At 46.4% G+C, this 232,769-nt stretch overlaps 1 protein-coding gene across 5 annotated transcripts; it reads left to right on the forward strand.

The window, feature by feature from the left end:
* Positions 1-78,070: 78,070 nt before the first annotated feature.
* On the forward strand, positions 78,071-230,769 carry IGSF3 (immunoglobulin superfamily member 3). 5 transcript variants are annotated; one of them, XM_075909263.1, is made up of 11 exons: positions 78,071-78,092; positions 78,878-79,651; positions 119,459-119,836; positions 179,509-179,919; positions 182,110-182,499; positions 184,481-184,882; positions 193,356-193,760; positions 215,710-216,120; positions 219,503-219,910; positions 224,006-224,437; positions 227,399-230,769. In XM_075909263.1, exons 2-11 carry the CDS (start codon positions 79,609-79,611, stop codon positions 227,647-227,649), a joined length of 3,531 nt encoding a protein of 1,176 aa, XP_075765378.1. In that variant the 5' UTR covers positions 78,071-78,092; positions 78,878-79,608; the 3' UTR covers positions 227,650-230,769. The 5 variants fall into 5 exon arrangements, with proteins under 5 accessions (XP_075765378.1, XP_075765363.1, XP_075765386.1 ...); XM_075909248.1 differs by lacking the exon at positions 78,071-78,092 and adding an exon at positions 78,322-78,469; XM_075909271.1 differs by lacking the exons at positions 78,071-78,092; positions 227,399-230,769 and adding exons at positions 78,322-78,469; positions 226,296-226,774.
* The last annotated feature ends 2,000 nt before the right edge of the window (positions 230,770-232,769 follow it).

Here is a 232,769-nt window from a genome sequence, read left to right on the forward strand (position 1 = left end):
TTCCAATCATCCAGGATTTTGCCCGATCTCCACGACTTTTCAAAGATACTGGCCAAAGGCTCCTCAATGACATTTGCCAACTCCTTCAGTACCCTTGGGTGCATTAAGTCTGGACCCATGGATTTGTGTACGTTTAGTTTTTCTAAATAGTTCCTAACCTGTTCTTTACCCACCAAGGGCTGTCCATCTTCTTCCCATCTTGCGTCGCTTAGCACAGAAGTCCAGGAGCCGACCTTGTCCGTGAATACAGAGGCAAAGAAAGCATTGAGTACTTCAGCTTTCCCCACATCCTCTGTCACTAGGTTACCTCCTTCATCCATTAGGGACTGCACACCCTCTCTGATCACCTTCTTCTTGTTGACATGCCTGTAGAAACCTTTCTTGTTATCCTTCACATCCTTAGCCAGTCGCAACTCCATTTGCGCTTTCGCCTTCCTGATAATCCCCCGGCATTCTCGAGCTATACATTTAAACTCCTCCCTAGTCATTTGTCCAAGTTTCCACTTTCTGTAAGCTTCCTTTTTGTGCTTAAGTACACCAAGGATTTCCCCTGTAAGCCAATCCGGTCTCCTACCAGGTTTGCCTCTCTTGCTACGCGTCGGGATGGTTTCTTTCTGTGCCTTCAATAAGGCTTCTTTAAAATACTGCCAGCTGTCCTGGACTCCTTTCCCCTTCATGTTAACATCCCAGGGGATTCTTTCCATCAGATCTCTGAGGGAGTCAAAATCTGCTTTTTTGAAGTCCAAGGTGTGTATTTTACTACTCTCTTTCCTTCCTTTGGTCAGGATCCTGAAATCTACCATCTCATGATCACTGCTTCCCAGGTTGTCACCCACCTCTACGTCCCCTATTAGTTCCTCCCTGTTTGTGAGGAGAAGGTCAAGTTGTGCACGGCCCCTGGTCGGATCCTTCAGCACTTGTACCAAGAAGTTATCCCCAACATTCTCCAAAAACTTCCTGGATTGCCTGTGTACTGCCGTATTGGTTTCCCAACAGATGTCAGGGTGATTAAAGTCCCCCATGAGAACCAGGGCCTGCGATCTGGAAGCTTCGCTCAGTTGTTCGAAGAAAGCCTCATCTACCTCATCCACCTGGTTCGGTGGCCTGTAGCAGACACCAACCACAACATCACTGCTGTTTGCTCCTTTAAACCTGACCCATAGACTTTCAACAAGTTTTTCTCCCTCTTTATACTGGAGTTCAGAGCAATCATAGTGCTCTCTTAAATATAGTGCAACTCCTCCTCCTTTTCTCCCCTGCCTATTCTTCCTGAACAATCTATACCCTTCCATGACAGTGCTCCAGTCATGCGAGTCATCCCACCAAGTCTCTGTTATCCCAATTAAATCATATTTCTTGGTCTGGGCCAGGGCCTCCAGTTCTTCCTGCTTGTTGCCCAGGCTTCTCGCATTAGTGTACAAACACTTCAGGTAACCATTCGAAACTGGGGTCCTCCTTTCTCGCTCCTTGCTCTATGCATTTCTTCCCGGTATCTGACTTTCCCACTCCCCTCAGGGTTTTGGTCACCGTCCCCCGACGAACCTAGTTTAAAGCCCTCCTCACTAGGTTCGCAAGCCTGCCCGCGAAGATGCTCCTTCCTCTCTTCGTTAGGTGGATCCCATCTCTTCCTAACAATCCTTGCGCCCGGAACAGAGTCCCATGGTCGAAGAAACCAAAGCCCTCTCTGCGACACCACCTGCGCAACCACGCATTTACGTCCTCAATTCGACGATCCCTGCCCAGTCCTTTCCCTTCAACAGGGAGGATGGATGAGAACACCACTTGCGCTCCAAAGTCTTGGATCCTTCTTCCCAGTGCTACATAATCCGCAGCAACCCGCTCAAGGTCATTCTTCGCCGTATCATTCGTTCCTACATGGAGAAGCAGGAAGGGGTAGCGATCTGAAGGTTTGATCAGCTTGCTAAGCCTCTCAGTGACATCCCGAATGCGAGCTCCCGGTAAGCAGCACACCTCTCGAGATTCCAGGTCCGGACGGCAGAGGGATGGCTCAGTCCCTCTTAGGAGGGAGTCCCCGACCACCACCACCCGTCGTTTCCTTTTGGGGGTGGTGGCCGTGGAACCCCCATCCCTAGGACTACGCATCCCATGCCTTTCAGTAGATGGTGCTCCCTTCTGGTTTCTACCTTGTGAGGTCCCTTCCAGAGCTTTCAGGACTGCAGAGCCTGTGGAGAGAGCTTGAAAGCGATTGCTTACCTCTATAGCATCAGGGGAATCCTGCGCTGGCCTTTTTCCCCTTCTAGAAGTTACGTGCTGCCAGTTCTCTTCTTGGTCGCGTACTGCCCTCACTGGCTCCTCTGCCTGCCGAGCTTGAAGGATCAATTGCTGCCTTCTATCGAGGAAGTCTTCATCCTCTCTGATCAAGCGTAAGGTCGACACTTGGGCCTCCAGTCCTCTAATTTTTTCTTCCAAAATCTCGACCAGCTTGCACTTGGTGCAGATGAAATCCGTTCTTTCTTCCGGGAGGAAGACAAACATGGCACACGCCGTGCAGGTAACAACAGCAGCAGACGCATCATCAACCATCGCTGCTGTCCTGGAGAAGGGATTTAAAAAGACAGACAAGAGAACCTCCCGCCCTTCCCTCTCCCCTTCCCAACTCTCTCTCAAAATTCCCTGTTAGCAATCACCTGTTCGCAAGCTCCTTGGTCGCTTGCCCACTGCCTTATAAAGCCCCTCCCCCTACCAAGGCTCAGCCAATCAGCAGAGGCTTCTAGAATTCAACTTTAATTAGAAGCCAACAGTTTCCACCTGCCAATCACAGCCCCTACCAATCACAGCACAAACTCTATCAAGGGGAGGGGGGGAAGGGAAAAAAAAAACTCACTCTCAAACACAGGGGAAAATAAATAAATAAACAAACAAACAAAAAAGAACACACACAACCCTCACTCACAAACACAAGCTCAGCATACAGCAAGAAAGCCCCAAGCACAACACCCACTTCTCCCAAGACTCCTGTATCTACTTCTCCTCTACCTGGAGAACTCCCCCTCTAAAGCCTCACTCAAACGGGGGGAGGAGGGAAAGGAAAAAAAAAAAACCACACAAACCACCACACACCAAACAAACACAAGCTCTGCACACACTAAGAAAGCCCCAATAACAAAACACACTTCCCTCAAGAGTCCTGTATCTGCTTCTCCTTCACCTGGAGAACTCCCTCTCAAAACTCCCTGTTAGCAATCACCTGTTCGCAAGCTCCTTGGTCGCTTGCCCACTGCCTTATAAAGCCCCTCCCCCTATCAAGGCTCAGCCAATCAGCAGAGGCTTCTAGAATTCAACTTTAATTAGAAGCCAACAGTTTCCACCTGCCAATCACAGCCCAGACAACCATGGTTTCCATTCCGTCACCACCTCTCAATTGCCGAACCCATTCCCCCCTATTCACCTCTCACATGCTAACCCAACACCATAAGCAAACTTGTCACCCGAACCCTCAAGTACTCAAGTTCACCGCTTGGCTTCTCCATGGTTCCAAAATGAAGAACTTACTTATTCTGAAAGAGTGAAGCAGGTCCTCCTCAGCAGCTGCCATGCCTCAATGAGACACATCTACCAAAAGAAATGACAACAATTTCAGGAATGGTGCAACTAACATCATCTACAACCCAATTCCACCTCCATAGCTACTGTATTAACTACGTCATGGATCTTGGCAACGTGGGGCTCTCCATCAGCTCCATAAGGGTCCATCTTTCAGCCATCGCTGTCTTCCACAACCTGGTGAATGATGTCTCTTGTTTGCCCATCCATCTATCAAATGATTCCTTTCTGGCTTATGTAAAACACACCTGCACTTATGACCACCTGTACCTCCTTGGGATCTGATTCTAGTATCGGGTACACTAATGAGGCCTCTTCTCAAGCCACTGGTGACCTCATCATCACAGCACTTAGTCAGGAAGTATCCTTTCTGGTTGCGATCACATCCACCAGGTGGGTAGGGGAGATCACAGCCCTAATGGCAGACCCACCCTAAACTGTCCTCTCCAAAGACAAGATCATACTTAGACCCCACCCAAAATTTTTGCCAAAAGTTGTCTCTGCTTTCCACATTAATGAACCCATTTACCTACCTACTTACTATCCTAAACCACGCAATTCCCCTAGGGAGGCAATATTGCATACCTTGGATGCAAGCTGTGCAGTGGCATTCTACATAGATAGGACAAAGTAATTCAGGAGGTCAAAGAGACTTTTCATTTCCATGTCTGAGCCTCATAAGGGAACACTCACAACACATCTTGAATTGTATAAACATCTGCTACAGGCTTCAGAATAAGTGTCCACTGCAAACGGCCACTGTGCATTCCACACAAACGATGGCCACATCAATTGCCTTTTTGCATGATGTACCCCTTCCCAACATTTGCAGAGAAGCCTCATGGTCCTCCCATCACACCTCTGCCCAACATTATGCACTACAGCAAGGACTGACACCATCCACCTCTGTGGGTGAGGCCGTTCTTGCCTTCTCTTGTATATGACTCCAAAACCCACCCTTGCCAACTGCAAGTACTGATCTTTTGTCACCTGAGTGGACCACCCACAGGGACACCACTCAAAGGAGAAGAAGAAGTTGCTCACCTTGTACAGTAATGATGATTCTTCGAGATGTGTGTCTGTGGGGGTGCTCTACTACCTTGCCTTCCTCCCTGCTACTTTGAAGTCCATTAAAGCAGTGTTTCTCAACCTTTTTTATAAAGTACCCCTTTTTAAAAAAAATACAAGTACCCTCAGTACCTACAGTTTTGCGACACACACAATTTTTTTCAACCATTGCAACACATTTGTTTAAACAACGTAATTGTAGCCAGGTGGGCGATACCATTTTTGGGTGTAAAAAGTACAAAAATAATAAAGTGCTGTAAAACTTTTTAAAATATCAGTTTTCTTCAAATTTCAGTTGTGTTGATGTACCCCCCAGATTTCTCTTGAGTAACCCTAAGGGTACTTGTACAACTGGTTGAGAAACACTGAGTTAAAGGAGTTCTGATAGGAAAGGAACGGATGGGACCCGCACCACATGTGCTGATAATGGATGAAACAGCAGAAGATGGTGACTGCATGATGTGGGAAGGCACTACTAGGCTAAAACTCTCTGATCGCTGGCGCAAGGACGCACCAACACCTGAGTGGAGCACCCACAAGGACACACATCTCGAAGAACCAATGTTACAGCACAAGGTGAGCAATTTCTTCTTTGTTGATTAAGTCATTCCTGTTTTTTGAGGCTCTCTTTTTAATTGATATTATATCTAATCAAGAGTCAGGATAGCAGTCAAAATTAGACATGTATCTCTCATCCAAGTCAATGCTTACAGTATGCTCAACAATTTGGCAGTCAGAATCATCACAAAATTGGATAGTTTGATAGAGCTCTCAATTCTAAATTCCGGGAGATGAAAGGCCATTGTTGCTGTCTCTAGAGCAGCCAGCATAGACCTAACAATCCTGACCTCATTTGCTATTTACAAACTCATAAACCTTAGAAATCATATTTGATGGTCCTTTTTTCTTTTTCCTTTTCCTTTTCCTTTTTAATTCCAAATCCATAACTGGAGAGACAACCATCCAGTTTAATTTCCAATGACTTAATATTTGAATTTCATCCAGTCCTTCCTTTTTACCCAAGTCTTTCACTAACCTTTGGCATGTAGGTATTTGTAGCACCCAGTTACTTCTTGTCTACTTAATTCCCCACAATCAACCTTTTTTTTGTACTCTTATCTAAACTATTGGCATTAACCTTAGCTCTAAAGCTAAATCTAACAATTTCACCCTTAAATGTATAGGCATTTGTAATCCTCACATACTACCTGTGATTTGCAGAGTCTGGGCTCTCATTTTTAAAGTGCTGATTTAGAAACTGAATTAAAAATTTGTCATCCCTAATCTATACCTGGTTTCATTAGTGCCACCTACCGCATCAGCAACTTATTCTAATCTGCACTCCAGTTGTTCTTAGTAATATTCTTAAGTAGCTGCATCCTGTCTTTACAGTGGTTTTGATATTATCAATAGCAGGGTTTCTCAACCTTAGTGATATCAGAGACCAGCTTGCTGCTTTCCTAAACTATATCTGGGAGATCTCAGGGACAAGCAATGATCCATGGATTGGTTGTTGAGACATGCTGATCTAAATGACCCTTCCAAGTTAGTTTATTATCATCAAACTTAACTCCTAAAATATAAAATTCTGAGCTACTTCTTTGTTTTCTGTATAAAGATATAGGTTCCATTCTTCCCCAATCTTACTGTATAAAACTATGGTACGCCCACGTCTTGAATACTGTGTACAGATGTGGGCTCCTCACCTCAAAAAAGATATCTTGGCCTTAGAGAGGGTTCAGAAAAGGGCAACTAAAATGATTAGGGGTTTGGAACGGCTCCCATATGAGGAGAGGTTAAAGTGACTGGGACTTTTCAGTTTAGAAAAGAGGAGACTGAGGGGGGATATGATAGAGGTCTATAAAATCATGAGTGGTATGGAGAGGGCTGATAAAGAAAAGTTATTTATTAGTTCTGTAAATAGAAGAACTAGAGGACACCAAATGAAATTAATGGGGAGCAGGTTTAAAACTAATAAAAGAAAGTTCTTCTTCACACAGCTGTTGTCATCCTGTGGAACTCCTTGCCAGAGGAGGCTGTGAAGGTTAGGACTATAATAGAGTTTAAAGAGAAGCTAGATAATTTCATGGAGGTTAGGTCCATAAAAGGCTATTAGCCAGGGGATAAAATGGTGTCCTTGGCCTCTGTCCATCAGAGGCTGGAGAGAGATGGCAGGAGACAAATCGCTTGATCATTGTCTTCTGTCCACCCTCTCTGGGGCACCTGGTGCTGGCCACTGTTGGTAGACAGGATACTGGGCTAGAAGGACCTTTGGTCTGACCCAGTACGGCCGTTCTTATGTTCTTATGTACTGTTTGTGAATATTATTCCCTTGGTTTTAACAAGTGAAAACATAAATCCCCAAGTACCTCTGCATTCTGAAACCCCTCCTCAGGTCCCTTATTAGTTCTCCCACAATTGACTTATCTTTTGAGTCTTGCATGTTCAACCTGGCTAGCACAGTTGTCCACAAATAGAGCAAACCCCATTTCTGATCAAATGCTCTCCAGGAAATCATCCAGCAAAATGTTTACGAGCCCAAACCTGTTTATACTTCCATACAGAGAGCCATTAGTAAGTTAATAAATATTCGACAAAGCTGCCCCTACCCTGACTACTGTGGTTCTGTCATTTAAAGTCTTTTATCCACCAGAACATTCTTCCTTTTATTTCCCTTATGGTTAGTTTATACAGAAAGCCTTCCCTTCGAAAAAGACAGCTTTTGAAAAATCTGTATTCTACGTGATTTGGGGTTGGGGTGGTGTTTGTTTGTTTGTTTTGTTTGTTTTTGTTTTGGTATTTCTGTTTCTAATCTTACACAACTGATCATCTTGTATCTTCCCTTCCTGTAACCACTTTTTACATAGCTTATAATTTCAGTTTTTCAAAGAATGCTTTTAATCTCTCATTTATCATTCTTTTCATACTTTTCCTACACATGATGTAAGAACAAAAGGTCTACATGTATCAGGTCTTGTGCATAATTTGCCAGATTCTCCTATCAGTGTAACCACCACTTGCTTCCATTTGGCCAGCAGTATTCCATGTCCCCCACATATTATTAATATAATTTCAATACAAGTCTTAAACTCCCTTTTAGTAGATGCTGTAGCATTGCATTACATATGCTATCTTTTCCTGGGGACTGCATTTTTACTTTTATCTATAGCTTTTTTTTTTTAGTTCCTATATACTGAAATTTACATTCACGTAAGATAAGTACCACACAATGGGGATTGTTCAACCCTGTGACTCAGCAAGACCCACCAAACATGTCTGGGCTAGTTTCTTTCCAGGGACATGGACTACAAGTATAAAATAAGAGACAGTAGCATCATGGTTTTACCTTTCTCCTTCCCCACCTTTGCTGGAAGCAAACAGAATGTTGAGGAAGACAAAGACTTAAAGGGCAAGCCTGTGTATTGAGGACCATAACCTACCTGCAACATCCAATATGTTAATGTGGGCTTCTTTATTAATGTTAGACTTTGTTAGTAATCAGTTAAGTTGAAATGGTTTAAGTTGTTTGCTTGTGGGTTCACCATTTTGTTCTGTTTAGAACAACAGATGAACCTCCATTTTGATTAATCTTCTTCCTTGCTCGTGGAGCAGGTGGGAAAACAGGGAAAGAGAGAGAAAGTGATGCTAGGCAACAGGAGTGCATAACTAGGGGCAAGAGCGGCCCGAGGCCGGCTGCAGCAGCTGGCGCCCTAGACGGGGCGGCGCAACCTGCACCCCTGCCTGCACGGCTGTCAATGGCCGTGATGCCATCACAGGGCGCCCCGGCACCCCATGACGTCATCATCAGGCACCCGTGCCAGCAGCGCCCTAGGCAGCTGCCTATCTCGCATAGGCTCATGGGCCGTCGCTGACTAGGGGGCGCTCAGAGTGCTTGGGGCTCTCTTTCTTCAGCCTGCTTACTGACAGGGTGCAGTGAGTGCTGCTCAGAGAACTCGTCACTGGCTTGGAGTGTCAGCTGTGAGTAAGGTGGGGTAACATCAGACAGTGTATTTGATTACTGGGGAGCACACTCGCACACACGGCTCATCGGATTAGACAGGGCTAACACACACCCGAGACGGCACAAAGGGGCTAGGGTGGGTCCTGAGTTAGGGGCTAGCCTAAGCTCCTACTGTCACTGAGTCGTTTCCGATCCCTGCCATCCAGAAAGGAGACTTGAAGCCAGGTTTCCCTGGAGCTGGGTAAGACAGGATGCCTAACACCGGCTACCCTCCTCTGTGTGCCTGCTGTTGTGTGTGACTCCTGCAGTTTCCCGACCCAGTTATGCCCAGCTACTCTGTCCTTCCCTAGTCCTTTTTACCTTCCCTATCCTATAGGTAATAAAGTTTAGTTTCCTTTATACTTTTGTGTGTGGACTCCTCATTTGGTGCTGTAATAGACAGGTGAAAGGGGTGAGAACCAGATAAGAGCACAGGTGGATCTCTCTGGAGTCCTCCTTTCTCTTGCAAGTGGAGTGAGGAAAAACTGCTTAATCCAAATATTGCTCAGTTTAATAAGGTTCAGTATTTAGATTGCACACTCACTCTTACTTTATTTTCTTTTGTAGAACAAAAGGTAGGTAATAGTTACCACTTATAATCACTTGAAAATCTTTCTGTATTATATTTTACTTAACATGGTGTGTTTTGGTAGAAGTGCTTGGGAAATCTCAGCTCAGTTTACAAAATGTGTGTCTTCTCCGTATCAAAATTGGGCAGGCTGGGTAGTGAACTTACACTGTTCAGTCTTCTGACCCAGGTAAGGGGGTCCAGACCTGAGGTGCCAGGCTTGGGGCTTAGGCACCAGCAAGTCTCCCTTCTGGGCATGAATTGTGAATGACTCAGGGAACATTCATACAAGTTAGCTGGGTGTGAGTTGTTCATAGGTTATTATACTGAGTGATACCAGCACCTGAATGGGTTTGCTGCTTGTCACTAAGACAAGCATTGCGAGAGACAGCCTAGACTGGACAGTTAAAGGGTACAAAGGTATCTCAGTTCCAGATTGTACCCTAGGGATCCCATGACAATTATTTTCCTTTTTAAGGATACATGACTGGGTTAGAGGATATAGATCTTTGCTTTGTGCATAAACTGGGGTGGGTGACAGTCAGAGCCTCACACACTGAGGCTGCTGTGCCATAAAATGGGAAGGGAAGGGAAGGAAAGAAGGAGGTAGGGAACAGTCTGCATCATTCCCTGGGAGAAGGGATGTTTGTTTGGGGCTATAGAGACTGGCAAGAAGTCAAAGAGGAGAAAGAGTGTACTCCCTAATGTCTAGACTACATCCCTCTTTTGAAAGAGGGATATAAATTAGACAGATCGAAATTGCAAATGAAGACAGGATTTAAATTTCCCATGCTTCATTTTCAAAATGGAGGCCATGCGTTGTTTCATCTAGACAGCGGTTTTACTTTCGAAAAGCCCTTTTTTGAAAGAACATGTGGCTGCCATTATGCAAATGAAGCGTGGGAAATTCAAATCCCAGCTTCATTTGCAATTTCGATCTGTCTAATTTACATCCCTCTTTCGAAAGAGGGGTGTAGTTTAGACACGCCTTTAAGAGGTGGGAGTTTGGGCCAGTAAATGTGAGGGAGAGGGAGAACTAGAGATTAGAGCTGAAAAGTGGGAAGGAATCCAGAGACATAGCAACATCATCTGAGATCAATCAGGCTGGAGTTAGAGGGCATAAGATCCCTGGACTGGAGTATTGGGCAGGCCCAGGTTCCGCTGGGAAAGTGGCCCAGTGACTGGCCTTGGATCAGAAGACTATCTGGAACGGTATGGGGACAGCCAGTCCAGTGGGACTTTGATACCTGGGAAGAGAAGGGCTGGACAATGACCTGGCCAGAGGGTTGAGTCCCAATGTGAGAGCTTTTCAGAGAGAGACAGGGTGAGGTGAGGGGAACCATCAGAAAGGCAGGTGTTGGACTTGTCTAGGGATTAGTTCCTGGCCACAAGGAGATCCCCCATTGGTGAGTGTATCCTGTGACAGGCACACACCTTGATAGGGAAAGTACAACTGGGCTTGTGGCTATAGGGGTGGGAGGAGGAGAAGAGATTGAAAGGTCCAGGGGCTCTTAAAGGGCTTGTCTTCATGACACAGTGGATCAACACTGTAGCAATTGATCCACCAGCAGTCAATCTCCAAGCACCCTCCTGTCGACTCGGATACTACACCAGGATGAGAAGAGTAGCCAGAGTTGAGAGGAGAGCAGCCCATGCCAACCTTAGTGCTTAGAAGACATTGTGACAAGTACATCAACTTCAGCTAGCCTATTTGCTACTGAAGTTGCATAGATTAGATCCATGTAGTCTAGGGTTTAGAGTAGACAAGGTGAAAGTGACAAATAAACAGTACAGTTAATCAAAATAACTACAATAAGCTTTTTACAACCTACTTGCTGCTATTCTTTTATCCTTTCTTTCATTAGGAACAACTTTTCATCATGTGGAAGGATTCATTGCCTAAATGCCAGCCAAAGCTTACTTTAAAAGAACACCCCCCTCCAGCAACTTACAATTAAGATACCACATACTCCCATGGCATTTAGTTTGGGATCAGTGCACATCTTGGGCAGCTGAGTATTCTTGGCATCTGGCCTTACAATGCATCCAAAATGTGCCCCAATAACTACTATACCTCTTCTCATGGTTTATGTCTATGCTATAGATATATCATAAAGGGATGCCAACTTAAATCATACTTTAAAACAAATGTTATGGGTTTGTTTCTTGTAATATCTAGGATGACTATAATCAGAAAGGGAAAAGATGTCCTTTATTGTCATATTGTACATTTGACAACTCTCTAGCTAGGATTGATTTCACAGTTTTTCCTTGGATAGCAGAGTTTCTAAAACTGGAGGTCGGGTGACCCTTTAGAGCTGTCCAGAATTTATATCTGTTCAATATAAAAAGATGTGTTTTTAACGTATAAAGGGTGAGGGTTGCACTCAAAGCTTTGCTGTGTATGCAATACAGAAGTTTGAAAGCCACTACTATAGAGTCAGTTTTCTAGGCTCTTTGTGTAGGTCTTTTACATGGCGATTAAGGGTGAGAAAAACATGTTAAATAAACAGGAAAAATGTAGTGGTATACCTACAAACTGGCAATAGGACTGAATGTGGCAGGGTTAGAACCTCAAGGACTTGAATCAGGGGTGGGGGTTTTTTTGTTTTTTTAAATTGACTAGCTTTCAAGTTGTCCCTTTAAGTAATGTAAACACGAGCTTTGGAAAGGCAAAAGCTTCATGTCTCACTGCACCCTGGAGGCGTAAAAAGGCCACATTTGCATAACTTCTGAATTCTCTAACTCATTTGGGATGAATCTTTCCTTCCTCCCCTTTCTCACTTATCCAGCTGCATTTGGTAATGAACATTAAAAAGTCACTAGAAGTAATCCAGCTGCCTTAGTCAGTTCACAGAGAGAATGACTTTGTAGCTCCTCTCAGTCAGTCCATTAATTGCACATAATAAGGCATTTAATGACAGAAGGGTGGTTGATGAGCCATGGCTGAAATAGCAAGGGCTTGCCAAGAGCTACATTTTCTTTATCAAGAAAAAAAGCTGCAGAGTCCTGACAATGCAGAGGAGACTGGAACCAGGCTAACTCCACAGGATTGGCTGTTCCATAAACCACTGGTGACAAGGCTGTGGTCTGTGGGATCCTAGCCCCCGGCATCCAGAGCCCCTGGCTCTGAACACGGTAGAGCACAGCATATTGGCATGATGAAGGTGGCCTCCACCTGGTCCATTTTCTACATGCTAATTCAAGCCCTCAATTCCTGGCAGTTTGCTAATGTGGTCCTTGGTTGGACAAAGTGGACCTGCTCCTGCCCTGTAAAGTGGAGACTGAGGAGCTCAAAGGAAGTGAGACATCGAGGCTTCTATCCCCAAATAGGGAAAGGGAGTAGGCAGAAAAAGGAGAGCTTATTATGGAACATCTCCTCCAAACTGATCTCATGCTTTTGGCTATTCACAAACCAATCTATTCAGTGGGGGCTTGATCAACCCCATTGGATTCCGTGGAAAGACACATGCTCGCACGCCCTTACGTTCGGCAGGTATTTATTGGATCAATTCTCCGGGTGGTGGTTTTTGGTACGCCCTTAGCAAGCTGCTGTTAGCCAGAAATGGGCAGAGGGCAGGAGCCAGGCATGTAAACAGATTGCAGTCTCCCTTCGGTGCAGTCAGTCGGAGAAAAAGGGATACTCGTTCAAGAGAGCAGACTCTGCTGAACCCAAAGAAGGGAGTGCAGATAATGAGTGAGAGTGCAGGCAGATGGTGCTTGCCTTAAAGGCAGGGGGTCACGTGCAACAGTTTCATTCCCTAGTTCCCATAGCAGTGCTTCTGCCTTTCTCTCTCCCGTGCCCACTCTGCACTACTGCCAGCCTCACAGAAGAATTCCATGGGGTGTTATTTCAAAGTGCAGAGTCATGGTTTAGCTGCATCGTGCCTACAGATTTTAATGGGGGAGAGGTGGATGAAACCCAGCATTTACTTTGAAAAATCTTTCCCTGGGAGTTACTCAGAAGGCTGGAGCAGTTCCTGTTTGCAGAGGAGCAGCTGGTAGATGTCTGCAGAGGCAGCTTTTTGCTGCCTTATGAACTTTAAATGAGCCAGGGATGGCCAAAAGATGGGACGTTCTTATCTGCACAGTCCTCCGAATATCTGATCAGCCCTCAAGAGGACGTACAGCCATCAGGCCTCAAGGCCATGGGCAGTGGGTGAAGGTTGGGCTAGGGGAGGCAAGCCTCCAGCCCCACCCCCTCTGCCCAGACCCCATCTCCACAGTATCAGGGGGAGGAGGGGCAGCATGGGGAAGGAGGGCAGGCAGCACATGGCCCCAGCAGGCATTCTGGAGTCAGAGTATGGGTGGGGCCAGGCTGGCAGTTTGGGAAGGCAAGCCCTTCCCCCGTCTAGCATACCTGCCACCCCTGTGCCCAGCCATGTTCAGTTTCTGTAAACCACTCTATGACTGTAGAGCTGACACCATTTCCTGAGCCAAAGGGAGGAGTTATAATTGGTTAAGAACTGGATGATTAACTATTTAACAAGGTGATTCATTGCTTCAGCTGAGGATAAAGACAGACAAGTAGAAGGAAGGGAAGGAAAAGCCAGAGAAACTCAGGACTTCAGGGAGGTAAAAGACCTATGTTGTAGGGAGCAAAGACTCATATAGCACACTGTAAATTAAGCACATGGTGATGAACCTATGCAGGAGTGTGAGAGGACTGTTTGGGGTGAGGGATTCATGTGGGAACCGTTAGCTTGGTAATTCTATCCAGTGGAAAAGGGGCTAGTCATTGCAGGAAATTTTCTGAGAACTTGGGGATTGGCCCAGCATATAACATGATCAAATGCTCTTCCTTGAAATTCCTCTGCAAATCATTGCTTTCATCCTGTCTTCTATCAATAGCTTCTTCTGCAGATTTTGTCCCTGAGTGTTAAGTCTTTGTATCGCCTGACCTTCTCTTATTGCACCCCCATTCCCCTTTCTCACACAGGCTGGTTGTGTCTAGACTGCACCCCTTTTCCGTAAAGGGGATGCAAATTAGACATATCGCAATTGCAAATGAAGCGGGGGGATTTAAATCCCCCCGCTTCATTAGCATAAAAATGGCTGCCGCTTTTTTCTGGCTCGGAGCTTTGCCGGAAAAAAGCACCAGTCTAGACGTGGATCTTTCGGAAAATAAAGCCTTTTCCGAAAGATCCCTTATCTTTAAGGGATAAGAGATCTTTTGGAAAAGGCTTTATTTTCCGAAAGATCCGCGTCTAGACTGGTGCTTTTTTCCGGCAAAGCTCCGAGCCAGAAAAAAGCGGCAGCCATTTTTATGCTAATGAAGCGGGGGGATTTAAATCCCCGCTTCCTTTGCAATTGCGATATGTCTAATTTGCATCCCTTTTACGGAAAAGGGATGCAGTCTAGACACAGTCACAGTGTTTAGAGTCATCCCTTACTATTTATTCCTAATCTAAGGCCAGATCCCCCTAAATGCTGAGCACCTGCACAGGGAGGCTCAGAACTCTAACTTCTATGGAAGTTGAAAGTGCTCAGCACCCTATGGGTCTGTCTACATGCGGCAGTGAAACGGGCATTCAAAATAAAGCCCTATTTCGAACTACCTGTTATTCCTCCTGCAATGAGGTTTAACAGGTAGTTCGAAATAGGGCTTTATTTCGAACACCCATTTCACTGCCGTGTAGACACGGGCAGTTATTCCAGGCTTGTAAATTAAAAAAAAAAATGGTGCCTGGCTGGGAAGATGCAAATCAAGCGCAGGATATTTAAATCCCAGGCGTGGTTTTCAATTCTGAATGCCTAAATTTGCAGCCCTATTCCGAAATAGGCTATAAGTGTAGACATACCCTATAAGATCTGGCTCTTGGAGCATGTCTATACAGCAGAGCAAAAGTTGAATTAAGCAACGCAACTTCAGCTACTGCATAGCTAAAGTTGAAATAACTTTATTTGGTTTTTGGCGCTGTCTACACAGCAGGAAGTTGAAGGAAGAACACTCTTCCTTCAGCTTCCCTTACTCCTCATGAAATGAGGGTTACAGAAGTCAGAGTACGAAATTTGCTGTGTAGACATTCTCTTTATTATTTCAAAATAACGTCAGTGTAGACATACTCTTGGAGTGTGAATTCTGTGGGGGCCGGGACCTCCCCTCTGTTTGTAAATTGCCATGTACAATTATGGTGTTGTAGAAAAAATAACTTGGGTAGATCCAGGACAGCAAACAACTGCTGTAATGCAAACTACAGCCTGTGTGTGCAGGAGGGAGGATATGCCAGATATGTCAAAAATTCAGTCAGACTAGAGGAAGATACTGAAAGAACACAGGACTTGGAGGCAGAAAGAGATTGAAGACCATTAATCTCCATCTGTGCAGTCAATTCCCAGCCTGTGTCCTAGGGGATCTTGCCACCAAACCAGCTGTCTGGGGAGCAGAGGAGTCCCATTCAAACTGACACATGGGCTTTGGTACCTCTTGGAGTCGGCTTCCTAATTCCGCTCTGCAACTGTTCCACACAGGCTGCTTGATGGCCTAAGGAACGTGGACTGGCAGAGGGCCCTCTAACTTGCCCTTGAATGCCATGTTTTGTGCTCAGGGCTTGGAGGCATGTGTGATCCCTTGTTACCATAATGAAAAACTATAAACATGCTGTTTTCACTGCTGCTTCTTCCCGTACTCTGAGGGCAACGCACCCAGGCTGCATGTGTGATCTGCACTGGCAGAAAACTCTGCATCTCCTGCACCCGTCTTGGGCACAGGTGCTGGAGCTAATGGTTTCCTCTTGGCTTACACAGGGCTTGTGGTTTGGTTCAATGGCTCTCAGCAGCACCCCCACTCAGAGCCAGCCTGTCTGTAGGATGGGTTGGGGCAGTTGTCACAGGCTCCTCACTTTAGGGGGGGCCCAAAGTGGCCGCCCCAATTGTCCTATGTACGGGACAATCCCCCATATTGAGGTTAGCCCGTGGGGCCCAGGATAGCCTCCGATTTCCTGAGCAGCCAGGCCTGGCGTGGCAGCAGGGGTTGCGGCTCCCACACTCTCCCAGGAGTCTGCTCCAGGCCTGCTGACAAAACAGGGGAAAGGATGCAGTTGCCCATAGGTACGTCAATTCAAAAGGGCCCAGAGCTCCTGGCCTCCACCACTGTTACTGCAGCAGCAATGGCAGCCAGAGTCCTGGGCCCTTTAAATTGCTGCTGGAGCCTGGGGTGGCATGCTCCAGGCAGCTCTGTGGACTGGCTGGGGGACAGAAGTGCTGAGGGTTGGCTGTCCCAGCCCTGTCCCTTCCACCTGAGGCCACATCTCTTTTTGGAGTCCCCCCCACCACACACACACCTTGCTTAGGGGCCTGGAAATTCTGTCGGCCTCCCTGACCTGCTCTGCTCTGCCACCATCTCCTAGCCAGGTCACTCTGCTTCACTGCAGAGGGCACCAAGTTCAATGGGGCGCAATGGGGCACCAAATGGTGACGCAGAATCATTGAGGGGTTTGGAAGTGGGGGTGCCGATTGCATGGGTAGCCTAGGGCACCAGTTGCTGGCAGCTAGTCTAGGGCCACTGCTGGCTCCACTTACTGTTGCCGCGGTGAAGCAGAGCGACCTGGCTCGGAGATGGGGGTGGAGTGGAATAGGCTGTTGGGTCATTCCACTTCCCCGCGGCTCCCCTACTGCCACCCCATGCTTGGTTCTCGCCCCTGCCCCTCCACAGTCATCTCCTGACTTGCATCTCTTCAGGGAGGGGGTCTTTGAGGAAGGGGCACAATGGGAAGAGAATAGGCAAACTGGGAGTGGAGTGGGGTTTGGGGAAGAGGTGAGAGTGGTGGGTGGAGCAGGAGCAGGAAGAGGTGGGGCTTGGAGCAGAAGGGGATTGCTCCTTGACCCCCTAGGGATAGCCCTGCCCCCTACTATACAAGTTCCAGTCTCCCCGCTCCTGTGGGTATACAAGGGCCTGTTGAGAGCTGCAGATCCCAGCTGTCTGCAGTGAACTATGTAGCAGCTGTGCTGCTCTTGTAGAAAGCTCTCACTGCCTTCTCTCTCTAGCTTGTATGTTGTTCGCTGTTTAAATGCTTGACGAGCATGGAGATAAAATAGGGGCACAGAGCAAAGCAGTGTGTGAAGCCCTGCCAAGGCATTTGTCTTACAGCTTTTAGCTTCATTTTGCTCTCCTTCGTCTATACACTTTGAAAAGTTTGGAAAACTGTCTTCCTCCAAATGGCTCCCCCTTCCCCTTCCACAACATCCTGTCTATGGCTGCTTTTCACATTGTTTCATTCCTCATCTTAAAAAAATCTCCTTTGATTTTCATTCCCTGAGAATGCATGGAGCTGAAATTGACAAATGTGGCAGATTTTTATTAATAACTTCCGCTTACATCTCACCTAATGTTTTCCTCCAGGCAATCTGCACTCCTGTTCCAAAGTGTTCTGAGAAATGTGCATGCTTTATGGTAGATGGTGCTGTAGAGATAACAGGGGTGTTTTTAAATATCTAGTGAAGTTCCTTTGTTGGGATCGAACATAAGGGGCTATATATTTACGTACATAAACTTCCTTTGGTTTCTTTATGTAATTGACTAAAATCCAGCTCAGGTCCTTTCTAACTAGATCATGGAGGTACAATGGGGTCAGGTTTCCTCCTCCACCTTATTCTTAGTGGAAAAGCATCCTCATCAACCCCAAAAACACCACTATGATTGGTGACTATGTTCAAAAGGGCCCAGGACAAAACAGTGGGATTCTGTTTTCTCCCCTAAAGATGTGTCCTGTTGTGAGCGCCAAGTAATCTAAACCCGTGACGGTAGGGAGAGTCTAGGGTTTGTTTTTTACAGAATGTTTAATCTCCTCTCTTAAGAAGCTTTGTCAGCACAAGAGGAATAGAAATTGTGACTACTCAGGCTTGTCTGCTATTTCATACTGAGGGCTCAGTTATGACACTCCGATCCAGAGCCACGCTGGGAGGAAGATAGTGTGACCAGACAGCAAATGTGAAAAATTGGGATAGGGTGGGGGTGTAATAGGCACTTATATAAGAAAAAGACCTGACTATCGGGCCTTTCCCTAGAATATTGGGACATCTGGTTACCCTAGAGGAGGGCAGAAAAGCCTCCTGCCCAAGTAGTGCTGGCTGGAGGTGTTACTTTCTCTAGTAGAGAGTAGATGAAGCACCTCCAAGGATGAGTATACACTGCACCATTATTTTGAGATAACTAGTATTGTTTTGAAATAACAATGCGAGCATCTACACAGCCATTCCATTATTTCAAAATAATTTTGAAATAACAGACAACTTATTCTGAAATCTGTGTAAACCTCATTATACGAGGAATAACGCCTATTCCAAAATAGCTATTTTGAAATAAGGTGTGTATAGACACTCCACTGCTACTACTTCAAAATAGCCCCTCACCAGGGTAATATGCTAATCTAAGTTATTCCTCCCCAGTGCGAACACCCTATCCCCTATGCCACGCCAGAACCCACCCCACCACCTTAACTTCAGGGCATCCCTTATCCTCCCCAGTGCCTCCTGGTGCTCGACATTGAGAAAGCACGTCTACATTAGGGAAGCCTGCCTCGGACTAATTTTGAGGCTTCCCTGCAGTGTAGACATGTGATTTCAGAATAACTATTCTGGAATTGCTTATTTCGAAATAGCTATGCAGTGTAGATGTATCCTGAGAGTGCTCCCCCAGCTTCACAGTTGGAAAAGAGAAAGAGCACGTTCTCTGCCTAGGGCAGACCTTTAGCCAACTTTCTAATATGGTAGTTCTCAACCTTTTGCATTTCTGTCTCTCCGACCTAGCTGGAGTCCCTACTACATATCAACAGGGATGTTCACAGTCCTCGATATCTGAAATTCCTTTTGTGACAGTGACCACAGCTTCTGTGCTCAGAGTTTAGGCAGATACATTCCAGCTGCCAGCAGGACAGAGCCTTTAAAAGGCTTCTCTGCACCTTCTTCCCCAGGGGCATCAATTTAGTCTTTCCCTTTGAGAGAAGGGAGCGACTCTAGCCAATGTGATAACGTGTGGCACTACCTAGTCCATGCAAATCTTGCTTTTGGAGGATTTGACTGATGCTTTTCAGAGTCTTTGGAATCCAGGGTTCTGAAAGGCCGAAGGCAAAATCAATTCTGTCCAAGGCACCTAAGATCATTTCTAGTGTCCTATCAGGGACTAGTGCCTTTTTTCACAGGGGGCAAGTGCAGGTCCTCAAGCAGCAGAACTCACCAGGCCTCTTGCCTGGATTCCCTACCAAACTCACCGTCCTGCCAGGACAGGATAGCGCTAGAGAGCTGCAATAGCAGGGTTACTGACTCCTCCTTAAATTTCTTACTTTCCTTTACTAGTTCCATCAGTTGCGGCTGCAACACATATGATTGACTGGAAGCCCATGGAGGCTAAAAGCTCTAATGCACGTGAGCATAATGAGATCACAAATGGTAGCAGGCTGTGCGGGGTTAGGAGAAGGTGCTATCCCTGGGATGTCATATGTACATGTTCTAATGACTTTGGCTGTGTAAAGCCTTAATCATACTGCTTTTTCCATTTCAGCTGCTTTCACCACTTTCCTTTGGGCATGCATGTCACAGTACAACAGATCTTACTGTGAGGTCTCATTCAATTGCTTCTAGTCTAGTCACTCTGACCACCAGGTCTAAATCCTTTTGCTCCTTAGTTTTTATCCTCTGTTTGGGGAGGGAGGGCAAAAACCATTCCTCAGACAGTGAAACACCAAAGCATCGAGCATTGGTCATGCTCTTCTGTGGGGCTGCCCTCAAGCTGAGGGATTCATGTGACTCATTACAGAAGGGTAATAGGATGTGGTTGGGTGCAGATGAGTCACATCCATATGGTGATAAGATAAAGATGTCAGCATCCTGCCTTTGACGTCTCTCCATAAGTGTCTTTGTCATTTCTTCTCCCAATAACATGTCTGAGCTAATAGCTGCTCCTGGGCCTGCCTACTGTGTTCTGACTTTCATCTTCTGCCCTTGCTCTTAGCACATCCCAGGCACACTGGATTAGGACACTGCATTTAGTGCTCGGCACAAAGGCCATCTGTATAAGTGTCTATAGCACTAGACCATCTCAAGTCCCTCTCTCACAAGCTGTGCTGAGTAACCCAGGGTCCAGTTCAAGCAGGAACATCTACACAGTTATTTTAAGCCCCAGAGCATAAGTCTGAATCTGTAGATGCAGGCTCTGAGACTTGCTGCTGGGTGTTTGCTTGGCTGTGTAGACATATTCCAAAATATTGATGCAAACTAAACCCCAGGAGCTGAACATCTGAATGTCATCGAAGTTCAGATCCAAACTTTAAAATTTCAGCCCACTTCTGTAGGAACTGAGCTTCTTTCTATAGCACTAGGTGCTTCAAAGTAGATTTGATTCAATGTAGGCAGATCTCTGGTCTGTACTTGGATCGGAAGCCATCAAACAATACCAAGTTGCTATAGGAAGGAGTGCTAATTCAATCTTGAGGAGCAAGGAGAGGATAGTGATCTAAGTCTTTGAATATATAAAGGGCTATTATAAAGAGGACTGTGATCAACTGTTCTCCATATCACTGAAGACAGGACCACTGAAGGAGTGGGTTTAACTGCAGCAAGGAAGATACTAGGTTAGAAATTAGGAAAGGCTTTCTAACTGGAAAGGTAGTTAAGCACTGGAATGGACTTCCAAAGGGAGTTGTAGAATCCCCATCATTGGAGGCTTTTACAAACAGACAAAAACACCTGTCAGGAATGGTCTAGGTTTACTGGGTCCTGCCACAGTGCAAGGGCTGAACTCCGAGACTTCTTGAGGTCCCCTTTAGCCCTATGTTTCTATGGTGCATCTGTAAATTGCATAGAACAAGAGATTCCAAGGCCAGAAGGAACTATTGTGATCATCTAGTCTGCCCGGTATAACAGAGGCCATTGAAGTGACCAAAGTACAGTTATGCCCCTATCCACTGGATACCATGCCCCCTGCAGTGTGGGGATGGGATTAGAGTAGGGTTAAATAGCAGCATACCCGTATGGCACCTCTAAAATTACACCATATCAATAATTTCTGAAGCATATCTTTTAGGAAAATATCTAAATTTGATTTAAAAACTAACAATCATGGTGAAACATCCATGACCCTTGGTATATTGTTCCAATGGCTATTTAGTCTCACTGTTGAAAATGCATGGCTTATTTTTAGTCTGAATTTGTCTAGCTTCAACTTCCCATGACTGGATTGTCTTGTACCTTTCTCTGCTGAAGAGCCCATTATTAAATGTATGTTTCCCATGTAGGTACTTTTAGACTGTGATCCTCTTCATCTTTTCTTTAAATAAAGTGACTAAATAAAGTGACTCAAGGAACTCAGTTACCATAAGATTGTCTTCTAATCTCTAATCACTCTCACGGCTCTTCTCTTCTCTTCCTTTCCAGTGTATCAACATTCTTCTGGAACTGTAGGCGGCAGCACTGCATGCAGTATTCCAGAAAATATCCTTATTAAAAATAACTGTTGTCCATGAAGCTGCCCTTTTACACCTGATGCTTCAGCCTGCCCACCTCAGAAGTGAATATGAGAGTACAACTTGACACTAACACTGGCTGTTCTTTCATTTTGTTCCATGTGACAATGGGAGGTGTCAGCCTGTTTGTGCCTAAGTTTGTTCATACAAACACCGTATGCTGCTTAGTATTTGGATAACAGAACTCATACAATCTGTTTGCATTGTCTCTCTGCTCTAGAGTATGTACATGTACCCAAATTGCAAAACTCAGCAAACAGTTCTGCTATTGAATGCATCCACCTTACCATCCTCTCTCTGCACACACCCATCCCCCATGCTTTCCTGTGGCGTGTGACCTGCTGGTGGTGCCCAGGGTGAGAGCAGGGATAAGAAGCCGTCCTGGAAAGGCCAGCCAATGCTGAGGGTTCCCCCAACACAGACATGGTGTCCTCAGAAAGTATTCCCTGCCTCATTCCTCTTCCACCAGGCTTCTTGCCCCAGCGATGATTCATTCAGCTGCAGTCAGTTTGTTAATCATGTGTGGTGATAAATAGTAAGAGACAGGAGTTTGTCACGGATACAAATCAGCCTAAATTGACCTCATTTCCCACTTAGGATAATAAGCTTAGAGGATAAATTCTCCTTTTGCAGAGTTTGCTCCTTTGCTGCTGGCCACCTTGTCAGTTATCAAAACCATCCCTCCCCTTGGAGCGTCAGGCCTGATTGCAGCTAAGTAAGGCTTGGAGCTACCTTGACAGGCTTTCCCCCAGCCTAGTGTATTGTTCATCTGCTTGGAGTCCCCCACTTCCCAGCCCATTGGTATCTTTCCCTGTATAAATCTGTCTTCTCACTCCCATCTCATCCCACAAGCTGTACTCAAGATGGCTTCCTGCTACTCTGTCTGCCTGTTCTATTTGGTCTGGACCACAAGGCTCCTGCCTAATCACCTCAGCTGACACCCCAGCTATATTCAGCAGCTTAGATTAGGCCTCTCCAGAGCTGCCTATAACCAGTGACTTACCAAACAGTTTCCCCCGCACGGGCTCTTGCTGGGCACTAAGCAAATGTGCAGCCATGACATTTTAATATGTTCATAAATGTGGCAGGAACCGATATTAAACAAATGTGTTGCTGTCTTGAAGTTGCTGTCCAGAGCCAGCCTTGCATTTACAAAATGTTTCACTTGTCGTTGAGATGTAGCTGCTTCTGGGTGGGAATCTGGCAGCTGTTCAGCAATGCATTAACATACAGTCATGTTTATGAACAGGAATATGGAATGGTGGTCTTGAGACTAAAGCCTTGGATTGGAATTCAGGTGATCCAGGCCTGGTTCCTGACTCTGCCACAAACTTCCTGTAACTTAAGCAAATTGCCCTCATCTATGACTCAGTTTCCCTGTCTGTAAAATAGGGGTAACAATCTGGTTTGGTTTTTGGCTTGCAAACTCTTCAGGGTGGGGGATAACTCTTGGGGTTATGTGCACAGTGCAAAGCAGAATAGAGTGGGCCCCAATCTTAGTTGGGGTGGTAGGGTAGCCAAGTCTCAGGCTTTCAACTGAAAACTTGGTTGAAAAAGCAACTGAGGGAGGGGAGTGAATGGTAGAGGAAGAGAGGGGGGTGGAGTGAGCAGGGTGGGGCCTCAGGGAAGGGCTGGGGTTAGGGTGTCCAGCTTTGTTCAGTCAGAAAGCTGGCAACCCTGAGAAGAGCCTTCAAGGAACTACTGTAATACAAATAGCAGCTTAGACAGTAAGTGACACTGGTGCTTTGCTTATTCACTGTCCTTTCTCTGTTCACGTCATGTTTCTATGCTCTATCAGTTGTATCTAGTGAGACAGTTGTACAGAATAAGCACAAGCCATGGAAGCCATACCTCCTATTACGTTGTCTAATTATCTTGCATTGAAGCACCGTGCTATGAGTGCCCTGCAGAGTTATGTAAACCCAGCTGGGCAGGCTAAACTTAGATTCTGTTGCTAATTCTTTACCCATCCTTGCCAAGAATAGGCAGGAATATTTGGTGGCTCTTTGAGGGAGGAAGCAGGGATCACTCTTGGAGAGGGGTAGGAAGGCTCTTGCAAAACACCTGGGTCTTACCTTTCTTATGAAAACCATACGATTGAGTGTCTTTTTTTCACTCCTGTGGAAAAGGGTTGCATAGCTGTGAGGCTGTTCTCCGCAAATTCAGAGTCCAACTGGTCTCATGCTAGTTCTTGGTAGACCCATTGTTCCTTAATCAAGCAACCAGTGTTATAAATCTTATCCCTGAGGGAAATGTGTTTGGTCCAGATTCTGCCTACACTAGGAGTGTTAGCATATAGACATTTAAACTATTAACCGATAAACCTGGCTTATCGGTTAATCCAGACGACCATGTGCAACCCTCACTCTCTGCTAGGGTTGCCAGATGGTTTCAACAAAAATACCAGACACACTAGACATTACATCACAATCTATATTACATCTTATTTAGAAAATACAGGACATTTATATTTTCTCAATTTGTTTCCTGAACAGAAAGCTCAAATACTGGACTGTCCGGTTCAAAACCAGACACCTGGCAACCCTACTCTCTGCTGCCTCCGTATCAGAGACAGCAAGAGGGAGGTGGGAGCCAGTGTCTGTGGGGAGCCAGCTTTTAAGCCAGCTCCTCGCGTGTGCTGGTTTCCACAGAGCCACCTCTCCACCCCTGCCTTCCACAGAGGGAGCATCATGGGGGTGCAGGCAGGGGCCGGTGTTTGGTGGGAGCTGAGGCCCTCTGCCACAGAGGCAGCAGCACAGGATGGCAGGAGGCTCCCGGGAGTGGGGCCGGGAGCCAGGGGCACACTGGCTGCCGCCCCCACCCCTGGGGAGTATTTTAGTAATCGTGTAACCATTACAAATTGTTGCGGCTATCTGATTACTAAAATACATGCTATTTAACATCCCTAGTCTACACCAGTGATGAGTGTTTTATTTCCCCAAAAATGTTCCCACCGTGTCTAACAGCAGTAGACATCCTGATGTCTCCTGATGCTCCTTCTGAGGTGTTGTTTAGGCTTGTGTAAAACAGTGTCAACAGCTAGGGGCCTTCCACTTCAGAAGTCTAATATTGTAAATGTAAGCTATGCCTGCTTGATAGAGAGCTCTGTCTCACTCTAATGGTGGGTAGGCCACTAAAGAGGGTTGAGTGTGTTACATAAATGAGTCAGTCTTTAAGCTCAGGTACCAGAGGTTCACCTGCTAGCAATATTAGAACAACTTGGCTGCATCTAGACTGGCAAGTTTTTCCGCAAAAGCAGCTGCTTTTGCAGAAAAACTTGCCAGCTGTCTACACTGGCCGCTTGAATTTCCGCAAGAACACTGACTTCCTACTGTCTGAAATCAGTGCTTCTTGCAGAAATACTATTCTGCTCCCATTCGGGCAAAAGTCCTTTTGCGCAAAGCTTTTGCACAAAAGGGCCAGTGTAGACAACTCAGATTTGTTTTGCACAAAAAAGCCCCGATGGCAAAAATGGCGATTGGGGCTTTTTTGCACAAAAGCGCATCTAGATTGGCACGGACGCTTTTCCGCAAAAAGTGCTTTTGCGGAAAAGCATCCTGCCAATGTAGACGGTCTTTTCCGCAAATGCTTTTAGCGGAAAATCATGCCAGTCTACATGTAGCAGTTCAGTTTCCCCAGTGTAGAGAGGGCCACAGCTAATGTAAGATTAAGCCATTGAAGGCTTTGAGAACAAAGACCTCCCAACCATTGCTTCATCTGGTATCAAATGGTAAGATCAGCACTCTAGCAGGATGTGCTCATGGCAAGCCATGTTGCTGAGCAGTATGCCCTGCTCTACCTGGAGTTGTTTTCAGTGCCTGGGGTTCCATTCCCAGCAGGGTTTAGATTTGTGGATAACTGTGGTGAAGCCCATGTCCTTCAAGGGAGGTGAGAAAATACTATTTTAGCAGCTGTTGTTAACTGGGTGTCCAGTATCAATGAGAAGTGAAGAAAGATCCTGAGGCAGCAGGAAATACTGCTGGTCCCAAACTCTGGGGCAATATGGCATAAGTTCATGTTCTTTGATACTGTGACAGAATGGATCAATTTTTGGCTGCATCAGCGTAGCCTGAAGGTAAGTTTCTGGGTTCCACCTTGGCTGCTTATGGCCCACTTAGGCTGAGACAGCAATAGCCCCACAACAAATCCCAAACCCCTCACCACGAGTAGGCACTGTTGTGTTTGGAAGCATTTCCATTGCTAATATCAGTGTCGCTTGAAAGTCAATGAGAGAGAGGGTTAAATCATTGGGGATCTTCACTACTGTTCAGCAAACCGCATTGCCTTTGCCCCTTTTTGATCCAGGAGAACCAGAATGGTTAGTTTGGCAATGCCTGAGGCTTTCTCAGCAGCTTTCCCCGTGGCCCTGAAATCTGTGCTTTGTGATCTTACTGAAGATAAAGCTTCTTTTCTTCAGCTGCTGTCCCTAAGCTGTGCGTTGGCTTCCCTTTCTGTAAAATGCAATGGGCCTGTGCATTGTTCTTTGTGATCTTAATAAAGATAAAGCTGCTTTTCCCTACAGAAGGCTACTGAGAACCTGGTGAAATTCCTATACCGAAATACTTATCTAATGAAACTATCGTTGCAAAAATCCTGGAGGGGACCCTAGATTCTAAGAGACAAAAATCATCTTAAAGTCTAAATTGTGACTTTACTTGGGTGCAGAAGCCAACATTTTTTTAAAGTAGCCTTTGATGGATCTGTTTACATATTGGGGTGCCCAACTTAAAGATACCTTGAGCTTTCTTTTTAAAGCTGCTGAGCAGTGTTCTCTCTAAGCCATGCAGCCGCACACCTTCACATCTAATCAATCAGCCCCACCCTGAGCCTCTGGCTAAGCGGGGCTGAATAATCACCTGTGAAGCTGTGCTGTGCGCTCCTTAGAGGGAACACTACTGCAGAGCATCCACAACACCAGATTAAATGAATAGGTGGTGTAGGTGTTTAGACACATAGGGCCTGATTTTTCAGAGGGGGGTTGAAAGTGAAGTGACACCATCATAAAACTGTAGTGATGAGGTGGTTAACGAGGCTTCTGAATTCAGAATTGCCTGCTCAGAATTATTGGAGGTTCCCCTAGCTCTGTGAACTAACTTTTCAGTCCCCAAGATGTTGATGTACAATGACAGGACAGCGCTTCTGTGGGAGTCCTGACTCCTGCTGCCCATGCGGCGCATGTTCTGTGATTAAGCAGGGTGCTCTGCTTTTACCTGCAGTTTAGGGAGTTACTGATTTTTCGTTTCGCCCATTAAAGGAAATTTTAAAAAAATACAGCACATGAGTGTTCTAACACAGGTATCTAAAAATCATGGCACCAGCTATTTATCTCCACACGGGGCATGTTAAAAAGTTACATTTTTTAAAATGAGGGAGATTCCTCTATTTGAGTTTATTATTTAGATTTGCACAATCGTCTGAAATGTTCTAGGCACTTTCAACGTGCAGAGGAAGAGCTTGTCCCTGCCCCGAGAAGCATACAATCTATCCTTGGAAATAAACACAACTCAAGCAAATCTAAACTAAACTGCTTTTCTTTTTTTATGACTTGTCTAGGGATTGTGAATACCACCAAAGAGTGAGCTCTCGTGGTAGTTGAGAAGGCCAACTATCTGGCCTTGCTGCATATCTCAACAGCGTTACCTTTGCAATTACTAGTCTGGTCTGTAAAATAGACTCAAAGGAGTTTTGCTTCTGATGGTTCATATAGTAGGTAGTTGAATTTGGCTTAGCAGATCCCAAGCGTATAGTGATTGCCTTGCATGTGCACATGCTTTGGTGTGTTTGTCCATTGGTCCCTGGGGTTTTCAGTTGCAAGATTCAGCTTGATTGTTGTTCCTTTGTTTTCAACAGCAGGAACAAACCTAAACCCTTTTGAAGCACTCCCTGGGTGGCAGATAAAGAATATTTATGAAAACATGTTGGAGCTGATTGACCTTGCCTGGGAGAATCCTCTCTGTCCTTGCAAGGTGCTGATCTCTTATCTCTGCCTGGAACAGCACTTGCCTTCAAGGCCTTTCACAATCGTGCTGCTCCCTACTAATCTGTTCCAGTCTCTTACCATCTTGCTCCTCCTGCCCTGTCTGCTTGTAAAAAGAAAAAACATAAAAAACAATAAATGGTTTGGTAGCACCTTAAAGAGTAACAAAACATGTAGATGGTTTCATGAGCTTTCGTGTGCACATCCTACCCACCTGCCTCTTCCACAACCGTTTCTCACTGCCCTTACCACAGGCAATACCCTCACTAGATTAAACTACCCGGCTCTCCACCTCAAGCGCCACTGCTACTGTGTGCTGTGTAGTGAATGTAAGGGGGAGCACAATGATCTGGAGTTTTTCTCCCACCTCCTCCTATCTCCTTGCTTGCTAGCTGAAGAAATGAGAACTGGTGATGCAAAAGACTCTGAAGAGGGAGAAGGGGCTGGGAGCTGGCTGTGCAGCAGTTGGTGTTCCCAGCCTTCCTTACCTGTAGAGAGAGCGACAGTTGTTTGATGGGAGAGGGGGAAGAAAAGAGGTGTCCCAGATACCACATCCCCACTTCTGCTGCCTCTGCCCCCCCAGCCCTGCCAATGGGAGTGGGGATGGAAACCTTCCATCCATCCTTGCTCCTGCAAGCCAAATGCTGCATTCATTTTACATATTTAAAAAAATGCTTTGCATCTTCTAAGCTGCAGGAGGAAATTTTTTGGGGTACTTCCCAAATTTCCCTCAGAAATTTCCATAGAAGTTCATGCTGGGAGAAATGGAAGTGGGAAGGGCCAATCCTGAGCTAGCTCCATGTACTACACACACATGGAGTTGTCTCCCTACCTACAGACTTTTTATGGATATGACCTCACTTCTGGTCCTACATTCTCTTCCGCACGCTATGTCCTGTCCCCAGAAGATGATGTACTGCTCCATTAGCACATGTCAAAGCTTCTGACAACAGCCAACAAAGTTGGTGACCTCACCTGAGCTACTTCCATCACTAGATGCCTACAAGACATTAGTTAGTTAATAATGTCTGAGTCACAGGTGAAACAAAACAATCTCTGGCTGCCCTCATCTCTCAGTGTTTTTCCATGATTCAATATCATCCCATTGTGCCTCTCCTTAGCAAATGTAGTTACATAAGTTTGTCCCTGTTAAATCTGTCCTCCCTTCTCCTTTTTTGTTTCACTTTTTTAATTTTATCTTCAATTAGATGCAGAGATCTTTGAGGTGGGAGGCGTACTTTATGCTGTACATCCCCTAGGGTTGCCAGGTATCCGGTATTGGCCAGGACAGTCCAGTATTTGCGGACTCTGTCCGGTAAAAAAAAAAACCCAGAAAATACCAGACATGTAAATGCTTGGGACATTCTTCTCCTGTCGCATCTGGGGGGAGGGGAGGAGCAGGGAGCATTAGGATTTAAAGGCGCAGTGACTTTTTTTTTCTCAACAACTTTGATCCCTCCCTTTTTTCTTTTTCTTTTTCCTCAAGCAATTTTTTTCCTGCCATGTTCGGTATTTTTAGTGAAAGTACCTAGCAATCCCAACATCTCCTAGCACAATGGGGCTTCCCAGGATAGGACTATCAGGAATGGTCACAAAATATAAACAGTAGTCATTAATAATAATTCAGTGGCTATTAATATCCCAAAGCCATTGTTTAGACTAAAAAGGTGGGGCATGGCAGTTGGCCAAAACTCTGGGTTGTTGCAGAATGATTCATTACCTTATGTTGATGCATGCATTTTTATCTGTCAGCTGAATTCTGATTTTTTTTAATTTTTTTTTTTTGAGCACTCCATGTGGTTCTCACAGGTTGGGGAATTTCCTGCTCTTTGTCTGCATGTTTTCTTCCAATCTAGGTTAAAATCAATAAACTTAAGTAAACGACTAGGCTGCACGTACCCCCTGCTGTGTTGTGGCAGGAATTTAAGAGGAGTGACCAAAGATTAGTTAAATCATTTTCTTCTGATGTAGATTTGCTGCTGATGAAAAATACCCAATAGGCAGCCACAGAGAGTGAATTTCTGGACTTAATTGCTGCCAGACTAGCAGCCCTGGTATCATGCCCACACGCCTCAGTCCTGACCAGCAGCAGCCACCTGGAGGAAGAAGGCAGGGAGTCTAGGCTCGGAGACTGTCCATGTAGACTGCTCTGGTGGTGGCTGTTTTCAGAGAAGCACGTGTCTAAGAGGCAGTGCTTAATTTGTGCTGCAGCTTGCCCTGGCTGAGCCCCAGCACCTCTAGGATTGCCACGTCTCAGACCCGGCACCTCTGGACTCGCTGCAGCAGCTATTCATGTGTTTTAAAAAAAATCGCTTGCGCCTCGGCACCATAGGCAACTGGTGCATGCGAAGGGAGGGATTGCAGAGAGGACTATGCAGAGAAACAGGGCAGGCGCATGAGGAAGCACCCCATTTAGCAATCAGAATTTCGTCGGGGGGGCAGTGCACCTCCTGGGTACTACCATGAGTTGCTAGAACGGCCATCAGAGCTTTCTTGTGCAAAAGTGTCCATGGCAGTGTGGATGTGCTCTTGCGCAAGAACTTTTTGCAGAAGATCTCTTCCACAAAAAGTTCTTGCACAAGAAGCCTGCAGTGTAGACGTAGCCCCAGAGAGGAAAGCCCCATATGCCCTTTCCTCTGAGCCATCCATTTCCCCACATTAAATCACCTTAGTGGAGGAGGGGGATCACCATCATTTTTGTGTGCATGGAAGATGCTCTCTGTGTCTGAAAGCCCGTCACTGGGAAGAAGAGGTAGACTAGCCTGGGTCAACTTTCCTCCTCCTTCATGGGATGCTGCAGCTCAGTAAAGTTAAAGCTGTATGCACAGCCTTCCTGTGAGTTCAAGGGATTGGATGGGACGTGGGTGTTCAGTCTTTAAAGTGCTTCCTGTGTGCCAGGCCCACTGACAGGGAGTGGTGAAAGGGCCAGTTGCTGTTGGTCCCTTTAAATGGCTACCAGAGCTCCAGGCCGTGTGCTCCAAGCAGCACTAAGGGCTGGGGGAGAAGGGGTATATAAGTATGTGGGAGGAAGGGCGTTAAAGCGCCCATCATAATGTAAGGCTTTTTCTCCTCAGGTGGGATGGAAAGGGTTGCTGGGGGATGACTGTTCGCAGTCTCTTCCTATCCACTAATAGGGACTTAATCCCACTCAGTCCAGGGAGCACGGCACTGACCTGCAACGTGGGAGTTAGGCCCCCAAATACATTTGCAGCTCTGGGCCCAAGAGAACAGAGGCCTTGCTCCAAAGAGGTGCACGGGTCTGTCTATTCCTGTGGCCTAGAGATCAAAGAACAGAGAAGTTGATCCACCCGGTGTTCCCTTGAGCTCAGAGCACTGCCCCTCCGTAGCACTCCAAGTCCAGGGAAGGAGACCGCACATTGCAAAGTGGCATACTCCTTTGGGTAAAAAGCGACTCAGCCCTGCACTGAGCTCAACATATTTGCATCTTCCTTAGTTCAAGGAAAAGAAACTGCAATCTGGGACCTGCAAGAGGTTGCATGCTCTGCTGTTGGTAGGTGGCCAAAAGGCACCATCCACGCCTTTTCCTTTCTAACCGACTGTCTCCTTCTCCTTCTCCTGCCTGAATCATTCAGCGTGCTCTCACAGCACAGTACTTGTGGTGTCACAGTTGGGGATTGTTGGACATTTTCCATTACTTTTTTTAATGGAAAATTGGGTTTTTGACACACGCCCACATTTTGCAGGTGTCTGCTTTCCTCAAACTTCTGGGTTGTTTTTTTTTCATTAGTTTTCACCAGCTATTTTTTTTTAACTGAGATGTCAAAATATTGGCCCAGGAATAGATGCCCAATTCTCCCACCAATTCTAGTCACAATTTGTTACTGTGACAATTCAGCAGATATGGGAATATGATGCCACAATCCATGTGTTGTTTCCCTGATGAGGAGAAATTATGATGTCCTAGGCTTGAGTAGGGTTGCCAGCTTTAGTTGGACATATTCCCGGCAGTTTCTTCACATGACAATCTTTAATTGAGAGGTTAATCCTTAACTTCAGAGACTCCAGGACAATCCTGGAGGGTTGGCAACCTTACTTGAGAATGGTGATGTAATTTCCTCTCACCTCTAGAAGGATGGTGGTGTGACAGTTGTCATACTGTGATGTCAGAGTTCATTACCATGGATGTGATGTCAGACACGCTGGACATATATATTTCATTACTCAGTCTCTTCAGACTGGGGCTATGTCTACGCTCCAGGGATCTACTGGAAAAAGATACGCAAATTGTGCTCCGCAATTTGCGTACCTTTTTCCGATTGTTTTTTTCGGAAGAGGCTTTTCCCAAATTTGGCCCATCTACACTGGGCCAAATTTCAGAAAAGCCTTCTCTTTTGGAAGAGCCCTTCTTCCTCGTGGGAGGAGGTAGACAGGGCTTCTGAAAGAGCGCGTCTGCTCATCTATTAAAAAAAAGCTGAAAAGTAGATGCATTCCCTGGACGTGGCAGAGTTTTGCCAGGATACCAGAGGTATCCCAGAAAAACCCTGTAGTGGCAACATAGCGTAATTCATGATGCTCTTCCTCATCCTTACTATGCAAATAGTCCCACTGGTTTCAGCAGGACTGTCCTGTATCAAGGTATCACAATCCAGGCCCTAGGCTAGAGGATGCAACTGAGTGGAAACAGGCTGTTTACACGCAGATACCTTAGCAGTCAGCAGTGCTAGGAAAGGGAGTACAGAAAGAGACATGACAGTTACATGGGGCTTTCATAAAATATTTAATGGAGAGAAGTTTACAGAAGTGTGGCAGCACTGCTCTCCTCTTGGCTGTCAGGATTCCAACAGAAAGATGTCAGTAGGTTAACAAGCTACCTCTGGAGGGGCTGAGGTGAACCCACTGCAATAAAGGAGGGAACAATGATGCAGTTCTGTCCCCACAGAAGAGTGACAGCTTTGCAGTGAGAACAGGTGAATGTTATGCTGGGGAAAGGTTCCATGTAGAATCTTCCTCATGCTGCCCTGCCAATGCGCCTCTCCCCAGGCCTGGACCAAACCATTGCTCAGGGGTGGGGATGGAGAAATTCAGTCTTCATGGCCCCTTCCTTGACATCTCTGTGGAGGGAAGGTAATTAGGGCCTTTGTCTCTTTTACACTGTGACCCTTCACATGGCAATGCAAAGGGGCCATCAAGTGGGGGAGCACAGCCACTCACGCACTTACAGGCTCCCTTTACGCAGCCAGAGCAGTGTGTTTGTAATGGGATGGTTTATCCTGCACACTACGTTAGCTGGGGACAGAAGGGAGGAGCGGGTCTGTTGTCCCCACTGGAAAGTCTTCTCCTCATGGGCAAGAAATGCAAAATCAGAGGGGAAATCCATTCTGTGCTGTTCCATTCCATTTCATGGGCAACAGTTTCAGTGCACCCACGACCCAAGCAAACTCAGGCCCTCCCCCGCCCTCCTTTTCCCCTGCAACCATACACTCTCCTGCACTGGAGCTCAGCGGCATGATGATAAGAGAATTCGTCTAACTTGGGTTGAGTTAATAAATTAAAATGCAGAGACTTAATCCTCGTTGCTAAATTGGAATGTAATTCAGTCTATAACCAAGGCCCAATCCATGTGAATTACAGTCACTTTAAATACCACCAGCCCTGGCCTGGATTTCACATTCTCCCAAGCGAACCTAAAAATGGAAACTGGGATGTTCCAAAACACTGCACCAGGTGAGCTCAGAGGAAGCAGAGTTGAGGGAGGGGTGGATTTCTTTCCCAGCTCAGGCTGCCCAGATACAGTTAAAATCTGCTGAAGGGATGCATGGAATTCGGCAGCTGTGTGACTCGGTGGAAAGTTGATCCTTCAGCAAGGGGGGATGCTGCTGGCAAACCCGCCACACTTTTATCTTTAATTTAGCCTGCTTATCCCAAGAGGTTCCCTGAGCTTTAAAATAAATGTTAGAGAGCTTTGTTTGCCTTGCAGCATCTGGTTTCTGTGAGAACACATGTATGGTTCCAAGCAGCAGTGGCATTAGGTGGGAGAGAGAGTCCGTACTTTGTCTCGGTGGTTCTCTCCGAGGTTGTGGTTGTGGAGTCCAGTAGCAGCAATGTTCTTCTCTTACTACTGGAGTTCTTCTGTTACTGACTTGGAAAACTCCCTGGAGAAGTCTGCTTTGCTTTCATGGAGATGGCTTGGTGTAGGAGAGTGAATTCGTTGGGCCTGACTAAATTGGGAGGCTGCCTGGATCCTTCTCCTAGTCCTAGCACTAAACTGAAAAGTCCTCATAGGAAATTTGACTTTGTTCCAGGAAAAAGTGGCTGAATTCAAGGGGTATGAAGTACTACACTTGGTAAAGGAGAGCAGACCAATTTTAAGGAAAACAAGATCCAACCCTAAACCTTCACACATATCCAGATCCAAAGAAACCTAGAACTGTCAGAAAGATTCTGAATTTTTCAGGTCACTTTATGTTTGTCTGGGTTTTTTTTTTTTTTTTTTAAGGGTGTGAGTGGAAGTTGGGGTTTTATTTTTTCCATTTTCACAGATGCCCTGGCACATGCTGGAAAATGAAACTAGATAAATTCAGATTGGAAATGAAGTATAAGCTTTTCACAGTGAGGAGAATATAATGCAGGGGTGGGGAACCTCAGGCGCGGGGGGCCAGATGCAGCTCCCAGCTTGCCTGGATTTGACCCCCAGGGCTCCGGGCTTCATCCCTGGATGGAGGGGTTCATTGTGGTGCTCCAGCCCCCCGCTGCCTGACCTCGGGGCTGGAGCACACAAAATTTACTAGCCTGGGCCACCCTAGACTCTGGTGGTGTGAGGGGAATATGGGGAGTGGCTTTCTCCTTCTCAGTCATGTCAGTGAGGGTTTGTCCTTTTTTTTGGCTTCTCATTTGTGTGCGGCTCCCGACTGATTTTTCTGTGGGATTGTCCAGCTGTGGCGATTTTAAAACAAAGATTGGATCTTTTTCTAAGAAGTGCCATGCTCTAGTTCAAACAGGAATTGTTTTGGGTAAGTTCTATGGCCTATCCTATATAGAAGGGAAGACAAGATAATAAGTTATCCCTTCTGGCTTGGCCTCTATGAATCCTTGTTCCAGAAGCTGGAGTGCTAAAATGTTATGGAAGAAGTTTAGATCTTATGGGAATCTCTAGTCTGAGCAGAAGGAGAAACTAGAAATCTGAGAGTGATTTGGAACTATGTCAATTAATGTCTGCTGGGGTCCTGGCCTTGAATTTCTAGCTTTCCGACCTGTAACCCACTTCTTCCTCATGCTGGCAGAAGCCTCTATGGATGTCAAATCATAGCACATAGGGCTTTTATCTTGACGGGGGTTTCTGAGCTCTACCTCAGTATTAGTAAGTCCTGCACTCTGTATTGAGCCGGGAAAAATCTATCCTCTGTCACATACTCTCTGATTTACCAAAGGGTTTGAATTCTGGATTTCCAGGGGCTCTAACCAGAGTCCCTTGTTGCTGCAGGTATTTTTAATGCCTCTTCACTAAGGATGATTGACTTTGGGGTGCTGATAGAACAATCCAAGGGGAAGAGTTTTCAAAACTGGAATAGCAAAGGGTGTGGCAAGTCAGAAGTGAGGTATATTTGCAGGGCTGTGTTGGAGGGATAGCTCGGGGTGGAGCCTCTTATTGTAACGAGAATGCAGTATTGGAAGGGGGAAGAACAGCTAGATGTACAGTAAATCGACTGAACAGAGGGGTTTTGCGGCATAGGTATTCCTCTTTCTATGAGGAATAACTCCTTTTTGAGCAAGAGTTATTGTGTAAAAAGGTGTGTGGAGATGGGCAGCACATTTTTTGTGTGTGCAAAAACAGCCTATCGAAAGAAGCACGGGTGCCCTGGTAGCCATTCTGTGAATGGCAATCAAAGATTTCTTGTGAGAGAGCGTCCATGCAGTCTGGACACACTCTTGCACAAAAGCGTATTGTTTTTCCAATGCCCTTTTGCAGTGTGGCCGTGCTCTTGCACAAGAAGTTTTTGCAGAAGATCTCTTCCGCAAAAAGTTTCTTGTGCCAGAAGCCTGCAGTGTAGACATAGCCTGAATGACCAAGTTTTGCAGTGACAAGTGAAAGTGTGACTACTGCTTTGTCAGCAGGAGCACTGAAACCTCCCCGTGGAAGTATTTTGTCGACAAAAGTGCTGACAAACAGGTTTCACACACACTGACTTTTAGTGACAAGGCTGCAGACAGACCCTCAGTGGCTTCTGACTCCTAGACAATTTTATCTCTCTGACACTACATGAAACAGCCATGGCAGGAAGGTGCCTGGAGCTTGGCTCACAGAATAAGGCCCCATCCCTGCCCCCCATCTTCCAAAGCTTTAGTGCACAGGATGGCACTCCAAACAATGCTCTCCCTCCTTCAGAAGTTCTAAGCCTGTAGATGCTATGCAGTATCACTGGAGCAAACACTGATACTTTTGTCAGAAGTTAAGAGGCAGAGAGTGCACTGCTTTGGAGAGCTGCCCAACCACTGAGAAGAGAATAATGTTGTTATGATCCCTAAGCCAAAGTTCTGTGAAATCCCATGTGGTGTGTAATGTCTTCTAGTCTGCATGTGATTACTCAGCCTCCAGGTGCTCCACAGGAAACCAATCAATCTGAGTCCTCCTCAGCAGGGGCACAACTAGAGGATGTGCAGAGGGGCCCAAATCCAGAGGTGAAAGTAAGCTGGCGCAGTGTTCAGGCAAGAAGCCGCCAGCGGGCTGGGGTGCTCATCTGCAGCTGCTCCTGGCCAGGCATCTGGGGCCCTCCTGCAGCCTGTCTTGCTAAATGAAATACTAGGTGCAATTAAAACTACACACATTTATTTAATTGCTCTTTAATACACCGAGAAGATGGAGTAAAATAATTCTCTTTATCTAAGAAGTAATGCTCAGGAGCTGAGCCATGAGAGGAGAGGGAGCCCAAAGTCATATCTTGCATGCCCCACCAGAACAGCTAGTTGCACCCCTGCTTCTCAGATCTGCACCATCACTGGTGGCTGTAGAGCCAAGTGGGTTTGTATAGAGGTTCCGCTCTCTCTAGGGGCTAAGTGATGAATCTAGTGGTTACATGGAGCAGTCCCCAGTACAGACCATACAGTAGGCAAATCAAACAGTTCATTAAACTGAATCCATTCCTTTTTGTGAAGCTGTGAGGCTGTGGAATGTAGGGCTTGGGCCCCCTCTTTCAAATATACTTTGTGAGCAGTGAGAGAAGAGCATAGATAGAAGGAGTTGCACCCTCCCATCAAGAAAGGAGGGAGAAGCAGATGCTGAGAATCTTGAACTTAACCCATTGGGGCATCTGGATAAAACTAGCTGGAGCAACTGGTTACACAAGCAGATTGTGGCAGATGGCTGCTGGGATGAATCCGCTTTCTCAGAGTCTGTAATACTCTGAGCAGTAGATCGCTTCTCTGCCTTAAACACATACCTAATGAGAGAGTGCCATCCTGCAACCCCAGCACAATCAGCTTTATCTCCCCATGGTCGATTAGATCTCAGCCATGGTCGCCCAGGCAGTCACACAGAAACCAAAAGCCTATTTCCATCTCCCAAGCTTCTCAGTCTGCCCAGGAGATGGGGATCTCTAACCTGGCGGGAAACACTTTCTCTAAACTGTCAGCACAAGTAGTCTCCCAGCTTAACTACCCTTTCCTAATATTTTCCAGGGATCTGGGCTGCACATGCCTTTGGCACAACCCCAGGCAATTAATTCTTTATGATATTGCTACAGGGCCCCAAAGAGTTCAGGATGGAGAACAACCTACAATAATGGAAGGAGATATGTTTGCTGCCGCACTTCTCACACTGACCTTCCCTGCTGCTCGGTTTTAAGATCACTCCTTCCTTCAGGCTCCTGGAGAGAAGGAGTTTTCTTTAGCTCGTTGCTGCCATGGGACATGTTTAATAATCAAGACAACCACCCCAATAGGAAGATGATAGGCTAGAGCCAGGTGGATCAATAGAATAGGCTGAATGATATCGAAGTCCCTATATGAAGCTATAAATCAAGCCCTACCTTGTAGACTGTAATAGATGGTTATAATTATAAACCAAGGGCCTTCACATGCTCCAGGGGGGAATTACAACCTGCTCCTTGCTAATGGATAAGAACTCTGGGGCCTCAAGCACGTATAGATTCTGGCCCTAACTGCAGCTCCTGTTATGCTGGCAGAACGGGTGTGAGGAAACTGTGTAGCCAGGGGAAGTGCTCCCTGGGAGGGTGTCTCCTGCATGACACAAAACTGGCTGAACAGCTCTGTGCTTCCCCTCCCACCCCCCAATCCTCACAAACCCTAATCTCAGGGTATGGCTCAGGGAAGGGGCAAGGCTCTGGGGCAGCTTTTAACTGCCACTAAGCGTGTTGGCAAGAATGCCTGTGGGACAAGTCCTTTTGCTGGGACTTGGCCTCTGGTCCCTGGCCAGCCTAGGGTAGGCGAGGCACCAAGATGAGAGACACCCATCTCTAGTTCACTGCCTCTAGCTTAGCTCAACTGCAGTCCGGGATTGTGGCCCATAGCCTGGACCTCTCTCACACTCCTGGAGAGCAAGTTATACCTCTGTACAGCTTGGTATTGGTAGGAGATTATAAACCACCATCCGGTTTGCTGCCCAAAGGCACTGAAATTATGAGCAAACCAGGGCCTGGTACCTCCTGCTCCATGACAAACCAGAGTGCCCCACACCTCAGTGAGAGCTTGGTAGCCCCCATCCACTGCCACACACACATTGATAGTAGCTTCCAAATCAGGGACCCTGCAAGCCCCACTTAGTACCAGGCGGGGTCCCTGTGCCGGGCAGGAGCTGTGTTTTTGGTAAAGGTCCTAACACATCTAATTTGAAGTAACCAAATCCCTCTTCCAGAGTGGAATTCTGTCTTGCAAGCTGAGTTGTATTTGAAGTACAAAGGCAATCTAAGTTTTTGCTGAGGAGCATCCCCAGAGACAAATGCTTCCTGAATTATTAAAAGCAGCCCTGATAAATCCTTATTAATAAGACTCACTCACTCATCCAGCCAGCAGGCAGACCGGCAATACCCCTTCTGCTCACAGCTCCAAACTCTGCTTTCTGCATCTGTCAGCGAGTGAAAGAGTCCCATTGATGCAGCTGCGATGTTGTGCTGCCGGTCTGGCTACTTCCCCTAAAATCTGCTAGCTGCCTGCCAGGCACGTGCACAGTCCAGCATCTCACCAGCAAAACATGGAAATCCAGCACTGGTTTTGCCAATGAGTGTGACAAATAAAAAGCTACTTTAATAAAGAGGTGATCAAAGGAGCAGAGGAACAATACAGAGAAAAAGAAATATTTGTTCACATCTAGTCTTCCATCAGTTCAGGACTGTTCCCTACAGTGCTTTCTCTAATCTAGTTTTAAATGTCCTAAGTAATGGGGTTTCACTCTTTTACTTTATTTAACCTTGGGAAATTATTCCATAGCCTAATAGATATCACAGTTAGGAAATTCTTAATATTCCTCTTCCATTTTCTGTTGTTTGATTTTTTTTTTCCTATTAGTGCTATCTCCTTGAACCATTTTATACCATTCCTCTGCTTTCTTGGCCTTTACATCCGTAAAATACTTGTAAACTTGGATCTCATGTGCCCTAAGACATCCACACTATATACATTTAGTTCTGTTAATCTCTGCTAAATCAAACCCTTCTCTTAGTTCTCCAGTGTATTAACATCTCTCTGACAATGTGATACACAAATGGTGTAAATACGGAAAGGAATGATCAACCAGGATTCTGTAACATGAAGTAAAAAATTCTTGTGCTACTTGCAAGCTCCTTTCCAATTTGCTATCCACTATTACCCTAGTTTTCCTTTAGCATTGCTGTTTTCCAACAGCCTGATTTTCCACTGCTTTGTAGCTTGTGTAATGTGCTCTTGTTTCAACCTAGTGCCATATCACATCCACTTTGCCCTGGTGTGAGTGCTACATAGAGTGTAAGAGAGGGGAGAATCAAGCAAATTAAAGAACTATTTTGGCTTATTCTTCCCCAGAATGGTAGTGGGTTTTTCTCCCCACTTCTCCAAGTGGAATTGCATTTTGTTATTTACATTACTGTTTGTTTCCCTGGCATTATCAACAACTCCCACTCCCAATCAAGTACATAACTGAGTTACTGTAAAGCCTCCAAGAGCATAGTTGTGTTACCTTTTGGCTTCATTAGATGTCACCACAAAGTTGGTTTTGCTTTTGGTTAGTGACAATGTGACTCATCCAAATGTCAAAGGTAGATATTTGTAGTGGAACTATTTTACACAATATGGCTTTGTTAACCTACTGTTCTAGTTCGCTAGCTCTCAATCTGTTGGCAAGTTTGCATACTCTGATCACTAATGTACTATAGAGGATTTTTGCACAGGTTCTGCATTAAAAAAAAAACCCTGCAAGAACCCAATTGGCAGTTAAAGGCCAGGTCTATACAGACTTATATTGGTATACAAGCAGTCCCCAGGTTACATGGATCCGACTTACATTGGATCCCTACTTACAAACGGGGTGAGGCAACCCTGCACTAGCTGCTTCCCCCCAGCAGACCAGGGAGACGCGAAGCTAGCGGACCCCCCCAGCAGACCAGGGAGATGCGGAGCGGCTTTTCTCAGCAGACACCTCAGCTTGAGAATAAAGGACTGAGGGAAGTGAGGTGTGGGAGAATAAAACTGAGCTCTGGAGAAATGTTTGGCTAGAGTTTCCCCTACAATATGTACCAGTTCCGACTTACATACAAATTCAACTTAAGAACAAACCTACAGTCCCTATCTTGTACGTAACCCGGGGACTGCCTGTAATCACATTATTCAGGGATGTGAAAAAGCTACATCCTTGAGCAACATAGCTATGCTGACTTAATCTGCGCCCCACCCCCACCCCCGCCCCATGGCAAAAAAGGGCTTTTTTTGCGCAAAATGGCCCTGTCTACACTGCTTGTTTTTGTTCAAAAACCTCTTCCACAAAAAGCATTGGCAGAGAATATGCGAATGACAGCACAACAAATGCTAAGGAGAGGGCTGCATTTGCATTGTCTCTGCAGACAAAAGGCTGCATGAGTGGAGAAGCTCTCCTGGCATAGTAGCATCTTCCTTAAAGCACTACATCAAGACAAGCACAGAGTAATTTGAGTGTTTAAACAGAGTATCCTTCCTAGCAGTCTGCAGAGTAGAAACAGTAGAAAAGAGATCATGGGAGTCTGGGAGAGGAAATGGACAGATTTGTCAGTGTCCCACCAGACAAAAAAAGAACCTCTCGTATAAAGGATCTAGGGTTTGGGGCTGAGGGGCGTTCAAGACTGAGGAACTAGTCGAGATACAATTTTAGGCACTGATGCTGCAAGTTTGACCTATGAAAGCAGATCTCTAAACAGACTGATTGCTCCCTCCTCAGGAGTCCTCCAGAGACACTGAAGTGGGAGCAAAGGCTGAAGCCTGGCGTGGGAAGAAGGGATTGGGGTGAGGGAAGCTGGCAATGGGAAACTTAGTGTGGGGAGCTATGAGGAGAAATGGATCAATATGTGACATGGCTGAATTCCAGGGAACACATGTACCCTACAGCTTGAAGCAGGGCAAGAGGCTGCAGGAAGAGCGATGAGCCAGAGTGATTTGCTGTGCATTGCCGCTGCTAGGAATATAGTCCCCCCTCCCTCCCCTGACTCTCCTGGCTCCGCTCTCTTCCTGAGATGCACCTGAGTGCCAGGCTTCTCAGCTGTGCCAGCCCACAGTATGGCGCCAAACCAGGTGTGTTTCCACCCTCGGCATTTGGGCTGGGAGATTGAACCCTATGTGCTCAGGTGAAGAGTGAGCTCTATTGCCCTTCGGCGGAGAGGGGCGGCATCTTGGCTGGAGAGGTGAGTAGAAGCCATTTTCATGAGTGTACCACTCAGCTTGCCACGATTTCCCCCAGGACGGGTGCGATCCTGCTGCAGAAGCGAATCCAGCAGTGACAGTCCCAGGCCCCCTTTTCCAATTCATGTTTCTATTTCTGAAGGGAATATTTGTGGCGCACGGAGGTAACCCATAGCAACCATCTGCTCAACTGCAATTCATGCTGCCTGGGCTGATTATGGAGGTGGAAAGGGGGTGAGGTTGCGGAGGGCGGAGGGGGCGGGGGCAGTGAGAGGACACACGTTGGAGGGAGACACACTCGACATCTTCTTGCTGCTCTGCATCCCATTCAGTGGGATAATTCATAGCCAGCCGCTCACCGTTTCTTTGTTCACAATTTGCCACTAAATATAGATCCATTTAAAAAGGGGAAGGCAGCCGCACACTCCCGCCCAGCCTTTCTGACTGTGCCTCCTGTTCTGTCTTGAGGGGATTCTTCTGTGTGGAGCTGAGCAGAATGCATTGTGTGGGCACAATCTGCTCAGCAGTGCCCACGTTGCACCTCCTCCATCCTGCTGCACCCGCCTGGTCCCTGCCTGGCCCCGCAGGGCAGCCTCAAGGGCTCAGAGAGCATCAGCATGTTGAGAATGAGATTCAGAGCCTGCCAGGCCAGGCCAAGGCCTGCATGTGCTTTCCAGCTAAGGTCTGCGTCTTGGCCCATGTGAAACGAGTCTTGGCTCTCGGTGCAGTACCCAATAGGCCAGTGTTCATATTAAAAAATCCATTGTCACGGACCTGATTTGGCCCTCTTAAAGCTTGTCTCGATTGGGACAAATGGTTCTCACTCAGGGGCGTACATACACATAGGTCTTCCAGTGGGTACATATCAGCTCATCTAGGTATTTACCTGGCTTTACAAGTGGCTATGTAGAAAGCACTGGTGAAGTCAGCACAACTGACATTTCATATAGATAATGACTTTTTTATATTGCTCCTGCTCTATGTACTGCCCCTGGAAATGTAAGTGCAATCATTCCAACGGATTTATTTTAGAATTAAAAAGGAGAAAATATGCCACTTTATCAGTAACAGTTGCTGTGACACTCTTAGATTTGATATCTGATTTTGTAAGCAAGTAGTTTTTAGTTGAGTTGAAACTTGGGGGTACTCAAAACAAAGGAGACCTTCAGCAGGGGTACAGTAGTCTGGAAAGGTTGAGACACACTGGACTAGGATACACTGTGTTTTGCTCCACCCAGGGATTACTTCCATTTGCTACGGTATTAAAGCACAATTTGCCCTGTCAATCCAAGGGCTACAAAACCCACCTTTTATCCTAGTCTAGACACACCCCTGGTGGCAGTTTCAGCAGGAGAGAGCAGGACTCACAGGGCCATGGAGGCAGACTCCCTTAGCATCCTTGGGGGTGGTCATTGCCAAGTGAAGATTGAGGCACACTTGGGAGCCAGTGTTGAGAAGCACGGTTTGCCACTTCCTATAGTGTACCTCTTCTGCAGACAAATAAGAGCTTCCATCACCATGGCAATTGATTCAGTACTTCTACCCACTACCACATTCCCTTTAAAACATTGTGAGGATGAAAAACTGCTCTTCTCCCATCTCCTGAGGGGCAAACCCTCCTCTTGCATTGCCCCTGTTTCTTGATTTGCCAGATCTTCTCTCTCACTCCTAGCCTTTTCTCCCCATTATCACAAACCCTCCCTGATCCCACCTCCAGCCCTCTCTGCAATTTAGCTGCTGCCCTCTTCTCTCTGTCTCTGTTCTACCATCTCAGTAGAAATAACTGCCTTTGCTATGAGGTACCCTACAGACCTCTGCCAGTATAGACAATGGTCAGCTAGAAAGCCCTATGATACAGTTAGATGCAGTGTTAAATACCCATCAGTTATAGTGTGTGGTACCCTCAGAACCACCCAATGTCATTACCATATGGCGTTTCCCATAACAGCTATGATCATAGAATGTTTTGCCAGTATCGTCTTTCTATCAAAGGCCAGTGTTGCTTGCTTCCCAGGAGGGCCTCCACCACCACTCAACCACTTACACTTCTGGCCAAGTGAAGGTTTGCATGTGGGAATTTCCTTCTTGACCCTTCCAGTGATAAATCTATACCAGCATGCTTATTTCTTTATTAAGCATTGCCCATTGCGTGTAAGGTACCAAGGAAGACACTGCCGCAGAAATAGACTAAGACCGGACACAGAGATGCATTGGGAGGCCCAAAGGAGGATTCTACCTTTGCAACGCCAGTTTAAAACACTAAGTAATGAAATAGGGACCATGCCTAAGGTGAACTTGGCATGTGGGGGCCTCAGATCTGGTGTGTGTTCAAGGAAGAATCTGGATAAAGAGAAGGTAGCTGCAAGCTGTGCTGGGGGAAGGAGAAGACGTCCCAAACAATAGAGGGTAGCATGAAGAAGACACAAAGAATCATGAGTTGACTGAATCTTGCCAGACCACATACGTTAATGCTCCTGATGTTAACCAGCTGCAGCTCAGGAGCTCCTGGGGCACTTCATGCTACCCCATGAAATTCAGACCTTCTCCCTGTTTGTCATCTCTAGGGTCTCAATTGTCCTACCCTTTTCTTGATACCTGGAGGACCACCGAAACTTTTGATTCTGCAGCTGCACAGCTTTGGGCAACCTCCTTCAGGGTAGAAATCCAAGTGAAGTGCCAATGTTTTTAGTGAGTCCTAAAAGGAAAAAAAAAACAGCAGTTCCTTTTCCATGCCTATTGAGCTAGATGAAAGGGCAGGATCTTTGTAATCTTTTGATACCATTTGTGACACTCTTGGAGAGATTTGCAACCTTCAAGTTGAGACTCTCTAGAGTAAAGGGTTTCTACAATCTTTTGCTCTTTGCATTAAAAAGTATTCAGGCATGTAATTCGACTGTGGAACTCCCTGCCACAGGAGGTGACCAAAGCTGGGGAGCCAACAGCCTCCCTGGATCTGGGCAAGGTTGGTGGGGGCAGCTCCATGCTCCCAGAAGGGGTGGGGCTGGAAGCAGCCAGCCCAGACTGCTGCCCAGAACACCCTCCAGCCCTCAGAGCCACACAGAGTTCATGGCGCCGTGCTCCAGCACCAATTTAAAGGGTCTAGGGCCCCAGCCACCACTGGTGACGTAGTAGCAACAGCAGCAGCTGGGAGCCCTGGGCCCCTTTGAATCGCTGGGCCTTGGGACAACTGTCCCCTTTGCTGCACACCCCTTCCCTCCCTCCCCCCACCCCACATCCACTGTCAGTGGGCCTGCACTGAGGTCAAGAATTTATCAAGATTCAAAGAGGAATTGGGCTTGGAATGGATAGCAAGAATATTCAGAGTTATTATAGTTAATGCTAACAAAAATTTTGGAAGGGATAAAAAGCCTCATGCTTCATGGTTTATTTCAGTCTCTAGCTATTAGGGATTAGGCTGAGACCTTCATAGGGAGCTGATTATCTCACATCTGCCTACTGTGGGATTTCTTGCATCTTCCTGTGGTACATCTGGTGCTGGCTGGAAACAGGGAACTGGACTAGATGGCCCATGGATTTGATCCAGTGTGGCAATTCCTATGTTCCTACACTCCACACTGTGGCCCTGTCACTCATCCCTCTTACACCAGCTTTAGATTGCATTGACCTCTGCTCTTGATTTATCCATGTGTATGTACGGGGAGATTTAGCTGTGTTATCTTCTTTACCCCCTGCTTGTTCCCTCTGCACGTGAACCTGCACTTGGATCAGGGAGGCAATTGTTAGTGAGCTGCTTCATGGAGGTCTGCTCAGATTAAATGGAGTGAAGCAATTTATGTGAATTAAAATTCCCAAATCCAGTGTTCAGTTATTTTGTCTAGAGCAGGAGTGGCCAACTGGTAGCTTTGGAGCCACCTGTGGCTCTTCTTTAGTTAATATGCGACTTTTTGATCAGGCACCAATTCCGGGGCTGCAGCTACAGGTGCCAGCTTTCCAGTGCTCAGCTCATGGCTCTACTTCCTCTTCTAAGCGTATTGCTCCCTCGCCCCTTCCCTCCCGCACAGAGCCTCCTGAGTGCCATGAAAGCTGATTGCAGTGGGCAGGGGGCATGGGGAAGGAAGGTGCGGGGAAAGAGGTGCGGGGAAAGAAGAGGAGGCACTGATCGGTGGGGCTGCTGGTGGGCAAAAGATGCTGGAGATGGGAGAGGAGGTACCTGCTGGGGACTGCTGACAAATTACTGTAGCTCTTTGGCAATGTCCATTGGTAAACAGTGGCTCCTTCTCAGGCTCAGGTTGGCCACACCTGCTCTAGGGTGGTAGCAGTTCTCAGACTGTGGGTTTGGACCCCAAAGTGGATCACAAACCTGTTTTAATGGGGTTGCCAGAGCTCATTTTGATTTGCTGGAGCCAAAGGTGAAGCCTGAGCTCACAGGTTACTAGTCCTCTTCCTGGGACTCAAGCCCTTGACTTTCAGTTTTGTCCCCCACTCATGAAGGGTGATGGGGCTCAGGCTTTGCCCTCCCACACCATAGGTCAGGGGGTTCGGACAAGCTCAGGCTTCAGTCCCCCACTTGGGGTTGTGTAATAATTTTTGTTGTCCCGGTGCAGTGAATTCTGAGAATCCCTTGTCTAGGGTGTGCATTTAGCCATTACTCATCTGAGCAATGACATCTGGCCATTTTCCTCCTCCTATGCTGGCATCCCAGGGCTGCTTTAAATTATGCCCATTTGCCCATGGGTCCAAGCGGCCATTCTGAATGCTGTGAACTGTTAACATGTCCCCTTTTCCCCACCATTCCCCTGTGGGAGGGTGGGGCATAGACCTGCCACAGCTTTGCGCCACTTATAGAACCCTTATGTTTTTATTGGTGCACAACACAGAAGAAAAGGAGAGTCTGTGTTCCAAGGAGTTTACTGTCTAATCTAATCCTTACCAGGGAGTTCCTGGGTAATTGGTTAAGAAGGAACTCTAGCCCCTTTGTTCAGACTGAGTGGGACAAGGGAAGTGGAATGGACTCAAGAATCAGGCCCACAGCATATATTATTACTGTCTGATGCCTGCGCTCATTAAGCAGCAGCTTTCCATCCTCATGCAACCTGTTTCTGAGTTCAGATGAGATGACACTTTAACCCCAGGACTTCCTTACTAGGCTGGTGCGATGCCCTCAGAAGACTTTCTTGCTCTGATTGTTTAAATCTTTTCCATGTCCGAGGATACTGATTTCTTCTCCCTGGAGAGGCTGGATTCCATCTTAGTGACACGTAAGAGTGGAAAGCTGTTTATACCGTCACGGAGTGAGAGGAGGCAGAGAGCCAAATCAATGCCAGGGCTCTGAGGACTCCCTAAAGCTTCCTGTTAAGTATGTTTGTGAAAAAAATAAATGACTAAAACTACTCATAATGGCATTGCCTTTTCATAGCCCAGGGCAGCTATCTCCATGTTCCACTCTTGCACTCTTCCTGGCCATGGCTGCTGTACCTAGACTTACTTGGGGAAGGAATGCTGAAGGTCCTCTAGGTATTCACATGTCTCTTAGGTGTCCAAAGCCCTTTCCTTTTCCAACTGGCTGGTCACACTGAGATTTATCACAATGTGACTGGGGATCTGAATTGCCTAAAACTTCAAGGGAAGTTTGGAGGGAAGAGACATTGGAACTGGTGGCTTCCCGTGACCGCTGTTGACTGTTGTGTGCATCTCCAGTGCAAAACCCTGATTCTCTGTTATGATGTGGTGTCTTTTTGCCACTCTCTAGTGTCACAAAGGGGCTGCAAAGCCAATTTAGCCAGATATCTGGGAATTCGATCAGCATAGGGAGAATCCCTAGGTGGCATGGGTTCAGCATAGGGTTATGCACATTTCTATTCTTGAGTGAATAAGGTACCTCAAGACTCCTTATTTCTGATAAAATGGTGAAGCAGTGTTGTTGTTGTAATGGAGAAAATTATTGGCTCAGAATGTATAATAGGATCAGTGTCTGCTCTTTCACAAGCAAGTAGTTGTACTTGACCTGTGTGGTGTGGTAGCAGCAGGAGACTATTATTCTGTAACAAGTCTCCATTATACTGATGCAGTAATCTAATGAGAAGTGCTATGACAGGTAATGATTATAATCATAACAATAGCAATGAATGTTGTCTTTAATCTGTGCTTGTATCCAATTCTATTGAAAAGTTCAATGCCTGGTGGGGATGTCTGAAGTCTGTCTGGCACCTGCAAATACGTGGAAGCATGAAGCCACAAGCCCTGAAAAAGCAGCATCTGGTACTAAATGTGACAGTCTGCCTGCTCAGTAGCACTGGCCATTCTGACTATGGCATCCCACTGCTCTGCTGTCTGCACAGACTTGTCACTAGACAGCAGGTGCATAGCCCCTCATGGAACTGGCCATAGCTACCCAAGAGGTCATTTCTCTATCCCCAGCCATGACCTCCCATGACAGCCACATTCCCCTGGAATCGTGAAACCAAAAGAGCTGGGTTTAGATTATGGATTTTACTCCTGCAGGAAATTAGACAGACCCTGGACTTCCCCCCACTCAGAACTCCGTTTAGAAATCGTCTCTTTGACTTAGCATTCCCTGACTAATGTCTTCACACATCGAGACATGCCACACATCCACTCACTCATTCTCACAAACAGACCTACAGAAACACCCACTATGGACTAGTTGCGTTCCCTCTCCGACAGGCTGAAAAGGAAGTAAGAAAGAAAAAATATGGTTATTGATAAATACTCAGGAAGGGCACAGATACTATGGTAAGGGGACTATGGAAGTATCCAGCTAGCACAGGAGGAGGATGGCATCCTTTTCCTCATCCAGAGCTCAAAATTGCTGCCATATCTTAAATATGAGCTAGAGCTAAAGCGCAATGAAGTCAATCGAAAGAAATCCATTATCTGGCAACATGATAGCCAGCTGCTGATTTTAATATGTGTAGCGGATGTGCCCAACATATTTGAGATCAGGGATTATATCCTTCGGGCTCATTCAGAAGAACCTTATGCTGGGGACTGCTTAGCGCAGGGCCTGGGTAATAGATAAAAAGGCTCTCTCCTCCAGCTAACTAATTCATATGATAGAAAGGACAAAAAAGTTGCCATGTGGTGACCAAGTGGTGGCCTATGTCATAAATATTGATGGATCTCTAACTAGTTCATAATGGACAGATGTGCCCATCACCAGTCTTAACAAACTGGTAATAACTGATCTCCCCTGTTGTCACTCTCACTTAAAAGGCCAATGACCAAACAGGCGTGGGCGATAAACTAAGCTTTCGACAACAGATTGTCTTCCCAGGGCACACTGGCTGGGAGTCTGGAGGAAACTTCTAGGCAGACAGAAGATTTCAGACTCCAGGGCTGTCAGTGCAGCACCATTTAATTCAAGAGAAAATAAAAGGGTTGCATTTCCAAATAACATTGTTTCCACTTCAGACATATGTTGGGGAACTGTAATTAATGTTTTCACAGTGCATTGAGATCCTCTGAGCAAAGGCAGCAAAGTATTAATTCCAAATGTGTCTTAATGAGAAATGGGTTCCCTCAATATTCATCTTACTATCCCTCCACCTGAGTTCACAGCAGTGATGTCTATGCAGGTTGGATTCATCCTCCATCCCTTATCCCTTGAACACCACATAATGCAAACTTGTTCACTACAATTTGTCATAACTTCACATTATGCAGATTTGTTTCTGCAAATAGAGATATTAAACTTGTCTGTATCCAGAATCTCTCCCACTGGGGAAGGAGGATAAAACTTGGAGCTGTCAACTCAGGGACCAGTCACGGCGTCTGACAGCCCTGCTGAAATGACTAAATTACATTCATAGCAGTATAAAGTATGAAATGAGTTATAGTTATTTATATAAGGGGTGCAGAGAAACCATAAATATAGATAAACTTATAATACAAAAGCAATCAGCTTATTTGTTCCTTGTCAAACTATCTACATAGGTTCTTTTTCTGCTCTCTATGCACTAGGTCCCCTTGTCTTGGAATCTTTGGGCCCTCAAAATTATGAAGGGTGCACGTATAATTTCCTCTCTCTCAATTCCTCTTCCTCGCATGCTGTAGGAGCATTTGATCTAAGTGTCGGTGATGGTGGCTGGGCTTAGGAAAGGTTAATTTGATGGAGGAAGCATTGAAGTCCATTCTGTGAAGCTGAAATTCGCGGTCCACTTCATCTGCTCTGGGAGTGAAATATGTTCCAAATCCATTAGCCAGTCACCAGGATCCATTGGCCAATGTTCTGCACATGCACAAATTCCATCTTGGAGCTTGACAGTTCCATTGTTCCGGTGAAGCTTCACTGTCACGGGAAGTCATGTTCACCCGGGAGGGTGGGATTCCCCCAGGCAACTTGGATCAGTCCACATCATACTTTGAAGATGAGACCACAAACAGGGAAGGGTCAGGAGAACACTGACACTGGAGCCCGTTTTAACATTCTGAGGGCAGACCCTCTCCTTGGAAGGGAGACAGCCAATGTGGGACCTAAGGCAAGGTGAGGGGAGGGCCCGGCTCCACGCCCCTGGAAGGGGCAGGGCTGAGGGCAGTTAGTCCCTAGCGCCAGGCAGATCACGGAGTTGGTCCTCCCCTTGGCCTTCGAAACCACGTTGAGCAGCTTTCTGGCACTCCTGCCACAGTTCAGTGGATATCAGAGCTCCCCTGCTCCACTGCCCCCTTTGCACTCCCCTCCCCATCGGTAGCCGTGGATGCTGTGCATATGCGTGGAGAACATTTTTGCATACTACCAGCCTCATGTGGTGAAATTTCCTCTCATTTCTCCCTTGTGTCCCAATCACCCTTTGCGCTTTTAATAAAAGCTCTAAGGGCTTTTGGTCTTTGAAAATTCTAAAAGTAGGTTAACAAAAGGACTGGACAGCTTGGGAGGTTTAAACGTAGAAGATGGAACCTTTCAGTTCTAGTTCAAAAATTCTAGTCTGGACCCAGGTCATGTGACAGTTACCACCATCTGGAATTAAATGCTATTGGTATTTCCTTGCAGGGTTAACTATTGGTGCCTGGATGCTGTGGAGTGCATGAGGAGAATGTTCCCTATAACATTGTTGGGAAGGCCACACTGCAGTTTACAGTACAGTGTGCTGATACTTGAAATCATTCAGACTCCTTAAATATCCTGCTGAAATGTGATGGGTCTCAGTCCAGTGCCAAGTGGACAGGTTTCCATATCACAAAAACCACCTCAGACTAATTGCCCTGCTCCAAGAGGAGGGGCAAACAACTGACTGGACCATAGATAAGTGAGTATTCTCCTCACCCCTGGAGTTGGGCACTCTAGATCAGAACTGAGACATGCTGGCAAGGGAATGTAGCAGGGAATCTTGCAACATCACTGTTCTGTGAGGCTGGCAGCCTGGCATAATCACCAACTTGAACTTCACTTAAAAAATGAGAGTGATTAAATAAACACGACTAGAATGGAAATTTGTACTCTTGCATATTACAAAGTAAAATGGCCATGGTGGGAGCAATTATAAAATCTTAGGATTGTGGCAAGGGGAGAAATGATTCGAGTTGTGCTATTTGTTTTTTGTACACTGTTATTTCCCTGGGGAAAGTTACCTCAGGGTATGTCTATACTGCAATAAAAAACCCTCAGTTATCCCAAGTCAGCGACTGAGGCTTGCAGGGCTTGGGCTGTGGGGTTATAAAATGGACATTCAGCTCAGACTGTAGCCCAAGCTCTGGGACTCTCCCGCAACCTGGAGAAATAGGACATGTAATTCACCACTGGTAGCCAGGACACAAGTATAATTTTTTCAGCCCTAGTACAAATTTGTAACACAGCCCCTTCCCCCCGATCCCACACACACAGGCATACCACAAAAAGCAGCCTGGGCCAGGGCCTCTGGGCCCTGGTAAAGTGTATCTTTTTCCCAGGTGAGGGCCCTGCTGGAGGCAGCTCTAACTATGATGTAGTTGCAGCTATAGAGTAGACATGGCTCGGGAGTTTTTGCTTCCCTGTTTTCTAACTCTATAGGTAGCTTTGCTCTTGTCCCATCTCAACCACCACCCTTGAGTACTTCACACCAGTCCATGTCCTTCCCCCCTCCACTACATATGGCCCTGCTCCCAGCCCTAGCTAAGAGGGGCACAACCTTCAAATGTTAGGGGGCTGCTGCTCTAGAACCTTGCATTATCCTGTCAGCTGACAAGGCTCAGGTGACTAGTCCATATGATTTGAATTAGGGATGTAATAGTATAGTCAATTAACTGATAAACCAATAAGCAAAAGCTTATAGGTTAATGCTATAGACTACATGCATTTCCCCTCATCCCTTGTCAGTAAATTTTTTAGCAGGCTGGCCAGCAGCCCAGCTCAATCCCAGCTTGCACTAGGTCCTGGGCCTATCCCCTCTGCAGTTCTGCATTTAAAATCTATTAGGAGCCAGGTGGGCAGGCAGCCTGCCTCAGTTCTGGCTCATGCTGGGTCCGAGAGCTCAGAACCCTCCCCTCTGGTCAGGAGCTGCCTGGGGACTATAGAATAGTTGACTAACCAATAAAAATTCATGAGGTTAATCAACTATTCAATTAACCAATTTTTAACATCCCTATTTTGAATGGGAGATCATTGAAACACATCACCCCTGCTGACTAACTTCCACTCCAAGCCCATAAAGCATGCTGTCAATATACATTCATTATGCCTTATTATCCGTGCATTCATCTCACAATGATTATGAGTTTTGACAAGTAATGAGCTTTCTGTAGCAACCGTCCATCTAACTCTCTACGGAGAGCAACCCTGTAAAATGTGATTGGTGCAGTGAGTTTCTTAGGTTTGAGATGAGAGCTGTCTGCAAAACGCGGCAGACTCTTTGCCAGTAGATATCTGTTTCATGGCTACCACACGTGGAGCTGCGCTGGTGGGTCCCATTTTTGCCAGTATAGATGCAGTCTAAAGTCATGAGGAGGAAAAACATTGCATGTGGAAAAGACAGACACACTATTAACACAAACCATGAAGGAAGCAGCTTCATGTCTGACAGGGAAAAATGAGTCCTTATCGTGCAATGAAGGGGAGGTCTCCCCTTGAGATTTCTAACTCTCTGGAGGGTATTGGATATCTAGCACTTTTGTACATGCTAGTCTGAACAGTCCACCAACATCTGTGGCAGGACACAAATATTTGAGTTTAACCCTAGGTATTTGTGGTGTCTAAACTAGCATGTGCAAATGTTTTCATTAATTCAAATGAATAGGCAATCAATTAATTAGTATGAAAAGGCTTTAGTGGAGACAAATCTTCTAGAGATGGTGTATCATGTTCTAGGAAGAAGAGATGATCTAGCCAAGAAAGACAGGCAAGGAAATGTTTATCAGCTAGTACCAGATAGCTGAAGACTATACACCAAATGAAGAGAAGCTGCCCTGGGTGAAGGCAGAACACATCAGTGGTGGAGTCGGAGACCAGATGTCTGTATTCTCTGCCTTTCAAAACACAGTGAAGTTCTAGCTTATGACGGGGACTTGCACCAATGTTGCGGCTATTGACAGAAAAACCTGTACGGGGCACCCAGAGAACTCACTGACACAAATTTCGTGGGATTACACAGAGGGAAGGCAGAATGTAGCCAAGCGTGTATAAACCTGAGGCTAAATCCCAGCCCTATCTTGTCTGCAGAAAGGATCTGCACAGCCATGGTGAGGAATGCAAATTCTGCAGCATCCCATTCCCCCTTCCTTGCCCTGGCGGCAGCTGTGGAAAAGCTACACGGGAGTGCAACACATCTGCCTGCCTAGATGTAGCATCTATGACACTCCCTCCTCCCCCTGCATTCATATACTTTGACTGTCATAAGCAAACCCTTCAGAAAATATGCTGTTTCATCCTAGCAGGGGAGGAGGTGGAGTGACAAGGCGACTGAATGGGGGCGTGAGACACTGGTCTTAGCTCTGAAATCATGCTGTAGGGTACAGAGAAAGGATACACTGCTCAGGATCATGCAGAGCTGGTAGTGAAACTGACCGGCCAGTCCTATCTGAAAATAGATGCTGATTACTAGAGAAGAGGGAGCTGGGCCAGGGCTGTCAGGCAGAGGGGACAGTCCTACTGCTGAAGTATTTGGTTTTTCAACTGTAGAGCAGTCCAACCATTTTTATTAGATAAACAGGTCAATGGAGGTGATGCCACATCTGTGCACACACCCACAGACCCCTCACTCAAAAGCAATCTAATCATTTATTTAAAGCCACCTCAGATTATAATACAAGACACACACACACACACACACACACACCTGCTGATTTGTCTGGAACCATCACCTTGTTAGTTACAATTTGTAGAGGAATTACAGCCACCCTTTTCCTCCCAAACAAGAGAGCACTTCCCAGAGATGTGGTATGAAATAGAGGCTTAACATTAGGAGATTTATAATATCTGCCATCACAGCACTAATTGTAATGAATCACACTTGGAGTCCTGTTGATCTTGTATTTTCAAAGTGATGCTGGTTCTTGGATCCATTTATTAATATTAATTAGAACAGAGAGTTGTTTCACTTACCCCTGTATTTGGATGAACTGTGTTATCTTCATGTAACCTCCTGAAAAGACCCAAACAACTTTTATGACAGACATAAAATAATTAACTAGCAATTAGAAACATATCTGAAGTTTGTTAAATATTTATGCCAAACTTTTCCCATTTTGGCTCCTAGCCCTCAAGTGTGGGGTCACAGTGCAATTAAGGGAGGATAGGAGAAAGATTTCACAGTTGTGCTGCAAGCTTGGAGTTACACAGTTCCATGAGACTATTTGGTGTCAGGGAGGAATTGTTGGCTTTATTCTCCAGGAAAAAAAAAGCCCTCAGAATCAGACTCCAATCTAAGTCGTTCACTCTAATTTTGATTTGTGCTGCATAATGAAATGGTCATGCTCCATTTCTAACTAGCATCTTTTAGTCCGTCAGAGTTTCCCACTGTGAAACAGTTACAAGTGACTAAATAATGAAGAGGGATGCAGAGGGCCTGAAGGCATGGTTTGTAACTATTGCGCCTAATTCTTCTCCCCCTGAAGTCAAGGGCAAAACTCCTTTGCCTTTGGGAAGAGGATTGGGACCTCTCCTTTGTTTTTAATAGTGCATATCTTTTGTATAGCTTTTCTCCACTCTTGGTTGAATTAAAGCTCATTTTCCTTCTTGGCTTTTTTGTATTTTGACAGATTTCTGCCAGTTTGTCTTCTTGGAGCCCTCTGACATTTTTGCCAACCCAAGCTTCCAAAGGAAAGTGCTGATGGCCATCCTGATAACTTAGATGAAGTCAGTGACCTTGACCTGGTCCTCTGCTACCTACGTTAGAGAGTACCTTCTCATTCCCCTGTTGCCACTAAGGGTATGTTTACACTACAACGCTATTTCGAGATACTGGAGTATCCAGAAATCTCTATCCCGTGTCTTCACAGCACACCTGTTATTTTGGGCTTGCTATTCTGACATCCCTGTAAACTTCATTTTATGAGGAGTAAGGGACATTTTGGAATAGTGTAGCCAGCACTGACGAAATAAGCTATTTCAAAATAGCATCGAAATAAGATATGCAATTTGCTTGGCTCAAATTGCGTATCTTATTTTAAGTTATGGTGCCGTGTAGACGCACCCTAACTGGCAAGTGTTTGGAATTGCACCACATGGGCTGCTGGGCAGGGAAGCACACTAAACATAGCCACGGTGAAAAGATTCACTGAGCTGCTGCTGTCAGGCAGCACAGTGAGCCGACACCGCACACCTATATCATTCATGTAAAGGCCACCAAATGTTCCACTAGAAAAGCAGGGAGCTGGAAAGTCTATTTTAATGCTGAGGCCACAAGCATATTTTGCTGTTGGGTCATGATAGAATACATAAGTGTTATGGCTGGCAAGTTTCACTGCTGAGGCCCAGGTTGGTACATTAAACTCAGAAATGATTGAGTTCTGTTTGTTGGATATATGAGTCCAGCAAAACAGTGGTGTGATGCTACATTCCATATTCATTATGATATGATTAAATAGCATAATTATGATGCATTTTATGCAAAACTTGAACGCCATTGAAATCGTTATGGTTTTCTGAATAGGATTACCTTCTTTGTGCACATGTATCATTTTTGAGTCTGAAGTTATGAATACTGACTATGTATCTGTGTTCCAAATGTAGTTACTCCTGGCTAATGTCCACTAGCCACATGGGTATACAGAATAATAGGCAGGGGAAGGTACTGCTTTCCCAAACTGCCAGCCTGGCCCTGCCCCCAGAACACCTGTAATAGGTGTACTGGGGAGGAGGGTTGCTGCCTCCAGTGTCCACCCTCCCTGTGCTCCAGGGCCAGGGAAGCTGGGGCCATGCACCATCCGTCCTCCCCCTGATGCCAGAGAGGCTGGGATGTGTGTGCTGCCCCCCCTCCTTCCCCTCTTCATGGTGACAAACGTCTACTAAGACTTCCACCTTGCATTTTCATCAGCATTCATGCAGTGTAAGAGGGAGCCCAGGTCACAGGAAGCACCCTGAAGCGAACTTGTCAGATGAGATACTAAAAAAAAATCACCCATGTGTTTGATTGTCCACCATAAAAATAAGGACACTGATATAACAGATCCAATGAATGACATTGTTGCAAAATATACCTTTCCAATGACATGTGGTGTAACCATCAGCTCCTGATAGTCTAGCAAGAGTTTCCGTCAGACTGTTCATAAGGTCAGAACATCCCAATTATCTGTACTATCTTAACCACGTCATTATATTTTGCTAATCATGGTAGTATCTAGGACCCAAATGCAGGAACTTCTGACTTCAGTGTGCTCCTGGTTCTCTGATTCCCCTTTGGTAGAGTAATTGTTCTGTTGAGTTTTTTTCCTCTTCTGGGAGATGTTTCTTGTTCTGGGAGGGAGAAGATTCATAGTTGTTGAATAAATACAAACTATTTATTTCCTCTAGAGCTAGAGGAGAGCTATCACACTTTATTTTGTCACACTTCCAAGAATGTGCAGGCTGCCTCATCTAAAGTGCATGGACTCTGCTCTTAGTGATATGAATCCATCAAAACCAGAAATACATTAATTAATGTTGTATGATCTGAATGTCTGGGTCTTGAGGAAGGGCAATGATTATTATTATTGCCCTCATTATTTTTCTAAATTACATTTCTGCCTGGGAACTCATCTCATCTCACAAAAAGGCAGATGGAGGGCTAGGCCCTAGATGTATGAAAAGACTTCCAAGAATAGGCAGGTACTGCAGGAAGTAGATGTTGGGCTTCAATGTGCAGTTCCCAGCATTGTGCTGCAAGTACTGTCTTTTGGATAAAATATAAAAACAAGGCTCTGACTTCTTGTAGTCATTTAAGATGACCCGAGGTTCAGGCTAAATTCCAGGTAAGTGACTTCTGTTCTGCCTCTCTTTAATTCTACAGGTAGTTTCAGCTGGATAGTGTATCTTTGCTTCCTGTTCTGCAAGTTGCGCTGCGATTAAATAAACTGCTGCATGTTCTACCCAAGAGTTAGAGGCTACTGTAATGGTAGAAGTAGGAAAGACAGGAAATATGACAAGAGACCATCCTGGCTTAACTAGGAGATCTTGAATGATCTAAAAATCAAAAAAGGAGTCCTGCAAAAAGTGGAAACTATGTCAAATTGCAAAGGATGAATATAAACAAATAGCACAAGTATGTAAGGGCAAAATTAGAAAGAGGCACAACATGAGCTCAGGCTAGCTAGAGACATAAAGGTAACAATGTTCTACAAATATATGAGAAGCAAGAGAAAGATCAAGGACAAGGTAGGCACATTACTAAATGAAGAGGAAAATCATTAAGAAAAAACGTAGAAATGGCAGCAGCAGTGGGGCCAATGGCCACCAGGGGTAAGGTAGGGAGGGCAATTTTAAGTTCCCAGAAGGAGCTGGGCCAGTGCCGCCGGAGCATAGTGCTGGACCCATCCCCCGGGCCTCAGAGCTGCACAGAGCAGCAGAGCAGCACTCCCGTGGCACTTAAAAGGGGCCAAGAACTCTGGCCACTACTGCTGCTGCAGTAGTAGCATCTGGGAGCTTCAGGCCCCTTTTAAATACTGGGCTTCTGTGCAATTGTCCCTTTTACCCTCCTCCTTCTCCCCCCTCCCCCCCCACACCCTGATGGTGGGCCTGGGCAGAGGTGTTTAATAACGTCCTTATTTTGGTTTTCACCAAGAAGATTGGTGGTGATTGGACACTTAGCATAGTGAATGCCAGTGAAAATGAGGTAGGTTTAGAAATTTAATAAGGACAAGTGCAAAGGACTCCACTGAGGAAGGAACATACAGATGGGAAATGACTGTCTAGGAAGGAGTACTGCAGAAAAGATTTCTAGGGATTATAGTGGACCACCAAGCTAAATATGAGTAAATAGTGTAACGCTTTTGCAAAAATAGCAAACATTCTAGGACGTATTAACAGGAGTGCTGTGAGCAAGACACGAGAAGTAATTCTTCTGTTCCACTCTGCACTGATTAGGCCTCAACTGGAGTATTGTGTCCAGTTCTGGGAACCACATTTCAGGAAAGATGTGGACCAACTGGAGAAGGTCCAGAGAAGAGCTACAAAAATGATTAAAGGTCTGGAAAACATGACCTATGAAGGAAGACTGAAAGAATTGGGTTTGTTTAGTCTGGAAAAGAGAAGACTAAGAGGGGACATAACAACAGTTTTAAATCTGTAAAAGTTGATATAAAGAGGAGGGAGAGAAAATATACCCCTTTTCGTCTGATGATAGGATAAGAAGCAACGGGCTTAAATTGCAGTAAGGGAAGTTTAGGTAGGACATTAAGAAAAACTTCTTTGTCAGAGTGAGTAGCTTTAACTTATTCTATTTACTAAGTATGTAAAAGATGATAAAGAAACAAAATGAAACTTGCATCCATAGCTTAGTGGAAAAATAAAGGAAGTAAGATAAGTCAAAACAACAAATCAACAACATGGAAATTAGGAATACAGTGGTAGCATAGCAGTTGATCCCATAGAGGCAAGCCCTAAACTCAAGAAGCATTTTCCATATGGATACACACGTCTGGCTCCTTGAATGCATGACAAAATTACTGGGAGCCATGCATGAGTGTATCCAAAGATAGAAACTGGTTCTTATGTTTAGGGCTTGCCCCCTAGGGATGCGCCTACACAGCAGCATTATTTTGGAATAACTGATATTATTCAGAAATAATATAGTGCACGTCTACACTGTAAGCCTTTATTTTGAAATAATGTCGAGCTGGAGGACTTCTTATTCTGACCCATAGTAACCCTAATTTCACAAGGAGTAAGGGAAGTCTAAGGAAGAGCGTTCTTCCTTCGATTTCTTGCTGTGTAGACAGCGCCAAAAGCCAAATTAAGCTATTTCGACTTAAGCTATGCAATTGACATAGCTGAAGTTGTGCAGCTTAATTTGGCTTTAGCCCTGCTGTGTAGACATACCCTATGGGATTAGCTGCTATGCTATCACTGTATTCCTAATTTCCGTGTTGTTGACTTTTCCATGTTGTTTTGACTTTTATCTCATTTCCTTTTCCACTAAGCTATGGATGCAAGTTTCATTTTCTTCTTTATCATCTTTTACATCCCCTAAAGAAGGAAGCAGGAGGCTGGACAGGGTGCAGAGAAAAGGCCAAGAGGCCAAATGTGATCAAAGTACTTTTAAACCGCTTTATTGAGTATAGTTCTTCCATGTCAACTGTGTCACCTTGGGGACCAGCCTTGCCCACTGAGCACGTTGGTCAGTATTTTGTCCAGATTTGTTTTCAATGTTCCAAGTGATGGAGCATTCACCAGGATGAAGACGACACACAAGAAAGGCTGTTCCAGATGGCCAGAGCTGCAGAGGAGAATAGTTGCACACCAGGGCTATGTCTAGACTGCAGGCTTCTTTCGAAAGAGGCTCTTTCGAAAGCATCTTTCGAAAGAGCTTCTTTCGAAAGATCGCGTCTAGACTGCACGCGGATCTTTCGAAAGAGAAATCCGCTTTTTCGAAAGAGAGCACCCAGCGAGTCTGGATGCTCTCTTTCGAAGACGGCCTCTTTACATTGAAGAACGCCTTCTTTCAAAAGAGGAACTTTCGAAAGAAGGCGTTCTTCCTCGTAAATTGAGGTTTACCGCCATCGAAAGAAAAGCCGCGTACTTTCGAAAGAACGCGGCTTGAGTCTGGACGCAGGGGAAGTTTTTTCGGGAAAAGGCTACTTTTCCCAAAAAAAACCCTGAGTCTGGACACGGCCCAGGAGAAAAAGACAAAAAGGAGCAAAGCCCAAGAAGGGAAATGAGGAAGATATGTGCTTTTCCACCAATCCGTGAATCCCTATAAAATAGACTATAAGAGCTGAATTAGCCACTATGATGAAAATGTAAGATGCCGTTGATCTTTTTCTGCTACTCTGGCCAGCGCCGTCCTTACAAATCATGGTGTCCTATACAGCCCAAGCACCTGCAAGACCTCCTGTGTTGGGAGAGGGTGCTCCGCAGGGGAGCCGCTGCTCCGCATGGGGGGCTGTTCTTCAGGTATGTGGGGGCAGGAGTAGTGGGGGCAAGAGATGGGCAGGGAGGCTGGTGGAGGGGCAGGCAGGAGGTGCAGATGCCAATCTGTGAATGCCACGACTAGAGCTGCAGGCCAGAGGCAGAGCAGGATGTAGCCGTGTAGCTGGGCAAAGATGAGTGGCAGTTTTCCCTTCCGCTAGAAGTGGAAATGGCTGGTGAGCAGTGACTAGGAGCAGCCCATCGGGGACAGGAGAGGATGGGGTTGGCTGCTGGAACTGGCACCACCACATATGTAACACACAGCTACCTGGGGCAGTAAGCAATTTGGGGCAACAGTGCCCCAAATTTCCTGATGCCCCAAATTTTCTGGTGCCCTAGGCAGCTGTGTATTCTGCATATGCCTAGGGATGGCCCTGAGTGTCTGGTAATTCAAAATGACCTTGAAGTAAGTGGAAATGTCCTCCTGAAAATACCCTTTGTGCGGAGAGCCACAGAACAATTGGTATGTGAATGCTTCACATTGGCTCCATGCCCAGCCTCTGCATATGTAGTATCTCAGGGTAGAGCCCTGTAAATCTGCAGATATCTGCTTTATATCGGCAGGTATCCACGTCCACAGATGGGGATGTGAATATCTGCAGCTCATTTTTGCAGGTACAGATGTGGATGCGGATACAAATTTTTGTATCCACACAGGGCTCTCCCTCCAGGGTTTGGCAGGAGTGCATGCTGTGCTATGGCCGTTCTCCCATTTTCAGAACCTAGAGCAAACCATGGGATGCATGGCGTGAATTTAATTTACACAGGCTAGGTCCCTGCAAGGCTCCTCAATCCCTGCCCCAAGCTCTTGGATGGAATAACTGAGAATCACACCCAAGTGCTGAATGAAGAGTTTGGATAGTTTCATTAGAGCTTATATTCTCCTTCTGCAACGAATCTTTTTTCTGTGGCGTTATGGTTGTTTGAAAGCAAGCAAGCAAGCGTGGAGGCCTAAGCAAGAGCCTGCTAAGATAGAACAGCAAAAGGGGAGCGAATAGCTCTGAGGTAAAGTCTCTAAAATGTGTGTGTGCGCGGGGGGACCTGCTTTCTCAGCACAGCGAGAGTAACACTGGTGCTCTAGTTTCTGAGGGCACAGGTGACAGAAGCTAGTGAAGCAGCTGGGAGCAAAGTGAAGCAGGCAGCATTGCATGTTGGTGATCTACTTTCAAATTATACCAGAAAAACCTATTAAATATATAACCTCAGTGCCCAGGAAACCTCTTAAGAGGTTTATTCATGTAGGAAAAGCTCCATCTTATAAATATAGATAAAGGGCTTCTTTTCTTTCTTCTTCATCTTTCTTGGATTTCCTATACAGAGAATTTATTCTTACTGTACTTTCCTTCTGGGGGTCTCTAATCAGCTATGCTGTTTTCTGTCAGAACAGGCTGCCTTGTCTGTACTGCAAATGGGATCACTCTGTGCTATGTCTCTTTCTTAACACACAGCCTACTACTCTCAGGCTATGTCCTGATCTAGGCCTGATCCTGTCAAGACTTAGGCATGTGCTTAACTGTAAGCATATGAATAGTATCAGTGAACTCTTTGAAACTAGTCGTGTGATTAAAGGTCAGCCTATGTGTAACTCTTGGCAGGGTCAGGTCCTTAGTTAGGAATTGTTTGTGAATCAGTTATGAGAAATTATAAACAGTGTGGGAGAAGGAGAGATATGCCATTTCTGTCCATTTTTCTTCTTTCTCTCAAAATGGAAGGATTCACTTAAAGAAAGATGCTATTTTTAAACTTTTTCAACTCCAAGGAAAGTTCCAATTATAAATATAAAAGTTCATCCCCTGATACAAAGATAGCTTCCCCAATTATCAACCCTAATATCATTACCTCAAAGACACTAACCTCCCCCCTCTATGCCCTCCCTGTTCTAAAACTTGATTTGTCAATTTTATATGTGTTTGCTTTTTATCACTCTGGTATATATGGTCGTGCCAATTTTCTTCCACAAATTGATCTGAGGAAGTGGGTCTGGCCCACAAAAGCTCATCACCTAATAAGCCATCTTGTTAGTCTTTAAAGTGCTGCATAGTCCTGTCTTTTGTTTTTTCTTGGTTTTACTTCAGTACTTTTAGATGACTGGTGTGTGGATTAAGTACCTTGTCAGACATTAATTGGAAATTGATTTGAGTGCATAATCTGATACCTTCTCCTTTTTTTAAAACAATTTAGACATCTGAAGTCTCTCTAAATATCATAGTAGGCATTGTTTTACCCACTTTTCAGATGGCGCTCTGTGCCTCAGTTTACCCTACTATCTAATCCAATGTCAAAAAGCAAGTCAGTGACAAAGCTTTCACTTAAAAGAAGTCTCACTGTGGAGATGGTCCTTTTTGTTTTCTAAGGACTTGCTGTCAGAATTTGAACAATTTCATCTCTTGCCTATCTCTGTACTACTACAATGCTAGATATACAGTATTTTGAATTGTTTTTCTTCAAATGAGGTTAAAGAGTATTGGCCAAAACTTCCCAAAAGAAGTTAGCGATTCCAGCCTACAGAGCCAGAAAGGCAATTTTAGGGCATGTGGCAGTTCCTCTGCTCCTCCCTCTGGAAACCAATCTCTGTCAAAATTCACCTGTCAAACCGAACTAGAAAGTGAATCTCACATATGGCTGCACTGAAATATGGTTTAAAAACTATGTTGTAAGCACATCATACAACCCAGTTTCAAGCCATATCAAACTGTTCGTGGGCATGTCTGGATTGCTATCAGTGATGAACAGCCAGTGTCATTGGCTTACATTGGTAGTGAATGAAAGCTGTAACCATCTGATGGCTATGGAAGCAGCCTCTGTAAATGGAGTTTAGGGTCTGAAACCTGGATCCACAAAGGACCTTAGACATTCCAGTGCCTTACTTGAAAAATCACTATAATCCACAAGTCCTGAGATAGGTGTCTAGGATCCTTATGCATGAGGTTGCCAACTCTCCAGGATATCATGAGGTGAAACCTCCAGGAATACATCCAACCCAAAACTGACAACCCTTCCTGTACGCCATGCTGAGACTGGGACCCACAAACCTCAGGACACTAGGCAGCTTCCCACCTTAGCTATTCTTGCTTAAATGCCTTAAGTGCCAACTTCTTGCACAATAGGGAGGAAGAGGAGGTGATGGCTGCAATAGCTTTCCCTATGGCCTTTAGCCCAACCATTAGGACACTTACTGAGGACTGGAAACCACATTTCAATGCCTTTTCCTGACTGAGGAGCAGATATCTGAACAGAGGTTTCCCATTTTCCATGGAGTGCCCTACCCACTGGGCTATGGGATGTTCTGACGTGGATCTTGCTTAGTGTGACCAGAGTCTTGATATACAGTCTTGATATACAGGGCTTTGTTTTACGTACGTGCCTATCACCTCCCACCCCAACCCAATTCTTCACACTTGCTCTCTGGACACCCTAGTCTGGCTAGTTGAAGCTGTTCCACATTGTACTGACTATTAATTGGGGCCAGAAAAAGAAGGTGGGAATCACTTTATAGTCCAGTGGCTAGAGCACTCAGCTGAGAAGAGATTTAAACAGAGGGGTTTCCCCATGTCTCTTCATGTGGGGGAAGAAGGGCCATTTAAAGCACAGTCTCCCACTTCCCATGTAAGTCTCCCAACCAAAGGACTAAAGGCTATACGAGAGGCCAGTGTTTTCCCTTCCCCCTAACCATTCTGCTTGAGTTAGGTATGCTCTGAGCATGCCTACCAGATCAACCCCACAAGTGAGATAGGTACAGCCCTGCCTACTTTCATCTGGTTGGAGGATCCAGCTTGGTCTTAGGCTTATGATAGGCATCTCGGTGCCTCCCTGAGGGCGCAGTATGTGTGCCCAGAGGCAGAAACCTAGGTGTCTAGAGGAATTTACTGCAAAAATATAGGAACTGACTTGAATTATGCCACCTACAGAATTAAGAGGCAGCTGAGCAGACGTTTTAGGGCTCGTAGTAGTGCCTACATTTGTGACTTAGATGCCTAAGTCTCTTTGTGGATCTAAGCTTCCGTCCTGATCCTATTGAATCAAGGGTCTGATTCTCCACTGCCCTGCCCCTTGTGTAGTCATTGTACTAAGTGTGTGTAAAGCAGAGCTACTCAACAATGGAAGCTCTGGGGGCCACAATGATACTCACAGCACATGCTGAGGGCCACAACTGAAGTGTGGTTGCATATACATGCAAATATATACAAATAGCTTATTTCACACTGATGGACATGAATACGAAGATTAAGGCAAGACTACCCAACATGCAGGCCCCATTTAAGTCCATTCTGCTGATATTAATAAAATGCAATACAGGCAGTCCCCGGGTTACGCGGATCTGACTTCCGTTGGATCCGTACTTACGAACGGGGCTTTTCTCGCCCCAGAGGACGCGGGCGGCGGGACCTCCCAGATGTGCCGCGGTCCCGCCGCCCGCGTCTTCCGGGGCGAGAAAAGCTGCTCCGCGTCTCCCTGGTCCAAAGCCGCGGAGGATGCGCCTCCTCTCCCCCCACAGCTAGTGCGCCTCCTCTCCCCCGCCAGCAGACCAGGCTTTTCTCGCGGATGCCTGTGGTAGAGCAGCTGGGGCGCTGCCGGTTGGTCCCACAGCGCCGTTCCTCGGCGCTACTGGACCAACCCGACAGCACCCCAGCTGCTCTGCCCCAGGCGTCCTGATTCAGCCGCTGCTGGTCAGTTTCAGCAGCGGCTGAATCAGGGCGCCTGGGGCAGAGCAGCTGGGGTGCTGCCGGGTTGGTCCTCGCAGTGCTGAGGTGCGGCGCTGCGGGGACCTACCCGGCAGCGCCCCAGCTGCTCTGTCCCAGGCGTCCAGATTCAGCTGCTGTTGAAACTGATCAGCAGCTGATTCCAGGAAGCCCGGGGCAGAGAAACTCTGACTCAGGCTTCCTGTAGTCAGCCGCTGGTCAGTTTCAGCAGCGGCTGAATCTGGACGCCAGTTCTGACTTACGTACAAATTCAACTTAAGAACAAACCTACAGTCCCTATCTTGTACGTAACCCAGGGACTGCCTATATTTACCCAATTTCCACCCATATGACAGCACTTTTAATGAGCAATGATGGTCCAAGAATGTAACTACTAAAATCATATCAACAGAAGACCATTGTATTGACTACTTTTTTGTTTTAGCTCCCACCCGCGGGCCGCATGTTGAGCCCCGTGTAAACCCAAACCACACCATAGGCCACAAACAACTAGGCTGTGGGCCGCATGTTGAGAAGGCCTGGTGTAAAATAATCCCACTCTGACATGGTACCATTTTGCACAGGTTGTAAATGATCACATGAGGAGCAAGGCAGTGGAGAATCAGGTTAGAGATGTCTGTCCCAAATCATCACCTCAGCTGAAATTAATTGGCACCTAACTAGTAACCTCAGTGAAAGGGCAAGAGTGAGCCATAGAAAATAAATTCCCTTCTCACCCCATCCACAGTAGTCCTTTCATCTTAAGGAGAAGGGCAGTGTGATAAGGAAGTTTTTGTACAGTGTGTGCGCTATGGATAAATACATAGATTTGTTCTCTGGAATGACTTCTCACCAGCCAGAACTTAAAAGGAAAAATATATACCTCTGCTTCATAAGGACTGGGCTAATATTCACAACAGCAAACGAATTAATATCAACATGCAGATTGTCATTATATTTCAGAGATAGAGGCAGAAACCTCTGTTTTAGTGAATAGGGACAGCTCACATCTCTCTCTGAATTATTGTTTTTTGCAGACTTGGAAAGATAACATTGCATCAGCTCCAATTCAGTCTTTTCATAAAGGCTAGAACTTTTTTTTTTTTTAAACAAAAGTTTATCCTTAGGAGCAAGTGATGAATTCTGTGACAAAACACAGAAGATACAGGGTTGTGTAGAGGGGCTTTCTTTTCCTTTGATCAGGAATCTTTTCCTTTCAAAGCACTTACTCATCCTGACATCATAGTTGCAGTTGGTGTATGCTTTTCCTCTCTCTGTTTAATTTTTCACGTCTGTCTTTCTACCGAATGCTGAAATTTAATGATGAAATTTAAACAGGAATTTGCCAGGTGCTAAAGACTTTTTCCCCTTTTTCTGACATAGAATCTGAGCGCATAGTACAACCATCGAACAGCTGTTTGAAGTTGTGAGCAGGCAGGCACTGGCTTTTTCTGCTACTTAGTAAGTGACTCATTGTTTCTGACTCTCATCTCCTGTATTTTCTCAAAGAAAGCAACAGGTTTTGTGCGTCAGCGCTGTAGCCAGGTATTCCAGATTAGTGCTGAGTTATCTCAAAAGCTGCCATTTCTCATCAGGGTGATCCATCAGTAGCCTGTTTAAGCATGCCAGTGCTGACCTCAGGATAGTGAAACAGGCATGCATGCACAAAAACATACACATGCAACAAGATGCAGACAAAAGCCCTTCCTGTATATCCAGATTTATATATATTCTTTTCCCACTAAGTTCTGTGTTAGTAAGAAGTTGGAACACTGTCAAACCAAGCCCCTTATTTGTCTTCAGGCATAAGGTACACCACCGTGGCTGTATGGTGGGAGAGTTGTATCTCTCTATCTGTGAAATCTCCCTTGCAGATTAGTCAACTCAAACCTTGATTCCTATTGTATTAGCATATTAAAAATAGTACAGGTTGAACCTCCTAAATCAGGGACTCTCTGGTCTGGCAACATCCGTGGTCCAGAAGGATCACAAACGTTGCTGGACCAGAGAGCCCGAATGGCAGGAGTGCAAACCTGCCTGGAGTCCTGCAGCAGGGAGTCCCAGCCTTGGCCAGCAGCAGTAGGGGCCAGCGAGCCCCATCCCTAGGAAGCCCCAGCCGGGCAGGGCAGCAGCAGTGCCACCCAGTGAGCCCCATCCCCGGTGAGGGACAAGCGGAGCTGGCATTAGCTGGCGACTCCCATCCCTTGGGAGCCTGGCTGGATGGGGTAGAAGTGGGGCCAAAGCCCAGTTGCATTGGGGCTGTTGCAAAGCCAGTCACAGGGTAGGGCAGCATGTTAGGAGGACAGGGGCAGAAGACCTTCCCTGATCTGGAAACTTCCCTCATTTGGGCCTGGTGAGGTCCAAAGGGTACTGGACCAGGAAGATCCAACCTGCAGTAAATAAATTGTTGCATTATTCTACTCGTTTCATGTTTAAGGAGCCCAAAGTGCAATCCAAGCTACACACAAGCACCCGCTCATCTGCCACTGGGGTGAAATTCAGATGCTACATAACAGGTCACTTCTAGATGTATCCTGGGCTGTGTAGTACTTTTGCCACTGCCAGTCTTTAACATGAGGCAGCCTTGTCCCTGCCTGCCTGGTGACAGGACCACTACTCCATCAGACACAGCCTTCAGCACAACCACTCCCTCTAGGCCAGGGGTGGGGAACCATTTTTGGGTTGGGGACCACTGACCCACAGAAAAATCAGTCGGGGGCTGCACACGAGTGAGAAGCAAATCCATTCCTCTTGCACACCAGAGCCCAGGGGGCCCAAGCTGGTAGATTTTGTGTGCTCCAGCCCCATGGTGGAATAGTGGGGGGAGCTGGAGTGCCAGCTGGGCTCCTCAATACTGAAGGGGGCCCTTAGCCTTGGGGGCCAGATCCAGGCAATCTGGAGGCTGCTTCTGGCCCCCGGCCTGAGGTTCCCCACACCTGCTCTAGGCCCTCACTGTCACTCGGTAGGTCAGCAGTAGATTCATTCCAGCCCTCAGGCACTCAGTGTTTTCCAGTAGATGCTAGCCCCTGCTCCAGTGAACGCTTGTGCTGTTCATTGGTATGCTGCTTCCAAGGAGACAGGACATCCTAGCTTCCCAATTTGTCCTTAGATCTCTACTCTGCTTTACACACAGCCCTTGGAGATGTTTATAGTGAAACCAAGTGTTTGTTTAACAAAGAATTGAGATTCAATAGTAGCAACTAGAAGTACTGGAAACAAAGGGTTAGATAAAAAATAAAATCATGATGAGGATTCTAGAGTCCTAGAGTGAATTAACAAGATACTCTTATGTCTCTCTAAATCGTTGCTCACCAGAATCCTTGCAGGGATTCACAGCCAAGCTGGCTGTGCCCCTCTTTTTATGAGACAGACCCGCTGTTGGTTTGCCTTCTAGATAAAGGATTTCAGCGTGTCTCTTTGCTCTCCAAGATATACCAGACCCATCCTTTGCCTTTATTCACGAATGGGACACACCCTTGCTGCATGTTTCTTCTGTAGATTTCCTCTCTTCTGGATTTTGCACTTTCACAATTTGCATCTGGCTCAGTATGCAAACTGCATACAGGGTGAGGCTGATGGGACACACCCCCATCCCTCTGATAGCAAGCTTAACAAGTCTCCCTGTGCATAGGCATATAAGCCACACATGGCCAGAAAGGGTGATGTGTGTCAGTTCCTTCCTTCCTGGATAAAATCTCCAAGGAGGTTGCTTCCTGGTGACTTGCCTTAACTCCAAGGCATTAAGAGCATAATTTTCAGTATAGATCCATAACTCTTTAGATAGAGTCCATCCACACATTTTGCTGGGATTATGCGGATCACTGGGCAATTGTGTCTCACTACAGATCTCAAGTGCCACCCTTTAGTGAACTATCATGCAGGTATCTGACCCAGAGCATCCCTCTATGATTCTGAGCACCCCCTGGGACCTCTACCAGGTGGCATCCAGAAGTCCCATGGTTACAATCCCCACCTGTTTAGAGTTTGGGCTCTGAATGGCATAATGCGTAGTTAGTAGGCAGGTTGATTGGAGAGAAGACACTGTCATCAACTGTTCAAGCAGCCAGCTGAGCCTGAGAGGGCATAGGCTTCTGGAAACCTCTGGATCACAGTAGCAACTCTGAGGGGCTTAATACAAGCATTCATTCATATATTATCCTTCCCTGACATTAATGTAGCCATTCCCATGCTGCTAGTATGATACCCTTTCTTACAACCAGTTCTCAAAGCTGGGCAGCATATGGCTGTGAGCATGGGCCTGATCAGGGGGTTTCACATCCATTGGCATGCTTCCCTGTTAAGCAATGGTTAAAAGAAAATCTGCAAAAGGACTTAGCTGCCATACGCTGGGATGCCTGCTGACAGATGCCCTGAACATCTGGAAACATTGATTTATTTTAAAATAGCATTTTTCCCCTCCCCAGTTTGTTTCTGGGTTGTGTGGACTGAACTTCCTTGACATCAACTATGCCGCTGGCTGAGGCATCATTTCAGTGCATGCATCTGCCACACGCTGGCCTACTGACCCTAGGGCACACTCTAGGTATAAATAAACCCAAACACTTGGGCTGTGTCTACACTGGCATGAATTTCCGGAAATGCTTAAAACAGAATAGTTTTCCTTATAAATATTTCCGGAAAAAGAGCGTCTACATTGGCAGGCTGCTTTTCCGGAAAACCATCTGTGGCCAATGTAGACGTGCTTTTCCAGAAAAGAGCCCCGATCGTCATTTTTGCGATCTGGGCTTTTTTCCGGAAAAAACTACTGGGCTGTCTACACTGGCCCTTTTCCGGAACAGTGTTCCGGAATAAGGACTTATGCCCAAGCGGGAGCAGAATAGTTTTTCCGGAATAGCGGCTGATTTTGTACAGTAGAGCATCATTGCTTTTCCGGAAATTCAAGGGCCAGTGTAGACAGCTCGCAGCTTATTCCAGAAAAGCAGCTGATTTTCCGGAATAAGTGGCCCAGTGTAGACACAACCTTGGACTAATTACATATGCCAATTCTCCTGCAATGACAGTTCCACTGTTCAAGCCCGTGCAACTGGGGTTATGTTTCAATTCCCATTACAACCTCTCACACCCATTTTAAATGGACTTGAACCATGGCCATACAAAAAATGTCACTGGGTGAAACTAATGTATAGAAGTTCTCAGCTCAAGAAAGGAATGGGAATATTTAAGCAAGAGGTATGGCCACTCTTTAATAACAGAGAGCAGAGTGGCTCACGTCACCCATGTTTTGGGGAGGAAATCCCTTTTCCATAGTGGGAACACTCACCCCTACTATCTAGCTGCGACACCTCCCCACAGCGCAGGAATATGGAAAGACAGAGCAGAGTGGCTGTCATCCCCTGGTACCTGGTTGAGAACTTCTGAGCTGAATAATTGTATACATTCTTAAATTCTAATCTCGACTCTTCAGCTGATTCACCATGGCTTCAGAGCCAAAAGCACCCTCAGCAGTGAGTCTCGGAGCCTGGGTCAACTGGCTCAAGCTTGCACAGTAGGTCTAAAAATAGCTGTGTAGACATTTGGGTTTGGGCTGGAGCCTAGGACCTGAGACTCTCCCCACTTGCTGGTTTTCAGAGTGTAAGCCTTGCACAAGTTGTATGGACTAACATTTCCAAAAATGGCTTCTCGTGCTTGGTTATCTGATGTAGGATACTGATGCAGTGGTAAGTTGGACAGACAAAACCAATGCACTCTGAATAAGCATTTTTTTAAAATGTCAGTCTTAATCTCTCTGAAAGCAGTCATGTAGCACTCTAAAGACTAACAAGGTGGCTTATTAGGTGATGAGCTTTTGTGGGGCAGACTCATTTCTTCATATATGATATCATATATGATCTGAAGAAGTGGGTCTGCGTCACGAAAGCTCATCACCTAATAGCCATCTTGTTAGTCTTTAAAGTGCTACATGACTGCTTTTTTTTGTTTGTTTTACCAAGATCAGACTCACATGGCTACCTCTCTGTTACTTTTAATCTCTCTGGGCCAGATTCAGCTTTGCTGTAAGAGGAATGCAACTTGAGTGGATTTCAAGTACGGCCAAATTTGGACCTCTTATCAGTTTCCCATCCTGTAAAATACAGATAATAATACTTACTATGCTTTGTTCTCTGGATTGTTGTGAGGATAAAATAAGGCACCTGGTGGTTCTCAATCACACTAAAGCCCCCTTTGCAACATCAGTGGTTTACAGGGGCAGAAGTAGTGTAAGGGCTTTATGACTATGCATTGCACTATGGACGTTCCGTGTTTCTCTCCCCCTTTAAAAGGACATAGAGTGTAAGCTGGCACAGACCCAAGGCTATTCTAACTTATACCAGGGCAGGGTGCAGAGCAGGACTATGCCTGCTGCAGGATATATGGACTACAAGAGCAGGTTTAAAGCCACCTGTGCTCCCCACTCCATTCTGTAACAAGAACAAAAACAGAGTATCTAATGATAATGGGATTCAAGGTTTGTGAAGCACTTTGAAGATGAAATGGCTAAGTCATGTAATTTTCATACCATACCATAGATGAACTACATTCAGGCATCTTCTGTGAGGACTAGAGAGCAGTCTGACATCAGGCCTGTACACAGAAATTTCAGGGGAGGGGGTTGTGCTGTTTTTGTAAATGTGGAGCACAATTTTTTTTAAATATAAAGGAGTTCAAAATAGTCCTGCAATGAGTGTATATAAGGGCGGGTAATGAAAAATGTGAGTGCAAACAGTGACTGGTAAAATGATTGCGTTATAACATACAGTAATATAGGTTTTGTAGAAATTACCCTCTGGGATCATGGTGGGCAGTACAGCCAGCATGGCCCCCCGCTCCCTCAGCTGCCTCTGCCTGCTGCTGCTCTACCTGTTCGGCGAGGCCAGTCCTGGGTGCATGCGTGCTGGGTTTCTGGCCAGCAGGGCTGGGCCCAGGCCACTCCTCGTGGATGCGGGGCACCGTGCCCCCAGTCCTGCCCTGCTGCCACCAGCCCCACCTGCTCATCCCCCTGCAACACAGCACTTGCTGCCGAGGCCGGGGAGAGGAAAGAGAGGAGAGCTGGGGCTAGCAAGGCCTTAGACAGTGCCCCTCGGCAGCCATGCGGGGAATAGAAGGGGCTGGCTAGGGCTGCCACACCTCGGCCTGGCCCTCCCTAGTGGCTGGGGGAAAGCCGTGGCTGCCTATCTCCAGAAAGAGAGGGTTTGGTGAGCAGGGGGAGCAGCCCCCTAGTAGAGTAAAATATTAATTTATGTCCAACACAAAAGATTCCCATGTTTTCTTTATTTATGGCAGAGGTGGGGAACCTTTTTTAAGTCAGGGGGCCATTGACCCACAGAAATATCAGATGGAGACCACACAAGTGAGAAGCAAAAACAAAAAAAAAACCCACCAAAATACCTCCAACACTCCCCCCCCCCCCCACCCTCACTGTTGTGGCAGGACTGAGGTTCAGGGCTTCCCATAGGCCAGATTTACTCTGGGGTTCCAAAGTTAGTGGATTTTGTGGACACCCCCTCTAGGCTCTGGGGTTGGGACAAAAATGGGGGGTTCAGTGTGTGGGACAGGGCTGCCAGTGAAAGAAATGAGGGTGCAGGATCTGGGTGGGAGTTGGGGTGCAGGAGAGGGTGAGGGTGTAAAGTCTGGGCGGGAGGTGGGGTGCACGAGGGGGTGACGTTGTAAGGCCTGGATGGGAGGTGGGGTGCAGGAGCAGGCTGGGAGTAGGGTGTCTGGCCAGGGGAATGGGGCAAGAGCAAGGGAAGATGCAGTGTGTGGCCAGGAGGGAGGATGCAGGAGAAAGGGTGGGTGCAGGAGCAGGCTGGGGGTAAGGTGTATGGCCAGAGGGGAGGATGCAGAAGCAGGTTGGAGCTGGGGAGGGTGCAGGAGCAGGGAGGGGGTAAGGTGTCTGGCTGGGGCGAGGATGCAGAGTCTCAGTGGGGTGCAGGAATCTGTGCATGAGGGGGTGGGGCATTTAATTGTTTTCAGCCCCCAATGGGAGCAGCAGGGAAAGCCTCCAGGCAATATGCCTGCATGCTGCTATTCCCCCAGCTGGGAGAGTGGGAGCACTTCTTCCCCATGAGCCAGATCAGGCAGCAAGACTTGGGCGGAAAGCTGGCACTGGTGCTCCAACCTTGCGGGGGGAGGGAGCTGAGGGCAAGGCTGCGGAATCAGCGAGGGCTCCCCGCTGTTGGGGGAAGGATGGAGGGCTGAGCTCAAGCCATGGACCACCTGAAAGCCAGCCATGGAGTCCCCTCTCACTTATTTGGGGGACCATGCGTTGCATTTGCACCTTTCGCACTCCCTGCGTATGGGCCTGGACATTCTTCTTTCCCGCCATCTGTGGAATACAGGAGGTCTGTGTGTGTGGAGGAGGATTCGAATGGCAGAGCTGAGATCTACCAGGTGCACACAAGGGGGATCTCCTGACCTCACTGTTAGGGACCTCCCAAATGTATGACCCGTTTTGTTCAATTTCATAGTCATAGGATTTTAAAAATAATACATTTCATAATTTCAAATATTTAAACATATAACATTTCATGATCTTGTAACTGGAGGAGTCCTGACCCAAAAGGGAGTAGTGGTACCATTGTGAGGTTATTATAGGGGGATTGAGGTATTGCCACCTTACTTCTGCACTGCTACTGCTGATGCTACTGCCTTCAGAGCTGGGCAGCTTTAGAGAGAGGCAGCTGCTGGCTGGGTGCCCAGCTCTGTAGGTAGAGCAACTGCCAGCAGCAGTGTAGAAGTAAGGATGGCATGGTATGATACTGCCACCCTTACTTCTGCTGGCAGCACTGCCTTCAGAGCTGGGCACCTGGCCAACACTCACTGGTCTCCAGTTGCCTAGCTCTGATGGCAGAGCAGAAGTAAGGGTGGCAATACCACAACCTCCTTAGAATAACCCTGCAACTCCCCGGCAGCTCCCTATTGGGTTGGGACCCCTAATTTGAGAAACACTAGGCTCCCCCATGAAATCTGTATAACAGATAAACACACACAAAAGACCAGATTTCACGGGCTGGGGGACTAATTTTATGGTCTGTGATGTGTTCTTCATGGCCATGAATTTGGTAGGGCTCTATTCATTGTATAACCCCTTTGTGTCTCAGCAAAGTGGCAGACCTTTCTAAGGGGACTGATTCATATCTGAGCAGGAGTTCTGTGACAAGGTGGGTGTCTCTGTAACATGCTGGGAGTGACACGACTACACCCACGCTGCTACAACTGAATTTCTGTTTCACTTGCCTTTCTGAGACAAGAGGTGCTGCTTCAGTCATAGGTGGTTTATTTAACCGTAAGCAGGGTCTGAATGAACTATCCTGTGACAGCTAGTTCAGGAGAGAGAGAGGTTGCAGGAGTAAACACAAACACACTCTGTGTAGGTATCTAGCAGACAGAAGTTGGGAGCTCCTAGTGTTTGGCTGTGGCTGGTGTTAGATTACAGATCACTCTAGTATTGAATTCAGGAGGTGTGCAATGTTGTTATTGTCACTGGGTGGCCAAGGGGGAGCAAAACTGTGCTGAGCTTGTCCTGATGGAGAGAGAGGTCACCGTGAGCTGACAGGAACTTGCTAAATCAGGGGTCTGACTGCCAGACTGCTGTGAAAGTAAGAAGGGTGAGGATACAGGTCCTAGCCAGGAAGTGTGGACTTTCCCTAATAGTTCTTGATCTAGTTTAACCTGTTCTTCCCCATGGCTCAAAGGCAGAGCTAAATAGGCTTTATTAGGAGCCTTTTGTTACACTGAGGTGCTCAAATGAGAGCTGAAATTACTTGTGCTGGGGCAGTGTTTCTGCCTAGTCTGTAAAGAGCTGAAAACCACAAGACTGAGGTGCAGAAACAGGCAGCAACAGAAGACTACTGGCTGTTGGCTGGCTAATGAGCAGCTAGCAAGGTGACAAGCAGAACAAGCGGCCAGCAGAGCAGACCAAGTGGCTGGCAGGGCAGCCACTCAGATCAAGTGCTCAGATGGTGTAACAAGCAACGTGCCTTCTTCCCTGGGTGGGAGGTGAACTCACACAGATTCACCTCTGAACCCTGGGTCCTCACTGGTCACTGTGAGTGGGGTAATGTGAGGGAGCAGAGAGGGGCACAGAAAAGGAACATTTGGATACAGAACTCAAGAATATGAGGCAGAAGTCACTGCCCTTGCACTCTGGGGTGCGTGTTCTGTTCATGGTTTTATTATTGTGAATCCTGCATGTGACATTTTCCCTAATTAATGTGAAGTGACTTCCCTCCTTTCATTATTCTTTTCTACACTCAGACACAGTGCTTGGGAGTAGAGAGCCACTGCTAATTGTCCTAATCCAAGCAGCAACTGCTTTGTCTCACTTTGCTCTCTCTCACTAAGGCCAGGGGGAGCCTGATGCTGAACTCTGCTGAATTGTCTCAGGTACAGTCCTATTCATTAGAGAAGACATGGGAATTGGTTGGAATTGCTGATTCAGTGCTTTTCAAGGGACTGCAGTGGACTAAATCATTTGCGTGCTCATGCTATGGGTCTACCAGCACTGTTGTGCCTCTGCCTGCTGAGGGCAGGGATGTAGACATACTGGAGGTTCTGTGAAGCAAAGTAAAAACCAGTCCTGGACAGTGCAACAGCAGTGGTAGACAGCAGAGAAACCCAATGTTGGGGGCCCCATCAGAGATATACCCACCAACTTCCAGCTGATACGGCAACCTCACCATCAAACCAAGCAACCAAGCGGTACAAAGTGGCCTGGCACTTCCTGAAGAGGAGGTAAGAGGTAAGAGAATACACTAATCTGGGAGGAGCTCCACACAGCAAGTCCAGTCCTGGCACATTGCACAGATCATGAGGCTATTTTACCCATCTATGTATTTATTTAAGTCACCGTGTAAGTTATGTGAATAAATCATGACTACAAATATATTTCCGTAGGCAGAGACATGATCTAGTTATCAGAGCACAGAATTAAATAGTAGGAATCCTTGAGTTGTAATCCAGTTGCTGCATCTTAGTGTATGTATAACAGGCTTCGGGTGGTCCACCAATTGGATCATTAGCTTCCGTGTCCTGGGCTGGGTACTGACTGGGAGTGCGATGTGAAAGCTGATCCAGATCCCCCAAAATCTAGGTATAGCATCAATTCACTCTACAGCTTTGGAAAAGTCAACTGGCCATTGTGGGTCTCAGTTTCCATATCTATGAAATGGAAATAATACCCTCGGTCTCCTCAAAGAATATTTGTAAAGTAATCTGAAAGTGAAAATAGCTATTATGAATGCAAAGCTGTTTTTATTATTGGGGTCAAGGAGGAGACAAGCATGGAGATGATGAAGCTTTTGAAACATAGGTTCCCATTAATAGTCTTTAGCACACAGTGCTTATTATAATCTAATTTGACTAAAATGGGATTAATCATATAATGCTATAATGTCATTTGCATGGTCCCTTTATGTATACTATTGTTACTATGCATTAATGCAATACCTTGAAAGAGCTTTGAGAAAAGGAGCATGTGAAAGCTCACTGAATCTGTTATTTGGCAGTACATATTATTTTATGCTTCATAAGAAGTATACGTTGTAAACTAGTATGTTACCTGTACATAATAAGAATATTTCCAAATTTATCTTAAACTGCATAGCAACATGCTCTAAAAGCTCTCGACTGCGAGTCTTTATCTTTGTCCAAATTTAACCCGAAATGTATTTTTCTCCTTTATTGCGGTTTCCTAATTTTCTTAGCTGTTTATTTTTCTAGTTATAATGCGTTGAAGCATTTTGAGATATAAGCCTTGATCCTGCAGATGCATAAATAGGTGTGCAGTTTAACTTATGACTAGTGTTCAGTGAGGATACTCATGGGTGAAGTTATGCAAGTTGTGGAGAAGAGACTGTGTTAACTTGAAATGGAGTATGGTTGTGGAGGTGAAAAGTGAAATTATATGGTGGGTTACAATGCTGGATGCAAGTCAAAAAGAACATATGCGGCTGGGTAAATGGGACACAGAGGCTTGGACTCCTGGATAGAAGCTCCACCCAGATTTCTTGTTTGGAACATTGAGGGTTTGAATTTGAAGGGTCATGAGTTGGCTCTTGAGGAGAGAGCGGGCTCATGGAAGGGTCCAAGGGCAGCACTGCCTGGATCTGATAAGATTGAACTTTGCCTTTAGGAGCAAGAAATAGAAGAGTTACTTACCTCTTTTGTTATGTTTACGCTGGTTAAATAAAAGTTTAGTGGTTGTATAAACCCAGACGTTGGAGATGTAGTCATCCTACAAATTTTGAAGAGGGAACCAGGGCTTTTGAACGCTAGGGTTACCAGATGGTTTCAACAAAAATACCAAACACACTTGACATTACATCACAATCTACATTACATCTTATTTAGAAAATACCGGACATTTATATTTTCTCAATTTGTTTCCCAAACAGAAAGCTCAAATACTGGACTGTCGGGTTCAAAACTGCATATCTGGCAACCCTATTGAAAGCCGAGTTAGGAAAAGCAGTCAGGGTTGCAGGGGATGAACAAGCAAGTATCCTGACAGGAAGTTTAGGAAAATAAGTGTGCTTAAAAGTTGAGATGCTATAGCTATCTCAGTCAGGGGTGTGAAAAATCCACACCCCTGAGTGTTGTAGTTAGGCCAACCTGACCTTCAGTGTAGATGCAGGTCAATGTAGATGCTGTTGCATGGGGAGGTGGTGTTCCTACACTGATAGAAAACCATCCTCTGATGCTGTAGGCTTCATTGACACTACAGGGTTATGGCAACATAGCTATGCCAACATAGTCTCAGTAGGGTACACATAACCTGAAAGAGGTGAAAGGGCTGTACTAGTATGGTGTTGAATAAGATGTATGCCCTGGAAAACCCAGGTCATGACATGTGCAAAAATGTTTGCAGGATCAAGGCCACACTTGATATAAAAATATTCAACAAATTCAATCATATTACACTGTATAATGCTGTAGGAGTGAAGGGAAATGATATTCTATGCCTATTATCAACATCATTTGTTTTCCCACTCTCACCTGGAGACAGCTTGATACATTCAAACTTTTGATCCCTAATTTTACAGACCCACAGCCTTTAAGGCCAGAAGTGCCCATCAGCCTCTGTATGTGGCAATTTGGCCTGAGGTACCCAAATTATTTCCCAGCCTGCAAAACATCATTGTGGTACACTGACATTTCCACAACACCCTCCAAGCTGTCACGATGCAAAATTCCCAGGCACCAAAGCGTCACAAGGCTGTAGGACAGGGCCACAACACTAAACATCAGGAAGGAGCGAGGTCCCTCGAGGACAAAAAGTGGCAGCGCTGCAGCTTACGCACAACCATTGCTTGCATGCATAGGTCCTGTAACGAGAGGTGGTGCCACACCCCCGGACTTTACGTGGGTTGTAGCATAAACAGGGTTTACAGCTGGGTTCAGTGGCACTCAGCACTGAACCGGTGCGGCACCTCGGCTTGCCTAATACGGAATAAGCGGTGCGGATCTGAAGGCGCCTGGGTGAGGCAAGCTTCCCTAGCGCTCCCCACCGCCCCGCGGTGTTTTACAGCCTCGGGAGCTCGCAGCCCGGCTGTAACACGATCCGGCTCAAAAAAAGCAGAGGCTGGCGTGTCCCGCTTGGCTCAACCCCCCTTCGCTCCCCTCCCCACGGGAGGGGGGAAAGCGCCTTCCCGCCAGTTCCCGGAGAGCGGGGCCGGGAGCAGGCGTGGCTCCGGGCGGGGGGCGGTGGGGCAGGGCGGGGGGGAGCGGGAGGCCCAGGGGGCAGAGGGCGGAGCGGGGGGCGGGGTTTCCCGGCGCAGAGGAAGCGCCCGGCCCTCCCCCGGCTGTCGGAGCGGAGCAGGGACGCCGGGCGGTGCCGGCTGGAGGGCGCGGGGCAGGTAGGTTCCCCGGCGGCCCCACCTCTCGCGGGGGCGGAGCAGCGCCCGCGGGGACGCCGTGGCGGGGGCTCGGCGAGCCCCAAGCGCGCAGGGAGCCGGGCGGGCGGCTGCTGGAGCCGGGGCGCGCTGTGTGGCGGGGGCACGTGCGCCGGCTGCGGGCTCTGCCGGGGCAGCGGGGAGAGCGGCTCCCCCGCCGCTGCTGCTGCTGCCCGCCCCGTCCGAAGCGCCTTCTCCCGCTGCCTGCGCCCCGCCGGAGAGCCAGACAGCCGCCAGGCGGGCGAGACAATAGCGGGCTGGGCTCCCCGCCGCGGGCATCTCCTCCGCCCACCCCCGGCCGGGGCTCGGCTCCCCGGGGCGCTGGGGGAGCGCGGGAGACCGGCGCTCACGCCTTGCTAACTTTGCTCGCAGGAGGAGGGGGATCCCGCTGCTGAGCGGGGAGCCTCGCCCGGGCGGAACAGGAGCAGCCGCGGAGAGTAGGAGCCCGGCTCCGGTGGCACCGACAGGCAGAGCCGAGCCCGGGTGGAGAAGAGCGGGGCACAGCTCACGCTCCCGTCCCAAGGAAGGAAGGAAGCCGCTGGGGAAGCAAAGCTACCGACTCTGCCTCTCGTGGAGCGTAGCAGCCGGAGGAACACCCTGTACATCTTCAGCCGCCGGGACGGTAACTGATTATTTATTGGGAACTGTACCGGGAGGCACCGGGAATGTTCCCGTTTTCGCTGGAAGGAGGATCTGGCATTACCAGACTGAGCAGATGAAAGGATTTATCTCATTTCCCCTCCCTGGCTGGCTACTGTGACAGGAAAGGATCCTCAATCGCTGTTGAAACTGGCCCTGGAAAAAATCAAAGTAGACATTGAGGCACATAGCGTGCCGGGATCCAGAACGGCTGTAGCATCAATTTGGAAACATAATTTTAGCAGTTGAGGACGTTTTCACGCCTCCCACTGTCCTTCCCTCACTTATTTTTCCCTTCTGTTCTCCCTTCTCCTGCCCTCCCATCCCCACCTTGTATTTCCACTCGCAACAAAATATTTTTCAGGAAATATAAGCCAATTGGTGGCTGACAACTGAATATTTAAAAAATAGGCAAGTGAGGAGAGGAAAGAGAGCTGCCCCTTTATCTTCACTCTCTTACAAAGATGAGGTGCCTTCTGCAAGAGCTGACATCTCTTCTGCTGCTGGGTGAGTGGCTGCCTATATATATATATATATATATATATCAATGATCTGATAAAAGTTTGACCCACCATTCATTTTTCTTTCCAGCTGTGCATTTTATAGGGAATATGGCTTTATCACACCCATTCAATTTCCTGAGAGATTCCAAGTATCTGATAGTACCCTGTGCTCTTGCAAAAGAAATGCAATAGCAGCATCTATTGCTGGAATTGGATAAAAATAAGGCTTTTTCAGCATTAATACAAATGAACAGATTTGCTATATTATTTATCATTCCTGCTGAGATGGATGAGGACACCATTGGAGTAGGAGCTTTACACACACGTAACAAAAGGTGTTCACTGATACCTGTGTACTAGTGGGATCCATTCAGAACTTGCAAACTGTGCATGAGACGGGAACAATGAATAATCCTTTTTCTATTGTGTCTGCAAGCTGTACCATTTCTGCCTGCTTTGCTTGTCAGATTTCACATGCTGACCCTGGTCAATACTGGATGGGGATACCTCCATGGAAACTTAAGTACCGGTGAATCAGTAGGCACCACTATCTATGATACTAAGTACAGAAGGAAGCCTGGGTATGGTTGCTATGATGCTGGATAACACCTTCTCTCCCCCATAAAACTGAAGTTCTTCTCATCTATACTGCTTAGAGATTACATAATTTTTTTGAATAACAGTGGAGATAGCTTCCTAGTTAAACTTCAAATTGTGTACGTATATTCTGTCTCCGTGAATTCCCCTTACGGTACCAATTCGATACAGTATTTTTCAATTACTGCCTTAAAGTGTCTTGTAGATCTGCTGCGTGCCTGTTGAACAAGTGACACTGTCAAGAGACCATCCCACAAGTAACTGTCTCAGTGGATAAATGTACAAAGTCTTGTAAAGTGCTTTGGGATCTTTCTGGAAGAGAGATGCTATAGCTCTGTAAGATGCCTTTACAAGTTTAAGAATGGCTTTAAGAAATTAGTTGAAACATCCCATGAGTCTTTGTGATGGTCCGTGTATTTAGACTAGTGTTAACAAAATGCATTTTGAGTGTCCAGGGATCTTTATGAAAACACAGTACTCTGTTTCGACATCACAAAAACACAACCCTGGTGAATGTATGTGAAGGGGAGATACTTTGTAAAGGTGAAAGCTTCCTTCTCTATTATGGTAGTGAGGAATTTTTGTTAATTTCTAATCCGAGGAAGAGAAGCAGAGCCAACAGCATCTTCTGTGTCTAGTCATTACAGCTGACAAAGCAAGTGCAGATAGCTCGGAAATGACAGTTCTGCTTCAGTTGCACAGACATGTTTCCCCGTCTCTGATTTTGTTTTTCCTTTTGCTATCTTCTCTTTGCCGGAAGAGAGAGATGAACCTTTGGAATGGTTTTGGATAGGGTTCAGGCTTCGAAACAAATAGTGGCTTCTCCTCCCTACTCCTTAGAAAAAACACTTAAACCAAGGTTGTCTGTATTACTCTGCTGTGTAATTTATCAGAACACAGTAGATTCATTTTGTAGTCAATGTGGATGAACTGAAGTTTCTTTGAGTTAACTTTGTTTGAATACTAAATGCTCTTGGGTTAAGAAGAGTACAATTCTGGATAATCTATTCCTAATAAGGAGTGAGTGGGTGCTTGCTTACCTGTTCTTCCTTCTAAGTTGATACTAAACTGATACCCCAACATAGCAGTAGGGGGCATTGTGTTGCTAGAGGAACTGTCTTTCAGATTGGATTTTGACATTCAATTAACCCCTTCATACATAAGTTTAGGTGTTACTTCCGGTGCCCTGGCCAAATTGTAGCTTGGTAATTACTTTCTGATAAAATATAATTCATGTTACACTTCTCCAGTTAAAACTGGATCCAATGTTCTTCATTTTCTATCCGTGTTATTTGGAAAAGCTGCCAAGACAGCTAACAGCTGTTGCCTTTTTATCCGAGAAGGGCTTCTTTTCCACAGTATGCATCAGAATCCTGTGTGTATATGTAGGTTGTAAAGCATTTTGGTATCTGTGCCAGTAGAGGCCTCGGTGTAAGATGTTTCGTTTAAAAAAAAAAAAAAGTGGTGGGGGGGTGGAATTGTTTAGTCCCATTTCGGTATGCATCACTAGTTTAAATTCTAGGCTTCTTTAAGCTGTTTGCATATTTGCTGAACTGGTGTTTTTTAACACCTGATCTGACAATGCCTTGAAGCCTTTTGCTTTGCCTGAAAGCCCCAGGCTACTCAAAAATTCTTTAGGGCAGTGTTTCTGAAAGCTAGAGACCTGATTTGCCATACTGAGGATGAGGGTAGGGTGAGGGTCAAAAGCTTTGTCTCAGTTTTATAACACAGATCTTCTGACTGGCTTTCCCAATAAGGATTTAGTGTTGTGGGGTATTTTTTAATGTAGTGCTATAATATTTTTTGCTAATGAACTATGGGGATAGGTGCACATAAAGGAGTGTAGTTCATGTTTTGCTATTATTTGTAAAACCTTAGAATTGTAAAAAGACAGGTGGTTATGATAAAAGCTGAAGACAGCTAGTTTGTACTTGATTTGCTATTTCATATTAAATTCAGAATAACTCTGCCAAACTAGGGATTGAAAACTCACAGCTGGCATGTGGGTGTTACACTCTTGAGACTGTTGCTTTTTTTTCTTTTACTGCAGTAGTTCAGTTCTCAAGGTTTTAAGCAAGTGCCACTTCATCACCTTGTATAAAATGGGGGACCACGACAAATATTGTAAATAATCCCCATGCAGCAATGAGACTATTAATCTCTCTGCTAGGCAGTACTAATTCTGTATGTAGTTACGAGATTTACCTGCTTCCCTCCCCTCCCCCCGAGTTACAAGATCTGATATTATGTGTGTCTATAATATAATACATCAGGCTTCTACAGAATGCAAAACTCTTTCTCATTGGTGACTGGTTTATGAATAGGTTTTTGTCATACTTACGTTTGACTTCATACATCTACGTTATCAAGAAAGGCACCTGGGAGTGAGCACAATAGCTGAAAATTGCAAACGCTATATATGCATACATACATACCCAGATTCTTACAGGGATGTTACATATGTATGTACTGATCTCTCTCTTCGTTCATACATAATAATGGGTAATTTTTTTATTCTTAGAAGGGAGTGGAGGCACTGACAAGTCCTGAAAGTTCAGATCATTGTAAATAGCATGCTGCCATATAACAAACAATGATAATGCCAAGAGGACTCCAAGGCTGATATTGGATGGTTCTTCACCTGTCCCAAAAGCCCTTCACATATAGAGGCAGGGTTCTTTCCTGTCACTTCTTTAGACTGTTGGGTTTGCATAGCACCAATATGCTCCTGGTATGCCACTCTGATACAGAGGCAGCAGCCTAGGGCAGCAGGTATATGCTTAAAGACTGGCTCCCTGTGTGGTCCCCCCTGCTTCTGATAGAGGCAGCAGCGTGGGAGGGAAGGGGAAGCTTGTGTGTAACCATGAAGGTTATCCTTTAAACATGTACTCTGACATCCCTTATTTGGTTAGTGAAAGTAGGCAGAGAAAATGGCAGAAATGGTGTTCGCCCGCTTCTTTTTATCAAAGCTTGCAGTCTAGTCTTAAGAATTTTTATAACCACTGTTGCTAGCTAGACATTCGGAAGCAGAAGAGAGTCTTAGGGTACGTCTAGACTACATGCCCTTGTCGCCAGAGGCATGTAGATTAGGCTACCAGACATAGGAAAATGAAGCGGCGATTTAAATAATCACCGCTTCATTTAAATTTACATGGCTGCCGCGCTGAGCCGACAAACAGCTGATCAGCTGTTTGTCGGCTCAGCGCGGCAGCCATGTAAATTTAAATGAAGCGGTGATTATTTAAATCGCCGCTTCATTTTCCTATGTCTGGTAGCCTAATCTACATGCCTCTGGCGACAGAGGCATGTAGTCTAGACGTACCCTAAGAGCTTGTTCCTTCCGTTCGTGAGTGGCCATAAAGCTGTAGATATATTGATCTGGCCACAGACACACACGTTTGTCGCCACAGACTGAGTTATTGCAGTGTAATCTGCATGGGGCTATCCTGATTGGACTACCTACTCTGAGCTTTTCAGAGGGAAGGTCTTCCCTGCAAACTTACACTCCTCTCCCTTCTCCCCTATTTATTTTGGGTCTGCACATCCTAAACTCATAACTCCGGTCATCTAAAGAAGTGGGCTGTGCCCACAAAAGCTCATGATACCATCTACATGTTTTGTTAGTCTATAAAGTGCTACCAGACCTTTTGATGTTTACGTTTATCCTGTACAGACTAACTTAAGTTATATAAAGCTTCCGGGGGTAAGTGTGAGTGAAAAATCCACACCTCCTGAATGAAGCAGTTAAACTGACCTGGCCCCCTGGTGTAAACAGCTCTAGGTCTAGGGGAGTGAGACAGCTTCTCCGGGAAGTAGTAATGTCTTCACTGAAGCACTACAGTGATTTAAGTGTAGATCTGCCCTTAGTTGAATGTATAGGCCGTCCTTGCTATAAGTCCAAGATACATTCAAAAGAATTTGGACTTATAGTGAAACAAAGCGGGGAACTCTTTTCCTGTGGCTGACTTCCATTTGCGTATTTGGGGGGGGAGGGGTTTATACGCGGGAAATGGAAGACTTATCAGTTCCTATAAGCATCAATGACTTCAGTGCAGAACGGATGTATACCGGGGTGACTTATAGCGGGGTTGTTCTGTATCATACTGGTGCTGTGTAAGCAGCACTGGCTGCCAGTTTGTTTCCAAGGGCAGTTGAAGTCCTTGCATCTATAGTGTTTTTTGTGATTTGCGTCCTTGTTTCTTTTGAAGGCTGCATCTCTTGCTGTGTTATACCATGACAGATGAGGTACCTGAAATTGCATGCATTTTGGGGTAAAAATCCCCTCAATTCTGGAATCCGATCTCCCAGTCCCTTGTTCTTTGTTCAGTTTGTTGAAGTTCAAAGCATGTTGTACATCCAACTTATTTCCCTAAGAGCTTTTAATGTAGAAGGTTTTGATTTTTGCAAGGTGGACATTTAGTTGACATTGTGTCAAGTTGGTTTTCTCTGTTAAATCACTTTTTATTGTAAAATTTGCATGCATCTAGAATGCTTTTTGACAGGTACATTATGTAAATGCAAGGATGAATAAACAATAATGCAAAGGAAAGATGGGAGGGGAATATAGAGTTGTGTGTTTTGGGAGGGAGATAATCCATTCTATATTTGGCAAATTATTGCATGTTGAATGCCAGGGAGCTGGTTGCGTGATAGAGAGAGGGAATTTTCCTGACCCCCCTTCTGCCTGCACAGAATAAATTACAGTTTCTGCATAGTTTCCCTGGAAAAAGATGACAGACCAGTAATAAACAATGAAGTGTAAGTCTCTCGGACACACTGATTGACACGAATCATGGTATAACCTGAATGAGTGACTTTAGCCTGATTAAGTAAATTTTTAAATCTGCAAACTCCTCTAACTTTTTATTCCAGAAAGCTTTTTGGGAGAAAGGGAAAGCTTTCCAGGCACAACTGTTTTGATGAGATTGACTTGCCTGTTTGCATCAAGGGCATTTAGGCTCTTGAGTCATTGTCTGGAATGAATTGGAATACATATGATTGCCTCTGGCTTTTAAATTGCTAAATACCCTTTTGTTAACAAAACCTGTTAAGTGTGATTTGACATTGGCTTTCTCTCTCTCCTTGAAATGCTCTTGAGGCATAAGGGTCTGGCTAAATGTTCAAAGATGTTAGGTATTTGATGCATAGAATCTAAAATTGATGTCTTCCCAGACAAACTGGAATTAGAGTAATTTACGAGGTGAAAGACGTTGACTTTCCAGCTGTGGTGAATAGTTTTGAGGCTGGTTTCCCAGTACAGTATCCCTTCAGTTAGTGACATGGTCAGATTGGTCATCCTGGATTCCTTTATTTTGTGGGAAGATGTGAAACATAGGCAGGGGATGCAGGGAGGGTCACCCAGAGGAACAGGGAGGTGCTCCCTCATGCCCCCTCATTTAGCAATTAAAATGTTGTCAGGGCCACAGTTGGGGGTACCACACCCTTCTGGGTGCTACCATGAGTCACCTATGGTGTCAAGGTTTCTGCTGCTGGAGCAGCCCCTGCCCACAGGGTGCTTGCTACGTTTCAGAGGCTGAAGCGCTGCAGTGGGAACATGGGGCAAGTGTCCTGCTGTGCCTCTCCCTCTGCCCCCATTGGAAATGCTGCTGAGGGGGAACTGACCTTTAAGAAAGCTCCCACCAGCACTGGCTCCTGCTCTCTCACCCTTACTGCCCCTCTCTGATAGAGGCAGCAAGGAGGGGAGGGAGAAGTGACTAGTCGAGTTGCTACTCAACTACCGGATTAAGCTTATGCTCATCAACTAGTCACTTACATCCCTAATTACAACAGTGTACCTACAAATCCTTTCTGAAAAGTGTTTTAACTGGTCACTAAACCTTGAACAGTCACTTTGATTTGGAATGTGGTAACAACTGATAGTTTATCATAAGGACAATCTTGTATTTAGCTATGATGCTCTCAGTAACCTTCCCAAACTTGAAGAGCTCTGCATAGTTGGAAAACTTGTCTGACTTTCCAACAGAAGTTGACCCACTAAAGGGCAACCTTACCTTCCTTATCAATCTATGTAATCTCTAGTTCTGTCTGATCTCTAACCTTACCAAGCACTCCATTTCCATCAGACACAGACACCATGTTTCAGAATGATGGATGTGAGCAATATTTTGTCATTGGAAGGATTAACTGAAGCAACACAATGATATCAAAGGAATTTTTGCTTTTCTAGTTACTTTTCAGAATGTTAGCAGTAATCCAAAAGAAACTGAAAATTCTGTCAATGATGAAAAGCTTTTTCGCAGCCTGAGTTATCACATTGTGCCTTGGCACTGTGGCACATTGGAAATGTCACTGATTCCTCTACCTTGCCTAGAGGCAATTAAATTACTTAAGAACTGATGAGTGTTCTTAAATCTTAGCTTCAGTCATTTTAACAGTTGCTGTTCAGTTTTTTGGAATTCCCCCTCTGGAACCAAAAGGTACTCTTCCCCCCCCCCCATTTCTTATCCATAGCTTGTGTTTCTGTGTTATTTCCAGGTGCACCTGTCTTGGGGGCAGTTTGGGGAGCAGCAGTGGTATCTTGCTGAGGTATTTTGGGTTTTGAATATAGAATGCTGCATAAAAGAAACTGGGTGATTAAACAAAGGGGGAAGAGTAGTAGGAGGCTGAAGGGTGAGGTCTCAGGAATTTTCAGAAGCTAGATGTTGGCTCATTAAAAGACAAGGGTTTTCTGGTAAAGGCTTGTGTTTTTAAAGTCATGAAATTCTCTCTGGGTGTGAGAAATGGATTTTAGGAATGCATATCTATTTCACGTATTCCAGAGCAATGTATGCCAGCCAAGAGATTTTCTTTCCTCCCTAGCAAAAGTGAGCTATCAACTCTATTTGGGGTCTGAAATCCCACAGGGCTTTTTCTGTCCCCAGCAATAGAGATTCTGCTATCTGAAATGAGTTGAAATTTCTGAAATGTAGGGTTGAACAGGCTAGGCATGTAAAAGAGTAGTCAACTACCCCACAAGCCTCTGCTTATCGGGTAGTTGAGTCAACTACTCGCATTCCCCCCTCCCGCCTTTATATCAGAGGCCGTAAGTGTGGGGGGGGGGGGCGGGAGGGAAGCCGGCTTAAAAGCTGATTTCCCCTCCCGCCCCCCAAGCACTGTCTCTGGTGCTGGGGTGGGTCTCAGGGGAGATAGAGGCACTGTGGGGTTAGCTGCTAGGACCAGTGGGAGCTGGGGCTAAGCAGTCCTGGTTTGTGCTGGCTCTGGGGTGCTACGCTTCTACCTTTTAAAATGTAGTAAGAGCCTAGTGGACTCTTGCTACTCTTAAAAGGCAGAGCTGCAGCGGGGGTAGTGAGTGCCCCCCCCCCCCCCGGAGTAAATTCCATTAGCTGATTAATTGCAATTAAACATCCCTAGAATACTCAGGTCAGCAATGTTCCCTCTAGCTTTTTATCCATGTGTGGATTAACTTTTTTATGTGCAGCAAGGCATATGTAAATGTGTACCACCAACATAAACACAAACCTAGCTATGGGCACTCTGCTAATCAGCTGGGTGGCATTTGAATCTCTCTTGAGTGGCCGCACAAGCGCACAGCTTACAGAGAACACGTTAGGGTCAAGAAGTGAGCTCTTTAACGCTAAAGCCAGCACCAGTGCTGCAAAGAGACAGATACGTGGGCCAAGATTTGAACCATTGCACGTTGCAAGCTTTGTTCTAATGAGGTAGGGTTTTGTTTTGTTTTAATTTGATCTTCTCGTGCCACTTGAAAATCTGGTGGTTGGGGAGACTGAGATGGTGCTGTGCAGTCATCTCTACACTGCAAAGTTCAATTTAATGTATTGATGACAAAGTTTGGAAGGTATTGTATCTTTCACTTGAAATCTGATGCACCCTCTCTTCTGTCTCCCCTCTCTCATGGATTTTAAGGTCAGAAGGGACCATCATGATCTTTCCCTGCCCCTCTGTGTATGTACAAAACTAAACCTCGTGCTTCCCCCTTTCTCAGTGCCACTGGGCAAAAGTGTTCATTTCTAGACTTTCTAGAAAGGGGAACTGAGAGATTCCTTTAAAATGCAGAAGTAAGACACTAACCCCAAATGAAGGAAGGATTTGTCCTATTTGCAAGGAAGTGTTCTGGTCTGGCACCATAGCAGTGTGCTGTGAGAACAGCTTGCTCTCAGGACTAGTCTTGATCTTTCTGTGCAGCAGCATTACCAGATGTGGAAGAATCTGATCTGACTCCACCCCATCCCAGGCCCTACAGAATGCAAAGCTACACTCTGGGTAAGGCTAGTACACTTCAGTGTGCAAGAGACGATAGCTTGTTCTGTTGCAGAAACATCCTGCTTTGGGAAACCATATTTCTTGATCTGGGCAGTGATGCTCACTGAGGAGAAGGGCTTGGAAAAGTTACCCAGTACCTGCTAGCCCAAGGAATAGACCTATGCGCCAGATGAAAAATGGCCCTTCTCTCCCAACCTCCACGCCCATGTCTAGTCTTCTACAGATTGTGTCCCCTAGCTTGATTCTGAGATAATTCAGCCTACAGAAGATGAGTAAGCCAGTACTTAGAGCTGTCTTCCAGCAAACACGTGCTACCCAAACACTCGGGCAGTGCTAAGCCCCCCAACCAATTAATGCCTGGAAACCACATCCCCCTCAATAAGTCAAATTACACTGGTTCCCCAACAAGCAAGATCTCCTGTTGGGTTGCAGGAAGGTGGCAGTTGTGCCACCTTCTAATGTGGCCCAACAGGGAACAGTAGTTGTCCCCAGCCAGCTGAGCACCACAGAAAAGAATCTCTGCCCCATCTCAACACCGCCTCTCTTCAGCTGTGCAAAGCCAGCTGCTGGGGTAGTAGTGTTATTGTCTGGTGAGGGGGGCAAACTCCTATATGGGAAGAGTCTTCCTCAGGTATTGGCACCCCCATATCATTGACCATCTGTTCAAGGGGTATGAGTAGCAGCCATCTGCAACACCCTGGCAGCAGCCAGTCTCTCTCTGCTACTTCAGTGGTGGTGACAACCAAGTTCTACCATTTCTGTAATGGCGGAGGCAATAGTGCGCGAGGCGTCGCTGCAGACTCAGGGATTGATTATGTATTGCTCACATTTGGAAAGCTCTTCCTCTGCATATGCAGGAGTTAGAAACTAGGTTTAAAAATCATTGATGCACAGGTACTGGGGACAGTGTTCCCTCTAATTTTTTATGTCCACGTGTGGAATGAATCTAAGTAGCTATGTAGCTTAGAGGGAACTTAGACTGTGGAAGCAGATGGCCCTTGCTCTGGGTGAGTGGCTGATTGGATTTTTCAGGTATAAGAACACCAAAAGTTCATCTAGCTCAGTATCCTGTCTGGTATTGGCCACTGTTGGTGGATGCCGCAGAGGGAGGGATCACAACAGGTAATGCTCACGTGATTCCTCCCCTGTCACCCACCTCCAGAGAAACAGGCTAGTGTAACCCACACACCTAGTGTGGTTCACTGTCCCGTGCAGTGGCACTTAGACCACAGCAGCAGATAAGAATGAGACCTCTATAGCATGGGCTTGAGAGCCAGCTGGCTTTTAGCTCAAAGGGTAGAGGCTTCTATACTAAGCTTCAGATGTTCCATATTCAAATGCACCCTGTGGCAGTTATATTAGGAATACTGTTCCTACCCATCTTGGCTAATAGCCATTGATGGACCTAACTTTCATGAATCTGTCTAGCTCTTTCTTGAACCCTGTTAAAGTTCTAGCCTTCAGTGGATCCTCTGACAAAGAGTTCCATAGGTTGACTGTGAGCTGAGTGAAGAAAAACTTGCTTTTGTTTTAAACCTGCTGCCTGTTAATTTCATTTGGTGACCCCTAGTTCTTATAGTGCAGGAATAAGTAAATAACTTTCCCTTCTTCACTTTTTCCATACCAGTCATGATTTTATAGACCTCTATCATATTTCCCCCCCCCCCCCCATCTCCTCTTTTCTAAGATGAAAAGTCCAAGTCTTTATAATCTTTCTTCATATGGGACCTGTTCCAAACCCCTAATAATTTTTGCTGCCTTTTTCTGAACCTTTTCGAATACCAATATATCTCTTTTGAGATGAGGCAACCATATCTGTATGCAGTATTCAAGATGTGGGTGTACCATGGTTTTATATAGATGAAATAAGATATTTTCTGTCTTATTCTTTATCCCTTTTTAATAATTCCTAACATTCTGTTTGCTTTTTTGACTGCTGCTGCACACTGAGTGGATGTTTTCAGAGAACTATCCACAATGACTCTAAGATCTCTCTCTTGAGTAGTTATAGCCAAATTAGTCCCCATCATATTGTGTATGTATAGTTGGGATTATTTTTTCCAATGTGCATTACTTTGTATTTATCAACATTAAATTTCATTTGCCATTTTGTTGCCCAATCACTTAGTTTGATGAGATCTTTTTGAAGCTCTTCACAGTCTTTGTTCTTAACTATCTTGAGCAGCTTGGCCTGTCTCAGAACTAAGTAACACTAAATAGTATATGGCTCTCCCCAAAGAACCCAGCTGCATGCCTGCTCCAGTTTTTCTTCCACACTTTCATTGTGCACCGCATCTTAATAAAGTATTTTGTAGACTGTATCTGTTTCCTTGCCACCTTTTCCCTCCTCCAATCTCTCTAAATCCTTGGGCCATCTCCTCTTCTAGTTATGATTCCATTTACAATTTTATGCACCTTTCTTATAGTAACTATGGCAATTGCTTAGCAGGAAAAAAAATTTAGTAGAAAGGTTTCTGAGTATATTTAGTTCTCCTTAATATGGGATTTTCTTGCAGAAGAAATAGCATGTTCTTTTTCCACTTCCTTATTGCTTCATCTCCCCAGCCTGCCTCTTATGTTCCCATTTCTCACCCTTCTACCCTTTACATTTCTCTGCCCTTTGCTTCTTTTTCACCTTCTGGTTAGCCTGCCTTATCCGACTGTTCCTCTGGAAGTTGGTCTCCTTTTCTCCTGTGCAGCATAAATCCCCTGGTGGAGGCTGGCTCCTTGTCACCTTTTACAGGTGCAAAAGGTCTTTTCAATTTAAACATCTGTGGAAGCAGCAGGGAACAAGGAGCAGCCAGCACTCCTGTTGGCTGCCATCTATCTGCGAACAACATCAGAGAACCACTAACACGTGTTACCTACCTTCCCCAGTTTTGGTTGGGTGTACTCCTGCGAGGTTTTTTTTTTCCCCTCTAATTCCTGCTGAAATTGATTTTACTTCTTGCCGTTTAGTGTTACGGAGCCCAGGCTGATTCTGTGCAAACATGCTTCTCTCTCTATCTTCTCTTGATATATTTCTCTATCTTCTCTTCACCTTGTTCCTAGTGGAGAATAGCTCCGATAGGCTACGTCTACACTGCAGTGCTGTTTTGCAATATTGGAGGTATCCCAAAATAGCTATTCCATGTGTTTTGAGTGCACCTGTTATTTCAAAATATAATGGGCTCGCAATTCCGATGTCCCCGTAAACCTCATTTCACGAGGAGTAAGGGACGTTTTGGAATAAAGTATTTCAAAATTAGTGCTGTGTAGACCTTGCCAAATTTCAAAATAAGCTATTTTGAAATAACCTCAAAATAAGATACACGATTTAAGCTACGCAAATTGTGTATCTTATTCCAACCTACGGTGTAGTGTAGACGAACCCATACTGCATTGTGAGCTCTGTAATCCGTAGGTCACATGGAGCCATTATGACTCATCCGATCCATCGCAGCATCACTGGCCTATATGGGGAATCATGTCATGGGCTGTGGTAGATGCATACTCTAGATTAGAGGTAACTAACAGCAGCAGCATTTAAGGAAAGTTGCTGTATCCCACATCAAGCTCTTCTTTAATGTTAATAAAGCTAATCCAGATGTTTACCACCGTAGCTGGTTGTCTTGTCAGCATTCAGCATCTGGGTTGAACATACTGGAGAAGTAACATGGAGAGAGGATCTCTCATACTCCTTTTCTCCATAGCTGTAGCCTACTTGGAAGCTTTGGCAACATATCCAGCTTTCTTGGCCAGAAAAGAAGTTTGGGCCAGTGTTGGAGCACAGGAGGAGGAACTGGAGAGGAGGGGGAAACCTAGCAAAAGGTGACCGATTTCGCCTAAGGAGAGAACTTGTCGGCACAATTTGCTTCTCCATTCAAATGGTTGAGGTGCTATTTGGAACCCATGCAAAAAAAGAGAAAAGAACCTATCACAAGCAGGGGTGGGAATTTTTTGGAAAAGCAGGGTGAGACTGTGTTGATGGAGGCATATGTTTCACACCAAAGGCTCTGGTGGAACATAAACTAGTTCCCTTCCTTGAAGGCTTAGTGGCTGCTCTTTTTAAGTAGTCCTTGCTGATGCAAAGTATGAGAGCACCAAAACTGAACCCAAAATTTCTAACCTTTAAGTTTTCATGTTGTTTTTTGCTCTTTGTTCTGTTCAGTCTTTCACCCAATTTCTTGTTCTCCTCCCTTCCCCGCTTTGCTTTCCCTTGCCTTGTATTTCTCACAGGTTGTCTCCCATGTTGGTTGCTAGGATGGGAGCAGGTCGACTCCTTCAGAGAAGAATCTTTTTAAAGCTTCTTCCCTTGAGTAGCCAGACAAAGCACAGAGACTCTAACTTGCTGGCATACGCCCAGGCAAAACTTCCCTTGAGACAAGGCCAGCTCAGAAAGCCATTGTCTTTGTTTGTGTATATAGTGCCCAGAGTATACACGGTGTTCTAATCTAGAATCTAGATACCTTGGGAGACAAGTCCCTGCCCCAACAAGCTTTGTCTCTAGGAACTGGGGGTTGGGGAAGGAATGGAACTAGGCTTGCTTTTGAAAATTCATTTCAGTTAAGGCACACAACCTATTTGCTGCCCTTTAGTTTGGTGACTGATGGTAGAAGTTCCTCTCCTCCCCAATATCTTGTCCTCTCGTGAGTTGGGAGGGTGAACTTTTTTGTGAGGCTGGATGTAATGTAAACAGTGCTTGGGAGGTGGTTTGGCTAGTACTGGTGTACAAATCTGTGTTCCTATTGGAATGTAAACTAACCCGGCTACTTTTGTGGTGGTAACCGCTTCCTGTTTCTCTCATTAGCCTTTACCATTGTGCCCCTTTCATTCCCACTTTTTTAAAATCCTTCCCTTCCTCTCACGGGGTGACCCCTTTGCCTACCTTCCAGATCCCTCTTTAAACTGTCCTAAACTTTTTCCTCATCCCTAGCTGTAATGTAAACCGGATCTGGTGCTGCAGCAGCAGGGATCACACCCCTCCTCCACTTTTAATGCAGCTAGCAGGAGCTGGAGTGACAGGGCAGCCTGCCCTGCCCCACTGTGCTACCCTTCTGGCTCGCTGTGCCCTATTTCTGTGTAGCGGCAGGAAGCAGAGTGCCCTGGAACCATGGTGCTTTCTGCTGCTGCTAAGAAGCTCAGTGACCCGGCTAGGAGAGGGCTGTGGGGTGGGGCAGGCCGCTCTGGCTCCCGCTGCCTGTATGTGTGGGGGTAATTCCTGATACCACTGTGCCAGGCTCACCGTAATCCCCGGGTCCTGCCAGTCCATGGGACAGTTGGGGTGGCTGCTGCAGGGTCCCAAAAACGCAGGGTTGGGGGTGGCTGGCCCGAGCAGTCCTCTGGACGGGACAGCTCTGACTATAGGAAACTGAAAGAGGAGGCAGCTTGTAATAACCCAACTTGGCATCTCACCAGGATACTTCAGTTTAACCCTTTTACGTTGAGGAGGTGGGCATGGCGGCTGACTAAAGGCCAGGATCTTAAATCACAGAAACAACCTTTCCCTGAAGCACCCAGTACTCTACTTAAGGTTTGGGTTAGTACTAACTCAGAGAGGGAGTGCCTATTGAATTACTGCTATGGAATGCTTCCTCTGGTACCCTTGTGTGTGGTGGTTGAAGCCCTCCCCAGCATTAACTAGGTTTTTTTGTGCTTTCCTTTTGGGATCTGACTCACAAAACTAGGTGGTGCAACCTGCCCTAATCTTTGGCTTATCTTTTGTCCACAGGAGTTATTTGGGGAAAGGTGTATGTGTGTTAGCTGCGCGGGAAGCATTAAGAAATGCATACTAACTATATCAGTGGTCCCCAACCTTTCGGGGCTGCCGGGCGCCTGGGGGCGGGGCCGCTCTCACGCCGGGCGTGGGGCCGCCCATACGCCTGGGGCCGGCACCGCCCATGTGCCGCGCGCCGGGGGCGGGGCCAGCCAAGATCATTCGGTGGGCATGCATAAGTGCCCCAGCGGGCAGGGGCAGATGACCGTTTTGCGGAGCCCCGGGCAGCATAACTCCGCGGGGCCCCTCCTTTGCCACGGTGCATGCCCACCGTGCTTTTTTAAGCACGGGGCCTGGGGCGGCTGCCCCATTCGCCCTGCCCTATATCCGCCCCCGCCAGCGGGCACCATGTTGGGGACCACTGAGCTATATTAACTGAGATATTGCAGAAAGCATCTAAATGAGCTTGATATAATGGATTTGTGTCCTGAAAACAGACTCAAAGGGAAATATGAACCAGAACTTTGGTCTCAGTTCCTGAATGTGACTTTTATTCAGAATTTTGTTTGACAGCAAATATGAACTGCTCTGTTTGGGCATCACAGTACCAGGAAGATATCAATATACTGGAAGGAATATATTCTGAGAAGAGCAATAAATATGCCTTGTGGGGGCAGGAGGGGAATGATTTAGGAAAGACATGGCTTGTCTAAGCACCATGTGACAGTACTTCAAAGGTGTAATGAGGGTGGCCCATAGGGGGAGATATTAGAAATAGGGATGTGAAAGGTTGACTGGTTAACCAGTCAGCATCCTTCTAATTGAGAAATGCTTACAGGTTTCAGTTAACTTGTAGAGTTTGAAGCAGCTCCTTGTTCCACTCGGGTAGGAGGCTGCTCCCGCTCTATGGGGCCCAGGCTGCTCCAGCTGTCCAGAGAAGCCCCTGTCTGTAGCAGGCCCAGATCAGCTCCTCTTGCCACAGGGCTGGCAGGGGTTGCCAGTCCAGCTCCCGAGGAGCCAGCTGCAGAGCCTGCAGCGAAACCCTTGCTGTCTCCGCTTCTGCAGAAGCGGCTTCACTGTGGCAGCGAAGCCTCCCTGGGAGTAAGGCTAGCAGGGGCTGGTGGAGAGGCTTTGCTGCGGGCTCTGCAGCTTATTTAAGCTTTATACTGCAGAGTGCTAAAGATTTTAACAGTTACACAGTTACCTTTTTAAACTAATGTTTACATTCCTAATTAAAAATGGTGGACCGATTAACAGAATCTCTGAAGCTCGGTATCAGGGAAAACTTGATACCAGTGAGATCTGTTAAGCAGTGGGACTCCCACCACCTCTAGCAGATAATTCCAAAGCCTGAGTAATGTAAACTCTGGTCAGAGCCCTGGGAGTGTGTTAGAAGGAACCAGCCTATGCTGGTTTTGTAGGGGAGCAGGCAGAGGCACTGACATAATGGATTCTCTTCCAACTCTGAATTTTGACTGTGAATCCAGCATGAGGAAAGGAATTATAGCCTGAAAAAGCGTGGCTTTAAATGAAAAGTGCTCCCCCCACACACACATTCAGACATCCAACTTGTTGGTTTGAGGGAACACTTCAAAACAGAATTACTGCTATAGCTGTATAGGGTCGCTACAGATCTTTTAAATCAGTAACTCCCTCAAGAGCTGCAGTAAGTCCGTGTCCTTTTATGGTTCTTGAGACACATGACCCAAGTCCAGCTGTTAGGATGAGGGAGAAACAAGAGTCCAATTCTTTTATTCATGCCTTTGTGACATTTCTGGCTTTTATTTCTGACTTGGTGCGGTCTACCTCATTTTTTGTGGCTAGTGGAAAATGATTTCCCTAACCACAAATACGGTGGGCTGTAAAGATATGTAGGTAGCTAAGCACTGAGACTTCTTTGCCATGCTGGGTATTGTGGGAGAGTGGACAGGGAGGTAATTTGCCTCCTGAGCTGTACAGGAAATCAGCTGATTTGCTTTGAAAAACGAAGAGTGCCAGTTCTACTAGGGATGTTAAATTTAATCAACTAATCGACTAGTCAATAAGTGGGGGAGCAGCAGAGTAGTTAGCTCCTGGGCCTTTTAAATGTATTAAGAGCTAATAGGCTCTTAATACATTGAAAATGCTGAAGCGCAGCAGTGGGGACCCTGCATGAGCGGAGACAGCTGATCCCCAGCTTGTGCCTAGTCCCTGCTACTCCCTGCTCCCCACGGAGATGGTGCTGAGGCGAACCAGCTTTTAAGCTGGCTCCCTTCCTCCCCCCTCCACTCCCCTGGCCTCTGATAGAGGCAGCGAGGGAGAAGTGATTAGTCAAGGGACTAGTTAACTATTCAGTAAGCTTTTGCTTATTGGATAGTCGACTGGTCACTTACATACCTAAGTTCTATCATGTGGTGGGGGGGGGAAGGGTGGTTTTTTTTTTTTGTTGTTTTTTTTTTTTGGTCAAATCCTCCCCTTTCAAACTACTACTTTCTCTGAGGGCTTTGGGCTTATATGCCATATGACCAAAGCATCATGATTAGAAGCTAGGAAAAATAAGTGCCCATCTTTGCTAAATATTTGTTATTTGATAGGCCACAGCTGCTTAGTCATTTAAAACCCCTACCATACTGCATTTTAACCAGACCCAAGCCAAGATGACAACTTAAAACCCACTAATTCAGTGGTCCCCAATCTGTGGGGCATGCCCCCCAGAAAAGGGTTCCTTCCCCACTCTGGCACGATAAATGCAGAAGTGGGGGCCAGCAAAAGTACCCCAAAACCTTATCTACCAGGCTTTGGTATAAAACTTCCCCACAAAATCTTAAAACCCTAGATTTTGGGGATAAAATCTGCTACCACCACCCAAGTAATGATAAAGAAACCAGGGAGAGACTACTTGGGAAATCTCACCCCTAAAGTACAAACCAGGACACACAAATTAACCAATACCAGGTTAATAAAAAGAAGAGAGAGAACTTTTATTATCACCACAATATTCCTGTTGCAAGCATAATAACTAGATGGAAAAGTCACAAAGTAATATACTCGTGGAGAGGAAACCCACCATGGGCCAGGAGTTTAGTTACAAAGCAGAGCAAAACCCATTTTAAATGCACAGACATCAGTTCCCATTTATATCGGATTTATATAAATTTGACCCTACTTACAGAAGATTGAAGAGTCTATTCTTGGAGGGAGACATTCTGACTGACTCCCTCAGTAGCCAGAGAGAAACACTGCCCCAGAGACAAAGGAGGGAAACCCCCAAATTCCTTTGTCCTAGTTTGAAATTCCTACCTACATTCCTATTGGCTGAATCTACCTGACATAGGTAAGGTTAACCACTTAGTTCCCAAGCTGCTGGCTAACCCTCATGATCATGACGGGCACAGAGGAACGTTCACAGGGCCCAGTAGAGTCGTGGCCAGCCTTTATGGATCACTGAGAGGTAGTGCCATCCAGCCTGCTTCTGTCCTCAGCTCCACTTAAAGGAGGGGTGTGGACAAAAGGTTGGGAAGCACTGCAGTAATGAGATAGTAGCAAAGGCCCCACTTAACAATAGCTCTACCAGGCACCATTTGGAAGGAATATGTTCCAAGGCCTGGTGTGCTCAGGCTAGGGAGTTTGCTGCAAGGGAAATTACCCCTGGAACACAATTGCAGAGTTGTCATGAGAAGAAAGTAAGGAAAGGTCACATACATGCCAGAGATAATACATAGATATGAAACCTTCTTCCCCTTTAAGGGAGACTAGAAACTAAGGATGCTAAGTATTGGGTAATTGACTAATTGAATAGTCAATGCATTTTTGCATCAACTATTTGATTCATTGATAGAGCTCCTCCGCCTTTGAAGCCTAGCAACAGCCCTAAGGCTGTTGCTAGGCTTCAAAAGCAAAAGCGCCAAAGCCTGGGGTCAGCTGGTGAGTCCCAGCTGATCCTGGGCTCCCTGCAGTGCAGCCGCTTAGAAATGCTGCAAGGAGCCCAACTCCGTGGTATTCAAAGTGGCAATGCCACAGGGAGCAGCTGACCCCAGGCTCCATGTGGCGCTGCCTCTGTTACGTACCTCCTCTCCCTCCCTCCCCGCTGCTGCCTCTATCAGAGGCAGCAAGGGGATGTGGGGGGAGTGACTAGTCGACTATCCCAGTGTTTCTCAACTTTTTTTTTATAAAGTACCCCCTTTAAAAAAAAATTAAGTACCCCCCAGTACCTACAGTTTTCAGACACACACATTTTTTCTACCATTGCAACATATTTGTTTAAACAACTTAATAGTAGCTGGGCAGGCGAAATATTTGGGTGTAAAAGGTATAAAAATAATAAAGCGCTGTAAAACTTAAAACAAAAATTCAGTTCACTCCAAATTGCAGTTCTGTTGACGTATCCCCCAGCCTTCTCTTGAGTATCCCTAAGGATACTCATACCCAGGGATCGATAAATTGCTATATCTACTTGCCCGTGGCGAGTAGATTTCAGCCGGTCGCCCCGTTCACCAGCACTGCGTGCATGTGCAGTGCCGGTCTGGCGCATGCGCGATGCGGGTCTGGTGAGTAGATCTCATAACGGTTCGTCGAGCCCTGCTCATACCACTGGTTGAGAAACACTGGACTATCCTGTCGACTATCCAATTAGCATTTGCTTATCAGATAGTTGACTAGTCCTTCACATCCCTACTAGAAACATACGCTGGGGATGTGGAGCACTGTACTGTGAAAATTAAGTGAATAATAAAAGGAAAGCAAGAGCAAATTTCCTAGGCAAAAAGCAGCTCTCACAAAGTAAACCAGTATGTAACTACTACCCCCCTGCCAAAAAAGAAAGAGTGTTAAAGGAGGGATTGGGGGAGGGATGGAATTACCAATATTAATCATTTATAGGGCACAAAGATCAAGGAGTAGCTGCCTCTCCCCCGACACACCCTGTTTTCATCACACGTTTACCAAAGACGTGAAGAAAGCACACTCCCTTATTCCCCATCTCTGTATATTTTCAAGAAGCTTTCAAACAAGCAAAAGCTGTGTGATGGCTGAAGATCGCCTACCCCAGAACAGAGGATTTTAAGAATTAAAATGAAGCAGCCGCTCCACACCAAGAGGGGCAGTAGCCACAGTAGCCTTTCCCCCTCAAGTAGGGTTGTATGGAAGTGTAGAAACCCTTATGGTCACATTTCTCTTAAAAACCTTGGTTATAAGTTGCTGTTCCACTCCAATCTTGAGAAACACAAGCCTCCCAAGAGGCTGGTATTCTATCATTCTCTTATTCAGTACTGAGAGGCACGGGTAGAGTTGAGGGACTGAACACCAGGGGATGTTGCAGGAAAGACTCTGTATGTTAGAGCAACATGTTGAGCTTGTGAGCAGACCAACAGCAGTGTTGCAGGTCAGGACTTATGTGCACTGCCATAGTGATGGAGAGGTGGGTTTTTTTTTTGCATATTTAAAGAAACAGAGTAAGCTGTGCGACCACCCAGAGAAGTCTGCTGCAAATTTTATGCATAAATATATATATATATAAAAATCCTGCTGTGAGGGGAAATGCAATCAAAACATAGGCTTCTGTGCAGTGCTTGCCCTTGGAGATTTACCCAATATTTATTCAATTCAGATTTTACTAAAATGTTTGTTATGGTCTCCAGCCAGGCGACCAAGCAAGCCTCTGTAATTTCCTTTGACAACTACTGCCTACGCTGCTCCGGCAACACCAGCCAGAAGCACTCTCCTCTCCTCTCCAGTATGCACGCTAAGAAGCAAGAAGAATCCCAGAACAAAGTTGCCTCCCTGTGACACCTATGTTGGTGGTGAGGAACCCTGGGCATTGCACCAACTTTGTGTAGGAAGGCCATATAGTATACTTGAAGGGAATATATACATAGGGGTTTCTATAGAACAGAGGAGGGGAACCTTTTTTGGGTCAGGGGCCACTGACCTGCAGAACAATCATTCAGGTGTTGCACAGAAATGAGAAGCAAAAAAAAAAAAAAATCCAAACAAACCCTCGCTGAGGTAGCCCCTGACCGTGGAGGAGAGAGACACTCCCTCGCACACCAGAGCCTAGGGGGATCCAGGCCAATAGATTTTGTGTACTCCAGCTCTGTGGAGGGATTGTGGGGGCAGGGGAGGATCTGGAGTGCCAGTCCAGGTTCCCTAATATGGGGGGAAGGGAGTGCCCTGAGCCACAGGGGTCAAATCCAGGCAAGCTAAGGACCGCATTCAGCCCCTGGGCCTTAGGTTCCCCACCTCTGCTATAGAAGCTTCTTATTGAGGCACTCCACAGCTTCAAGGAAGCCTTCCTCTCTCAAAGGAGATTCAAAGCATTTGAGATTTACAGTCATGACAAACAGGTTTTCTCTTGGATAGAGGACTGGTTAGGCACAGGATAATCCGAGACAGAGAGATGGGACCGTGACGAGGTATTGAAAAGCCACGTGCAAAGAATATATTGATGGGTGTAGGTTTCAGCTCAGAGAAACTGAAGTGTAGCCCAGGAGAACAGTCTCAGATCTAATGGCACGGCACAACACAACATCCAGTGGCTGGTAGGTCTGGCAAAAGGTTTGTTCGCTTTTGTGACATCCTCCTTTCCTCCCAGATGCCTGCTTCTCCCAGTGAGCGGCCAAGTCAGACGGGTGGCCAGGGTGGCATGCTGTGTGTGGGAATGGAAATGGAGAAAGGCAGGGCAGAGTATGTTCTGTAGTATTACTAGGGCTGAAGTAGAGCAGCTGTCTGAAAAGAATCTGGGCTGGACCCTTCTATCCAGGCAACTTGTTAGTGGGTTGTCACAGGTAGATGGGAGCAGCTTCAGGAAGAAAAGCCTGTTTTGTGCATGTTTTTCCCCCTCCGTGGAAGAGTTACTAACAGCAGATTCAGCAGCCAAGCTGCAATTTTATTCCCAGCTGTGCCACGTACTTCCTGTGTGAGCTTGGCATGGTCGCTTAGCTTTTCGGTATGCATTTCTCCCTCTATGGAATGTGGATAATACTTCACATCTGCCTTGCGTGTCTGTGAGGCTGTAATAAACTTTTTTTTTAAAACATGCCACTAGTGACGAGTCAGTGTTGGGAGAACATCTACGTTGTGCATTCTTGTGCATCCCCTCCCTGGCTTGGTCTCCCTTCTGGGGGGAGTGAATCCCTTTTATTCTTTGCCTTGTACTACTAACACTTCTGGATTTGACAGTGCCAATAAGCGTGGTGGGTTTTTGGCATGGTGGCTGTATCAGTTCAATATGCGTCAGTCCAACAGCACCAAGCATGTCATCAGTGTAAAGTCTCTAGAGCACAGATATATTTACAGAGAAGAACCATCCTGACTTGCAGCAAATGAGTTTGTCTCATTAACGAATCCCTCTAGAGCAGGGGTGGACAATAGTTTTTAAAAGGGGGCCACTTCAGAAATTTCTGAAGTGGCCCTGAGCCACCCCCGAAGGGACAGGGCCTCAGGCGGAAGGGGCAGGGCCAGGAGACTTCTTGTGCATTTCCTCCCCCCCCAATGATTGGCCTGGGGTGCAGTCCAGGGGCCATATCCGGCCCGCCTAACTGTTTGATCCAGCCCGTGGACTGCATCTGGCTGCTTTCTGTTTATATCCCGCTGCCCATGCCACCGAATTTCCACGTGGTGGCTCAGGCAGGAGGATCCCGTTTAAATGGCTCACCATCGGAGCACTACCTCAAAGGGGCTAGAACTGTGAACCTTCTAAATAGCTGCAGCAACCCCAGGCAACTGTTAGGCAACAGGGTGTAGCGGCAAGGGTGGGAGTTGCAAGCCATTCGCTGTGTTGTTAATTCAAAGCCTCCAGCCTGAGACAACTCTGGGAGGAGGCTAGTTCCTAACTCCCTCCCTCCCCTCCTACCCTGGCCTTCCCTCTTCCGGGGGAGAGAGGACTGGCCGGTGACCAGGTACCAAAATTGAAGTGGCCCTCCTGCAAAAATTATTTCCCACCCCTGCCTTCGGCCCTAATTGGTAGGGACTAGACGAGACGCAACAAGTGGCTGCAGATCAAAACTTCTGTGTTTATGATTTGATCATGGAATTTAGACCAGAGAACAATCAAATGTTTTCTTGTGGATTTGTCCCCTTTGACTTTGTTTTTTAATTGATTGGGAATGTGTCTTCCTTTAAAAGGAACAGAAAGCAGCTGAAATCCATTTGTCATTTCATTGTCTCCCATCTGCATAAAATAAGGTGTGTGTGTAAAGTATAAACCTGTGAATTTCTGTGTAAGCTTATGGTGAGACAGCTCCTGCTCCTGTTGAAGTCAGAGGCAAAATTCCAGTTCACTTCTTTGGCAGTGGTTCGGAGATGGGTGCATGGATGATATTTGTTTTCCCATAGTACCTGGGAGCCTGCAGAAGTCTACAAATCCATTTCTTAATTCCCCCAGATCTGAATGTCAGGCGGAGGCAGCAGCTCTTATTACAGTCAGGAAGAATCCCGTAAGCAGTCATGTGGATCAATTCTCAGAAAGGTTGCCCTTTTCTGTTGATTGTGGAAACTTCTGCAGGAAAAGCCATATAGCAACATGGGTCGTGTTCTCCACGTGCCCAGCTTATCTGTGCAGTGGGGATGTTAAGAAGCAGGTATTTTACCAGTCATGTAGTTAATAAAAATTTTAATCCACTACAGAATTAGTTGATAAGGGAAGGTGCTCAGTCCTGACGCATGCCTGGTCCAGGAACTATCCCCACTGCGGCTCTGCAGTTTAACTGTAGTAGGAGCCAGGTGGGCAGTTAGCCTGGCTCCAACTACATTAAACTGCACAACCGCAGTGGGGGTAGGTCCCAGACCCAGTGTGAGTTGGGAATGGGCCAGGCTTGCTCAGTCCTAGCTTGTGCCAGGTCCAGCAACGCCTCTCCATGGAGGGGGGGGGGTCCCAAACCGGGCTTCCACAGACAGGGGCTGCTCTGTGGGATTCAGAACAGCCTCTGCCCATGGCGACCCTGGGCCCACCGTGGGCAGTGTCTCCTTCGTCCCCACCCCCGCCTGCTGCCTCTGACGGGGGTGTAGGTGGGGGGCAGGTAAGCCTAGGTTTATCAGTTAGTCAAATACCCACATCCCTACTGTGCAGTGGGAAAAGTAAACAACTGCTGTAAGAGGTTACCTCTCTTGTGGCTATCTTCACATCTCAATCTTTTTTTTTCCCTTCATAGTAGTTATTTGAATGTGAGGTAAAACAATGGATCTTAGTACATGTACTGACAAATTGGAAAAGAAAGTGTAACGGTAACTTTAAATTGAAGCCTCTCTGCATTTCTTTTCTTGAGCCTTTCCTGGTAGCACATAAAGCAGCTGTCTGTCTGCCTTTGTAAAATGAGAATCCCTACACAAGCATGGCTCCTCTTTATCTCTATAAATCGCTTTAACCCAGGCTAATAAATAATGCTGTATTCTGCAAGAAGCCAAGGTGTTGTGGTATCTTTGGACTCATCTTAATTAACAGGGGGCAGTAGCAGTGGGCATGAAAAATAGCTCTAGATAGGCACAATCTTTGGCCAGGTCTACACTGGCAGAGAAGATCTATGCAAGGTACGCAACTGCAGTTACATGAATTGCATAGCTAGTCGATGTACCTTTCATTGATTTTTTTTTTTTTTTTTTTTTTTCTGGGGCAGCCCCACAGTGGGAGGTCGACAGGCGAAACGCTGTGGTGAGGAGTTACCAGCGCCAACAGGGGCACTCTCAGCATTTGATTTAGCAGGCTTTTGTGCATAAGTGGACTCTGAATCAGGGAAGGTAGCATAGGAAGCAAAACCTTCTTGAATCTTTCCCTGGGGAGATGAAACTCTTAGAACAGAGACAAAGCCTAGATGCCGTAGTCTAGCTGCTACACTTTGAGCACTCAGTTGAAATGGAACTCGTCTGCCAGTGTCAAATTGTGTCTTTGGCTGAGCTGCTGTGGACTAGGGATGTTAGCGAGTAGTCGACTACTCGACAAGCATAAGCTTATTGGGTAGTTGAGTGGAGTATCGATTATTTGCTTCTCCCCCCTGCTGCCTCTGTATGAGGCAGAAAGGGGAGGGGATACAGGAGGTAGTTCTGGGGAGAGCCAACTTAAAAGCCAATTTTCCCCTGCACCTTCTCTGCAGTACTGCCCACTGCCTCTTTCAGAGACCGCGCGGGGGAGGGGGAGAAATAGGGAAGGTTGCTTAAAAGCAGCCTCTTCCTGCAGTGGGCCAAGGCTGGACCCCCCCAGAGGACAGGGGCTGCTGCCAGAGCAGCCCCTGCCTGCAGCCAGCCCTGGCCGCCACAAACGGGCCAGGCTTGCGCTAGTCCAGGATGCTGTTCCTCTGCATTTTAAATGTAGTAAGAGCTGCCAGTTGGCTTTGGGAGCTACCCCTGCTGCGGCTCTGAAGAGCAGCCTCTTTTCCACTAATTGTGTAGTCGATACAGATTGTAGTATCGACTACACTATTAGCCAGATAACCTCAATTTAACATCCTTACTGTGGACTTGCGTTGTTTACTGGTGCTGGTACTTCATTGTGTGTTGTTTGTCCCCCCATAACCTCTAGACCAGGGTTGGAGAAATATACTAGATGCACATCTGCTTCTGGCTCTCTGGATTGACTTGTGGAATTGTGCTGTGTCTCTGAAAAGTGCTCCCCACTGTGAACACTGTTGTCTTGGCTTTCTTTGCCTTGATACTGTCTCAGAACTGGAAGATCCCAATCTTGTGGCCAGTGTTGGTTGAGAGTATTTCTCTTTTCTGTCAGTGGGAGCTTGAGAGACTATTCATGGGTGACTGGTGGGCACAGGAGATGCTGCCTTGGCTTCTGGTGGTTGTTGCAGAAATACCACATTTAAACTTGGAGGAAGTTGACCTCACTGCATATAGGGTGTTATGCTGTTTGTTTTGCTTGCGGACTTGCTTATGCACAGAGACAGGAACAGGTTGCAGAACTGAAGATGATGATACAGCCAGCCTAGACCATAACAGTACAGTAAACCTTGAGCATGATAAACATGTTGTTGGAGGTAACTCTGAAGTGTTTGTAACACTGAAGATGATGTTATGGTGGTTCTTTCAAAAGTTTACAGCTGAACATTGATTTTAATACACTTTTGAACTTCACTATGCAGAAAAAAATGCTGCTTTCCCCAGTTTTAGTATTGTTTAACTCTGTGCTGTCTGCTTTATTTATGTCTCTGCTTCTGCCTGATTGTGCACTTCCAAATGAGGTGTGTGGTTGGTCAGTTCATAACTCTGGTATTTATAACTCAGAGGTTCTACTGTATCCATTCTCAGTTTTACTTAAAATATTTCTTCTAAATGTATTAACAAGAAAGAATTAAGTAAACAGAGAACTGATACAGTAGAACCTCAGTTATCCTAAATGAATAAACGTTACCCTAAATCTGAAATATGGCATGTGACCAAAAATGGAAAGATGATTCCTAGTGAATCCAGGGAAAAAATAACCACGTTGCAGTCAACATTGCTTTGAGATGTGGGGCTTAGGACAACCCTCCATTCTGCCCCATCCCTGCTCTGCCTCTTCCCTGTCTCTTCCCACCCCTGCTTCGCCCCTATTGCACCTCTTTCCCCAAACCTGCTCCCTCAAGCGACGTGGCCTGGGTGCTTTCAGCGGGGTCCCTTCCCTCCCTCCCTGTCTTCAGCATGGCTGTGGAAAGCAGGGTGACCCATCCCTTGCCTGCTGCACTACCCTTAGTTCAGCTTCCAGCTGTGTTGCCAGGAAAGCAGAGTGTGTTGGAGCCAGGGTGCTCTGCTTCCCATGGTTCCTGCTGCCGCTGGTGAATGGGGGGGTGGGCTCAGCCCCTGCTGCCAGGGCCTCCCAAAGCATAGGCCCTGGGGTGGCTGCCTTGGACCTTCCAGTGGAAGGGACTGCTCTGTTCACCAGCCTTAAAAACCTGTGGGGAAAGCTGAAATAACTTGGAAGAAAGGTCCCAATGGCAATTTGAGCAGTATGAAAGTCAGAAGGGCTAGTAAACTGGAAGAGGAGCCAAAAAATATTGCACTGCTTTCAACTGTAGCTATTGGGGTTCTAAAATGAGGTTATTTTACTAATAGTCAATAGAATTTTTATTGACTATTCTATTAGTAGATAGGGGAAGGCAGCCGGCTCAGTCCTGGCTTGCGCTGGGACCAAACCTCACTACAGCGTTGCAATTTAAAAGGCAATAGAAGTCAGAGACGGGTTGTCTGGTTCCTATTGCCTTTTAAATTGCAGAGCTGCAGCGGAGCTTGGTCCTGGCGCAAGCTGGGACTGAGCTGGGTTGCCTGCCTAGCTGGCAACAGCCCCTGTCTGCATGGGGGCCAGTAGGGAGTTGGGACCCTCATGGATAGGAGCTGCTGCGGCAAAGCAGTCTCAGTCCTCTGATAGAGGCAGCAGCACAAAGCAGGGAGTAAGTGGCACCACGGAGATGGTGCTGGGGGGAACCAGCCACCCCTAGCACTGGCTACTGCTCTTCCCTGCCCCACTGCCTCTGCCTTAGAGGCAGCAAGGGGAGAGAGAAATGCAGTTAGTTGACTAAATGACAACTCTCTTACATCCCTAGTAGCTATTGCTGAAGCATTGTACAGTGCACTTCATAGTTAAGTTGGGAAAGGGAGTGGGTAAGAACTAGTTATCAAAAAGAATAAGATCTTGAGGATTGTTCTAAGGTAGGGTAGCTAACCAGCAAGAAACTCTTCTAGGTAAAGATGTAGAAAGGAGAAGGAAACAATAGAGGAGTCTGTCAGATTAAAAATGTTAAAAAGCCAATCTTGTGCATGTGGAATATGAAGTCTCTCTCATTAAAGAGCAAATAGTCTTGAGATGCAGCAGCTGAAAAGTACATAAAAGGCTATTCCAGAACATGGACTTGACACTTGAAAAGGCAATATCCGTATGGCACATAAATGAACAAACAAATGCAAATAAAGGCCATAGACAGAGTCACCGAGCACGTAACTCCTAAACACTATTGCTTACAGAAAATAAAAAGATGAAGGTGGAAAAAACATAAAACCAGTATTAACAATAAGCATCTGTCCTGAGTATAGCAAGAAGAACCAATAGACTGCAATTGCTCTTCAGCGGTAGAGGATGAAGGGGACATAGAATGAGTCTGCCTCCCTCCAAGGGGCAGAACAGGGACATTTCCACTTCAGTTTCCTCAGGAACAAAACTTTTGCTGAGAGGTCAGGAAACACATTCTTCTGCAGATTGTGTACATCAGCAATGTAGACTTCCACATCACTCTGAAAATCCCAAGACTTGCACTTTTAATATATTGCTTAAGAACCAGTATTTATTTTCAGAATATGATCAGCATATGATCAGCATTAAGAGTATTTCACTACACGATGCTAACCAGGGTATCTTGCATGAAAGCGTGCACCGATGTACCTGGAATAGTCTAGGTATGCCCTACTATTTAACATCATGAGTGACTGCAGAGCATGTTGGAAAATACAAAAAACAACCTTACAATAAACAAAGCCAATTGTTATACAACTGACGTTACCTACTTAAGAGAAATGGACCATACATTAAATAATGCTTGTCAGTTGTTAGATGGACATGATACCAAACAGGTGGGACCCACCCACTCCCCAAAATCCGAGGCTCTGAAGCACATTGAATTGTACAATTTCATATTCAACAATCCAGCTCTAACAACTTGCCTAAGGAAAAAGCCTCTTCTCTTTTACCCAGCATGAATCACAACATCAGAGTTCAAGGATTTGAGGCATGAACTGATATTGGCAGTGGTGTTGCAGTTCTTTGACCCACCAAAAATACATTTCTCCACAGGTGCTTTGAAAGCTGTACTCCTAGAGGTGAAAGACTGAACAAATGCTGCAAGAGCAACAATAGCAGAGAATGTATGCATATGCTGTTAGAGCTGCGAGGCTTAGCAAATAGGTGTAATGAGTATTACATGTTTTAATATGGTCCATAGTTTCAAAGCTCAAGCTATGGGTACCGAGGCTGCGATAAAAGATTTGCAGCACCGAGTCTCAGAGCCCAGGTTAATTAACTTGGATTTTTGGGGCCAAAAAACAGCAATGTAGATATTGGGGCTTGGTCTCTGAGGATTCTCCCCCCCTCCCTTCCCTCCCCAGGGCTTCAGAGCCAAGGCTCCAGCCTGAATTTAAATATTCTGCACAGCAATTTTATAGCTCCACAGTCTGAACCAGTTGATCTGGGCCATGCTGCAGATCTTCTATTGTAGTGTAGATGTATGTATACCCTGAGGTGCTAACGTTCCAGCCTGGAACATTATCTTTCTTAACTGCAGGTGTGCTCTCCGGAACCTCTGCTCTGCTTGATGATATGCTCACAGCCAGGGTGAGCAGAAACAGCCAGATGGATTGATTTAAATCAAAGCGATTTAAATCACTTACTTTAATTTAAAGAAGCAGAAAATAAATTGACAGTTTAATCATGTTGTGTGTTTGTACTTGAGGAAAATAGATAGGATGATTCTTGTTGTTTAGTAACCATTAAACATGTTGATTTACAATTAAATGTCTTTATGCTCAATTTGGTGCTTAATTTTGCTAACCAGAACGACACACAATATCAATGCACATTTATTCAGAATCTTAATTTTTACACTTCTTACATAAGAAAATAGGGAAAGAATCAGTCATTACTACATTAATATTTTATGGATGACAATTGAATTTAAAATGCACAAAACAATATTTTAATTTCTTTTTAAGATCATTTAAATATGCTGGATACATAATCTTGGATATGTTTTTCTGATCAAAACCTAGATTGCATTTAAAACAAACTAATTTATATTCCTACTGTTTTCAACACCTATCTGGTTCCTCGGTTTGAATTGAACTACTTGAATAAACTGAGATGAAGAAAATATTCTGTCTGCCCTTGTAGAGAGGCAACTATTTATCCTAGGCTGGTTTAGTGCTTCAGCAAACTCTCATTCTAGGTACATAACCAGTAACTCAAATAACTGAACTGCTGGAACTTTCTTTAAAAACTGGAAGGAAATGTACCACTTAGTATTTTTTTATTTAATTTTAATGATTATAATAACCTTAGGCCTTGACAATTGCAAATTTAATTTTAAATAGGTTTATTTATAAAGTCTACATTTAATTTAAAAATGTGATTTAAATAAAAATTGATTTAGTATAACAAAACAGCATTGATTTTAGCCACTCTAGTAATGGTATATATAAGCATAATAGAAACATAATTCCATATTTCTGACAATGCTGAACATTAGCTGAGAAGTGCTGTAAGTAAAAGTTGGGTAAATCCTTGTTTCCCATCTTCATGTCTCACTTTAAACATAAGCTGTCAGAACTACTGTTGAGCATCTTTCCCACAGTGATAAGGGGTCAGGCTGGAAAGGCTGTATGAAGGGCATCTTGGCATACCTAAATATTAAAAATAGATTTCTTGTTCTGTCTTCTGATAAAGTGATAGATTTCAAACATGCCCATCACTATTTAAAGTAGTAATGGAAAGTAATTAATACATACCACATAAACAGAGTCTGAATTGATTGCTTGCCCTGGATTATTTCAGCAACTTCCTAGAGGAACTTCTAATTTTGGAATGAAGAGTGTGCGCCTTCCCCACCCCCACCTCCGCCCCTATCCCCGCCCCGCATACACAGGCTCTGAGCCCTCTGCTGCTTTATTTAAAATTACAAAGCTAAAATATGTTACAGCAGCAAATCCCTTTCTACCAAGCCTCAGCACATACTTGAATATTACCAGTCATTTATATTGGCTATTACTGCTGTCCATCTATCCCTTTTCAAAGGCTAGGTAAAATGTACAAACCCTTTGGGCTATCCCCAAGTCTGAGCTATTTTAGGCCAGCGTTGAGGGCATTACAGATAATGCTCTACAAGCAGCATCTTCCTCCTTGCCTTTCACCCCACTGCCCCGCCCATTATATTGAGCATCAGCACCTCCCCAACCATGACTGTTTGTAGTATCATGGGACAACAGGATGATGTCCTCGCATTGTCTGCATCCACAAGCTGGTGGGGGAGAAGGTTGGTAGGCATGGGCAGTAAAAGCCCAGCTGTGGAAAGCAAGCTCCAGGCCCACCTAGTCCTAGCCTTCCCCTCCCCGGTGGCCTGGGGAAAGCCAGGGCTGCTGTGCCCAACCTTTCCTGGCAGCTGGGTGGGGCGGGCCAGGTTGTGGCGCAGAAGCTGTGGCTTTCCTCTGCCACTGGGGAGGGGAAGGCTGGGTTGGAGCCCCAGTGTGACAGCTTGGGCTCTCCTCATGGCTTCTGGAGAGGGCCGGGCTGGGAGTGAGTGGGGCTTGGCTCCAGGGGGGGCAGAACAGCGAGGCTGAGGCTTGGCAACCATGCCTACCGCCCCCCCCCGCTCCCCGAGCCTGCAGGAAATGTTTTTATATATATAGCGAGAGAGAGAGAGAACTGAAAGTAGTGACTATTGAGGGTGGTTCAGAATCAACTGTAATCAAATACATTAAATCTATATTTATATGTCAGGAGATGTCGAGAGCTATAACACACAATAGTCTGCAGTTTGAGAAGAATGTCTTTAAAATTTACAAATATTAACATGTATAATTACAGCAACCCAAAAGCAAATGGGTTAGGAGAGCGTGAAATTTTTTCAGTGAATGACTTGCTCATTAAAGCTGTTGCCTCAATTGGACCTAGCACTGTGCCGCTTCTGAGTGACAGTGCCTCAGTATGGAAAATTGACAGTGGAATGTGATAGACATGCATACTTTCTTACCAGATCTGAGGATAATAAAAGGATGACAAGCAACTCTGATCTTGACAGAGATTAGATGTCAAAATGGATACATAATTATAACAGAGGCACAAGGCCTTTGCCACAGTTGGAATTTGGCAAGCCACTCACAGGCTAGAACACATGATAGTGATTAAAGGAAATGTTACTACTTTCATATTTATGGCTCACAGTGTGGAAATGTTTCTGTAAAGCTTTCATAAACATCTGCTGCGAAAGTGAGTAACAAAGAAAATGAGCAACTAACAGAGATGAGTGAAGTGAGAGGAGTTAAATTGGATGAACAAAAAACTTCATGGCTTGATCCTGTTTTGCAAAGCCATGCTTTGATATTGCCATGCTGATTATTATTATTATTATTATTATTAGCCATCCTTGGCTTCTACTCTGTGTAGCCATAATTTAGTTAGCTCATCTCTAAGGATTTGAATGAGAAGTTAATTGTCTCCAGGATCAGTTTGGGAAGGGCATTCCATGGGTGAGGAGTGGCCTGGAAAAAAGCCTGTATGTGGCAAGAGCAGACAAATTGGGGGTATTGAGCTGGAAATTGAAGATAAAGCAGACACACACAATGGTATTAAGATACAAAAGCAGAAAAGTAGAGGAGGGGCAGAGTTGTCTTGGGGGTGATCAGTCTTTCTTTTTTATTTTAATTAACTGTCTTGGCATGACAAAATACATATAGTGCTATCAACTATCTGCTTAGAATAAGGCTACATAGTAAAGATGATGGGTTTGGTATCAGGTGTTCATTTTATGGCATTGTCTTTGCAACTTCCCACCACATAAATTTATTGTGAGTCCGTTCCTGCTGCGAATTTCACTTTTCCCAAAATTGTGCTCAAGCCTAATTTTCATCTTTGTCTTAATTGGAGGTTCATCAACATTGCAGATGCAGGATTGCTATAAATAAAGACAATGTTGAAACCTTTTTGTGTTAAACATAGTATTTTACTTTATTTAAAAATGTAGCCTGGCCAACAAGACCCCAATTGAGGCTCAGCCCCCATCTGGCCGCAGTCCTGTCCCTGATCCTGAGGCAGGCCCCGTAGTCCAGTCCCCATCTGACTGCAGGAAGGGCTGGTGTTCCCCCTCCTGTTGCAGCGGGGGTAGGAGTGGGGGCCATGATCTGGCTGTGGCGATCCTGGCCTTGCCCCTTGTCTAGCCACTGCTGCCCGGGTGCAGCTGCCCGGATGCAGCAGTCCAGCCCAGGCCAAGCAAGGTAATCCAGCCTCCCCCACCACTTTATTTCCCACCCCAGCACCCTTCCCAGCCCCCTGTCCCTCCCACACACCCCAGCCCCTCATACAACTCAATCCTGACTCCTGCACCCCCAGCATCCAAAGTCCCATTAAATAAAGTCTGTGAGTACTATGGTTCGTTTATGCTATTATTAATCATCATGTCAGTTATTAATAATGTTATGTTGTATGTTTTCAGTCATGCAAATGGGCATTCTTATATGGCTCTCTGTTGACCACTTGTTCTGAATTTTGAAGTAGTTTGGCTCTTTGGTTCTCATTTTTAAAGCCTTCTAGTACTCAGATGTCTAAAAGATAAAACTTCTAGTAAGAACCGCGAAGAGTCTCCTTTAGATTAAGTGATAGTGCCCTTTTGGGGAAGGGTGGTGTTTGTGCGGAAGATACTGGGTTCTGTCCCTGATGTCCCATTGTCTATAGATGACCATGATGTCCCTAGTAATGCAGCGTGGGATGTCTTTTAAAAAATCTGCCCATTTATCCCTTATAACAAAGTCCTTGGCCTGAATTTTCAGAAGTGCTGTAACATGTTGAAGGGGTTTACTTGAGACATCCTTAAAGGAGCTTGAGATTCGGAAAGTGGGTACTATGCGCTTTCTAAAATTGGGGCTGCTTAAGGTATTTCAAGTCAAACAGCCCAAATGAAGAGTCACTTCTGAAAGCTCTGAGCTCTCACCTCACCACACTCTGTTGATTATGCCACATGAGCATGTGGGTTCTGGAAAGAATCACAAGAAGCTGTATTCCCAGGAATCAAGCTAAAATGCATTTGGAAAATGGGCCTCAAAAAAGGTGCTTGGCTCGTCTCTTCCAGAATAAACTGTATTGGTGACCTGTGTAAATACATGGTGGTAGCACAGTTGAGGGCTCTTCACGACATACCTCAGGTGATCAGGAATGGCTGTGGAATCCAAATGGTACCGTAATCTCTTTGGGCAGCCTCTGACATGGTCCCTTTAGCACTGAACATCTTTGAGAAGTAGAGTAGAAATTGGAAATTCTGGAGCCCCAACTGTTTGATTTGTAGAAGATGGGCTGGAATCTTAAACCTCACTTGAGCCCGCTTGCTTAAGTCACATGTCTGTATCTGTTTCTGCTCCATTCTCCTTTTCTTCCCCACCAGCTCCATTTTCAAAGAGGGGGGAAAAAGAAACCCCTGCTGGAAAATGGGGTAAGCTAGCAGACATTAAGATCAGGCTGTTGCTGTAAAAATCTTCTGCATGATTTCAGGAGCAGAAGGCATTTTCTCATTGTCACTAGGTTTTGCTACCTTTCAGGAGACTGTGCCCAAGCCTATTTTTATTTTTTAAAGCACTACATTTCTTCCTCTACCTCTTTTTGCTTGTCCTTGTATTGTTAGTAAACTATACTAGAGTTTCAATTAAATGTCAGCGGTGTCAATAAAATATCAGCCAGGTGCCACTTCTGATTGTCCTGTAAGCTTTCTAGAAAAACTGCCTCTGTGAGTGCGTAAAGGGTCCTGCATATTGAACAGAAGGAGAGGAGGATTCTGTCCTGTCTACAAGCACAACTTCCAATCGTGTAGGCAGACCCCCCCCCCCCCCCCCATCAGCCACCAATAGGGGAAACAAGAACTATAAAAGGAGAGAACTCTGAGAAGAGAGAGGTAGAAACTTCTGGGACAGCAAAGGGGCAATACCCCTGTACCCCTCCAGAAACCCAGCCAAAGAGACTGGAGCAGATGTAGGCCTAATTAGAGGCTGGAAGGGAGGGGCCAAGGATTATCCTGACCGGAGGCTAACCAAAGGAAGCCAGTCAGGGACAGTAGAGACCTGTCAAAAGACCCCCATCAAGAACTGATGACAACCTGGTAGCTGAATTGGGATTCTGTGAGCAGGCCATCCCTGTAGTGAAAAGGGGGAAAAGACCTTTTTTTCTTCCCTGTATATGCCTCAGAACTATGGATGTGAATCAGCACCTGCAATGGTTGGCAGACTCTCAAACCCAATAACAAAAGCAGCAACAGCAGCTGTTCAAACATATGGCAGCTCATCAGCAACAGTAGTTACAACAGGTGACAGGGCTAGTACCAGCCACTACCCCTCAGATTCCGTCCCTTATGGGAAATGCACCCTCCTTAATTAAGGGAAATCTCCAGTTCTGATGATCTCTAAGATGACAGATCATGACCCAGAATAATTCCTACTAATCTTTGCAGGCATGTCTACACAGCAGGGCTAAACTTGAAATAAGCTACGCAACATGAGCTACTTGCATGGCTTAAGTCAAAATAGCTTATTTCGTCTTTTGGCACTGTCCTACCCAGCAGGTATTTTGAAAGAGAGAACTCTTCCCCTGACTTTCCTTACTCCTTGTACAATGAGGGTTACAGGAGTCGGAGTAAGCAGTCCTCCGGCTCAATATTATTTCAACATTGTTGAAATAACTGCTTATGTATAGATACAGACTTTGTTTCGGAATAACGCTGCTGTGTAGACATAGCCTGAGAAGGTATCTATGGCTTTGCCTTAAAGCGTGAATTCACCCTATGAGTTTCTTAGAAAAGAGAGCTTCAGGGCACCAGCACATATTTGCCGTTGTGGACTGTACCACCAGGTATTCCCCTTCCCCACTCCCCAGTGTCACTAACACAGTTTCCAATGAGCTGCTGAAGGGCTTTGCACAGGTTGGGTTTCCCAAAGTGGTCCTGAAAGACCAGAGAACAAATTTCACATTCTGGGGAAGTAAGTATGTATGGGAGCTAGTAAGTGTTAGACCATCTATCTGACTTTTAAGATGATGCTCAAAAGGTCATTGTCCAGGACCCCTGACACTGGGATCAACTACTCACAGCCTTACTTTTTGCTATCAAATATGTGCCTCAAGCTTCCATGAGGTTTTCACCCTTCAAATAGTTATATGGGTGACAATCAAGAGGCTTACTTGACTGAGTATGTGAAGGCCAAACACAGAGCTGTAAAGTTGCACCAGAGCCTGGAGGTTATAGAAGGCATATGCTCGAGATACTCTTAAAGAAACACAGGAACAACAACAGTATAACAAAGGGACGTGGATGTGTCTTTTTCAGCTGGGCAACTGAGTCCTGTTGTTTCTTACAAGCTTGGAATCAAAGCTAATGGTAAAGTGGTAAGCCCCTTACTAGGCGATAAAGTAAGTGAGGACTGTGGTCATCTAAATGGGGGGAATGGGAAAGGGAACAGTCTATCATGTAAATGTATTGAAGCCCTGTAAAGCCAGGGAAAACCTTTTTCTTATACCATATTCTGAGGAATGGGAATTCAGACCTCAAGGTAAAAGAAGGCTTGGTGATCTGGAATAGAGATGTTAAAATGGTTAACTGGCTAAAAGCTAGTGGTCAGCTGTTTGTGCTCAGCTTTTTTAACTCAGTACCTGCCGTTGTGGCCGTGGGGTCCTGCTGCTGGTCCCACTGGCCCCCCCTCCATAACCAATGCTGCTCTGGCGCGGCACAGCTGCTGCTGGAATTCACTGGAAAGCCTCATGCTTACTGTTATGCTTACCGGTTAATTGTTTAACATCTGGAAGAACTTAAACAATAAGCAAAGGGAAGAGGCACTGCAGCTGGTGGCCACTTTTCCATGGATTTTCTCAGCCCTACCCAGAAGTTATTCCTCATAAAATTCCATGTTAATAGAGAACCTGGTAAGGTAATGAAAGAAGGGCTCCAACTTATCCCCAACAAATTGTGTGTGTGGAGAAAGATCAGGGTCATGCTGGAATGAGGAGTGCTGGAGTCCCAGATTACCTGAAGGAGGAGTCTTGTGCTGGTCCCAAAGCCTGATGATTCGTCACGTTTTTGCATAGCTTTCAGAAGGGTGAACTCAGTTTCCAGCTCTGACACCTACTCCACGCCCCAAATGGCCAAGCTCTTAGTTAGACTAGGAGAAGCTCAATATGTCACCACTGTAATTTTAAAGTTGTCCAAGCCTTTCCATTGTAAGGCCCTTTTTCTGTAGCTTATAACCAAGCAAATCTGGATGGGTGTCTGCCTCATGATGAATTTGTTCTGAAAGCTTCAGCAAATGGTTTCAATTGTGTCTGAGAATGAGGTTACAGGGAACTTGGGGGAAAGGGGAGAATGTGGGGCAGAGGTATAAACATTCCTACAGTGGGAAAAACTGTGGGGCTGCTGCCTCGTGCTTTGGAGCAGAGGTTTGATGCTTGGCAGGATGGTAGGAGCTATCACCCTAAGTGTGGAGACTTGCTGCCCCTATGAAAATTCACCAGAACTTAAGCTTTTAAACATTACAGTTCACCCGTATTCTAGAGTCTCGTTACAGGCTGGCAACAAAATTCTTGCACCATTCCATCGGCTCTGAGCAGCGCTTGTTGAGCATGCTCCTGACTGGGGCTGAACAGCACGTTGCTGTATCTGCAATTTCTCCTCTTTTTAGCTGGGGACTGCTCTGACGTGGAGCCCTAGAATTGAGAAAAGCGAAATTTTTCTCCTGTGCGCTCAATGCCTCACTGCGCTCCTGCCTTGGTGGGGGAAAAAGGAGGAAGAGACTTTAAACTGAAATCCAGATGGGCAGGGCTGACGTGTGGTTGGGGGGGGGAAGGGGGAGATAAAAAAGGTCATATGTTCATGTAACATTGTGGGGGAGAGGGAAAGAACCAGTATCCGAGGATGGCTCGAGGCAATCGCCTCTCACTTTGGGGCCCCCACGGTGGTCTGGGGGGCCTGGTGATGACAGCAGGGGTCAGACCCCTTCCCTCCTCCCCACATACACACTTACTGGTGGCTGCAGGAAGAAGAGCAACCTGGGCCCAGCCTGCTCTGCTCCTCTGCCTCCCAGCTGCGTTGAGGGCAGGGAAGTTGGGGAAAGGGCTGGAACCATGCTCCTGCATTCAGCAGTGATGGGAAGTGAGCCGACGGGTGGAAGCCAGAGGAGTGGAGGGCAAGGGCCAGATCATTCCACTTCCCACTGCTGCGGGTGTGCATGGGGGCGGCCCTCACCCCTGTTGTGGATACCAGTTCCCCTTGCTGCCAGTGCAAGTGCCTCCAGCCATGTCACTTGGGGGAGAGGGCTTGGTGGAATAGCGGTGGGGAGGTTGTGGAGCAGGGACAGAGGCTCGGGTGAAGGGTTGTAGGAGGGGCAGGAAAAGGGTAGCAGTGTTAAAATTTTAGTTTTTTGTGAATGTGTAACCACTGACATTTTCAGCAGTTACATGTTTACATGCGCTGCTGCCTCTCTATGGGGAGCCGGTGAGCTTGGGGAATTGCCTGCCACCCCTCCGCGCTGCTGCCAAAGTTCCCAGAATTGCTGATGACCTTGGTGAGGGTTAAAATGGTTACACGTGATAGAACTTGTTTTTCAATTTGTTTAAAACAAACGGACCAACCTAGGAACCTACGTTTTAAAGTAAACAGAGCAAACAAAAATACTGCGTTAAAAAAACTTTGACTACAGAGTCATGCATGCCGAAGGAATTAAAAAGCACCAGAATTAGGCAGCCCGTGCAACATCAGTTTGCCCCCATTGTGGGTATGCATTAGGATACAATTTTTAAATTACGTGGTAACAGATTTTGTTTTTCCCTGGAAGAGTTGTGTTTGGGGTTGCAAACCTTTAGTGCAATGTGTAACATAGAACTTAATGTTTATCATCCTAAGAAATTCTTCATGTCAAAGGGTATAGCTCTCATTGTGTGTGCGAGTCCCTCAGGTTCCCCAGAGCAGGGAATTAGGGGGTTGGTGTGCTTGGCAACAGTCTCACCATTGGGAAGGAGATACTGGCATGACTAGCAGCATAGGAGCCAGTGTGTCTGCTTTTCCTGCCCCCCTTAGCTTCCAGTGTGCTAGATATTCCTTTCTTCCTCTTAAATCACATTATTTCATAAAGAGGAAAAAGAAACATAATTTGGAGCAGCAGTGAGCTGAGCCCAAGTTAATAGTTTGAATTGTACTCCATCTGTTCAGTTGCATGGCCTGATGGATGTGCTGAGCCATTTTTCACAATTTGTTTTAGAGCTGGTAAGAACAATCTTTTCTGGATTTGTTCCAAGGTTTCTGCTGGGAAAACTTCATATCTGGATGCTGCTGTCCTCAGGGAGGGGCGGGTGAAAGTCAATAATCCTCAGTTGGCAACCCACCTCTTTCACTTGCCGTGGTTAGTTTTTGAAAAGATTAAATTCTCCTCTGGAATTCAGCATTATCATTATTATTATTTTAAAAAATGGATAACATTTGCAAACATGATTATGCTGGGCTGCTTTAAATCGGCTTAGTGCTGTTTTGTGATCACAAGTAAACCGTAACAGGAGCCGGGGTGATTGGCCTCGCCATGTGTGCGTACCACTGGTAACAAAATAAATTAGGAGAACTCACAAATCGCCAAACCCAAGAACCTTTGCTATAGATGCAAACAAACTAGATTTCAAGTAATTTTTGCCTGAACACTGACCCACTGAGAGCTGTGGTGTCCATGTCAGAGCTATCAGGTCATAAATGGTGTAAAATGTAGCAGATTGCAGACGTCCTCTCTTTCTATACAGTGGTATAGCCTGTGGAAATTAGATGTCCCACCATGGTGTCCCAAGTAGCCAGGGGTGACCGGCCTCAGTATGTATCTTTCACTGTACTAAATGCTATTGTTTTTTACCCCATGTCTCCCCTCCCCTGCCAAGATAAAAACAATGCTAAAAATATTCCTCACCTCTTTTAACCACTTTGATGTTTAAAACCCAAATTTAAAAATCATTATCATTATAGCTTTTCACTGCTGATGTTGTTTTAGTTTTTGGTTTTGACTGGTTTTGGACAGTGACCCTGGCGCAATCCATTTCGCTTTTTGATCTGGTTTCTTTTTTAGCTAGCAACTAATCTCGTGTCCAAGGTCTTAGCACTTTAGGAACAGGTCTTAGACCAAACCACAACTTATTTTAATAGATCTCTTAAGATACTTAATTTTGACCCACAGCTGTGTAGTAACTTGGATGTTGTAAGTAACAAAAAAACCAAGCATTTTGGATTCAGACTCTCAAAGCATTTTCATTCCAATAGTGATTTGATATGAAATAGTGATAAGAGACATCGGACATCGAGTGCTTTGGCTGTCAGGACACCGGGATTCTATTCACCACTCAACTTCTGGTTCCCTTTTTGATCCTGGGCAAATCACTCACATATGTGCCCATCTACTAGGTTAGGGTGGTACTTACCATTCATTTCTGACAGCTTTAGGAAATGGCTATCTAAGTGAAAGGGGTGGGAGGCTGTACAGTGTTAATTTGCTATATAGCGAAGTCTGTGGATTACTTTTCCTTTTTCTTTCTTTCTTTCATTTATTTTGGAGTAACTTTTTATCCTTTCTCTTTCATAGGCATGGCCTTGGCACAGCGTCAGGTCACTGTTCAGGAGAGCCCTCTATACCGTACGGAGGGCTCCCACATCACCATCTGGTGCAAGGTGAGTGGCTACCAGGGTCCCTCAGAGCAGAATTTCCAGTGGTCCATTTACCTGCCATCTGCCCCAGAGCGGGAAGTGCAGATTATCAGCACCATGGATCCCTCCTTCCCTTACGCCATCTACACCCAGCGTGTGCACAGTAAGGAAATCTATGTAGAGAGAGTACAAGGAGACTCTGTCCTGCTGCACATCACTGCACTCCAGGACCGGGACGCTGGAGAGTATGAGTGCCACACACCCACCACGGATGAAAGGTACTTTGGGAGCTACAGCGCCAAGATGAAACTGATGGGTAAGGTGTTTGCTTTATCTCTGTTCTCTGGAGCCCAGATCACTAAGTATTGGTTTCTTTCTGCATTGACTGTACTAGAATTCAATAAACTCCATGTGCGGTATGTCCCATGTGTGCTGTGTCCTAAAACGCTTGAGTATGGAGATCGTACAAAAGAAGAGAATGTTTATAGTGTAAATTATAGGAAACAATGATGTAAATACAGTGTGAGAGAATAAATTAAGACTCTAGTAATGAGACTTAATAAGAGGAGAGAAACCAAGAGAAACGTAGGCGAGGCGGAAAGGCATTTCAAATCTTGGCTGAAAGCAGGACATGGAATTGATTTATGTGCAGAAAATGGGAAGCCTGTTCCAGATGCCAGTACAGAGAAGAGAGTTTTTATGCCAAAGGGGCAAATTTGTGTGTCAGGGAAGAGAGGAAACCAGCTAGATAAGTGTAAAGGCAAGCAAATAGACAAGGTTCCTGAGGCTGAAACGAAGAGGTAAATGTTGAAATGGATACTGAAAGTAACAAGAAGTGGGATGAGCTTCCTGTGGTGAGGGTGATGTAGGTGATCTTTTCCTTTGTACTAAACAAATTGGAAAGAGCTGCCTTGTTTTGGCATTCTCCTGGCACCTTTCAGAGAGAGGCTCTCTGAGTTGTTTTCATACTTTGATTAAAGCCTCAGCACATCTCTGTCAGGTTAAGGTCTATGCTATCCCAGTGTAACAAGTGAGGGAGCTGAGGCGTAAAGATTAAGCCTTGCCTGAAGTGTTCCATTGAATCTGAAATAGAGCTGGGAATGGACTTCAGAATGCCTGACTCTGAATGCCATGGTATAATCAGCTCACTATTCCCCCACCCCTTTATAATAAGTGACTAGGATAACAACTGGGGGGCTGCTGTGACTAGAGACTTGTTCCCCTCTCTCCCACCCTGGATTTGTCAGAGTATGCATGGCTTTGTTGCTGGAGCAGATGGTGCGATGTTCTCTGCTCAGCAGGAGCATGAGGCAAGAAGCAAGACACAGGTGTTCTTTTTCTGACTCTGCCTTGTGACCTTAAGGCACTTTTAAATTCTGTGTCTCGGTCTTCCCATCTCTAAAATGAGAATAAACTTGTATAAGCGTGTGACTGTTTTTCAAGTGCTATTGATGTCCTGTGACCAAAAAGTGCTGAATGGGCAGAGTTTGGCATTTTAAAGGATTTCAGCCTCAGAAAAACAACTTGGGATTGATATTTTTGGGAAATACAATAATAACAATATCATAGTTACATATTGTACTGGCCAGATCATGCAAACACTGTTTTGACAGGGCTTTTCTCTCTCCTTTGAAGCCCGCATCTTTGGAGAAAGCGTTCAAAGGTGCCTTCTGGGTAATATTTGCAAATGAGTCTTTTTGGAGAATGCTGTCTGCTGTGTTTTCTGTGCGTGTCTTTCCTCATTTCCTTAATGTTTAAGGAACAGTTGTAAGTAAACAATCTTATTTTCATATAAGTACATTTTCCCTGATATTTATTCCCCCACAAGAAGTCACACCCAGCTCTGTTTGTGACATCACAGTAGTCACCATGTAAAACAGAAGGTTCTGACCTATGTGGGATTATAAATAGCAGGAGCAGATGGACTCCGAAGGAACCTAGATCTTGGTTTTTAATATAAACTATCCCTAGAAACTAAAGTAACTAAGGATGAGAAATGCAGAGAATAGACTGGATTAAAAATATTTTTGTATCTCTCTCCCAACTCTGAGCAATCACTAGTTCTTTGACGGCTTTTAACCCTTTAGGATTATGGATATTGGTTTAACCATTTAATTCCTGAATTATTTTAAGCATTTACGAATGGGGTGTAGATGGATGGAGGGGGCGGGTATCAGAGGCTCCTGAATCTCAAGTTATTAGAGTGAGATGGAGGACCAGAGTGACCCATGGGGAAAAAGAAGAATTTAGAGTAGCTGCATGACTTGTGCATCTGAAATGGTGATAGAAGCAGGAAGCTGCTGGTAGGGAAGAGGAGAGTTAGCTCGGAGAAAGCGCAGAGCTGCACACCAAGAGCACTGCAAGCTTTGGAAATAAACATTTTCCAGCAGGTGTTAACAGGTTACCCAATAAGCATTTGCCTTACTGGAATGCATACTGGGTAACTGATTAATTGGACTACCAGGCCTGTTGGCTGCCTATCAGAACCAGCCAGGTCAGGGGAGCCCCGGCCCTGGCTGTGCTGCAGCATCTCCAACCCTGCCGGGACAGCCCTAGAGGGGGCAGGCAGAACCCAGGCCATGATGCAGCAGCCCTGTTGGGACCCAGCCCCCAGCTGTGCTGCAACAGCTATGGCAGGGGCAGGCAGGATCCTGGCCATGCTGCGGGAGCTCCAGTGGGCCCTAGTCATATGGCGGCAGCCCCAGCAGGGGTGATGGACCTCTTGCCCCACTGTGATGGCCCCAGCCTTTATCCTCAGCATGATGGCTCTGACTATTCTTTAGCGGCCCCAGCTGCATCATGGCAGCTCCAGCTGTGGGCCCTCCCCCCCCCCCCCCTTTTTTTTTTGCGGACGTACGCCAGCTTTGTGAAGTTGTCCCTTCCTTCAGGAGAAGCTGATATGCTGTGCCCTGCAAATCCTAGATGTTTTGCCTGCCTGACTGCTTTTGACTTGGGGCTAATAAGCACTAGCTTCTTCTCTCTGCCTTCCTTCTAAAAGCAGTTGCGTACCATCCTGGCTTTTGAGCAAAGCACGTTCAAATTTGCCCTGATCTCCCTTCCTGAGGGGACAGTGTGGGGCTCAATTGGATTAATGGAGCCCTAGGAGGAAGCTAGGAAAGTAGTAGGGCAGGGAGGGGTGGGGTGGAGGAGGCTGGCAATCAGTTGTTTCGTCTTCTGCTCAGTGGCAGTTTTTCCACATGAAATGCAATAGTCTCTCCTGACCTCTTGCAGAGCACTCTTGTTAGCTAGTGTGAGAACATCCCCCTATCAGCAGGAGAAATGCCACCTGAAAGTCAGGGCAGTGACTCCTTGTATGTGGGGGTGGCTGGATGGGGGAATGCTTCTAGTTACTGGTGGGCTAAGGTTTGCAGCCAGGCTTCCTCTTCTTGGGTTCTTGTTATCATGCGTGTGTGTCCTCCATGGCCTTTAGCCCACTCAGGAGGAAAGCAAACCCGTTCAAAAAGAGCTGCTGAGTCTTCAGTGAGTTATTATTCTCATTTTCTCCTAAGTGTAACCAACCATTTTTTTCCTTTCATCCAGTTATGAATTTTTAAATTCTTCATTAGGCTGAGCAGCTTTTTTGGCAGTAGATAAGCCTGGTGGGAGAGAAGGTGGGGTTTTTTTTAGCATCTCTACTCTCTCTGTGTGGCAAGTGGGAATAGGGAGGGGGGCATGACCAGGTTTTGGAAGCTGCATAGTCTCGGCTTTTGGCTCACTTAATGTTGTTGTGGTTCATGGTAAATGGTGACTGAACAGTCTGTTCCTGTTGGTTACAAGAGGTGGCTCTGGGACCTGGAGGTCAGGAGGTTGGAAGGCTTTGGAGTATCTGGCTCTGAGGTCAGGTGGTATTCTAGTGCAGCCTGGCTCTAATGGCTTCTGTTTGACTCCGTGTCAGCACAATGATGTCTTGCTGTGCTAATGCATCCTGTTAACTGTTCCTTTGGCCACTGTTTGCACCATGAGCTATCGTGGTGTTTGTTCTTTCCATCTCCGAACGGGTCCCTTGTGTAATGAAGCCAAGAGCCTTCAATCGTTAACTGTTGGACTGATTGGATTGTTTAAAGTCATGCCACTTGGGTTTGAAAATTCTCTCGCTCATTTTGTAAAACCAGTGAAATCAAGTTTGTTTTGTAGCTCAATGCACAGTAGGGTTCCTCTTTGTTTATAGGGAATCCGGGTTTGGGTTGGGTCCCTTTCAGTATTTCCTGGATTACCTGAAACCCACAACCTGAAGTGATTCTAAATCACCATGAGACATTTAATTTCAGACGCTGTGAACTTATGAAAAACAGGTAGGCAGCACCATGAGTCCTTGTTTCATAGAAGTTAGAGGTGGGGGTAAAAAACCTGCTTGATCAACCACAAAGACCCCTTGGCATATTGAAGGGAATCCCGTGAAAAGCTTAGCTGACTACCAGTATGTTTGCTATATAAAGGATGCTGGGGCTATGTTGGGGATTGGATAGCTGAATCAGGGTTCTAAGAAGAGCTAGATACATTCATGGAGGGTAGGTCCATCAAAACTTATCAGCCAGGATGGGTAGGAATGGTGTCCCTAGCCTCTGTTTGTCAGGGGCTGGAATTGGATGACAGGAGAGGGATCACTTGATGATTTCCTGTGTCTGTTCACTCCCTCTGGGGCATCTGACATTAGTTTCTGTCGGCAAACAGGATACTGGGCTAGATGGACCTTTGGTCTGACCCAGTCTGGCCATTCTTATGTTATCAGGGCCCTCTTGTATCCATTGGAGCTATGTGAAGTCATCTTGCTTTCATCCTCTAATTGCCTCCTGGTTTTTTGTAGCTGTGAAAGAGCTGTAGGAGAATTCTGAGGATTATGTCTTCGTTTTGGTTCTTCAAGTCAGAACCAAGTGAGCACAGTTTTCTCCAATGAAGAATCTGCAGTGCAGTGCCCCATGTACCAGGCTAGTTCATGCTAAGAGATCTGTGACCCCCCCCCCCCCCCCCTCCCTGGGTGACTGGGCAGGTTTAAGTGAAAATTTTAGCAGGGTTGGAATACGACTAGCTTAACGTTTGGTGGTCCCCTCATGTTTCTTAGCCCAGTGTGGCAATTGGTTGACACTGTTGTGGTGGGTCTCATGCTTTTCCTTGGTGTAATAGGGTCAGCACACCTCCCCTGCCCCTATTTTTGAGCTCTGATAGTGCCCTGGATGGAGAGAGAATGGAGGAGAGACCCAGGTCCACTCCCTATTCTGGCCCCAGCGTCTTCAGCTTCACAGCCTTCTCTCTTGGCCCTACTTGGGCAGAGTCTCCCTTCCTCTGATCCAGTACACCTCCAAATTACAGGTAGCGTGTCTTCCCATCTCTTGTCTAACTGAAGCTGGGTTTTTTACTAGATGTCAGGCAAGGCCTAATTGGCTCCACGTGCTCTAATTAACCTGTATTAACCTCTCCATAGTCCGCAGGAAATAAGGCTCTGATCATTCTGGGGGCTTATACTTCCTGTTGATCCTTCTCCTGCTGCCTTCTGGCCCAGCTATATCACACCTGCTATTCCCTAACTCGCTGTCCCGCCCGAGCAGTTCAATCTGGGTAAGCTTTGCTCAGCTTGTGCAGGCTGGCACTTAATTTATATTCTGTGCCATGTTCCTCCTGGCCAGCCAGCAGCAAAGCCAAGTTCTATCTTCTTGCTGCTGTCAGCCTTCACCAACTTCTGCTCCTGGGGTGTGTGTGATGCTGCCTCCTCTTTACACCTCAGTCAGTTGTTGGCTTCTTTGTGGTCCCCCCTTCCTCCAGTTCTCCTAGTGACCTGGCCCTATAAGCAGCAAGCTGCCTCAGTTACATCACTGTGTCTGTGGGGGCTGCCTAATCGCTGTGTTGTCAGTTGCAGAGCACAGTATGGCACTGATATATAACCTGAGAGGTCATAGGTGTGGAGGATCCAGACCTCTGCAGCATTCATATATCTCTCCTCATTGGTTCCTCTTCCAGCAGCAGCAACAAATCACTTGCCTGAGACATGCTCTGCCTGTCCCTCTCCTTTCCTCAAGTCACAGCTCCGTTGGACTGGTTGGGATGCAGGGGAGGGAGGTGGCATTTGTCTTCTCCACTGAATCTGAAATCTGGTCTCCAGGAAGCAAACAAATGGCCAGAAGTAATGAGCTGTGAGGCCCAGTGCCGCTGTGGTCTGGTATTCTGCTGTGTTATGCAGCTGCTGTGCCTGACTGTAAATCACACTCCAGAGTGATTTATACCCAAATGTAGTGTAGACAGAACCTCCTTACAGAAGGGAAGAATGGGAGGGATCCTAGATTTCAGTTTAACAGAATTTTGGGGTGTTCTGATGGTTTCAGTATTGACTATCCTCTGACACGCCCATGTGTGGATCTTCAGGCAAAGCAGCCTACGGATAGAATACAGAAAATCCCCAAATCTTCACTTTATATCTGTGGGTATCCACATCTGCGTATATGGATGCAGATATGTGAAACTCCTTTTTTTCAGATATTGATGCAGATACAGATTTTGTGTCTGCGTAGCACTCTACCTACAGGTAAGAGGCAGGTCCAAGATTACTCCTCATCTGGCTGGAATTTCTGCTTTCTGGGTTTAGTGAATTGTCTACGTCGCTTTCCTCATTGGGCTAAATATATTTGAGATGCTGGAATAGTTTTTATAGTGGGGATGCTGAGTGCCACTGAACCAAACTGTGTAAACCCTGTATATTATGGAAACTATTTCAAACCAGAGGGTGCTACAGTGCATCCATAGTTCCAGCACTTAAGGATATATTGTTTCACAGTAGCATGGGCAGCTAGTTCCCTCAGAGATGCAGCATCCTGTGCTCTCAAACTCCCTTATAATTGGTCTAATAAACCATCTACCGCAATGTATCAATTTACATGGCCCCTCTCATGCACAGGAAAACTCTGGAAACTTTTATGCACGCTCTCCTCTAGTCCACCAAGTCTGTTCTCCTCTTTGTCTTCCTTTCCTTGCATCTATATGTAAATACATCAAACATGCCATCCTCATCTCATGGCCCCCGTTTCTTCTAGATCTAGAAAAAGTGCAAGTTGGCATACATCAGATGGGCTCTACTTCAGTGGGTTCAGTTTTGAGAATCATCTCGCTAAATGTGGGCTCTGGATTTGATTCTGGCAAGTTAGTGAAAGAAGGTGGGGTTCCATTCCTGTCTCTGCCACTGACTTGCTACATGACTTTGAGTAAATCACTTGTCATCTGTCACTGTTCCCTCATCAGTAAATTGGGGATAATACCTTTTAGGTGTGTCTCAAGACCTGAACTAAATGGTTGTATTGTGGTTTGGGATCCTCAAGTGAAAGGTGTTAGCAGAATCACAATATTAAGTGCCTGTGCCTAATAAATCTTATTAAACAGAGATTCGCTTCTTGTCCCCCTTGCCTATTTCCCAGTTTTTTAAAACTGTTGTGTAGCCACTTAAGAACATCTTCTAATACTTTATAAAAGTATTAGGGTAATAGGAATTGCCATTCTGAATCAGATTATTGGTCCATACAGTCCTATATCTAGTCTGCAACAGTGGCCAGTACTGGGTACTCTAGAGGAAGCTGCAAGAAATCCCAAAGTAGACAACAGTGGAGTAACATAACTCCAGAAAAAGAAGTTTCCTCCTCGTCCCTATCATTTAGGTGTCTGATGCTCTGAAACAAGAGGGTTCATATCTCTTCCAAATGTTTAAAAAAAAAAATCTGATTGCCATAACTGGATGCTCGTTATCTATTGAAATGTCTGGTGGTTTTGACTCCTGCTAAACTCTTGACTTGAATTACATCCTGCTGCAATAAGTTCCACAGACTAAATTGTGCCGTGTGTGTGTGTGTGTGTGTGTGTGTGTGTGTGTGTTTAAAAATCACTTAAATGTATTTATTTAAATTGACTATCCTTTTACTCTTTTATTATAAGAGAGGCTAAATAGGAGTATCTGACCTACCTCTCTGCTCCATTCATTTTGTGTATCCTTATCATGTCCTGTTATTCATCTCCTCTAAATTATCCGTTGTTCACCCTTTGTTGCAGTATGCAAACTGCTATTCTATCAAATTGGAATTATATGCCTGACTTTATCATTGTAGGATTTGACATCTCTCCTCTACCCTGGCGTACGCATAGGAAACGAAACCAGTTGAATGCTGCAGTGCCTCAGCTAAAATGTGTGTCTAACAGCAAATAGTCTGGCATACTCTCTTCACTACACTGAAAGCAGGAGGGAACTCTTCAGTGTGGGGATCTCCATTGTAGAACTAATCTATTTTTTGGCCCGCCTCCTTTCTTGGGGTATGTCTACACTACAAAGTTAATTCGAACTAACGTCCGTTAGTTCGAATTAACTTTGATAGACGCTACACTAGCGCTCCGCTAGTTCGAACTTAATTCGAACTAGCGGAGCACTTAGTTCAAACTAGGTAAACCTCATTCCACGAGGACTAAGCCTAGTTCGAACTTACTAGTTTGAATTAAGGGGTGTGTAGCCCCTTATTTCGAACTAGTGGGAGGCTAGCCCTCCCCAGCTTTCCCTGGTGGCCACTCTGGCCAACACCAGGGAAACTCTATTGCCCCCCTCCCGGCCCCAGATGCCCTAAAGGGGCACGGGCTGGCTACGGTGCCCGTGCCAGGTGCAAGCCTGCCAGCACCCAGCCAGCAGACCCTGCACCTGGTACGGCTCGAGCCAGCCACCCGATGCTCCCCAGCCCTCCCCCTATTCCCGGGACCAGGCTGGCGGCTCCCGGGAGCCTGCCCTGGTCCACAAGAGGCGGGCACCCGCCTGGTCCAGTGCAGACATCGTGGACCTCATCAACGACCTCTGCACTAGGCACAGGAAAGTGGCCGTCTAGGGCAGGAGAGCTGCCAGCCTGGCCACCCAGGAGCAGGTGTGCATGAAAATCATGGTGGTCCAGTGAGACCCCCGACCCTGAGCTTACAATGGCCGTACTGGGTCAGACCAAAGGTCCAGCTAGCCCAGTAGCCTGTCTGCTGACAGTGGCCAACACTAGGGACCCTGGAGGGGATGGACCAAAGACAGTGACCAAGCCATTTGTCTTGTGCCATCCCTCTCCAGCCTTCCACAAACTTTGGCCCAGGACACCATTCCTACCCTCTGGCTAATAGCACTCCATGGACCCAACCTCCATGACTTTCTCTAAGTTCCCTTTAAACTCTGTTCTAGTTGTAGCCTTCACAGCCTCCTGCAGCAAGGAGTTCCACAGGTTGACTCTTTGCTTTGTGAAGAACAACTTTCTGTTATTAGTTTGAAGCCTGCTACCCAGTCCTTTCATTTGGTGTCCTCTAGTCCTTTTATTATGGGAACTAATGAAGAACTTTTCTGTATGCACCCTCTCCACACCACTCATACTTTTATATACCTCTATCATATCCCCCCTCAGTCTCCTCTTTTCTAAGCTGAAAAGTCCCAGTCTCTTTAGCCTCTCTTCATATGGGACCTGATCCAAACCCCTGATCATTTTAGTTGCCCTCCCCTCTCCCACCCTCTCTCTTCCCCTCTCCCACCTCCTTTTCCCAGTCTCCCCCAGTTTTGTTCAATAAAGAGAGATTCTATTTTTGAACACACGTTTTCTTTATTTTGTACATCAGGAAGGGGGCTAGGGAGGGGTAAGTGGAAGGAGGTGAGGGAGGAATGGGGTACGAGCCCCCGAAGGGGAGGACTGGGCTGGCTTTGCGGGCTTCTGGGGGTGGAAGCTCTCCTGCAGCCCCCCAATTGCTCTCTCTCCCCAGATGGCAGCCTGCGGCAAGTGCAGCCGGGCTGATGGCCGAGTGCTGTGATGTGCCAAGTGTGGGTACTCCGGGCACTCCAAGCCAGGACTGCTTTGCACGCGGGGCACCCCTGAGAACTGTCTGTCCGGGGTGGGGGTCGGGACCCTTTAAGCACAGCCCTCGGCTAGCCTGAGACAGCAGCTCCACGCTCTAAGTCTTCATCTGATGCCCTGCCGGCACTGCTTCCGGCCATCCTTAACCTCTGTTCAGGGTCCACTCTGTGTGGACATGTTAGTTCGAATTAGCAAAACGCTAATTCGAACTAGTTTTTAAGTCTAGCTGTGCTAATTCGAATTAGCTTAGTTCGAATTAACTAATTTAGTTCGAATTAGCGCTGTAGTGTAGACATACCCTTGGTGAGCCTGGAGTTAGTTCTCTGTAGCACATTATAAAGTTCTGTTTATTTTCCTGGGCTTGTCCTGATGGGAGTAGGGGTAATTTTTAATTTTAGCTAGCCTGTGGAGTGTTTTTTTAATGATAAGGTCTTTGGGTTTTTTTTAAGGCATCTCTGAACATTTTTACACTTGTGTAGTAGCTAGGTGCATTTTAGGAAACCAATAAAAATTATCATGTTAGACTCCCTTCCAAACATAGCTTAATCTTTATCACAATCCCTCTGCTAGCTTGTACTTATTTGATTTGTGATGCTTTTTACCAGATCTAGGGAGGAAACTCAAAGCCCAAATGCTGGACCTGACTTGAAAATGCAGAGCTTCTTGCATATTTGGCTTTTTGCATGTCAGTCCGTTTGGCTAGTGAAACCAAACCGATCAGTTCAAACATACCTCATTGACACTAAAACAATTTCTTCAGCATGCTGCTGTTTTCACAAGCATCTTTTTGAAAATTGTCACTGCTTCCATTGATGCTTGACTTTTGCAAGCAGCCTATAGATCTCTGCAGGTGTGTCTGCTGCTAACAGCTTGTAGGGAACATTAACTGGCTTTTCTTTCATGCCTCTGTGCCTTACATGGATCAGAGGGACTGAGCTGTTTGCTGGACACAGCCTTGTACTGACCTGGGTTCTGGAGCAGACATAGCAGTTGACTCAGCCACCTTGCCTGGTCACTCTGCTTTGCTGATTGAATCTTCCTTCCAATTTCTCATGTGGCTTCTTCCATGCATTTTAAGTTCCATGCTGTGCTTTGACACACTCCTGTTTGAAACAGAGCACACTGCAGAACCTTTAGTGTAAGTGTGGTAGCAGGGTCCATGTAGCACACTAGTGTGCTGTCTGTTCACACCCTGCTTGCTGCATGCTAAATCTCTGTAGCCAAGCCCTTGGATTGCTTAGAACTGTAGCACTGATCCTTTTATCCTTCCTAGGTAGGCAAAGTGAGTTCCATACCTGTGGGACTCTTTCAGATGAAGCCCCCTGTTAGCTATGTGCAGGAAACTTTTGTGCTGCACTCTTAATGGTTATAAAGGTCTTTGGGATGGAAGCTGCTATCCTGATTAAAAAGAACAAGAGCGGGGCCAGGATTGGAAAGACTAGGTTAGCCGATGCAAATGTTGAGATTAAACAGAGCTTGGTATGTGCCTCTTTTTGCAGAGATGTCTGCAAGACATTGAAGGGAAGCTGGCAGAGAGAAAGCATTTGAATCCCTTTTCTTCAACTTCCCCCCAGCTATCGCTGCATTGCCAAAGGACAGCAGAGAAGCATCCATCTCTTCTGCTTCCGTGTCCCTCTGTGACAGGTGCAATAGGAGTTGAGTGGTCAAAGCAGCTTGGCAACTTGGAGTTGCCTTGGGACCTGATTTTTTGACTTGCTGACAGATCCTGTTGATGTTCCTGGCTGCTTTGCTGGAATAATGAGTGGTGGAGGGAGAGCAGTTTCTATGTTTCCATACCTCACCAGTGTCTTAGTATTAAGTGGGGCAAGTGATAACTGTAAGCGCAGCTGCTAACATATGGCACCCGTCCCCTGCCTTAGCAATTGCTCAGTGAACTCTGAAAGTGAAATGCAGTCCCTCAGCTCCAGCCAGATGCAGCTCTGAGAGAGCCTATAATGGAGCAGGCCATTATTCTATTACCAGCAAAAATTACACATTTCACATCTCCCATTTTCCTGCTGCTGCTCTTGGGGATGTTTTGCTGTATTTCCACCCTCCTTCCACTCATTATTTAAATTCTTTTTCCCTCTAGGATTACTTTGTTCTTTCAGCATTTGTCTGCCTGATCCTGGGGGCAGGGGCAGCTGTTTTTTTGCAGCTGAAGCCAGTGCTATTCTGTCAGCCTTGATGTACAAAATAAATCTGATCTCCTTCCTCATGCAAAGGAAGAACCAAGTTCCAGCATAGCAGCTGAAGATGTTCAATGTCCATTGTAAAGCCAGCCTGTTTCTCTCTCTGAATGTGCCTGGGTTACCACTCACTGTTTCCTCTCAATAGTAGCTACAGTTTTTCTGTTTTCTTTTAAAGGGGCACTGTCCATGTAAACTATAGAGCAGTCACAGCAACAAATTATTTTACCATGTTTCTAATAGTACATCTGATTGTGTGATTAAAATTTTTTTTTCTATATATCTATATATAAAGTTTTTTCTGTGGGATGACAAAGTAACGTGATCACATCACTCTGCGTCCCTCAGCTGTCTCACCTTCTCCCTCCTCCCACTGTAACCCAGCAGGGATCTGCAACTATGGCTCTCGAGCAGCAGCAGCAGCACTGAAGTCAGCTGCTGCTGAACCAGGATCAGTAGGGTTGCCAGATGGTTTCAACAAAAATACTGGACACACTTGACATTACATCACAATCTACATTACATCTGATTTAGAAAATACCGGACATTTTTATTTTCTCAATTTGTTTCCTGAACGGAAAGCTCAAATACTGGACTGTCCGGTTCAAAACCACACACTTGGCAACCCTAAGGGTCAGGGCTGGCTGTACCTCTGGCAGCCGCCACGTGGCAGGTGGCTGCCAGAGTATTAAATTATGCTGTCCTGATGGCGCAGGGGAGGGGAGGGAGGAGGCTGCAGGAGCGGTCCACTGCAAACTTCCCCCCGCCCTGCCATTGAAGCACCTCATTTTAAATTGCAGTACTCTGATCTAGGCCCTGCCACCCTCCCTCCTGGCGGCTGGGAAGGGGGGGGATGAGAGGGGGTGGGCGCGGGCGGGTAGGGGGTGGCACCAAGGGGAAGAGCTTTGGCTTGTCCCCTCTCTTGGGGATCAAGGGAGAGTGTGAGGGGCCAAGGGGGAGAGCTCAGGGCTTGGCAAGGGGCCTGGTTCCTGCCCCTCTCCCTCCCGGGGGTCGGGAGAGCGCTGGTATTGGTGCGGCTGGGGAGGAGATTGGGGAACAGCCAGGGCCACAGCAGCAGGGGAGAAGGGGCTGTGAGCTGTGAGGTCTCCCCTCTTGGGGGTGGGGGACTGCAAGTCACGCACTCCCCCCCCCCCCCCCCACAGCCAGAGGGAGAGGGCCGGGGCATAAGAATGGCCACATTGGGTCAGACCATAGGTCCACCTAAACTAGTACTACAGGCAGTCCCCGGGTTACGTACAAGATAAGGACTGTAGGTTTGTTCTTAAGTAGAATCAGTATGTAAGTCGGAACTGGCGTCAGCCGCTGCTGAAACTGATCAGTTTCAACCGCGGCTGAATCTGGACGCCAGTTCTGACTTACATACAGATTCAACTTAAGAAACCCAGGCATCCCCAAGTCAGCTGCTGCTGAAACTGATCAGCGGCTGATTCCAGGAAGCCCAGGGCAGAGCAACTCTGCCTCGGGCTTCCTGTAGTCAGCCGCTGGTCAGTTTCAGCAGCGGCTGACTTGGGGACGCCTGGGGCAGAGCAGCTGGGGTGCTGCCGGGTTGCTCCAGTAGCGCGGCTCCTCGGCGCTACTGGAGCAACCCAGCAGCACCCCAGCTGCTCTGCCTCAGGCGTCCTGATTCAGCCGCTGCTGAAACTGACTAGCAGCGGCTGAATCAGGACGCCTGGGGTAGAGCAGCTGGGGTGCTGCCGGCTTGGTACGGAGCGGCGCTGCGGGACCACCCCGGCAGCCCCCAGCTGCTCTACCCCAGGGGTAGGCAAGAAAATCCTGGTCTGCTGGGGGGGGGGGCACTAGCTGCACCCCCCCACAGCAGACCAGGGGGACAGGAGCAAAGCCCGCAGCGGGACAGCCCAAGCGCGCCTGGGCTGTCCCGCTGCGGGCGTGCTCCAAGGCTTTGCTCCTGTCCACCTGATCTGCTGGGGGGAGTCCAGCAAAGCCGCTAGACCCCCCCCCAGCAGACCAGGGACACCAGAGCAAAGCCGCCGCCTGGGCAGCTTTGCTCGTTTGCCCGGGAGCAAAGCCGCCCAGGCAGCGGCTTTGCTCGGGTGTCCCTGGTCTGCTGGGGGGTCCAGTGGCTTTGCTGGACCCCCCCCCAGCAGACCAGGGGGACAGGAGCAAAGCCGCCCAGGCAGCAGGACTCCCGCTGCCTGGGCGGCTTTGCTCGGGTGTCCCTGGTCTGCTGGGGGGGTCCAGCTGCTTTGCTGGACCCCCCCCCCCAGCAGATCAGGGAGACCGGGAGAAGCTTTTCTCGCCCCGGAGGACACGGGTGGCGACCCGCCGCCCGTGAGCTCTGGGGCGAGAAAAGCCCTGTTCGTAAGTGCGGATCCGACATAAGTCGGATCCGCGTAAGTCGGGGACTGCCTGTATATTCAGTCTTCTGACAGTGGCCAATGCCGGATGGCCCAGAAGGAGTGAACAGAACAGGGAATCTTTAAGCGATCCCTCCCCCATAACCCGTTCCCAGCCACTGACAGAGGCTAGGGACACCATTCCCACCCATCCTGGATAAGAGCCATTGATGGGCCTAACCTACATGAGTTTATCTAGTTCTTTCTTGGACCCTGTTAAAGTTCTAGTCTTCACAGCATCCTCTGGCAAAGAGTTCCTCAGGCCAACCGTGTGCTATGTGAATTAAAACTTCCTTTTTTTGTTTTAAACCTGCTACATATTAATTTCATTTGGTGACCCCTTGTTATGTTATGGGAACAAATAAATCACTTTTCCTTGCTCACTTTTCCCACACCAGTCATGATTTTATAGACCTCTATCACATCCTCCCCTTAGTATCCTCCTTTTCTAAAGTGAAAAGCCCTTGTTTTTTTAATCTCTCTTCATATGGATCCTGTTTCAAACCCCTAATCATTTTTGTTGCCCTTTTCTGAATCTTTTCCAATGCCAATATCTCTCTTTTTTGAGAAGAGGCGACAACATCAGTTACACAGTATTCAAGATGTGGGCATATCATGGTTTTATATAGAGGCAATAAGATGTTCTCCGTCTTATTTTCTATACCTTTATTAATGATTCCTAACACTGTGTTTGCTTTTTTGACTGCTGTTGCACATTCAGTGGATGTCTTCAGAGAACTATCCTCAATGACTTCAAGATCTCTCTCTTGAATAATTATAGCTAAATCAGTCCTCTTCATAGTGTATATATAGTTGGGGTTATATTTTCTAATATGCATTACTTTACATTTACCAACATTGCATTTCATTTGCCATTTTGTTACCCAGTCGCATAGTTTCGTCAGATCATTTTGCAGCTCGTCACAGTCTGCTTTGATCTTAACTATCTTGAGCAGTTTCGTATCATCTGCAAATTTGCCACCTCACTGTTTACCCCTTTCTCTAGATAATTTATAAATAGGTTGAATAGGATTGGTCCCAGTACGGATCCTTGGGAGATATCTTTCTCCATTTTGAAAACTTACCATTTATTCCTACCCTTTGTTTCCTGTCTTTTAAACAGTTACCAGTCCAGGAGAGGACCTTCCTTCTTATCCCATGAGAACTTACTTGACTTAAGAGCCTTTGGTGAGAGACCTTGTCAAAGGCTTTCTGGAAATCTAAGTACACTATATCCACTGACTCCCCCCTTGTCCGCATGTTTGTTGACTTCCCTTTATAGCAGTGGTCCCTAACCTTTTGGGGCTGCTGGACACCCGGGGGCAGGGCTGCTCATGTGCTGGGCACCCAGGGACAAGGCCACACACGTACCTGGGGGCGGGGCCACACACATTGCTGGGGGAGGGGCCACCCATACGCAGCACGCCTGATGCTGGCACCACCCATGCGCTGCACTCCCAAGGCCGGCGCCGCTCCTGTGCCACATGCCCAGGGGTGGGGGCTGCCCATACGCCACATGCCTGGGGCCGGGCAGCTTCTGTGCTGCACGCCTAGGGGACTGGCACACGCCCAGGGACTGGCACAGCCCTTGTGCCGCGCGCCTGGGGCCAGCACCACCCATATGCCGTTCACTTGGAGCCAGCACCTCCCACATGTCATTTGCCAGCACAGGCCTTACGCGGTGCACGTTCGTGCAGGGCTACCCAAATGCTGTGCACCCGGGGGTGGGGCCACTCATGTGCTGCGCGCCTGGGGCCGACGCTGCCTATACTCCATGCGCCCGGGGGCAGGGCCAGCCCCGATCACTTGGTGGGCGCACAGAAATGGCCCGGTGGGCACCATGGCGCCCTCGGGCACCACATTGGGGACCACTGCATTACAGAAACCATGTTGACCTTCCCCCACAAATTATGTTCCTCAATGTATCTGACAATTCTATTCTTTACTATAGTTTCAACTAATTTGCCTGGTACTGATGTTAGACTTGCCCGTCTGTAATTGCCAGGATCACCTCTAGAGCCCTTTTTCTATATTAGTGTCCCATTAGCTATCTTCCCATTAGCTATCTTCCAGTCATTAGGTACAGAAGCTGATTTAAAGGACAGTTTACAAACCACAGTTAATACTTCTGTAATTTCACATTGGCCTTCTTTCAGAATTCTTGGGTGAATGCCATCTGGTCCCGGTGACTAGTTTCTGTTAAGTTTATCATTTTGTTCCGAAACCTCCTCTAGTGACACCTCCATCTGGGACAGTTCCTCAGATTTGTAACCTAATAAGAATGGCTCAGGTTTGGCAAGCCTCCCTAACATCCTCAGCTGTGAAGACAGAAGCAAAGGATTCATTTAGTTTCTCCGCAAGAACCTTATCGTCTTGGAGTGCTCCTTCAGCATTTGGATGGTCAAGTGGCCACACTGGTGGTTTAGCAGCTCTCAGGTTTTGATGTACTTAAAAACAGTTTGCTATTCCTTTTTGAGTGTTTGGCTAGATGTTCTTCAGACTCCTTTTTGGCTTTTCTTCTTAAATTTTTACGCTTAATTTGACAGAGTTTATGCTTTTTTCTATTTTCCTCACTAGGATTTAATTTCCACTTTTTAAACAATGCCTTTTTATCTCTCACTGCTTTTTTTTTTTTTGGTTGTTAAGCCACAGTGGTTTTTTTGGTTCTCTTACTGTGTTTTTTAATTTGGGGTATATATTTAAGTTGGGGCTCTCTTACAGTGTCTTTGAAAAGTTTCCATATAGCTTGCTGGAATTTTATTTGTCATTGTACCTTTTAATTTCTGTTTAACTAATCTCCTCATTTTTGTGTAGTTCCCCTTTCTGAAATTAAATGCCACAGTGTTGGGCTGCTGAGGTGTTTTTCCTACCACAAGGATGTTAAATTTTCTTACATTATGGTCACTGTTTCCAAGCAGTTCACTTACAGTTCCCTCTTGGACCAGATCCTGTGCTCCACTTAGGACTAAGTCAAGAATTGCCTCTCCCCTTGTGGGTTCCAGAACCAGTTGCTCCAAGAAGCAGTCATTTAAGGTATGAAGAAGGAATGTTATCTGTGTGTAATCACCATCCTGAGTGTAGCCAGTCCATACGGGGAGAGTAGAAATCCCCTCCCCCCAACTATTATTGAGGTTTTTATTTTGATAGCCTTGCTAATCTCCCTTAGCATTTCCAAGTGACTATGAAATGCTATCCTGGTCAGGTGTGGTCAATACTAGCTCCCTACGTCTATATTCTTCTTGGAGCATGGAATTACTACCCATAGAGATTCTGTGGAACATTTTGGTTCATTTAATATTTTTACTTCAATTGATTCTGCATTTTATTTCATGTATAGTACCGCTCCCCCCACCAGCACAACCTGTTCTGTCCTTCCCATACATTCCTTGGTAGGACTGTGTCCCGTGGATTGTCCTCATTGTACCAAGTTTCCTTGATGCCTATTGTATCATTATCCTCCTTGAATATGAGGCACTCTAGTTCACCACCTTATTATTTAGACTTCTAGGGTTTGTGTATAAGCACTTGACAAATGTCACTATTTATCTATCTGCCACTTCTAGATGTGTTAGACTCCTTTTTTTCATTTTATTGTTTCTCATCTGATATTAACTATACTTGATCATCTTCCATTCTCTCCTCCTTAGTAGAGCATAGAGACTCTCTATTAATAGACCCTCCCCTAAGAGATGTCTCTGTCCAATCCACATGCTTCTCCACACCAGTCGGCTTTCCCCTAGCCCTTGGTTTAAAAACTGCTCTACAAGCTTTGTAATGCTAAGTGCCATCCTTCCTGTATAGGCTCCCCCTTTGCCAAAAGTTTCCCCAGTTCCAAGGAAATCGAAACCCTTCTTTTTGTACACCATCGTCTCATCTGCACCTTGAGACTCTGAAGCACTGCCTGCCTACCTGGCCCTGCACGTAGAACTGGAAGCGTTTCAGAGAACGCTATCATAGAGGTCCTGAATTTCAATCTCTTTCCTAGCAGCCTAAATTTGGCTTCCAGAACCTCTCTGCTGCCCTTCCCTATGTCATTGGTACTTAATACATATACCACAACCACCCCTCCCCAGCACTACACAAAAGTCTATCTAAATGTCTCGAGAGATCCGTAACCCTCGCACCAGGCAGGCAAGTCACCATACGGTTCTCCCGGTCATGGCAAACCCCGCTGTCTGTTTCTAATGATTGAAACTCCCATTACCAACACCTGTCTCTCCCTAATGACTGGAGTTCCCTCCCCTGGAGAGGTATCCATAGTGCGTGATGACTCCACCACTTAATGTGGAAGGAAGGTCCCAATTATGGGATAGTTTCCCTCTGCTCCATATGAATGCTCCCCATCAGCCGTGCATCCTCCCCTCCAAAAAACGAGAGGAAGAGTGCCAGGCCAGCTGTGGCCTCGGCCCGTGACAACCCCCTGGCAGCTGGAGGAAAAGAGCTGGGCCAACCCGAGGCTCAGCCCAGCTCAACCCCTTTGAGGCCAAGGCGTGGAAGAGCCGGGGCTAGCCTGGCTTTGGGGGATCTGGTGGCTGGGAAGGGAAGAGAACCGGGGTAGGCCAGGACTGCCTCGCCTTGGCCTGGCTCTCCCCGGTAGCTGGGGGCAGAATCAGGATTGCCTACCCCCAGAGAGGGGATTGGTGAGCATAGCTAGCAGGGGGCACTGCCCCCTAGTAAAATCTAATTTGTTTTTTACGTTGATGCTGTTTGTAGAGTTTTCCCATCACTCAAAATTAGAGATCCACCTTCAAAGGGTCATTTTCATCTCTTGGTTCTCATGTACTAGCTTAGGGCTGCTGCTGCTTGTTTCCTGTTTCATAGGGAAGTTACTTTCCATCCAAACCATTGCTTGTTGTGTGGAAGTGTAAAGGTGGGAGGGGAGGAGGATTTCTTACCACTTTGTACAGTAATCAAGAAGCATCTGCCCAAGGTTCTTTGAATCATGTACCCAAATGACTTACGTAATGGCTGGTGATTTAAGGCGTGAATAAGGTTGGTTGACAGGAAATTGTGGGATTTGTAATGGAGAAGAAAATAATCTATTCTAGAGACTGAAGCAGTAACCTAGGAGCTCCTGGCTCTGCCACTGACATGCTGTCACCTTGTGTAAGTCACTTAATATCACTCTGCCTCATTCTTTCCATCTGTAAAATGGGGGGAGGGGATAATAAAGTATCTACAAGTATGGTGTTCTGGTGTTTTTAAGCTTAAGAACATCTCTGAAACCTTTACAAAGTTAGAATGATTGATGCTCACATCTGCATTTCCCCAGATTTGCCAAACAAGTCTGTATCGTTCTCTATCAGTTAGGTTCTTCATGTGATCCTAGGAGGGGAGTTATTCAGAAAGAATCCTTGTCCTCAATTATTACTGAGCTGCCTTGTAGAGTGGAGAGGTTGGGAGGAGACATTTTTCCATCTTGATACTGCGGTTGCCCGGTCAGTTTAGTCTTATAACAGTTTTACAGTCTTTATCTGATATAAGTTTAAGAGGATTTCCCTGGGCTTGGTGGATTATTATAAGTCAGCAAGCAGTCTCCAGCTGATATTCCTTCAGCAAGTATTTATTTTAAGTGGGTTTAACTGTGTTTAATTTTTTTGCATTGGCTATAAGTAAATTGTTTATACTATGAAAAAAATAGAATCTGGATAAAAGTGAAGGTATTCGGCTTTCTCATCTGCTCTGAGGGGCAGGGAGAGGTATCTGGGGTAGACCAGAGAAAGATAAATATAACTCATTCCTCAGCGCTGATTAGTACTGTCCCTCATCTGTTGATAAGTTGGAGATACCATGGAGGGGTAGGAAGATGTAAAGAAAAACTCAAGTACAGCATAATATTTTAGCTCCCCCGTGCATTATTCACTAGTGAACAAATGACACAGCAGAGTGCTGAACTGCTGCAGGCTCAGTCTTTTGATGAAGTATGAGTCTGAAATGCTTCTGACCATTTGAAGGATTGTTAGGAATCGCATAGTGTATTTCTTAAAAATTGGGTTTATTACTTGTGGTAACTTGGCTGTGTGCCATTGAGCACAATTATATTATTTTTTCCAAACTTTTCACGATGGTATTCTTCATGTACGTACCTCAGTTTGTTGTTCTGCAGTGTTACTGTAAACTGGAACAGCTGCCATGCCGCATTCCATCTCAGACATGGTTGCATTTCAGTAGTGTGCTGTGTGCGCGCGCAGAGAATGTTTGTTAAAAGTGTGTTTAGATCCTTCACAGCACCTTACATCTTGAAAAGTGATTGTACCACTCACTGTTCACATCTAACTCCTTTTGAGGCTGTCATGCCAGCTGCCCATGAAACAAAGGGAGGTAAGCCAGGCTGTTTCATAAAGTTGAAGGAAAGATTGTTCAAATGTATTATTTTTCAAACCATACACGGGATTTTTGAATGCTGCTCCTTTGGTATTTCTTCACCAAATTTGCTTTAACTGTGTTTGTAGGTTTTCTTATATTTCAGGATGTCTGAGGGCAAAAAACCCAAAGCACAGCATTATTTGTCTGTCACATCTGTTTTCCAAGAGCACACAACTTGCTGTATGTTTATAAGAAACAACTTCACTTCTCCCCTTGTCCTTTTCCTCTTCCCCTTCTTCAATATACTTTATTAAAGAAAAACTGCCTTAGGGATGTGTGCAAGCATAAATAACTGCTACTAGTTCAGCATGATTCTCTCCTACTGTTCAGAACAGTTCTTGAACAATGACCTGTTGAATATGAAATATTCAAATCCTGCGCATGTTGGCATGAGGACACTAGAATAACCACTCTACCTGTACTTGTCCCCTAAGGGAAAATTTTGTAGGAGAGTACAAGAGAGTGTGAGTGGATAGAATAAGGACTAAAAAGATGAAATTGAACAAAAACTGTCAAGCTGAATCCTGGGAAACATTTCATAATGATGCAAGTAATTAGACTGTAAACTAGTCTTGCAAAAACAAGTGATGGGACTTGTGTTATTTAAAACTGAACTGAAACTATCAACAGAATAATCTACTACCGGCTAAATTAGTAACGATAGATTACCTTCTTTCTTTTCTACAAAGTCTGCTCCATCTCCAATTCCTCTGATTTTATTTAGGTCTGTGATCACTGTTATCTTTTAAGGACCTGCATGTCTGTTTGAGTCCAGCTGTGTCTGACTTTAAATTTGATATGATCAGGAGAAGCATGTTCATAATCTCAGTTCTGTATTTCCTGCCAGCTTGTTCCAAACTGACAATCACTGGAACGAGTCAGGTGTTCCTGTATGCATCACTCTAAAGGGCTCTAGCATATATTACATACTAGCAGATGAGGACCATCATTGACCAGGCAAAGTCATTTTGCATAGATGATACTTATGGGAAAGAAATGTGTAGGATTTCAACTTCATTATTCATTTTACTGAATAATTACCACACATAGTACATTTGAATCAGAAACTCGTAAAGCTTTCATTACTCTTTCCATAACTAATTTTAATTATTTTGTGATTTGTAACAGTAAACATTTTCTTTGCATTAAAATGACAGTTGAGTAGGGGGACTCGATTTTAATTTTGTTAGCAAATATTTTTATAAACTCTAATCCTAATAGCCAGGGCTTGCCAAGTGGTGGTGAGTCCTGCTTGCCAGCCGCATGGAAGCTCACGCTGCGCATGAGCAGACCGCGCTGCGCGGCCCCGCTGGGCTAAAATCTACTCGCCACAGGCAAACAGATTGCCTAATTTGTCAAGCCCAGATAATAGCCATGACTTTCTTCTGATAAGCAAAAATAATTATTTAAACCTTTCACCCAGCATATTCCAGTGTAAAAAGTTGTACATTCAGCTAATTTAAGTGGCAGGATTGTTTATGCAAAATTTGGTATCTGTAGGTAGTCGCGAAGTATGTTTGTGGATTTGTATGTGCAAAATAAAGTCAAACAAACTTTTCAAAATGTTTAGTAGATTACTCAGAATAGTAACTTACCATCCTATTAACTATGAAATATACAAAGGAAATATATATATATTTTTAGCCAGGACAATCAATAATGGGAAGTGGTAGAAGGGCAGCAAAACATTCACAGGCAGGGCCCCCTTTGAGGCTCGGATAGATCAGGTTATGACCACATGCCCTTTAGTTTGTTACATGCTTGTTTAAGCAAACTTAGTTTTATCTGTGTTGTAAATGTATTGTAAGTGAATGGATTTCTGTGTTACAAACACTAGCTCAAAATGTATTCTCATCCTTAAACTGAGAGAATCTTGAAAATCAAATTTGCTTGCCAATTTGTGCTGTGTATGCAAGCTGCTGGAAAATACACAAGCAATAAGTTACTGATCCAAGAGTTAATGACAAGGCACTTCATCACTCTAACCATTGAGGAACTCTACCACTGCAAATTACACGGATGTAAATATCAACAGTGCAGCTCACGTACACCAGGTACATGAGAACAGCCTGTCCACACATGGTTGACATTTCATTGCATTAAGAGTGCTCATCCCACAATTCTCAGCATAGCTCCTTGAAGGTGATCTAGCTTGCACAAGAATAACATGGATCTCGTGGAAGAAGATGCTAGCAAAGAGACATGCCCTCCAGTTGCTGGAGGCTCTTGTGGCCTGTAATTGGGACTCCGAAAAGTAACACCAGACACCCACACACTAGAGCCGGGGCGGATGATAATTTTGCGGGGCCTGGAGAGGCCCAATTTTGCACATGCGTCTCGGCAGCAGCCGACCGGAAGTAGCGTGCGCGGGGGCCTCTTGAAGCGTGAGGCCTGGGGCAGCCGCCCCGCTCGCCCTGCCCTATATCCGCCGCTGCACTAGAGTAAACTTTTCTAGTCACACTCCCTTTATTATTCATGGAATTTGCCATGCCCTCCCTCCGTTAGTTGTAATCTGAAACAGTTTTTTGCTTTCTCTTTGGTCTTTTTTTTTAATTTGCAAGGGCAATACTCTTCAGTGGGACAGGGATCTGCTGCCATACAGTAATAGCAAGAGAGGGACAAAAATTCAACAAATACCAAAGTCACATTTTTAAAAGGGCCCTCCTGCATGGTGAGCAACATGAATGCCTCAGACAGCAGCTGCCATGCATACTTTTGCACTGATGGTGCCACCACCATCAGAGCTGGGTGGCTGGAAGGTAATGGTTGCTGGCTGGTGATAATTCCACTCTTGTCCCACCCCACAGTACTTAGTCTTTTTTTTAATCCCTGTCCTGCTACCATGTTAATGGGACTTGCAGGATCCCAGTTCATGCTCCACCCCCCAGAGAACCTCCTGTGCCCCCTCCCCTCTGTTTGTACACCACTGCTCTAGAGAAACTGTATAGTAGCGAAACTGCCCCACATGTAGGTCTGGAGGAGGCAGCGGTTCCTTAGTGGGGCAGTGGAGGTGAATTTGTGTCTGGAGTAGTCTTCTTACTGGTGGGATACTTTTGGCTAGGGTAGCAGAGAGGCTGAACAGTCCTGCCTAGGAGCTACTTCCATGGGACTAATCAGTCCAAGGGTTCGTGGTGCAACAGAGTGGTTTGTGGTGGGGTAAGTTGTACCCAGGCATCCTCTTCATATCTTAAAATGAGCCATGGAATAGGATTGGCAAGACCCATCCTGTAAACATCATCTATGACTTGTTGCTAATGTAAGCAGGGGAATGGTCTCCCTATTGTGGGGAACTTTCCAGGCTCTTACACTACCACAGTGAAATGAGCTAGTGAAAGGATCTGAGTCCCCACTCCCATTTCCTTTACTCAGAGGCCTCCCTGACCTCAAGGGTTCCCCTTCTACTCTTCTGCATGACAAAGTCCTCGCAACCCCAACAAGGCTGGGCTGAGGACCCCTGGAGGCTCAATCTCTTACCTTGTGGTGGTCACCTAAGGCAGGAGCTGGTGTCTTTCACCTCAGAAACATGATGCTCATCAAATTTAAGCTCCTTCAATAGGATCCTACCACGGGCCCAGTCTAACTCTCTGTGATGTCTGGTGGGATTGTAGCAAGATATAGAGTAGGGATGTGAAAGTGTAATCATGTACATGATTAACCTGGGTGCCTGAGCTCATTGGTTAACTTGCACAGTTACGTGCAGCCTCCCTTCCCCCCTGCGCTGCTGCTGCTGCTTCTGTATCTTTCAGAAACAGCAGTGACGGGGGAGCAGTAAGGGGGAGCCAGTACGCACAGGGAGCCAGGCTCCCATAGGCATCTGCTCCCTGGGAACTGCCCACCCCTCACCCTCGTGTGTAATCACATTAACCACTGAAATTTTCAGCAGTTACATATTTACTTAAACACATTTTAATATCCCTAATACAGAGTGAAGTGGAAAAAATGGAGGGATCCAAAAGATCAAAGGTGTGGTGTGGGGATTGAGTTTCACTTCAGGTAAATTCACTGCTGGTGAAAGGTGCAAATATGAGGTTCCCATTTAGCCAAAGAACAAGAAAGTACAAGCTTCCCTATGCTGCTGTATCATTGACCACTTTTAGAGTGCAAGAGGGGAGTCTATTTTCCATGGCCCATTCAGTCCTTGGTGCCTCCATTAAGACTGCAACAAATAGGCTGAATAGTACCCATTACAGAGATGGCTTTTGATACAGAAGTCTTCAAATTCTCTTCCATAATTTGGTATAGAACATCAGTTTTTAGCTGCTTTTAATCACTACTCACCTGTGTTTAATTTGAACCAGTGACATGTCTGTCCCTTTCCCATCACAGATATCTTCAGCCATCCTTTGATTCTTAGCTGAAGTTACTCAAGGGAGAGAAACAGTGTGAGAGATGGGTATGCTAGTGACACCACTAGAAGAGCACTATATGTTGAATAACTTGTCACTGCTTGAAGTTGCCAGGAGACCTGTAAGTAAAGCCCAGAGCACAAACCAATGCTGAACCTGATTAAGCTTAAGAAATTTGTTATATCCTGAGGTGATATTGCTGCAGGCCATGTAACTGGGAACTGTTCCCACTGTAGCAGCACTAGCATTAGGATTTGTCACTCAAATCCCATCACAAGGTACATTTTGTCCATTCAGTGTAGCTCTTATGCCATGTGCTTATGCGAGGGTCTTGCAGTCTCTGCACTGGCAATGTCTGTGTTTGCAAAGTAGAGACAAGCTGTTCTGTTCTTGGCAATATCTCACACTCAACCTAAAGCTCCAGGACCTGTTTTTATAGAAGGAGTAAGGGCTGGTCAAAATCCCAGGCTTGTCTCTTACTTCTCTACCCCAAACAAGTGACATGACACCTTAAACATGCATCTGAAGTGCTGTTTAGAGACAGGCATGCTTTGTTCTAACAACCAGTTGAGGGGCGTTCCCTTCCCATCTCCCCTGGCACTGCACTCAGCTGTGGAATGTGGATGCAGAACCAGGGCTCTGCTTACCCTCTTGTCAGGAGTGTGAGGGTCCCTGTGCCCAGTTGCTTGGTGTTCCACTCACCATGTTGCCTAAAGCACAAAGAACACTCACTAGAGTGCTGCCTGCTGTTCCAGATGCATGTGTATTAGTACAGTGAGTATATGGTGCTTTAGTGACCTGTACTCTGCCCACATGCTCTCCACAGAGTGTCCGGTACCTTCGTGCTCAGTGGCCTGGTCTGCAGGGAAGAAAAGCAGCAGGGAATGGGGAAGAACAGCACGCTACTTCTAGCTAAGGCAAATATAAAAACGATCTGTCTCCATCATGGTCCAGGGACCGTACCCTATAGGAATCCTAGCAGTCTCCCCACTGTCCTGCCAGCTGTTGCAGAGCCAGGAGCAGGAAGTCTGCACCATTTTTGTGGACTGCATCAAAGACTTTGTTTCCTTACCAATACATATTTGTATTCTAGAGAATGTTTGCATAGCTCGTACCCTCATCCCTGTCGCTTTGATTTTTGTCTAGGAGCAGTGTCCCTTGAAACACAATGACTATTATTTTTGTCTCCTCCAGTACTATGGAGTTAATTTTCTTGGCACCTACCTATTTGCTGCTGTGGGTGTACTCATGTGGCTCCCTGCTGCTTGTTTGCAATTCTCATTTTGTGTCTTAATCCCTATGTAGCAGCAGTCGCTAGTTCCCTGGTACATCTCAGTAGCTTTCGGTTAATACCTGAGCCATGGTGAGAAACCACTGCTGAGAAACTCCAGCATCTCCTCTTCAGTCTCTGGATAATCAGTATGCTGGTGGTGTGTTTGTGAGGCTTAAGATCCAGGTGTGTCTGTCTCTCTCTCTCAAGGGGGTGGTCTGGCAAATGAAATGCTTGATAAACAGCATTAAAGCCTTGGATTCCCACTGTGAGGTGGACGAGTATCATTATCCCCACTCTACCAGGAAGCAGAGACAGAGAGGAGGTGACTCTCACTGTCATTGCTATGTGATTTTTGCAAGACAGCAATAAAGTCCCAGAATTCTTGGTGGTTCCACTGTTCAGACCAGGAGGCTGAGTTGTTTTCCCCTGCCTCTATAAAGAAACTATTAGGGGTTCATTTCCTACTCTTGTGTCAATCTTTAGAACATGGTGGTCATTAGAGTAGGCTGCCAGCTTTTAGCCTGGTGCTCCTAAGAACGTTTGTGAAAAAGTGCTGTTGTCTCTTCATATCTAGTATAGGTACAGCTCTAAAGGGTAAAGGTATTGTGAAGGGTTCCACCAAAGGAGTCCCCTCTCCTCCACTATCTTTGTCCCTGGTCCAAGCCGTGACCCCAGAGGCAGGGTTTCTTTTATTCTGTACAGTTCACAACTCCCGAACAGTGGTGTGAGGGGTACCTGGGCCCTCCCTCTCTCCAGGTCCCAGCCCAGGGCCCTAAGGTGGGGGCAGTCACCTCCCCCACCTGGCTGGCAGGGCTAGCCGCCGCAACTCACCAGCCGGCAAGCAGGACTCCTTCTGCCCCCCTGGGCTACTTCCTCACCCCTGCTCTTTGGCCCTTCCTTAGGCCTCCCTCTCCTGGCCTGGTGATCCCTCATCTGTCTCCACTCCCGTCGCTCTCTCCCCCCCCCCCCCCCGTCATGCTGGCTCCTCCCATTTTATGGGTCTCCATCCCTCTTCCCGGTCCGCCCCCAGAGCGCATGTGCCGGTGTCCTTCGGGTCTGTCCCCGGCGCCCTTGCCCTGGTGCTCCGCGTCTTGCCCACCAGGGCACATGCGCTGGCGTCCACTGAGCCTGTGTCTGCTGCACAGGTGCTCTCACTGTCCCAGCGTGGCTCGGCCGCCGCCTCCTTCCCCGCTGCTGTGGAGCCGGTCGGCTGCTTGCCCCATCCTACCAGGTCTTGCCCCGGCAGTGCAGGGTTCCTTCACCCCATCACAGGGATGCTAAAAAACATATGTTTTTTTTTTTTCCCATAAATGTGTAACTGCTGAAATTTTAAGCAGTTATATTTTTACACGCGGGGGGTGGGGAGAGAGGTAGCTCTGCAGGAGCTGGTGCTTGTGGGAGCCAGTACACATAGGGAGCCAGTTTAAAAGCCAGCTTTCCGCATGTACTGGCTCCCACTGCCAGGGGTATCAGAAGTAGCAGTGAGGGGAGCAGGCTGCTCCCCATGAGCAGCTGCTCCCTTTCCTCCCCCCCCCAACTGCCTCTGATAGAGGCAGCAGGGGGGGGGGAGAGAGAGAGAGAGAGAACGAACACACCAATGAGCTCAGGCTCATCGATTTTCACCATTTAAACAAATATACTACCACATCCCTACTGCAAAAACCTTGCAGCATTTCTCCCCACCACTTAGATGTCTGTACTTTGCTGTTTCAGTAAACTCAGCTGTTCACACGTCAAGCTTTTTGAAGACTGCTTTCATCTTGTCTTCTATCCCCTGCATCCCAAAAGACCCCCTAAACCTCAAGTCAGTTCAAAGTGCAACTATTTGCTTTCTGTGTACATCCCTCTTGTTCCCCTGAGTTTTTCTGGTGGTGATTCCCAGCTCCCCTTCTCCTGGCCCACTGAAAAGTTATCTGTGGGATGGGATTTTTTTTTCCTGCTGCTTTTGTCAGTGTAATTAGGTAGCACTGCCAGCCAAGTGTTGCTCCCAGGAGATTCTCTCTCTGACATTAGCAGCAGACGGTGACTAAAACAAAGAGACGGCTCTGTGTGCACGACATGTTCGCTTTGTATGTTTCGTACTCCTTGCTGCTGTTGTGAGCACAAAGGGACCGCAGATGTGGAATAAATGAGAGCACTTTGAACAAGCAGCACCATAATCTCTGCTTTTCCCCCTCATCCTCCCTCCCCTTTTGCAGACATTACTTTGATTAAAATTGCATGAACCACACTGGGGGGGTGTGTGTGTGTGCGCGTGCACATGTCCCTCTTTAACAAGAGAACATTTTGAGATTTGATGAGTTGACTCTTCTCCGTGGAAAGGGATTCAAGTTGTTTTAAAAACAATCCATAGGTTACAGTCTCCACCATAGGGCTGACTGTGTTGGCAATACCTGCTTTCCCTATTGGCGTGCTACAGGTAGACATGGTCCTGTGTGGCATGGTACCTACTAACTGCCAGCATAGGTCCTATCAGGATGGAGTGAAATTGATTTGATTACAAGATAAAACTTGCTTACACTCTGGCTTCTCACAGGAATATCTAAAAGAATAAGGCAGGAATGTAGTTTGCCCTGGAGGAACTGCACAACTTTTGTCCAGGTCTTCCTGGATTTAGTAATGGAATCTAAACGTTGTAAACAAACTGCTACTTTAGATGTTTGTATTGTTACTAAAAGTAAAACATTCTTTTTTCCTGCTGTCTTTGCTTTGCAAAAACTGAAGTCTTCACCAGTGCTAAAAGCAGCTTCCCATGCCCTCTTCTGATCCCTCCTGAATGTACAGTTCTTCTCATAATTGGAGGAAAACTTTGTAATCGTTCTCACCCCTTTGTTACTGTCTCTGATGCTGAGGCAATGTTGTGGAATGACAGCCGCAACTCACGGGTATCAGGAGATCTAGATTCTACTCCTGACTCTCGGCTTGACATTGGGTATGTCCTTACCCTTCCCTGCCTCTCTGTCCCCAATCTGTACAATGCAGATAATACTGGCTTCCCTCCTGGAGGGCTGAATTTAATTGCTGTTTGCAATGTGCTCTGAAAGGATCTATGTCTACGCAAAGCATTCTTTCCTCCAGCTTTGTTCCTCTTTCCATGGGTATTTCTGTCAGGCTGGCCTGGTTCACAGAAAATGCCTTCCTTGAGCCTCGGAGTTTCATCCTGAGTCCTGGGGAGCAGAGGGAGTTGCTGGTGATGTTTACATCAACAATGAGCAGCTAGACTGAGTGGGCCGCATGAGTGGCCCTCCTTCATCTCAATGAGCTGCAAGGTTGTCGTAGCAAGACGCTCTCCAAGGACTGGGTATTTTGGTAACAGCGCTTATGTTCCTAGAACTTGTGGGGTGTGCCAATGGAAGAGTAGCAATGCTTTGGTGGTAGAGGGAGCGCATGGTTCTCTCAGGCAATGCTGTGTGCAGTCAGCATGCACCTCACTTTCCATGCCTTTGCTGGATGTGGGTGTCATGCAGGAAAAAAACTACGTGGATGGAAACCAGTGGAATCGGGCAACCCTGCATGTGGGCAATGGTAAACAAAATGTCTGGCAGGCCTCACCGGATGAGCCCACTGCTGGTTGCCCACTACTGGTTTGTGTCCTTAGGTCCTGCCAAAGTGCTCATCCTCGGGAGCTGTTAAGCATGCAGGGTTAGTCTTTCCTTCCTGACATGAGCAGTGGGAATCCACTGGCAGTATGCACAACGGGGCTCTGGGCAGCAGGGCTGGTAGTCTGCCGTGGAGTAAGGAGCTCTTAAAGCAGAGCGGCTTTGTGCAGCTGCCATGCACTGTGTCGTGACTGTAAGCACAACACACAGCATGCTTATCACTTGGGAGGGAACAATCTAATCAGAGCTGTTCTGTGGCAGGAGTCAGCGCTCTTCTGGAAACTGCCTCCCATGTCTCCTATGGCCTGTTGCTAGGAGTGCTTGCCAGCAGCAGGTCCATCTAGCCTTCCCTCAGCTGATGGGCTCCTGCAGGGGACTGGACTCGATGACCTCTCGAGGTGCCTTCCAGTTCTAGTGTTCTAGGATGCCGAAAACCGTTTTGTGCTTGTTAACAGTTATTCTGTTCTCAGGACCACTTGGTAGAAGTGGGGGGTTTGGGGTAGCGGCTGGTGACAACCGATGTCAGCAGACAGTAGTTTTCCTAACAGATACAGACTCTGAGTTGCCCCCACAGAACAGGGAGACAAGCACTACTTGATGATGTTAATCCAGCAGAGGAGGGTGGGTGTGTGTGTGTGTGTGTGTGTGTGTGTGTGTGTGTGTGTGTGTGTGTGTGTGTGTGTGTGTGGAGTTGATATATGGTCTCGACTGAACCTGTGATGGTGATCATCTCTGTGACTAGAGCACCTCTCGGCACAGAGCAGTGCACCTCCCAAGATGAATGATGTGTGAAATTTAGTGCTTCTGTAGAGTAGTGTTGGGCATGGAGGCTGTAATAAATAGAAATGGCTGCTTCTGAACCAATGAGTTTGACCTTGGCCAGCCGCCTTTTAGCGGTCCAGGCCTTACATATCAAGTTTCAAGGTAATTTTTATAGTTAACCTCCTTGATGAACTGTGCCAATTTATCAGTAGAGCCCCACGGCTGTACCAGCTGTCTCCCAGTTCAGTGGTGTGCACTCAGCTGCAATAAAGCTTGGAGTGATCTCTTGGCCACATGCCTAAGTGACCGGGTGGCAAGCAGCACTGTCTCCCAGGGGCCTAGTGGAGGAGCTCATTACTGAAGTAAAGGGAGGAGTCTAGCATAGCAGTCCTATACTAATCCTTTGTAGGTGATAGAACGACAGATTGTGACGCAGGAGACAAATCCATGACAACCCGGGTTACTTCAAATGTCTGCCAGGTCTTCCCTGCAGCTTCTTCTTCCTGCCCCTCCGTCTCCCCCCTCTCCCCTTCCAGAAAACAGTAAACAAAATGTCTCGTGGCCCACTCATATCCCAATAGGCTGCAGGTTGCCCACCACTGTCATAAGCAGATATCTTAATTGTTGGCCCATCCCAAATCCAATCCATACTTCAGGGAATCTCTGAAGCTTTTATTTAAATGTAGGGCCCTTCCTAATTCATGGTCCTTTTTGGTCAGTTTCATAGACATAGGGAGATGCTGGATTGCACTTAAATTCAAAAAGTGATCTTGTGCTTAAAAAGGTCAGAGACCACTATTCTAAACTGAAGGAGGGACCCCCAGAGGTTGGGTCTGTCCTAAAAGACCCTTTGAATTGACAGATCATTAAAACTCTGTCACTCTTGTGATTTAGATGTAGCTCATTGGCCTGTGTTTGCTTTAGTCTGTAAATGAAACTCGGATTGCTTTTTCTTAGTAAATCAGCTGTGATGGAGTCAGGCCACAGGGCTATGGTAGAAAGCAAGTATACTAGCCCCAGGATAAGCAGGTCCATTTTCCCCTGGGAATTGAATTGGTGTTACTCCAGATTAATTGGGACACCTGGGGCCAATTATGGGCCTGCCAGAACCTATTAAAAGGCTCGCCTACAGTCATAGGTGCCCACGGTAGGGCATTGTGGGAAGCAAGTGTGCTGTTGGAGAGCTGATTGCTGCAGACACTGACAAAGCCTTCCATGTACAGAAGCAAAGAGCAGGAGAACCCGCTAACAATCCTTGCAGGCCATGGAGGTTTGGAAGACACTGAACTTGGTGTCTGGCTTATACCATGACACCAAAGGGGCTATCAGAGATGAGAATCCCCGTCCTTTCCCATCAGGAAGTCCGGGAACCCCCATGCTCAGAAAAGGGAGAGGGGACAGTAAACCCCAGGGGCAGGAGGAAATTCCCAAAGAGACGGGAATTCTCCAGCTCACCACTAAGAGGAAGTGCAGAGCCCATCAAGAGGAAGAAGTTCTGCCACTCCAGTAATAGCCACTAGTAATCTAGTTTTCCTGTGTTTCTGTACAGTTAATCTTAGATGGATTTTACCACCTGCTTTGGGCTTTGTTCCCAACCAACCCAACCCCAAGACGACCCAGTCCCACCATGTTGGAGGCCACTACTGGCCTCTCACTGTCAACAGGTGGTACTTAATGGTTTCACACCCTTCCCCCCCAAGGGCTGGAACCCAGTTTTCTTGGAGTAGGGTTGTTTGGAAATGCAGCCGAAAGTGAGTGGTAAACTCCGTCAAAGGCTAAATACTGGTACGAGATTGATCGTCAACCTATATGGTTAATACTAGAGGATTTACCTGGCATTGCTCAGGTTCTTGTCAGAACTCAGGGGCCAGGAGTTAGGGCTGGGAAGTCTGGCGGGGGGTCTCACTGGGGCAGTGACTCCCTGGGGTGCCCAGGCCTGCGCTGCCTGGCTGGCGGCTCCTTTGTGGGGAGGGAGAGACTGAACAGCTCCTCCACAGGGGGGCAGGGCATGCTGGCTGATCCAGACTCCTCCTTCCCTTGGTCTGGCATTGCAGCTGGAGGGGGAAGGGTTTGAGGCAGCAGGTCCACCTACCTGTGGTTGGTGGCCAGCAGCGTGAAGATCCCCATCCCCATCTGGTGTCTCTTTTCCTGGTGCAGCCATTCCCCCATCTCCCTGCAGTATAACTGACCCCGTGCTGACTGAACCCAGTGGTCGTTATGGAGCATAACCGTCCCTGCTCTCAGATCCCTCCCTTTCTGTGTTACGGAAAACAGTCAGATTCCAGGCACTTCTTGTTTCCCTGGCACAACAAACCCCGACCTTGCTTTAAGTTAGGATCGGAGGATGCTGCTTGCCATATTTGGTGGTTCTCGCTCTTCTAGTTTAAGGAGGAGTTCTTGAACAAATGCACTGAGACAAACACACAAACTCTCTAAAATACATCTATGTAGTCTAGAAGATTTATCTGGTGTTGCTTGGGTCCTTAATTCAGTTAATTTTTGTTTTTCTTCCCTTAAATCATTGCTCTGGGACAGTGTTCCCTGGAACATTTTCTGTCCTTGGGCAGGTTGAAATTTCTTATGTGCACCACCAATATTGAGGTAGTGTATGTGTGGATGTGCACCACTAATACAACCCCCATATACATTTTAAGCAGTCCATGTGTGTAGAAGAAAATGTATTAAAACAAGGGACATTTAACAAGGAGCAGTGCTTATGATATTTAATGTGAAAGCAAATAAAAAAGAAAATTAACACTCTCCTTGGAGTACATGTATTATCAACCTTTCTAACAGCTCAGGCTACTACTTTCTACTTCTGACTCTCATAAGAGCCAGAACTCTACCACATTGCAAAGATCTGGCCTTAATGCAATACAATATTCCACAAATTAATTAGTAACACAGGATTTAATAAATCCTTGAAATCAGAGTTTTAGGTATCTGCAACACTCCAAAAAATTCTGTTAAAGGCTTACAGTAAGAAAGAAAAAGATTCTTTTAAGACCTATGTAAACTTTGTTTGAAATGTAATCATGTAAATGTCCTCTTGGCACTCCCCCTCCCCCAATTCAGCTTTCTTTCCCCTTCCCCTCAACCAAGCCTGACAGAGGACTGCAGCAAGTGAGTCAGGATACCCCAAGCAGACTGTCCCCTGCCTCTGCCTCGCAGCACAGATGTCAGCACCCACTCTTTCCCCTTTCTCCAACCTACCCCATTCTCTCACCCCCCTCCCTTTTTCTTTTTTTCCCGTCTTCTATTTATTTCGAGTTTTCATATCCCCAACTCATAACTCTGGTCATCTGAAGAAGTGGGCTGTGCCCATGAAAGCTCATGATCCCATCTGCATGTTTCGTTAGTCTATAAAGTGCTACCAGACCATTTGCTGTTTTTACCCCCATATAGTCACCCACTTATCTCTCTTCCCAGAAGGCAGCTTCAGCCCCCCCCTCCCTAAAAGGCACCTAGGGTTGAGAGGCTTGGGGCTGGAGTAGTCCTGTATTGGGAGGGAGAAAGAGGGGTGGTTGCCTCCAGCCAGCCCCTTTCACCTTCCTGGTGATTCTCTCTCTCTTTTCTGCATGGCTTTGAGAAGCATCCCATTCCAGGCACATCCCATTTTCCTGACACATCCAAACCCTTACCTTTGCTTAAGTTATAATAAGAGGAAGATGTATACTGAATTTGATGATCCTAGCTCTTACCATTTTGGAGATCTTTGTCTGTGTGTCTGTCCATCAGACAAACTCTCTCAAAAATATAGTAGATTGTCCAATCACCAAGCAGTTGTGTCTCATCCAAAGTAGCATCTGAAAGAAAAAAAGTGAAATGTGATTAAATTCTTCCAAGGTCATGTTGAAGCAAAACCAAAATATACCCTTTGTATGTTCCATAATAAAACATTACTTGATGATTATGACAATGTTGGTGATGGCTTCAGATCTGAATCATTATTAGGTCATGCCCTAAAGCAATGGCAGATTGTATGCTTTTATCGTAAGTAGGCCAAGTATTAGAAGAGCAGGGGAGGAGGAGAGGGAATGGAAGATAAAATGGGAGTGGTTATAGCTGAGAGAAAATAAAAATAATTGGAATGGGCTGCGAGAAGAAACTTAAAAGTAGGAAAGAAGCATCTTAAAGAGAGGTATTGGGGAATGAAGCCTCTTACTAAAAGTTCATTTGTCCTTGGATCCTATAATTTTAGGACGTGGAAAAGACTAGATAGAGAGGCATCAAGAGAGAAGGAAAACCAAAGAATAAGAAGAGAAGGGATGTTTTGTGTAGTATCTAACACTTCATAGCAAGATGACTTGTTGCCTATGTCTGAATTTAATGGTGATTTAGATGTTCTAAAATGTACACAGAAAATACTTTTGCTTACTTTGAAAGGGTCTCTAGAGCTGAATTATTTTGGCTGGCCTAGATTACCTATATATGCTATTAACTGGTATGAATGTGTCCCTCCCTCCCTTGCTAGTCTGCCCACTCGTGGGTTCTGGATTCAGAACTTCCTCTGTAATAACACTGGCATGTAGTCCTTAGTGAATATTAAAATAGACTAGAACATCCTTTGTGACAAAGGGAGGTAAGTTTTACTTTACAGATCAGAAAACCCAAGAGGCAGAGGTGAAGTGATTTGTCCAAGGCCATACAACAAATTAGCTTCGATTCTGGCTCACTTTCACTATAGACCATAGCCAATGCTGCCTTCCCGGCTGTACAAGAACTCATAAGTCTAAATAAAGCAGTTTCTGCACTGTTTTCAAGTGCTTTGGGATGCATATTATGACAGCCCGTTCTGCTTTCTCTGTGTGTTCATGGGGGGAGAGGGAGTTTGGTGGGCATATGGATTTCAGAGGATGCAGTGAGGTGTCTCATCTCTGCCACAGGGTGATACTGATACTAGCAAGGGGTTTGTCCTTTATTTTTTATATGCGGAACACCGCATTTCTGGGGATGCAGTGAGGTTATTTGGTCTTTCTTCAGAAACAGGAGCAGGCTAGTCCATCTTGCTGTCTGGTCTTCTGCTCCTTAAGAGTGAGGCCTGGGGAATTATGTGAAGCAGACAGTATTCTGGCAGAGTTTCTCCTGTGGAGAGACAAGGAATAAGGTACAAAGTTGGGATGTAAGCGACTAGTCGACTCTTGGATAAGCAAAAGGCAGCAAGGTGGGGGAGGAGCAGGAGCCTGTGCTGAAGGGAGAGCCAGCTTAAAAGCCATTTCCCCTATCTCCATGGGCAGTGGCAGGGGGGTAGCAGGGACTGGACGTGAGCTGGGAATCAGGTGATTCCTGACTTGCGCCTAGTCCCAGATGTTGTGCCTCTGCATTTTAAATGTACTAAGAGCCTGTCGGCTTTTTAACTGACTGGTACGCAGCGGGGGGCAGCCTGCACAAGCTGGGAATCAGATGTCCCAGCTCCTGCTTGGTCCCTCCTGCTGTGCTTTAGCCTTTTCAATGTATTAATAGCCTACAGGCTCTTAATACATTTAAAAGGCAGAGTCTCAGCGTGGTTAGCTCCTGGGCCAGGAGCTAACCCTGTGGCAGCTCCCCCGCTTATTGACTAGTCGATGGAAAATTAATCAACTAGTTAGTTGATTAAACTAAATTTAAGATCCCTAGTACAAAGCCTTTCACTCCTAAATTGCTATATCCAATCCATGCCCAAGCCAGTAGAGAAGAACAGCAGTTCACTGATCTATATGAAACAGACAGTTGTCTGGTGCCTTTAGTACTAATTGACTTATTGGTGGTTGTAGCAGAGTGCTGAGGGACTGGCTGGTCCAGAGGGACCAAATTCCCCTCACAGCTGGTGGTAGACACACATTAATGAGGCAGGGTTGGGGGATCAATGCACTGCTCCCATCCATGCTCCAGCTGCCCAGAAGACTCCAGAGCTCTCACTCTGGCACTGATCACCAATGTCACATTCATTGTGTGTGTGTGTGTGTGTGTGTGTGTGTGTGATTGACATCTCTGACTAGTTGCCCTCCACCAGCAGCTATTGGGTATAGGGAGGAAGATAAACTTCAAGAGCCTGCTTGTCAGAGGTATAGGGACCCTGCAGTTCTGCATTAGTCACTGGGAAGTGGTGTGCACTCAGCACCTCTGTGCATGTCTAGCAGGTATTTTCAAAGGGGTCCAACACCGCTAGGCTTGTTTGAAAATCCCAGCAAGTGTACGAAAACATTGTGTTCAGTCAAGCGCTGGATTAAGAGACCATCTGGCATAACGAGTAGTCGTGCAGTCAACAGACCCTCAATGCTGCCTCCTGTATTTAGGAAAAATTGAGCCTCAAAGACTGGCTGCTCGCTCGTGATCTTATTTTCAAATAAGAAAAGGGAGACTGCCATGCCAATGCAGGGAAATTTCAGGAGGCTGATCCAGTGTGGTGCAGCTCCATCACCAGACGAGTTGCACTAGGAATGACCTGGGCCCTTGTACCTCTTTAAAGCATATTATTGCCACATCTCCTTCCCAACCAGATCTCTTAGTATTTGTTCTCCAGCCCCATGACAGTTCCCAGGCTATGTGGGGTGGCTGCACTATCCCCTGCTTCTAGCTTAGCTGAAGCAGATGGAAGCATAGCCTCTCTATCCTGAAAATATGGTCATATGCCTGCATTTAGGATGGGGTCCCCCACACTTGACAGCCATGATTCATGTGAGACACAGGGAAGATTTAAATAAAGCATGTTATATCCATGTGGATGTCAGTTTATTCTGACTTTCAAGCTACGTTGAGAGGCTTATTAATATAAAACACGGAGATCACAACTGCTTCCACCCCATCTTACACCTTTCAGTGTTTTTCAGAAGCAAACAACCTCCTTTAAAAACAAGGGGAAAGAACTACTCACTCGTCAGTCAAACACGTGCCAATAAGCGTGACACTGGCACTAGTGAATGTACCAAACTGACAGGCTTGGGATCATCTCCTATCTTATCCCCAGACTAACTACTTCATGGACTGTGGCAAAGGAAGCTTCTCACACAAATATGCCTTCTGATGTGCCTCCTCTCCTCTGTCCAAAGGGGATTGTCTCTAAGGAAACAATCTTTTTAGCCCACTTAACTTTGACCTCGCTGTTTAAGAGGCCAACAAGGGAAGCCATTACTGCCAATTATGATTGAAGCATAAAATGATTAGGTACCATTTCTGTCACCTTAGAAATTTTATGGATAATAGCAGGCACTTGTTCTCCGAGTAATTGCATTGAATTTTACCCAAGCTTGTTTCATGTAGCTTCAAAGGGGTAGCCGAGTTAGTCTGTAACAGGAAAAACTTAGGAAACAACAAATAGTTTGGTAGAACTTTAAATACTAACGAAACATGTAGATGGTATTATGAGTTTTCGTGGGTACAACCCACTTCTTCAGACGACTAGAAAGTTGGAAGTCCAGATCCAAGGATTAATAAGGGAAGGAGGGAGTGGGGGAGAAGGAAAAAAATTGAAGAGGGAGAAGGAAAAAAAAGACAGTAAGTAGATAAGCTTCCGAGGGATAGCCAAGTGAGTCTGTAACAGGAAATTAATTTTTAAATTAATTTAAATTTAAATGTTTTAAAAAATTAACCAATTAAAAAAAAATCCTACAAGAAACTGGAACAGGTTAAATCTTGTGATGGATTCAGGCTTAGGCATTTTCTGTGAGTAACTTAAACCATTTTAACAAAATGTTTGTTTTCTAGTTAAATTGATAGACTCATTAGTGAACAATATTTAATTGGTTTATAATCAATATAATATAATTTGATAAATGATATAAGCCAGTTGTAAACCACTTTAAGTGTCTGCATCAGGTTAAATAAAACTACATGTTTTCATTAAACCAATACTATTTTTGTGCATACACTAGCTTTTAGGGGATCCAGGACATCTGTGGCATGTGAGATATTAAAATAGTGAAATGAGCCCTCGTGATCAAAGAATTTCTGATATTTGAAAAAGAGTCTGTGACCTCTTTATCTTTCTGTGATGAAAAGGGGATTGAAAGTTCTTCTTTAGAAGTGTTTTTTTTCAGTTTGTTCTTCACAGTAGTAATAGTTCCCAGAAGGGGAAGTCTGGCTTTGCTGGAAGATTTGTTTGGGATATCAGATGTACACTGGGAATCTTCTCATATCTCAATTGAAAGGATTAGAGATGTTCAATCTCTAACAAAGGTCTTTTTTCCCTCAAGTGTGGCGTTGATTAAAAACAAGCAAAGACTGACACGTTCTAACAGTCTTACTAACATTCTCTTCTCCTTATTGATTCCTTTGTTCAGCTCTTGTGATGTCATAATTCCACTAGTTCTTCAGTCCCTGTTGAGTCTGCTATGGCAAAAAAAAGACCTGAATATCAAATATGTTTTTAAAATAAAGTTTGGAAAAAGCTTAAAAATCATTCATGTCTCTTTTACACAACAGAAAGTAGGAAAGGACACATGACCATTTTTTTCCTTTTGAAGGTCACTATTAAAGGAGTTTGAATGTCATGTAAGGCCTAACATTTTATTTGTCTTAATAGTTTAAAGTTCCAGTACTGGAGTAAAACAGTGAATATGAGAGCAGGAAATGTACTGCACATGCCCTAAGAGAAATACCCCTGAAAGTATATTAACCTCTTTGGGTCACGAACCACGTCTACCTTGTTTTTTTGTATAACATTTGGCACAATGGGGCCCCAACCTTGATCAGTGCACTATGAATACTTAATAAGTAAGTTCTTGGGAGGAGGGATTGGTTTTCATCACAAAACCCTCCTTTTCTACAAAACATGTGAAATTTTAAGTCTCTATAACTGTATTCACTGTCAGCAGATTTCCAAGTATAAACTGATCCGATATGTGAACAGATAGAGGTACCTCTTACTTCCTTCGGCAGTGGGTGCATTAGCCTTTTTCTTTCCACTAAAACTTACCAGAGTTTGGTACCACGAGTTCAGCACCTTTGCTTGTGGGAGCACAAATGTAGACAGAGGTCTAGGTAGCCTCTGCCATTTAAAATATGTTACCTACCTCTGTTAAAAGCAGAGCCTGTGAAAATCCTTCACTTTCAGAGCATGCCCATATGTTGCTGGGAGCCTTCAGCTATTTCTTTGAGCAGATACCACCTACCATCATTAGGGTTTGGTTTGAGGGAGAGAGAGAACTTATTAATGTTAAGGGGACAGGAGCCCTTTGTGAAGTGGCCTCCTGCAAAAATTATTGCCCACTCCTGGCTTACAGGGAACACTGGATAGGAGTCTCTTCCATTTTTTCGAAGTGTTCAATCTTCTGTCCCTTCTTTAGTCAGGATAATAAACAGGAGAGTAGGTGCCAATTTCTCAACTTAATGCTGAGCAGAGAGGTCATCCCTGGTGGACGGCAGCTCACACAGGTGCCATTGTTTGTTTGGGAAGTGCTGTTAAAACTTGGGGTGTCACCCACCTGCTCAGGGGTGGCCTGTGAGCCTAGGCAGACTAGGCAGTTGTCTAGGGCGCCACTGGCCTGGGGCGCCTGATGATTATGTCACAGCCATTGACAGCCGGGCAGGCGGGGGCGCCGATTGCGCCTTCCGCCTGGGGCGCCAGCTGCCGCAGCCAGCCTCAGGCCACTCCTGCACCTGCCACATATTAAATAATCACCTCTAGCCATTTGCCCTTGCTTCAGTTTGAAGTGCTGGCACGCTGCCTTCTCTAAGGATGATCACTTGGATTCACTAAGTCATCAAGCTGCAGATTGTCCTGTATCAATTTCCAGAAGCAGTTCCCTTGACACAAGACTGACTCAAACTATCCTGAGAAGCTCTTACCCTCCCACTCACAAGTTGGGTCGCCAACCCTGACTGAAGGGTTTTTTTTCCCCCACAACATGACATCATATCTTTTTCTTACCTCTAGGATTGCTTTCAATCATCACCAGGAAATTGATATGGCCTCTGGAAGACTACAGGCAAATTCTGGGGCATTGGCAACCCCACCCCCTGACTCTGAGGCCTTTCTCAGGCTACATCTGCCCTACAAGTAGGGGTGTGATTTCCCTTGCTCATGTGCACACCCACGTGCCAGCTTGGTGAGAGCTAGTGAAAGTAGAAATCTATGGTGTTATCAGGATGGGACATATAGGTGAGTCCTGACTTTGCGTGGGGTGGGCAGTGTTGAAGCAAGAGGTATGAGGGGACCACTTCCCCCCCCAAACTGCCTCCAGCTAGCCTTGTGTGGAATGATGGATGCTGTGTCTAGGCCTCTCTGAGGCATGGGGTGCACACTTAGCTCCAGGACAAGACATCACTTCATGTGTGCACAGCTCCCAGTACCCATCCTGGCCCACCATTTCACACCAGGCTCAGCTCCCAGAGGTGGCAAGTCTACCTTTCTTTGCCGCTCTCTTCTGCCACCACTAGGCCACCTGCTCGCTCGCCCACCTTCCTCCGAGTGGTGAAATAGCCACTTAGCTAACAGAGCCATGCCCAGGGGGCCCCCATGTTCTGCTCTGCCCACCTGCTCAGTGCTCCTGAGATCATATCTGCAAGATCAGAATGCAGCCAGGATCAAGATGCTGAATACAGTCTCAGTGCTCAAAATGTTTACCAGTGATTTGTTAATCAAAGTGCCACCTACCAGCAAGGGACCAATGCACAAGATAAAGGTATGGGGGGAAGGGTTAGGCAAAGGGTCAGTACCCTGGCAAGCAGCTGGGATTCCTATTAGTGTGCCTTCCCTGGATAATCCCTAGAAGATTCACCACACTGAGGTTTGACTTTTTAATCTGGGAAGCATCTAATAAATTTGAAGCTCCCAGGCACTTCTTACTGCTGCAAAGAGGTTTTCTCTCTTCCATCCAAGAGCCTTCTGGCTTCTGTGACTTCAGGAGAGTGTGCATGTGTTTCCACTGTGCTCAGCCTGCCCCAGAATCCTGGCTGCTGAAGTGAAGGAGCAGCTGCTACTGCACACACACAGCTGTCTGGTTGCTATCATCAATTAAAACTCCTGCTGCTGCTCAGATCTTTCTTAAGAAGCAGTAAAGGAATGAAAATGTTTGGTGCTTGTCAGTTTCACTGTTGACTCCAGGGCTCTGGGTAGCAGCTCTGAAGTTCACAGAATTCTGGTCTTTTTGCACTCTGCAATATTGAAATGAGCAGCACCAGAAGCAACTGCAATTGTCTGCACACTCAGGAAGATATTGCATCAGTGACATATGGTTTGTTTTCTGAAGGCTTTTTTTTTTTAAAGCCTAGATTCTGGTGGTATTAGAACTACACCACCACTCTTAATTTTTTTGCCAGTGTGTGAGTGGGTTTTTTAAATGCAGCATATTAATAATATTTTTACTGGTAAATTAATAAGTCCTCTCCCCTGTGACTTCATCTTAAGAAGTTTCAGATGGGTAGTCATGTTAGTCTATTAGCAAAAACAAAGAGTCCCATGGCACCTTAAAGTCTAACAGATTTATTTGGGCGTGAGCATTCATAGATAAAAACCACTTTGTCAGATGCATGGAGTGGAAATCACAGGGGCTAGAGATATATATTGTGTCTGTGATTTCCACTCCATTCATTTGATGAAGAGGTTTTCACCCGCAAAAGCTGATGCCTGAATAAATCTGTTAGTTCTTAAGGTGCCACAGGACTCCTCATTCTTTTTCCATCTTAAGAATTTTTTTTCTAATCTGGAAGGTTTTTAGTGTTTATGAAATATATACAGCAGATATTGGGAGACAAGCTGCACAGGGAGTCAGTCCTGCCCAGACTTACCATTCTGCAGCATTGTATAAGTGACTGAAGATTTGTCTTTTGTGTCTAACTCAATAATATATAAAGCTTTAACTCTCAAGCATGTGAGTGTGTCTTCTGCTGCCCCTTTGGATGGCCATATTTTGCAAGGGGCCTTAATCTTTCCACTGTGCTGCCTCCCTCATTGGGGCACTCCTTTTCTTTGGGGAGTGGGAGATTAGGGAGGAAGGGACAGGTGGATGGATGAGTGACATATTCTAGAGCAGTGGAGTCCATACTTTTCTATAATTACTGCAACACTTGAGTATAATAACATAATGTGGGAGAACTGTGTTGGGTTATCTGTGGACAAAGGACACTTCAATGTGAGTTCACTTAAATACAGTGACCAGCTGGGTGCTGGATAAGAATGAAGTGTGTTCCTGATGTTAAAATAAATATGTCCTCCTCCCCCCATAACAGCTGCAAGCATACATCCCTGGTTCTGGTGCGGAAGACTTCACTATTGGCTTGTTCTACTGGCTTATCAAGAACTCGCTGAAGAGAGCATTTAAGATTTTTTTCTGACTCCTAATGCAAAACAAAATCTAGAAATGTCTTAGTGGCTCCTGGCTAAACTTTGAGCTAGCTATTGTGGGGTGGGGTGGAAGTGCCTTCCAATATAACCTTCCCAAGGGGTACTACTTTACAGGCAAAGACACAATTGGTTGTTTTACATATCTGTCTCAATTATTCCAAACCCCTGTGACTGAAATCCAGCTATTTTCCCATTGGACAACCATCCCATTGTTTGCAATCTTTAACGAACTTGTGAAGGGAGCATTTAGTTTCCTTTGTCTTTTAAATTAAGAAAAGAATACCAGTATGTCTGGGAAATAGTTCATAAAATATCAGAATTGTTGCTGCTTCTGCCTGGTGGGTTCTACTCTTTGCAAAGAGAACAGGTTAATGATGGAAACCTCTTTCCTGGGGTTATAACCAATTTGCTCAGCAAAGATCTGAACTGAGAGTGAGGACACAGGCGGGAGTATTCTTTGGAACAGCCAAAATACTTATATTAAGGCTGCCCAGTACGCTATCAACAACCTAGTCATTTAAAAAAAATAGACCATCTGTGAACTGCAAACTAGTGGACTGTCAAGAGTGCTGCAAGATTAGGGTTTTCAGGTACGGTACCATGCATTTGTATGTCAGCCTGTGTTATAAGTATTTGAGTGTGAAGAACTTCACTAGTTGCTTGGGGAAGGTGAAATTATAGAATCATAAGGTTGGAAGAGACCTCAGGAGGTCATTCAGTCCAACTCTCCTACTAAAAGCAGAACCAACCCCAGCTAAATCCTGGAAGGACAACAGATAAAAGTTCCTTCTGAAAATGAATTTGTCAAAATTAATATCAGTTAGTTATATCTGCTGACACTAGCTTGTTCTGGTGCAAAATCATTCGAGAATCTGTGTCAGATTGTCATGCTAATCATAATTCTTTAATGTAGTAAGTAGAGCAACATGTGATCAGTACAATCAAGAAAGCCAAAATGCCATTCTGAGAGCACCAGGGAGTCCTCTCTGACTTTTCCCTTTTGATCACTGAAGTGAAATTTGCTCAAAGCAACAATTTTGAGTTGCCAAAATCAGCACTGAATTGATAGAACAAAAAACCAACAAGGAATGGTCTTGCCATTCAGAAAATGGTACATATGTGAAGACGTATGTTCATAGAATCATATGTGATGAACAGTTCTTATGGTTTAAACAAAACTATTCAGAAGTAAAATATTTTCTTAAATTCCAGTACATGTGTGTGTTTCAGTTTTAAGGATTTTTCTCTATCACCTGACCCAGCTTCATCTGCCATCTGAAAGACAAGCAAATCCAGATTCAACTGTGTTCTCTTCCCTTCCCAAGCTGCCTGTTTTGCAGAATTCCAGCATTTTAGCTCTGCCACCTTAGGGCGCTTAAGATCTGTGCATATCTACTGACTGCCTGGGTCCAGGGGAAGTTGGTGTCCAGCTGTCTGGGTTGAGCTCTGTTGATGCTCCTTCCCCAGTCTTTGCCAAACCCATGGCAGCACCTAATACAATTCCAGAGCACTCTAGTCTTGAGTGAACAATGGAAGGTAGTTTGTGATCCTGCTTGTGGCAGTAGTAGAGGCCAGAGAGTAGGGCCTTGCATTTTGAACCTGGAGATGTGGGTTCAGTTCCCAATTCTGCCACTCATCTGTGTACTGACATGGTGCGAGCTACTTCCCCTTTTTTGTGTCTGTTTCCCTCTCATCTCTTTTTGGTCCCTCTTCAAATTACTGTGTAAGCACTTAAGTGCAGGCTCTGTATCCATTCAGCACTTTGCCTGGTTGGTCCCTGTTTTTAGCTGGCATCTTAAGATGTTACAGTAATACAAATAAACAACATTAATAATAGTGCTCACAAAATTTGTATCACAAGCCTGGCTTGCCTTTATGTTTTTGAGGCAAAATTGCTACTGGCCATATAAGTTGCTAGTGTTTCTCATATAGCGGGTTATAACACCCTCCTACCACAGAGGCTCCCATAAGGCAATAAGGGGTGGGAGGTTTTGAGACCACACAATTTTTTTGTCTAAAACACAAGAATCTTGTCCTTTATTCCTTTCATGCCCTTATCCTTCAAGGTCAAATATTCTTGCAACCTCCTTGAAATGTGCACACAAATTATATAGACTTAGTGTTGTTATTGCTGCCATAGTTTTTACTTTGGCTTTCATAGCAAATGTAAGTGTGTTGCAAAAATATTTACTTCAAATAAAGTATTATCAGCCAGAAAAGCTTCAGAAACGCTGATCTAGGCTAACCTTATGTATAACATGAGACGTAGAACCTCATCCATTTATTCCTGTATTAAGGGCACACCTGTTTAAGAGCTGTATATTATTAATTATTTTGGCAGAGCACAAATGCAAAACGTGAAGCACGAAGAACTCCTTTTAAGGAGTTTTGGGAAAAGGGCTAGATGAAAAGTAGGTCTCTTCCTTTATTCTGGAGAAGAAACCATATTTCCATAATGCAGTCAGCATGAGAGATCATTATTACTCTTCTGGTAGCAAACCCTTCCCTTGACATTCAGCTGACTGTTTTGCTTTGCTAATTTAATACTATCGTACCCCTTTTAGGATTTGTTCTTGATGCTGCATATGCCATTGTCAGGCATCTTTCACTTCTGAGGAACTATCCATCCTGGCCATGGGCTGGCTTCTAGGCCAGGGGTGAGGAACCTTTTTTGCATTGGGGGCTGCACACAAGTGAGAAACAAAAAAAAGGAAAAAAGAACCCATAAAACACCTCATTGACGTGGTTCCTGACTTGGAAGAAGAAAGACCTTCACATTCCCCTCGCACATCAGAGCCTAGGGGGCCCAGCCTAGTAGATTTTGTGTTCTAGCCCAGCAGTGGTGGAGCTGGAGTGCCAGTGTGGGTCCCCCAATGCGGGGGGGGGGGGGGGAGGGGGGGAGTGCTGAGCCTTGGGGGCCAGATCTAGCCAAGCTGGGGGCCTGAGGTTCCCCACTCCCTTGTAGTCTGTCCCTGCTGCAGAGGGATCAAGTTCACAATTCAGTGCAGCTGGGGGGGGGGGAGTTATGCATGCACTCACACTCTCTCTCTTTTGCACCTTCCATAGGCTTGCGTTCCTATGCATGGTGACATACCTGCCCTTTGACCATCTCTGCTTGCCCTGCATTTCTTACTTGATGCTGCTGCCTCAGGGTTAATTTGTCTCATGTTTCAGTTTATTTTAGCTTGGCAAGCAAGAAAAGATCCAGAGATTCTTCTGCTGATCTCTGTTCTCCCTTCACCCCAGCCCCTTCCCCAGATTTCTTTATTGGGTCACTTGAACTACTGTACCCAAATAATCAGCCTTAATAAGCAGACACGCTCTTTGTGTGCCTTTGGCATGGTCGAGGAAGCTGGGAACAGGGTGTTGTTTTGTTTTTCCCCCTCTAAGAGAGTCTGTGTGGAATAATAGCCTCCTAAGCTGGGACGAGAAGAGTGAGATGCTGCTGCGTTAAGTGAACTGGAAAAGCTCTGGCTGCTGTCGAGCATAAACGTTGCCTTTGACACCCTGCCTCCCAGCACCTGCTGCACTGCATGTCAGAAGCCGTCAAAAGAAATAGGGCAAAGCTTTGAATGGCACCATCACTCATCAGTGGGAGAAACCTCCCAGGAGGGCACGTGGCTCTGTGTTGTCAGGGCATTAGGGCGCTGTGTGGTCACACTAAGGCTACGTCTACACTGGCCCCTTCTTCAGAAGAGGCATGCTAATTTCTAACTTTGGAATAGGGAAATCTGCGGGGGATTTAAATATCCCCTGCGGGATTTAAATAAACATGGCCGCCGCTTTTTTTCCGGCTTGTGGAAAAGCCGGAAAAGAGCGTCCAGACTGGCGTGATCCTCCGGAATAAAGCCCTTTTCCTGAAGTAGGAATAAGAGATTCTCCGGAAAAGGGCTTTATTCTGGAGGATCGCGCCAGTCTGGACGCTCTTTTCCGGCTTTTCCCCAAGCCGGAAAAAAAGCGGCGGCCATGTTTATTTAAATCCCCCGCGGATTTCCCTATTCCAAAGTTAGTAATTACCATGCCTCTTCCGAAGAAGGGGCCAGTGTAGACACAGCCTATCAGAGCAGAAGTAGAGTATGACCCAAATATAGCCCCTGGGATTCCTAGTGGAGCTTGCCGTGTGGCTGAGTTGTGCAGGTGCAGGCAGTCAATTGCAAATTGTATATCTGGTGGAAACTTAAATAGGTAGCTCCTGATGGGCATAGCAATGTGTTGACCTGTTGGTGGCAGGCAAGCATCTGCCGTGTTCCAGCATTGCACTGCAAACAGGTGAGTGCACATCTTATAGGGCCGTCTTCAGCAGAAACCTTCTGATTTCTTGAGCTGGCTCAGGTTGTGCAATGCCATCTCCAGTTGAATCCCACGAGTGTAAATAACAGTCTCTGACAAGCATGTGGATCAGGTAGTGTGTGTGACTAAGGGATTGTGCATCGTGTGAGGAGGAGTTCAGGCCTTGAGTCAAAGGCTGACCTAATTTTCTGTTTAAAAAAATGTCCCTGCCTTATCCTTTCCTCCCTTTTTTCCTGTCTCCCTCCCTGCTGGCTATATGAACTCATGCAATTGCTTTGAGAGATGCATTTCTATTGAGGTAAACATTCCAAACAGTCATTAATGCACAAACAAGGATGCTATTATAATCTCAGGATTTATCATTACCGCTGTGAAACAACTGCCATGCCGTCTCTCTTAACTCTTCAGTCCCCGTTGCCCCCTTGCAGAAACTAAATTGGCAATGCCCTAGCCTTGAAATAAAAAACCCAACTGCAGCATTATTTTATTATTGCCATGCAGTGCTGCAGTAAAGTGATTGTAAATGATGATGGTCGTTCCCCAATACTGTCATCCTTTTTTGCTAGCATGAAGGAGTTGATGGTGACTCCATTGTTCAGCTCTTTCAGTGAGAGCAAGGATTAAATCTTCCTTGCTAGGAATGAAAACAAATTCTTTTGACCATCACCAAATTACACCACTTGCTCTTGGAAAACAAGCTGAACTTTTTGTAAGAGTTTGAAGTGAATCTATTGAGTGTTTGTGAGGGGATTTTGTTTGCTTTAAAAGCAGAATCTTTTTTCCATTCAAAACTCTAAGATCTTACAGTTGACTTAAATTAACTGTTCCTACTCTCTACTCTCCCTTCTCCCCCCAAGAAAAGCTCTATGCAGGAATAATATTCACAATGGGGTGGGGTTTGGAATATTTTGTTTATAAAAGCCCAACCAAAATATTCCCAAACTCTCCTCATTATTAATATTATTCTGCAATCTTTCCATCTCCGTTACAGAATCTGGAGAAAATGCTGGCTGGTCTTCACATATAGATGAACAAAATTTCACATACCAAAATTCAGTTGTGAAATTTTACACACAGGACCTGAGGCCAGATAAAAGGGCGCTGGCAGGAGACGGTGATGGTTCAGCAGAGTTTCTGGGTCCGACAGCTTCACAGAGTGGACAGCTTAGCGCCACCGAACCCTTTTGATGTGAAGAAAGGGAGCTCCTGTCTTCTCAGTAGGGCTCCCCTCTTGTGCCCTTTGGGAGGCACATGAGATGCAGAGCTCCTGTTCTGTTAGCTTTTGGAGGCCAGCGTGCAGAAAGGCAGCCTTGCTGCTGCTTGCCTCCACAGTCCATCTAGCAAGCTTCTGGTGCACAGTATGGGAGAGCTGATCATTGTAGAAAACTCTGTGTCCCAAACGTGAACATATCCCTGTGCCTACCAGACTTCAACTTTTCGGGATTCCCTCTTTCTTGGACAAAGGAAATTCCTAGACAGAAAACTTACACATTTGTGTTTTTTTTTAAAACTCATAGTTCTGTACTTTATGCATTGAGGATATATTCATTTCTTTGGCAACCTAAGTACGAAGGACTCCAAAGGATCACTTAAGTAAGGCAATTTATACAAATATTCCATTATTTATGCATTCAGTTGATAATTCACCTTATACTTCTAACAATCTTAACAGTCTCCCAAAGGATATACTTAAGTCTTTGTATTTATATCATTAATACTATATGTTGTATAGTCCAATGTAGATGTACATTAGTGATTTATGGTACTGAAAGAGTTCCTAAGTGTATTTGCTAATCAAAGTTAAGGCTGTTAGGACCTGTAATGTGAATTTTCATGTCTTTGTCATTCACTGAATCATGAATGTAAGGCTAATAGAGTATTTGTTAATTACCTTAACAGATCAATAAAAGTTTTTTGTGCTTATGGGCTCCCTATGATAATTGTGTAGTTATTTAATCTGCCTGTGGGTTAATTGCCTCAGTAGCCTAACTCTAAAGTTAGGTTTGCATGAGTGTATGGAAACATATAATATTAACAATATATAATGTGGGTAACTAATACAATTACATGTGTCTGCATTCAGGCATTAAGTTAATTACCAGACTAGAGAGAAATTCTCCCTTCTGTATCCCATGGAATAGCAATGAAGAGAAGTGTTAATACTTTTTATTTTTAAGCATCTAGTGTCTGTGCTGTCAGAGAATACTAGGAAATCTCAGAGGGAAAATCTCAGCCCTGTTAATCTGTAATGTTAAAAACAATGGGGAGTCCTGTGGCACTTAACTAAAACATATAGAATCGTGAGCTTTTGTGGGTAAAACCCACTTCATCGCCACTCCTTATAAAATGAGTTTTAAAGGTAATTTTGAAAGAAGGGTTTTCTTTCGAATTAAACGTGTCTACACAGCATTTCTTTTTTCGAAATAGGGTATTTTGAAATAGCGCCCGGACGCGATTATGCAAATGAAGCACGGGAAATTCAAATCCGTGCTTCATTTGCTATTTTGTTCCTCTCCATTTGCATTCCTCTCTCAAAAGAGGAATGAAGAGTAGACATACCCTAAGGTGCCACAGGACTCCCCATTATTTTTTGGAAAATACTAAGTTTGTTGTTCTACTCTGGTACAATAAGGAGGTTGGGTATTCTGCTCAATGCCCAATCACTGGTTTTGCTGGGACAATTATTACCTTATATAATCCTACCATATTCTGCTATGTTAGGGTATGTCTACACTGCCACCCTAGTTCGAACTAGGTTGGCTAATGTAGGCATTCGAAGTTGCAAATGAAGCCCGAGATTTAAATATCCCGGGCTTCATTTGCATCTTGCAGGGCGCCACCATTTTTAAATCCCCGAGGAGTAACGGTAGTTCGAATTAGAGAGCCTAATTCGAACTACCTACTCCATGCCACATGTAGCCGCGGGCACGGAGTCCGCACTAACGGGGATTTAAAAATGGCGGCGCCCAGCAAGATGCAAATGAAGCCCGGGATATTTAAATCCCGGGCTTCATTTTCAACTTCGAATGACTACATTAGCCATCCTAGTTCAAACTAGGGTGGCAGTGTAGATATACCCTGAGGGTTTATTTGATATTTCCCAATTTCAAAGTGTGAGCATAATTGGGACCTCATGTGGCACGTGAAGACCGTTTTTACTTTAGTGCTACAGAAATAGGAACAAAGTTTCTTTAACTGCCCAGCTTTCTTGTTTCATCTTTTTCAGTTGGGCTGTACTTTCAAACCAAAACAAATCAATCCAGGTGCATGTCCCTATGGAATGTTCTGCTCAATCTGACCTTTCAAGAGTTCTCAGTGTAATCAGCTGTGTTTCCCTGTTGTTGCAGGCATTGCCCATGTCTTGATTGATTAGGGGGGGAGAACTGTAGTTTTGTCTGCTGTGCTGTAGCTGGTATAGGTTGACACAAACTACTAATTGCAAGAAACAAGGGCTGAGAGGATTACAATACAAATTGAGGGATCTCTCCTTCTTCACCATCCCTCCACCATGTATACAGGTATTTGTGCATCAGAGAAGTAGCTGCTAGGGATGTCAATGTGTGGTCGACTACACGATCAGAGGCAGTGGGGGGAGGGATGAGAACCCGAGTTGGTTTTAAGCATGCTCCTCATGAGCACCAGATCTGCTGCCTTTCCATCCCCCCCCCCCCCCCACATACTATTAGAGGCAGCAGCGTGGAGAGTGAAGGGGCAGGCTGGAGTTGATATGGGTGGGAAGCTGGCTTTCAAACAGGCTCCCTGTGAGTGCCAACTCTGTAGACCCGTCTGCCCCTCCACCCCGCTGCCTCCTAAAAAGGAACTGAGGAGGGGCAGGTAGGAGCTAGTGCTGGTGGGAGCCAGCTTAAAAGCTGGTTACCCCAGCACCAGCTCCATGGTGCTGCTTGTACCCTCCCCTGCACAGCTGCCTCTACCAGAGGCAGCAGAGTAGGGAGGCAGCTGCAAAGCAGCCTCTGTCCGCAGCTGCTGTGGCTCACCGTGGACAGAGGCTGGTCTGCAACAGCAGCCCCTGTCCATGGGGGTTTCAAGCTCCCCGTGAACAGAAGCTGCTGCTGTAGACAAGCCTCGGTCCGTGGAGAGCTCAGACCCCCACAGACAGGGGCTGCTGCCACCCCACGCTGCTGCCTCTCTATCATCACAGGGCAGCAGACAGCCAGTCTGCACAGAGAGCTGGTTTTTTAACTGGCTCCCCTAGCATACGGGCTCCTGCCTGCCACCCCCGCTGCTGTCTCTGATACAGAGGCAGCAGTGCGGGGTGGAAAGGGCCTGCTTGGGAGTGCACTGGCTGCCAGCCCCTTTCCCAGGAACTATCGAATAATCATGTAACTGCTAAAATTTCATGTGGTTACAGGGCTATTCAATTACACAATATTTAACATCCCTAGTAGGTGCGGACAGGCCCTCTTACTGTCACTGTTTCTGATGTCTGCTGCTTACTTTGAGGTACTTCAAATGTTAGACTCCTGTCTCCTTGGAATCTCTTTGCCATCATAAGGCAGCTGCACCATCCTTCATACCTCTCATTTTAGAGTGGTGAGGGCTGATAAAGTTCACTAAGGCAAACTGTAAAGTTAGCTTCAGACCAGAGGTAAGCATGGATTTCTGTGCGGACTGACTCCAGGATTAGTGTCCTAGCAGTTATTCTCATACTGATTCTTCTGCTATCAGTGACATCACAGAGTATTGTATTATGGGACATCTGTGGTGGTCACAGAAGAGAGAGCGATTTGCAGGGAATAAGAACTAAATGCTACGTCTTTGAGCTGGATGCATTGCACTGGTTAATAAAGTGACTCTGCCTCTGTCTGTGCTCTCTACATTGGTGTTAGCATTACAGTTTATCTGAAACAGCTTGGTTATGTCTTGCTGTGAATCTGTGATGGGATTGCTGTGGGACCACAGGATGTAATGGGGCAGATGGGAACTAAACTCACATTAATTCTCCTTAGAATCCAGAGGTATATTCTTCAGGCTACAGTTATGAAGCTATTCCTGGAGACTTCCCTTCGGACTCCTCCCCCTCTCCCCCCCACACACGTACATAACCCTAATGTCATTTTCTTAAAATAACCTATTAAAATGTCCAGGGATGCTTTTACCCCCTCAGTGGGAGATACATGCTGATTGTGGGAGACTCTGGGCCAACCCTAGATGGTTGACAACCCTGAGAGCAGTTTACTCAGAGTATGGAAGTAGGGTTATATTTTTTCTAAATAATTATTGCTTGGGTCTTGGCAAACTCAGATCCATCCATACCATATGACATATAACCATGGACAAGGAAGAATGTCCTACAGTACATTCCACTTTTACGCTGTGTTTGTAAAAGATCTTGAAGATGAGTAAAAACATTAAATTATTATGTTGCAGAAGACAAGCAGTGGTGGCGGTGGTGGTTAGTTTATTTGTACAGTAGAGTCTCGATTATCCGACCTAAACAGGACCGAAGGATGGTCGGATAGTCGAAATGTCAGATAATACGGAAAATACCTTGCGGGGTCCAACGTATTTTCCCCATCAGCTGCCGCTCTGCAGATGCTCAGCTGCTTCTTGGAGAGCCGCGCTGCCCCCGACCTCCCCCCTCTCCCCCGGCCAGTCACGTGGCCCCCAACCTCCCCTCTCTCCCCCGGCCAGTCACGTGGCCCCCAACCTCCCCTCTCTCCCCCGGCCAGCCGCGGGACTGGCTGGGAGAGAGAGGGGAGGTCGGGGGCAGCGTGGCTGGCCGGGGGAGATTAAGGAGGTCGGGGATAGCGCAACTGGCCGGGGGAGATAGGAGAGGTTGGGGGACAGTGTGACTGGCTGGAGGGGATAGGGGAGATCGGGGCGCCCTGTGACCTTCAGGGGGCGGGGGCAGCTGGGCTCTGGCATCCTGCCTCATGGCCCTGCTCCCTCCTCCCTCTTCTCTCACCGCCTTTGTCTCTGCACTGCCCGGCACCTTCCCTTCCGCGCTCCGCTCTGCCGGCTCCGCCACCCGCACAATTGCCTTGGCAGGTCGGATAACACGGAATGTTGGATAAAGGAAGGTTGGATAATTGAGACTCTACTGTGTTACAGTAGCGCTCATAGGCTCCTATTACAATCATGGGCCCAGAGTGTTAGGCATTACATGTAAGGAGACAGCTTATAGTTTGAATCAAGGCACAATATGAAAGGGTAAATGGCATTGCAGAGAGGTGAAGTGAGTTGCCCACAGGCACCCACCGAAAATATGGGTTTGATACGTGGCGCTCCGTGTCTTGTCCATTAACCACGCTGCTTCCACAGTTTCATTATCTTAACTTCACAAAGTGAGAAGATGAGGTTTATTGATTTGCCTCAATCCGCAAAATGTTGGTGAGTTCCCAGCTTCCCTCTGATACGCAGAACACTTGGTCACATATCTTTTTGTAGGTGACTTATCTTTTGTGGAGTCCTGAGAGAAAATGTGGAAGAATGGCCACCTCCATCCATACTAAGCCAGTGCCTCAGCCTGGTGCTAGGAGGCACTGCTGCGAATGGAGTTGGTAGAAGGGAAGAATATCTCATATTTTGCTGAGATGAATATCAGAGGCATGCTATGGTTTTGTGATTAAGCACAGGAAGGAGAGCCGGGAACCATGTAATCCCAGTATGTAATCCCAGTTCTGCCACTGACTTGTCATGAGACCTTACGTTAGTCATTTAACCCCTCTGTGCCTCAGTTTCCCAGATGTGAAACAAGGTTAATGTTTTATCCCACTGAGGGCTTACACAGTTTTGTGGAGTGTTTAGAAGCTTTTCTGAATGGAGGGTTTGTTTTCTGGATTTATTGGGAAGAGATGGGTATTTTCATCCAAGTGCAAGAGAAGCTAAATCATTTCTTTCACCAGCTCTCCTCATCTTTACAGCAGACCAGAGGGATTTTGCCAGAATCTCTTGCCTGGACACAGTTTTTGCAGAGATCTTGACACCACCTAGTGGTGAATCCTATTATTACACGGGTTCTCAAACCACTAATGTGGACACTTACGTATAAATGAGAGTGCCTCAAGGATCCTCTCCCCTCCATTCCATGATTTTATTCCTCCTGATGTCAGCTATAGGCTTGGACAATATTAGAGAGCCTGTGTTTTAGCTGTCTTGTTTTTTCCCCTTAAAATATTTACACTGTCTACTCCAGCAATTCTAAGCATCTTTAGCCTCCAGAGTGGCTGTAGGAGATTTTGATCAGTTTGATTTAATCTCTCTGTCCCTGCTCTCATGTACATGCTTCTCTGCTGCCTGGGCTTCCTTCCTCTCTTGCCTGGTCTTTGTTGTCCTCCCTGAGCACATGACTCCAAAGCTTTCTCTCCCTGGCTTTCTGCCCAGGAGGGATGTAATAGTGCAGGGGTGGCCAACCCGCGGCTCGTGAGCCACATGCGGCTCTTCAAAGGAAAAATTGTGGCTCCTGCACCTGCCGCTCTTCTCACGGTCCCCTGCTCTGACCGTTTTTTCCTTATCTGGGCAGAGCACCGCTTGGCGTAGCGAGATCTGACGCTGTGGCCGACAGAAGCCTGCTTGGGCCACATGTGGCTCTGAAAGGGGGGCAGCGCTTTTTTTTTCCCCTCAACTTCTTTCCCTCGGCTCTTTGCGCTGTATCCCCCACTGTTTTGGCTCTTTGTCTGCAACGGATTGGCCACCACTGTAATAGTGTAACTGTTTACATGTGTATCCGATAAGCATGAGCTGGAGTCCTGAGGGAGAATGTGGAAGACAAACATGAGTTACCATAATGGTTACACATTGGCTCCCAGCCCTGTTCCGGGGCAACTGGCTGCCAACCGGCGCTGCTGGCTCTATCAGAGCTCACAGCATGAGGCAGGATCGGGAGCAGGGTCAGAAGTCATCAGCCAGCTCCCCAGGCGCAGAGTCAGCAGGTGGGAGCCAGTACGCACTGTAAAACATATACTGCAGAGCCTGTAGCACGCAACCACTAAGATTTTCAGTGGTTACATGGTTACCTAATTAACTGTTTTTTAACATCCCTCCTGTCCAGCCACCTTCGTAGGGATGGACGAGTTTAACCAATAAGCTGTTAATGGTTAAACCCTGCAACTCTGCTAGGGAGCGCAGAGCTGGCAGCTGGGAGCATGCCCATGAGTCTGGGGAGCCCTTTAGCACCTTTCCTTCTCTACTCCTACATCCCTAGGTAACACACAGAACCGTGCATTCAACAGAATTTGTATTGGTTACATGGTTAATATTTGTATATATTTTTTGCATCCCTACCATCGAGTGTGCCCTGTCAAAGCTGGGCACAGAAACAGGCTTGAAATAAGTTTATTTTTGAAAGTTGTCACGCTGAGCATGATGTCATGCTTGAAGTGACTTTCCAAAGTGACATTGTAGAAGAGTTCCCTATTTGTTATTCTCTCTGTTACCTGCAGGTCCAATTTGTTTGTTTTTTAATTAGTTAAGTGGTAGTACCTTTTGCCTGGTACACTCTCATCATTTAATGAATATTTTGAACTCAAAGCCATCTGGGGAGCCAGATGATGTCTGAGGAAAAATAAGCTCCAGCTCATTCTGTAGGGCTAACAGATATTCCAGTGAATAACATCCATTATATGTCATCGGTGGCTCTCCTAGGGTGTGTCTAGACTATTGGGTTTTTTCGAAAAAAAGTGGCCTTTTTTTGAAAAAAAACTTCCCCTGCGTCTAGACTGCTGCCAAGTTCTTTCTAAAGTAAATTGAAAGAACACAGCGGCTTTTTCGACCGCAGAAAACCTCGTTTTGCGAGGAAGAATGCCTTTTTTTGAAAGCGCTCTTTCGAAAAAAGGCGCTATGCTGTGCATACTGTGCTTTTTCGAAAGAGAGCATCCAGACTGCCTGGGGTGCTCTCTTTTGAAAAAGCATTTTGCTTTTTTGAAAGTATTGGTTGCAGTCTAAATGCTCTTTTTCGAAAGAGGCTTTTTCGAAAGTATCTTTCAAAAAAGCCTCTTTTGGAAGAGGCTTGCAGTCTAGATGTAGCCCTAGAGTTGGCATAGAACTATAGAAAGGCAGGGTGAAGGGACCTCAGAAGGTCATCAAATCTATTGCCTCATGCTGAGGCAGGACCCAAGCATACCTAGGTCATTCCTGACAGGTGTTTGTCTCATTGTTTAATAAAATTGACCAAAACAAAATTATATCCGCCTCAGAACACCAAAAAAAAAACCCATTTCCCCACGCATTTGATTTCTCTCAAAGGCCCATGTCTGCAGGAGCCTGCATAAATTCTGTACAGGATGGTGACAAACTTAATTGTATGACATGTGCAGTTGTGAATGTAATTGGCACACTGAGTGTGCAAAATCTGTAACTGCATGCAATAGTGACTTAATAAACAAAAGAAAACACCTGGTCCTAGAAGTGCCATACAGTGTCCTTTTCCCACTAAGCGGCAACAGTAGCTTCGCTAATATAAAAGTTATAGTTTAGCATCCATCTTTTTTTACACACCTCCTACTTTTTCAGTGGGAGATCTGTTGTTGTTGATGCGAACAGCATGACCCAAACTTTACCCACCTAGTCCAGGCGCCCTAATTAAGTACAGGCAGTCCCCGGGTTACGTACAAGATAGGGACTGTAGGTTTGTTCTTAAGTTGAATTTGTATGTAAGTCAGAACTGGCGTCCAGATTCAGCCGCTGCTGAAACTGACCAGCGGCTGACTACAGGAAGCCCAAGGCAGAGTTGCTCTGCCCTGGGCTTCCTGGAATCAGCTGCTGATCAGTTTCAACAGCGGCTGAATCTGGACGCCTGGGACAGAGCAGCTGGGGCGCTGCCGGGTAGGTCCCTGCAGCGCCGCACCTCAGCGCTGTGGGGACCAACCCGGCAGCACCCCAGCAGCTCTACCCCAGGTGTCCCCAAGTCAGCTGCTGCTGAAACTGATCAGCGGCTGACTTGGGGATGCCTGGGGCAGAGCAGCTGGGGTGCTGCTGGGTTGGTCCAGTAGCGCCGAGGAGCAAAGACGCGGAGGACGCGGGCAGCGGGACCGTGGCACGTCTGGGCTGTCCTGCTGACCGCGTCCTCCAAGGCTTTGCTCCGCGTCTCCCTGGTCTGCTGGGGGGACCATCCCCCAGCAGACCAGGGAGACGCGGATCAGCTTTTCTCGCCCCAGAGGACGCGGGCGGCGGGACCGCGGCGCGTCTGAGCGGTCCCACCGCCTGCGTCCTCTAGGGCGAGAAAAGCCCCGTTCGTACCTGCGGATCCAACATAAGTCGGGGACTGCCTGTATAATCTGGCCCACTTCATTAAATGAGTGACACCTTTCTTTGGACTTGCACTGGATTTCACTGAGTGACGGTCTACACTAAAAACTTATGTCCGTATAACTGCATCACTAAGGAATGGGCAAAATTCCCCCCTCGTGAGCAGCACAGTTATACGGATCAGCATACGTAACGTCTTTGCATAGTAGCTGCATTGTATGTATACACAAGTTGTCATAGGCAGGGACTGGAATAGCAGTGTGTTAAGCTGGTCTGGATTGAGGTGCATTGGCAAAGCTCTGTGGGGACTGAGGAATGTAGTAATGAGGGGTACGCAGAGCTCTGTAAGTTCAGCAGTGGGGGATGTGTTCTACATATCGGGATACATAAGTAACGGATGGACTGAGGAAAGCAATAACACCAGGTACTGCGGTAATCACTGTTGGTGGAGAAGTCTCTTGTACTTTTTGCTCCAAACCATTTCCACTCCTTTATCTGTATCCCACAGAGGCCAATGTAGCAAAGAGATCCTCTTCTGAGGCAGCACAGCAGGAAAAGACTTGAGCAAGATGACAATCAGGTTTCATTTATTTAATAGTATAAAACAGCTACAAGAGAGCCCCAGGTCTGCAGGGTGGTGAGGATGAACTGAGCTGCTCTAGAGATTTATTCAGATAGTTTTAAATAATACATTTAAATCTCATCAGGCATCGTGAATAAATTAGTTGCTGCCTGTCATGATCATTGCTGAGCCTCCCAGCAAGGGGAAACCAGCTAGTTCACTCTCAAATACCTGGTTAGGACAGGACTTGAAAGCTCTGTCAGACACCTACTACCTAATGGGCAATGTTTGAGGAAACAATTGGAGAGTGGGGGGAAGAGGGGCAGCATTGCTGCTGATATCCTGGGGAAGTGACCCAGTAGGAAAGGAGTTTCTGTCATGGTAGTACCTGCTTGTGAGGACTCCATTTTCATAATAGTCTCTGGCTAGTAAATAGCTCGTGACTGTAGAAGCACCGTTCCTCTCCTTGTTGGACAGGAGAAGTTCTCTGTTCCTCACATCCTCCACCTTGTTGCTCATCCCTCCTACCCCTTCTCATGATTTGACTCCTCTCCCATGAATGACTCCACTGTCTGACTCATTGCCGTATCTGCTGTGGATCTGGTCAAGAGTCCTGTTTATTGCTCGCTGGTGGTACTTACCAAAGGTCTGAGCAGCAGCAGAGTTCCTGGTGCTGCCGATCTGTGGACTGCAGAAGCTAACTCTGTGACATGCTACCTTTTGTTCATTTTTGGTACTTGGCTTTTGCAGACAGTCTAGAAACCTCTCCCTTTTTAAAACAGGATCATGTCAGCCTGAAATAGGCTGTTTCTAAAACAATAATGCAGAAGTAGATGTAAGTAGTGGTATGGTAACCCTGCATTGCCCTACATGGTTTTGTGCTTTCGATCCCCCTTCAACTCCAGTGTTCTTCCCCCATATCCCCTCCAACCCATTCTTTTGGCATAAAGGGAAAGAAGGGTTAGGGAGGTGTAGGAGATATTCTCTTGTTAAGTAACCAGAAGATATGGATTCTGTGCAAACAAATGTTTCTCTCAGAATACTCTGTGCCTGTTTTGTTAATTATCTTACACAATAATCCAGGAAGAGGAAGTTTCCCTTTCATGGCTAATCTTTGTGGTAGAAATAGACAGTGGACAAATGACTCCTGTGTCTTAATGTGATACGTGACATTTATTTCCTCTCAATTTACTAAATCAGCTTGATGTGTATAATAATTTTATTGCCAGTTCCCTGATGTCTGTCTGTCCAAGGAGGACAGAGGCATTTAGCCATTGTGTGGCTGCTGTGCTGCCCTCAGAAGAGCCAGCTTCTTCTAAAAAAATGCAGACATCTCTATCACTATTCCTTTTGCTGAGGTAGTTAAAATGTGGACAGACATAAACCAGGGAGAGAAGAATTACCTCCTGTTTTTTAAAGAGGGAAAATTAAAATATCTTAAACATGTCTACTTGGCCAAACAGTGACTTATAGGAGGAAAGGCCCTAGCAATGAAGTAAAGTATTTTGAAGGATGGGAATGCTGGGAGGGTGTATGATAAGGAGTGAAGACATGGAATTAAGAGGACAACATAGGCTGCCAATGATCAGTAAGCAGGATCTATTAAGTTATGCAATAGTAAACACAAGCAAAGTGATAGTCCTGTATGGTAGCTTGGGGCATTTAGCGGAAGACTAAACAGAGCACCAGAAAATATGCTGCAGGTAACTATCTGCATGGGCCCAAGGCTTTGGGGAGGACTAGATATGACCTAATAGGTCCTTCCATCTCTAATGCCTATGAGTTACTGGAATTGTAAATAGAAACCTTTGTCCCAGTGCTCCTTTAAAGAATCCAGCCTTTAGTTGCTGCCTTGACTCAAAGACTTCTTAATTCCATTAACATTAAAGATTTGTTTTCTGATCTCCCTGCCCTCTTTTCTTTTATTGCAGTCATTCCAGACTCCTTGCGCGTGGCCTCCGTCCCACAGACCCTAAACAAAGTGGAGCGTGACTCTCTGGAGTTGAAATGTGAGGTTTCTAAGAGTACAGCCCAGCACAGTCACCTCTCCATCTCCTGGTACCGCCAGAAAGCAGGCGAGCCTCCCGTGGAGATCATCTCCCTCAGCCGTGACTTTGTCCTGCGAGCGGGCAACACCTATGCGCAGAGGCAGGCTACTGGTGATGTTCGTCTAGACAAGGTGGGAGAGACCACCTCCAAACTCACCATCTACAACCTCCAGCCATCTGACCAGGGCGAGTTCTACTGCGAGGCAGCGGAGTGGATCCAGGACCCGGACAAGTCCTGGTATGCCATGACCCGCAAGCGCTCCGAGGGCACCATCATCAGCATCCAAGCCACTGGTCAGTATCTACAGGATTTTCTTTCTCCATGGACAGGTGGCAGGAGAAGCAGTGGGTGCTGCAATAAAGGAGAGAGTGGGGGAAGTGTGAGAGCTGCAGTTCCAAGAGATTTCTCAGTATTGAGCAGGCCAATGACTAGCTTAGTGACTGCCCAGCCTCACTGCGTGTGTGTGCACTGGCATCAGGCAAGTTGGGTTTGGCTGAAGAATAGTTGCCATAGGAAAGTCATGAAAGCCCTCTTACCAGATCATTCTTAGCTCTAGATAGGAGAAAGCCATGAATGTTATGGGCCTTGGCTACCTCAGAATCCAGCTCTCTCCCTGTGCTTTGTTGCTTTGTTTATGATCCACATAGGTGATCCGGTTAACAGTTTCTTGGATGGAATGAGTGGCGGGACACTTTCAAGGGTTGCCAGAATAGCTTTGTTGCTGGTGGGAGGGTCAGACATCACTAGATGTGATAGAAGGCATCTTATAGTACTATACGTTTCCTATTGCACATGCCTAATCTTTGACCTGTGTCCTTGGAGTCCCTAGACCTCTTCCTTCCCTGGAATGCATTCCTCTCTCTAATGAGGCTTGGGATCTGCACTGGTATTTCCTTCTGCAGGATTTCTCAACTGTAGAGCAGCTGCTTTAGACTCCAGCTGTGCAACATCCTATTTGGGGATACCTAATATGTATGTGCCAAGCCATGGAGACTGGACATTTGTACCTTCCACTACATAGTATCCACGTGGTCCTCTAAAACATGTGTAGCTGCACAATGCCCAGTCTGCATGTACTAGCTTTAGAACCAAAGTGTGCATCCCGGAAGAGGCTATTGGCATGGACTAGGGTAGGGAAGTAGTAGTGTAGAGGTTTCCATGAGTACAGTACAGGCCCTGAAAAGTAACAATAGTCACCAGAGGGAATTCTTAGCTCTGGAGAATTATAGGTGAGTAACTGCTCTTCCCCTGCCCCTAAAATGGCTGATTATCATCTGACTGAGCCTGAGATTTAATGTTTATCTTGAACTGCTGTCCCCAGGACTTACACCTGTTGGTTGTAGCTGAAGAAAGAACAGCGATTCCAAATCAGAGAAAATAAAACTACAGAATTCAACAGCGATTTTTATATTGCATTTGACCCATTTGCATGTCAAAAATTTCTCTCTCTGCTAGCACCACAGGCTCTGGTTATGATTTGAAAACCCAGCTGGGCTTGTTCTACCTCTTTGCTATCAACACCAGTAATAGAGATCCTGCAGCTGGAACTTAACTGCCACGGTGGTTAATGAAGCTTGAGGCAGAATAGACTCCAACTTGCTATTTCATGACACTTCTGGTCCTCCGATAAAAAATGACTAGATAACGAAGCAGTCTGACCGTGAGCTAAGTGATGAGGGGCTCGTTGATTAATAGATGAATCCAGTGCACAAATCTATCCTCTGGGCAAGAATAAAGAGGCAGCATTGCTTAGGGGATGAAACGTGGCAGGATGCCAGTGCAGCTTCTGTCTGCGGGGAGCTCGGGCCCCCGCAGACAGGGGCTGCTGCTGCCCCACAACCTCTGTATCAGAAGCAGCAGTGCGGGGCAACAGGCAGCCGATAGGTCAGGGGAGCTGATTTTTAAACTGCCCCTCCTCGCAGACCAGCTCCACCTGCCACCCTGTGCTGCTACCTCTGATACCAGAAACAGCAGTGTGGGGAGGAAGGGGGCTCCCCGGGAGTGGGGCCCAGGATGTACTGGCTGCTGGCCAGTATTTTAGTAACCATGTAACCACTAAAAATTGTTGCAGCTACACTATTACTAAAATACACAGTATCTAGCATCCCCATTGGAATCATTCTTCTCTAGCTCTGTGGATAAAAAAAGGCTAGGAAGAAATGAGCTATTTCTTTTCCTGATTTGACTGTGATTGCAGCTTTTGCATACCTAGCAGTTGGCTGCTGCTCCTCCTGCGCGTGAGATGAACTCTGTTCTCCCAGGCAGCAATTACATGCACCTCTACTTAAGTACTGTGATGACTGTATGTTAATGACAGAGGTAACTCGGAGGGATGCAGGAGCATGAATATGGGGTGTGTGAATGAGAAGTGATTTAAAATGAAGCATGGAAGTGTCCTGTACCTGGTCTGGCTCTTGGGTGAAGTCCCGCCACGTGTGTAGTGCTGCAGTGACACTGCTGTGTGTTGGTCTGTCTCCCTTCAGATAAGGAGTTCAGTGTGCGGTTGGAGACAGAGAAGCGAACATACACGGTGGGTGAGCCGGTGGAGTTCAGGTGTATCTTGGAGGCGCAGAACGTCCCAGAACGCTACTTCTCTATCTCGTGGGCCTTCAACAGCTCCCTGATCGCCAGCCTGGGGCCCAACGCTGTGCCCGTCCTCAATAGTGACTTCGCCCAGCGCGAGGCCCTGGGGCAGCTTAAGGTGGCCAAGGAAAGCGACAGTGTCTTTGTTCTAAAGATCTACCGCCTCCGTCTGGAGGACAGTGGCAAATACAACTGCCGGGTGACTGAGCGGGAGAAAACAGTGACGGGGGACTTCATTGACAAGGAGAGCAAGCGGCCGAAGAACATACCCATCACGGTCTTGCCCCTCAGTAAGTAGAGATTGGCATGCTCCTGCATGGTGCTGGGTATGTGTGCGCCCTCCAGTGCAAATCGGGATACCTGAGAAGCTTAGCTGTGTTCACCCAGGGCGGAGGGAAAAACCGGAGAAGTGCACAATGAACATTTGTCTGGTGAGGCTTCAAAACCCAGCCAGAAAGATATTGAAATGGGGAGGGAGGGAAGGTATCCACTACCCAGGTTCTTAGGCTGGAAAATTGGCCCTTGCCCTTGGTGTGGTTATCCCAGGTTGTAGTTTGTTCCTTGACAGCAGAGAAGTTTTAGATCTTTGCTAGAACAGGGAATGGGATTCCTGTCTTCATTCTCCCTCCTTTCCCCACCTCCTAGCAGGAACCGTAGCACTTAAAGGTGTTAATCCATCTTAAAAAGGCTGAATTGGGAGCGCTGCTGGTCCTAAACCAGCTCCCAGTTCATCCTGGAAGCCCAGCCACTGGAAATTAGGGATATTAAAACCATAACCAGTTAACAGTTTTAACCTAGGTCCTGCCACCCAACATACGGATCCATCCATATTCCAGGTTCTGCTGGCTAGTCCACCAGCCTCACCACAGCTGGGTCTGCTCCAGCCTGGTGCAGCTGACCACTGCCAGAGTTAGCTGTGAAGGAACAGTTAATCAGTAAGCTTACAGGTAAGCCTCATGCTTGCTGTGTGCTCACTGGTTAACATCCCTACTGGAAACATTTCAGTACCTGCTGCCCACATGTCCCTGCTTTGGTGATCTTGCAAGAGATCCCGTCGGCTCCTCAGATGTGCCCTGGGCCCAGAGGCAAAAACAATTGCATCTTTCCCAAGCCCGCATTCACTTTTCAGCACAAAGATCCAACCCTGTCATGGGATGCCTGACGCAGCCAGCCTAGTGTAAATATTCCGGTCTGACCCTGTCTGAATGCCTTTTGTGTGTCAGGGGGACGACGACACAGAAAAGACAGGGCAAGAAGATCCAGCCTTTAGATTCATTCATTCTCTTTGTCTTGCTCTTTCTCTCAAATTCAGTTAACTTTGATGTGACCAGCTACATAAGAGTTATCAGAACTACTCCAACAACAGTTATTGATCAAACAAAGGAGTGGCTGAGAGAGGATTTTGTGTAATTGTTACCTTTCATTTATTAACCTTATAGTGAGCTACAGCTTGTTCTGAAGCTACTTGTCCTGAAATAAGGGACAGTTATAGTCCTTTACTCTCTTAGCATGGACTAATTTATTTGTTTAGGATTGAAAATTGCACTAGCCAGAAGTCCTGGATTGGACTGATGCCTAAAAAGTAACACTTCTAGACTAGAAATATCACAGATTTCATGTGAGATAGCATAACCACCAGTTCTGGAAACAAACTAACACAACTCAATTTTTTCCCCCGAAAGGTGCGAAGCATCTATAACTCCCCCCCGAAAAGCAGTGGGAGTTACCAGCTTTCAGCACCTCTGAAAATCAGGCCATAAGTCTTTATATCTCTGGAAACTTAAGGATCCCACTTTTCTGGTGGCCTAAAATATTAATAGCTAGCTCTGGTAGTCTGTGAGAGAATGGCTGCTAAAACTGGGTAGGAATTGGAAATGGCAAGATGGTAATCAGAATTCTGTGATGGTAAGGCTTTTGGGAGAGCCAAGACTTACAGTACCTGTCGTAAAATTCATGCTTTCAGTATATTCATTTTCTAAGCTCGTCTCCTAGACCTGTAATCAGAAAACATTTTAACTCTTCGCAGGCAGTCATAGGACAGATTATCAGAGTTTGGCAGTCATCTAGCTTAGGCTCACAAGTACCCCAGTAGCAAGTCACTGGCCCTGTGCATACTTTGGATATTTGCACACTCAAGTTAGCCTGCACAGATCCAATGTGTGTGCAGTTTCATGCACCTGAGTTTGAAAGGAGAGCTTCCCAAAGACTCTACCTTCCTTGCATTCTGGATCATCTCCTCCCTGTGCTCACATTTCTCTTCTGTCTCTTTAGAGACCAGCATCTCGGTGGAGATGACTAACAATGCCAGCAATATCCTAGAGGGGGAGAGCCTGCGCTTTGGCTGCAGTGTGCGCTCGGGATTTGGGCCCCGAAGCCATCTCTCCGTCAACTGGCAACTTGTGGACAAGCAGAACAGGCGCAGTGATGTTGTGCGGCTGGATCGGGATGGCACGCTGCAGCCGGGTCCCTCCTACTCAGAACGTAGCAGCTATGGGGGCATCCAGATGGAGCAGGTGCGGCCTGGCTCCTTCACCCTGGAGATCTTCAACAGTGTCAAGGCAGATGAGGGTCACTATGAGTGCCGTGTGACTGAATGGACACGGACGCAAGATGGGGAGTGGCAGATGATTGGGGAGCGTCACGCTAGCACACCCGTGTCCATCACTGCTCTGGGTGAGTACCAGAGGCACTGTGGAGTCTGTGCAATGCTTTCCAGCACTTCACCCTCATAGGGTTTTGATTAGGAGGCTGCCGCAGACATTACTGGCTTGCTCTGTGTGGCTGTGGAGCTAAGCATTGGGCGGGAGGAGGGGAGAGAGAGGGGGGCTGCTTCTGGTGCCAGGAACTTGTCAGAGTGGGAGTCAGTGTGGCTGTAGGTATCCTTGGCGGAGGAGAGCAGCATGTCACCTTACTGGGGAACACTGGCATGGGGCATTAGAAAGGCAGAGAGGGAAGGTGGATGGCATTTGACACCTCTGTGGCAATCCCGTGAAAGTTACTCCTTGCAGCTTCTCTGTGAACTGGGTAAATATAAATCTCCAATCTCCAGGTGAGGAAGGTGAAGCTCAGAGGGACTGTGAGCCTGACTCTGAAATTCTGAGCAGCTGCAACTCCATCAGATGTTGGCAGGAGCTGCCCTCTGCACATCTGAAAATCAGGCCCTCCGCGACTGGCCCGAAGCCATACAGTGAGCCCATTGGTCAAGCGGGATTAGAACTCACCAGTCCTGATTGCTGGTGCCCTGTTCTTACAGCTAATCCCTCTGAGTGCTGAATACAGGAAAACCACATGGTTTAAAGGAGAGCATTTGGGGAACTGTATGGATTTAGACTCTCACTCATCTGGTCTAGATCTTGCTATTTTTTAAGAGTTGGACCAGTGCCAAAAATACCCTACGGGTCTGAAGAACTACTGGTTGTTCTTGAAAGTCTGATAACTTGGAAAATGCCAGGGCTACAAACAATTGCTGTATGTTGTGATTGGAAAGTTGGGTGGATTCACAGCTTTCCTGTGCTATGCAAAACCTTTGAAATCATATCACATTCTGATTAACATCTTGTTTTTCCCTCCTCCCCTTCTTAAGAATTATTCTTTCTAGAGCTAGAAATCATTGCTTTGGAATGATTTCACGCTGGCAAGAATCCTGGGTTATAAAGAATTAAGGCCAGTTTCTCAGCCTGGTGTCAATCGGCATCCCTGAGGAGCAACTGAAGATGTTAATTTGTACTTGGTGTAGTCTGGTGAAGCTGGTAGCTACATTGCATGCCAGAATTGAAAAGTAGGGGTAGGGGCGTGGAAGGGAAAGCAAGCAAGCTGGTAATTGGGGTGATCTGATTCTAAACTGTGAGTGTCATGTTCATTAATTCATTCTACTTATTGAAAGTCGGCTGCGTAAAACTTCCCAGTAGTTCCAGAAAATGTAATTAAAAGCTAATAAATTTATCTTCCACTGCAGTTCCCTCTTCCAGAGAAATCTCAGATTGACAGGTCATAACTAGTTCTGTTTATATAACCAAGAGGTGCTATAGGTTGTACCTCCCTTAACTGGGAGTCTCTGGTCTGGCAGCATCCTGCCAGTCCATGGATGTTCCTGAACCACAGAGCCCAGGTATAGTGATATCAGGCTGTGGGGCAGGAGCAGCAGCGGGGGCCAGCAACTCAGCTGGGAGCCCCATGGGAGAAAGGGCGGAGGAGCAGCAGGGAATTCTGGCCCCTGCAGCTGCACAGTAGCAAGGGGCTGTGACAGCAGCAGTCGCAAAACTCCAGCCCTGGCTGTGGCGGTAGCCATGGCATTCCAGCCTGGAGGGCCATGACAGTTCAGGAAGCAGCCAGGCTAGACTGGAGCCCTAGCTGAGGGCAGCAGGGCAGCACAGATTATATTGGGAAGGACCTCCCCTTGTACGGCAAATCCCCTTGTGCGGGACCGGACAGGTCCTGAGGGTGCCGGGTGAGGGAGGTCCAGCCTGCATTACAGTTCAATATAATTCGAAGGAGAAAATGTCCAACATCCTTTTGCTAAGTCTGATCTTTTTTTCCCCTCATAATAGTTGTAAAGTACTTAGTGCAACTCAAATGGCACATGTTAAAGAGAGTACAGGCAGTCCCTGGGTTACGTACAAGATAGGCACTGTAGGTTTGTTCTTAAGTTGAATCTGTATGTAAGTCGGAACTGGCATCCAGATTCAGCCGCTGCTGAAACTGATCAATTTCAACAGCGGCTGAATCTGGACGCCAGTTCTGACTTACATACAGATTCAACTTAAGAACCCCAGGCATCCCCAAGTCAGCTGCTGCTGAAACTGATCAGCGGCTGATTCCAGAAAGCCCGGGGCAGGGGCTTCCGGTAGTCAGCCACTGGTCAGTTTCAGCAGCGGCTGACTTGGGGACGCCTGGGGTAGAGCAGCTGGGGTGCTGCCGGGTTGGTCCAGTAGCGCCCAGAGCGGCGCTACGGGACCAACTGGCAGCGCCCCAGCTGCTGTACCACAGGCGTCCGGAGCAAAGTCGCGGAGCACAGGGGCAGCGGGACAGCCCAGACGCGCCGTGGCTATCCTGCTGCCCTCGGGCTCCGCGGCTTTGCTCTGCTTTGCTCCCCATCTCCCTGGTCTGCAGACCAGGGGGACGGGAAGCAAAGCGGCAGAACACGCGGCCAGTGGACAGCCCAGACGCGTCTGGGCTGTCCGCTGCCCGCATGCTCCGCGGCTTTGCTCTGCTTTGCTCCCTGTCCCCCTGATCTTCATCTAGTCTGTCCGCTGCCCGCGTGTTCTGCTGCTTTGCTCCCCATCCCTCTGGTCTGCAGACCAGGGGGACGGGGAGCAAAGCAGAGCAAAGCCGCGGAGCACGCGGACAGCCCAGACAGCCCACGTGTTCCGCCGCTTTGCTTCTTCTCCCTGGTCTGCTGGAGAAGTCGGATCCGCGTAACTCGGGGACTGCCTGTAGCTGCCTGTGGTTTTTATTACTATAGCTAGAGGAGACCAAAAGTCTCTGAGCATGTGAAGGTCTGCCCCTCTTTGCAGAGTGCTAGGGTTTGTGGCCCCTGCAAGCTGATGGGGAATAGATGTCCTCTGATGTTTTTGAGAGAAGAAGAGGCTTATTGACTGACTGCCCTCTCTCCAACTAGATTTCCCCCAATTACTAACAAATGGCTTCAGCACTTCACAGGGGTCATTGTCCTTTAATCCTAACTCAGTGAACAAACCAAGTGTGCTGCTTCCTACAGAGCCATGGGCTCATTCATTAGCTGTGGGGCAGCAGAGAGGAGAAAACATGGAGGGAAGCCTCACTTCCCCTCCCTCTCTCGTATTTAGTCAGGGCAATTGGTTGCTGTAAAAGACAGCTGTTCCTTTGTTAACCTGGATGGAATGAGCACATCTGGAGAGTTGAGAGCCTGAGAATGCAGATCTGATTCCTGCATGGCAGCCAAAGTCCTGTCGTCATGCTCCTTTTGCCCAGATTAAGTATTTGTCTACACTACAGCTGCTGTAGCAATAGCTAAATCAGTGGTTTCCAACCTTTTAAAGCATGAGATCACTTTTTGAATTTAAATGTAATCTAGGATCTACCTCAAACCCAAATACTCTTGCCCAGCCTCCTTCCCACCCCTCCCCTGAGGCCTCATCCTGCTCACTCCATCCTCCCTCCCCCATCCTCACTCACTTTTATCAGGCAAGGGGAAGGGGTTTGGGGTGCAGGACTGGGTCCGCGGTTTGGAATGCAGGCTCCAGCTGGGCATCACTTACCACAGGTGGCTCCTGGGTGGTGGTGCGGGGGGGCTAAGGCAGGCTCACCCCTACCCTGGCCCTGCACCACTCCCAAAATCAGCCAACAAACTCTTTTCATCCCTGCCCCCTCTGCTCTGTGGAGATGGGGTAGAGGGAGGGGCACCCTGACATTATCACACACTCCCTTCCTCTTCTTCCCATGCCCTGCACAGCAAGCAGGAGGCTCCCAGGGGTGAGGGGCAACTCCAAGGCAGAGGGCAGGAGCAGCATGGCAGTGCTGAGTGGGGTAGATGAAGTGCCGTCGCTTGACAGCCTCTGGGCCAAACCCCAGCCTACCAAAGGCTCCAAGATCATCTAGTAGATCCTGATCTACTGATTGTTGACCACTAAGCTACAGTGTTGCAGCTGTGTTTCTGTAGCGTAGACACTTCCTACATCAACCGGAGGGAGTTTTCTCCGAAAGGTGATAGCTGGATCAATGGGAGATTTCTTCTTCAACTTAGCTGCATCTACTCTGGTTGATAGGTCATCCTAACTATGGCTTTCTCAACATTTTTCACGGTCCTGAGTGACTTATTTAATTTTCAGTAGGGCTATCAATCAGTTAACTCCCATAATTAACTCAAAAAGTAATTGCAATTAAAAATTAATCATGATTAATCAGTGTTAACCACACTGTTAAAAATAGACTATCAATTAAAATATATTAAGTATTTTGGATGTTTTTCTACATTTTACAATGTATTGATTTCAATTACAACACAGAATGCAAAGTGTATAGTGCTCACTTTATTAAAATTATAACAAAAGAAATAGTATTTTTCAGTTCACCTTGTACAAGTATCATCTTTTTATCATGAAAGTGCAACTTACAGACCATGTACACCATCAACAGAAACACAAAACCTAGTTGTGGGCACTCCGCTAATCAGCTAGGCGTCATTTGAATCTCTCCTGAGCAGCTACACAAATGCCCAGTTTACAGGGAACATTGCTCAGCACATGTTTGTTTTAAGAAAACTTTCACTGAAGATTTAGCAAAACAAACAGAAGGCTCTTTTGTGAGATTTCTAAATAAAATACAGCACTTAACCTGCAGTTTAAGAATCTGACGTGTCTTCCAAAATCTGAGAGTGAGGAGTTATGGAGAATTCTTTCAGAAGCCTTAAAAGATCAATGCTCCAATGCAGAAAGTACAAAACACACAGTACCAGAAAAGAAAATCAGCCTTTTGCTGGTGGCATCTTAAAATGAGCATGTGTTGGTCCTCAATGCTTAGGACGATTATGAAGCAGAACCCATCATCAGCATGGATGCATGCCTTCTGGAATGGTGGTTGAAACATGAAGGGGCATATGAATCTTTAGCTCATCTGGCACACACATATATTGTGACACTGCCTACAAAAGTGCTATGCGAACTAGAGATGTTAAATATAGGTAATCAGCTAATCGAGTAGTGGATGGAATTTCCATCAACTACTCAATTAGTCAACAAGGGAAAACACTGCAGAGCCACAGTGGGGTTAGCTCCCAGCTCAGGAGCTAAGCCTGCTGAGCTCTGACTTTTAAATGTATTAAGAACCACCAGGCTCTTAATACATTTAAAAGGCAGAGGTGTAGTGGGGGGGGGGGAACAGAGGGGAGCCAGAAATCAGCTGATTGCCGGCTCACTCCCAGTCCTCCTCCCCCCCCCCCCCCACTGTGCCTCTGCTTTTTAAATTTATTAAGAGCTGCCAGGATCTTAATACATTTAAAAAGCAGAGGTGCAGCATCTGGGACTGGGAGTGAACTGGGAATCAGTTGATTCCAGGCTCGTGCCTGTCTCCCGCTATGCCTTTGCCTCTTCTACCCCCTCCTTCCCTTCCCCAAGATGGTGCTGGGGGGAACCAGGCAGCAAGGGGGGAAGCGACTTCAATTTTTATTACAAATATTTGTGTAAAAAATAAATAGTATATTTCAATTCCATTACAAGTATTGTAGTGCAATCACTTTATCATGAAAGTTGAACTTACAAATGAAGAATTATGTAAAAAAACTGTATTCAGAAATAAAACAATGTAAAACTTTAGAGCCATGGTGTCCAACATGCTAGTAAAGTCACTACTCGACTAGTCTCTTACATCCCTAAAGGCAACGTATAGTCTCACTTTCTGATGACATTATAAACAAGAAGCAGGAAGCATTAGCTCTTGCAAATGTAAACAAACTTGTTTTTCTGAGTGACTGGCTGAACAAGAGGTAGGACTGAGTGGATTTGTAGGCTCTAAAGCTGTGATGTCCATTCATTTCTGAAGCAGTGGCCAGTATAGTGGCTACTGCTAGAGCGAGCCAGCCCCACTCAACTGGCCAAAGAGCCACATGTGGCTAGTGGCTAGCATGTTGGATACCATGGCTCTAAAGTTTTACATTGTTTTATTTCTGAATACAGTTTTTTGTACATAATTCTTCATTTGTAAGTTCAACTTTAATGATAAAGTGATTGCACTACAATACTTGTAATGGAGGAATTGAAAAATACTATTTTTTACACAAATATTTGTAATAAAAATTAATAAAAGGTTAGCACTGTACATTTTATATTCTGTATTGTAATTGAAATTAATTTATTGGAAAATGTAGTTTTCCACAATTTGTAAATAAGTGGTAGTTGTGGTAAATAGTGTTATTGTTTAACAATGCTACTAATTGTGTGATTTATTGTGATTAATTTTTTTAATTGCTTAACTTTAGAAGACCAAATAACCTTGTAATATTTAAACCACCCTTCTATACCCTGAGACTCTGACATTAGGATCTGATGTCTTTGTTTTGCTTTGGACCGGGCCAGGTATGTACTTCCCTAGATAGGATGGCTGCCGTCCTTCATAGGGGGATGAGATGCAGAGATCTTACACTGGGGGCACCTCAGGATCCTCTTCCTCGTCTCCTCGATAATTGTTAAACACATTTCCAAAAGCTTTAATCCTAAAGATTGACCTGTTTTTGCAGTAATTACATGACCCGGAACCCTGCCATGGTGACGTCTTTTGATGATTAGGATTCCTAAACCCGTTTTGCTGTAAGTGTGCAGAGATCTCAGTGGCTTCAGTGTGGAATTTAATCTGCTCACTCCAATTAATGTCCCATCTGCCAACTATTGTTAATTAATATCTATTTAACCCTAAGGTCAGAGGCTACCATCTTCTGAGGAGTCTAAATTGAGTGACTATCTAAGTTCAGCAACCTTCCTTTTGCAGCCTAGCCAGTTTTCCGTGGGTTTGTAATCTCTGTTACTATTGTGTTCAAGGCAATGAAGAATTCTCTTTGGCAGTAATTTACAGCACTTGGGTAGGCAGATAATCTGTTCCAATATATCAAATATTTCTGCTGGTTTGGATCCATGCATGGGATTTCATCCTCAGAATGATATCGAGGGCTCCATAACATTGATAAATTCTGTTAGTCTTGCATATGGAGTAGAGCTCTCAGCTCATGTGAGAGATACAGTTGAGACTTCATGGAAGTTTACACCTCTCATGAGCATCAGTGATGTGAAATGCAAGACTCCCTAGCCTTACATGCTGCTGTTAGGAATTATTTTTCCTGATCATATTATTTTTCTCATCTTTTGTTTTTAGATTAAGAAAATTCTCAGAGATGAAAATTTAGGATAGTTAATTAAAAATATATTGTCCTCATACCTTTAATGTAATCCTAGAATCATAGAATACTAGGACTGGAAGGGACCTCCAGAGGTCATCAAGTCCAGTCCCCTGCCCTCATGACAGGACCAAATACTGTCTAGACCATCGTTGATAGACATTTATCTAACCTACTCTTAAATATCTCCACAGATGGAAATTCCACAACCTCCCTGGGCAATTTATTCCAGTGTTTGACTACCCTACTGTTAGTTTTAAAACACCTTAAAACAAAAACAAAACCTCTTAAAATATAATCCAGAAAATATGTATTATAACGTGGGTGGGAGGGTACATTCTAGATTGTCCAAATATAGCTATAATTGAGAGACAATGAAAGATACTGTCTAGGTGACTTAGCCACATAAAAACTAAGATCAGAAGTTCCTCACTATTACTTGGGGTTTTTCTTTCCAGGTTTTTATATAGGCACTCAGATATTAGAGCAGTGGGCACCTCTGAAAAGTATAAATGCCAACAAGCTGTCCCCTTTTACTTCCCGTCACCCCTTCAGTGCCACCAAGAGCTAGACTTGGGTTTGGGGCCGGGGAGGAGATTATGAATACAAATGTTTGGGGAACAATGTGACTATTGCAGGCAAGCCTGGACCAGGAGGTGGGTATTGAATCAATCTGCAAATGCTGTGAGGTTAGTGGTCTAATCTTTCATCCAGTTTCCATAGTTTGGTGCTAGGAGATGTGAAGATCACCAGCCTCTCCCCCTATTCACACGGTGTTCCAGTTCTTCAGTACTTTGATAGTATAGACCAGTAGATCTCAACCTATTTGCCATGGTGGCCACATAGGCAGCTGTCTGTGGGCTACATGGGCCACAGCCACACCATCCATAAATTAGCAGTGTGGCCCTGGGGTTGTCCTATGGGCTGCAGCTGTGTGCTGATCGGGCTGCAAGCAGATTGAGAACCACTGATGTGGACCATGTAGTAAGAAAGAGGGTCACACAGACACCTCGTCTTCTATTCAGGGCAGCAGGAACCACCTCCCCTCCAGCTGGAAATGCAGCCGTTGCTTACACGGAGAGCTACTGTGGAGCAGTATAGAATTTGAAGGGTTTTGGGGTGTATTTAATGTTACCTGATAATGGGAAATAAAGCAGCAGCAGCTTTCCACAGGCCATCATTGGAGAATCATTGCTATAGCCATTTCTTATTCACAGCATTGTGTCAGCCTCGTTTCACAAGAGTTCTCCAAATGCTTTAATTTCACTCGTGTCTCTCTTTCCGCAGAGGCTGGTTTTGCTGTCACAGCCATATCTCGAACCCCTGGGGTGACCTACAATGAATCATTTGACCTCCAGTGTATCATCAAGCCGCACTATCCATCCTGGGTCCCAGTGTCTGTGACATGGCGCTTCCAGCCAGCGGGCAGCACAGAATTCCATGACCTGGTCACCTTCACTCGGGATGGCGGGGTCCAGTGGGGGGACAGGTACATGGGTTTCCGGACCCGCACTGCCATTGAAAAAGCTGAGTCGAGCAACAACGTGCGCCTCAGCATCAGCCGGGCCAGTGACACTGAGGCCGGCAAGTACCAGTGTGTGGCCGAGTTGTGGAGGAAGAACTACAACAGCAGTTGGACACGACTGGCAGACAGGACCTCCAACCTGCTAGAGATCCGAGTCCTGCGGCCAGGTAAGAGCCCTCACGGTCATATGTCCTGGAGGGCGGTGTAGGGATTTTTTTGTGAGGAGGGAAAGTTACAAGTGCGGTCTTGTCCCAGTTCTTCCTTGGGAAACAGAACATGTTTTTCACCACAGAACCAGAGTTTGACACACACAGCAGCTGCAGTGCTACCCAGCAGAGGTCTATGACTGGAATAGCAGGAGTGTCGCAGGGCAGGTTTGACGCGCACTGGTAGAACTGTGTGTTGGCCCAGAACTACAACAGTGGGAGAGAGTCTGGGTCAGGATTAAGGTGTGCTAGCCATAGCAGTGAGAGGAGAATATGTGCGTAGCTCCTGCCTGTGCTACATCTGGCTTCAGCCATTCCTCTTAGAACTCACTAAGTGACAGGACTGCAGTCACTCCCATGACTCACATTCTTCCCTTCCCCCGCCACGGGCAGACACAAAAACCTCCCTAGTTCTAAGCACCGTTAGCAACTGTGTGATTATACAGATATGGCTGGGCAGGTGGTTGGCAAGGACTACAAACAAACACCTCAGACCTGCACATTGTATGTACTGTCAGTGCATGTAACTCTTCCTTCCTCTCACTTCTTCCCTCTCTTTAGTTCCTCCTGCTGCATCTCAGAGCTTACTCTAGCACAGAGGGGCCCTGATCCTGAATATTGCTGTACTTATCTTCACTTGTGCCCTTTCTGCAGGATTTTCCTCTTGTCACTGGCTCTCTCCTGCTGTAGTTCTTTGTCATAGTCAAATCTCTTTGGCTTGAGTGGGAGAGAGGAGTCTGAAGGTTTCTTGCAAACCCCAATGACCCTCTTGCAGTCCTGTGGCATTCAGAGCAGGGCTGAGCTATTGACCCAGCTAGACGTGGTGGGGAGACTTGCATCATATTAGTAGAGCCCTACCCTATTCCAGTCCCTTCTTCCTTCTAATCCCTCTTCTTTGTGTGACTTCGAAGATGAAGTTTGTCAAAACCCAGCCTCCTGTTAGCAGAAGTAGAAGAGACGTGTGGATAGACTTCTGAATGGGAGAGGACGTTTGAGACTGGCAAGGTGGAACTGGAGGGCTGGGCTGGTGGATGCAGGGAGATTCCACAACAGGTTGCACCTCTGTAAACCAGGACCTGCTGGTGATCAGAAAGTCCTGGCACGCTGCAGGAAGCGGGGTGGGAGGGCAGCAGCCTGGCGCGATGCAGGGGTGTGGGTGGGACTCTGGCACGCAGACCAGCAGGGCTGCGGGGTGGGCGGGAGTTAGGAAGGCTGGCTCACGATTGGTCAGAGCAGGGGCAGGATGCCCGGCATGTGACCCAACTGGGCTGCCAGGGGAGCCAGAAAGCCTGGTGGGGGCAGCAGGGCAGGGGGCGGAGCCAGCAGGATAGGGGCCAGAAATGACCTCCCTTGGTCCAGCAAAATCCCTCCTCTGGGACCAGTCAGGACCCCGGGGTGCTGGACCAGGGAGCTCCAATCTGTACATTCCCATTGTCTTTTCAGGCTGTGCATCTCCCTGCCAAGTGTTTGGTAAAGGGAGTTTGATGATTCAGAGTGTGACATTTCCGAGCAGCATGCAGATGCGAGATGTCTATGGGAGTCAGGCAAGGACAGCAGATGGTCTCTGTCAGTGGCATGCTCAATGGGTAGCTATGTTGTGGTCTGTACAGGCTAGGGCACTGGAATATGACTCTTGGCAAAAAGCTCATCAGCAGAGCTTGGGCTGGTATCAAATTGCCAGTGTCCTCATGTGGATTAACATATTTATTTACCTTTCTCCTTTGTGACTTGGGAATATGGTCCTTTGGCATTGAGTGCACCCCGGACTCAAGAATCAGGAAGTGTTTTGTTCTCTAGATCCATACCAATGAGGGCTGGGGTCCTAGCAAACCCACTAGCATTCCTGTCCTTAGTCACTCAAGTGCATATGCACGAACACACACAGGTAAAGGGCCTCTGGTTTCCTCCGAGGATGGCAAGTGCTGAGCCTGCAGAACAGCCAGGGGAAGGGCCCCTTCATCCAAAGGGAGGCAATGAGGGGCAAGGGGAATTTTGGCTTGCTCCATGGCACAGGCCTATGGGGATGTGCTGGCTAGCAACTCTAAACTGTAGGAAGGCTGGCAGCCACCACTGGGCTAATTCGCTGTTTGAGAAGGGGATTGGTCTGCAGAGATGGACAACAACTTCCCCTTCCTCTTCTTACCTGGCCCCAATGAATAAGAGCTCAAGTGACCTATTCTCACCTGCACCCCCACCTGCCCGGGGCACCGCTTTTTCAGTCTGCCCGATGCCAGCTGCTTTCCTGTCCCTCTGCTGGTATCTAGGTGTCGGGGGCAGAAACTCTGTCACCAGTCCATCTGGAATTGGCCACCTCATCACACCCCAGTGACCGTGCACAAGAAAACGTTCTAGCAACAATATGTTGCTGTTTGTGTCCTGTGTACAGGGGTCATTAAAGCCAAAAATCACGAATGGTGTCCTTTGCCTTCTGGCAGCCACACGTCCCCCTCTCCACCGCCTGACTGGTCGTGGAGGCCACGGTAACTGCAGGCCAATAGCTTCTAATAAAAGTGCAGCAGCACCTGCTGCCATGGATTGATTTTTACCAACCTCCTCCTCTCTTGCCCTTCCCATTCCACCTCCCACCCCCTGCACTCCTGTCTGCTCTTTCATGAGTAATCCTGAAGCTTCTCCTCTGTAACCCCCCCCCCCCCCCCTTGCTTGGGTTTTGACAGTAATGAATGTGGGAGGGGAAGCAGGGCGGAGGGGGAGATATCAGCTGCCATCTCCAGGAGTTCCTTTGCAAGTCTGGCCCTGGCAGATTGATTGACCTGGGAGCTGTCAAGCAAACAAGACAGCCAGGCTCTTCATTAGAGCATTAATTAGCAGCCAGAGGCTCTCTGGAGGCTGTCTCATAAAGTTTAAGTTTATTAGGAGCTGTCAGTATGAACCTATCAATGGGTAGGGGAGATTGTTCAGCAGAACTAAAGAAAAGCAAAGCTAGTCCATTAATGTTACTTCGAGAACACGCTTCACAGTGATGGTAAGGAGTCCTGAGACAGGCACTGAATACTCCAGCACTGCCACAGTACTAATAGTTTGCCTTCCTATAGTGTAAGTACAACAAGGAGCCCTTTGGCACCTTAAAGACCAACAGATTTATTTGGGATAAGCTTTTGTGGGCAAAAACCCACTTTGTCAGAAGCATATTTTTGCCCACAAAAGCTCATGCCCAAATAAATCTGTTAGCCTTTAAGGTGCTACAGGACTCTTCAGGTTTTAGAAGCTACAAATTAACACGGCTACCCCTCTGAGACTTCCAATAGTGTGTCTTTCAGAGGCTATATTTGGGGTGAGGAAGAAACAAAAGAAAGTTGTGGGGTGCATGTAACCGCCCCACGTGTCACTTCTAAGGATGCGGTGTCTTGTGTGACCTTATACCCAGCAATTAAACAAGAAATAGCAATTAGCTTGAGAACACGCTTAATTCTCATTGCAGAACTTCACATGAATAGCTCATCACGAGTCATCGGAGATGAATAAACAGGATGCTTCTATTTTATCAATACATATTAATGGCTGTAAGCATCTACCGCTTTCATTAGAAACATTGCATTGATGTTTTGGGTTTAAATGGCCAATTATTTTTAAATAGTTTTCCAGTTTAAATACTGCAACTTTCCGCAGTATAAATCACTCACAAATTAAGGGATTCATTTTAGCTGAAGACTTGAAAGGGCTTCACTTGAAATGCATTTCTGTCCTAAGGAGCAGCCACAGAGTTAGGAGCACCCGGGCAGCGGCGAGCCAGTGCCTTGGAGAGCCACTTGCGGCAGCCAGGCTCTGTGGGCAGGGATTGGCTCCAAGGGGAGCCAGCACTGGGCTCCTTCAGGGGAGATGCGAAGGTGGATCAGGGTATAACTCTTGTGGAGCAGGGTGAGGAGGACTGTGCTGTCTCCCACTGTGCAGAGAGCCAAGGGCCCAAGCAGGCAGGGTGGATCCACCAGCTCTGGGCAGGAGGTGATGCTTTTCAGACTGTGGAGTACACCAAGCTAGGAGGTCACGTCCCATAGTTTTGAAAACCTTTATGGTGAATAATAGGTAGAAATCTGGGAGGAGGCACATGATCCCATGTCCCCCCTCACGCACACCTCTGGCGCCTTTCATCAGAGAGATTCTCAGAGCCCATTGCTAACATAATGAAGCATCCCCTCACCCCAGCCTTGCTTAGAGAGGCAAAACGACTTGTCCAGTGTGATGCTGTGCGCCGTTTACAGAGTTGGGAAATGGAACCCAAGCATCCTGGTCCCCAACCTCCTCTTCCTAGCCAATAGATACATTCCCTCCACCTTGACTGTCACTTTTACTGGTCAAGGACTTTGAAATTATGTTCATGAAGCAGCCACACAGTTTTCAAACTGCTGCTGCTCTGAGTGGACATGCCATCACACCGAGGCCCTATTTGCCACAGAGTACGATACAAAAGGACTTTGGGGCTTTCTTTCAAGAGTTGCTGTCTCTGGGGCTTTGTGCAGTGGAACAGCTTCACACGTGGCTCAGTGCAACAAGTATGATCCATAAGGCGTAATCTCAAGCTCTCTTTAGTCACTGAGATCAAGACTGGACACCATCTTAATTCTGCTCTTGTTTTGATCCTAAACCAGTTTTACTCTGTGCACTTTTATTCTGAAAAGCTTTGTGCGGCAGTGCACGTGCTTCAGTGATGGTGCTTGAGCAGGTCCCTACTTCTGCATGCCAAGAGTCCAGACACGGGAAAGGGGCTGTTGATTAACGGTGACTGGAATTGTGATGCAAAATGGCCTTCTCTCTGCTGGACACTCAGGGCCTTAATCCAGGAGTTCTCAAACTTTGTGATACCGCAACCCCCTAAAATGCTAACTGAATTTGTGGCACCACTCCACCCCCCACTCTCACTGCTCTGGGTCACTTCCTCCCCCCTTCTCACCGGCCCTCCTGGGGTTCCTTCAAGGCGTTTGCGGTCCTCAACGCCCTTCCCCCTGCAGGCTCCTTCCCCCGTCTTTCTCCTCTGCGCCTCTTTTCTGCTCCCTTTGGTTCCTCCTTTCCTGTCCTCTCCTCTGCCTCCTCCTCTGACCCCCCCAGGTCCTCTTATTTACCCCCAGGTTGTCTGCCCCAACTTAATCCCCCAGCCCACTGCCTGAGGGACCCTGCCCTCTCCCAGCTGGGGAGGCGTTCGGTCACCCGGCAATTGTGCCCCTCGCACGTCCGCTCCTGCGCCGGCTTCACTCTCCTGCTGCCTTGCCTCTTCCTGCAGCTGAGCCATGCTCCTGGAGTCCCGCGACTCCAGCCACGCTGAGCAGCTTGCCAGATGCAACCCCCCCCCCCCCCCCTCCAAAGTTGCTCGCGACCCCCCCTGGGGGTCACAACCCACAGTTTGAGAAACGCTGCTTTAATCCTTTCCCTCAGTCACTGGAGTAAAATCTGCTATCCTGCCTCAGAGCTGCTGCTTCTCAGTGACCTTCATGCTTCCAGCCAAAATAAAGTGGTTGAGGCTCTGTGCAAGCCACGACTGACCACTCTCACAGCCTATTCATAGGGGAACAAAACCCTTGTGTATGCTGTAAACAGCACAAGAAGTTTGTCCCCCTCCCATCCCTGCTCCTCTGCCGCAGAGACACACGCAACATCTGCAGATTTACTTACGGGAGATCTACCTCCTGTGCTGCTTGTGTGCAGATTCCCTGCTCTGGCTCTCGCCGCCTCCTACGGATACTTCTCTGGCCTGGAACTTTCCCTGTGATGATGCATCAGATCCTGTTTTCTGTGCTCTTGTGCCTCCCCCCTCTAGTGGCATTCTCTCTACCACTCAGCCTGTTGAGCCCTTTTCTTCTTTGCCCTCTTACTTCTGCAGATGGTGCTGGTAGGCTTTGTTATTGTCCACAGACTTCACTTCGTGTTTATAGATACAGGCCCAAATTCTGCCTCCTGTTAGAGTGGGAATGGGGAACCTTTCTTGGGTCGGGGGCCACTAACCCACAGAGATATCAGTCGGAGGCCACACAAAAGTGAGAAGCAAAAAAGAAGAAAAACCTTTCAGTCGTGCACACATGCACAAATACAAAAATCCCACAAAACCCCTTGATGCGGGGTGAGCTTTTTATTTATTTTTTTAATTTAGAATTTTAGTGCGATGGCTGAGTTTGGGAAGGGGTTCTGGAGCTTGCCCAGCTGTGGCTACCCCTTCCTCCCTAAATGCAGCCCATTCAGGGAACGGGTTGGGGGGGGACTTCCCTTCCCTTCCACTCCTGCAGGGGATTCCCCCCCTTACCTCTCATCCCACACATCTCCTTAACTGTTAAGGAGGCATTGCTTGTAGCATATGGCTGGAGCTGCCAGATGCTGCTCCCAGATACAGCCACTCTATTCAGGGAAGGGACTGTGGGGTTGGGGGAGAAACTGGTCCTACTGTGGCCTCCCCTTCCTCCCGAAAGGCCCCCCATGCCGGGAGGGAGAGGGGGGGAATTCCCTTCCCTCCCACTCTGAGGACAGATTTCCCCCTCCCCTCCCTGTCCTGCATGCCTTCTTACCAGCAAGAGACGTTTTGCTGGCAGAGTCTGCAGGTGGCTGGGAAGCAGCTCCAGCCTCTTCACTGCTGCTGAAGCTCCTGTTTACAGCAGGGGCTCCAGCACATGGAGCTTCCCCTTCTGGCCAGGTCTCCAGCACGTGCCTCTCCTATGTACAGGAGAGGGCCAGAAGTGTCCGGCCTACGCTGCAGGGGAAGCTGGCAGTCTTTAAAGCAGCCCCTGGAGCGCCCCCTCCCCCTGCCCCCCACACACAGCATTTCATGGCCACTAGACAGACACACACCCCAGGGGACAGATTAAATTATTTGGCGGGCCGGATTCTCCCCTGCATTACAGGCAGCGTAGTCAAGCATCTAGGGCACTGGCCTAGGACTCAGGACCCCTTGTTCCTGCCTCTGCTCCTGCACCATTCCTCCTGGCCAGATACCCTACCCCCAGTGTGCTCTTGCTCACTCCCTTGCTCTTGCACATCCACCCTGGCCAGACACCTACCCCCACTCTGCTCCTGCATCCACAGTTGCTCCTTGCATCCTTCCTTGCTCCTGCTCACTCCCCCTGGCCAGACACCCTACTCCCAGCCTGCTTCTGCACCCCACCTCCCTCCCAGACCTTGCACCCTCACCCCCTTCTACAGCCCATCTCCCACCCAGATCCTGCACCCTATTCCGCTCACGAGCAGCACTCTGAACCCCTCATTTTTGTCCCTACCCCAAAGCCTAACTGAGTCCATATAATCCACTAATTCTGGAACGCCAGAATCTGGCCTATGGAACACCCTAAACCTCAGTCCTCCCTGTACCTCCCCTTTACCCCGTGGGGCTGGAACTGCAGAGGAGTGAAGTGTCTCGGTTGGGGGTTTTGGGAGGAGTTTTTTTGCTTCTCACTTGTGTGGTCCCCAACTGATTTTTCTGTGTCATTGGCAAAAAAAGGTTCCCCACCCCTACCATAAATAAAGAAAACATTGAAACCTTTTGTATTGGACATAAATTAATATTTTACTTAATTTAAAATGAAATTTGATAAACTAACATGAGAGAGTTAAAGTGCTCAATCTGTTTAATAATTTAAATTAAACCAGTCTCCCTAGCTGCAGCACTAGCAAAATGGCTCAGGTGTAATTATATAACTAACGGTAAGTTTCCATTACTAATTAGTGGTCCGCGGAAAAGTTTACATTGAGTGGGGTTGTCCACAGGCCAAAGAGTTTGGGAACCACTGCTATATGGTCAGTTTAGTCCATGTACTACTTGGCTGATTGCAGGAATGCTTGCCCATCTAGTGCTTGTCTAAGATCTAAGGATTTCTAAGGGCTTGGGTTCTACCACTTAATCCAGAACTTGTCTCCATTCTCAGTTGCATTTTCGTGCTACCTCTCCATGCTTTATCATTATACTTCTCCCCAGCCAACACCCATATCCTTCTAAATTATCATGCACAAAATATTTGGCACTGTCCATCTTCAAAGCTTTTTGATGGACGTGAATTCTTAGAGCACTCTGTCCCCTGTAAGGTAAAGTTCGCCTCCATGATACTGATGGGGATACCGAATTGCAGAGATGGTGGTTTTTCCAGCGGCCATGCATTAAGGCAGTGTCAGAAAAAGGAATAGAATGGTAGAGGCTAAATGACTGAATCCTGGGCATTTGTTAAACATGAGGCTACAAGGTTTCCACTCACAAGTTGTACAGGTCACACCAGCTGTTATCTAACCAGTGCTGTGTGAAAGGAAAGAGCTCTTTCCCTTGTTTTAATATGCTCCCCCTAGATATGCAATGCAGATTTGTAGTTGCTTTTTTAATCACTGTGCCACATTGACTGTTCCTCTTTTTGTTCTTCTGCACAGATGGTCAATGTACTTTTCACCCTTTCCTTCAGATCTGTGCTGAACCTCCTGGCATTGTGACACTAGTCTCCAGCCTGCCTGAATATTGATTTAACACACTGATTCACAGTGTTTTCTACTGGGCTTATGTAGTTGGCAGTATTGCAGGTGGCTTTAATCTTCAGTCATACAGCTACCTGCCATGTAAGGCACAAAAATACAAATGGGAAGGAAAACTGTTTAAAGTCAGAAGTTCACTGTTTTTCCCAGTAGCCCTGTGAAATGTAATACTTCTGTGCTGAGTAAAACAAATTAGTTTAATTTTCCTTTTAAAGCTATTGGTTCATAATCAAGTGTAAAAGGCTGATTCCTTCCCCCCACGCACACTCTTTCTACTGACGCATCTGGCATCAGTCCAAAAGAGGATATACCTGCTGGATTTGAGCTCTGTTTGACTGTAGCACCTGATACAATTTTTTTAAAGGTGTCAGTTCAGGACAGTTTCACCGATCTTCCCCCTCTATAGTAGGGATGTAAGTGACTAGCTGACTATCCGATAAGCATAGGCTTATTGGTAGTTGAATTGACTAGTCGCTTACACACACACCCTTCCTGCCTCTATATCCAGGGGGAGCAGAAGCTACTGCTGGTGGGAACCAGTTTGGGAGATCTTTGATCTGGAAGTTGCAGGAGCAGGTATGTAGTAGACAATGGGGCTCTATTCCCAGGTCATAGCTTCAAAAGACTGAGTTTGGAGGGAAATTTTGCTTTTCCCACTTCACATGGATTATTCCAAACAGTTCTTTGAAATTTCTAATACTTTCCAGAGATTGTGTTAGTAAATCTCCTAGAGGCGTTACATATACTTCCACAATAACATACTCAATTACATTTTTAACTCAATGGACACAATGGCATTAACTCTTTTTCAGTAAAGTTTTATCTTAATTCCATAGGGTTTGTCCAGGATATTGTCAATCTCTCACAATAGGTTCCTATTTAGACTCCCAAATCCATGTCTAAATGCATAAACATTAATCTAGAAGCCTAATTTTAGGCACCCATTTAAAAATAATACAGCAAGAAAGCAGGGTATCTCGTTCAATGGATCTTCGGTTTGTTCCCCCTGTGACCCTGTTTACGATGACCATTTCCTGATACATGTATTGTGGGAAGTTATATATTTGCAGTGCCTGACTAAATAATTTACCAAGACAACAAAATCGGGAAAACTTACTTAGATGGCAGTCCTAGAAATCTTGTAGGCTTATTAGGTCTGGAAGGTGGAACCTGCTAGACCTAGACTACACTCAAAAATGAGATCAACATAGCTGTGTTGCTCGAGCATGTGAACATTTTTGCACCCTGATCATCATAGTGATATTGAGCTAAACTCCAGTGTGGAAGCAGCTAGGCTGATGGAAGAATTCTTCCATCAACCTAGCTACTGCATCTTGAACAGTTGGATTACCTATTTTAACAGAGGAAAACCCCTTCTGTAAACATAGGACGTATCTATGTTACAGTCACGCACGTGTAGTGTGGATACAGCCCTACATCTCTTCGCTCCTAAACTATTCCTGTAATGGTAAAATGTTCTCTTAATTGTGGGAAGGTGAATTCTCTAACCATCACCAACATTCCGGCTTCTATTTGTCAGTCTGTGGACAAGCCATGTAAAGCCACATTTTCAAAAGAAGTTTCTGAATCACATATATATATTTGTGTGTGCAAATCAAATAACTACACCAGGGTGGGCAATAATTTTCGTGGGGGGGGGAGGAGAGGGGGTACTTAATGAATTTTGGCATGTGGTTACAGGCCAGCTCCACCCCTTGAAGAGGTGAGGGGCCTTGCTAGAAGGAGTGAACCTGGAAACTATCCTCCTAGAGTTGTCTAGTGCCAGAGGCTTTGAATTAAAAACACAGCAAAGGCCTTGCAGCTCCTGGCCCCACTGCTATTGTGTTTCCTGGACCCACCCAGAGTTGCTGCAGATGTTTAAAAGGGCTCACCACTTCAGCCACAGCTGGGATAGTGCCACGACTAAGCTGCAAGTAGAGTTGCCAGATGGTTTCAACAAAAATACCAGACACACTTGACATTGCGTCACAATCTATATTACATCTTATTTAGAAAATACCGGACATTTATATTTTCTCATTTATATTTTCCTCAATTTATTTCCCGAACAGAAAGTTCAAATACTTGACTGTCTGCTTCAAAACCGGACACCTGGCAACCCTAGCTGTGAGCCATTTAAAAAGGATCCTGCTGCCTGAGCCACCGCCTGTCAAAGGCAGCAGGATATAAACAGAAAGTGCCAGATGCAGACCGCGGGCCAGATCAAAGTGTTAGGTGCACCGCATCCGACCCCTAGGCTGCATCTTGCCCAGCCCTGAACTACACACATATTAGGTAGACAGATACCTAGTTCGTGTATGTACAAACTGCATGCACCTTTTGCAGGTGGCTTCCATTAATGAATTCTCTCCAAAATAAAATAGGCAGATTTGTTTTGTGGCAGTAGTGTATGTAACTTGCTTTTTGTGCAGAGTTTAATTAAATGTTTTCTCCGTTTTGTGCCAGTGCTCTTTATGTGAAACCTTTTTGATGGGACATTGATTAAATTGATCAGTATATGGGTTTTGCCATCTGTGTCTGCCACTTGCTGCAGATTCTCTCTTGCAGCTTTTCCAGCTCCATATTTTAATTTACAAGTGATCAGTGACTATTTTGTTTTGATGGCAGATACAGCTTGTGCTGGGAATCCTATTCCAATGCCTTATATCATGTTTGTTTGTTTTTGAGGTTTTAATATGGCAGAAAGACTTCTGTTATTAATGGGTGAGCACTAATTTATGTGTAGCTTTAAAACCATAATTGTTGTCAACTTTGAACATTATTGTAATTATTTTCCTCCAGGAAAGGCCAGCATTTATTTAATCTAGTAAAGCTCTTGCTTTTTTTAAACTGGACTGGCCTGAGCATTCACACAAGATCAGATAATTTCTCAGAGACCATGTAGTGCAGGGCTACTCAACTTGGGAAGCCCCGGGGGCCACAGTGATACTCCTAGCACATGCCGAGGGCCGCAACTTAAGTGTGGTTGCATATACGTGCAGATATATACGCAATGCAAATAGCTTCTTTCACACTGCCGGGCATGAATACAAAGTTTAAGCATTAAGCTGCAGCACCAGACCCAAGTGTGGCCAGTGTGAGCCAGTCAGCACCTCTCAGACTCTGCCCACAAGGCTAAGCAGCCAGCACTTCCCACAATGCCCCGGTGCTCCTGGCACCTCCTCCCTGCGGGCTAGACACATCGTCACCCTGTACCCTCTGTTCCAGCCAGCCCGTCCACATGCATCTTTCAGTGCTCACCCCACCTGGGAGATGCCTCGCCGTTGTGGAGTGTTCCTAGTGGAGGCCATGTTCAAAGGATCCCACCCGCAGGCCATGTGTTGAGCCCTCTGTAAACCCAAACTGCACCGTGGGCCACAAACAAGCGGGCTGTGGGCTGCATGCAGCCTGCGGACCGCGTGTTGAGTAGCCCCGATGTAGTGGTTCAGCCAGGACTGGAACTTGGGACCTCCTGGTTATCAGTTTTTTTTTTTTTTCCTGCTCATCAGTAGGACACATTGGCCTCCTCCTTTATACTTCATTACATGGGGCTTCCTGATTTCAAAAAAGTGAGGGGGGGGGGGCATTTTTGGTCACGTATTCATACCTGTCCCCAGGCAGTGGCTGAGAGTTGTTGCCATTTGATAGCTGTTCAGTGACGTGTCTGAAATGAGGGGCGGAGGTCTGAGTCTGTCCCCTGGTGGGAAGCAAGTCCACATCCTCTACAGTCTTACTGTAGCTGGTACTGCAAGCCTCTACTGTGCAGCAATGGGAATCTCTCAAATCGTTCTCCTATAGCAGGGCTGCCATGGTGCAGAATCCCTGATTGCTAGGGGAAGGTAGCAGGTCAGCCATTCATGGAGGCTTGATGAGCCATTGGCTGAAATCTGCTGTCAGTCACCCTCCAAAGGGGGTGCTTTCAGCTTTGATGTGTGAAGAGGGCCTTCTGTAGCCCTTGAGTGCAGCCCTTTGGCTGACTCGAGCGATACTCATGGGCTCTGGAAGGTGTTTCAGCGAAATTGCTGTGACTGGAAAGATGGGCCAAGACACTGTGGGACTCCAAGGGATTTGAGGCGGAGGTGAAATGGGGGGTGGGTGAATCCTGGAATACAGGTAATAAGCATTTCCCTCAATTTGTGATTGCTTTCAGAGGTCTGCGCAGCTAAACATGACACCCACACTTAATGCAAGGAATTCACTTTTCACTGATTCAGCAGGATTCTTCCAGGATACGATGGGGTTTGGGGAAAAGTGGGGAGGCTATAATCAATTTGCCAGACCCCTTGCAGTAAAGATTGAGAAGCACCGGAGTTTAAAATTCTCTTGCCCAAAATGTTGTGGCACTAAATATAATGGAAATCAGTTGTTTTCTGGAAAATTACTAGTACCGATGTCGATGATTAGGCAGAGGTTTGGATAGCTGCAGTATTGCAGTAGATTTATCTGAGCTTGGTACATATGGACGTAAGCTCTTAGCTCATGCTGGCTGTATTGAGCATGCACTGAAGCTTGCAGAGTGCAGTGTGCTGCTGGAATCAAGCATTGTTGTATGCGTCTGTCAGGGAAGTGGACTGGATCACTGTCTGTCCTATCCTAGGAATGTTCCCCATGGCTAAGGGAGCCCCATAGTGCTGGCCTTGGGTTTCACAGATATTGTTTATGCTGCATATCCAAGAATATTGTGTTGTGGGCAGAAGAACTGTGATCTTGAGGGCTAAAGAAATGTTAGAGGTAACGTGAATAAGGGACCTACTGGAGCCAACTCAAGCCATTCTGATCAAATCATGGTTATAGAGAGGGACCTCATAAAACTTAGAGGAACATGGGACAGTGCTAGGTGAAAATGGAGGACCAATGCTATTCCATTGATAGAGGGAGGCTATTCCTCCTTTGCAGCACAGTCTGGAGAGTGCCAGTCCAAGGCCACCCAAGGAGCGGGAAGAGAAGACTGGAGTAGTAAAGCGTATTACTGAACTAACAGAGGCCGCTCTCTGTTGGGGGGAGGGGGGAAGGAGCAGCTCCATCTCTTACAGGACAAACGGTAACATAAGTCCGGTCTACACTATGGTGGAAGATCGAATTAAGATATGCTAGTTACGTAGCTAGAGCTGACCTATGTTATATGCTCCCGTCGGCTTCCCTTATTCCAAATGCTCCCATCGGCTTCCCTTATTCCTCATGAGATGCAGCAATACCAGCACCAACAGATGCCCTCTGAGTTTGATTTAGTGGTCTTCAGTAGACCCGCTAAATCAAATCCTGGGAGACTGACCATGGCAGTGTCAATCTTCTGCATAGTGAAGACATGGCCTAACTGTTTTAAATACCTTTGCCCTGATGAATACATGGTAGGTGTGCTGTTTCTTGAAATCAATAACAGGTGAGGCAGGAAGGAATGGGAGGAAACCTCTAAGCAGATGATGTGCAGTGAAGTGGACACAGAACTGCTCTTTCTGTGATTCTTTACCACTGTCGCATGACACTTATTTGTTCCTTATCTGTCTTACATGAATGTCTTACATGAAGGACCTAGAAGCGTCTGCAAGAGCCTTTGCTGGTACACCAACAGCAAGTGTAGGATCAGTTCTGGGTATCTGAGTTGTCTGCACCAAATAGATGTGTGAGGAACTAAATCGGAATTAAGCTCATACAAATATAAAGTGTTTGTCATTGTGCGATCAGTGTGCAGTGCTGCACATACAAAAGTGGCTCCTATGCGGAAGGGAGAATGCTACTTTCAGAACCACGGCTGGAAGTCTGAATGGCTAGTCAGCTTCCTTCAGTGGCTTTTCTGTCTGCGTCTTGTCCGTGCTGGACTTGGACAGCAACTGAAAGATCCTCAGGAAAGAGGCCTTCTTACCTTTCCATGGAGCTGTTCTCCCCAGTAATTCAATCATGTCGCCCTGTTTGCAGGCAATCATTCATTGTTATAGGAACACTACAGCAAAGTGACAAGTTAATAACAGCAGTAATAATAGCAGGCAAAGCCTAATGCTATTTCCTCTTCTCATGCTCTCATCCCACCAGCCAGCCGCCCATGTTGGCTAATGCAATTTGCAGCACTGCTAATCCAGTTTCAGCAGGAATTGTGCTCTATTAAAAGAGAGGAACAGTAGCAGGAGCTATAGTGCCATGTTCCTGGCATCTCCAGGGAAATGGCCCTTACGTTGACGTCTCTCTCTGCTTCGTGGTGATTTGTATTTAATGTTTAAACCCTTGGAGAACCTTCTTCTGCTTCCTGGCCCCTCCAGTAGGCACCCTAACCTGACCAGCCCTTCTGCTTTCATTTCCTTCCTTTACTCTTCTCCTTTATCTGTTCTTAATTGTCTTCTTCCCTGCCTGCTAATTCAGTGGTCTTGCATCCTCCTTACCCACCCATTTTCCTGCTGCCAGTCCTGAATCAGGAACTGTATGAGGTACTTCTCTGGTTCCCATTACCGTTGTGCCCGAGTGCCTCATAAGGTAGGGATGTCCTGTTATTTCCATTTTACATTACGGGAAACTGAGGTGCAGACACACGAGTGACTTGACTCAAGCTTGTGTCTCGGCAGGGAACTGAACCCAAAGCTCTTGAGTCTCAGGCTAGTGCCCACTGAACTGTCCTTTGTCTCTGAAGGAACTGACAGGAAGGAGGGAGGTTTGAGTGGCAGTTCCTGTCTGCAGCATGGGGGCTGTCTGGCGTTAGAGGGGGTGGCAAGAGTCTCAGCCCACCCTGCAGGGCTCTCCTTGGATGACACACAGCGCTTGAGCAACTGCTCTGGATGGGGCTGCAGTTCTGGGTGCCCCACTGCTTCAGGAACTGATCCGTTGCTCTTATGTATGACAGTCTTCGTGGGGATCTGGCTCCGTTTGTCCGGTCCCCGAGCATCTTACCAGGAGGCAAGTCACAGCCCATTTTCCTTCCTACTCTTTCCAGCAGACCCCCCGGGCTGTAATTAATCCTTTACGATCCACTAGCCTAACACTCTGAGGAGACTGGCAGCTCCTAAAACCACCTTGTATGTAAGAATTAAATCTTGATCCTGTGGGGCATCAGCTATGAGTTCATGCAGTCACACTCCCGTTGGTGGGTCAACCTTTTTCCAGCATATTTCGCACAAGGCCTCTTTGGATTTGGATCCACCTCTGCCGTCTACCCTTCCCCTCTCCCCCCACAACAGCCAAATTCTATCAGAAGCTTTTAAAACTAGGGCAATTGCTGGGAAACTTTGTAATAGTTCATACGTTCTCTCTGGGGGAGAGACACTGTTTCTGCAAAAGCTCTCCTCCAAAGGTGACAATCTTCAAAGTGGGACAAGGCAGCCCTTGATTCCTCTCCCTTCCCTGAACAGATGAGTGCTCTCCCCTGGGTCTCCCTGGGGTGCCCTTGGCAGGACTAGCACTTCCTGAAAATTACCAGAGTAACACAGCTTTACTCCCTCCCTACCCCCCCGCCCTTAAAAGAGAACACTGCTGGGAGCATTTTCAGCCATGTTAATTATCTTGGTTCCTAGAATTTTTGATAGGCGAGTAAAGCCTCCTGTCTGCCCACAGTGGGACTCTGAGGTGGATTTTTCTTGGCAGCTACAAGGGGAGGCCTTTAACCGGCCTTACAAAGAGCAGCACTGATAGTTGCCTCTATGGAACACTTTTTAGCTGCCGATTTTCAAAGTGTTTTACAAAGGTTGGTAAAGTGCTTACTGCAGGTGAGGAAAGCGAGGCACAGAAATTAAATGACTGAACCAACACAGCAAGTCAGTAAAAAATTAAATAAGAGCTGTCAGTTGAATTCTCTTTCCAGCCTTCCCTGTTGCAATTACTAGACGCGTTGTCTCCTGCAACGTACATGCCCGATGTATATTTGTGTTCATATGCATTAGGGAATGGCTTCAGCTGCAAAGGCAATGATTTCCATTTCTGTGGTGTGCATGCACTGTTTGTCGGCAGCCATGCCATCTTGTTTGTGATTTTGAGGGACGGGCCTCATCATACAGCACCAAGGTGGGAAACCTCCATGAAAAGCACAGGGTGCTGCAGAAAGTTATGCTAGTGGCTCAGTATGGAAGTAATATAAGGATATTCTGTGGCTGGAGGTGTTTTTCTTTGAGCCATGAGAAATGCTGACCTCTTTGTGATTATCAAATTTCCTCTGCCATATTCTTCCCAAGAAGAGGGATGTTAAATCCTGGCCAAATTCCAACTTGGGTAGTTACCCATTTAACCTCCTGGAATCCCCTCTACAGCTATCAGGTTACTTGTGAATGTGTGTGTACTGCTGCTTCGTGCTGTTAAATAGCTGTGGTGTTCCACCCCAGGGCTAAATAGCTTGTGTTTGACAGACACAGCTGCAAAAAGCCAATTTAACAGGCACTTCACACACTCTGCACTGTTATACTTGGCCATTGGTGGCTAGGAAACTATGCTAGCAGCACCAGATTTAACAACGATATTGGTCTCGTTGCCGGTGTAAATTATGTGTTAGTGTTATATCAGCAGTCAGTAATACTACATGAAGTTACCATCCTCTTTACTCTCTTCCTCTCTCTAGGGGAATCCAAGAAACAGGGTAGAGACTGGATTATGGTTTGCAGTTTATCTGCAGAATATCTTTACCAGAACACACACCTGTTTCCCAGGGCTCCATTGAGCAGGTGTCTTGAGACCCATTAAGAGAGTGTTGGTCTCTTGACAGCTTAGCAAAGAGTGCTGTGTAGTTGTGACTCCACATCACTGTGCACACTACTCATGGTGTTTTGCAGTGCAGCATGATAACTCCAGGAAAACTGCATCAGTTTAGAATTGTAGAGCCACGCCCCTTGCTCTCTTTCTGTTCAGGCCAATCTCATACTGAAGGGATGGGAAGTTCTCCTGAAGAAGGACTTGGAGGGTTGGCCCATGGAGAGTGCAGTGCCTGAAACCAAATGCTATCTCAGGCCAATATAATTGCCATGTCTCTCACATGCATCTGAAGATGAACCATAAAGCCACAAAAGAAACAGCAGAGCCCAGATCTGTATTGAAACAATCTCCCTGTCCCTGTCTGGCTGAGGTAGGTCCTCCGAGTATTCTGTGCCACTGTGTCTCTATCAACTTTGTCAGCTACTGTAGAATTTTAAACATTAGAAAAAGTACATGTTCCAAAACCTTCTAAGCACAAAAAGCTTCTGAGACAAGTGGAGGCAATCAGAGCAATTTCTCACCTAATAACATATGTGTAACAAACTCCCACAATAATTTCTGCTTTTTATCCAGTGTCTAGGTGAAGGATTTATCGTCCCGTGTCAGGAATAGTACCAGATTGCTTCTTAGCTCTCTGCCTGATTCTGGAGTTACTTCAGGCACACCTCTCAGAGCATACCCACCAGTCTGTGGGGTGCACAGCTTCTAGGTTGTAGAAAGGGAGCAAAAAACAGTACGGGTGTTTTCTAAGGGCACGTCTAGACTAGAACAATGAGTTGTATTTTAAGACCTGTTGCTAACATGGAAGCTGTGCTGTTCCTGGGACTGAGCTGGTCTCAGAGCCAGGCTTACATGAAGTGGTGGTACAAACTTCTGATCCGTGTCCACACTGTAGCTGCCAGTGATGGAGATGCAGTACTGGCCACCACTGGTGAAATACGTGTGTGTGTGTGTGTGTGTGTGTGTGTGTGTGTGTGTGTGTGTGTGTGTGTGTGAGAGAATCGCTATTTTTTTTATCTGGGACTGCACTTTTACCACATCAGTAGAAAAGATCCTTCCCATGTGAGACATGGGTCTGTTGCCCAGAAGCACCAGCCTTAAAAATATCCCTTCTCTGTCCTCTCAGCTCTCCTCCCCTTGAAGTGCTGTAATGTGGGAAGGAAAGTAGGAGGGATTTTTAAAAATCTCTATTTTTCATGTTTCTATTATAGATACAGTATACACCATGGGCATGTGTACAGAGATACAGTATGTCCCCACAACTCACAGCATGTGTATATAGTGAATTTTAATAGATATAAGCAAGCAATTTAACATATACAGTTGCTATAGCAACTGAGGTTTCCTTAGCAACAGTTGCAGAAAATAATCCTGTACCAATTAAAAATAAACTGCTGGAAAGGGGATTGAAGGGGGTAGAAACGAGCTGCTGAGATTTGCCTTCCTTTTTTTTATTGGTTTTCATCCTAGGAACTGGAGGACTGGTTTAAGACTTGAAATAACCTTTTCCCACCTAGAATGAGCCAGAGGCGCAGTGGGTCTTGGTGCAACCTGCTTGGTGGATTGGGCTAGGAGGAATAGAGCAGCATGAGCCTAAATCTCTCTATTAAGTAAATCCCCAGAGACGAGAGCTGGGGGCTATTCCCACACATACACCCCTCCTAGCCCCCACTCCCAGTGTACCATTCCATAACACAGTTCTCTACTCTTTGTTAGCATACTGATTAAAGCCAAAGGCAGTACAGGCTCCCAAAGGACTTGTATGTGATAGTAGGACCGTATCTTCAGCTGTTATCTTAGAGCAGGAAAGTGCCCTTGTCGGGGGAGCCTCTTCCTTCCATTTGATGCTGTTTGTGTGTGTGCCCTTCTGTCACACACATTCTGCTTGGCTGACTGGGCAGTTGAGATTGTAGAAGTCGGTGGGAGGAGACCGCATTGCTTCCTAATAAATAGAACTGGTGGGGACAAATCCTCAGCTGGTGTAAATCTGCAGCACTCCTTTGATCCGCCAGTTGAGCATCCCATCCTATAGTCCTGTGGTATCCCTTGTTCCCAGGATGCTTTGTAAACATCAATAATAGTTTTACAAACTGTGTACAGAATCCCTTCTCCCAGCACAAAAATGCCTGGAGCGAAACACAGCAGCAGTACTACCATACACAGCAACACAATATAGCCATTCAGGAAAGCATAGGCATCGACTTCTCCTCTGGCCAGAGGGTTGTTTGACACCTCTCCCCGCCCCCACCACTCACACTCACACTCAACTTTCACCCCTGCCCTTACTCTGCTCTGCCTCTTCCCCCAAGTCCCCACCCTGGCCCTACCTTTTTCCACCCTCTCCCTCCCAGAGCCTCTGAACACAATGAAACAGCTATTGTCATGGGGGCGGGAGAGTCTGGGAGGGAGGAGGAAGAGTAGATCAGCAGGGGTGCTAGTGAGCAAGAGGCACTGGGGGCGAGAAGAGAGGTAGCCGTAGGAACTTGGCTGACAGTGGGTGCTGAGCACTGGCTAATTTTTCTCCAATGGGGTTAATGCATAATAGGACCGTCACATCACCAACAGACACAAAAAATGCAGGTGAAATTTAGGTAGAAATTGTAATTACCTGATTTGGACCTTTGGGTGTCTGGCTCTTGTGGGCATTATAGAGCTACATGCACCAAGAGCAGCATGAATAACTCTGATCTGAAAGATGGCACTTCCATTAGCAAAGAAAACAGCATGTCGGGGAACTGGGGCAGTGCTGACATGGAGGGGAAGATGCCATCTGCCAGAAGCACCAGCGCTCATTCCTCACTGCATCTGGAGTTATTCTATCTGAGTACTTATGGGTCTGACTCTCATTAGCTTGTATGGTGATCCATTAGTGCCCTCTGTGCAGGGACTTGGGGTAAATCCCTTCTAACTGTGAAGTCTGGGTTCCCCCATCCTATTCCTCTCCCCAGTACTTTATCCCAATCTATTTCCTATATCAGCTGTTCTATGGTGGTAACTCTATCCCAGTTTGCTAGACCCGGGAGGAAGGGAGATGGACTGAGTCAGATGTTGACTGGGCCCAGTTGTGGGTCTACTCATACCCTGCTTCTCACTTCAGATCTCGGTTCAGTGGGATTTTGGGCATATTGAATCCCAGACAGCCCCAAAATTGCAGGACCGGCACTATTTTGTTTGTAAAAACAACAAGGAGTCCTGTGGCATTTTAGAGACGAATAGCTTTATTAAGGCATAAGCTTTTGTGGGTAAAACTCACTTCATCAGATGAATTGGAGTGGAATTTACAGAGGCAGGGAGAAGTGTGGGTGTGGGTGGGTGTGTGTGTGTATACACACACACACACACACTATGGGGCTGCGCCCCCTGCTCGCTACACTCGCCAACCCCCCTCTGGAGGTAGGTGTCTAGCTGGGGGGAGGGTGTCTGGCATGGGGGGAGGATGCAACGGCAGGGGAGGGTGCAAGGGCAGGCTAGTGGTGGGTGTGTGGCCAGGGGGAGGGGGCAGGAGCAGGCTGGGAGTGCGGGGTCTCAGAGGAAGGGGTGTTGGAGGGTGCAGAGTCTCCCCGGGGGGAAGGAATTTAGAGGGGTCTGGGAGTACAGGGTCTTAGCCAAGGGTATGTGGGGAGAGGGGAGGCTGCATGGTTTCCACGCCCTGGAGTACCAGGGAGGGGCGGTGGGCCACAGAGTGACATTCTAAAACAATAAATATGCCCACTAGTATAACAAAAGAAGAGTGTTACTTATCAAATGTAGGACCAGTGTTAACGCGACAAATTCAGTTGGGGTGGCTGTGCACAGCTACCCCCCTGAGACTTATTCTGTTTGTGTTTACAGTAGTTGCTAGAGACACTAGTTCGGGAATGAGGCCCGTTTTATTAGATATAGCCCATGGCATACAATGAAAAGCCTGTCAGTCCATGATTCTTGTTTCAGCATAGAGAGGGTAGCAGGGTTTTGTCTCCCTGTTCAAAGCAAATCTAAATACAGTGGCTGAAATACCATTGGGTGTTGTGTGTTGAATTCACTAGTGCAGTCTCTTTTACTGCCACTGGGGAGCTGAACTGGTGAAAGTAATAGGTTTAGGGGGTGGGAAGGGGAGCTAAGAGTGTGGAGTTTTCTGTGATTTGCCCGAGATCAGACAGCAAGTACGTGGCAGAACTTGGCACAGAATTCCTGACTCTCCATCACGGGTTTTGACCACTAACCAGACTCTGCTTCCTTCCTCTTCTGTTCCAGATGAATAGCTGTTTCTCACATGCTCATGTTTTAACATCCCTGTTGATCTGGTCCCAAATAGCCTTTCCAAAGCTTTCAGTTCAGTGAAGTGAATGGGGCGCGGCAGGGTGGTTTTTCTAACATGGGCTATCTGCAGGTGGCTTTCTGGGGCAGCAGCATGGAGGCCTGAGTTGGAACCATTGGAAAAACAAGTGTTGGCATAGAAAGTGCAGCTCTAGGGATGGAGGAAATTGGACCCCCTGGAGAACAGATGATGTATGTGAATCTCCTGCTAGGCCGGATGCCTACAGCCAGCCTGGATTAAGGCAGCATTCTTCTAAGGGGGCCTGAGGCACCTGTGAGAAACCAGGCCTCTCACAGAGGGAGCTGGGGGGGAGTTCATGGAAATGAAGGGAAGGAGATTCAGTTCAGGGCTCTCTAAATTCCTCTGGCTCGAGGGCCTGTTTAGCCTCAAACAAGGAGAGGGCAGGCAGACTGAAGGAGACAGCATGTAGGGGGAGGGCTGTGCGTGTGGGGCGTGGCGCTTTGTCTTAATAATCTTCTTTGTCTCCTTCTCCCCTTGTCTTCCTCCTAGTGACCAAGCTGCAGGTCAGCAAATCGAAGCGGAGCATCACCCTGGTGGAGAGCAGGCCCATCCCGCTGAACTGCTCCGTGAAATCGCAGACCAGCCCAGACTCTCACTTCGCGGTGCTGTGGTACGTCCACAAGCCGTCCGACGCCGATGGCAAGCTCATCCTCAAGACAACCCACAGCTCTGCTTTCGAGTACGGCACCTACGCCGAGGAGGAGGGGCTGCGGGGGAGGCTGCTGTTCGAGAGGTCCTCCTCCGGGGGGCTCTTCAGCCTTACTGTCCAGCGGGCCGAGGTCAGTGACAGCGGCAGCTACTACTGCCATGTGGAGGAGTGGCTGCTCAGCCCCAACCATGCCTGGTACAAGCTGGCGGAGGAGGTGTCTGGGCGAACCGAGGTCACCGTCAAGCAGCCAGGTAACACGGACCATGCCAAAAGGGCGCGTTCCCCAGCAAACCCTCGCCCCAGCCATTAACTGTGCCCAAGAACTGCAGCTGAACTAAATCTTCATGCTCAAGTTTGGCCCAATTGAGCTAAATCCCTCTCTCTTTCCTCCCTCTCACACGCTAAACCTTTGTTCCCAAACTGGGCCCAGTCGCACCGGCCTTCCCTCACAGCCAGGGCCAAACTGGAGCCAGGCTTCTCTTACCACTTTGCCGCACATCCCCTTGCTCGCTGCCTGCTCTTGGAATGTGCCTCCCCTCCCAGCAGCAGTGCTGGGATCTTGCAAGTCCCTCTCTTCTGGCTGGGGTGGTGTGTGGTTAGAAAGCTGTACAGGCATTCCTGCAAAAAGGTCAGTCGTTCCACGCCTGTTTCCTTCAGCCCCGGAGACCCTGCTAAATGGTAGGCTAGAATAAGTGACGTCTCAGCCTTACTCTGTCATGCTGGACCTTAGAGCCACTGCCCTTCTGCCTGCTTGCCCCCAGGAGCACCTGGGGCTTACGTGTGTGTATCACGTTTGCAGCCTGAGTCTGTTCCACTGTCACCTGTATCATCTGCATTCGAGATGTCTGTTTCCTCCCTAAACTGACTGACTGGTTTCCAAACCAAGCAGGACTCTTCAGCTCACCCTGCCAGGAGGGAGTGACACAGCTCAGCCCCTCAGCGAAGCTTCCCCTTCAAATGGGGACCCTGTCCTCAAGGACTCCCTCTGCCCCCTTCTCCCTCACACAAGGGAAACCCCAGGAGGTTCAGGAATGGAAACAGACCGATGGGATAAGGAATGCAGCTGGGGATGTGTTTTACCATCCGTCTGAGCTTTAACACTGTTAAAAAAGGGGGAGGTGAAGAGCAGCCTGCCTCCCACAGCAATAAGGAAGTGTGATTTTACTTTTCCGGGTGTATGCATAAGTCCTTTGAGAACTGGCTACTTTCTACATGGCTGGCACTGGGAAATGGAGTTTTAAGGGGCCCAATGTTAGGATTGGGGATGTTTTGCAGAAGTGGGGTAAACAGTAGTGTTGCCTGGCACAAGTCTTGCCTTGCCTCCACAGTTCCCTGGCTCAGGCAGCCCATGGCCTGCACTCTCCATGCAACTCCATCTCCTCACTTCCATCTTTTGATTTAGTCAGAAAGTCATGAATCAGCACAGTGGAGGGTGCCATTTGGCGCACTTCTGAAGGGTTTGGGAGAGAAGCTAGAGCAGGACTGTGTGAGGAGACGATGGAAGGGGATCTGCCATGAAGAGGGGGTGTGTGGAATGGCACATTTCAATGTGTTGAAAGCAGAGGATTGATTTGGGGGAGGAGGAGATGGGATCAGCAGCTCTCATAGGGTAGATCTTTCTGGAGAAGGGGTTGAAGATGCCTTTATTTGTCTGGGGCTTTGTCTTGGGAAGGGAAATGCTCAAGTTGAGGTTGTGCTTAGCTAGCATGGGACAGCCCTTCTCATGTCAATGTTAAGTGAGGGTATGTCTACACTATTTAACTTTTAACAACAAGGCTGTGTTGACACAGCTGTGTTGCTAAATGTCAGTGCGTGTGAACATGGTTTGTTGGCTCTTTCACTGCCCAAATACTTCCAGCCCCCAGGAGTGGCTTTTGCTTTGTGGGCCGGAGAGTACGCCTGCTGACACAGCAGCGCTCACACTCGCACTTGCCTCGGCAAAGCTTCTGTTGTTTAGGGGCCAGAGGAGTTAAGAAGCCAGGAACAATAAAAGTTTTGTTGATCAACTGTAAGTGTGGACAGAGTGTAACTCCTGCCGGAGCAAAGAAGGGTTCTGTCTGAGACAGTGTCCTGCAGCCGGAGTGGCGATTGGCGACCTAATGAGAGGGGGCAAGCACGTGTGCCTGGCAGAGCTGTGCATGCAGGGCTCTTTCCTATCCAGTTTAATTTTACTCTATGCCAATATCCTGGCGGGAGTGTGTCTCAGCTCCTTGCACTCTGCATGAGAGATGTGAGTAATGAGTTTAATGAGGTGGGAAGCTGGCTGCCAGGGAGCGCGAGTTCTGCTCTACTGGTGGTTTCCATGGCAGAGGATGTCATTGGCAGAGATGGGAAATGGAGGTAATAAGGATGTACTGAATTAATCAGGCTCCTGCCCCTCTCTGCAAAGCAGTCACCAATCACAGAGACGCAGGGGAGCAGGGCTATTGCGGGGAGGGGGGAGAGAATCTTTAAGGGCTGGCAGCCTCCCCGAGCCACGTCTCCCTCCAGAGGCGTATGAACGGGCCTCCTCCTGGAGAAGGGGCCTGCCTTGCCCAAACAGAGGGCTCCAGCTTCCTCTGGGAGTGAAGATGCCTGCAGGTGAGGAAGAATGCCCTGTAGGTCAGGGGTAGGACGGAGGAAGAGCGCAGCTGGCAGGCAGGTCTGCAGAAAGATGATACGCAGATGCAGGGCTCAGCTCACAATTCTTTACTGGTAATCAGTTCTTCAGTGCTTCAGCAGTCTGGGCCTAGGCATGACAGAGGCCATTATCCTGCAGTCCTCATACGGTCAGTCTCTAGCATCTACGTCAGGTGTTGCCGTGTCTGTTTACCCAGACCATGAAACATGCCAGACTCACTAGAGTATATGGCCTGAGTGCCCATTGGACACCAAACCCAGCTGTTCACAGCACTGCACAAACCCTCTGACTCTGATTCAGAGAAGTACAGATTTCAGAGGGGTGGAGGGTGTCTCACGCATGGGGATCCATATGAGATGAGAGGGGCAGTGTTGTCATGCACTGTTGCCTTTTGCACCCCTACGCCCTATGCCACTCAGTGTTATGAGAGATCCGTTATCTCCCATCTCTGTTCTGTAGTGACAGGGCATCTACTGTGCCAGGGAAGCTCAAACCTTGCCTTTTATGAGGGTTTGCATTGGCAGTTTGTTCAGAGTCTGGGACACATACATTATGTGCATACATAGCTGATTGCAGCCACCATCAGTGTCCTCTTAAGTTGTAGGTCAAATGGAGGAGAAATTCCCTATCTAGTGGCAGCATGGGTGACCCCCTTCAGCTCCAGGTCATCTACATTCAGAATCTCCAGATCCTATTAGAGGATTGCTGTGCCTGCAGTACCTCTCTGGCCCCCGTGCCATGGGGACCAGGTGCCTTTGTCTTTATTTTGCCTAAAAAAAAGGGGGCGGCCCTATAAGATTTAGGTCCCCCGATTCCATTGAATGTAAGACTCCTGTGAAAATCCTAGTCTTCTCTTTCTTTACCACACCCTAAATTCTTCTAGATGTTCCACAAAACAAAGAGGGAACCCTAAAGAGCTGAGAGCCTGGTTCTGGTTGTGGCTGGGGTGAGAAAGGACAGTGGTTGTGGCAGTCACCTTATTGCTCTAATTTCTTTCTCGTTTTCTCCCTCAGACAACCACCTGCAGGTGAACCAGACCCAGAAGAACCTCACGGTTCTGGAGAACCAGTGGGTGACACTAGAGTGTGCAGTCACCAACCGGACCAGCCCTACATCACAGCTGTCAGTGGAATGGTACGTGTGGAAATCTGGCCACCCAGAGAAAGAGGCAGTGGCACAGCTGAGCCGCCAGGCCACGCTGCAGTATGGAGACCTGGCAACTCTGAGCGGCCTGAAGGGAAGGTTGAATTTGGAAAGTCCTTCCCCAGGCCTGTACCTGCTCACCCTCCAGAATGTGACAGTGCAAGACAGCGGGGCCTATGACTGCCGCGTGGAGGAGTGGCTCTTAGATCCCAGTAACCAGTGGTACAAACGTGCAGAAGACCTCTCTGGGCTGACTACGGTCACAGTGAAACAGCCAGGTAAGTTGGTTGCATGCATTGGGCTCTGGAGGTGCCAGAGAGAGAGCCTTCCTCTCCCTCCCAAACTGTGAGGGTCCTGACTTGGCTTGCTGCATAGTGAGAAATGGCGTACCATTGTTATAGTGGCATATCTGCCACTTTCTGTGTGGCACTCCCCAAACATGACAATGTGACTGTCCTTTCTCCAGTGAACACAGGAGGAAGCCATGTCTGACTCCAGCCTGCATGTTCAACAGCCAGCTCAGGATTGATTTGGGGAAGGAGAGAGGGGTATGGCAGCCGCATGACTCTTCCATGCCCGTTGCCAGCTCCCTCTTTTCTTTGCATTCTTGCCTCACCCCATGCTCTGCCACCGCACTGGGGGCAGCAAGGTCAGGCAATAGCAACAGCTTGAGCTAACTTCTCTGTGTCCCTTCGTTAATCTGGAAGGAGAACATAGGGGTACTGCAGACACAGAAATCCTGAAATAAGATTTGGGGGTCAGTTGTCTTCTTCCCTGCTGTGGCTGGAAGGCCTGTGAATTGTTTTTTTTAAACACTGGCACCTCCCTGGCTCCATGGAGGAGTAGGGGTGTGGAGAGCATGGAATTTATATCCAAATATTTTTTCCATTTTTAAATCATTCGAATGACTTTTTTTTAAAAAACGTGCTATGTTCTGGTTTGAAATGCGACCTCGTGTGACTTAAAGATCTGTGTAAAGGAACCTTATGGTCTTGCATGTGCATCTGATGGGAGATAATTACATGGGTTGAAAGCTTCTTCAGGCATTCAGATTGGAGCTTTTATCCAAGCTGTTTAGCAAGCTGGATCACTGCCATTCTCCATATGGAGAAACTGAAGCAGAGCAATATTGTGACCTGTCTCGTCTGGAAACAGAACTCCCAGCTCTCTACCTGATGAGGGAATTAGGAAGCAGTTTCTGCTAGGGGGAGATTATTTCATAACTGCTCACTTTGGGGGGCTTCTTGCACCTTCTTCTGAAACAGCTGAGGCTGGCTGCTGTCAGAGACAGGGTCTGGGCTGGGTGGTCCACTGGTCTGATCTGATATGGCAGTTTCTTTGTTCCCTGCTGCTGCCAAATATGTGCTCGTGCCACATACAACAAAGTGACATGGGAAGAGAACCCTTCCTCAGCCTTTCCAGCACCTGTGTCTGCAGCCTTTCACACATGACAAGAACCAAGGGCTGGAAAGCAAAGCCAGTCCAATTCAGACTGGGAATAAGACACACATTTTGAACAGTGAGGATAATGAACAATTTACCAAGGGAAGTGGTGGATTCTCCATCTTTTGAAGTGTTTGAATCAAGACAGGATGCCTTTCTAACTGCAATGCTCTAGTTCAGCCAAAAATTATTGAGCTTGATGAAGGACTCGCTGGTTGAAATTCTCTGGCCTGTACTAGAGAAAAAAGTCAGACTAGATTATACATATTCCTTTCTGGATGTAAGCACGTGGGAATACAGTCATAGGGGTTTTTTTGTTTTGGGTTTTTTTCCACACATTCCCAGACTATTTCATTGGGACTTCTCCCAGGGGATATGCAATGAGGCTGGCAAAATATCAGGAGACTGGAAAGGTTTTAGCAGGGACTTAATTCCCTGTGGAGAGAATTTGTGCCCCTAAATGGAAAAATGGTCTCGGGGATTGTGAAAATTCATATCCATGAAATCTTTTCTTAGGAAACATTTCCAGCTGAGTTGGCGTGAACAGAAAGATCCCAGTGTCGCCAGGTGATTACAGTGTAGATTACGCACAGTATAACTAATATTGTATATAAATCTCCATTTGGGCTGAAACTTCCCAGACCTTTTCTAAGCCCGGAGATGAATGATTTAGCGAAGTGTGGAAGGAAATCCCTTCAGCCTCCTTTGAGCTGTGGGAGTGTGAGTTTGTGTGTGGGAGGTAGAGAGGGGAAGAGAACTACACTGATTTAGGCTTAAAGAAAAGCAATTTTTTTTTTTGGTTTGGTTCACGAGTAACTCAAAAATGGCTGAACAAAAGCTCCAAACATAGCATGTGACTCATTCTTCCATGAGATTCTTTGTGCTTATTTTTTGGAAATCAGTAATTATGAGCAATTGGAAAAGTACTCACTGAGCATAGTCTGAAGTTACCTTGTAAGTAACTTGCAAAAAGGAGAAAAACTGGGGTTTTGCCCTTCCTGTATTTGCTGCTTTACGAGGAGGCCTGGGTTTGCCCTGCTTGTGTTTTATATTACCCATATCAAGAATCTGAAGACATATCTTCACCATTTTCTCCTGTGGCCTCCTTGAAGGACATGAGCTCAAACCACTGACTTGTACATGCAGTTTACATCACCTGCATGAAGCTTTTTTATATTAGAATTTCCTTAGAACCATCTGAAAAACTCAAGAACCGCTAAAAAGGTGCCCTGTTCCTGCAAATCTAAAGAGCTCTGATCCAGCAATGCTTAGGAGGCCCAAAGGAAGGAATCCTGTTAGTTGCCTGCTATCCTTCCAAGAAAAGTTCTGAATCTACAGACTTCAAGGACACAGAAATAGTCTGACTTCTGTGAACCTCTTTAGACTCTCAGGGTAGGAGATTGCTGTCAAGAGTTGTAAGAGGAGAGCCACATTCCCATTGACTGCTTAATGTCTGCAGGAAGTGGGGTGAGGGAAATACAGATTCTAGAAGGCTTTGCGAGTTGGTAGAATAAAGGGGGAAAGTCCCTCCTACTTCAGCTGTTCACCATTGTCCGTAGAGGGGATCATAGGGAGTGGAGATATTCTTCCCTCTTCCACCAACTTTAGGCAGAATCTGAAACTTCGCTGACTCCCATGAGCCTTGGGCTGGCCATCAGGGCTCCTACGGTCCCCTTGCTGACCTTGGTAGATTCCATGAAGATGCCCACACAGCTTTTAATAGGTTTCCCCACCCCAAAATGATCAAAAAATAGCCCTAAGAGCCAGCCAAAATAGCTTCCTGAGGTCTACAAGGGAGCAGCACTTTTCTTCTAGAGGATAGAAAAGTTGAGCGAGACTTAAGGGTGTGAGGAGATCAGAGGAGAAGTCCCCTATTTCCTTTGGACCTGCTGAGATCTGCATGGAGAACCTGCTGCTAAGTTTTTTGAGGAAAAATTGTTTTTCTATCGACAAATTCCCTTGCCGTGGGTAGCAGTCTAAATTCAGTGTATGTGCAAAGAAAAAGGCTGGAAGTTGCATTCTGAACTCTTTAAATGGAAGCACAGATCTCCAGCATCTCTTTGAGGTGCTGCGGTAGGTTCTCCAGAGTCCATGTTTCCTGACGATGTTATGAAATCAAATGTTAATTGCTCTTGAAATCAGATGTTGATCGACTAATTGTAGGTCCTGGGGCCTGCATCTTAGTGAAGAGAGTTGAACCTTGTGTGTGTGTGGGGGGGGGGGGAGGGGGTTCCCCTCTTTGTAGCAAACAGCCTCCCCCCCCCTCCCCCAATCTTGAGAATCTTGGAACTGTATTTAACTCCTTCTTTGCGGGAGTCTCACGATATAGGAACCCATTGTCCATTAACTTTGTGCTTTTTCAGAAAAAAAGAATGTTAATCCCAGATCAGACTTGTCTGTATTGAAAACAATATATGATGATGGTGTTTGTAAATTTTAGAGCTCAAGAATAAAAATTAGGCTTATCGTGTAAGATTATTTATAACACTAATGATGGAGCAGAATTATTCTTTCACACATACCATGAGGGTGAATATAGAACTATAACTTCTGGAGTTGTATATATTTTTAGGCATCCTAAACTAATTATGATGTTGTAAAATTCTCTGTGTGACTCTATATGCACATGCACACTTCTTACTGAAAGGTTGCTGTCTGAATCTGTCCAAGTAGCACACAGAGGGCATAACTGTGCTGTAGGGAAGTTCCCTTTTCACCATCTGTTCAAGCTGGAGCATTGTATGCTGGGGATGTTTTCACAGGATTGCCACAAATAGCACTGTGGCCATGGATTGGCTGTGTTTAGCCTGGAGGCTGTGCTATATAAGGGCTATGGCTGTACATCTGGGCTGGGAAGGGGTAGCTCTTTCAGCCAGTGTGTGTGCTATTTTTCTCTCCCCTTTTATTAACAAGTGCCTCTGAACTGTCAGATCCCACCTTGCAGGTGGATACCGCCATCTCCAACCTCACAGTGCTAGAGAAGGAGCCCTTCCCACTGGACTGCAACATTCTGTCCCGCTCCAGCCAAGAGTCCCGCTTCGCTGTGACTTGGTACAACCTGAGGACGAAAGAGGGAGGAGGCCTCGCTAGCCGTGGCACGGAGGAAGAGGAAGAGAGGGAGGCTCTGCTAAGCGTGGGCCCGGATGCAGTGTTTGGCCAAGAGGCAGGTCGCTTTGAAGGCAGGCTGCGCTTCCAGAGGCTCTCCTCTGCGCACTACCGACTGACCGTGCTGCAGGCAGGCGCTGCTGATGCTGGCAACTACTCGTGTCGCGTGGAGGAGTGGCTGCCTGACCCCAAGGGGGCGTGGTACCGGCTGGCTGAGGAGGAGTCCGGCACAGTCACTATTCACGTGCAGGACACAGGTGAGAAAATGTCAGACGGCTCCAGCGGGGAGGAGGGGCACGGGTCACTGCGGAGACTCAGACATGGGACAGTGCGGAGAAATAGATGTTCATGTATCTAAGCTCTCCCAAGCCCTTCCTGGGATCATGGCAGGGGATTAATAATGGGACAATGGAGCCTTTTGCCTCTGTCATAGATTCAAATGGGGAGTGACCGGAAGTCTGGTGTCCCTTGAGTCAATAGTTGGTGGGTTTGAGCCTATTGGGTACGTGTCCACCATGATAACACGCTTGGCATAGTTAACAGCAACTGCCCCTCTTCTTAATCAAGGCAGAAAGGCCACGGATTGAATGGGCCGTGGAGACTGACTTGTCCTGGCCTACCTTGAAGAGGCTCCTACAAGTGAAGGATGAGGCAGGTGGAGGCACCAGTGCAGTTGACATGGCTAATGCTGTGGCTTTCCAGTGGGAAAGAAGGGGCTTGCTCACCAGCATGCCCAGCCCCTGGCCCCTTTCACCAGTTCTGTAGTCGCTGGCAAGCGAAGCCGACAGAAACATGATTAAAAGCCAGGTAGTGCAGTGCTGGGAGTGTGATGTCTGTCACTGGCCAGCATGTCCTCCCGCATCCCTGAGGAGCGACAGCCAGAAGCCATTCATTGAGGTGTCTGGCTTTGTGACAGGGCTTAATGTCTCTACGAAGTTAGGGTGAGACACTTCCTCAAACTCTAGTGACCCAGGCACCTGCAGTGGAGACAAGCTATGGTCTCTGCATCAGCATGAAATCCAGCATCCTACGGGTCAGCTGCCCAGCGAGAGGCCTTCTGCATGGGGAGACGCTTGTGCCTGGCTGGTTTGCTGGGAACTTGTGAGGAGTTTGGTGCATCTGCTGCTTGCCTCTTATGCTAGTCGCCTTCTGTTGTGAGGGCCTTTGTCTGTGCTGGGCTGAACTCTCCAGCACTCCTAGTTTTGTTTCCCAGCGCACAGGCTGGGAAGGAGAAAGACCGTGCAGGCTGGCTTTGGCTGCCAATGCTGGGGGGTTTGCAGGGCTAGGAACTGCTGCCAGTTCTCTTGCCATCCTGGGGCATTTTGAACACACCAGCTATCCCTTTCTGGTTTCCCTGCTGGCTTTCCTAGCGCGAGCCCATTCTGGAGCTAAGGATGGGGAATCTTAGTTGGCGCTATCCCTCCCTTTCAGAGTGTGCGATGCAGGGAGGCACTATTGGCACACCCATTGGAAAGCTGGGAATGGATCGCAGAGGTGGAAGCATGAGTTAGTCTGCATATTAGGCACTCGTGCTGCTTGTGAGCCACTCCGCTCTTTCCATTCCCAGTGCAGTGGGAAATAAACAAGGTGCCACTTGACTTATGAAGATGGTGGATGGGACAGAGACCAGGGTCTGAAGAGTTCATGTCTGTCTCCTTAAATAAGAGACATTAAACCATATTTAACCCCAACCCCTCTGTTTCCCCCGAGCAGGATTGCTGTCACCAGTCCATGGAATACATGAGATATACATAAATATACCCTAAAATCTGCTCTGGGTAAATCACCCCTCACCCCAGCACCAAATCATGCAGCTGCCTGAGAGCTAAGAATACCAGACTAGTTATTGTGTGAGCCAGATAGACTGTGTGCTGTGCTGTGTCTGCATATTATCCCATCATCCCTCCTTGCCATGGAAGACAAAGCAGTGCAGGCAGCCCTAGGTATGACTCATAGAAGCAACCTCCATTAATAGGGTTTTTGTATTGCTCTGTCCCTTTAAACGGAAACTGCGTTCAGAACGGGTGGTAGAGCAGGATCTGAGCCGGTCAGGGAGCAGTGCAGCCTTTGGGATTGCCGCATGGAGAGAGCAGAGCTACCGTTGTCTCGTTTCAGCCAAACCCCACCGTCCACAAACTCAGAGGCTGTTCATGCTCCGCTAACGCAGTACGAGTTCTTCTGATGAAAGCTCCAAGCTTCAGCTGCTTCGTCCTGGAGAACAGAATAAAAGGGGACGCTTTCCTGGAGCTGTTGCTTGGTGTTGCCAAGTCTGGCAATACTTGGTGTTTTTTCTTAGAGCCCCAGATCCCAGAATCATGGGACTAAGTGAGAATCTTGGATTTCATTAAAAAATAAGGTTCTGGATTTGAATGGTCACAGCACAGGAGTAAAATATGGCCTGGCCTCGTCCTGACGCCTGAGACACTGCAGGCAAATAAACACATCAGATATGTAATTTTGAAAACCTCATGACTTTTTGATAGCTGATTTATGATGAATGATTGAAGTTGGCACTACTGCTTTATTCCTGCCCCCAAATTCCCAGCACCATATACTCCATTCACTCAGTGACTGCTCCGCTGCTTAGACCAATATACAGGCAGTCCCCGGGTTACGTACAAGATAGGGACTGTAGGTTTGTTCTTAAGTTGAATCTGTATGTAAGTCGGGGACTGCCTGTATGGGTGAAAGACAAATGAGTCCTCTGCTCTACAAAGTTGAGAGACTAGTTTCAAACATGTAGTGTAGACAAGACCCCATGTGTTCTGTATCTGAGCTACAGTCCTGGGGAACCCTCATGCCCTGTTACAGACCACACTTGAGGTCCCACTTCTACTACGCATTGCAGCTATACCACTCTCAAGGGAGGGTCATGTCATAAACAGTTGATGCAGCCTTGTTGTGGTCAGCCCAGAAGGCTCCCAATGATGGGGATATGGCCTTATTTTCTATTCCTGACATTTACTCCTTTATTTTAGGCTCATGTTCTTTGTACTCAACAGGCTGCTGTCCCCCTTACTCCTTACTGCAAAAAACTAAACCCCAGCTGAGATTTACTCTAGGGAAAGAGCATCCTTGTGGGGAGGGAGAAATTTGAATAGCCACTCAGACATTGATGCCTCCCCATCTCTTTGGCAGCTCTCTGGCTAGTAGTGAGAATGGCTGCGGTTCATTACTCAGTGTTTTGGGGGGGGTTTCCCCCTTGTCTCTGCTTTCAGGCTCCACTCTGCAGTCCATCATCTGCTCCAACGATGCCCTCTTCTACTTTGTGTTCTTCTACCCCTTCCCCATCTTCGGCATCCTAATCATCACCATCCTCCTGGTACGATTCAAGAGCAGGAACTCCAGCAAGAACTCAGAGGGGAAAAATGGGGTCCCTTTGTTGTGGATCAAAGAGCCACACCTCAACTACTCTCCCACCTGCCTGGAGCCGCCAGTCCTCAGCATCCACCCAGGAACAATAGACTAAAGGGAAGAGGCCCAGAGGGACCTGCAAAGAGAGAGAGAAAAAACACACCTGGAACCCAAAGGAACGGAACGGTTTTGATGTTCTTGTTTAGTTGTTTCAACATCTGTTCTTCGGCTCCATGGCTGAGCCATTCAGAGGTCCCTATCTCTGGGGATTGGAGGGTTTGAGTCTTTCTCAAGCACCTGCAATAACACAGCTAGTCCAGAGATGGACAGACAGTTCATGTGCTTGCTGTACATAGTGGATTTTCCTCTTGGGTTTATTTTGTTCTCAGTTATTGTTATCCTTTGGGCTAAGCTTTTGTTACCCCAAAACTGTAGTGTTCCCTTCCCTGTCACACAGTGAACAGCTCCCCAAGGAGTTTCACCCAGTGCTCTGGTTTGGGAGTCCTGGGGCTCTTTTTGGAATACATGTATTCATTTCCTGGCGTAGATTTTGTTTGCCTTTCTTGGACTTCATGTTGTTGTGAACAAAATCTTTCCCGAAGGTGAACTGAGACAGCTGCTCACTATCCTGAAGTGAACAGGACCGGCCCTGCATCTGGACGGTGGGTGAGTTTTGGCAAGGTCTGTCTCAAAGACGAGGCTGGCGTATCCACTTCTGCACCCCAAATGTTTCTCCTTTCTTTGAGGATTTCATGTGTGTGTGTGTGTGTGTGTGTGTGTGTGTGTGTGTGTGTGTGTGTGTGTGTGTGTGTGTGTGTGTGTGTGTGTGTGTGTGTCTTCAGCTGGAGATGTGCTCTTGTCCTCAGACAGGATTGAGTGCTCAGGCCACTTGCAGTCAAGACCGAAGCAGCCTGGTTTGCTGCCAGGGGCTATGTGCGCACCTGGGAGGCATGGAGCACTCGGGGCCTGCTGCTAGCAAGAGAAGGCTTCCCAGACCGTCGAGCTTACCAAGAACAAAAAGCCTCCCCTCCTGGTTTTGCTAATCCTTGATCCCGCGGTCTCTGACGTGGCAAGAGTAAGACTGGGCTGCCTGCGTGCTCCTGTCACACCGCACCAACCGGCTGGATCCAACCTCGCTAGCGTGACCAAAGTAATGACTTCAAGGAAACAGGGGAAGGGGAGGCTCCACTGACTGAAATTGATTATATTTGAATGGTTCTGCAAGGGTGGTAGGATACAGCCACACTGGGCAATCGGAGCATGGAATTAATGACCAGGTTTCATTGCTTTTCCCAGTGACTTGCACTAATTACCAATGTGAGCTGAAACCAGACCAAGGAGGCTGCAGCAGGGATTTTGCTCCCCTGGTGTGTCTGTGCCCTTTGGAGAGAAATGAATCTTCTCCCTTGTCTCTTGTTTGTGTGCCATTTTCTGTTATTTTGGCTTTATTTCTCCAGGAAAACGACCCTTTTCCCCACAACCCCCTAGAGTCACCTGATCTTTATTGTAAGCAAGTGCTGGGACAGTAAGTGCTGTTCTTTCTGTGAAAGATACGGCTGTTAAAAATCAAATTGGGGCTCGGTATAATTGGAGCACCCAAAGTCCATTACTCAGTAAGCCAAGTACCCCTGGCATATCCAGTGTCAGAAACCACCTCCTCTCTAGCATGCTCTCGGCACGTGTCGGGGGGAAGGGGTGGAATGATGGCCGAAAATGGCCTTTCAGTGTCTTCCTTAATGGCTTCCTGGCAAACCTGGCTATTTATCTTTTGTGGAATGGCTGAATCCGAGTGGGGCAATACTGCACATCCTGTTTCCCCACCCCCTTTTTGCTGGTGAGGGGCCATTCCTGCAGTCTTTGTCCTCTCCAACCCAATAGGACTCTCTTTCCTCAAGAGAGAAGAATCTAGCAGGTCCATTGTAGAGCAGCCCTGCTCAGAGAACTCTACAGGACTAATAGGTTAAACCATGATGCTCTGATGTTTCATCGCAGGTGAAGAACCCACACAGAAGTCTTACACTCTGTAATCTCTCCATAGATCAGGGAGGGATGGGTGCGGGGGTGTCTATACTACATACATGTGCATAAAAATCTCACTCGAGTCCACCTCACGTTAGTTTTAAGACATGCCTTTCTTTACGGGAGAGGCATTTGCTGTGTTCCATTTCACTCCGACCTTCTCAAAGTCTCCCTCCATCAAATTGTTACAGCCCCCATGTGTAGAATATTGCTCTCTAATATCCACTTATGCACTCCTCCCCTTTTGATGATATACTGAGGGTCTGCTCAGAAGAGAGGACTGAAAAGTGAATGGAAATAAAGAACCAACCAAAACAAAGTAGCCGTAAAGCCAGTGAGTATTGTTTCATAAATGTAAAATCTCCTGTACGTACTGGTTCAGGGCAGGAAGTGCAACTCATTTCAGTTTTAAAAGGAAAAAAAGACAGCAACAGGAGCCTTTCCTGCCCTAAGAGAAGAACATTATTCCTCATCTATGCGCTGAAAATCTGCTGTATTGACCCAGTAGCCTCTACACCCTTTGACTGGCATTGCTTCCCTTTTCCCAGCAAAGCTATTCCACAGTGACCTCCAGTGGCCAGAAACATTCCCTTCCGCAGCATTGCTCTTCAGCAGATGCATTCATGAGGGTTGTAAGATGGGATTTCCCTCTAAGCAGCGTTTGTGGTTACACAATTTATTGGGAATATGACTTATCAAGTTAGCTGGCAACATATTGCCCAGCCTCACTTTTTTTTATAAACGAGACTTCGCTGTGGCAAGTTTTATCATGAAGTTTTTCAAACAATCTTTTTTCTGCTTTAACTTCCTGTAATGAGCCAAGAAGCAAAGAGAAAAACCTGTCCATGCATGATGTGGAAAACTGTTTGGAATTTTTTTTTAAAGAGCTTTGTACTATGTTGCACTAAACTTGTTTTATACAACACATCCGAGAGCTGTAGTAAACTGTGTTGAAACTGTGATTAATGCTTGTTGCTGGTTTTATGTGATACGAGCTTTCAACATGCTTTTTTCCCCTCACGTTTACACGCATGCTCATGCGCTGCCAGCCCAGAGGTAGCTTCCAAATGGCATCTGAGATTAGTTGGTGTGTCAAATTGAGATGTAATCAGGCCTTTGGATTCTAACCATGCAACTGGCAGAGATTAGGGGTGTGGAAAGTATGTAAATAAGCAACCAAGAGGCTGACAGTTATAATGGGGTCAGAGGAAAGGTTTATATTGACTTCAGAGAGCTTTCTAGAGCTGCTCACTTCCAGCTTATTACATACTGGTTTTAGGTTTTCTGCTGACACATCTGTGCTCTCATTCTGGGTCACTGTGATGTGGCATAATAACTTGCCATGGCTTGCTCAGAGAGTTGGTTAATACAGAAGTTGCCTTATAACACATTCCTACAGTTGCAAGTTTGAAACATGAAGAAGTCACCCACTTCCTTGGTCTTGTGCTCCTGGTTCTCCATTTGCATGCATGCTCTGAAAGGACATGGGTGGCACCTTAGTTTTAAAACCATTTTATTGACAGTTCAAGGATCTGGCCAAATTTCTGTAAAGTTACCCTGTCAACACCCCTCTTTTAAGGATGGTGAAAATAAGGATCATATTTTTCAGGAGTTTGCACAAATGCAAATTCCTCTCCTCTCCCTCAGACAACAAGTGTGAAAAATTAGGACAGGGAGTTAGGGGTGATTGGGGCCTATACAAAAAAAAAACCTCCAAATATTGGTAATGTCCCTATAAAAGCATGAAGACTGATCAGCCTTGTTGGGCCTCCCTCAGCCGCTCAAAAAGTTGGTGGCAACTGAAGTGCAGGGGGACTGGTCTGCGGTTTACACTGCAATTCTGTGTGTGCCTCAGAAAACCAGGTCAGAGTTCTATGCCTTATCTGTTTGTGCAGTCTGGGTGCTGCCAATGTGGCTTTGGAAACCTGCTTACTCCTTGAACACTGTGGATGTGCCCAATGAAATCTACACCATGGTCCTGGTAGTTATTTTCTCCTAAAACAATCAGGGTTAGAGCAGTTTCTGTTTTTGTTTTTTTAATTTAAAAAGATGGAGCAGCCACATGCATGCATTTGGTCAGAAATGTCTTTAACCAAAATGACACATTCTGAAAAAAATGGTGAGAGGTTTTGGTTTTCAGCTATGCTGGTTTTTAATTTTATTTTGTTGGCAACAACTACCCATTTGTTTTTACAGTGAATAAAGGTGGGGTTTAGGGTGGGAGGTTAGAATGTTTTTTTAATTTCTGACTGCAACAAAGCTTAACATTTTTTGGTTTAAAAAAAAATCACAAAAGGCTTAACAAAGCCTTTTATTTCTTTTAAAAAAAGGGGAGGGGGGTAACGAAATCCTAGGTTTTTCCAGCCTACTTATGTCCCTTCAGATTCTTTGGGGAGGGCCCTTAGGCTTGGGGGGGAATTGAGGTCCAGGTTACCTGACTGATAAATAATTGTTCTCCACATATTCATGCATTTAAACCCAGGCCCACTATGTAACTGGGATAAAGCATCACTCAGAAGACAGAGGCATCCCCCACACATCCCTGGCTTGTGATGTCTTTTGTCATTCTCTTTGCCCAGTGATAGCCTTCCCAATCCAAAAGAAAGCAAGGGGCTACTAATGGGGTAACTTATTTTTGAATAAAGCAAACTACTACAGGGCTTCTGGACTCGTGGACCAAGTGCACCACTGAAGTTTTCCTCAGAAGTTTCTTTGCATAGGATGCTGGAGAGTAGGGGACCTGTACTGAGGTACTCTGCTCTTGTGGAACAAGTTAGAACATAAGAACGGCCAGACTGGGTCAGACCAAAGGTCCATCTAGCCCAGGATCCTGTTGAGGGTTGTTCTCTGGGCTTGCAGGGTAGGAAACAGTTATCCAAGTCTGAACTGGTTAAATGGGCAGATGCACCCTTCCGTGACTGTTAAAGTGATGAGAGCCTGGACTTGCGCAGAAATTGTTTTAGAACCTTACTAAAACAAACCACCCTGGCCCCAAGTTTAAATTCCATGTTATTTCAGTACAGTTCCTTAACAATGTTGTGTGGCCTTCACTTTCCAAACCGTGGCTGTCCTTGCCCTCACCTTTGTCTTTTGGGCGCAGGACCCCTGTGCTGCCTCAATGCAAGAACAATAGCTCGTAATGTTACTTTGCAGAGCTTCAAGGGAAGTATAACTGTACCCTCAGGCTTTGGCTACACTACAGGGTTTTTGCACAAA

This window comes from Pelodiscus sinensis, chromosome 1, assembly GCF_049634645.1.
Source record: "Pelodiscus sinensis isolate JC-2024 chromosome 1, ASM4963464v1, whole genome shotgun sequence".
NCBI classification, from domain to species: Eukaryota; Metazoa; Chordata; order Testudines; family Trionychidae; genus Pelodiscus; species Pelodiscus sinensis.

What these genes read in the sequence shown, in the direction of transcription:
- IGSF3 (XM_075909263.1), top strand. Translation starts at nt 79,609, where the DNA reads ATGAGGTGCCTTCTGCAAGAGCTGACATCTCTTCTGCTGCTGG. An exon ending in CGCCAAGATGAAACTGATGG is followed by an intron (nt 119,837 to 179,508) that starts GTAAGGTGTTTG and finishes CTTTTATTGCAG; the next exon opens with TCATTCCAGACTCCTTGCGC. An exon ending in CGTGTCCATCACTGCTCTGG is followed by an intron (nt 184,883 to 193,355) that starts GTGAGTACCAGA and finishes CTCTTTCCGCAG; the next exon opens with AGGCTGGTTTTGCTGTCACA.